Source organism: Canis lupus, chromosome 2 (assembly GCF_048164855.1).
Source record: "Canis lupus baileyi chromosome 2, mCanLup2.hap1, whole genome shotgun sequence".
In the NCBI taxonomy this organism is placed as follows: Eukaryota; Metazoa; Chordata; class Mammalia; order Carnivora; family Canidae; genus Canis; species Canis lupus.
Window position 1 is genome coordinate 68,636,213 of NC_132839.1, and position 288,358 is coordinate 68,924,570.

The 288,358-nt window shown below is 37.8% G+C and overlaps 2 long non-coding RNA genes across 4 annotated transcripts; one reads left to right on the plus strand and one right to left on the minus strand.

The window, feature by feature from the left end:
- Window positions 1-18,945: 18,945 nt before the first annotated feature.
- Window positions 18,946-213,042, minus strand: LOC140610451 (uncharacterized). 3 transcript variants are annotated; one of them, XR_012012104.1, is made up of 6 exons: window positions 212,895-213,042; window positions 130,396-130,491; window positions 68,313-68,377; window positions 30,588-30,744; window positions 21,577-21,665; window positions 18,946-20,435 (listed from the first exon to the last, which is right to left on the minus strand). It is a non-coding gene; the product is annotated as an uncharacterized lncRNA (long non-coding RNA). The 3 variants fall into 3 exon arrangements; XR_012012102.1 differs by lacking the exon at window positions 130,396-130,491 and adding an exon at window positions 194,202-194,296; XR_012012107.1 differs by lacking the exon at window positions 130,396-130,491.
- On the plus strand, window positions 135,767-144,879 carry LOC140610444 (uncharacterized). Its single transcript, XR_012012096.1, has 3 exons — window positions 135,767-135,879; window positions 137,539-137,629; window positions 144,635-144,879. It is a non-coding gene; the product is annotated as an uncharacterized lncRNA (long non-coding RNA).
- Window positions 213,043-288,358: the final 75,316 nt, after the last annotated feature.

The window sequence follows — 288,358 nt, forward strand, 5'->3', positions numbered from 1 at the left end:
TGGTCACATCTGGTTATCTACTGGAATATTAGACCGGTTTAACTATTCATCCACATCGGATTGGCTCAGACTCAGCACCATTGACCTTTTGGGTTGGACAACTTTTTGTTGTGGGAGCGGTCCTGTGAATTGTAGGATATTTAGCAGCATTATTGATCTTAACCTCAGTAGACGCCGGTGCCATCACCGGCATTCTCACTTATGCACGACCAGAAATATTTTCAGACATTGATAAATGGCTCCTATGGGGATAAAATACCCCCTGTTAGGAATCATTGATTTGTGTTTTTATGAGGAATTGGCAAACTTTTTTTCTAAGGGCCAAATAGTAATTGTTTTGAGTTTGAGACCCTTATGGCCTCTGTTGCTGTTACTCAACTTTTATTGTTGTGCAAAAGCAGGTATAAACAATATGTAAACCAATAAGCATGACTGTGATCTGATAAAACTGTATTTACAAAAATAGACAGTGGTCTGGATGTGGCCCATGAACTGGAATGTGCTGGCTGCAGATTTATACCACTGTGAATTAATACGGCATCATATGATATAATATGAAGCTGGGTATTAAGTGGAAAAGAACACTTCTATTCAGAAATAGGATGATTATCATTGATAGCACCACCCAGAGATGTCTGCTGTCATCCTCTCAGCACATGTACAGGTGTATACCTGTGCATACAAATTCTTTACCAAGGACAGAAATTTGAAATCTTACTACATATGTAAAATTTTCTTTTTTTTATTATTTTTTATTAATGATAGTCACAGAGAGAGAGAGAGAGAGAGGCAGAGACACAGGCAGAGGGAGAAGCAGGCTCCATGCACCGGGAGCCCGACGTGGGATTCGATCCCAGGTCTCCAGGATCGCGCCCTGGGCCAAAGGCAGGCGCCAAACCGCTGCGCCACCCAGGGATCCCCATATGTAAAATTTTCAATGCTAATGTTTTTTTTTTTTTAATTTTTTATTTAAATTCAATTTAGTTAACATGCAGTGTATTATTATTTTCAGGGATAGAATTTAGTGTTTCATCAGTTGCATATAACACACAGTGCTCATTGCATCATGTGTCCTCTTTAATGCCCATCATCCAGTTACCCCATCCCCCAACTACCTCCCCTGCTAATGTTTTTCATATGGCATTATATATAACATAGTTTTTGGTATTATATATTCTTTAAAAACACTACTATTAGTAGTTGTATACTCATGCATTTTATTGACTCATCAAGATATATTCCTTATTCTCTGTAAGTGAATATTTCTATTTTTCCTCTCTTTTTTCCTGTAATGTGAATAACGGTGCAATAAATAGCTTTTTTTTTTTTTGAGAGAGAGAGAGAGAGATTTATTTATTTATTCATGAGAGACACAGAGAGAGGCAGAGACATAGGCAGAGGAAGAAGCAGGCTCCTCGCAGGGAGCCCAATGCGGGATTCAATCCTGAATTGCAGGATCACACTCTGAGCCAAAGGCAGACGTTCAACCACTGAGCTATTGAGGCGTCCCACAATAGATAGCTTTACACATATGTCTCTGTTAATACCTATAGGATGGATTTCTAGCAGTAGATTAGCTCATTTAAAGAGTAAGCATATTTTTAAAGGCTTTTGATCATTTGTACAAATTGGCCTCCAGGAATTTTCTGCTGGTCTTTATTCCTATCATAGAATTATGTATCTTGAATCGAACTGCATGCTAATCCACTTTACTCTGCCACCAGAGCCGCTGGCATGACGTCTGCCTCATGGTCTGCCTCATGATTCCTAGTTAGCTGCCTGCATGTGTAGTCAAACACAGAATTCGTGACATTGTAACAAATTTGCAGTGTAACTCCAAATCTTTGGAATGACTCTGGTGTGCAGCCTATGGGAGTGCGCTGGTCACACAAAGAATGACCCCACAAGTTTGGGACAAGTGGTAAAGGCAACACTCTGAGCACCCAACTTGTTTAAGTCGACAGTCAGAGGTTGAGTGGGTGTAAAAAAATGACATAGGACTCACATAGTGGAGCTATTGACATGAAAGGAAGACCAGGAGGGGTCCCGTTTCCCTGCACAATTCTAGGGTTTGTGTCCTTCAAATGCGCGGAATATTACCATTAGGAAAATATCATTTATGTGGATCATTGGATTTCCTGTTTTTAATCCCTGCAAGCATTCTGGCAATCTTCAGAGCTAGCAGAAACCACAATCGTGCTGTACAGAAACCCCAGCTTGCACAGGCCACCCAACCCTGAGGGGAAATTTCTTATAACCAGTTCTTTCTCACCCCTCCTCCAGGCCCAGGTGAGACAGCTATCCAGACTGCAGATCTGGGCTCTGCCGAAGGAACGAGAAACCGAAATCCCTCACGACTTGTGTTTTAACCTCCAGGGCTGAGTCTAACCTGAGATGGGATGTCTGAGCCACACACGTTTTTTTCCAGAGGAAAAACTAGAGGGAACTAGTGCTTTGCTTCTGAACGCGTATTTTCTGTGGCTCTTTGGGAGTGGGGCCTGGTTTCATTTCGTCAGGATGGATTGACTGTGTTGACCTGGCCATCAGAATCCTCTAGACTCCCAACCTCAGCAAGTCATATGCGGATGTGTTTGAAAAACCTAAGATTGCAAAAATGTAACAGATTAACCTGATATTTTCAACACTATAGCCCTAACCTCCTGCTTTTTAAATGTTTCAGGTACAGATCCTTTGGCCATGGAATAAGCATCCTCTTCATAGATCTTTACCACTATTAGCTCTCAAGGACACTGATCACTGGACAAGCACAGAGAATAGGTCTGAAAGGGCTGTGACTGTTTTCCAGGTGAAAGTGGATAAATATAACCATGACACTGGGAAGGGGACACACATTCCCACGCCTGGCTCTCTGCTATATAGCTTCATGTTGTTGGCAGTGTCTTACCGGCACTTGTTGCTTGTCACAACCTGTCACTGGGGAGATGACATGTGATTAAAGACCTTACTTCTTTCACACACTTATGTAGATGCCATCTTCCCCATGAGGCACCTCTGGCTGCTCCAGCTTGAATTGCAACCTATAACCCACACCTGGACCCAACCTGGCATTGTTCACTGTTCGCTTTCTTGTGTTTATCACCATAGCTTGGACCTCATTGCCTAAAACAGTTGACACATCTTTGAAGGCACCACCCAGTGGCTAAGCTTCCTTTTTGGCTAATTTAGGAGCTCTGACCACAGCCACTACGTATAGTGTTTAGTGAGTGCTTCATATATATTCTGGGATTTATCAGATAGTCACCACTTTGGTATCTAGAGGGGAGAATAATGATTAATAACTGAAGTTTCTAGGTTTTTGCTAAGCAGATACGCTCTTAACTGGGGAAGGGATCACATACTCTAATCTGCCATATACACTGGGCACTCAGTACAGTACCTGTCAACCATAGGTGTATTTTCATGGTGCTCCTGTAAGGTTGGTTTTATTGCTATTTCTATCTCACCAACTGGTGAGATTCTCAAGAGTGGGAATGGAGGGGCACCTGGGTGACCAGCCAGTTAAGTGTCTGCCTTTGGCTCAGGTCATGATCCTGGGATTCTGGGATCAAGCCCCATGTCAAGCTTCCTGCTCAGTGAGGAGCCTGCTTCTCTCTCTCCCTGGCCCCTCTCCCTGCTTGTGCACCCAGAAACTCTCTCTGTCTAAAATAAGTTTAAAAATCTTTAAAAAGAATGGGAATGGAAACTGAGGCTGAGAGTCAATTTAGATGCCAAAATTAGCAAGTAACCACCCTAAAATATGGATGTGGAGCTCTTTGAGTACCAAACTCAAGACCTTTTTGCTTGTGAGGTTTTTCAACACATCTGGAGAAACGTGAGACAGAAGTTACTCTGCTTTTGTGATAAAGTCCCAGAGGCATAAAATTCCCCTGAGACATTACAATTATCTTTAGAGGTAAGGACACTTTTTTGTTTATTACTTTTTTTTTTTTTTTTGAGAAAGAGAGGATGATCGGGGAGGGGCAAAGGAAGAGAGAGAGCTTGATCTCATAGCATTGAGGTCATGACCTGAGCTGAAATCAAGAGTCGGGTGCTTAATTGATTGAACCACCCAGGTGCTCCATGTTTCTTACAATTTTTATTGAATGAGGACAGAATAAAAACATGAAATTTTTATGGGAATTTCCTCATAAACCTCTAAAACTTAAGACACATGAATTAATTTTCAAACTCACAAGGTAGGTAGTAAATTATTTTGAGAGGAGATTGAATTATTCTTATAATAAGAACATGGCAACATGGAAAATGTCAGAGAGTTGACTTAGGAAAAGCATAAGGACTCCCATATATTTCTTAAGTTAGAGGGGGAGGATATTTATTAAAGCAAAGTGGAGCAGGGGCAAATCTGTGAAGTTTTAGGGTCTCCTGCCATTGGTGAATGACTTTAAGGTAACAACAGGTTTTATGCTACATTTAGTGAGGTTAATTATTGATCCTCAGAAAACATTATTGTATCTCCAGAAATATTTTTTCCCCTGGATATATAGCTCAAGAATTGTGTACATCATTCGGTTCAACACTTATTTTACACTAACTTTATAAAACACATAGGATGAGAGCTGGCTATTTATTAAAACATTATTTATTATCTACTCCCGTGTAGGCATCTGCATAGAAAATGCAGAGATAAGTGTTCCCTTTGCCATGATTCCAGCACATCTTGTCTTTTCTATATTAATAGCAATATTTATGAAAAGTGAATTTGTCTTCTCACCTAATTTGAAATGAAAGTTTGAGAACAACTCCAAATAGAATCTTCGAGTCCTACAAATCTGAGGAACACTTAACAATTTGTCTACTATCAATGACAGTAGGGCTATGCCCTGAACATTCAGGGATTGCTAACTAGTAAGGATGGTCTGGTGAGGAAGATGGGTCCATTTACTGGAATAAAATCAAAACATGTAGAGATAAACGACTATCCACTATCCATGTTCCCATAGCTGATCACCGGTAAAAGTGAGATGCACTCTCTGATCTCTAACCCAACAGCGGTGAGCTTTCTGATTCATCCACCTACCAAGAAAATGGCTTTAATTTGCTTTCCCACCAAAGGGTTTATCCAACCATCTTTCTGTGTGAATCGTAACTGCCACTTGCTTAAGTGTGCTCCTGAAACTTGACACATGATCACTTCACTTTTCAAGGGATCTCATGACCTGAAGTTTGGGGCTTATAGTTGTAGACACAAATCGGAGCTTTAGCCTGTTAGCCATATGATGACAAAATACCTTACACTGGGTCACTTAAACAACAGAAGCCTTTTGTCCCACAATTCTGGAGGCTGGAAGTCTGAGGTCAAGGTATTGGCAGGGTTAGTTTCTTTGGAGGCCTTTTTGACCAGCAGATAGCTATCTTTTCCCTGTGTCCTAACATGGACTTCCCTCTGTGTATCTGCTCCAATGTCCTCTTCTCATAAGGACTCCAGCCATATTGGATTAGGGTCTGCCCTAATAAGCTCACTTTAACTTTACCTCTGTAAAGACCCCATATCCAAACACAATCACATTCTGAGGTACTGGGGGTTAGGACTTTAATTCGTGAAGTTTTTTTTTGATAGTGGGAGGGACACAATTCTGCTCATAACGCTGGATGTATAGAGGCAGTAAGATCAGTGACCTGGAGGCAAAATGGCGCTTCTAGAATAATAGACACTTTTATTCAAGTTCTACCTGAATAAAATTCCACACCACTTGCTGGGGAATTTACAAGCTTGATTTCACATTACTGTCATAACAGCATAACACATTATGTCTTATGGGTCCTGTTTTCTAGGTCGGATGGCTATGAGAGGTTAAGTAGTTTCCCAAAGGTCACAGAGTCAGTAAGTGGCATGGGCTGAACGACCTTCATTTTGACCTCCAAAGCTCTCGAGCTTGCTCCCAAACTGGATGCAATGCTGTAGCTTCCTCAGGGGGCGCCATTGCCGGAAAAACAGCACAAAGCTTTTCCTCAGAGCTTGGAGGTGGTTTTTAGCTCACAAGGGTAGAAGGTGGTGATGAGAAACACCTGAGGCCAGAGGCACTGTGGGTCCCAATGGGGGCATCAGAAGTCTGTCACGAAGGGCCACTTAGTCGGGCCCAAGAAGGCTGGAGGACGTTTAAGTACTGCATGTTCTAACATGCAGACAGCAACAGCTCTCCACCAGCCAGGCTTGAAATCAAAAAGCCCAATGCCGTTGCCTCTCTGAGGGGCAGCCTGTCTCCCAGGAATGTGGCCATGATAAACGAGAAATATGTATAAAGTGTGAGCCCTTGCCCCAAAGGGTGCTGAATAAATGCTGGGTATTATACTATTGTTTATTTGGGCTACCCAAGTGCATTGGACTGAACAAGAGTATTTCTTTCACTGACAACCGTGGTCATTGTGGTGAAAAGATTTATGTTATGACATATGAATGATGCCTCTGTGTATGTGTGTGTATGTGTGCGTGTGCGTGTGTGTTAATATTTGGTGCGCTGTGTAGGGAGATGGGAATTGCATTTATCCTGGAAAACGAGCTGGAAATTTCAGGAAAGTTTTGGTTACCCACAATTCCCCTTGGACAGACTTTCCAAAGTTTCCGACTCAATCATGGAATCTTCAATTTGAAGGGGAGTTCAGGGATCGCCTAATCCTAGTCTCTACCTAGTTTCAAATGCTTCACTGTAACATTCTGGAGTTGTGGTTAACCAACTTCTGCTTGAACACTTCTGTTGATGGGGAACTCACCACCTCTGGAGCAGTATTTTCTCCTGTGGACAGTGTAAGGGAAAGAAGGGAAATAGCATTTAGAGGGCATTTTGGATGTTTTAGGCACTGTGCCCAAAACTTGATATATGTCATCTTATCTACCCCTCATCATAACACTTGGAGATAAGTTCTATTGCTATTGTTATTGTTAATAATTACTACACTCAAGGTTCATATTGGACTGGGCACTGCTCTTTGTGCTTTACATACATTATGTCATTTAATCTTTCCAAACACCCTGTGGAGGGGGTACACTTATTTCTCCATTTTATGGAGGATGAAACTGGGTCTCAGAGAAGTTAAACAATACACAGCTGCAAAGTGGATTTGAAAACAGATCATAATATCCAGAAGCCACACTTCTTACTGCTATGTTCTGCTGCCTCTTATCATCTTCAATTTAATGACAAGAAAATCAGGTTCCCAGAGAGCTTTAGTGACTGGTCATAGGTCATATCCTGGCTATGTGAACTTGGGTTTGTCTGACTGCAAACTCTGGTTGTTCACATGACTCCACGTGGTCTTTAGTTACATCATGAAGTACTCTCTATACCAACTCTGAAAAAATCACCTGCCATTCTGTTGTGTATGCAGAAGTAGGCTCTGCTGTAGAGTCACTCCATAGATGTCTTGTCCATTTGTAAACCACTCCCCTTGCCCTCAAATCTAAATAAGCGCATTTCTTTTAGTGAGTTCTCTAGAAGAGTGAGTGCTCTTTATAATTTCTACCTGCTTTATTCTTGTCTGTTTTTTTTTGTCCCCTTTCTTTTTAAAGTGGGGTAGCCATTCCTGAGCCCCAGTTATATGAAGTGGCCTAGAATGGGCCAAAATGAACAGAATTGTAATCTTCCCCTTTCATGTATTATTATTTCATTAGTTGATAGGTAAACAAAAATGTGTTCAATGATCTGTTACACTTCAATGCTCAGCTTCCTATCATATGCCCAATTACACATATCCACATATGCACTATACTTAACAGGCCTGTTACCTGCCTATGAGATCTGATCTATTTAGGCATTCACTCTTACCTCATATTTTAATAGCTACACCTTTCTAAAAATATTGATATCTGTTTTCTAAGTCCCCCTCCTTCTTCATTTTGAAAATATTCTTGGTTATTTTGGATATAAATTTCCCTATTAATTTTAGGATAAATTTTTTAAGTTTTCTCAAAATTTATATTGATATTTTTATTGTAAATGCATTTAAAATATACCTACATGTATATATTCATGACACTTTCATGATATTTAGATCTTGAAACTTGTGGTCATGTTGCTTCTCTCCATTGAACTTTTTTTTTTTTTTTAATTTGTATAAATTTAACAATATTCTCTGTAAAGGCCTTATACACAATTTTGTTATATTTATTCTAATATGTTTACATCTTTGATGCTGTAAATGTTATAATATTATCCTTTAACATAATTTTTGAACACTTGAATAATTTTTTATACTTTAATTACATATTGAAAATTAGGAATTTTCATAGTATGTTCTATGGAGTCTTGGAATTCTGGGAAGGCATAACAACCCTGGGGGCTTTAAGTGGTGTGGATACTAGTGTAGAGGGATCAGGCCTCAGGACTCCTCTCCCCTACACAATATGGACTTTGGAATTTGTATTTTATTCCATGAGAAATGGGAAATCTTTGGAATGTTCTAAGTACATTATGTTCTCTGGCTGCTCAATGGAAAATGTGGCATAAGAGCAAGAGTCAACATAGGAAGATCAGTTTGGAGTCTTTTTCAGTAACATTGATTAGCAAAGTTCATTGTTTGGACTTCATGGGATATGCCACTTCACCTCTAGTGGAGGTGGGTAAGGTGATTAACATAGGATGTGTTTTGTATATAAATTTGACTGGATTTACTGATGGATAGATATTGGCAGTAAGTGGGAAAGAGGGATCAGGGATTATGCCTAGACTTCTGCTTTAAACATTTTGGGGGATGATGACTTTGATTAAAATCTGGGAAGAAAAAATAAAATAAAATAAAATAAAATCTGGGAAGAGTAGGAGAGAAGGAAGTAGGTGTTTGTCTGTAGGATAGAGAGACAGTGAGAACCAGAACATGAAGGGTTGGATATTTAAGTTGAGTGTAGGAAGATGTCAGAAGTACAGGGACAGTGCAAGGAGGTGGACACATACAGGCAAATGTTTTGAAATTTTCTGAGTGTTAACAAATTTGCAGAATTTGCAGAAATTGAACTATGTGTTACTTAGATATTGAAGAAGTTATGCAACTGAAGATTAAGTTGGTACCTGTTATCATTTTAATGGCTTGCTGATCAGGAGAAACTATTTTAAACACTTTTTATTTTAACATAATAGTTTATTACTTACGTATAATCATTTTATTGTGTTTTAGAAAATTGATTGTGGGTTTGAGATTAATACATTGTAATTTCTTTCTATTTAAAATAATGGGTAAGGGCAGTCCGGGTGGCTCAGGGGTTTAGCGCCGCCTTCGGCCCAGGGTGTGATCCTGGAGACCCAGGATGGAGTCCCATGTCAGGCTCCCTGTGTGGAGCCTGCTTCTCCCTCTCCCTGTGTCTCTCCCTCTCTCTGTTTCTGTGTCTCTCATGGATAAATAAATAAAATCTGTAAATTAAATAAATAAATAAAATAAAATAATGGGTAATAGCTTCCAGCTAACATTATTATTTCTGGTTCTCAAAAAGGAAAAACATTGTTACGTAAGTGGGAAGTGCCTCCTGAGGGTATATAAATTTGAGTGACTGTTACCATTGCCTTGGAAGATTGTGTGGACATGGAAGAGAACTTAGGATCTGAGCTCAGAGGCACTCTTGCTTTTAAAGAATGTGGCCACTCTCTTTCACCATACACAAAGATAAACTCAAAATGGATGAAAGATCTAAATGTGAGACAAGATTCCATCAAAATCCTAGAGAAGAACACAGGCAACACCCTTTTTGAACTCGGCCATAGTAACTTCTTGCAAGATACATCCACGAAGGCAAAAGAAACAAAAGCAAAAATGAACTATTGGGACTTCATCAAGATAAGAAGCTTTTGCACAGCAAAGGATACAGTCAACAAAACTCAAAGACAACCTACAGAATGGGAGAAGATATTTGCAAATGACATATCAGATAAAGGGCTAGTTTCCAAGATCTATAAAGAACTTATTAAACTCAACACCAAAGAAACAAACAATCCAATCATGAAATGGGCAAAAGACATGAACAGAAATCTCACAGAGGAAGACCTAGACATGGCCAACATGCACATGAGAAAATGCTCTGCATCACTTGCCATCAGGGAAATACAAATCAAAACCACAATGAGATACCACCTCACACCAGTGAGAATGGGGAAAATTAACAAGGCAGGAAACAACAAATGTTGGAGAGGATGTGGAGAAAAGGGAACCCTCATACACTGTTGGTGGGAATGTGAACTGGTGCAGCCACTCTGGAAAACTGTGTGGAGGTTCCTCAAACAGTTAAAAATATACCTGCCCTACGACCCAGCAATTGCACTGCTGGGGATTTACCCCAAAGATACAGATGCAGTGAAATGCAGGGACACCTGCACCCCGATGTTTCTAGCAGCAATGGCCACGATAGCCAAACTGTGGAAGGAGCCTCGGTGTCCAACGAAAGATGAATGGATAAAGAAGATGTGGTTTATGTATACAATGGAATATTACTCAGCTATTGGAAATGACAAATACCCACCATTTGCTTCAACGTGGATGGAACTGGAGGGTATTATGCTGAGTGAAGTAAGCCAGTCGGAGAAGGACAAACATTATATGTTCTCATTCCTTTGGGGAATATAAATAATAGTGTAAGGGAATATAAGGGAAGGGGGAAGAAATGTGTGGGAAATATCAGAAAGGGAGACAGAACGTAAAGACTGCTAACTCTGGGAAACGAACTAGGGGTGTTGGAAGGGGAGGAGGGCGGGGGGTGGGAGTGAATGGGTGACGGGCACTGGGGGTTATTCTGTATGTTAGTAAATTGAACACCAATAAAAAAAAATAAAGAATGTGGTGAAGAAAAGGAGAAACCAGCAAAGAATAAATAAAGGTGTGGCCAGTTAGGTGGAAGAAGAACCAAGTCAATATCATAAGGTAGAAGGAAAGGGAAGAAACTATTTCTACAAAAAAGTAGGAGTGAAATAATGGTGAACTTTGGCAGCAGAACACAGATGTCATTGATGACCTTCACAAGAGTCATTTCTGAGGAGAGATGGGAATGCTATTGAAACAGCAGCAACAGCCAACTTTTTGAAGACTCCTGCTCAGGTAGGGAGCAGACAGATGGAGCCAGAGCTACAGAAGAATATGCACCAGGGAAGGGTTATTTTAAGATAGGCTATAAGAGATCATGAGCATCATCTGATGAAACTTACCTGATAAAAAGAGAGAAACATATCGTAGAAAGGAAATTTTCAAGTACAAAGTCTTTGCTTGGGCAGTAGGGTGGAGGGTATGGGGTTAGAAATGAGCAACTGGTATGTACAATGGGAAAAAGAAAAAAAAACAGTATAGATCAATAAAGATAAGATGGGCTTGTAGCCTTTGTGGTGAATTTTGTTGAATAAATGAATGAATGTATGTATACATTATTTACTAAGATTATGGACTAAAGTATAGAACATGGTCAGTAATTGTCTCAGCATGAGTAGAAGCAAATAAAGAAGACATCAGAGAGGAATTAAAATTTGGACAGAGAATTAAAAATACAATACTGATAATAGTATTATTAATAATATAGGAGGAAAAAGATGAATTTGAACAAAGAAGAGGAAGAGTGATGTAGAATAGCTACATTTTATTGAGCATTTTATATTTATAATCCCTATCTCACTGAATTCTCAAACACTGAGAGGTAAGTATTATCCATGTGTGCACAATGTCAGGCACAGAGAGCCCAGGTAAGTTACCCAAGGTCACACAGATTCTAAATGGAGGAACTATATAATTTATACCGAAGACTGTCTGGCCACCAAGGCTGAATTCCTGAGTACTCTGTAATTCCAGAGCATGGCCACACAGACATAAGGGTGAGAGGCTTCCCAGTTGGAGGAAATAGCTTCAGCACAGGCAAAGAAGCACAAGGATGACTGAGCAATAGGATTAGTCTGGAGTGACTAGAACATAGGACATGTCTGTGTGTTCTCTAAAAAAATAAATAAATAAATAAATAAAAAAATAAAAACAAACTCTGAGCTGAGAAATTGTGTTTAAGTGATTTTTTAAAAGGAAAAACAAGATAGGAAGGAAATAAAGCCAAGTAAAGATGAAATATTTGGTAAAATTCCCACTTAGTGTAGGATCATCCTGACGGTGATTCTGGAGTGGAGGCTATACCTCAGATTTGCCCCATATGAAGTCAGGGATCTTAGTTGTCCCATTCTTTTCCCCATTGGCTATTGGGTAGAGACAGAATATGGAGAAACACAGAAATGGATGCAAAAGATTCAGGGAGATTTGGTTGGAGCAACATTATTTACCACCAGGTGGTTGGGAAGGAGTGGAAAGAGCTGAGAATCAAGAGAAATATATGAGGGATCAAATACCATGCTGGAGAGTTTGGAATTTAACTCTCTACTAATCAGTTACTACTGACAAGCATTATTCTTATTTTTAATGAAGGATCTGTGTGGTTATGGAAAAAGAAATATCAACATACTATAATAATAGTACATAACAAACCACTGTAAATAAGGGATGCTTAACATTCCTCTCCTGGGTTGAGCTAGACATATTTGGGTTTAAGTCTTGGTTAGGGCTAGAAAAAATAGAAAAGTCACCATACTGTTGCTATCAATCATTTTTATCTGTAGACTAGTGTTTTAAGTAGGACAATTTGTCTGCAAGTAATAGGAAACTGCTCTTCAGCTGGTTTAAATAATATAGAGGCAGTGTGGTATAGGACAGATCCAATTTGGTAAAATGAAGCCAGCAAACAGCATCATCAATTTCTACTTTTCTATTTTGACAGTCTCAGTATGTTCTTTTAGCCCCTGTCATGATCTTGAGATGGCTGTCACATTTGTAAGCACCATATATAGAAACAACAATGTCTAGTGGAAGAAGTGGAGAAGTGGATTATCATTCTATTTCAGTTGTCTCTCTTAGTTTTAAAAAAAAAAACCTTTTCCCAGAAATCCCCTCAGTTGACTACCTCTCACATCTTACTGGCCAGAATTGCAACCTGTTCCCACCGTAATCCCATCACCTGGCAATGAGAGGCGTCTACAATGTTTTTCTTAAGCCAATTAAAATTAATTCCCTGGGGCTGGTGATACTCCTGACTTTCTCTGAAGGTCATGGCTTCACAGAGGAGGATAAAATAATCAGAAAAAATCTATGTTTTGTAAGAAAAAAAGGGAAGCTAATGGTTCTATGTTATGATGTCCACCTTGACCAGGGGATTGTGAGCAATAGAGATGAGTTCAAGGAAGTTCAAGAAAGCTCTTTTTAAGAAGCATGCCATGGGTTTCAAGAGAATCTGAATTTAAGAATTTTTGTATGTATAGTCGATTATTGGGAGCTGTAAATAGCAAGCAGGTAGGAAATAATCTTTTTCTCTCTCTTCTCTCTCTCTTATGCATGCGTGCCATGGCCTCTCTCTCCCAAGCTCACAAAGCATCTTATTTATCTATAAGTATTCACTATCTCCTCCCTAAAACTAAATTTTCTTTTATTTGTATTAGATTGGTTGTTGTCACCCTGGTCCCAATTGTATGTGGCTTTCTATCTCCAGCTGGCTACATTCTCTTCTCGGTTTCCTAATTCTAAAGTTCCTAAAAGCCTATGATGATTGGCTTAGCTTCTATTTTTCTTTCCAGCCATAAGATGTTAGTCAGTCTTTGGGTAAGCTGAACTTGAACAACTGCCCACTCTGATCCAATTGTTTGTGACAGCAGAGACTGTGGGTTAGGGCAATTCACCTTTAGCAAGGTTTATGGACAGGAAGCGTGAAGGACAGTCACTTGCAAAACATGTCTCATACAATTATATTCTTTTAAGCTTGTGCAGATTACATAAGAAAAATATTTATAAAGTGAACCCTCAATAAATTTTAATTTCTTTCTTTCCCCCTTCATTCAACAACCATTTATGAAACATTCGCTTTCTTCTAGACATTGAAGATTCACAGATGAAAAAGACACACTCCTTAAAAGAAGTCACAGCTAGTCAGATTCTTTAGCCGTCAGTCCAGAACACTGAGAGGATAAACAGAAGATGAACAGCTAACTCAGCTTCAAGCCAACACTTGATCTGCATATTAAAGTTAATCAGACAAACATGGATGAGGAAGGAAGGGTGTCAGAAACAGATGGAATTGAATGGCTTCTGAGTTTTACACTTTCAGCAAGTCTCATCAACATTTTATTCTGTGTGACTCTGGATTTGTGCATTGCAGTAGTGATGTGGAAAACAGCAAGAAGTTTGATTTTATTGGAGTTTGATAAGGATAGGGGCTGGGTGGCAGGGTTGGTTAAGCATCTGACTGTTTTGGCTGAGGTAATGATCTGAGGGTCATGAAACAGAGCCCCACATCTGGCTCTGTGCTCAGTGCTGAATGTGCTTGAGATTCTTTCTTCTTCTCCCTCTGTCCCTCCCACTTGTGCTCTCTTGCTCTCTAAAGTAAGTAAATAAATCTTAAAAAAAAAAAAAAGATAGGGGTTAGATAAGTATGCAAAGGCTAGACATAGACATTTTGGAAGATCTTAAAGGAAGTATTTTTTTTTAATTGGAATAATGTGGAAGTTTCAAATATGGGTAAGATGGAGTAAGACCACTCCACATTTGCTGTCCCACAGAACGCAGCTATAAAACCTAGACAGAATGCATGAAGAAGCTTTTTTCCCCTGCAGATTCTAAAAAACAGTAGCAGAAGAGTTGAGGAAGATGACTATAGAATTCAAAGTACCGCTGAATTATCAGTGACTTTTTCATTTTTTTTCACTCAGTATCCCTGAGTTTGGATGCAAGAGAGCCCAGAACCAGGAAGTGGGGATTGGTGTGGACAGAGAGAAATCCAGGAGAAGCACTCTAGTTCTCACAAACTTCATACAAAGTAATTTTGTAATCGCCAGAGAGAATGGAATAAACACTTCACTAAAAAATAAATCAACTCTCTCCTACCACAGCCTACAGCTGCCCACAAACACCTAAAATTCTGAGGTAGTGGAGATTTCCTTGCTGATTAGGGAAGCTGTTGTTCCAAGATGGATGAGATAACTCTAGTTATATTTTTTCTCTTTGTGTTTTTCACAGCTTGACTCCACACATGTGCTGTCACAAGAAGGCAATGGATGATATAAATAAAGCCTCAGCTTTCAGGTTGGAGGACTAAAAAGGGGAGTTCTAGAAAATGAAGAGGCTATGAGAAGAATTCAAAGAGGGAATAGTTTCAGAAAATGACCTTAAAACTTGTTTGTGAATTCCTGGTTATACCCCAAGCTGTGCATGCATGGATACACGGAAACAAATATATTAAAAATGTCCACATGACTTAAACAAAACTTAGTGTCTCGTAACACAATATTCACAATACCTAGGATACAATAAAAATAATTATCCAATATATTAAAAAGCAGAAAAATATCAACTCACAGGGAAATGGACAATCAACAGATGCTACAATAAATGTTGGAATTGTCTGACAGACTTTAAAGCAGGTATTTTGAAAATGCTTCAGTAAGCTAAGGTGAATACTCTAGAAAGTCTCAGTAAAGAAATGGAAGGTATAAGGAAGAGCTAAAAAGAAATTTAAAACAAAAACACACCTAAACTCAATGTATAGAATGGGCTCAGCCGCAGAATAGAGATGATAGGAAGAAGAGGCCATATACCTGAATGCGATCAATAGAAATTATTCAGTCTGAAAAACACATAGAAGAAAGATTGAGAGAAAAAAGGAATAGGGATCTGTGGTACAATACCAAATATTTGGCATTTATGACATGAAAATCTCTGAAGGAGATGAGTAATGGTCTGCAGGAAAAAAAAATTGAATAATGGTAGAAAACCTCCCAAATTTGGCAAAAATCATAAACTTACAAAATAAAAATTTGAGCAAACTCCAAAAACGAAACAAATGAGGAAATGCGCACCCAGACACACTATAACCCAAACTTATGGAAACTAAAAACAAAGAAACAATCTTGAAGACAGAGGACAATGACGCATTACTTAGGGAAACAGCCATTTCAGTGGCTGTAACTTTCTCACTGGAAAGCAAGGAGGCCAGAAAGAAGTGAACCATTTTTAAATAGCTGAAATAAAAGGACAGTCAACTCAGAATTCTCTATCACTCAAAAAGTTGATAAATAAAGAAATAAAGTCATCCTTGGATGAAGGAGAATTAAAAGTTTGTTGCCAGCAGATCTAATCTAAAATAATCTCTAAAGAAAAATTTTCAGATAGAATACAACGACATTTTGTCTACATGAAACGAATTTCAAATATAATGTTAAAGTTAAAATAAAAGTGGAAGAATAGGAAAAGATATACCATGTAAATATTAATCAAAAGAAAGCTAGAGTGAATGTCTAACATTTAAAATTATACAAAGTAGATTTTGGAGCAAAATACATTACTAGGGATAAAGTTTGACATTAAACAGTGATAATAAAGTCAATTAACCAAAAAAATAAATAAATAAAGAGGTTAAGATGTATAAAATATGTCATCATGATGGAACTTTAAAGTATGAAATATTTTTACAGAACTGAAAGGAGTAGTGTACAAATCCATAATTATATATTTAAATATTTAACCTCTGCTCTTAGTAATTCAACTGCTGCTCTGAGTAATCAATAAAATTATTGGACAGGAAGTCCACAGGGATATAGAAGAACTGAATAATAGCATTAATCAACTGGATTTTTTTTTTAATTCATAGAACACTCCAACCAATAACAAAAGAATACAAATTATTTTCAAGTAGACATAGAATATGAACCAAGATAAAGCATATTTTGGATTATAAAACAAAATGAAAAATTAAAAATACTTGAAATAAGACAGAATTTATTCTTTCACCATAATAGATTAAACTAAAATTAATAGCAAAGATGACAGGAGAATCTCCAAACACTAGAAAATTAAATAATATGCTTCTAAATAATACATTGTCAAACAAAAAGTCTCAAAGGAATTAAGAAACTATTTCAAACTAAGCAAAAATGAAAATACAATATATCATAATTTGTGGGATGCAGTTAAAGTAGTTCATAGAGAAAAAATATGCCATTAAATATTTATATTTAAAAGAAAGATCTCAAAACAATAATAAAAATTCACACCTTGGGTAGCCCCGGTGGCTCAGCAGTTTAGCGCCGCCTTCAGCTCAGGGCCTGATCCTGGAGACCAGGGATTGAGACCCACATCAGGCTCCCTGCCTGGAGCCTGCTTCTCCCTCTGCCTGTGTCCCTGCTGCTCTCTCTCTCTGTGTCTCTGTGTTTCTCATTAATAAAAAGAATAAAAATATAAAATCTTAAAAAAAATCAGTAGAGTTTGGGGCACATGGGTGGCTCAGTTGGTTAAGCATCTGCCTTTGGCTAAGGTCATGATCTCAGGGTCCTGGGATGAGCTCTACATTGGGCTCTCTGCTCAGTGGAGAGACTGCTTTTCCCTCTGTGCTTGCATTGTCTTTCTCTCTCACTCTCTCTCTCAAATAAATAAATAAAATGTTTAAAAAATAATTAGTAGAGGTTTCCTATCTCTGTCAAGACTAGAAAAGGAAAAACAGAGATATAAGACAAAATTTACTAATCAAGAATGAAAACTGAGATATCACTTACAAAGTTTCTAAATATTAAGAGGATTATAAAGGATTCTATGGACAACCCTATGAACATATCTTCCATAACTTAAGTTGGATGAAATTTATCAATCCCTCAGAAACCATAACTACCAAACCTCACTGAAGATGACATAGATACCTCAAACAGTGGCATAATTATTAATAAACTGAATTTATTGATAAAAACTTTTCAAAGAAGAAGCCTTCAAGTCTAGATAGATACACTGGTGAATTCTACCAAACACATAAGGAAGGACTAATACTAATTCAAGACAATCTCTTCTAGAGAATAGAAGCACGAACACTTCTTATTTTATCAGGTGAATACCAAAGTCAGACAAATGTAGTACAAAAAAGAAACCAACAAACCAAATCCCTCATAAACATGTATGCAAAAATCAAATAGAATGGAATTTTTCCAGAGAATGCATGGCTGATTCAATACTTGGAAATTCTTCAATGTAATCCACTATATTAACAGCCTAAAGGAGAACAAAAAAAAGTGATCATATCAATAAATGCAGAAGAAACATTTGACAAAAAACAGCATCGTTTATGATAAAAATTCTCAGACAAATGAGAATAGATGGTAACCTCTTTAAGCCTGTAAAGAACATCTACAAAAATACCTGCAGCTAACATCATACCTAATGTTTTTAAAATTATTATAGAAAGGTAAATTAACTAGAATTGTCAAATGGTAGAATAAATTTGGAGTACTCACATTACCTGATTTTAAGACTTACTATAAAACTACACTGAATAGGATAGCATTGTGGTATTGAAGGGATTGTTACATAAATTAATGGAACAGAAGAGAATCTATAAATAGACCCACACATATGTAGCCAATTGATTTTTGACAAAGATATAAAGGCAGTTCAATAGGGAAAGGATAGTCTTTCCAGAAAATTGGTTTGGAAAAAATTGAATTGAATGCCCATAAGCAAGATAATGAACCATAACCTAATCTCACAATTTATACAAATATTAACTCAAAATGGATCACAGTCCTAAATGTAAAACATTAAGCAATAAACTTTTGAAAAGTTTTGTGACTTAAGGTTAAGCAAGAAATTACTAGGTATTGTCCTTAAAACATAACCCATGAAATTTATCAAAAATGATAAATTGAGGGATGCCTGGGTGGCTCAGTGACTGAGCATCTGCCTTTGGCTCAGGGCGTGATCCCGGAGTCCCGGGATCGAGTCCCACATCGAGCTCCCTGTGTGGGGCCTGCTTCTCCCTCTGCCTGTGTCTCTGCCTCTCTCTCTGTGTCTCTCATGAATAAATAAATAAAATCTTTAAATAAATGATAAATTGAGTTAAAATTTTTGTAAATTTTTATTTATTTATTTAAGAGAGAGAGAGAGAGAGAGAGAGAGTATGGGCAGAGGGGCAGAGGGAGAGGGAGAGAGCACCTTAAGGAGACTGCAACTGGAAACTCAAATATCTTTCAGGGGCTGAATTATAAAAACAAACAGACAAACAAACAAGCTGTGAAATATCCATACAATGGGATTGATGTCCTCAATAAAAAAAAAGAATGAACTATAGATAGATAAAACAATTTGAATGAATTTCAAAAGCATTATGTTGTGTGGAAGAAGCCAGCCTCAAAGTTTACACACTCTATGGTTGCATTTATATGATGGTCACTAAAGGACAAAATTGTACTGACGGAGAATATATTGACATTTACCAGGGGTTAGGGACAGGAGAGGGTGTGACTATAAAAAAATGTCAGTTTTGGAGAGGGAGATAATGGAGCTGCTCTCTCTCTCGATTGTGGTGGTGGTTACAAGAATCTATATACAACCATTATAATTCACAACACAATATACTAAAATAAAGTCAATGTTTAGAAAAAAATATGTTGAAGATGGATTAAAGGGGAGAAAGACAGGGACATTTTAACCCTCCAGACTTCTAGAATTGCATTGAATGACTTCAGATCTTTCAGCAGAGTTTGGAAATCTGTAGGGACTCTTCGTGGAACGTGCTTTCCTTCTGTGCAGAAACATGCAGTCTTTGGAAGGAAATTTCCCGAGCTGTAAACTCCATTAGGCAGCCTTCCTTCTTGAACATGATTTCCATCTTTGCCCAGGAAATTGTCTCCCCACTCCCCCCTAGCCCCAGCATTCTGAGCAGCGGTGAGCTAAACCAGCTCAAAGTTGTGTGAACAGGGAGGATGAGAACTTGGCTGGGCTCAGAGCAATAAACGATACAGATTCCAGGTGTTTTGTAAAGCAGTGACATATCACTTCTTGAAAGATACAATGCAGTGGGCCTAGGAGCCTGCCCATGTCCACGGCGACATGATTGTATTTTATGGCCTAAAAACCAGCATTGCAAACTGTGTGGGGCGGGGGGCAGTCAGGAAGAATTAGACGTTTGGTTGGATCAACTCCACAGTCTGAAGAGAAACCAAGTGGACAATGAGAGCTTTTGTGTGGAGTCTTCTTAAGCCACATGAACTGTAAGATGTGATGTGATGTATGTTTTCTGAGGTAATTAGCATTGTATTTATTTACTCGCCTGTCATTTAATGAGCAGGTCCCCCGAGCTAGGTGGCACTGTGATAGACCAGGGAACAGAAGGAAATTGGATCCTGAAGCAGCTCTGCCCACCAGGCTGGAATCTTGAAGGATCTCAGGGGCCAGAAGGACAATATCCATCTAAACAAAAAGTGAAGTGGGACCACTTCCCCAGAGAAAAGAGGTAACAGATAATCTTACGTCTTTGATGCATGGTTGGTAAGCATGGTGGCTGTGGTCATGAACTCCAGAGCTACACAGTCTGGGATTGAATCCCTGCTCTGCTAATCACTTCCTGTGTGATTCTGGGTAGGTAGCTTAACCTCTCTGTGCGTTTGCTTCCCCATCTGTAAACAAGAGGATAATGATTGTTCCTACTTCACAAAACTCAATCAGGACAAAAATAAAGAATGTCAAGTGTAGGCACATGGTAGGCAACACAGGTCCGGCAGACGGCGAACATGCAATGAGTGTTCTCCAGCTCAATGAACTTGCACTAAAAAGCAACTTCTTTGGAACTATTCTCTCATTTAATTCCAGATTTGCCCAGTTTAGGTAAATAAGGAAACTGGCTTCAGCACTGACTTTCTCCTGTCCTCATCCCGTGAACTAAGAAAGCATTGTTCGTCTCTGGGCCTTGATTTCTATAAGTGTAGAAAAAGAGAAATCAGAGGTTTGACCCTGATGGACAACAAAGTCCCTTCAAACTCCAGTATTGTATACTCCAGGAAGGGGAAATTGCTGCGGGCTGTAACTTTGTAATTCTTACCAATTGCCTAAAGAAGCCCCCTTGGACTGTTTAGTAAAAAGGCCAATATTTCCCTCTAGTGGTGAGTTCAGAGCAGTGACCTACCTTGCCTGAGTGATTCTTTCGGGTGCTTTCAACGTAGGGACCTACAGGTGGGCAACTCAACAAAATGATTCTAGGTGGTACATTGACACTCATTTCTTCATTTCAGTATAGATAATTTACATTTAACACGTTTTGGATGAAACAGTGCATCAAACTTAGTGATTGCATGACTATTGCTTGTTCTTAGTTAAAGAAATGAAGCACTTTAAAAAACGATTAACTAATGTATTTCAGCTTTCCATTAATAGAGATGGTAAAAGTCATACAAAGGAAACTTAGAAAACAGTAGTTTTAATTTAATTTTACTTTTTTCAAAAGTAAACATGCATGCGTTTGAAAAACATCAAATAGAGAAGACTTGTTAAGAAAAATAGCAGTCATGCCCCACCTTAAACACTATATTGTTCTGAGAAGCACTTGTTTGTAAATTTTTTGGCTAATTCTTTAGTATTTGCATCCATATTTTCCAATGGCATGATTGTACTTCTAGATCTTTCTGTTTTAGACATTACAGATTGACATCCCAATATGGAAGATGGGATTTCGCATCCTTTTATTCACCCTTCCCCACCACTACCCAGTCTTTATCTCTCTTACTTTCCCCCGTATTTCCTATTGCTCTATCCTATGCTTACCTGGCAATTTTGCTTCAGTTAAATATTCAGCATTACATTATTATTGCCATGCATCTGCAACTCTTAGTAATGGAATTGTCTTTACTTCCCTGCAAAATATGAAGTCAATGATTTTTTTTGGTTTTATTTACTTATTTGCTATCTACATATGATTAACTCAACTGTGAACTCTTCCCCAGTTATACAAATACCTTTTGAAAACACACAAATAGCTTAAGCATTTAAAAATGTCATCTTCCCAGAGTAAACTATTTTTGCCTGCCCTTCCTCTGGTCCATCGCATAGATAACTCCATTATTTCCCTTTGCTTCGGGGATATATTTTGTGTCTCCCTTGTATTGGACCACCTATTGGAATCCTGGATTCCATGGTTTCTTCTTTTCTCCTGGCTTATGCCCCTTTTCAGAGAAAGCAGATCAAATCTGAGAAAAAATACACGACTAGAAACTTTAAGACCTTGCCTGTCTAAGAATATCCTTATTGTGTCTTCATACGATATCAATAGATTGTGCAGGGAGGTCTTAGGGAGCAAATCATTTCCCCCTAGCATTTTTAGTGCTTTTCTCCATTGCTTCCTAGCTTCCTGTGTTGCTGTGGAGAAGTAAAGTGTTATATAGATTCTTGATCCTGTATGTATGTAAAAATCCCTCCTCTGTGATATCTGGCCCCTTTTATGGACGCTTGTGGAATGTTGGTTTTTGTTTTCCTCCCTCCAACATTCTGAAACTTTCTGATGGTATGTCTTGATGTAGGATGGTTTCCATGCTTATGCTAAGCCCTTTGAAACAGAAATTTATGTGCTTCAGACTTGGGAAACTGTTTAGTTATTTCTCTGGTGAATGCTTTCCCTTCAAATTTTCTACTTTTTTCTGAGAGTAATTCCTAATATTTGGATATTGAATCTTCTGGATGTGTCACAATTTCCTTTTGTTCCATTCATTTTGCATCTCTATTATTCTGTTCTACTTCCTATGAGATTTACTGGGTTTTATTTTGAAAAGCTTTCTTTTTTTGTGGGTTTCTTTTCATTTCTTCTCTCATATTTTTGCAATATCTCTATATTCATTAATATTTCTCCTAATTCAAAGAGCTCTTTTTGTTGTTCTTTGGGAGTTCCTGTTTCATAGCTTTCTGTTCTTGTTTTGTTTATTACATAGTCTCTTATCTCTTGGAAGATACCAAAGATTGCATTTTTATTAAGTTCCCTTCTTTCTGTGTGGTTTCCCTTTCTTTCAATTTTCTCTCTCTCTTTCTCTCTTTCTCTCTCTCATCTTGACTTTTATGTTAGATTCTCTTTTTCAATGTCAGGTGAACTTAGCTGGTTGCTGATTTATAAAGATCAACACTGATACCTGATTAGAAGTTTCATCTTTGTCAGTTGGCTTTTTTACCATAGGAGACTTAGCTGGCTGTTTTCATCATAAACTCCTAAAACCAGTACTTTTAGGTCTATCCTCTTGGATTAATCCAAATCTCTAGAGAGAATTTTTCTGATCTTCAGGATATAAGTGGCTGCCAGAACTCTCAAAGCTGTGTTGGGAGACAGCAGGGAGGTCTCTATGACTCAACATTGAGTATGTAAACTTGTACTGTGTTTCCTGTTTTTACTACAGCATTTCCCTCTTCATGCCCAAGTGTGGCTGGTATTTGTCTCTCCAGAGACTCTTGATTTTACCATTCTTTTTATAAGTCTCCCCTTTTCTACCAGGTGAGTGGAATGCTGTATAAACAAGAGATAGAGATCTAATGATCCTATTGTTTTTCAATAGAGTTTCGACTTGTTCCTTTTTTATTTTGCCTCACCTTCTCTCCCATCCTCAGAGGTATATGATGCTGCCAATTTCTGAGCCTTTCAGGAGTTCTGTGGTATAAATCAAGTTGCTTCCTGGATTCCTTTGCTGCCAGCTTAAGAATCTATTTTTGTGGGTCTGCTAAGTTAGTTACTACAACTCAGGCATCTGCTTTCCAGCTTCTAAAATTATGCTATTCTCTTCTCTTTGTCTTTACAAATTTATGCCTTTAAAAATAAGTTCCCTGTCCTTTTACAGTTTATTTATTTATTTATTTTTTTGAGGGGAGGAGCGAGTTGAAGAGGAGGATAGAACATGCACTACACGTATAGTGTGTGCTTGTGGATATATATCTGTGCTCTATCTACTTTCTTTAACTGGAAGTCTCATAACAGTTATTTTTTTAGAATTCCTTTCTCATTCTCTGGCAAAGCATTTTTAGTAGGAATCCTTCTACAATGTGACTTAAAAAAAGAAATACTTGAAGGGTAGCAGTCATTTGAACTTTCTCTGGGTGTTCTATGAAAAATACCTGACTGGGGCTGAAGTGTAATGATCATAGCTCAGTGGAATCATAGGAGGAGAAAAAGAAATTTTAGGATCCCCACCATGTGTCAGGCTTTACTCCTTAGCAAATATTGTCATATTTCATTTTAATGCAACAGTGATTCCATGAAATAGATGTTGTTATCCTTGTTTTACAAAGAAGGAAACAGAGGGTAACCCATAGGCTAAAGAAACACATGGCATGTGAATAAAAAATAAAGATTCAGCTAAGGTTTTCTTGCAAGTGAAACTCATAGTCTCTGTACTCCAGTAAACTAAATTCATTGTGTGGCTGAAGCATGGGAAGGTGACTAAATAGTGCCTGGTTATTTACAATTATCCAAATTCTTTCTTGTCACAAACTCATGCTTGACTTAAAAGAAGGAAAGAGATTGCCTAGAGTGTGGTCTCTGATTGTGAACAAGGCTAACTCATTCTGTGACCTTGGGCACATTGCTTCACTCTCAGGGCCCCAATTTCTACATCAGTAAAACAAGGTCATCAGAATAAATGGTCTGTTACATTCTGATGATCTATCTTGCAGATGGTGAGCTGGAGGTGCTGAGAGCTTCAAGTCAGATGGGAAGTCCAATGCTCGGCCACCCTCTAACTCTCTGTTTATACTCTTTGCAAGAAACTTCCCAACAGATAGTTGGGACTGCCTTCCAAATGCCAATGGGCATGAAATATGGTTTGCTCCCAAGTCCCTCTTTAGAACTGAATCTCTCCACATCCCCTTCAGGGACTGCAGGGTCTCCTGTAAGCTTAAGGTAAATAAATACTCCAAAATGTGGAATGGAAATGCAAGTCAAAGGAGTGATTTGGGAAAGGAGGCAGCAAACCTTGGGCCTTTTACCAGATGGGCTCAACACTTTTGATTATTTTATGAATGCATGAGGTGACACATTGGTTTCTTCAAAGCCATTCTTGTACATGCCTTTCAGGGTTATAATTCATGTGAATTCAGATAATGAGGTAATTGGGCTTAATGACTGAAGTAGTGATACAAGAAAGAGAAGAATTCAAATTATTTATAATAATAATTGTTACTGATACTGTATGATATTACTAAAGCAACATTAAATTGGTAATAACTTCCATTTGAGAAATGGAAGTAACCATACATATAATTTTTCTCAAGCCTCTTGTGTCTAGGTAAGGAATCTAAGACCAGAGACCCAATGTGACTAGAGCAAAAATTTGTCTGAAATTATGCTAATTACTAATTCAGTGCTTTTCCCATAATACTCCACTATTCCACTGCTGATTAGTGTTAGCACTTCTCCCTCTTCAAATGTTACAGGGCTGATTTAGAACTATGATGAATATGTATATGATTGGATATTTATTGATTTTCTGATTACTTTGATTAATAATGATTTCTAAGCAAAGTTAGTTTTAGATCATTAATAGGGAAAATAAATTTAATAAGGCAGGGTGAGGCACCTGAGTGGCTCAGTCAGTTGAGCTCTGCCTTTGTTTTCGGTCATGATCCCAGGGGTCCAGGGATTGAGCCCCAAATTGGCTCTCCATTCAGCAGGGAAGTCTGCTTTTCCCTACCCTCTACCTCTCCCCCTTCTCCGTGTGTCAAATAAATGAATAAAATCTTTAAAAAAAAGAAATCATGGAGATATAATATTATTTTTAAGATAAAAAATTGTCCAACCACAACTCTGATGGTATTAGTAAATGAAATAAGGCCATTTCATGTCATGGCATACATATATTATATTTTAAAAGTTTGCTTTCATTCAATAATTTCATTGTATTTTTTCCAGGTATCTTATATGTCAGACATTTTTTTGTATGGTTTGGAAGGATTATCTCATAAAACCTCATAATATTAAATGAAGTAGTTATAATTATTTTACTCATTCCCTGGAGCTGAGAGAGGTTGGTGGGTCTCTTAAAGTTTACACATGGTATTCGGCAGAACTGGAACACAAAGCCAGGCAGACCTACCCTGGAACTCAGGATCTGTAATGCTAAATTATATCCCTAACACTTTCCCCCAAATGGAGAAATTTTACATGAAGCACACTGAAGAAAAATATCACACCTATTTAAGGTAGGCCATATTATTGCAATTTTTCCAACTTTGTCACATTGTTTAATCCAAGCCAAATTTTTCATTCATTTTGGTGGCCAGTTGTTGAGTGGTATCTAACTTTTTACCTTTATGTCCTGTTGACACCAGAGTAAGACTTTGTAGGAGAGTCGTTTGTAAATATGTTAAGAAAAAACTTATTCCAAACCAACTTATCCCAAACAATAGCACACTGCAGTACCTAATTAATATCTTAACCTCTTGTATTATCTCATATCTTAAAAAATGACATCTCTCATCTTTCTATTCCTTAATGAAAGAAAAGGTCAAAACTCTATTTTTTGAGACTTGTGAAAATAGGTAAATTTTTCAACCTCTTTGTATTTCAGATTTTTGTGGATTTTTTTGGATTTTATTTATTTATTTATTTATTTATTTATTTATTTATTTATTTTTCAGAGAGAGAGAGCACAAGCAGGGAAGTAGCAGGCAGAGGGAGAGGGAGAAGCGAAGCAGAGAGCCTGATGTAGGGTTTGATCCTAGGACTTGAGTTCATGAGCTGAGCCAAATGCAGATGCTTAACTGACTGAGCCACCCAAGTGCCCCTGTATTTCAGTTTAATTAGTTCAAAAATAGATAAAATAAAATAATTCATCCTTTGATTCAATAGTCATTGATCATTTGCACTGTTAATTATAATTAAATGTTCATGAAGTTAATAAATTAATTACAGTCAGAGAGACAAGATCTCAAATGTTGACTTTGCCTATTTATTAAATTATTTGGGGTATGTTTTCTTTTTTTTTAAGTTTTTTTTTTTTTATTTATGATAGTCACAGAGAGAGAGAGAGAGAGAGAGAGAGGCAGAGACACAGGCAGAGGGAGAAGCAGGCTCCATGCACCGGGAACCCGACGTGGGATTCGATCCTGGGTCTCCAGGATCGCGCCCTGGGCCAAAGGCAGGCGCTAAACCGCTGCGCCACCCAGGGATCCCTGGGGTATGTTTTCTTATCGTAATTTATAAAAAGTAGAACCATTATTGTCTCCCACCCAGGGTAGCTGGCTGAAATATCACACATGAGGGAGGATAAACCTCAAGAAACCTGTCACATAATTGATGGTAAATAATTGTTTCTCATTCATTTATTTAAGCTATTCACCCCCAAGGCTGCCTCTGCCTAGTATCTAGAAAGGCTGCCTCTTTCTAGACCTTGTTATTGAGCAAGCAGATTGCTTATACAAGGTAAGCAGTTCCAACTGTATTGAAATCATTTGCCTGAAATGTTTTCTTTCCCATTCAACATTGCTTATTTACATGGTGTCGGATCAAATGGAAGAGAGAAGAACAATGTGATTCATGATCTTTCTCCAAGGAGGCAGCTGCAACATAAATGATGTCTCAGGAAACAGGATAATCTGTTTGTGTGGCCACAACTCTGTGATCCCTGACCTGTCTTAATCTTCAGTAGTGGATATATGTGTGGCACTTTTGTCCCCAGGTGGAACTGAATGTTGAAAAAAGTCCCACAATTCATTTGGATATTTTTCTTCAATCACTGTAGATAGCTTAAGAACTATCGGTGAAGGCTGTAAATCTCTTTTTTCATTGGCCTCAAGAATTCATATCTCCTGTTTTCTAAATGAAATAAGGACCTTCCTGAAATCTCATCTCTCTTGAGGATTTGGGATGCTCTTGGGTATCTGCCGCAGTAAGAAAACAAGCTGAAGGAATGTGGAAATGTGAAGCCATCTGGCTGCTGGTCCACTTTCACACCGGCTCTAGGGGTCACTGAGAGCCCCCCAAGGGCTGTTGAGACCAAGCTCCGACAGGAAACATTTGATCTCAATCCAGCAGTGCCCGGACATGTGTACTCAGATATGTGGATCACCTATAAACACAGTGGTTAGAGAATATTTTAATTGGGGAATTTGAAGAAGTTGTTTGGAAAATGACTTCAGCTCCCTAGAATTATCAAAATTCCAAGTCCCAAGCACTTTGAATAAAAATCACATTTTGTTATATGTCCACTTTTTTTTTCTTGAGTGTGTGTCATTGGAAATCATGAGCATTCAGTGCGGGAGAGACTTTGCTTAACATTAGTGGCATAACAATGAATGAATGACATGTAGTCCCTGCCTTCCAGGATAAGTCAGCAAATGAATAAGCATTGGCAATATGAGGTGATGTACAAAGACAGATTCCAAGAGACTGGTTAAGACAGATTCATTCCTAAAAAAGAAGGTGGGTACCCACTTCACTCAGAGTATTCATAATAACTGGACCTGTCATTCTTTCAATAGGTAATGAGCACCAGTCATACTCTGTGTACTAGTTTCTGTTGAACTGTCGTAAGGGGTGTATTGGTTTGTTAGGGCTTCCACATAAAAATTTTAAGAATGAATGGCTTCTTTTCTTAGAAATTTATTTTCTCACAGTTCAGGAGGCTGAGAAGTCCAAGATCAAGAGGCTGGAAAGGTAGATTTCATACGGAGCCTTCTTCTGTTGGCCTGTGGGTCATCTCACTGTGTTCTCACATGACCCCTTTCTTTATATGTACATGGAGACAGAGGGAAAGAGAGAGCTCTCTTGAGTCTTTTTTATAAGGACAATAATTCTATTTGATGAGGGCCCTGCTCTTCTGACCTCATTTAACCTTATTATTTCCGTAGAAGTTCTATCTCCAAGTACAGAGACACTGGGTATAGGGGCTTCAACATATGAATTTGGGCAGGAACACAGACATTCAGTCTATAAAAAGAGGTGATGAGGACTTATCTATTTAAAGTGCATGGAAGTGACAAATGAGAACTCTTGACATAATAGCATCTGTATATCATTGAGGGATTAGAATAGCATTGTCAGATAAAAATACAGCATCCAGTTACATTTGGATTTCATATTAAAACAAAAAACTTGTTTTAGTATCAATAGGACCCAAATATGAAATAGGATATACTTATACTAATAAAAAATAATTCATTGTTTATCTGTAATTCACTTAAAATTGAGTGTTTTATATTTTGATTTGCTAAATTGGTCAGCCCTCAATTGGAGTACTTTTATATTTATAGAACTGGTTACAGAATAGTCAAGCTGGCACATTGGGCAGGAGACATAAGGATCCTGGAGAAAAAGTCAGGACTTGTCACATTTAAGGAGTTCCAGGTTGTGAGTCATTACAGTGACAAGCCCTAATCTTCACCAAGCAGAGGATACAATGAAGTGCACTCATCCCTTTAAGTTTGCTACTTAGATAGTCACAAAGACCATGCACAATCCAAAGCAAAGTGGCATACTCATTTTTGTTCAGTCATATAGTTATGGGCTGAATTGTGTCATCCCACATGTTCATATGTGAAATCCTAAACCCTAGGTTTCAGAGCAAGACTAGACTGTATTTAGACATAGGGTATTTAAAGAGTTACTCAAATTAAACTGTGATTATTAGGATGTGCTCTATTCCAATATGACTGGTGTCATAAAGGAGCGAAAATTTGGAGACAGGGAAATGATCTTGAGAGATGACAGGTGTCAACAAGCTAAGGAGACAGGCCTGGATCAGACCTTTCCTTTATAGCCCTCAAAAGGATCTAACACCTTGATCCTGGACTCCTAACTTCCATAACTATGAGAAAATAAATTTCTCTTGTTTAAGCCCCCCAGTCTATGATATTTTGTGATGGCACCCCTAGCAAACTAATATGCCTACCTAAAAATTTTTTTGAACTGTAAAGAAAAAAGAACTCTAACATTTCATTTAGTTAAATTAGTATAAAGTACAGTATGAACCCACAGAAGGTCTAATCTGAACTTCCCATTCCTTTTTTTTTTTTAAGATTTATTTATTCATGAGAGGCACACAGAGAGAGGCAGAGACACAGGCAAAGGGAGGAGCAGGCTCCTCACAGGGAGCCAGATGTGGGACTCAATCCAGAATCCTGGGATCACACCCTGAGCCAAAGGCAGACGCTCAACTGCTGAGCCACTCAGGCATCCCTGAGCTTCCCATTTCATGATAAGAAGGCTGAAGATTACAAGGTTAAGAATTAGTTTAAGAGTGCATGCTTAATTTGAAAGAGAATCTGAAGAACAGACACATCTATATGGATCAAGAAAACCGGAATACAAAATGTTTACTCACAGGTGAGGAGCAGAGTGGATCACACTCCTCATTAGACTGAATCTACACTTGTAGACATTTATTTTGCATTGCTACAGGTTTTCTACAATTTACAGAATTGCAAAGAGCTTGAAGACTAGGATGAGCTAGAACCAGAGCCTGTGAGGTCAGGCTATGCAAGTAGACAAAGCATCTTTGTTTTCCACTGAAATACATTTTCCTTATCCCAGGATAGGAATCCTGGCATCTAGCAACAGTTAGAAGCAGAAATTCATTACTTTGTGTTTCAGCACTGAACATCAACATGCATATTCAGGTGTCAGGAAGGCAAACAAGAATGTAAAGAGACAAGGGCATGCAAGAGTCTAAAGGGATGGTGGAAGGCAGGAAGGAAGACATCTTCTCTCTGGATAGTTTTTATTTAAGAATTTATAGAATCAAACAATGCTAGGGCTGGTGGAGTCTGAGATATTGTCTAATTCACTTGTTTCATGGAAACAGAAGTACCTGTTGTTGAGGCAGGGTGGTCCAGTTATCTGACACTGGAGTGAGATATATGGGCTGCTGAAGCCAGTAAGATCCTTCTGCCATGACATTCTGCTGCTTGGGTGCCTTTTACACCACCCTACACCTCTTCAAAGTGATGCACCAAAAGGGCTTTCACCTGGAAAGATCAAGTGGAAAAATGCAGTGAAAGAAGGTCAGCCACACCTATGTCTTGAACACTTATATTTCGGGACCTGGAATAATTAAGTGCTTATTAAATGTTATTAGAATGAATGACACTGGTGGGGTGTCTGGGTGGTTCAGTCAGTTAAGTGCCTGACTCTTGGTTTCAACTCAAGTCATGATCTTGTGGTCCTGGGATCCAGCTTCGCATAGGGCTTTGCTCTCAGTGAGGAGTCTGCTTCAGATTCTCTATCCCTCTCCCTCCGCCCCTCCCTGCTCTCTCTCTCTCTCTCTCTCTCTCAATCTCTCTCTCAAATAAATAAATAAAACCTCCTAGGAAAAAAGAATGAATAACACTCATGAGTGTTTCATTACATATCTTTAGTATTTTTGAAGAGGTTGGGATCTTGCTGGTACCTAGAGGTGGCCTTCAAGTGGTGGCAGAGAGAGGAAATGGTGAAGTAGTTGGGGCACAGATCAAAGAGCCAGATGACACCTCTCCTCCTTCTGATCACTCTCATCCTTTGGTCTTTCTGCCATAGCAGGGGCCCATCTCTGCGTTTCAGCTTGACATTTCATTTTAGCATCTACTTGAACTGCACCCATTTACTGAAACTGAATCAGTACTTCACTTTTCTTAAACAGAACCCATACTGTTGTATTTAAATATTCCTTATACTGAATATCTAAGTTTATATGCTACTTAAATGAAATCAATACTCAACTTAAGGACAGAAGTCTACTTAAACTGAATCAATGCAACAATTCTCATGCACTTAAATTATTCATGGTATGGCTATTTTTTTTCTCTTTTTTCAATGGAAAAGTCTAGCCCTGGGGGTCTTTAATGGACATCAGGAGATCATAGAGTTGCCCATGACCCTGAGGGTTTGCTGAAATAAAGCTGTGTGGAAAACAGTTCTCTTGTGGAATTTACACATATTACATTTAAGATGACATGATAGCCCATGAGACTGGTTTCATTTCCCTTATTTTACAGATATTGGACCAGGTTCAGAGGGGTGAGTCACCTGCCCAAGACCAGCCTGCTGAGTGTAGAAGGTGGGGTTTGAAGTCAGGGCTGTCTGACTCATGTTTCTGCTGGTTGGCTCTGCCATCCCTCCTGTCTTCCTAGCTCTGAAAGTTTGTCCATGTGTCTGTCCTGTGTGGACAGGCTGCGAGTAAGTCAGTAAATGACCCAGAGAGAGGAAAAATGATGCAGTTGCAGGTCCTGGGCTCTAGAACAACATCTCTATTGAAACCTTTTCTGAAAATTACAGCACAGGTTCAGTGGCTTCTTCAAAGTATCTACCAAAGCAAAAGGGTAATAGGACCTACTGTTGGATGGTTTTGATTGACCCATTCCCACCACTCTGACAAGGTGCATTAAACATTATCCTTGTTTAACAGGTGAGGATCCCCATTATCAAGTATAACAACAATCCTAGCCACTATTTATTAACTGTTTACTCTGGGCTAGGCACCGTTACGAACACTGTACCTGTATTAATACATTTAATCTTCCGTGGGAATAGATACCATCATTATTCTGGCTTTATCCATAAGGAAGCTGACACACAGAATGGTCACTTCAATCACCCCAGGTTTCAGTAACTGGTGAGCAGAAATGGTAGAAACAACTCAGGTAGATCAGCTCCAAAGCTCATAATCACCATGCAGAAATTTTGAATGACTGGCTTGGGGTAGAGAGGCTGGTGCACAGAGAGTGGTAGAGATGGTCTGAGTCAAGGATCTGGCTTCAAAGTCTATGTACTTTTTAACATACTACCACTCTAGATCACACAAGAATACAAGTTTGGAATCAGTTGGGTTTACTATTTGGCCCCTGTGTGGTCCCAGACAAGTCTCTTGATCTCTCTATGCCTGGAGATACTCATTTGTCGAATAAAAATGATCATTATCCCCATTTTATTATGTTCTTTTAAGATGAAATATGATGTTGTGTGTGAAGGCTTGGTAAACTACCTGCCATATGGAAAACAGTAAAGGTTAACTGCAATCATTTTTTTAAAGTTTCAGTTTATATTGTAACATTAGTGTTTACTAAATCATAGTTATTTTCATTAAAATATGAGATATCTAAGTGTATTGGAAAGTGTCTTGAGAATGAGCAGCTCTGGGTTTACTCCTGGCTCAGAGAAGGGTATGTGGGAATATATATAAAGAAATGGGAAACTCCAAAAAACTATGTTTGAGGAGGAAGATAAAACAAAACCCAGACAGATCATCTGGGGCACTTGCTAAATGGCAGAGGATAGACAAGCAGATGCATGGAGATGCTGGGGAGGGGTCAATGCAATTAAGCAGGTAAGTAAAATATTAAGAACAGATGAGAGAAGAACAAAAACACACTAGCTTTATGAGAGGAAGAGTTTCTGGAGATTTCTAAGCTTTCCAAGATAAGAAACTATATAGAGATGTGAGCAAAACATGTTGACAGAAATAACCTACTAGGCGCGTTGCTTATCAAGTTTCTTATGTATACATTTTTTGAGGTAATAGGAAATATACCTTATATAAATGGCTGCTTCTAATATGATATTCATTACTATATTTATTAGCACTAAAAGTAAAAATTTCCCTGAAGCCAGCTATGATTGGTCAGTTTGCTTAAGCCCCCGTTGCTTCATTTGCAACGTGGTAATAGTAACTTATTTTGTGGATTTCCAATTTCTATAATTAATAGAAAGCATAGTTTCAGGGATGTCTTAGGTGCTCACAAATGGTAGTACCATTTTTACTATAATTATTGTTTCCTAAAAAATAATCATCTCCAAAGTCCACCAAGTGGTTTGTCATAACGAAACCTGCCGCAGCTTGCATAGATGGAAAACCCAATCAACTCTTGTCAACAAGACCTGAGATGATAAATTAAGATGAAGCCAGTGGGTCTGGTGTGATGGCTTCTTGGGGGCTCATCTTGAAGTGCTTCGGTGAGGTCTGTTTTGTTTTGCTCTGTTTGGGATCATTTCTTTTGCCACTCCAGCTATGTAAAGATAATAATCGCACCAATAGAACGGGTGACCTTTCACCCTCTCTCCCTTTGATAAAGTCTCATTTTCTAGGAAAAGTATGACAAACGTCTCTACCTTCACCTTCAGCAAACCAGCAGATAATCTGTCTATTATGCTTAATATCCTCTTACTCCACAAGCCATTGGTATTTGGTTTGGGTTCCTCTGAATGGGGTGAACATTATATCTCTAACCTATGAAAAGGCTTTGCTCCTTTGCAGTGTTGGTGGAGCTAAATTTGTTTTCACAGCTGGTTGTACTTGGAGAAGGGGTTAGCCGCCGTCTTGAAGGTTCTACCACAGCAGTTCATCACCAAGCCTGCTGTGTGGTGGGGGCTTTGAGCTGTTAACGGGAGGCGTGGAAGGAAGTCTAAATTAATCATTTATGATTTATTTATTCTTTTTCCATCATGGAGTAAAATGAGCAGATGCCAACATTTTTAGGGCCAAGACTGTCTAGATGATGTGATGTTTGATAACTGACTCCTAATATTTATCTGCCAACAGGATCAATCTACAGAGCTAATAACAAAACCATATACTTACAGACCACTTCACAATTTACAGCTTGGTTTTCCTATTCTTGGCCTCAATGGGTTCCTGTAAAGATCTAGGTAGTTAGAGGCTACATTCTTTTTATATCACTATTTTATAGGTGAGGATGAAGAAGCGTAAGAGTGGCTATGTGGCTCACTTTAGGTCACACAGCTCATAAATAACAGGTGACTGTCTTGAATCTCTATCTCAAGACTCTAAGGCCTGTACTATTTCCATGACTACATTGAAGAGGAGAAACCACATGGAGGTCTTCTGTGCCACTGAGGTGTTGCTTGATTCCCTGTCCCCTTTCTGGCAAGGCTAAGGACCCTCACTCTCCTGCCGCCCTGTGCCAATTTTGATGCAAGACTTTCAGTCAACCTAATGACCACCTGTTGCATTGGAAATATGCTCAGTACTCAAGGCGTAGAGATAAACTAAGACAGAGAAATTGCCTCCAATGGAGGAACTTTCCCACCAGAGATATCTATCCAGAATGATGGCCACTAGCCACAAATGGCTATTTAAATATACAATGGAATATTACTCAGCCATTAGAAACGACAAATACCCACCATTTGCTTCAACGTGGATGGAACTGGAGGGTATTATGCTGGTGAAATAAGTCAATCGGAGGACAAAAATTATATGGTCTCATTCGTTTGGGGATTATAAAAAATAGTGAAAGGGAATAAAGGGGAAAGGAGAAAAAATAAGTGGGAAATATCAGAAAGGGAGACAGAACATGAAAGACTCCTAACTGGGAAACGAACTAGGGGTGGTGGAAGAGGAGGTGGGGGGGGGGGGTGACTGGGTGGCGGGCCCTGATGTGGGTACTTGACGGGATGAGCACTGGGTGTTATTTTGTATGTTGACAAATTGAACACCTATAAAAAATAAATTTATTAAAAAGAAGGAAAATGTCATATGAAGATGGAAGCATAGAATGAAGTCAAGGAATGCCAAAGATTGCTGACCATCACCGAAGCTAGGAGAGTGGCATGGAACAGATTTTCCCTCACTGCTGAAGGAAGGAACCAACATGCTGACACCTTGATTTCAGACTTTCTCTAAAACTGTGAGAGAGAAAATTCTGTTGTTGTTCTAAGCCACTCAATTTGTGGTACTTTAGTACCCAAAGAAACAAATGCACATGGTATATATGTAGTGTGAATTTTCTTAACCATTCCCCTATATAAGACATTTAGATCGTTTTCCAATTATTCCCCATGAACAAAACTGCCAAGAATACTTTATATATTTAAATTATTTCCATGGAACACATTCCAAGTAGAATCATCATGTAAAGGCATATTAAAGCATATAAATATTTCAAAAAAATTTAAATGAAATAAAATTAGATATTCAGTCCCTCAGTTGAACTAGTTATACTTCAAGTACTCATGTATTGCACATCACTGAGAGTTATTCAGCACAGCATTGGTCTAGAGGGGAAAACAGGTAGGCAGGCCCAAGGGGATATCTCTCTACAAAAAGCAGACAAACTTAAAAATGCAACATTACATTTATTATGAAACCTGATAACTTTCTCCAATAGTACTTATGTTGAAGTTCCTTTGCCATGTATTAGTGAATGAGATGATGTGATTAAATATTTATTCAATCAATAAATATTTGAGTGGCCAGTATGTGTACCATTCTGGACACTGGGAATATACTGGTGAAAAAGACAAGGTCCTGGTTTATACCAAGGAGTCAAACAATTCAAGGAAAAGTGAAAAAGAAAACATTGTGTGTCATTGATTAGTAGTGTGTTATTGATTAGAAAGATAAGCAAGAAATTAAAATCTGCTGTTTTAAAGAGAGACTGACTATGACATGAGATGAGGTAGTTTGGAAGATGTCTCTGGTAAGATAATACTTAAGCTGAGATCTAAGTGGCAAGATGGAGCCAGTCACGACAAGATTAGGGGTGAACTACATAAACATAGCAGCATAAAACTTCCAGGCCCTTCCTGGAAGAGCCAGGATGAACATTTTTGTTGTGCTCAAGGAATTTTAAAAAGGATTGCTTATCTGGAACATAGTTTAAAAGTTAAAAAGTAGCCTTAGATGTTGAAAAAGGAAATAGTGATGAGCCACTGTTAGGAGTTTGAATTTATTATAAGGCAATAGAAAACATCTAAGGTAAAAACTTTAAAGTAGGAGTATGGCATAATATGCTTTATAATATAAGCAGTGACTCTACCCAAAATATGGAGGATACACTATAATGGAATAAAGACAGGAAGTGTTTGGTAGATTATCATAGCAGTTCATATAATAAAAAATGGTAACATGGACCAGGGAGCAGCCAGCCAAAATGTAGAGAAGTCAGTTAGGGGATATGCTTTAGAAGTAGAGTCAATCTGAACGCTGATGGATTAGATATAAGAGAAAGAGAGAATAGATCCTAGATGTTGAGCTTGAGCAATGAGGCAGATGATGGAGCTATCTACTCTGAGTAGGAAGAGGGTGGGTGAACTAAAAGTGAGGATCTAAGGGACAATCAAGAGAGAATAGAGTTGTATGAGCTGCACATTAAGCAACCAGGTAAAGATAACAAATAGTAGTTGTATACATGAATTTGGGAAATAATTCAGGGCTGTAAGAAAGTTTTTTTTTAAATATATATATGCCAGGGGTATTTAAAACTAAAACTCTGTGTGAATGAGAGAGTAAATGTTGAGGAGAGGTAAACTCTCAGGAGTGAGTTTAAGGTCACTCCAATATTTAGAGGGCAACAAGGGAGAAAAGAATCAGTCAAGAAGAAGGGGGAAACCAGAAGCATATGATGTCACTCAAGCCAAGAGAAGATAGAATTTAAGAAGCAGTAAGAGTCATCAACTGTGTCCAATAATACTGAGATTAAAATAAATAAAAATGGAATCATTACTTTAGAATTTTTGAAAGGTTGAGGTCATTTTAAACCTTGATTTTGAGATCTTGGTGTATTTCTGCCAAGAAAACTGACTGGAGGAGATTATAGGAGAGAGTGTAAGGTGAGTAAGGGGAGGAGACAGCAATAGGCAATTCTTTAAGACTTTTTCTTCTAAAGAAGAACAGAGAAAAGAAACAGCAACAGAAACCTATCTATCCAAAATGTCATCATATGCATCATAACATGTAATCAATTTGAAAAGTTAATGAAATAATTTATACTTTTTTTGATTGAGCCAAGTGTTCAGAATCTGTTGTATGTTTTATTCACAGAATATATCAATTCAAACCAGCTATAATTCAAGCACTCAATAATCATAAGTGCCTGGTTGCTACCACAGTGGATAGTAGAGGTATGGGGAGCTGGAATGCCTGCTCCAAGTGCCATGGTGGCCAAAGTGAGAGCTGAAATCACCTTAGGAATCTTCTCTTGCTGACAGTGTTTTTTCTTTCTTTCTTTCTTTCTTTCTTTCTTTCTTTCTTTCTTTCTTTCTTTCTTCCTTCCTTCCTTCCTTCCTTCCTTCCTTCCTTCCTTCCTTCCTTTCTTTCTTTCTTTCTTTCTTTCTTTCTTTCTTTCTTTCTTTCTTTCTTTCTTTCTTTCTTTCTTTCTTTTCTTTCTTCTTTTTCTTTCTTTTCTTTCTTTCCATGGCAATGTGCTATCTTATACAATTTCTTCAGAATTTTAAGAATTATTTTTAATATCTTTCATATACTACTTTCTCTCAGATAGGTGCTTAGAAGCCTCTAATGACCAATTTTTAAGAAATTTAAGATCTGGGATCCCTGGGTGGAGCAGCGGTTTGGCGCCTGCCTTTGGCCCAGGGCGCGATCCTGGAGACCCGGGATCGAATCCCACATCGGGCATCCCGGTGCATGGAGCCTGCTTATCCCTCTGCCTATGTCTCTGCCTCTCTCTCTCTCTCTATCATAAATAAATGAAAATTGAAAAAAAAATTAAAAAAAAAGAAATTTAAGATCTGTGATATTTTAATGCAGAACTTGACTCAGTTTGGAGTAATGTCTGGAGGACTTCATTTATAAGAAGAAAAAAACATAATAAACATCAACAACTGCTTTTTATGGTGTCTGTAGTTAAAGAAATGTAAATTATCAGAATATGAGGGTGAGCCAAGTTCTCCAAATTTGGAAAAGTCATTAATATTGTGGTTTGTATAGTCATTGTAGAAGTTGGTCTTTCTGAGTACAATTCAAACTAGGATGTTGGGCATAGATAAAATCATTTCTGAGTCAAGTCTCTTGACTCTGAATATTAAAGAATGATTGATAAGAGAAAAGTGGATTCAGGTAGCAGTTACCAACACAGGGCCTGGTGCATATTCAATAGAGTTTTATCAAAATGTATTGAAGATCCATAAGAAAGAGGAAAACAATAAAATTCTCAAAAAGAAAAATATTGGATCATTCAACAACAAAAAATTGGATCATTCACTTAAAGGTTGCATTTATTCATTTTTAATTAATAGTAGCATTATTTAGTTATTAAATAACTCAGTGATTTGGCAAATGTTTATCAAACACCAGTTTTAGCCACTGGGCTAAGCTCTGGGGATATGGAACTAAATGACAAAGAGCTCCAAAGTTAGCTGGAGACTGGCAAACAGACAGTTTCAGGGAAACTATCATGTGCCTGGACAAAAGTAGGTACAATGAATTATAGCAGCATAAAAAATGATGCAGGTTTTACATATGGAAGGTTTAGGGAAATTCCTCTGGTGTAATATTGAACAATGTTTCATTGCTGAAAGAAATACTGAGATTTGAGCAAATATTTTGATAAATTATGAGTCTTTTATTTTCCTATTCATTAATCTATGTGCTCTTCATTGTTCACATGAGCTTGTGACTGTTCCAACTGAATGGGTCAATCAATTTATTTCTGTGGATTTGTGCCAAAATAGTTCTAAAAAACTGACTATAATTCACTGGACCAAAATATTTATATGTCAAATAATGAGAAAAGAATTCAATGTGGAGCTGAGTAAAGATGCAGCTGATGTGACCAGGATTGAAGCAAGAAAAAAGCTGAGCAAGAAAGTGGCCAGTGCCCTGGAGCAGAGAAAGGTAAACAAGAAGGCTATAGTATAGTTATCATTGAACCAGAGAGAAGTGGTCTTATGGTCAAAAACCAGTCTTGCTGGAAGATTGGTACATAGAGGAGACTTGAACAAATAAAGTAACATATCAAGGACAATGGGAGTCATGTTTCTCACTTTTGAAGAAGGGATTTAGAAATTGGAAAGGGGGAAAACTAGGTCATCTTAAAATTTAGATTAGAATTGGAGATACTGGAGTAAATCAATTGTTTTCAATGGATAGATATATAAACAAATATAAAAGTAAATGGGCATGTATATTATATAGATATATGCATACATATTTCTTAGTTCTGTTTGCTAGAGGAGCTAAAAGCAATGAGATCCATGTTGCAATGAATACACGTAGAGCCTAGATGCTGGTTTACAAATAACATTCTCTACTAAAAGAAATGAGGATTTTTGGAGAAATGAATGATTTTGAGTTTGACACTACAAAACCACGTATTGAACATAGAACAATTTATTTTGACAGAAAGTAAAACAATGTTCAAAGAATAATGATGACATCACAGGATACAAAGGAGCAAACTGGCCAAATTTGGGATAAATTTATCATCAAAATAATATTATTGTATTTTAGTCCACTGAATAAAGTAGGAATCTATGAATCTATTCTGATATAAATAAATAAATGGGGAGAAAAAGAATCTCTTCCTAATAGCAGAATGCAAACTAATCAATGTAGATGGAATCATAAAATTATAAAATAACCATTTGATAACCTTCATAATAATAACTGAGTAGAGTAAGAATCATCAAGGGATGTTTAAACTTATCTGTGAAAATTTAATGAGAAGTAGGATATTTTCATAGTCTCAAAGTATCTGCTTATAAAATACTTTCTAATTACAAAGGAGTACATGATTTCTATAGTGCAGAAAAACCTGGCAGATAGCAAATTGACTGTGTAGTCATAGTTTACCTTGCCAATACTGATTTGTCACAGTATTATTTTTGTGGTTTTGCTGCCTCAATTGCATAATCTAGGTCTAATCATTAGGAAATATAGTATCCATGTGAATTCTTTGATTCTGAGGGGTATAATGAGGTTATATAGGAGGGTTTTTTTTTTCTCCCCTTGTTTTTAGAAAATACATACTAGAGTATTTAAAATTATACGGGATCATGTCTACAAATTAATCTCAGCTCCTTCATAAGAAAATCAATATGCATAGATGTAAGATGGAAGAAAATAAAAAAAGTAAATGTAGTAAAACAATAACTGTTGGGGAATCTAGATAATCCCTGTGTTATGATTGAAGCTATTATTTTGGTTTGACTTCTTCATTACATAAAGTAAAATTAAGGGGGAAAAAAGAAAAGAAGAGAAAAACCAAGATGGCAAAGTCTGGTATTTGGCTAACTCTGCACTACTTCAATGTAGTTTTGTTCAGATGTCAGAAAAGGTGAGCCCAACTACTTTATCTAGTAGATATGTGACCCAGTTCTGGCTAATTAACTATGAAATACTGGAAAGTTTTTGGGGGTAATCTCCTCCATGAAAACAGGATGCTCTATGAAAAAAAAAAAAAAAGACTGCCTTTCCTATGATTTACTTGCCTTGCCCTCCCACCCCCAAACAATCTTGCCTCTGAATGTACCTGTGTAAGTATGTGATACATGGGGCAGTTGTAGCCATTGGGTAGTCATGAAGTCAAATGGATCTTAGAGATGCTAATGCAGAGCCCTAATATCATTTGCCACTAAACCAACACCAACAGCAGATATATTTCGAGACTTCTGGTTATTGGAGAATAACAAATAATTGAGTTTAGGCTATTTGTAGTCAGATATTGTTACTTGCAGCTGGAGGCATTCCTAACAGACACAGATAATTATAGCAATAACACAAATGACTTCCACAGAGGAAGTGGAACCATCACAAAGATGTGAACCATCACTCCAGAAAAGCATAACTTAGGGTAGCATCAAATAAACATTATGTTAGATTTCCTGTGGAAAAGGATCAGTTTGCTTATTAATGTGGGTGGCTTCATAACCACAAGGATTGGTTAAAATTTTTAGGAAAACAGAAGGGCATTTTGTCTACCTTCGTCTCTTAGCTTTAAAATGTTGTGGGCATTCTTAGCACTTTATAAAAACTGAATCTTAAGAACTCACTGTTTTATGCCTGTATTGCATCTACCCTATGCAGGGATTTTTAAGAAACACTTCAACATTTTTGTAAAAGGACCCCTGCTGCCTGAATATTAGGAATGCACTTCTGTACCAGGATGTGGTCATCTGTTAAGACAAAAATGTTTTTACTGAATTTTTATGAATTCATTTTCCCTCTTCTCATTTTTTGGTAAATTTCATGTAATCTTAAACCATTCTATGTTTTCAAATACCCAGTTAAAACATAAGACCTAACATTATTTATTTTAAGGATTCACATAACCCAGGAGTGAAAGGCAGGCAACTACTGTGTGGCATCTTGGAATTAGCACAAAAAAACACAGTAAGTATTTCAAATAATAAAGCAAATCTACAAGCAAATTTTCAGTGAAGAGGAAAATGTGGTGTGACCCCACACAATAAATTCTTGTGGAAAAGTGGAGATTCATTTTCTAAGCCAAATATTTTTCCTATCAATACACCTATATTTTGTCCAGCACTTTGCAGCCTATGAAGTTCTTTCAACCCATTATATGATTTGATCTTCACAGCAACCTCATGAGACAGGTGGGAAGTAAGTTATCCATCTTATGTTTAGACAAACAGGTCTATAGAGATGTGATGATGCTATAGATCATCCAGCTGGCATGTGGAAGGGCTAATACTTAAACCTGTGCTTTATGATGCTGATTCTGGTCATTTCTCCACATGGAATTAATTAGGTTTTATAATATATTCACAATGTTTTTTAAATAAAATCGTTAAATAATTAATATATAATGTGCCATTTAATGTTCTATACATTTATATATATGCTAATTTAGTTCTCACAAAAACTTTGTCATTACTATCATCTACATTTTATGGATGAAGACACTGAGGCATAAAAAGCTTAAATAATATGAGCAAGTTAAAGTAATTATTAAATGGCAGAGTTGGAGTTCAAACCCAGAATGTTGGCCTCTAGAGTCCATGCTTCTAGCCATTCCACCATACAGCTAAATGCCAGTTTCAGACTTAATGATGTCTTGCTCCATGTAAGGAATATCACTGTTTCTTCTCTACACTCATGCTCTCTTCACGTTCTAGAATACTAAAACTACAGAGAGACTGTAGTGCTCTATAAAACTCTTATTTTATATAGCAACCTGCTCAGTCCAAAATAAAACTTGAATTGGTGGCTTCTTAGATTTTGAATCTCCAAATAACTTCTTTCCTCTTCCTTTGAAGATCTGGGATGGATGGCATGGGAAATCCTAGGAACTGCATTATTTCCTCTTCTAGAATTCAAGACTATAGTTAGACATCAGTAATGTTTGTTTTTTTGTTTGTGTTTCTGGAGTCCTACCTAGTCCTTTTAAGCTGATAACCCCACAAACACAGGCATTGGCCTTCACTCAGGTTAGAAGAATTAAAAGAGAGTCTCCCAAAGTAAATGTTGATGATTTTGTTCCTTCCTGTGTCCCCTGTGGGTAGGTGTACTTGACTAGCTACCCCTCTCTTTGAGATTAGGAAAAGGAAGCAGGCGCAGGGGTGTGTTGTGTGAAAGAATGTGACCATTATTTCCTTACTAAATTTCTATTGCTCAATGAGGCCTGGGAATCATTCATAACTTTTATATAATTTCTTCATAAATATTCATCAGACTTAAACCTAGCACACCCATTACTTCTTCAAGGTTGCACTACTACAAATTTACAGTGCAGATGATCTAATCTTCCTAATTTCTGAATCCTTGCAATAGTGCCTGTTCACATATCTCTTCATTTTCCCTCTCTACCAAAATCTTGCCCTCTGGTCTCTAACTTCTTGCTCTAACAGTATAATAGCAACTACTTGTTACTGAACCTCTACTGTGTGCTAATAAATGAGCATCAGCAAGTTTAACAACTCGTACATGGTTACAAAGCTTGTGAGTGACCGTCTCCACAGAGAGGATTTCAGATGCCAGAACCCTTGGCTAAATACTGTTTTTAAACTATCTTCAACAATTTTTATGGTTAGCAGTTCTGCTACAGTCTCATTCTCTTCCTATAACATTTGCTATACTTACTGCATTTTACTGAATTCAATTATGAAGACAGCATCTCATCTACAGCCCCTTAAGGATGCTCATTCTTTCTCATGATTTAGAGGTTGGTTTTGTGTCCTTCCTGATTCTGAGAGCTCTTCCTCAGCATTATTCCTTAGTCTTCTTTATAAAATGTCAGCTTCTTAAAGGTCTTTGCCATTTAACAGTATGATGGTTTTCATCTATCAGCCTTATGAGAATTTTCCTGATTGCCTGACACTTTGGCATATGGTCCCATGATCTTCTCTTCAAGTCCTGCTGTTATCTTTTTTTTAAAAAAACACCCTGATGTGGAGGTGAATAGGCATTGTTGCCACTGCCCAACAACACAGAGAATTTAGGGTATGGCAGTGAAGTAAAGTGCTCACAGGAATCCTCCTGCAAATCACTTGTATAGTCTAGACATGGTATTAAAAAAAAACAGCAAAAAAAAAAAAACCAACAAAACAACCATTTAAAAACACTGGAATGTATCCAAAGTCAGAGAGATGCCAGAGGAACATTTATTCTTTAAAAATCTCCAACAGTAAATGGTAATGATTGCAAGTTTGTGGCTTAGTTGCTGTGGGGCACTCCCCATGAGTTGGCAGCAGAAACTCAAAAACTTATTACCTCAAGGTGTCAAAAAACAGAATTTAGTTCTGAAAGAGAACTGGGCCCAATATCCAACCATTGCTATGTGAAAATCCTTGGCTGATCATTCAAGCTAGTGGTTAGACTGAAGGGGCTTAATGAAAATGCAAGCAGAGAACTGTGAGAATCTATCCTTAAAAAACAAAATTGCACTAGATGAGATCCATGAACGTGCTGGTTTTTTTAAATATTACTATTGAATGCATTTTCCAAATATATAGCTCACATGGCAAAAAGCTGAGCCTTACTGGTTTGGGAGACTCCATCAAAGGATGGAGACTGAGGTAAGCAGAGCAATTAGGGCAGGAATTTCCAGAATCAAGAGAATTAAGAGAAGATAAATCCAAAAATCTGAATAGAAGCCCAAATCTTCACTAATGACAAAATTACAAGCATAAAAGGGACACCCCAAAAGGATTGGGCTAAAATAATAGCAGCTTGAAGTTGTATGAAGTATGCAATGATTGCAGCTGATACATACCATGGAAGAGACAAACATTGTAGTTTGAATTCAAGTAAGTTAACTGCTTACTTACTAGAAAAAAATAATCAAAATAATATAGCAGAATGCAAAGTGCCTATATAATATCTGAACTATCTAGTTTTAAATATAGAATTAGAAGATGTACATCAAAATCATAAAGTATGATCCATACTCAGAAAAAAAGACAATCAATAGAATGGACATTGAACATGTCCATATGTTATATTTGGCATACATTATGAATACATTAAAAAATAAAGATAAAAATACATTCAAAGAATTAAAGGAAAGAGTGGTCTTAATGAATGAATGAGAGAATCTCAACAGAAAAGCTAAATCATTAGGAATAAATAAATGGAAACTCTTCAGCTAAAAAGTACAAAATCAGAATGAAAAATTTACTAAATAGATTCAATATAAGAAAGTTCAGTTAAAGATATATCAATAGAAATTAATCCAAAGAACAGAGAGGAAAAACAAAGGCTAAAGAAGTTGAGTGTACTCAAGGTTATACCCATGAAAACAATGATAAGCATTGTTTGAAAAACAAATGAGCTTAAAGGAAGGCACCTGAGAGTGAGAGAATGGGAGATTTACTGTTGAGTTTCCCATTCCTGATGGGTTGGGAAGGGCATAGCTGCTCTAAGCTGTTGGATGCTATATATAATACTCACTAAACCTCTGTTTACTTATGTTAGAAACAGTTTGAACAGGTACTCTGTGCCATTCAATAGATTAGGAAGAAATAAGACACTTTATGTGTAAAGATTCAGGAAGTAAATGATAGAACTAGTATTACTTGGTGTTGTGCAATTGAGTGTTTTTTTCTTCTTTTTTTAATTTAAATTCAATTTGCAAAGTTATAGTACATCATTATTTTCTGATGTAGTTTTCCATAATTCGTCAGATGCATATAACACCCAGTGCTCACCGTGTTTAAAATTGTGTTATTGGCACCAACTTGTCACTTTTCTCCTGTATTCCTTTAACTCTGCAGCACATTCACACCAAGGAATGTGGGCTGGAGGGATACATTTATACCCCAAATCTTGGCATGAGACTTGCTTTGTTAAAGCAGAAGTTTGCAGAAAGGAAGCAAGCAAAATTTTGAGAAGGGTATTCATGGTAGACTTGTTTGCTCTTATGCTTCCAACATTTTCTTGAGAAGATCATGTGAGGGGATGAGGAACATGAGAACAGTGCTGTCTCAGTTAAGTTTTCTCAGCCCAAGTTAGAGTTAGAGAAAGGTGTCCCATTCAATCTTTAGATGCTTGTATGAGGGGATCAAAGATCAGACGAATTGCCCTGCTGAGCCCAAGTAAGTCAACACTACCATCTCACGGATCTATAAATTGTATTAATAAATACCTGTTGTCTAACCCCACTTGGGGTTTCAGGTAGTTTGAAATACTTAACCAATAGGTTATTTAAAAGTGTCAGGCATTGGGCTAGATGTTTTATCTATAGTGTCTTATTCAACACTCAAAACATCCTGATGAGATAGGTACTATAATTGTTTTTTAAATTTTCAACAGTGCATGTTCAGATGAGAAAAAAAAAATGGATTCCAAATGTTATTTCACATGCCAAAGTCATACAGCCATGAAATTAAGCCAGGACTCAAATGTAGGCTGCCTATGTTAGATATCCTATGTACATAAGAATTTGTGTCAAAGGATTTGTCTGTTAAGAGATTTTTCTATCTCCAAGTTGTCAGAATTGCATGCTGACAACGGGAATGAAAAATAAACTGAGCTGTAGCAATATAGAACATTTCACAATGTGTTAGAACAAGAAATTTCTTTTTAATCTTTCTTCCTACACACCATTGACATATACAAATGCCATAATACAAATGCTTAAAGTAATGAAACACCAACTTCTGTGCTTGCTTACATTCAGAGTCAAAGTGTGCCAGGAAAAACACATGCCTGCTGCCATGCATAGATATTAGTTCCTGGACCTTCAAGATGCCTCCTATTAATTTATTTTCATCACTGGCAGTTTGAATTGTATCCTTTTTTTTTCATCATTCAGCACCATTTACAAAAAGTGGGAGAAAAATTAAAGCCCTCACTCCTAAAATTTCAAGCATGTGGTGAGGGTTAAACAGATTCTATGGGACTGAAAAGCAGGGGACCTGAACTCTTGATTTGTTTCTACTCCAAAGTATCTACAGGTTGTCAGGTGAAACTCTACATATTACTTGGAACCTTAATTTTCTTTTCTGTATAATAGTCATTACCAGGTCTGGGAGCCTAGGAAACCCATTTATTTATTCATTCTGTCAATACTTAATTATTGTAAACCATCTAAATGTCAGATACAACACCACTCATGGGAGATAGAGAAACAAGACAAAATCCTTGCTAGTTCCCGTCTGGGACACAGGGATGGAGCCAACCAAGTAAAAGTTACAGACGAATGTACTTAGTGCTTATTATTATTTTTTTCTGTTACAAAAACAATGCATTTACCATAAATTTAAAGCAAATGTGTTATTGGAATTTCAGTTAAATAATTTATTGTTAGATATGATCTTTGCTTTCTAAGAGAATAGAACCAAAAACTTTCATTAAAAGAAACTTAACTTTGATCATGCTTTCATTAGAAATTATTTCAATTTTTTTCTTTTTCTAACTATAAATGTCAAAAGCATATCCATGTCTTAACAATATCCACAACTGTATCATATATATGTGTGTATATATGTACACATATGCATGCAAGTGTTTGTGTGTATACACATATGCATGTGTGTGCACATAACAAAAATAACGAGTAGAGTGACTTAAAGAAAGGCCCATGATGGCTCTGGCTCTTGGGATAAATGTAGAAGGAAACTTGGCATGGCAAAGTCATTATTTATTTGCATAGCAACACAAGTATATAAATACCAAACATGGTCTCTCTTTTTCCCCCCCTTTCCCAATATTTTCTTGGTGGTATCCTTGGAGAAGTTGGAAAGACTATGCACTTGGTTTAGAAATACATTGATGAAAACCTACATTTTATTATCCTTGCAATTGATGTCTGCATGTTGTTTTAGTTAAGGGTAAGTCTGGCTATGACTAGCAGAAAAAATTAAATGGCAATGCTTTTAACAAGCTGGAAGTTTATTCTCTCAAATGGGCAAGAAGGGCTGATAATTTTTAGCATTTGCTATGTACCAGACACTATTCTGAGTGCTTCCCATTTGTTGATTCTTTTCATTCTCACAAAATACTACAGGATCTTTTTATCTCCATTTTACAAATGAGAAAAGTGAGACACAGGGCAATGAACTTTCCTGAGATTGAACACAGGCTATCCAGCTCCAGAGCCCATCCCCTTCTCTCTCTCACCCCGTGCCTGGAGACAAATAATCATCAGTGAAGATGGAACTCCCAGGGTTCCTTTGGAATGGCCCTTATTTTCATGGTGCAGCGTGGTGTCCACATTCTAGGCAGTAATATAGGGCCCAAGGTGAAAAACAGGACATATGCAGGTAACTGACTTATAAATGAATTCAGTTTCAATTGTGACATCTGCTGACCTCTTTCTCTTGGCCACATCCAGCTGCAGAGCTGCCTGCAAGTGTGGCCTCCATTCCAAGCTCCTGTGTTCTGGCTAAAACTGTTCCATGTCCAAGGAAGGAATAGAAGGGAATATTGGTGGCAATTAACAGTTTCTGCTCACCGGTCTCTTTTTATTGTCTTCAGTTCAGAAATGTTTTTTATAAGGGTTGTATATTAAAGACTCCAAATTGTTTTTAGTAAGTCTATTTGGAAGAAACATTGTTTTTCTTGTGTTCTAAAGGAAACAACCATTGTTCTATGAACATGAGAACACTGACTGTTGAACTCTAGTTGAATCATCTAATTTATTTATACCATTTTCTTTTCTGCTGAGTTCCAAAAGTCCAAACTCATGGATAATTATCAGAGATATTTTTTTTCTGTGAGCCAAGAACTGAAGTGTCATTGGGAGCCAGTGAGTTGACCACTCCAAATCTCTGTGGCAGCTATCATAAAATAGTCAATCTGACAACGAATTATGATGTGATGGACATTATATAAAATTTCCATGAAAATGACTCTTTTAAGTGTGTGTCAGCATTTTCATGGGAAATTTTGGTTATTTTTCCTTCATTCTCAACTGGCTAACAGTTTGCAATAAATATATCTGATGCATGTCCCCAATAGCTGCTTCCACACCCAGTACATTTTTACGAGATTATAAATTTTAAAAAATGAAATAATCCTTGTTTGTTTGCCTTTTCTGAATTTGTTTCAACTTACACAGTAAAATAAAATTCCAAGTCATGTGAAAAATTTAAATTTCCTTTGTAAAGTACATGGTATAAAGGAATATCAAAGGAAACAAAAATAACATAACACAGAATGATATTGTAGATCACAAGGAAAAATAACAATAATAAACATTACTGACCTAAATTATCCTGTCAGAAAACCTTAATTTCTAGAATGGATTAACATGTTACATCAAACAATATTTGCTTGGAAAAATAAATATGATCAAAGTAATTCAGAGAAATCTAAAAAATAGTGAACAAAGCTCTATTTTCACTCCAGCTTAAAACAAAGGGAAAATAAAGGTGCCAATATTAGAGTCAGGCAAGTTAGAAATAATTTAACATTATTAATAAATAGCATCACTAAAGTATAATGAAAGATATTCAATTATGAAGTTTTGACATAAGTAAATAGAAGTTAAATAGCACAAAATCTGAATACATGAGCAAACAATTATTTGAGGGACATGAGAAGAAATTGACAGGGAAACAATTGTAAAAGGAGAGTCTGCTCCAGCATGAGTGAATAAGAATACCTAATGATGCAGAATTGTTTCTATAAGCCAGTCTTTTTTCCCCCAAGCCATAGACAGTGCATGCATTTTCCCAATAAACTGAGTTTAATACTAAATATGAACAGTGGGAGAAGAAATCATACTATTAATAATATGGAACTAATAGTTTTCTAAGAAAATGTAGCTCATTTTGAAGAATTACATCTACTTTTCAAAAACTCACAGCCTGGATTATTTGTAGATGTTGGCCACAACAAAATATCAATACATTCAAAGTACGGAAAATATGAGTCACTTTGACTCATAATTAAACATTAATATGTTTAATTCTCAAACAATAAACATTTAGAAAAGATTATTAGTCTTAAAAAGACTTTAAAAGACTAAAAAGACTTTCCTCAAAAAGGAAAGTTGAGGGGTGCCAGGGTGGCATAGTTGGTTGAGCAACTGACTCTTGGTTCTGTCTCGGGTCATGATGTCAGGGTTATGGGACAGAGCCCCACATTGGGCTCCATGCTCAGTGTGGAATCTGCTTGAGTTTCTCTCTCCATCTCCTTCTGCTCCTACCCCACACCCGCACCCCTTAAATAAATAAATAAATAAATAAATAAATAAATAAATAAATAAATACATCTTTAAAAATGTTGGGTTATGAGAGTAACTGAAGACCTAATAAGAAAAAAATTAAAAATAATAAATAGGACATTATATTTTAAAACCGATATCAGAGTAATTGAAGGTAATGGAAAGCCAGTTAAAAAACTTTTTTTTTCACTATGAAATAAGGAAAAATAAAATTTATGATGTAACTTAAAACATTAAATTAAAAAGAAATCATGCATTGTTGATGGGGATGTAAAAATGCTGCAACTTTTTTGGTAAACAGCTTGACAATTCTTTAAAATGTTACTATATGACCCAGCAATTCCACTCCTAGGTGCATATCCAAGAAACTATATCAAAGTAGGAGGAGGTTGGAAAATGCCTGCTAAGAGATGAATGATTTCTTTGGGGTCTGATGAAAATGTTCTAAAATTAGACTGTGCCAATGATTGTACAACTTTGCAAATATACTAGATATCATTGAATTGTATGCTTTACATGGGCGAATTCTGTGTTGTGTGAATTATATCTCAATAGAAATGTTACAAAAGAGAGGGGAAAAAACAGGAAAATTAAAATATAGTTTTGTATCTGTGATTTCCATTTTCATTATGGAAAGAAATTGCCCAATTAATCCTTAGTTCTAATTCAGCTTGCTCTTCATCCTAGGCCTTATCCAGAGTTGATTCTTAGCTGTTATGTGTTGTGTTGATATGTATTTGGTTAAGGATAAATTACTTCACAATGATTTGATGGAAATTTTCACACTGAAGAGCATTTTTGGTAAGTACTTGAAGGCTTGGTGATAGGAGCTTGAAATGGAAACTAGGCCACATTGTCTTAGCTTAGAGGTATGGGGAAAGCTTTGTTATGTTTCTGAATACATTATTTGTGTTCAAAGAAGTTTAGGGGTGAAAAACTAAAGCGAGGATTCATGTCTGATATGATAAGAAACTAGAACAAAAGTGGTTCTATGGAAGAGATAATTTTTATAGGTCTTTACTTCTCTTGTGTAAACTCTGAAAGGACAGCTTGATAGTACATTAATAATATTTTCTTTTTTTTAAGATTTTATTTACTTATTCATGAGAGACACAGAGAGGGAGACAGGCAGAGACACAGGCAGAGGGAGAAGCAGGCTCCATGCAGGGAGCCCAATGTGGGACTCGATCCTGGGTCTCCAAGATCAGGCCCTGGGCTGAAGGCAGAGCTAAACTGCTGAGCCACCAGGCTGCTCTTAATAATATTTTCATGGAAGAAAATAACAGCAGGAAATCAAACAAAACAAACAAGTAATTGATGGAGTATGAGAGTGCTGACAGATTAGAGATGTTGCCAGCCTCAAGTCAACAAATGTCACCTCAGCTCAATTCTGCTCATGGGATTCATATGATAATCAAATAAGGCTACATATAAAAATATTTGGTGAACTGTAAAGTGCCCTAAAAATACAAGTCTGTTGCTCATTTTGTTTTCTTAGACGATCTCCTGCAAAGCCATCAATTATGGCTTATGATTCAGTGGTTCATAGATCAATGTTCAATTGGTTAGACTGGTCAGAGTTCAACTCTCCTAGCTTATGAGTATGTTTTCACTTTCTTAAATATTGATATAGATGTAGATAAATAGATACATACACACTAAAGTATGTATATGTACGTGTGGGTGTGTAATATAAGGATACATACTTATTTAATCCTCCCAATAATTGTAATATGGGACATATGCAGGGTAATGATTGGTTTAGATAATAAAATTGAGACTCAGAGGCAAGGTGTCTGCTCACATTGGGGCAAGAATCTCGGATTTCTTACTCATCCTGGTCTTTAGCTCGATGTCACACTATCACCTTATCAGAGTATCTATGGCACATCCCTGTTTCTTCCCTCCTCACCCCTCTGTCACATTTCCCATTTATCTCTACATACACCCACATACATTTATATATATTCATATAAATGTCTGATGGTTTGCTCTCTCTGCCACCCTTCCCCTGTATATCCAAGCACATGCAGAGGAAAGTTACTTTTCAAAAAAGTTGAATATTTTGTTATACAGAGATACAAAGTTGAATAAGACAGACTCCCTCAACAAAGTTGATGCTTCTACCCCTAGCAAGAAAGAGGAAACAATGCCGTGAGGGAAAAAGAAGAAGGAAGAAAAACCCACTCCTTGGATCCTTTCAGTTTTTATGTTTCACTGTGTTTCAATGAGAGTGTAGCAATCTGTTTCATCTGCTAGGGTATCATTTATCCATCATATTATTTATCAACAAATGCACCCAAGTGCCAGACACTTAGTAGCATTTCAGTAACATTGGTCTGATGGCTTTTGTGGGTGTCTATTTCCTAAATTAATAAATGGATAAAATTTTCATTTAAAAATAATATTGGTACAACCCATTGCTTCCCCTTTATCTCCTAATAGATAGTAAAGTTTAACCTAATCATTTTATTCGTTGAATATAGGCAGTAGGTGAAGGACGTGGCAAAATATTGCATTGGAGACAGAAGCTAAACTCAGAGATAATCTACAGTAGTGCACATACATAGTGAATATATCTTTATAACCAAACATGAATATAAAAACAGCAAGGAGGAGCTAGTATACCAAGAACTGCAATGTCTGTACTCCTACCAATCCCTTTCTTGTATTAGGGAATTTAAAATGCATGATAACAACAATATTGAAGTTGTGTTAAATTAATGTTTTCCTGGCTGGAGGAAATCCTGGCTATGAAAGCATTCTCCATGGGAAGTTGTTTACAACCTGGCTCCAGGTTCATGTCTGAAATTATTAGGCAGGGGCTAACCATTCTAAGATGTTTTTCTAGTCCATTTCTTTAATTTGGGATTTTATGCTAGCCATCATAGAAGGGAGGGTTGAGAGTGTGTGAGGCTACAGTAAGAAGGAAGACACAGATACATAGATTAGAATTTAGCTAATGAGGACTAATCTACATCAAACTACAGACATGACATCTGGGGATTTTGAAATCAACAATACTAGGAGCTGGCCAAATGAAAATCAAGAGAGTCCAGAAAATGTTTCTTTCTAGTTCCATTTTTTTCTTTAATGTCACTTTCCCATCACTAATTGAATCTTTTCTAGTTTTCATACCTCTATTTTTCTAGGTCAGTTTGCATTCGTGTGTCACCAATTTTGTTTTTGTCATTTGTACAAAATCCACACTAAAACTCAACTTTGAAAAATTTAGTTCAACTAAACAAAAGATTTAACTTTTACTACAAATTATTTATTGCATAATTCCTATGTGTTAGATTCTTGGCCTGAAATAAGATGGATCTGGAGAGATGGGTAGCAAAGAATTACAATCTAATCAAAGTATCCTGTGAGGGATCTGTGTGTGGGGTGATAGAGAGCAGGAGAAAAGCAGCTGTCTGTCTATCCATCTTCTATCTATTATCTAGCTATGAATTCATGTATCATAAATTCGCATACCTATTCTCTCTATAGATATATATTTGTGAATATATTGTATGTATATATGTCTTTCTATATGTACGTATTTGTATATATCTATATATACATATTATCTATATATACATGCATATATATGATTATACAGATTTATTATATACACAGATTTTATATAATTTTACAAATATCTTATCAGAGAATACTTTTTTCTTTACATTTCTTTTTTTCTCTTAAAACTATGAGTGGAGATGACCAACTGTTAAAATCCACTTTCTTTCCTCCTATAATATTAGAATTGTAACTAAGCACCCAGTTTTCCAGTTCCTCTTGAATGTCTTTCACTGTGAAATCTCTATTCAAGTAAACCAATATCTATAATTTAAGATTTTAAACATGTCAGGCTAAAGCTATAAATAGTAACCTTTTCCTATTTTTGATGTAAACATTTTCCTATTTTGCTCTCTTATGACTTTTCATTATACTTTTATTATTTTCTTGCTGTGAATATATTATTTTTTACATAAACAATCATATCCTCCCTTTCCATATAATCTCTTCCATAACATTTCAAGTTTTATAAGATTATGAACGATTCACAGAGATGATTAATATTTCATTTATTTTTTTAATATTTCATTTAGAATTGTTTATTAATTTATGATTTACACCTAGTACATTGCATTAGAGTTATTTATGTTAGTGTCTCCTTTGCTTATTCTTATGTATTTCCTTACAACTTGTTAAATAGATAAGATACATTCTTAATTGAATTGAGTGGAATTAGAAGCCCTTTGAGTCAATTTTTCATAATATGTGAAAGATGGCGGTCAATAAAAAGTTTTAATTATACTATATTATAAATACACACCTCACAGGTCTTTATAGATAGAAAAAATCTCAATGTATAGAGCTGTAAGTCAGGTATTGCACCTGATTTTATATACATATTAAAGAATCCTCACTACAATCTTTTCAATTAGGACTGTGACCTCAAAGAATCAGTATTTTAGAGGAAGAAACTTAAAGAGATATGTGGCTACCCCTACTCACATAATGTAATGGGTGATAGACTAGAGACTCAGTCATTAACCTTTTGATGACAAATGCTGAGCCACATCAGGGATCAGTTTGTGAGCTGCATGAAAAATGTGGAAATCCCCAGAAACATATTCCAATAGTGCTATTGCCTACAAGGATTACTTTTGGCTACCGGACAATGGAAGACCTATCTCTTAGGCCTGTAGCCCACAGCCTTTATCACTCCTCTTGTGATAAGCTTGCAGAGCTTTTGCCAGTGCATTTCCCTCTCTTGTGTGGGATCTGCTTACTTGGTATTAGGAAAATTGAAGTATTACTGGAAGAAAATGGCTAAGGTACATGAAACAGTTGCTCAGCCCTTGTCTCAGAGACAGTGTGCCATCTTAAAATCTGGATTTTGAATAAATTATTATAAATGAAGATACAACCCTTGAAAGGTGTCGTGTTGTGTTTTTTTTTTTGTTTTTGTTTTTGTTTTTGTTTTTTTGCTATACCAAATGAGGGGTGCAAGCCTATAATAGTAAGGAATAAATCACTTTTTGCATCAGAGTAAGAAAACTGTGGTCTTGGAATTTGATGGACTTTGGCTCTAATCTGTGATTTGATACTTGCCAACAAGTTACTTCCTTTTTAAATTTTAGCTTGTCTAAGATTAGAAAAAAAAATGTTTTAGTATTTTGTGAAGGTTAGAGATGACAGGTATAAAGTACTCAGAACACTCAGTTATATAAAAGTTACCCAACAAAGGCTCCCTCTCCCAGTGCTCAGATACAAATACCCTTGGCACCTTTTGAAGGTTTTCATTAATATCCCTGGACTCTGAGTCAATTGTGACTGGACTCATGTACATAGAGTACATTATAACATATAGTATTAACCTCATTAGTTGTGAAGTTTGTGAGTATGAGAGCATAGAGCAGGAAAGCTCTGTTTTCTTCTAACTACTCTTCAGTCAGGCACTTGGGAGCTACCTGTGGGAAGAGCAGACACCTGCCCAGCAGTATCATACAGCAGCACAAAGAGTGGAGACCTCCCTTTACCCTGTCAGTGCAGAAGAGAGCTAGAGCTCTCCAAGTCTGATACTCACTAGTACTAAATATACACCTCAATAATCATCACTCTTATGCAGAGGAGCAAAAGCAGGGAGAGAATAGCATAGGATTCTCGTCCATATTTTCCTGAGAGGGCTGATATCTTATCAACCTTTCCCATTTTGTGGGTTGGTGTAAAAATAGAGTAAGAAGAAAAGAAAGTATGTCTATTAGGATGCTTTAACAGAGAGTAATAGAAATTTTTTTAAATTTTTTATTGGTGTTCAATTTACTAACATACAGAATAACCCCCAGTGCCTGTCACCCATTCACTCCCACCCCCCGCCCTCCTCCCCTTCTACCACCCCTAGTTCGTTTCCCAGAGTTAGCAGTCTTTACGTTCTGTCTCCCTTTCTGATATTTCCCACACATTTCTTCTCCCTTCCCTTATATTCCCTTTCACTATTTTTTATATTCCCCAAATGAATGAGAACATATAATGTTTGTCCTTCTCCGACTGACTTACTTCACTCAGCATAATACCCTCCAGTTCCATCCACGTTGAAGCAAATGGTGGGTATTTGTCATTTCTAATAGCTGAGTAATATTCCATTGTATACATAAACCACATCTTCTTTATCCATTCATCTTTCTTTTTTTTTCTTTTTTCTTTTTTAATTTATTTTTTATTGGTGTTCAATTTACTAACATACAGAATAACCCCCAGTGCCCGTCACCCATTCACTCCCACCCCCCGCCCTCCTCCCCTTCCAACACCCCTAGTTCATTTCCCAGAGTTAGCAGTCTTTACGTTCTGTCTCCCTTTCTGATATTTCCCACACATTTCTTCCCCCTTCCCTTATATTCCCTTTCACTATTATTTATATTCCCCAAATGAATGAGAACATATAATGTTTGTCCTTCTCCGACTGGCTTACTTCACTCAGCATAATACCCTCCAGTTCCATCCACGTTGAAGCAAATGGTGGGTATTTGTCATTTCTAATAGCTGAGTAATATTCCATTGTATACATAAACCACAGCTTCTTTTTCCATTCATCTTTCGTTGGACACCGAGGCTCCTTCCACAGTTTGGCTATTGTGGCCATTGCTGCTATAAACATCGGGGTGCAGGTGTCCCGGCGTTTCATTGCATTTGTATCTTTGGGGTAAATCCCCAACAGTGCAATTGCTGGGTCGTAGGGCAGGTCTATTTTTAACTGTTTGAGGAACCTCCACACAGTTTTCCAGAGTGGCTGCACCAGTTCACATTCCCACCAACAGTGTGAGAGGGTTCCCTTTTCTCCGCATCCCCTCCAACATTTGTTGTTTCCTGCCTTGTTAATTTGCCCCATTCTCACCGGTGTGAGGTGGTATCTCATTGTGGTTTTGATTTGTATTTCCCTGATGGCAAGTGATGCAGAGCATTTTCTCATATGCATGTTGGCCATGTCTATGTCTTCCTCTGTGAGATTTCTCTTCATGTCTTTTGCCCATTTCATAATTGGATTGTTTGTTTCTTTGGTGTTGAGTTTAATAAGTTCTTTATAGATCTTGGAAACTAGCCCTTTATCTAATATGTCATTTGCAAATATCATCTCCCATTCTGTAGGCTGTCTTTGAGTTTTGTTGACTGTATCCTTTGCTGTGCAAAAGCTTCTTATCTTGATGAAGTCCCAATAGTTCATTTTTGCTTTTGTTTCTTTTGCCTTCGTGGATGTATCTTGCAAGAAGTTACTGTGGCCGAGTTCAAAAAGGGTGTTGCCTGTGTTCTTCTCTAGGATTTTGATGGAATCTTGTCTCACATTTAGATCTTTCATCCATTTTGAGTTTATCTTTGTGTATGGTGAAAGAGAGTGGTCTAGTTTCATTCTTCTGCATGTGGATGTCCAATTTTCCCAGCACCATTTATTGAAGAGACTGTCTTTCTTCCAATGGATAGTCTTTCCTCCTTTATCGAATATTAGTTGACCATAAAATTCAGGGTCCACTTCTTGCTGGTTCAACACCCGTAAAACAATCAATGTGATTCATCATATCAGCAAGAGAAAAACCAAGAACCATATGATCCTCTCATTAGATGCAGAGAAAGCATTTGACAAAATACAGCATCCATTTCTGATCAAAACTCTTCAGAGTGTAGGGATAGAGGGAACTTTCCTCGACATCTTAAAAGCCATCTATGAAAAGCCCACAGCAAATATCATTCTCAATGGGGAAGCACTGGGAGCCTTTCCCCTAAGATCAGGAACAAGACAGGGATGTCCACTCTCACCACTGCTGTTCAACATAGTACTGGAAGTCCTAGCCTCAGCAATCAGACAACAAAAAGACATTAAAGGCATTCAAATTGGCAAAGAAGAAGTCAAACTCTCCCTCTTCGCTGATGACATGATACTCTACATAGAAAACCCAAAAGTCTCCACCCCAAGATTGCTAGAACTCATACAGCAATTCGGTAGCGTGGCAGGATACAAAATCAATGCCCAGAAGTCAGTGGCATTTCTATACACTAACAATGAGACTGAAGAAAGAGAAATTAAGGAGTCAATCCCATTTACAATTGTACCCAAAAGCATAAGATACCTAGGAATAAACCTAACCAAAGATGTAAAGGATCTATACCCTCAAAACTATAGAACACTTCTGAAAGAAATTGAGGAAGACACAAAGAGATGGAAAATATTCCATGCTCATGGATTGGCAGAATTAATATTGTGAAAATGTCAATGTTACCCAGGGCAATATACACGTTTAATGCAATCCCTATCAAAATACCATGGACTTTCTTCAGAGAGTTAGAACAAATTATTTTAAGATTTGTGTGGAATCAGAAAAGACCCCGAATAGCCAGGGGAATTTTAAAAAAGAAAACCATATCTGGGGGCATCACAATGCCAGATTTCAGGTTGTACTACAAAGCTGTGGTCATCAAGACAGTGTGGTACTGGCACAAAAACAGACACATAGATCAGTGGAACAGAATAGAGAGTAATAGAAATTTAATCTCAAATGGATGTGAATATTAAGGAAACATGTGAGTTCAGATGTGAAAGAATTCAAAGGTGGGTGAGCTTCAAGATTGATCAATCCAACTGTTAACAATATCATCAGGTCAGCCACTAGTTCTGTCCTAAGGCAAGTTCTACCATGATTATAATATACCTGTTAGTAGCTCAGGATGCAATTTTCTCATTCTTGACTTGGAGGAAAGAGTAAACCAGGCTTGTGTTTATAAAAGCCAGAAAGCATCTTTCTCAGGAACCCCATGCAAGCTTCTCTGCTCATTTGCCCAAAATGACTTAGAGTATTTTATCCCTATGTGAATTATGAGCAAGAGGGCTTAGAATAATCAGCTAGAGTGGAAGAGATGTTGGAAAAATAGCATTTTGCTACAGAAGACTTCCTTCTAAAACCTGAAGCCTATTTGCTGGATTCAAGTATGCATGGCTTCACCCTGGCAGTAGCAATGCTCATCTCAGGACCTCCAATAATTTGTGTGGCTGGATTCTCTATATCTACCCCTGCTGGGTGCTGAACCTGATGGTCTAGAGATGAAAACTAAAAATAGACATTTCCCTGAGTCTTTATTTGGAAGGAGAAACTACTTTCAAATATTGAAGCAACTGAGTGTAGACTGTCATTTAGGCTGTAAATGATCTTCCTTTTTGTTTGTATCAAATAAACTCAAGTGTGCATTTTCTGAGAGAGTTTTATTTTTCTGAACCTACAATAATATTTTTTAAAAAGACTTATTTTATAACCCTTACAATCATCTCTGAACACATTCTTACACTCTTGATGCTTTGGTTAACAGAAATGATGATGTGTTTTTTCAAGTTTATAATACACTTGAACATTAGCTCCTGGAGAACTCACCAGATTGTATTCCATTTCAACAGTGCTTAAATGGGATATTTTTTGATCCAAATGAATAGATTTTTTTTTTAGTCGGAAGACTTTCTGGACATAAAACAATACTCACAAAATATGTGGAGTACTGAAGAGAAAATTATTCTTGAAACATAGGGATTGAATTTTCTTAGAAATTCACATGGGTTCAAAATTAAGAGATATTCAACACAATGTCCTTGGTCAGCTCTGAATTGTTCCTTAGGGAATACAAAGGTTACCTATTTTGAAATACACTGTTTCAAAAACAATTTACCAAATTGCCTCAATTTCCTTTCTGAATTTTGGCCATTTGTGAAATAAAAAATATGGTTGGCTGTAATTGTAAATTGTTGGGAACTTCAATTTCCAAAATATAAGTTAATATTTGAGTAGATTAATGCCAAAGTTGTTCTGGATGAATTTCTGAGGCATTGCCTCATAAAAATGACATTCGTTTGTGGGAGATCTAGAAAGAAATACAATATTATCTTTCCATCACACCTCAGAAGATATATAGAGCTCTCTAAAAATCTTCAAGTATAATTTAAGGACTTGGCATGTCCAACAAATTTACCATTCAAAGGTCCTGTCCTCGTATTGTGGCCTCACAGTTGGTGAGTTTAGAGTGGGTTTACCTTTCATCTTTTGTACTGGAGGTAGAGTAAAGTTTAGAGTGGGTTTAGAGTGATTTGCCTTTTAGGTTTAGAGTGATTTGCCTTTTGTCTTTTGTATATAAGAGACTTGGTGTGCTAGTCTGACTAAAGCTGACGGACTGTCCTCATGAACTGAAGATAATACCTGTGGATAAGGAGCACATCTGTATGGTTTGAAGTGGTTTGTTGAAATGCTGTGATCTAGGAGGTTAGGTAATAGAGGACAAAGAATGACATCCTCCCATTGGGGTGATCAAAGATAAGGCAGTTCCCTTGAGCTCAGGCAGTGATTGTTTTCAACAAGGGTAAACTGTTCTATTCTCTGTGAAGAATTCATATAGATGTCAGTCTTACTAACACTGAAAGCCACATTAGGGTTACCAGTGAAGTATCTAACCACCAGCGTTTCCTTTTTTTTTTTTTTTTTTAAGATTTTATTTATTAATTCATGAGAAACACAGAGAGAGAGAGAGAGAGAGAGAGAGGCAGAGACACAGGCAGAGGGAGAAGCAGGCTCCATGCAGGGAGCCCGACGTGGGACTCGATCCCAGGACTCCAGTAACACACTCTGGGCTGAAGGCAGATGCTTAACCACTGAGCCACCCAGGCATCCCACCACCAGTGTTTCCACTTATTCTAGATATAAATTTTTATTACTAGTGGGGATCAGTGCATATTTTTGAAAATCTAATAAAGCTGATCATTTTCCATTTTGTTTAATAATTTTTACTGGTGTAGAAATAGTTTTATAATACTGACACATTTTAACATATTATCATATTACAAATGTTAACAAACAAAACAAAACAAAACAAAAAGCTAGAAGGTATCTGAGAATGACAGCCAGGGCATATGGTAAATCCCCAAAATGCTGGTTAATATTGCCAGATTTTATTTTCCAATTTCCTTTTCCTTACAAAAATCATATGACTAAATGTAAAGTGATAGTAGGGGTTATTTATTGAATTTAAACTGCTAATCCATCCAATTCTTCTACTTTTTCTACTTTGGAGTACATTCTGATCTGAGACAAACATCAAGTTGCCACTCAGTTCCAATTCCTCCAAGACACTTTTCCAATCCTACTTCAGATTAAGTAGTTTTTCTTTTCTAAAAGAGAAGATTGGAATGGATGATAACCAAAGTCATTGACAGTTGGGAATCCATGTGGTATTATGATCCACTGTGACACTGCTTAGGTAATATAGGCAAATTCTAATAATCCTCAGTGTGATTGTATTAGAAAGTGGAGTCTCTGGGAGGTGACTCCGTCATGACATGAAAGCACAGCCTTCATGAATAAAATTAGTGCCCATATATATTAGACTGCAGAGAGATGCCTTGCCCCTTTGGCCACTTGAGGACACAGTGAAAAGACTGCTATCTATTAATAAAAAAGCTGGCTGACCCTAGACATCTGACTGTCTGGTGCCCTGATCTTGGACTTCCCAGCCTACAGAACTGTGAGAAATCAGTTTATGTTTTTTATAAACTATTCAGTCTATGGAATTTTATTATAATGGCCTGAACAGATTGAGACAGAAATTGACACTAAGCTGTGGGATGCTGTTGCAACAAATACCTAAAAATGTGCAGCTGGCTTTGAAATTGGGTCATGGGTAGAGGTTGTAAGTGTTTGGAGGTACATGCTAGAAAAGACTTTATTGCTGTCAAAGTACCAGTAAGGATGATTCTGGTGAAGACCCAGGAAGAAGAGATCTATAGGTAAGGTTTCAATCCTTTTAGAGAATCCTTAACTAATCCTGAACAAACTGTTATAGTAATATGGACAAAAAAGACCTTTCTGATGAGGTCTCAGACAGAAATAAGGAACATGTTGTTGGACACTGAAGGAAAGAAAATCTTTGTTATAAAGTGACAAAGAACATGGCTGAACTGTGTTCTTGGCCTGGAGGCTTGTGGAAAGTAAAATTTGAGAGCTCTGGAGTTGAATATTTGACTGAAGAAATGTCTAAGCAAAGTGTTAGAGGAGCAGTCTGATTCCTCCTGTTTATAGGAAGTATAAGAAGAGAGAAATGATTTCAAAGATGGAGTTTTTAATCAAACAGGAAACAAAACTTAAAGAATTGCACCATTTTCAGCTTATTCATATTGAAAAGAATCAGAAAGTCTCTCCAGGAATGGCCAAATAACCCTTTCTTAAGGAGATTAGGCAACAAGTAGATGGTCATTGAAGACATTGCAGGGAGGAAATTAGCTAAGAAAAGCATACAGAATAAAAAGGTAGAGGACTGATGTCATATGAATGGGTGCAGAGGGGCAATTCAGTTCATAGGAGTCTCCAAATATCCCTTTCCTAAAAAGGATAAGAGCCATTGGATTTAAGGCCTATCCTAAGCTAGGACCACCTCACCTCAACCTGACTGTATCTGCAAAGACACCTGATCTAAAAAGATCATATTCAGGAGTTAAGATTTTAGCATATCTTTCTGGGGACACAATTCAACATACAAAAGCAGCAAACACAATTGTTGAATGTATAGAGTTCCTAGTGCAGAAATCAAGGCAGGAAACTATGAGCTTCATGCCTAACAGTCCATATTACCTCAAAAAATTGAAATACACAGTTACCTGAGAGGTAGAAGGGAAATGCTGGTCTATAAATTCCAATACACACTGAAAAACACTTTTATCAAAGTCTGATTATGGCTGTTGTGGGACACAGCAGAGGGAGTAGGTAGGTAGGTATAGGCTGGGAGGTAGAAAGGTTTCTTTTGAGGAGAGGACATGGACTTCTATGTAAGATGGGTAGAAAAAATGCCCCTGTGGGGAGCCTGCTTCTCCCTCTGCCTATGTCTCTGCCTCTCTCTTTGTGTCTCACATGAATAAATAAACAAAATCTTTTAAAAAATGTTCCAGAGAAATCACATGTGGTTGGAGACAATTACAGGCAGATAGAGGACCATGGGAAAAGGTGTAGGGCTGCAGAAAGGCCAGAGAACTTCATTAACTGCCATGGTGCCACAGCCAGCTGTGGGAGGACCCTACATTGGAGCTCAGTATTTACTCAAAATTCCTTTTTCTTCCACTCTGCCACCCTGGAAAAGAAAAGAGGGATGCTGATTCTAGTACAGCAGTGTTTCTGTTCTGATTGAGTATCCTCTTACTTACTGTCCCATTTTCAATCCCAAAAGGCCTTGAGGCTTAATGAAATGCACAAGGTGGAAGCAATGATTAATGCACCCGGGCCAAGGAGCTGCAGGAGTGGGGATGCCTGCCTCCTCACAGAGATGCCATTGTTCTTCCCTGAGACGATGTCCCTCCCTCTCACACCCTGACCACTGCTTCCCCAAGCAGAGTGTTTATGTGTTGAGTGCAACACTCCGTGGACTTTGGGGCCTAATGGGGTGTGAGAGGGGGCCTGGGGTTTTTCATCTTGTTTTCAGCTGTACAAACACCACACACTTTCCTCATCCACTCAGGGTCTAAGTTCAGGCCTTCTAAGATACCAGAGGCTGCAAGGTGGTGGCAGGGACTCCACAAGTCAAAAAAGAGGGACCAGGCACTTTCCCCCCTAACACCAAACACATTCAAAGTGTTTATTTTCTCAGCCCCCATCTAAGCTCTCAGATAAACAACTCATTGGTGGTTGATACTTTAGGGCTCCTCAGAAGCTTTGTTTAAAGGCAGCAGGATGGGCTCTCCATTGTCCAGAGAAAGTAGAACCTGCTTCCCCAAAATGCAGTTAGAAAAAATGAATTAAGAAATTTTTTTCCTGCCTGTCATGTTTTTTTCTTCCTTCTTTCATCTTTCCTTCTTGCCTCTCTCCCTCCTTTATTCCTCCTTCCTTTCCCTCTCTCTTTCTAACTTGTTAGCATTGACTTAAGACTTAAGAAAGCAGCATCTGCTGTACTCTTGGCTGCTCGGGTTTATACACCTTTCTGTAAACCCCTCCCCTTGAGTGAGAGCAGGATCTGTGATTGGCTTATTATGAACAGAATATAGTGAAGGTGATGGAATATCACTTCGGTGGTTATTACATTATATAAGATCTTTGTTGCTAGTGGACATGTTACTATTGAGACTTTCTCTCTTGATGACCTTGGAGAAATAAAGATCAAAATTGGGAGTCCTATATCACAAGAAGGTAAGGGTGTTTTACGGCCGACAGCTCACAATGGGCTGGGTCCCTCAGTCCTACAACTGCAAGCAAATGAGTTTTGCCGACAATTCTGCCCAAAGGAAAGACACACCTGGAAAGATATCAAAATCTGGACGTGCAGACCTTCTCAATATAGTCCTTTCTCTTTGTTCTGCTCTAATGAGGCATATTTAGCCACTTTCTGTTTCAGAGTGTTATTTTGATTTTCTTTAGGCTTGATTATGATACCAATCTCTTTGTCATTCAAGACATGTGGAGTTGTCCAAATGGTTTTCTGAAGCTTCCCTTACTTTATTTAAGTGTTAGGCTGGGCATGTGAATAAGAGGACACACTCTATCCTTTAGAGAAAGGTAAAGAAAAGCATTATACTCCAGGAGTAGCAGTCTCCTAGAGGCTCCCATTACTAATAGAGTCTTTATCTTGAATTCCTCCTCTCTTCTTTCTTCCTTCATCTCTCCCTCCTATCTCTCTCTCTCATTTTCTCTCTCCTTCTTCTTCTCCTCCTTCTCCTTCTTCATTATCATCATCTTGAATTCTTCCTTTTTACATTGCCTTATATGCCCTGGTGGTAGGTAATGGGTTGATGGCAAGTTTAGTGGCACCATCTTTGCAAGTTCTGTACACATGGTTTTCAGTATGGGGGGCTTAGCTGAAAGACAGAAATAGAGTGAATCTATTTTACTGTTTTTTTTAAGGGGGGAGAGGTAAAGGGAGAGAGAGAGAGAATCTTAAGCAGACTCCACAACCAGTTTGGAGACCTAGGTGGAGCTCACTCAGGACCCTGAGATCATGACCTGAGCCATCATCAGGAGCCTGATGCTCAACCAGCTGAGCCACCCAGATGCCCCATCTATTTTACTATTTTCTTTATCCAATATACATTTTGGAACAAGTTGCTTTTTCTCTGATCATCAGTTGCATCACCCATACAAAGGGAGTATTAATAATGCTGACCTGTCAGTGTCATAAACCTGGCAATGAGGAAGTGCACAATAACTCTTTTATTCTTAGGAGTGGTCAGTCTTGCAAATACCCACTATTAGCTTCAGCATGGAGGGACCTGGAGGGTATTCTTCTGAGTGAAATAAGTCAATCGGAAAAGGACAAACATTATATGGTCTCATTCATTTGGGGAATATAAAAATTAGTGAAAGGGAATAAAGGGAAAGGAGAGAAAATAAGTGAAAATATCAACGAGGGTGACAAAAACATGAGAGACACCTAACTCTGGGAAATGAACAAGGGGTAGTGGAAGGGGAAGTGGGTGGGTTGTTGGGGTTACTGGGTGATGGGCAATGAGGAGGGCACTTGGCGGGATGAGCACTGGGTGTTATGCTATATGTTGGCAAATTGAACTCCAATAAAAAAAATTAAAAAAAGGAGTGGTCAGTCTTCCCCTTGGGTTGCTCTAGCAAAGAGGTTAGAAGCTTAGATTAAAAGAAGGGAATCTTAAGTTTAAATCTCAACTCTGCTGCATACCAGCTCATTAATGTTGTACCATAAATAATTTATCTCTGTCATGATTTTCTCATCTGAAAATAGGGATAATAATAGTATTTCCCAAATAGGGTTATTATAATAACCTGCATTAGCCAGCACCTGCCACACATAAAATGTTCAGAAATATTAGCTACTTTTAATATGAATACAATGTTAATTACTGTTACACAAATATCAACAAGATATATCCTGGGATGTTTTATACAAATGACCACTCACTTTCTCAGTGATAAAAATCTATAATGATACAATTTTTGTGCTGAAACTATTTGTCTTAGAACACTGTAAAATAGGGGGTTTATAAACAACAGAAATATATTTTTCACAGTTCTGGAGGCTGAAGTCCAAGATCAAGGCACTGGCAGGCTGAATGAGTGGTGAGAGCTTGCTTTCTTGTTCCGAGGTAGATAACATCCTTTCACTGTATACTCATAGAGATGTCTCTGAGGGTTTCTGTCATAAAAATATTAATCTCATTCATGACAGCTATGTTCTGTTGACCCCATCACTTCCCAGAGGCTCCTCCTCCTAATACCATCACATTGGGAGTTACAGTTTCAACACAGGATTTTTTTGCAGGGAGCATACTTAGTCGATAGCATTCTTCCTTGGTCTCCCCAAATGAATGTCTTGCTCTATGCAAAACATGTTCATTCCCTCCCAACACCCCTAAAGTCTCAGTTTGTTCCAGCATCAATTCTAGTCTAAAATCCAAAGTCTTATCTGATGAACCACTAATCTGGATTTCTACTCCAACTTTTTAAGTCCATCTTTCCTGTTGCAGCTATAGTAAACTCTGTAAAATGGAAATCAGATTATGGTACTTTCCTGTTTATTTATTTATTTATTTATTTATTTATTTATTCATTTATTTATTTTTAAGTAGGCTCTAGGCTCAGTGTGGAGCTTAATGTGGATCTTGAATCATAATCCTGGGATCAAGACCTGCGTGGAGATTAAGAGTAGGGTGCTTAATCCTGTTTTATTCATTTTAGAGTCTCTCCTTAACCACTTATACAATAACCTCTATAAGCTGCTCTTGCTCGCATCTTCAATTTCTCCCCCACCACCTCTTTCACCTCTACTTTGCCTCACACATGGTGATCTAGACATACCCTAGTATTTTTGGTTCCCATGTGATAGATTTCCCATTTCTCTATGCCTTTGTTCAAGAATGTCCTTCATCAGAAGCTACATAGTGAAAAGCTCTCACCTCCCATGACTGAGCAAGCATCATTCTTGCTCACCCCAGCCTCAGATGGGATTACCACATTCTTTGTGTCTGGGGACATCCCATGGCTGCTTTTGGCCAAAAGTTTTGCATTTTGCTTGCATAACCTTTTTTTTCCCATTAGAGTGAGAAGACATTTAGGACATGCACTATGACTTGCACATCCATATATTCCCATTGCCCTTCATAAAGTTAGATAGACACACAGTGGGCATACACTGAGTTAACAGAGGAATAGATTGATAAACTAGTGGATGAATCTACTAGAGATAGAAACCTTCATCCTATCTTCCTCTCAGGGTTTATGATGAAATGAGATGATGAGTATCAAAATGTCTAAATGTAGACCCTAAAGAATTGTAGACAACCACAGAGTAAATAATCTTATGCCTAATTTGAAAGGAAATCCCTCATATTGCCATTGTTACCCTAGGATTTTCACTTTAGTATGTTCTTTGGGGGAGTCCCTAACAGGGTAGAAATTGAACAAGAATTCACAAAAGACTTTTCATCTTTTCTCTTTCATGTCTGCTAGGCTGGAGCAAAAACATGTCTGGACTGGAAAGCAGGAGATCTGAAATCTCATGGGACCTTGAGCAATTTACTTCCATTCTCTCTGCCATAGTTAGAAGGTGAGTCTTAGTATTGGTTGAAATATAATATATGCTGTTTGTGTTTTCATTTCACAGATGGAGAAACTGAAGATTGGAGAGGTTAAATAAGCTTAGGGTCGAGCCAGGACTGGAACGTTGCCTGGATTTTGGGTCCGTGTTCTTAACTGCTCTTAACTGTATGGTACATTGCCTTTCATGGAGTACATATTTGTTATAAGAGAGATGCTAAGAGAAACAATGAGATAGTCATCTAATTTTTGAAATAAAAATTGAGTTATGTAGAAAACTAAATTTTTCAGTCAGGTTATTTTCTTGAAAATAAAATTATTATGTTCCTCTAGGTCCTGATCTTAGCCTGAATTACTAAAAATAAGTCAGATAAGAGCTTGATACAGGGGATTATTTTGGGAAAACCCTCCAGGGAAGGAGTGGGAAGCTGGGATGTACAAAACAGAGAAGGAGAAAAGCCCATTTGAGAGTGCATTGTCACGTTGATCACAGCTGGGCAACTGGGGCTAATCCCTCTGGGGACTCTGATTAGTATTATCCCCAGCTCTCAATCCCTTATATGATGAATTTCCTGAAGGGATGGTTCTTTAGCCTCCCAAGGTGATATGTGCATCAGAACAGCTGCGTGTATTTCTGGGGTATCCCAAGCTGCAGAAGCTTAGAAGTTCTGGGGCAAGACTTACACAATCCAGCAGAAGCAAGGTGCAGTCAAGTCACACCTGTCCACAGCGGACTGCTGTGACAGTACCTAGTGTAAAAAGGTAGACAAAAGAAAAAGGAGGATGTGAGATGGAATACAGTAGGTATGTGCTACACTCTCTTTTTAACATATTAACAATGGACTCTGGAGGACTCCAAAGTGATGCCCTATCTGTACGGGCATCGGTGGGTTGCCCCGTATTAGTGTAGGTAGAAGAAATAATAGGAAAGCTTGACCTTGAGTGATGCCAGCCGATTGTGTCTTCTCATTTACCACACTGAGGTGTATATCAATGAGATATAGTGAGAACCTCTGGTCAAGTTTTTAAAGGAGAACTGAGTTAGCTAGAAACTGAGCCCTGTCCAGCAGATACTTTCTCCTTCCTGCTGCCTGGAATACAGACATCATAGATGGAGCTGCAGTGGTCATTCTGTGACCATGAAACAATCCTTGAGAATGGAAGTCACTTGCTAAGGATGGTGAGGATGGTGAAGAATGATAGAAGTTGCTTAGGTGTCTGATGCTATCTTTGATGTACCATCTACACCAGCCTTGTGTATTTCTAAACTTGCTTTTTGTAAGAAAAAAAAAAAAAACCTTAGTTTTTATTTTAAATACTCTTACATGCAGCCAAACCAGATCCTCAGTGATATATTTCTATTCTTGGTAATTGATACATTCATGTCCTTCCAAACAACGGTTGTTGACTTACTCTTTACTAGAGTTTGTTTGAAACAAAAGAAATAAGCTCAGTCATTTTCACTTAAATTAGAAGTAATGCATTATATAAAACTAAATTATTTGCAGAATCACAAGAGATATAATCCACATGAAGTAAAAATATCTGCTATGGGCAAGGTATGTCCAGAGCCTCCCCAACATGGAATCTGTTTTGTCACAGATGTCCAATTATCCTGAGTCTGGCATGTAATTTGTGAAGAAATACTAGATGGGAAATCAGAACTTGCTTTTGGAGGGAAAGTGGCAGTGGCCTAAAGTCCCTGACCCTGGAAAAAGATTGAGTTTATTTGCTTGGTTCAGTTTCTATAGAACTATAAGTAACTAGATACAGTGCCTTTAATATCAAGGCAATATGAATAGTGTGGAGGTGTTAGTCCATGGCTGGAGTACAGTGGCAGAAAGTTCTAGGATGGCTGCTGGCCATGCAAAACCACTTGCCATCACAAGAGGACAAACAGTTACTAAAATTGGCTTTGTCTTCCAAGAGCAGAGGGATCAACAGAGACCATATATTGCCAATTTAGTGGGCTGAAGATCAAATTATAAATTATTGTGAAACCTTGGGATATATAGTTTTTAAAATAAATGGTGATGATATATATATGCAATTGAATATTGCTCAGCCATCAAAAAGAATGAAATCTTGCCATTTGCAATGATGTGGATGGAACTAGAGGGTATTATGCTAAGTAGAATAAGTTAGTCAGAGAAAGAGAAATAACATATGATTTCACTCATATGTGTAATTGAGAAACAAAACAGATGAACACAGAGGAAGTGAAGGAAAAAGAAAATGAGATAAAAACAGAGAGAGAAGCAAACCATCAGAGGTTCTTTTTTTTTTTGTTTTTTTTTTGTTTTTTTTTTGTTTTTTTTTTTTTTTTCCATCAGAGGTTCTTAATGCTAGGAAACAAACAGGGTTGCCGGAGGGGAGGTGGGGGTGGATGGGGTAACTGGGGGATGGACATCAAGGAGGGCACGTGATGTCATGAGCACTGAGTGTTCAATGCAACTGATGAATCACTAAATTTTACTCCTGAAACTAATACTATACTATATATTAACTCACTTGAATTTAAATATAATCTTAAATATGTATATTTTTTTCAAAAAATTAAATTAAATGGCAAATAGCAAGTTGATGTGTATTTACAAGAAGGTGTGATATTTGAAAAATGATTCATGGAACACTGTAAACATAAAGTGGATTAGTATATAGAATTAATTTAATAAATTAGAAATGTCTCTTAGTGAAATTATTTCTCAGCTACAGTATAACATCACTGATTTTTTTATCAACTGAGATAAAACAAAATTAAAAATAGCTAATATTTACTATATGCTGATTTTCTGCAAGGCCTTGGCATATTTTATGTTTATTATTTCATTATTTAAGCTTCTCTATAGCCCAGTGATATAAGCACTCTAATGATTCCCATTTTACATAGTAGGGGTCAAGGAGAGGTTTGGCTAATTTTCCCAGAAGTCCACAGCTAGATTCTGGAAAGCCTGGTTTTGAGCTTGGATAGTAAGTAGTTTGACTAAACAGCCTGTGTGGCCTCTGCTGTGAGCACAAACACTAGATGAATGCTTCCATTCTCACACAGTAGGCCTTCCTAGGCGCAGTGCCTTGGTGTAGGATCTGTGGAGTAACTAAGGTGTTGGTTAGAGTGTTGTGCTATAATGCTTCCAACACCTTGCCCCTTCTCTATTCTCATAAAACACTCATCCAACTTGCTACTAATAGACTTCTTCCAGTCCCTTCACTCTCTTCCTCCTTCATTCCTTTCTTCTTTCCCTTCCTCTCTCCTTCCTTCCCTCCTTCCATACATATTGGCTTCCATACATATGTCTTCCATATATATAGTCAATTTTCAGTTTTCATGGTAGCTATGTTCTATAGTCACTATGAACACTGAATTAGCCAGGACTGAGCCATCGCTCCTAGGGGAAATACAGATTTAGCTTCCTGCAAGCTCTGGTCATAACATCTTCACCAACCAATCAATACATAATCTTGTCATGTGCATTTTCATTTAAAGACATCTTATTCAATATACACTGTTGATGCATTAGTATTGAACTCACAACCAACAGCACTATAGCTCATATCTGAATGAAGCTTATCTAATATATACACTTTCTCTGTAAAGTCCATCACAGCCTTCTTGCACTTAGAAACTTTAAACAGCCTTTTAACGCTACACTCAGGGACCATTTAAACAGTGAAATTCATCAACAAAATATGCAAAATGAGGAAACATGCACATTAAGTAGAAAAGAATATTTGTTTACAGTATGAGAGCTATAGCATGGAGAGAAAGCACTGGGTCACCTTGTTTGACCTCAGCTGGGAACATGTGTGTCAGGTGCTCACATTTTTTGTTACTTTGTCCATGTCCATTATTGACTATGAAAATGGCTTGGATATTGATTTAATTTAAATGAGTGAGAACACTTGCAAATACATGAGAATCAACTGTTTTCTGTTCCAAGTCTTGTGTGAGGCATTGAGGATCTAATAGTAAGCAAATAACAAAAACAGTCCCTTCTCACCAATAGTACAATATCTAGATGAAGGAAGTGGTTATTAATGAATAGTCACATAAATATAGAGAAAAACTCTTATAAGTACCATATTATATTGTGTTCCATAATTGATCAGTTTATTTATTCATCTAATTATTAATTTATTTAAAAGGACATTTTTGCATGTTTGCTATACATTAAGCACTATGTAAAATAGTCAAATGTATTATTACTGCCCATTTTTATTTGATCTTGTCACACCCTAAGGATGTTAGCCTCTTGAGGACAGGGAGAGCATCTTATACATTTTTATATTCCTTCACACATAGATAATTGTTTAATGGATTTGAGATCACGAGTCCCCAGGGTTCTGCTATTTTTTTAGTAAAATAAGGAAGTTTGACTAAACAGTCTCCATTGGCCCACTGAAGTCTGAGTCTATATGAATCACTCAATATTTGCTGAAATTGATTTATGGGAACTTCTCTCCTAGGACTTTCAGATAAGAAATTCAGTGGCAAACTCTGATACTTCAAGTAGGAAAGGCATGTATGAGCAGTGATAGAGTCCAATATTTGATTCTGAAGAGCAAACCTCTAACTTTTGCTTCTGTGGGGCTCCATGGCTGCAAGTAAATTTTAAAGATGCTATGTAAGCAGAGTGGGTAGTTCTCACAGTGAATATGAAAGCCCGGGAGCCACATTCTAGCACATTATGGGTAGTTTATGGAGCACATCAGTTCATAATGTGAGACAAACTGGCACCAGGGACTCCAATGGCTGCAGTCCAAGTGGCCCACAAAGGAAGAAACATGAAGGGAATGACAGCAAGAGAAGGTCTTAGGGTCCTCTCCTTACAACTGGAGTTTCTAATTCCTCAAAATGTTCCTTTAACAAAAGGCTCATGTCCTAGTCACTTTATACTTTGTGACTCTTGAAATGAGACATGTAGGCATTCATTTGTTCACTCAGTCATTTATTCGTTCATCATTTAATGAGCAAGGATTTGAGCCCTTAAAAAATGCCATGCAATGTGGCAGGTTTGGGAATTATGGGGGTGAAGGGAATTCTCTATATCCCTGACCAAATGGAATTTAAAGTCTAATGGGAAAAATCTATACTGGGACAGAGCATTGTACTATATAGGATCACAATCTGGGAGAACTAACCTTGTTCTACAAGGCCTCCTCCTTGATGAGTTAGAGTCAAAACTGACATGATGAGCAATGATATAAGGGATATAAGGGTGGGGAGGGCTGACTGGGGAATAAAAAGCCCTAGGCACAGAGTACATCTCTGTAAAGAGAGTGCCTGATCCTATAGTGTATTAAAAGTCCAGACTGGAAAGCAGGGAAGTAGTAGGAATTTGTGATGGAGCTGGGGAAGGAGGTGGATGGAGCCCAGGGCCTCCAAAGCCCCATAAACAATGGCGATATATATATATATATATATATATATATATATATATATATATCTCACATTCACCATAAAATAGGAAGATTTGGGGGGAATATTAAGCCACGGGAGGGACATGATCAGATTTGCATCCAATATGGGCTTTGCTATTCTGGGTGAAAATAGACTGTAGCCAGGACAAAGCATAAGTGGAAAAACTACTTAGGGGCTGTCATTATAATCCAGGCAAGGAATGTCCCTGGCTGGTACTCAGATGGCAGTTAAGAAGCTGGAGAGATACACTTGGATTCCTAACAGGAGGTAAAGTTGGTAGGACTTGACAATTGATTAGCTATATGAGCAAGAAAGAGGAAAAAAGACAAGGCTGCCTCTCAAATGTCTATGTGAAGTGATGGAGTGATTTTTCAGGAAGGATGATTCCTTAGTGAGCTATAGTTCACAGTATGGCAAAGTTCTTTAGAAGGGACATTAGTGGCCAAGTTTTTAAATAATGCTTTTTAGGGGATGGTGAGAAATCCATACAGAAATGCCACTGCAAAATGTTAGCGAAAGGGTTTTGAAGCTCAGGCAAGAGGTCTGGGTTGGAGACCCAGAAGACTAGGGAAATGAGGAAGGCTTCAGAAAGCCTGTTAATATTCCAGGGAAGGAAAGCAAAGAGAAAAAGAAGGGAGACAAATACAGGGGACTCCCAAGTTTTGAGGGTCAGGCAGGGAAGAATACATGTTAGGAAGCCATAAAGGCCTCTCTAGGGAGTGTGCTGGCAAACCAGGATCATGTCTTCTGCTTGCATGGAGACCTGCAACAAGAAATATCTATCCAAGTCTGTGTTTATTATGACAATGTCATGCAAGAGTTTACCCACCATATTACCTAGAATTTCCAAATTAGAAATTCTTAGCTTTGGTAAATAGAAAAATTGTACTCTAGGAGAAACTAACCTATTTCCATATTACAGATAATGTGCACATTACAATGCACAGGTATTGCCCTTTTTATGTGGATATGAGGAAGCTCTGAGATATAATTTCAGTCAGAGTTTTATTTTTATGAACTTTAAGAACTTTGGGCAGGTATCTCTATTCATGGCTCTCTATTACTTCATTTTTCCGTTTAACTCTTATTTTTTCTCACTTTCATTTATTTTAAACTATTTCCCCCACCAAATACTTTATATTTTTGTAATCTACCTAATGCCATTTTTGAAATGAAATGGGATATGTATTCACTACATGAAAATATTCTCATTTAATAACAATGTTTTTGACTGTCATTGGATTTATTATTCAATTCAGTTGAGAGAAAACAAAGGAAACTCCTAAAGCTGTATTTCATCGAAAAATTTCTTTCAAACTTATTTAGGTTGTCTCACAGAACCCTTCATCATTGTGTTGTCACTGGAAAATGGAATCAAATGACTAATAAATATCTCATTCTGGATAGAAACTTGTAATACAATTTTACTATAGGTGCATATTTATATCAGGATTTATTATTTGCTGCTAAAATGTCATTTGAGCTATAGACAAGACTCTAATGCAATTGCTATGTGCAAAAGGAATATAGTGATTGAAAATTCAAAAGCAGAAAAATATAGGTAGCAGAGCGTTGCATTTAGGGGCATTATTCTGTCCCTGGCAGAGGTAGAAGAGTCAAGGGAATTAAAGATGATGCTACAGGCACCATCGGCATATACATCTACAGCTAAAGCCCACCATATTTGAATAGGAATACCTGTCCCTTCTTTTTGTCTTATGGCAAAAAGAGGAAGGAGAGAGAGAAGTGGTGGGGAGTGGATGGAGGAGCACAGCAGTGGCTCTCAAACTTTCCTTACTGCAGGTGTTCTTGTAAAACATTCTTATCTCAGCCAACATTCCTCTATATACTGGGAAGCACAGCCCCAGGTTCAATGATGGCAATAATTAATTGTTTTCAGATCGGTAGTGAATGGATAATAGATCTGAAAGATCCCTTGAATCGTTCCATGTAAAATTATATGGTAAATTGTGCAAAACTTGCCTACACAAAGATGTAAGTCACATGTATGGTAGCTCTGGATCAGAGAATGGAGCAGGAAGTCAAACATGGTAAAATACACCCATAAAACTTCTATTCAAACTTTAATACATGAACAGTGCTCTTTCTCTGTGAAGACTTTTCCAACTTTCCCCAAAACTCTCAGCAATTTGTTCATCCCAGAAGCTAACTCATGTGTGTGAGTGAAATGTTGACTAAAGGATCATCTGTTTTTGAGCTTAATTTTAGACTCGTGACATGATCTCCAAATAATTTTTAAAAGATTTATTTATTTTTTCATGAGAGACACAGACTGAGAGAGAGAGGCAGAGACATAGGCATAGGAAGAAGCAGGCTCCTCACTGGGATCCTGATGCAGGACTCTATCCCGGATGCCGGGATCATGACCTGAGCCGAAGGCAGGCATCCAACCACTGAGCCAGCCAGGCGTCCCAACCTCCAAATAAATGTCTTTGTATTGTCACAGAAATATGCCAACAAGATTGGAAAAAAGACATTAATCACATATTTAGATTTTCATTGTATTTAAATTCCAGTCCAAATTGATTATTAGCTTTAAATTTTACATTCTTACTAAATCCTGCATTTATTTTATAAATAGTACAATTGTGTGAGTTTACTTTTTTTGGTAATTTTGATTTAGTTTCTTTAGTTTTTAGTGTACTAAGAACCCCCAAAACACACACAGAAATGACCTTGGGACCCTCGAGATTTTTGAGAGATCCTGATTTATTTTCTATTGTAGATGTTATTATCATATTTAATGATGCCCGTTTTTACACTTCCTCTATATACTCGGAACTTCTACATGGCAGGGTCTATGCCTTACAAAGGTAGTTCCCAACTTATGATGGGTTGAGTTATTATTTTTTTAAATCATTTTATGTATCTATTCATGAGAGACACCAAGAGAGGCAGAGACATAGGCAGAGGGAGAAGCAGGCCCCCAGCAGGGAGTCTGATGAGGACTCTATCCCAGGACCCTGGGATCATGACCTGAGCCAAAGGCAGATGCTCAACTACTGAGCCATCCAGGTCCCCAATAGTTTGAGTTATGATTACTCAACTTTATGATGGTGTGAAAGTCCATCATTAGAAACCCTTCATTAGAAGCTGTATTTGAAATTTTGAATTCTGCTCTTTTCCCAAAATAGTGATCTGCAGTATCATCCTCTTTCATGACTTTGGGCAGCAGCAGCAGCTCCTAATCAGCCATGTGATCACAAAGGTAAACACCTGATACATTTACAACCATTCTGCACCCACACAACCATCCTGTTTCTCACTTTCAGTACAGTATTCAATAAATTACTTGAGATATTCAACATTTTATTTTAAAATAGGCTTTTTGATAGTTGATTTTGCCCAACTATTGGCTAATATAAGAATTTTGAGCACATTGAACATATCCTAGGCTAAACAGTGATGTTTAGTTGGTTCGGTTGTATTCAATGGATTTTCAACTATTGATATTTTCGGCTATGATGGGTTGAACAGGATGTAACCCCATCATAACTCAATGAAAATCTGTATTCATCTTGTCAAAGTGAACTGAAGTAACAGTGGTGTTTAAATGATGATGCGCTTAAAGAAACATCTTGGAAAACTGTCAAAAATCCATAGTCTTGAGCCTTAACTACAGAAATTTGGATTCACTAGGATTTTGCTGGGGCTCAAGGGTTACAGTTTTAGTGAGGTCTCCAGGTTACTGTAATGCAGTGATCTATGGACTGCACTTTCTTAATTGAGACCCAGGTGTTAGGTATACTTGACCCCTTATGCCAATGTTTCTCAGTGGGTCATGGTGCTACCCAGGGAAGTTTTAAGAAGAATTATATGGCTGCACTATGTTTCAATGGGAAAGACTTCTAAACCAGAAAAATAGATTGGTGGCAGAATGAACATTAGCTCTGTATTGTCAACATTGGTTTAAACCAAGAAGCAATAAGGGAGCTAACACTTATTCAATGTTTTCTATGAATCAAAATCTATACTAGATACTTACATACAAAATCATTTGTTATCTCATCTCAGTCCAGTGAGTCAGGAAGGAACAGAGAAGTTAATTTGGTTGAGATCTTACAGGCAGGTAGTGGTGTTGGGGTTTAACTTCTCCTCATTATTAGTCCATGTTTTGTCGACTTCATAGAAAAACTGAGAAGCTTTTCAATGACAAATTAAAATGAGTTATTTCTGGACTAAGAACTCTGATATGCAAAATCAGGTTGACTATCTGCAATACTAAGTATTTTATGGCTTTCTTAATGAATTTGTCAGTACTTGCCCTGTTATTATTCTGGTTGACTGATGAACTACCTGCCTGGGGCTGGATGTCTGAATTGATAGATGGTTTTGCCTGGAGTCTGTGTGCTGTTAGGGCTCAAAGCACTTTTATGTTATTCTAAAAGTCAGTTTCAATGTGAAAAACCTTAACATATTTTCAAATATCCTGTGTCAACCTGTGTAATATAACTTTGAAAAATTAGACAACGAATTTGGTTATTTTGTGTTTTAATTCCTATAACAAAAATATTTTGAAACAGTTTTTTTTTTTTTTATTTTTTTTTTTAAATTTTTTTTTAATTTTTATTTATTTATGATAGTCACAGAGAGAGAGAGAGAGAGGCAGAGACACAGGCAGAGGGAGAAGCAGGCTCCATGCACCGGGAGCCTGACATGGGATTCGATCCCGGGTCTCCAGGATCGGGCCCTGGGCCAAAGGCAGGCGCTAAACCACTGCGCCACCCAGGGATCCCTGAAACAGTTTTTAAAAAGTAAATGTGACCTTTATGAGTAGCTGCATGAAGTCTATGAGCATGCTTGACATTGTTTACTTCTGTTGGCTGTTTTTTAGATAAAGAAAAAATATATTGAGAAATCAATTTCATATTTGTTGAGTCTATATAATGGTTCTTATAAAATTTGAAATAATGCAATAAAAATGACAAATGTGAGGGCCTGGGTCACTCAGTCAGTTAAGAATTTGCCTTCAGCTCAGGTCATGATCCCTAGGTCCTGGGATTGAGCCCCAAGTCAGGTTCCCTGCTCAGTGGGGACCCTGCCTCTTCCCCTTCTTCTGCCTCTCCCCTCTGCTCATGCTCTCTTTCTCTGTTTCTCTGTCTCTTTCTCAAATAAATAAAACCTTTAAAAAATCCAATGACAATACACACATGTATTCACACAAATAAACACAGAATAATTAGGCCAACTTATAAATATGGAATGGGATATGGATAGATTTCAATCATTCTCTGAAAGTCAGATCATAGACTTGTAGAATTTTATTAATTCAACTGAATGTACTGTATGCTAAGAATTACGCCAGCAATTGTGAATAATCAGTTGTGTAAGACAGGATTCTCTGCTCTCATAGAGAGCATTATCATGTATAGAAAATAAGTAAACCTATTGAATCACACTCTGTACTTGGGAACATAGAGGCTGAGAGATGGAGAATCTAAAGCAGTTTTGGGGATGTGGGAAGTCCTCTCAGTAGAGGTGATGTTTGGGTTGACAAAAAAGGGGGAAAGGAAAGAGTGTTTCAAATAAAGTATCAGCATGTGAAAAAATGCAGAGACATGGGATGGAGGACACATTGGCAAGACTGTGAAAGGAGGTGGTAAGGGTTGCAAAGTGAGGTTTAGGTTTCAGGTAAGGACTTCCTGATCAAGTAGATGGCTGAATACTAACTTCAAATTTCTGGTTCTCTCTTTCTATGCATTATAATTACATAAAGACTGAATGAAATGGTCTGATTCTATTTTCACTCATTCAACAGATACTGAAAATTTATGTACCAAGCACAGTTCTAAGCACCTGGAATCTATCAGTGATTGTAATAAGATTCATAAAGTCCTTTGGTGTGCCTGGGTGGCCCAGTCTTTTAAGCATATGCCTTTGGCTCAGGTCATGATCTCGGGGTCCTACGATCGAGCCACTCATGGGGCTCCTTGCTCAGTAGAAGTTGCTTCTTCCTGTCTCTCTGCCTCTCCCCCTGCTCATGCTCTCTCTCTCTCTCAAATAAATAATTTTTTTTTTTTGGTAAACTCTTTACTTGCAAACTTCAGGTAAGAACAATGGCACAAGATTTCATTTACAATTTTATATTTTTAATTGGAAGGAATAAATCAATACTTTTGAGCATCTTTTATACCACATATTAAAAAAAAAAAAAGATTCAGGGGATCCCTGGGTGGCTCAGCGGTTTGGCACCTTCCTTTGGCCCAGGGTGTGATCCTGGAGTCCCAGGACTGAGTCCCACGTCAGGCTCCTAGCATGGAGCCTGCTTCTCCCTCTGCCTGTGTCTCTGCCTCTGTCTCTCATGAATAAATGAATAAAATCTTTTAAAAAATGTGTAAAGTCCCTTTTTTCATTAAGCTGGTATTCTTGGGGGACTTTACATATTAAATACACATAAATATAAATCATATAGTATGTAAAAAGTAGTAGCTGCAATGTATAAAAGAAAAATAAAGCAGGAAGAAGAATGGCGCAGATTCTAATTTTAAAAAGGTGGCCATTAAGGATAAGATGAACCAATGCAGCCTGATTTCAAGACTTACACAACTACGGTAATCGGGTCAATGTGGTAATGACACAAAGATAGAAAATATATAATGAAAAGGAGTCCAGAAATAAATCTACACATAAATGGACAACTGTTTCTTGATATAGATGCAAAGGAAACTTTATGGAGAAAAGATTATCTTTTCAACTAATAGTGTTGGAACAATTAGTTATCTGTGTGCAAAAAAAGAAAATATCTGTATTTGTACCACATTAAGAAAAAATCCCCTCAGAATGTATCATATGCTTAAGTCTAAAGCTTAAAACTAAAAAAAAATAGCAAAACAAAATTATTACTTTGAAATTAGTAAAGATTTCTTCTTATATATAACAAAAGCATAACTTACAAAAGAACAAATTGATAAATTAGATTTCATAAAAAATATTTGTAAATGTATGTTTTGAAAGACACTGCAAAGAGAATGAAAAAAACAAGCCATAGACTGGGAGAAAATTTTGCAAATCCTATATCTAGTAGCCAGAATATATAAAGAACTATAAAACTCAGTAATAAGAAATTAAACAACCCAACTATTTTACTAAAGAAGACATGGATAACATATAAGCACATGAAAAAAAAATACCTGACATCATTAGTCATTAGGGATACGTACATTAAACCCATGATGAGATAATAGTATACACCTATTAGAAGGACTAAAATTAAAGAGACTAACAATACCAAATGTTGACAAGGATGTAGAGAAGATAGAACCTATCCATTTCTGGTAATGCTGGAATGTGAAATGGTACAACCACTTTGGAGAACAATTTAGCAGTTTCTTAAAAAGATAAACATCCATTCCACCATTCCACTCCTAGGTATTACCTAAAAGGAAAATAAACCTGAGTCCACAAAAAAGACTTGTGCACAAATGTTTATAGCAGTTTTTTTTTTTTGTTTTTGTTTTTGTTTTTGTGTTTGTGTTTGTAATAGACAAAAACTAGAAACAACTCAAATATCCATCAACAGGTCAATGGACAAACAAGTTATAGATAGGTCAACATAGTGGAGTACTACACAGTAATATAAAGAGATTGTTATACAATAACATGGATGAATCTCAAAATAGTTAAGCTCAGTAAAAGCAGTCAGACCAAAAAGTACATACTCTATGATTCATTTCTGTAAAATCCAGAAAATTCAAATGAATTTATTGCTAAAGAAATCCATTGCCTGCAGGTGGAAAGGAAGATCAGGGAGGAGTGGGAGGAGCTGCAGGTGAGATCAGAAAGGGACATGCAAAAGCTTTGGGGTTGGTGGATATGCTATTTTGTCTCTGGTGATGATGAGGTCTGTTCATATTTCAGAACATCTAATTGTATACTTTCAATATATGCAATTTATTACATGTCAAGTATATCTCTATGAAGCTATTAGAAAAAAAAACAAAACAAAACTAGTCACACTAGGTTTCATTGAGAAGATGCCATTTGAGCAACATTTTGATGGAATAAGGAATTCATTACTTAGCTATTTGGAAGAAGAGCATTCCAGGCAAAAAGAACAGTTAAGAGCAAAACACTAGGTTGGGAACATGTCTAGCAAGCTTGAAAAATAGAAAAGAATCTAAACTGAGTGAGCAAGAATAGAGACTAGGGCACGAGATCAAAGAAGTCATGGGGCTCAGCCTATCAGAGACCTTGAAGGGGTTGTTCTAATGATGTTGGCTTTTGTTGTGAATAAAATAAGGATTCATTACACATTGTGAGTAGATTTCTTTTTTCTCTCTTTCTTGTCTTCTCTCTCTCTCTCTCTTTTTTTTTTTTTTTTTGAAAAGAGAGCTTATATTATAAAAGGACAGATCTAGGTGCTGTTCTGAAAACAGTGTAGAGAGGCGAGAGTTGAAGCTAATGGGCCAGTAAGAAGACAAACTTAATAATTTAGAAGGGAGATGATAGTGTCTTGCACCAGGGGGTAGTTTTAAGTGTGGGAGGAAGTGGCCAGAGTATTGGTATCTTTTGAAGATAGATATTATAGATTTCCTGAAATTTGATTGAAAGTTGAAGGATAATGAGAGTGGTTAAGAATGACTCCATGTTTTGTTATGTTTTTGTTTGTGCTTTTTACCTGAGCAACTAAAAATAAAGTGTTGCCATCAACTGAGATGAGGAAAGCTATAGATAGAGCAGGTTTGGGATCGGCTACAGCAGGAAATCCAATCAACTAACCCTCTGCCTTCAAGGGTTTACATTCTTGAATGGGAAATCAGAAAATAAACATAAATATGTGCCTATTTCTAGACCCTGGGTTGATAAAAGGAAGAGTGGGAAAGAATCAAGTCATCTCTGTCATTATATTTTGTATAATGTAACCTTCTTGGAAGATGATGAACTGAATGCATTTCATCTCTGCTTCTAACCTCCCAAGATGCTTATTCTAAGTCAAGGATTCTACAAGCAATTTGGGATGAGTAAATTCTTTGGTTTGCTGACAACCTGGTGGGGAGAACTGGAGCAAAATAGTTTAAACTTAGAGCAGATAAAGCCCAAAGAGCAGTGGGAAGCCCTAGAGCAAGAACTGAAATGCTGAAAATCCTGGGAAGAGGTCATTCCACAGAGATCCAAGGAATGTTATGAAGAAAATAAACACTCACCTCATGTTAGTGTACTTCATCTTTCATGATAGGAAAAAGAAGCTCATTTAGATGGGATGAGCCTCTTGATCCTGAGGTTGGTGGAGTTGAATAATACCAGGGAGGAGGGAGACATCCTTTTGGGGTCTTAAGAGGAGACTTGATGCATGCTTGCTGCCACCCTTTCCGGCCATTTGAACCTTTCATTACTACTACTTAGAATCAATAGCAAACTCCAATAAAGTCCACAAAGAAAAATTACACCTTTAGAGGGGTCCAACTATCAGAGAGAAGAATTTCTGCTCCTACAGCTGAGGAACAGAGCAAAATAGAATTTCTGCAGACAGCTCTGAACTTGAATAAACCAATTAAGAGTATTTCAGAATTTTTGTATGGCGAAAGTAATGATTTTGAACAGAAAAACCATTAATATGCAAATTGAAGGAAAGAACAGTTGACATCAAAATCTGAATACGGGACCTAGATAATCAAGTGAACAAACTGCAAGAACACAGCAAAATCCCAAAGCTACGGAAGTCATAAAGGAAATGATAAAAGGTATGAAGGGTCTAAGAGGCAAATAATCGGATTTCTACATGACACCCAATAAACAGGAAGAACAGGAAATAATCACACACGATATGAACATTTTTTCTCGAGTTGGAAGAATGACTGCGTGTTCAGAATGAAAGAGATGTTTAATGAAAAAAGATTCATACCTAGACATATCTTAGCAAAATTCATTAATTTCAAAGATAATGGTAAGAATGAATACCAGATGTAAAATTTAGCTACAGAGAAAAACAAAATTGTTTGATAAATGGACTACTTTACATGAAAGAGTGGAAAACAGAAGATGGTAGGATAACATCTACGCATATTGTTGAGAGAAGAGCTAAAACCTATTAATCATGTACTTATAACTCATTGATAGGATAAAAGAAAGATACTTGCAGCTATTAAGAGATTCAGAGCCTACCATTCACTCATACTATCAATAAATTAATAAAGGAAAGACTTTGATCAAACAACAGAGACAAAGATCTCAAAGTTGTAGTTGATAAAGAGGAGGAGACAAGATTGAGCAAAGGTGTCTGGAAGAAATTACTTTTCTCAGGCAAATAGAAGTATGAATACTTAAAAAAAAGAAGTATGAATACTTACCTAATATTACAAAATTTTGTCATTTTTACATATACTGAATTCCTTAAATGCAGTTTATACTAATGTTATTAGTGCCTTTGGCAGCCTTGGCCAATGTTGGTTTCATTTTTTATTAAGCAACTTACTTATCTAATTATAATACACACAGTATGTAAGGTATATTAGGCATAGTTCTTAACCTACTTCTTCCTATAGATATTACTATTATCTCAAAGTTATAGGTGAAATGACCGGAATACAGAAAAGTTACAAAACTGATCAAAGTTGTAACTAAGTAAATGTCAGAGTCAGGATTGAGCTCTACCTGTTTGACTCTGAAGTTCATGCTCTTAACTACTATCCCATGCTAACGAAAGTAAGGATGAAGGAATCAAGGGATGTTAAGGAACACTGAAAAATTTTGTTAGAAATCCTCTTGCTTAAAAGAGGGGCCAGTTTATCATTTTACAAATCTCCATATCATACACGAGGAAGCTGAGATTCGAAGACATTAGCAACTTTCCAAATGTACTGAGTCAGAGGTGGTGGGAGAGAAACTCACACCAGCATTATTTGACTAAAAGATCCAACCACATAACTACATTTTTTGTTGTTGTTGTTGTTATCTTCACTGTGAGATGACCAGAATTTGCCAGTTAAAGAAAAAAAAAATACACATTCTGAATCTGTTGGAAAGTAATAGAAACAGGCAGACTTTTGCCAAAATATTACTTCTATAAATAATAAAACTCATCTATGAGAAAATGTCCTTGCTAAGGGAGAAATTACTCTCCAATGCTGAACCTCGGCTTCAGGTAGGTTCACTACCCACCTGCATGAAGGGAATATCAGAAGAGGAGTAGACTCCTTCTAACCCAACACAGGGGGGAAGAACAGGGCATAACAGTCCTCAGTGAAAGCTGGCTTTGTGGTATTTTAATTTTTGTCTGGCAAACTGGTTAACCAACTCTTCTAAATCATATCCTAACTTCTATAGTAGAGTTGAAATGGTCAATTTAATTGAAATATAAGAAGGAAATGCCAGTTTTGTTAATTTAAGTTGTCATGACCTTTCTCTCCTGTTCACTTGACAAATTACTGTCCATTCTTACAACTCCTGCACAAATATCATTTCCTCTGAGAACTCTGATCACTATATGCTGTTCACCCTCAGTCCTTCCCTGGCCCCATTACACTTTATCTCCCACTGCTCTAAATTATCCCTGAACCAGGTGAGTGCTCTGTATCCTAAATATGCACACAGTTCTGCATTCTAAATTCTTTGGTGTTCTGGGTCTGAGACCCCTGATGTATTGACAAGAGATAAGACCCTATCTATGTCTATCTGCCAGGCATCCAGGAAAGTTGCCAGCATTGTATTAGGCCCCTACACTGGACTTTTGGTCAAATGATTAGATTCTAAAGATTTGTTGAATTCAAGGACATCTTTGATTCAGTTCCAGAGGAAATATATAATTGTCTGATTCCTTCAAACTATAGATAAGAGAATGGTGATAAGTTCTAAGGAAACAATTATGAACATCTCTTCAAAGAGCAGCTGCACATCTTATTTTAAAGGAAAAAAAAGATCATATCTATGAAATGAAATCTTATATTTCCCACTTCCTCATTTGAGAATCAGAGGCACCGAAGGAGTACAGCAGATGCACACACAGTGATCGATCAATTGGTTGGAAATGTCTAATGTGTTTAGTTATCTGTAAAATGTCAAGAAATTAGTGACATCTGATTTAAAAGACTGACACATTCTATGGCTCTTCCCTCATCTTTTTTCTTCACCCATTTTCACATAAGGGAAAAAACTTCTTTTTCCAGATGGTAGCATAAATTTTCGGGTCAAGTGATATTAAAAATAGATAATAGCCAGGACCCCATGAGTCTCTACAGAAAGACTAAACAGTCACAATGGGAGCTATCATTGTTTTGGTTTTCTTTATGGGCTTTTATGTACTCAGCTGCTTCTCAGGCAGGCTTTTACTGCAGTGGGACCTGCATCATTCTGAATTCCGGTTCCACATCACTTCCCATCCTTTACACTGAGCTCCATGCCACACAAGTCAAGGGAAAAAGCCTTACAGCTGCACTCAGATTCTGAATAGTGCTCTCCCCCAAGGAGCTGGCTTGGTTTGGCTTCAGGAGTCAGAATTCTATACCTCTCCTCTCTCGGTGCTGATGTTTATACATACTCTGCTGTCTTCAGGAACTTGTACTGATGGAAAAAATGTAAAAGGGGAAACCAAGTTATTTCAAATCAAGTTAAAAGGTTCAGCTAGTTTTGTTTAAAAATTATAGTGATTATTATTGATTCAGGTTAATAATTATTCTTGGCTAGTATGCTCAATCCTCATCTCAAATCAAATGCTACTCCTTTCGGGAAGCATTCTCCAACTCCACCAACTCTTAAGTGATCTCACTGTTTATACTTTCTAGAGTTCCATCCCTTCATCCTCATGTGTGCCTAAGTCATGAAGCACTTGCTCCGTAGAACATTTTGCATCTAATTGTTAGTGTCCTTTTTGGTGGCTGGCTATGACGAAAGAAGGCACTCAGTTTATATTTGCTAAATGTTATGGACATAAGCTGTGATATGTTCAGAATTTTGATACTATAAACCTAAACTCATTGAATTATTAATGTTGAATGACTACCTTTTTATCGTTTTAATTAAAATAACCATTTCATTTATTATCAATATTTATTTGTATGGATCATATTCACAATTACTAGAAAAATCAAAATGGGCAACTTATAAATAGGATCAAACCAAATAGCAAGTAAAATACAAGTTTCATAAAAGTTAAAACTAAGAGGGACCCTAAAGATATCATGTAGAATCCTCTTACTTCATAGATGAGAAATATTGAGGCTTGAGTTGCGTTGAGTTATGCCAGATGGCACAGTGAATCAGTGATCGACTCTAGGCTAAACTGAGGTTTTAAGAGAAGCATTACCTAATGTACTCTGACAGGTGTGGGTTTTCTTGAGACTTCATTCCAATTGTGTAACTTGGGCAAATTACTCAAAATTCCGAAGATTAACCGTGATGTTGTGATTTATAGTAAGTAATAATATATTTGGTCCTCATCCTCCATTCTGGCTCAGGACTCCTAAATCCCGGGAATTTCCTAAAGTGTGAGAACAATAAATGGCTATTTTGTTATGTTAATGAGGTGGCTTTAGGAAAGCTGCTAAAAATGGGGGCTGGTTCCCAGGGGTAGCCAACCCTGTGATTAGAAGATTGGAACCTTTAGTTTCCCTTACTCCCTACTTCCAGGAAGGGGAGAGGGGCTGGAGGTTGCATTGCTTGCTAATGGCCAATGATTTAATCAACCATGCCTATGTAATGAAGCCTCCGTAGAAAGCTTCCAAGTTGGGAAACACAAGATGTTTTGGGGAGAGTGGTTTCTACAGCTTTTCCCCAGACATTGCCCAGTTCATCTCTGCCATAAGAGATAAGAGCCTATCTATATCTATCTGCCAAGCATCCAGAAAAGTTGCCAGCATTGTATTAGACCCCTACACTGGACTTTTGATCAAATAATTGAATTGTAAAGATTTTGCTGAATTCATTATCTGTAGTCTCAGAGGAAACATATAACTCCTGAGCTATATCTTTTATAATAAACCAGAGATCTAGTATGTAAAATGTTTCTCTGAGTTCTGTGAGCCCCTCTAGCAAATTAACTGAACCCAAGGAGGGGATCAATCTACAGCAGGTCTGTCAGAAGCATGGGTGACAACCTGAGTTTGCAAGTGCATCTGGAGTGGCAGGGGCTGTGGTGGTGGTCTTGTTGGATCCAGCCCTTAATCTGTGGGATGTGATGCTATCTCCAGGTAGAGTATCAGAATTGAGTTGAATTGTAGCACACCTAGCTGGTGTCTGATAATTGCCCTGTGGTGTGGGGAAAATCTCCCCTACCCCCATGAATCAGAATTGGTGACCAGAACCTTCACTGATTCTTGAATTTGTAACATAGACAATAATGTCAGCTCCACAACATTTCTATGAGGATGAAATGATAGAACGTAAAGGAAAATATCTGGTTCTCCATAGCAAATTCTCAGTAATGATTAATTGCTGTTAAAAGGCTAATATCTCACATAATAAGGTGAATTGCCATGTATGTAGTTTCTGGTATTTAAGACACATGTCCCCCTCTAATCCTTTCTTAGTGTTTGTTTCCTTATGTCCAACACTAGCGTTTTGTCAGCAAGTATGCCTCTTTTCCTCTAGGAAGAAAGTGCTTCAGGCATGTCAATTGCTAACTCTAGTAGGCAGTTAAGGGCCTTAGGAAGGGCCACCCTAAAATGCACATGTAACTTCTATTGCCATTGCTTGTCCTATGAGTGACACTGACCCTATCTGGCCAGTGGGATCAGTGGAATTCTCCCTAAACAATTAAGAACAGTGACACCGAGAGAATGAGTGCATGGGAATGGCAGACACTTGCATTAAAAAATCACGCAGAGTATATGCCCAGTGTTAGCAATATGCCAAATTAAAGCCCCAGAGACGGCCTTTGAAGAGGAGCTGTGAATGTAACAGAGAAAGCCAGCTGCAGACCAAGCAGGTGAGCAGAGGACCAGAAGAAGAGATGCAAGGGAAGTAATGATACAGCCCCTGGAACACTGAATTGATTTGGACCCATGAGATGGTTAAATAGTGCCCTTGTGGGAAAGCATGCTTCACTTCCACTAGCCTGAGCACATCCTCCGGCTGGCAATCAAAACCCCATGCCTAGAACTGTGTGTTAGTGGTACAGATAACTTTTCAATGCTAAAGGAGAAGAGACATGACTCATTCCAAATACCAGAAATCTACTGGCAGTGTTCATGGTAATTCAGAATGTTTATATCAGTCTCTTTCCAATGTGACATCATGCATCTTTCCTATAGCATACAGTTTTGGCACAGGGGACTGCTCTTCCACCCACCCCTGCCTCAGTGCAGGCCTCTTCTTATTCCTTCTCTGAATTCTTGAATGGTGACCATGTGAGCTGCCACCCAAATGTGTGGTCTGAGCTGGCCTTTGAAGATTGCCATAATGATCTTTGCTGACTTCTGGCCTGTGCTTTTATTTGGAACCCCTGGTTAGTTGTTTGCTTTCCTAAATGTTAGCAGACTCTGAGCTGATGAGTTTTAAGTGCCTACAGTGATCAACACCAGGTCCTTCTTGATAAGTGACTTTAAGTTTTGTGTTCATAGATTGAAAATAGAAAATGTAAAGAGAGAGAGCATCCTGAGGTCCTCCCTTCCTTCCTTCCCTCTTTCTTTCTTCCCATCTTTCTTTCCTTCTTTTTCTGTACTTTCATTTTCCTTCTTTTCCACGATTTCTTAGTTTTGAACATAACTGTGTGATAATAATGAAAACATTTACCTTTTCTTTGTGGTTTCAAAGTTATATTCATTATAGAAAACTTGAAAAATAAAAGAGAATATAAAAAAAATACTAGGATTCTACTACACTGAACAATTAAAATTAAGTTTCTGGTTTACTTCTTTTTGTTCCCAGTTTTGTCTCAGATACACAGATCAATTGATGGTTGGATAGATGATAGATAGACAATACAGAGACACAGAGAAAGAGCTGGTATAATATATACACATTTTGTTTCCTGTATTTATCACTTTATATGTCATATGCATATTTTTCAAAGTTAAATATATCTTGGAAATCATTATCTTTTAAAAATGTTTTTAAGTTTTTATTTTAATTCTAGTTGGTTAACATACAATGTTATAGTAGTTGCATGTGTACAGAAATCATTATCTTTATTTTTTTTTAAGATTTTATTTATTTATTCATGAGAGACAGAGAGAGAGAGAGAGAGAGAGGGAGAGAGACAGAGGCAGAGACACAGGCAGAGGGAGAAGCAGGCTCCATGCAGGGAGCCGAAGTGGGACTCGATCCCAGGTCTCCAGGATAATGCCCTGGGCTGAAGGCAGGCACTAAACTGCTGAGCCACCCAGGGATCCCCTGAAATCATTAGCATTAATGGCTGAAAGTAATATTATATAGATACATCATTATATATTTAATTAATTCTGTACTTCAACTAATAAAGTTGTTCTATTTTTTAGATGTGTAAAAAGTTATAATGAACATTTTTCATATCTTTATGAACAAAAATTAAATGTGTAATTGATCTTCTCTAGGATAAATTAAGATAAACAAATTTATATGGCTGTATGGCATAAACTTCTTAAGAGATCTTAATGTACATTCTGAGACTATCCTCCAGAAAGTTTATTCAAAGCTAAATTTAAAGATACCATTAAACAAATACATAAATAAAATGTAAGATAATTAAATATGATCATTATTCATTTGTCCTGATAAATTATTAATGTGAACAAAATAACATGAGAAAAATATCATGCTCCTATATAACTCAAATGAAATATACTGTCTGGGCATTTACAAAACAGTAGTGACAGCTTTATTCTTGAAACACAATTCCATGACACAAGAGGTGATTAGTACTATGCATTTAATGATCTATACCAAATCAAAAAAGAACTAAATTTCTAAACAATTTTGTTCATCAATGATATGTAACAATAATATTCATGCATTTGGGTGGTAAGAGTGAATAAGCTCAGGCCTTGAAGTCGCATGGATAAGAAGATCAATATTATTGGAAAGTAAAGAAAGAATATTGCCTTCCAGTTAACAACGACAGCATAAGCATGGGAATTAACTTATAGAAGCCGAGACTTCAACCTAAATTAGAAAGCATATGGTCATGTTCATCACTCCATGTAAAGTAAGAGTTGTAAAAAAATTACAGCAATCATCTTTAAACAATCTTAGAGTTTTCAGATTGATAAGAGCAAAGGCTTCTACTTACGGATGTACGGGACACTCTATAATTTGAAAATTTCTCCCAACAGAAAATGAAACTACATATATGTATAGATACTATAGGCATATAACTATAGTTATATATAGATATAGATATATAGATATATTTTAAAGGTTCAAATTCCTGGCTGAGCTAGTATGAAAGGAATCTATAGGGGCCATAAAATAAGCAAAAGCAAGAACTCTGGAATTAAAGGAGTTTCCTTTCTCCCTTAAGATTCTTGCCAGATTCTGGGGTCCTGGAGCTCCTTGGTAATAGCTGCATCGGATGTACTGAGCAGAGACAATATGGGAACTACTATAAGAGATCCATGTATAAAGCTGGGACCCAAAAAGACAGTGCATGCAATATAAGGGTAAATGCTAACTAATAGACCATATAAACACACGAATGAAAAAAAATTGCCTCACTCAATACTTTGTAAATTAGTGACTATAAGATGGAAGACTCTTGAGTTGTTGGGGTGGCGAACTCATGCTACCTATGTGTCCAAACCTCAGCCAGATAATTTAAAGTGTAATGAAGTGATAATGTTCAGAAATCCCTGCAAACATAATTTGTGTCTAGAGACATATAATTTCAATTCAGGGCACACGCTGTACCCTATATAAAGATCCAAGGAAAATTGGCAACTTCCAATAAAAGAAAAAAATAATAAAACATGCAAATAAATAAGATGTCCTGAATGACAGCTAAGAAGCGGGGGTGGGAGAATCTCCCCACTTACAATAGAATTTCACTTACAAACATTTTAGATATTTGAATTCTTTAAAAAATGATATAAATTAACCAGGCTTAATATAAAAGAAGCTTGAAAATATGAACAAGGCAGAGAGGATTTCAAAATAATAAAGAAACTCTAAAATTGGAATCCCTGGGTGGCTCAGTGGTTGAGCAGATGCCTTTGGCTCAGGTTGTGATCCAGAGGTCCGGGGATTGAGTCCTGCATCCGGCTCCCTTTGGGGAGCCTCATTCTCCCTCTGCCTATGTCTCTGTATCTCTCTATGTGTCTCTCATGAATAAATAAATAAAATTTTTTTAAAAACCTTTTAAAATGGAATGAAATATGTCTATAAGTGAAAAGGTAATAACTGAAATTCAAAGCTCAACAGATTAGATACTTGTACATTCATGCCCATAGCAGCATTATGCAAAAGAGCTACAATGTGGAAGCCCAGTGTCCGTCGAGAGATACGCAGATAAATAAAATGTGACAAATACATACACTAGAATATTATTCAACTTTAAGAAGGATGGAAATCCTGGCACATGCTACAACAAGGTGAACCTGGTAAACACTATGCTAAGTAAGCCAGACACAAGAAGGCAAATACTATATGATTCTACCTGTTGAGGTATCTAGAATAGTTGAATTATTAGAGACAGAAAGAATGGTAATTGGTAGGGGCTGGGGGAGAAGGGAATGCGGAGTCATTTCATGGGGACTGTGTCAGTTTTGCAGGATGGAAACAGTTCTGGGTATTGGTTGTGCAACAATGTGAGCATACTTAAAGCCACTGAAATGGCGTTATAGTAATGGTTATGATGGCAAGTTTTACGTAGATTATATCACAACTAAAAATTGTTTTAAAAGAACAGAAAAAACAATAATTAAAGAGAAAAAATTTAACGATTTTATTTAAGAAAGAGAGAGCATACATATGGGGAGGGGCAGAGGGAGAGTGAGAGGGACAAGCAGACTCCTCATTGAGCAGGGAACCTGACTTGGGCTGGATCCTAGGACCACGTAATCATGACCAGAGTTGAAGGCAGGCACTTAACTTACTGAACCAACACAGGCACCCCAAAGAGAACTATTAAAGTGAAATATGGAGCTAAGAGATTTCCTACAATATAGCTCAGAGAATCAAAGAGAGGGAGAGACTTAAAAACTATGAAGTTATACCATGTTCTGATTAGGGTACCAGAAGTACATCATAAAGAGAATAGGAAAGAGGCAACACTCAAAACGGGAGAGTTTGAAAACTTCGCAGAATTGTTGACAAATACTAATCTTCAGATCTCAAAAGCACAATCGAACACCAAGCACAGAGAGCTGCATGAAATCCTCACCTAGAAACATTTAAACACCACAAAAGAGATTTTTAAAGCAATCAAGAAAAAAAGATCAAACGTCTAGAAGGGATTGCTGGAACAGAATGGACTTGTTAACAGCAATAACTACAGACAGGAGACTAGAACAATTTTTTACTATGCTTCAAAAAATAATGCTTGTGGAGCTGGAATTATTTACATATGTAAATGATCTTTTATGAATGAGAGTAAAATGAAGTTGTTACAGGCATAAAAATGACCATTTACCAGCCAATGTAGGAAATTCTGAAAGATGCAGTACTTCAGGCAGAAAGACAATGATCCCAAATGTACAATCTCAAATGCAGAAGATAAAGGCAAGAAAATATGTTGGTAATTTTGAGGGTGACTTTAAACAATTATTGACTGCATAAAATACTGACAATGTCTAATGTATGGAAAAATATAAAATAGAACAAAATGCTGAACAAAAATATATAGAATTTGGAAATGGTTATTGTATAAAAAGTAATATAAGGTTTATTATTTTTATTATTGTCACTGTTATTGTTTTGGAAGAGAGTGAAAATACTAACTAATTTTATTTTTTTATTTATTTTATTTTATTTTTTATTATTTTTTATTTTTTTAAAAATACTAATTAATTTTAAGCTTATCAGGTCAAGGATCCCAAATAATTCTTCTAACCACTAAAATAACATGCAGAGTCCATTATTTCCAAGCAAGTAGAAGGGAAAAATGAAGGAAGAAAAAGAAAAAAAAAAGTTAACCTCAAAAAGGGGAAGAAGGAATAGCAGTGAGAAAAGAACAAAACTGAGCAGAAAGTACATAATAAATTAGCCCACATAAACCCAGAATAGAATAGTGACCATAAAAAAAAAAAATGTGCAGGGAGTCAACTATCTAGTTAAGGACAAAACTGTCAGTGTGCCTTAAAATCAAATCCAACTTTATGTTATTTAGAGGAGACATGCAAAATATACAGAAGTAAAAGGGTTTGAATTCAAAAGATAGAAAATATTTGCCATGTAAACAACCAACAAAAAAGTTGATTTAACTATATTAATATCAGGTAAAACATATTTAGAAGCAAAGGATAAGATATTAGAAACTCTATAAAGTTCAATGACTAGACAACATATTATTTAGAATATTATATATTACATAGGTAGTATGTATATGTATAAAATATATGTATATATACCTACACATATTTATCTATCTCCATATATTCCCTATACATCTATTCCACAATTCATATATATACAAATATGAAGGAAAAACAAGGAAATTATTAGAATAAATTTATATATTTAAAGATTTTATTTATTCACGAGAGACATAGAAAGGGAGGCAGAGACATAGGCAGAGGGAGAATCAGGCTCCCCAAAGGGAGCTTGATGCAGAATTTCATCCTGGATTCAGGGATCATGCGCTGAGCCAAAGGGGAAAGGAGAAAAAATGAGTGGGAAATATCAGAAAGGGAGACAGAACATGAGAGACTCCTAACTCTGGGAAACGAACAAGGGGTAGTGGAAAGGGAGGTGGATGAGGGGTTGGGGTAACTGGGTGACGGGCACTAAGGGGGGCATTTGATGGGATGAGCACTGGATGTTATGCTATATGTTGGCAAATTGAACTCCAATTAAAAAAAAAAAAAAAGGCAAACACTCAACCACTGAGCCACGCAGGTAACCCTAAAATGAAATGTAGAGTAGACATTAATTCTGGTGGCAGCAGCCTGGGGGAATCCAGTTGAGGAGGGATGTGAACAGAATTCTAGCATACCAATAATCTACTTTTTAGTCATCAGTGTGTGTGAAATGAAAATTTATTATTTCTACTCGAAACTGGTATTTACATTTTATTCATTTTTTATGTGTGTTTAAACACACACAAAAATAATTTGCTAAAGGATAGCATTTTTCTTTGGGATGATACATGGAAGTTACAAAATATATATTGGTATATTTGGGAAAGAAGCAATTGACAGTCTTGGAATTGGGAATATATATAATGATGATGGGATTAATGCGTCTGACACTAGACCTGAAAACCCAAATGCAATACAAATTTATAAAATGACAAAAAATATTAAAGACCTTTCAAGAACATGTAATATACTCAAAGACTCTATCATACATCTACTAGATGGTTTGGAAAGGGAGAAAAGTTTTAAGTCCACACACTGAAAAGTTTTTCCAAGTATGGAAAGAAATTATTTTTAAAAATGCATATTTGGATGCATCATAATACATTAGAGAACAACAAAAATAAAAGGAGTTTCTAAATGTAATCTAAGAGAATAGACTCATAAATTGTCTACAGAGGAGTTGATTCAGATTGATGACAGACTTCTTTTGAGCAATGATAGATGCCTGAAGATATGGATTATTGTGAACCAAGTAATCAGAATAAATAACTACTGTTCTATGATTCTAAATTCCTTCATGAGCAAGATGAAATAAAATCATGTTTAGATGCATAAGGGATAAGGGAGAATAATTACCCACAGACATTTGTTGAAAAAAAAACCATGAAAGTATAGTCTTAGTAGGAATAAAAATGGGGGCATTTTTAAGTGGTCAAAATGCTAAATTTGTATCCTCTAAATAACTTAGCTTTGTAATGTATAAAGCAGAGATTACTAGAACAAAAAGGGAAATAGATAAATTTGGAAGTTGGTAATTGTATTATGTACATCCTCAATATTCCTACTGGATTTTGACTGCTCTGCCTGTCAGGCACCAAAAGACAGGGATTGAAATCTCTCATTTCATTGGGAATTGGAATTCCATTTCTAAATATCTTATAGGGTGTACCCTATGACCCCACAGAAATGCTTACATATATACACCCCCCAAAAGTGTTTGAGAATGCTAAAAAAAATAGCCTTCTTTGTAAGGTCTCCATATTGGAGATACCCAAGTGTCTTTTCACAGTAGAAGGGATAAACTAATTTTGGTACATTCATGTAATAGAATACTATACACCAGTGGAAATAAATTTCATTTACTTATTTTTCCTATATTCACATATATAATGTTGAACAAAAGAAATAATGTATGATTTTATGTATATTCAGTACAAATGCAGGCTGAACTAATCTCTGAGAGCCTGAGAAAGGGTTATCTTTGAGAAGGAAGAGTTAGTGCCTGCGTAAGAGAAGGAAGGGCCATCTGGGTGTCAGCACTGTTTCTTCACCTGACTGGTGGTAACTCTGGCACATTTACTTTGTAAAAATTCATCAAGTCATAGCAGCAAATTTGGATAATTTTCTATATGTTTGATATCAGCAAAGCAAAATATTTTATTAAAAAATACATGTACATGGTTTAAACAATGAACTAATTCTGTAAGTTCTTATTTATTGTAAAATAAATAAAATATTGTAAGTTTTAGTTTTTTTATGTATGTATGTATTTTATTTTACAAAATCACAGCCATGGTCTCTTCCAGCTTTACTTTCAGCAACTTGACTCTGTAAGCTGATGGTTTTGGTGTTAACCTGTAGGATAACATGTTTATCTCTACTTCTAATTTTTTCAGTATTAATATCATCTTTGCCTCTCAATAAATATTTGTTCATTGAAGGAAGTCCAGGTTTTATTTATTGCTTTCTCTTTTTTCTTTGTTGTTTTTAATTGAAACATAGATGGAAATATTTATAAACATATTATTACAATACATGTATTGGTCATAGCATGGCCCATTTAAAGACCGTTCTATCTTAAATTAGTCAATGTTGAAGACAAACACAACCACGTAGTCATAGTTTGAGGGTGAGTGTCACTGTATATACACACTGCATGGAACCAACTGCACCGACTATGATTTTGTAGAATTATCTGTATCTTGTGTGCTTAAATGCATTTTCCCCCAAATTTCCTGTGTCACCCGTGTGTGGGTGACTGGGAGAGGTACGACAGAGAGAAAAACAAAGCACCACTCTTGTTAAATAGCAGGAAAGGGACAGACAACTTGACAATGACAGCAAAGTTCTCTACCTGGATTGGTGTGATAGTCTCAGAGAAAGTTCTGAGAGTATAGGAGTGGGGCCTCCTCGTGGGCAGGGTGAACCGTAAACCTCCTCTTGGAGGACAAGGAATTCCAACTGATCTTGGAAAGATGAATAATTCAACAAGGGAGAAGAAAAAGAAGGGATTTCAGACAGATGAAGCCAACATAGAAATCAGGGTACTGTGATGCTTTCAGATAAGCTTGGGGAGCAGAGCACAAAGAGTGGGAGGGGTTGTGGGGAGACAAGTCAGCCACTGCAGCCATGACCAGGTGCCCGAAGGGCTGTTTGTCCCTTTAACCAACCTTGCTCTCCAATGGGGCTGCCCCTTCTTGCAGGTTTGGTCTAGTTCCTGTTTGTGCAGAATAGGAAACAAGGCACAGAACAGCACTGGTAGGTTCCAGCAAGCATGTCATAGTGGGAAGCTACTTTTGCTCCATGAGATTGAAGTACAGCTGGTCCTTGAATAATGTGGGAGTTAGGGGCACAGTTGAAAATCCACATATAATTTATGACTTCCCCAAAGCTTAATTACTAATAATCCACTGTTGACCAGAATCCTTACTGATAACTAACAGAGTCCATTGACACATATTTTACTATTTGTACAATGTTATCTGTACCATATACTGTATTCTTACAATAAAGTAAGCTGGAGGAAAGAAAGTGTTATTAAGATAACATAAGGTAGAGAAGATACATTTACAATGCTGTACCGTCTTTTTCAAAACAAAACAAAACAAAACAAAACACCCTCCCATGTAGGGATGACTGGCTGGCTCAGTCTGTAGAGCATGCGACTTTTCATCTCTAGGTTGTGAGTTTGAGCCCCACTTTGGGTGTAGAGATTACTTGAAAAAATCTTTTAAAAATCCATGTTTAAGTGGATCCATACAGTTCAAACCTGGGCTATTCAAGGGTCACCTGTACTTAGAACCCAGTTTTAAGGGTGTGCAGGTTAAGAAACACAAGACAGGAACTAGAAGGGAATAGAAGTCCCTGTGGTGCCTGTCTGCTGTGTGCCAGAAACGAGGAGAGACTCTTCTGCATATATTATGTCATTTCTTCTTTGCAACAAACAAGCCACAGATGGATGCAACTCTGTCCATTCCGCGGATGGGGGACACTGAGGCTAACAAGAGTTGATCAAAGTCACATGGCTGGTTGAACGGGGTGGCCAGGATACCTGGGGTTTCCAAGCTGAGGATGCTTTGGCTTAATTGGTTCTGGGGGTGAAAATCAGTTGCTGTGGGAAGCGCAGCAAGATTTAGTACTTTCCTGACATCTGAAATGGAGTCTATGCACCCGGGGATGACTACACATTTAAGTCCTCGCCTGCTATTAACTCTCAGGCAAGGAAACACGCGTCTCCATTTATACTGCAAGCCTTGGCGGTCATGCTGGAGCATGTGTTTCTCCGTGGCCGTGGCAGGAGGCCACACGCCATGCCTAAGTGCACGGTAACATGACATAAATGTTAATGTCCTGTTCTAAAACCAAAGCCTGCAGGAGAGGAAATTCCACCCCCGCCGTACCCAGGGCCCATGTTTGGATACTGCAGTCTATATTTTGACTCCAGAGTGTGATGACTATGTAACTTTTCACAAGGATTTCATTTTTTCCCTGTCAAGCCACATTATTTTAAGGGTGACAATAACTTGGCTGCAAATGAGCTGAAACCATCAAGGTGATAAATGAGTTTCTGGGGGAGGGAGGCATCGGCCGGGCCCCTACTTTGCAGGACCACACACCTCTGTCGCCCTTCCACCTTCTTCGCAGAACAATGTGTCACAGATCTGCCCTCTCCGCATCTCCCGAGGCCCCCCTCACTCCCAGCCTCCTACTTCTTAAGCCAATACAGCACTGTGAGCACTTGCCTTTGGAAAATATACCTTATTTCCCAGAGTTGGGGAAGTGGGGGCCCTGGGGGGAGAAAGATTTGATATTTTCCTCTGGCTCTTAGCAAGGATCTGATTTATAAAACTTCCTTGGAGACAACTCCTCACCCTGTTTATTTGCTCTGTCAGCCAGGTCTGTCTCTGAAGTGGGGTTGCCCATGGTCAACTCAGTGGTCAGCTTGCGTTTCTGAATTGAAACCCAAGAGTTGTATTCGGAAGGACCTGGTGAACTGGGGAGCTGGGTTTCTTGTCAAGAAAGATGACTTTCATTCTGATTTTACTGGGTCAGTTGGGAAGTAATGGGAAAGGCAGATCACAAGAGTTTTATATACATGATCTCCTTTAAATTATTCTCATTTTACTCTTTTAACCTACCTATGTTAAACAATTTACTTAAGGGTTCTTCCTGAGATTTTTAGCTGTCAGAATTTGAACCAAGAGCTGTTGTGCTCTGAAGCACCCCCCTCTGCCTTCCACTTCAGTTTTGTTATGCGAGGTAACATTCACATCACTGGGAAGTACTGGCAAAAACTGGGCTCACCACTGTCTTACACACTCAATGGAAAGGAACACTTGGGAGCAAGGCTTTGTCGTGGTAAAAGCGCATAAAACATGGTTTCGAGCTGTGCCCTTTTTATTTGCTGTTAGTGTTGTTCGTATTTGCTAGTCACATTCACATCTGTTATTATGGGATGTCTTGAGCGTGGGAAAGAGAAGGGGCATCAGGGAGTGGGTTGACTTCACATCGCCAAAGGAAGTAAGGAGCTTCTAGCTGGTGAAAAACCTCAGTGTCTAATGAGTTCATTCCACGTGCCGTGGAGCAAAGAGAGGCGTCAGTTGGTTAATTTCGACGTGCGAAGGGATAGCCTCTCTCTAAGGATGGTGGGCTACAGGGACGGAGTTCCTGTGTCGTGAAGACCAGAAGAAATGCACCTGATTGCTTTCCTTTGCCTTTTACTTGTTTTGCTATTGCTTTCAGTGCTGTGTGCAAGTTATGTGATGGGTTGAAGTTCAAATGCACAGATTCGCATGTGTTTAGAGCAATTATTTGTGTATGTCATGTAACACCTTCTCCAGGCATGAAGCGGCTGGAGGGCATGGCTTTTGTCTTAAGCAGTTGTATTTTCCCAGAGCTTTGGACACATGCTCAGTGAGGGTTGGGGGAGGGGGGCGTCAGTGATGGGAGAGGTAGATAAGTCTCCTCTGCCTGAACACTCGGTTTACTTCCTTATCCTAGAAGTAAAAATGCCAGTCTGGTGGGGCTGCTGTGAACATCCAAGAAAAGCAGCTGTGGGCAAGACGTGGTGTGAATGACAATATTATTTTTGAGAATATATTTTAGAATACTTAACATATAATGAAATTCATTTATTAATATTTGTACTATGTACACAAGTAACTCAGAAACCAATCTCCGTTTCTGCCCAGTCCTCTCCATGTGGTTATTTAGTGGCACCTAAAATTTACAAGACAGAAGGTTACATTCTACATAACCCCAAACTCCTCCCTAGGCTTCCAATCTTAGGAAATGTCATCAACATTCTCCCAGTTGCTCAGACCAAAACATTTGGAAACATCTTTATCTCCTCTCTCTTTCTCTCTCTCTTTTTTTCCCCCGCATCCATAGCCTTATCACCATATTATGTTTTAGGTTCAAATGTATTAAATTTGCTGATCTTTTGCAAGCTCAAGACTTTTAGTTCTATTAAGACTTTTTCCACCCCAATTTTAAAGTTACTTATTTTTCTACTAGTGTTATTTTGATTTGGGGCGATGTCAACATCATCAAACCATACGGAGTGTATTGTGATGCAAGAAGGGATGGGTAGGGGTAAAATCCGATGGTTATTCCAGATGGCTAATAGGCTGTTCCTATGCCATCTACACAATCCACTGATAAACAATGTCACATTTGTCATATTCTACATTCTCGTACATGTGTGAGTCTCTCTTTGAATGTCTCTTCTGTTGACTCCTCTCTACTTACACATTACCACGACTACTCTCTGTGAGCTTTTGTTACATGATTTAATATCCTGTGGGAATTATCCACTTCATCACCATCCCCCTGGCACACCGTTTCTGGTTCTTTTTTAAATGAGGCTTGCTAGATAAACTTCTAGACTCTGAAATAAGACTGGGTTCAAATGCAGTCTTTGCCATGTACAAGCTGAGCTGTGTGGATATGGGCAAGTTAAGTTACTTAACTTGCCCATATAAATTCTTAAAATTTCTTAAATTCTTAAATTCTTAAAATTTCTTTTAATTGCTGTCTGTAAATGTGGAACTACAATAATGCTTTTCTCCTACAAATGTTGATACAACTGTACCATTTAATATGTGGACAATGCTTTAAAATGCATCTGGCACATCATCAATAGTTAATTTATTTTGATTTTTATTTGTCTTTCCACATGACAATTATATTCACATTGCCTAGATACTAGAAAATTGATATTTTGTTGTAGTTTTTTTAAGTTTATAGATAAATTTAGAAAAAAAAAACTACACCTTTATGATACCGAATCTTCCTCTCCAACCACAAGATATGCCTTTCCTCTTCGTCCAATGTTCTTCTGAGTCTCTCATAGCTGTTTAGCATTTCCTTGTATAGATCTTGCTAATTTTCAAGAAAAATTTATCTGTATTTTATCTTTTTTTCTTATTTCTTATTGCTGTAATGTACTATTTTCTTCTCTAGATTTTTAACTGATTTGTACTTTTATATAGGAAGACTGTTATTGCATATGTTAATCTTGTTTCCAGTTACCTCTAATATTTACTAATTTACTGTACTATGGTCTGAATGTTCATGTAGCCCCTGAATTTATATCTTGAATCCTAACCCCCAAAGTGGTGGTATTAACAGGCAGAACCTTTGGGAAATGTTTAGGTCATGGGGTCAAAACTCTCATAAATGGGATTAGTGCCCTTATAAAAGTAGTCAGGGGAAGCTCCCTCGCCCCTTCTGCCATGTGACAGAAAATAGGGGGGTCTATGAATCAGGAAGCAGGTCCAATTCAGACACTGAATCTGCTGGCTTCTTGGTCTCAAACATCCAGCCTCCAAAACCCTAAGAAATAAATTCCTGCTGTTTATAAGCCACCCAGTCTCTAGCATTTTGTCATAGCAACCCAAATGGACCAAGACAATCCTAAAAAGTGAATTTGATGTGATGATATTTATAGTAATAAAACGCTTGAAATATTTCCTTGCACTTTCCTAAGGAAATGTAAGCATTCATTTGTAAAATCTTGCACTGAAATAAAAGGGATGAAATCACCAACTCTCTTATTGTAAATTATGCTTCCTTAAATTTTTCTGACAACTTTTTCTCTTTTAACTCAAAAGCTGGACGGAAACAACAAAAATGCACTACATATTTGTTAGAGTGGCTCAAATCCAAATCACTGACGACATCAGGTGCTAGTGAGAATGTGGAGCATCAGGAAATTTTTGTTCCTTGTTGGTGGGATGCAAAATGTTACAGTCACCCCAGAAGATGATGGTTTGGCAGTTTCTTTCTTTCTTTTTTTTTTTTAATTGATGTATAGTTGACATACAATGCTACTTTAGTTTCAGTTGTACAACATAGTTATTCTACAGCTCCCTACACCATGCTATGCTCACCAAGAGTGCAGCTGCCATCTGTCACCACACAATAACACCCCCGACTATATTCTCTTTTCTGTACCTTTCATCCCTGTAACTTACTCATTCTATAACTGGAAGCTTGCACCTTCTATTCTGTTTCACCCATCTTGTCCATATCCCTACCCTTCACTCTGACAACCTTCAGTTTGTTCTCTGTATTTATAGATCTGTTCCTGATTTTTGTTTATCTCTTTGTTTTTTTGTTTTGTTTTGTTTTGTTAGATTCCACATATGAGTGAGATCATATGGTATTTGCCTTTCTCTGGCTGACTTATTTTACTTAGCATAATACTCTCTAGGTCCATCCATTTTGGCAGTTTCTTACAAAACTAAACATACCCTTACCATATGACCTAGTAATCACACACCTAGGTGTTTACCTGAAGGAATTCAAAGTTTATGTCCACAGAAAAATCTGCACAGGGATGTTCATAGCAGCTTCATTCGTAATTGCCAAGACTTGGAAATACCATGAAGATGTCCTTCAGTAGGTAAATGGGTAGAATAGATAGAAAAACTGTGGTACATCCAGACAATGGAATATTATTGAGAGATGAAACCAAATGACATATCAAGTGATCGAAAAACATGGAAGAATCTTAAGATTTTTTTTTTATTTATTTATTCATGATAGTCACAGAGAGAGAGAGAGGGGGGCAGAGACACAGACAGAGAGAGAAGCAGGCTCCATGCACCGGGAGCCCGATGTGGGACTCGATCCCGGGTCTCCAGGATCGCGCCCTGGGCCAAAGGCAGGCGCCAAACCGCTGCGCCACCCAGGGATCCCGGAAGAATCTTAAACACGTATTCTTAAACTAAAGAAGCCAAACTGAAAAGGCTGTATGCTATATGGTTTCAATAATATGACATTCTGGAAAAAGGCAAAATGATAGAAATAATAAAAAAGATAAAGTGGTTGGCAGGAGTTCATGAGGAGAGAGACATGTATAGTGGAGTACAGAGGAATTTTAAAGCAGTGAAACTATCCCATGTGATACTGTAATGACAGATACATAACATTTGCCCAAACCCATGGGATGTACATTATCAAGAGTGAACTCCAATGTAAATTGTGGACTTTGAATGATATTAACATGTCAACAATGTAGGTTGATGGATCATAACAAAGATACTACTCTGGTGGAGGATGTTGATAGTGTGGGAGGCTGTGCATGTGGGGGAAGGGGGCAAATGGGAATTCTTGCTACTTTCTACTCAATTTTGCTCTGAACCTACAATAGCTCTAAAGATAAAGTCTATTAAAAATTTATATGGTATTCAAAAGGGATGCTTAATATTATCACACAGAGATGGTAGGCATATACAAATCCATGGGTGCACTTTATTAATTCAACAAGCATTTGCCGATTCCATTCTGTTCCATCCCACAGTTGCACATACTAAGGCTATTCAGTCTGAGAGGTGCTACAATCTTAGTGACAATAGCAGCCTGGCAGAGGAATACTTATTAACACAGCCCGATGAGTGCTGTGAGGAAAGTGAGCATTCTCTCTTAATCTTTCTGTTCCTAGTTTTCTATAAATTCACACAATAAAGGCTAGAAGACAAAGAATCTGATCTGGTATTTGTTTTGATTTCTCTTCAATGCTGCACCTGTGACCTCAAAGTTCTAGATGACTAACATTGACCACTAGAGAAGCTGAACTGACTTGCCCTGACCTTTCATGACCTACCTTCTGGCTAAATCTACGCCTGGAGGAACAGACACTGGTGTGGACAGAGCCCTGTTTCAGCTGTGTTTATCAAAAGCAGATCACAGGGTTGTCTTTCTGCAAGGCAACTTTCTTTCTGTGCATTCCATTTTCACAATGCTTGGAATCATTAATGCATGTATTGCTTCTGCTCTAATCCATCATTTAAAACAGTGTATGTCTTCGTATCTGATGATAGGATGGGACTCTGCCCTAGCAATCACCTTACAGTAAGTGAGAGTGGGAAGGAGAACCCAATCTATTGTCAAAATTTCCCAAACTCCCTCTGTGTGGAAAGCAGGCCTTATCAAAGTGGATAAGCTTCGAGTTCTGATCACAGGTGACTAGAAGAGGAAGGAGCAGAGGACTCTGAAGTCTGCATTCGGATTCACCCTTCACTCATACGCCATAGTATATGATTGCTATTGCTCTGTCTTTGCACTTAGTATTACTCTGCATGAGCTGCTTGCTTTTTCTGATTCTCATTTCCTCAAGTGTAAAATGAAAATCTTAGCCTACATCAGCAGTCTTCAACCCTGTTTGCACATCAACATCCCCTGAGAGGCTTGTAAAAATGATAATCCCTGGACCCTATCTCAGATCAATTGAATTCAAATGTTTGTGGGTTTGGTTATTGGCTCTGATGTTTTGTTTTGTTTTGTTTCACCTGTCCCAGGGGACTCTAACATGCAGCCTACATGAAGAATCTGTTGGAAAGAGAATCTCAAAGGCCCTTCTATATCCCAGAATCTCTGATTCTCTGAGATTTTGCAAAGGCTAACTCCTCTCCCAAGAATGGACTTTCTCTTGAGCAAATTTAAAGTAATCAATTTATTTTAAATGTTTAAGTTCATTTAAATAGGTGCAGATTGAGGATGTGTTGTGCATTAGACCCTGTGGCAGTTATTGTGGAAAAAATGCTAATTCTCCAGCCTTCTCACAGGGCTTCTGAGTCAGAATCTTAAATCTGAGGCACAAAAGCAGAAACAACTAAAGAATTTATGGGACCCAGTGAAAAATGCACATGAGGACTCCTTTTTAAAATTATTAAGAATTTCAAGATGGGGGCAGCAGAATATTGAATCAAATGCAGGGAACTTCTGAGCTGGGGGGCCCCATGAGACTACACAGTCTGCATGCTCATGTAGATGGCTGAGCACAGGGGACGCCTGGGTGGCTCAGCGGTTGAGCGCTTGCCTTTGGTCCAGGGCATGATCCTGGAGTCCTACATCGGGCTCCCTGCATGGAGTCTGCTTCTCCCTCTCCCTGTGTCTCTGCCTCTCTCTCTCTCTCTCTCTCTCTCTCTGTGACTATCATAAATAAATTTAAAAAATTAAAATAAAAAATAAATAAAAAAATTTATTAAGTCATTTTGATAGGGCACCTAATTTCAGAACCTTTGTGGTAGGGACTTAAAAGACAAATAATCCACATTATTTATCCCAATGCAATGGGGAGAACAGGCCAACAAGTCAAGGGGCTAATCAGGTATCTTTGCATACAAGGATTAGAGACTCACTCAAGGTTTTATTGAAAATGTTCAAAAGGTACTTGAGGAGAGATGAGACTTGTAGAGGGATAAAGAAGCTCTAGTGCAGAAAGTCTGATGGATACTCCCTAAAACTGACCAGGGGAGGCTGTTTAGAATCCAGGGAGCTCTCCAAACTGGTGGCATCAGTTCGAACTCTGTTGCTTGTGAGAGACAGAAACCCCAATCCACTTACACATAAAGAAAATTGCATTAGCTCACATAACAGGAAAGCTTGTCTATGGGGCTGGTTTCAGACATTCTTGGCACAGGACCCGGTTTTTTCTGTTCTTGACTCGGTTCTATTATCATTTTATTGGCTTCTTTCTGGGACAGATGTTCTCCACAGTGTGAAAATGCTGCAGCGGACACTGGAGACTTTCTGTCTGGTGGGGAGAAGGGCAGCTTCTTTCCCCAAGGATAGAATTGTCTTCAAGGAGTGACTCAAATTATTCCCCACGCTAATTCCTTATGCAATTAAGGAGGACTGGGGGATGAGACATATTAATTAGTGTAGGTCAGTAAGAGCCCGTTGAGAGAAAGTTGTTCTTCTCTCCTCTTCATGGATGAGGAAATTGAAAGAAAGAGAGTCATAGCTTGCCAAAGTCATAAAGCTAGTATGAAAGAAGCCTGGAATTTAAACCTACACACCTGACTTCAAGACCCACTTTATTAACCACTTAGCTATCTTAAAATTTTTGATTAAACAGATTTTTAAATTTTTCATGGTTTCTTCTTACTTATAAATTCAGCTGTCCCATAATTTCAGCACACTGGTGGCCCCTCATGACTTACTTTCTGCCCCCTGATATTTTGGTGGAAATGCCACTGCTGCTAACTCCCTAATTTCCTGTTTTTCTTGTTTCAGATCTCTGACTGTGATAATATGATTGACCTGGTTTGACCTTATTTGAGCAGAGCTTTAAATGTCAAACCTCTTCATCAGCCACTGGCCACCGTATTGTGGTAGGTGAGGGGTCTCCTCTTGGTCTAATGCCCTTGACAAGTGAAGCTGGTCATGATGACATGATATATAGGCTGAGTCTCTTTCACTTTTTCTTTGTGTACCAATCCATACATCCAACTGGAGCTTGGAGCATGGCTATTTCTCTTAGATGTGCATACTGGGATTGATCTATGAAGTATACACATGTGTACTGAGAAGTATACTATGAGGCAGAGTAAATGTATGTCCTAAGGCAATGCAAACCCAGTGCTGTGAGACTGAAGAAAAGAGAGGTGTCATTTGGCATGGGCTTTGGAGATGTGGCCATAGGGATGGTGAGTCTGGTAAAGGGGACTGCTACAACAAGGCAGAGTCTGATTATTATAGACGTTGCGATTAGTCACTTCCTCATTCAAGAGATGTATGTTGAACAAACACTATAGTCTCAGGGAGGTTATATATATATATATATATATATATAATTTCAAACTCAAGACTTCTGAAAGAAGACAGTTTAGTTGGAAAAGGAGGGAGTTTCCACGCACAGACCTCTTACTGCCATGAGTCAGAGGGGTTGCTACATTAGTTCTGAGGTTCTACAATCCAAGCTCAGGCACCCTCTGTAACAATGTCTTTGCTTCTCCCCAAGGAAAGTTGGCTGATCCTCCTGTGTGTGAGTTCAGGTCTTCTGAGAAGCAGACACTATGACAGAAAATATTTAGTGGAGGGAATGTTGATGAAGGGTAAATAGGGTGAGAACAAGAGACAGTTGAAGAGTCTTCAGATCATAGTGCAGGTCTAGCATTTGCAGCAGGAGAGAGAAGAGTAGGCTGGGATGAAGGAACTTTAGATCATAGTGCAACTCCGAGAACGTGTCAGGCCCAAGGGTGTCTAGAGCCAAGGCTACCCACCAGAGGAGTCCTACATTTGGCAGGAGTGGCCCATTCCAGCACAGCCTGAGAAGAGTGTGACCTTGCTCTGAACATGGTGGGTGATCCCAAAGGTGCAGCCACCTGGAGGCTTTCAGCCAGCTACACAACTGAAGGCACCTTAAGAAATCTAGGTAGCACACACCCTTATGACAGTTCCATACCTCCAGAACAGTAACTCATATTTGATACTCTATGTCATATGATTTGAATTATCAATGTATTTTGTCCTTTTTACATGTGACATGATAATTACTTATGTCTTTTGCCCCACTAAATTTAGCTTCTTGAGTACAAAGACCATGTATTATCACTCATTTCTCCATCCCAAACATCTAGCAAAACATAAGGTAGGAGTTCAGCAAATAATTATTGAATAAATGAATGAAAATGAATGCTGATCCAATCAATTAATCAGTCTATGAAGGGGTGGCCAGAAGACATGAAATGATTGGAGTCGATCTTTTTGGAAGGTTATTGTGGCATTACCATAATTTTAGAAGTACAACTAAAAGACCCTGGATTCTCAATTCTGACAGTTTTCAATTTGAATTAGATTCATGCTGCTTATTTTGTTTGTATCTTTGGCTGAAAGCCTGGCTTTTCTTACACTCACTTTTCTCATGTATAAAATGAAAATTGCACTTACGTTATGGCTTTTTGTAAGGGTTAAAGATATGGTGCCCATAAATGGCTGATACAGAGCCTAGAACACAGGGCAACTTCTCTCCTTGTTGCATACTTCATCTCTTTTCCTTCTGAGATTGAAGAGGGCATCCCACCCGTGACTTCTATGGCCCAAAACTCGTCATAATAACAATCTACTTACCACATACATGGCATTTTAATCATCATACTAGCCTCTAATTAATGGAACAGAGTATAAAATAATGCTATTCTCACTTACAGAGGGGGAAGTAGAAGTTTGAGGTGTTGAATCACTCTTCTCTAGGCTGCATTTCAGTAAGTGGAACTAGTAAGATTCAGATTCAATTCTGTATTGAATCTGAACTACTACCAGTTATACTGGCTTTCTAGGAATGGGCAAGCAGTTAGGAGACCCCAAGTACTGAACCTGCTCCTGAGTTCTCTGAGGGTATTCCCAAGATCCCAAGAAGCTGCTTGAGGGGGCTCTAATCCTAAATAGCAGGAAACAAATAATACCAATCTAAAGAGAAGATTTAGGACTGTGGGAGATACCTATTCCTCTTTTGTTAGAGTGCTCTGCCCTCTACTGGTTGCTTTTAATGCTTTTAATACACTTGGGTTATTTAAAATGCCATGTATATTAGCACCGGTCTCTAACTAATTGAACTATATAACAGCTGATTGAATTTAAGTTTTTTAAAAAAGGAAAAAAATGCCATGTATACACATTTTTAGGTCCCTTTTGTGATTACTTCATAATATGTGTAACTATTTTATACACAAGTCTAAGTGACTACTCGCAAGGATGTCTGCGTGTTTGCAAGCATGCACCTTCACTGACAAAGCTATAAAGCATAGCACAATGCCTGTTACCCAATAGGTGATGAGTAAATATCCCATGAATGAAAGACTGGAAGCTCACACAGAGGAAGAACACCAATAATTGCAGAGTTGTGTTGAGTATAGGATTAAGGCAATAGAAAAAAAGCTGGCATAGCTACAAGGAACCTTAGTAGTTTGTGTAAGTGCATTGAAAAATAAACTAATTCCCATCATTGTGCACTAAGAGAATGATGGCACAGGAGCTTAAAAAGCTTGATCAAAATCTTACTCAAATGAGTTGCCAGCCAGTTTTCCAACTCCAATACCTAAGTTCAAATTGGCTTCTGGGGCAAATCAATCCCACATCTGCCCTAGGCTGGTAAAGACTTCAACACCAAAGCTTGAAATGAATCATGGAGTCATAGGTGATCCAGAAAGTAGGAAAGGAAGTGAGAGTTTGAATGCATTCAAGAGTATCATGTGCAGGTGTAATGTGAAGAGATGCAGGACAGAGACTTACAAAGTCATCATGATGATGAAGAGCTTAATAGAAACCTGGCACGCTGATACAAGGTTGGCAAATACTGTTTCATTTGAGTAGCAGAACTAAAAAGTAGAATTTTTCTCAGTGTTTTTGGATTTAAAAAAAAAAAGAGGTTCAAAAAGGGCTCAGAAGTTGAAACTTTCACGGTTACCTTTGTCTCAGGAATTGAGAAGAAGTGGTCTGGGGCCCCAGAGTGGCAACATCCAGAAAAGACAAGTATCAAAACATTTATATGGTGATTTTTCTGGATCCTAGGGCCTTGCTTAAAACAGTATTTCTTTAAGTTTAATGTGCACACAAAGACCTGGGAGTTTTGTTGAAATGCAGGCTTCGATTCATTAGTTCTGGAGTGGGGCTTGAAATTGTGTTTTTTTTTTTTTTAAGGTTTTATTTATTTATTTATTTGAAAGAGAAAGAACGAACAAGCAGAGGGGAGAAGCACAGTGAGAGGGACAAGTAGAGTCTGCTGAGTGTGGAGCCCAATGCAGGGCTCAATCTCAGCACTCTGAGATCATGATCTGAGCTGAAATCAAGAGTTGAATGCTTAAATGACTGAGCCATACAGATGCTCTGAAATTGTGCACTTCTAATTAAGTTGTAGGGGATCTAGTTGTTCTGGTTCGTAAGCCACACTTCCATAGCGAGAATCTACATTGCTTCTAAATACTCAGCTTGTCATCTGGCAAAAGGTTGATGTTCCATTGTTTGTTCAATGAATGAATGAATGAATGAATGAATGAATTAGCCAGTGTTGACATATTTTGCAATTGCAATAGAATCATAAGTCAACAAAATGTGTCCTCTTTTGAGCCTAAAATCAGTTTAATTAACAAAGCTGTTTTTCCTTATTTTGCCCTCTTGCTAGTCACATTGAGATCTTTGCATCTTCTGCTTTCTGGTTAGGAACGTCATCAGCATGAGAGAGAGCACTACTTCCCAGGCTGGGAGATTTTGGAGACAACATTTTAAGTAAGAATATCTTGGGGATCCCTGGGTGGTGCAGTGGTTTGGCGCCTGCCTTTGGCCCAGGGCGCGATCCTGGAGACCCAGGATCAAATCCCACATCGAGCTCCCGGTGCATGGAGCCTGCTTCTCCCTCTGCCTGTGTCTCTACCTCTCTCATTCTCTCTCTCTCTCTGTGACTATCATACATTAAAAAAAAAAAAAAGAATATCTTGATGTATTGCTGAAAATATCTGACACTTTGGGCTTTAGGGATTTTTCTCACTCATCTCCTTCCTCTCCTCCCTCCTCTTCATCAATGCTTCCTTCTTTTTATCGAAAAATAAATGCCTGGATTTTTGTGATTTCTATTTTCCCTTGTTTTCCTTCTCTATCGGCAACACTCTTAAGGACATGAGGAACACAGCTGCAAATGGGGAGGATGCTAGGCCTCCTTTCCCTATTTCATCCCATCCAAACCCCAAATGTAGATGAATTATTTTGGAAGCGATTCTGGCACTTTCCCCACTTCAGTGTCAACTAACTCACTATTTCTAGACCAAGTATGCAAATTCATCATGCAGATCAGCAAAATCAGGAGCTATGCATGGGTACATGGACTTAATGAGTATTTTATTACTTTCAAAGCAGTGCTAAGAAGGCTGCCCATTTAGTATTTTGCTGAACACTGCTCAGAACTGTTGATATCAGCCCAAACCTCAGCTGATCATCGCCAGAGGCTTCACTCCCCAGTTCCTCTAGGGAAAACAGAAAAGTGTTAGAGGAAGGGGAATGAGGGCATGGTCAGAAGTGATGGCACCTACTTTTCTGAATTTTCAAATTGGAGTCATTTGGATTCTAAGTAAAAGGAATCATAGAAACAAGGAAAATATCTCAATGCTGTGGTGAGACTTTTTCTCTAAATTCAAATTCTGAAGTGAAAACTGGGTATATATACACATATACGTGCACATATTTTTGTATAAGTATATATATATATGTTTTAAAATAATGACTTTATCATGATAAGTGCACTCCTTAAGCTCCATCCCTTATTGCCTCCATTCCTCTACCCATCTCCTTTTTGATAACCAATAGTTTGTTCTCTGTAGTTGAGCGTGTTTCTTGGTTTCTCTCTTTTTTTCCTTTGTTCATTTGTTTTGTTTCTTAAATTCCACATATTAATGAGATCATATGGCATCTGTCTTTTTCTGACTGGCTTATTTCGCTTTGCATGATACTCTCTAGCTCCATTCAGGTTGTCGCAAATGGCAAGATTTCAATTTTTTTGATGACTGAATAATATTCCATTATATATCCATAATATTCCACATCTTCTTTATCCATTCATCAGTTGATGGACACTTGGGTTGCTTCCATAGTTTGACTATTGTACGTAAAGCTGCTATAAACATAGAAGTGCATGTACCCCTTTGAATTAGTGTTTTTGTATTTTGTTGGGTAAATATACAAAGTAAAATAAAATAATAAAAAAATAATGACTTTAATAAAAATCTATGCTCTAGTTGCTTTGAGTCACAATTGGCAACGATAACCCAACATTGGCAGCCCACCACACTTCCAATCATTTAACAAGGGGAATTGGGTGTTTTCCACTATAACTATAGCAATAATAAATTATATATAACGTTGTATATTAATATAAAATATTATAGTATTATATACTACTATTTTATTATTAATAATAATGATATTGTCATAAAATTATTCTAAAGGTTATAAAGCCATGGTATTACGACAGTTTGGAGAAAGAAAGGAAAAATCATCCCCACCCTACTATTTTAACACAATCAGTGCATACTGGATTTCATTTTCTGCCTAACGTTTCATTACACATGCCAGATTTCATAGGTAACCTTGTAATTTTGTGTCCTGATCTTTTTCTCACTTACTGTTATTCATATATCATTACGAGCATATTTATACACAATGATCTGATATTTAGGCTGATTACTTTTAATAGCTTAGTAATGTTCTATCAAGTAAATACAAACACTTAACTAGCAAAGCCACTATGGTGTTGTCCATTAATAAGAAGTTTTCAAAGGTACAAAGATGCTCTATGATAGTGTCTAGAATTCAGATTTAAAAACCAGCATTCTCTTGTCCATAGTCAAAGCCACAGGTAAGCCAGGATGAAAAGAGAGAGTCAGTTGGCTTGGATCCTATTACTGGCTCAACCAGTCATGCTACTTTCAATGCCTTGCTTAATGTTAATCTTTAGTTTCTATGAAATAGGGCTTAGTGACATCTGTTTAGCTTAGCTTAACGTGCTGTGGTGAGAACTCCATGGAAGAAAGCATGTTTAGATCTGGAAAGCACATATGTAACAAATTGCAATGTCATTTGCTTGTCATTTTTTGTTGTTTGCTGTTTTCTTACTATGCCCTTGATCTTGGAAAGGCAGGGCAGCCTGGGCAGCTACAGGAAAGCATAGCTATCAACATAAAAATTAAAAAACAAGCAAATAATAGCCTTCTCATGGCTAGCTGGGGTCCAGAATGTTCAGCATAAGGCACGGTGGGCTTTGCTTGTGACTTTGGGGGCTGCCCAGCAGGAAACCTTTTTTGGGGGGACCTCAGAAACTCTCTGCCCTAGAATCCATCTCTCCATCTCTCACATGGCCACTTAGATTCACTGTTCTTTCAGGTAGGGTCCTGCCTCTATCCTAGGCTTGACTCTCATTTAATTACAGCTGGGTTTTTTTAGATTGAGTGAGAGAATTTCGGATTTGTGAGTGCTGTGGTGAAAGTGAAGACAAGCCAAGCTACATGGCTTTAGAAGCAATTACTTGTAAAATGAAAGAATCAGATTTTTTTTTTTTTTTACTTCGCTGGTAAATTCTGGTACATCGTTATGCACAATCTATATCCCCGTCTCTCTCTTTGTCTTTCTCCTTGATATCAGCACGTATGAGATGGTAGGAAATAAAATCTGTCTTGCCACTTTCATATAACCAAAAACCAGCAGACACAGTTAGGTGTGACATACCAGTGAATACTGTCATAACAAGAGCCCAAAGGGGTAAAATATAGTCAGGAAACCATTGATGAAAGTAATATACAATACTATCTGATCCCAAAAGCAGCAGCAACATGCGTATTGTCTCAATAGCACCTTGTGTCACGCCTTTCTTTTGCTAATGGACACAGAACAGTTTGGAGCGTGAGGGGAAAGGCTAACTACAAATGGAACTTTTCTCAGTGAGACATTATGCCATTTCCTTCCATTTGTTGACTTTCAAAATTATTTTACCAATGTTTTCAGAGACGTATTTGTCTCAAAAATGCCTTCCAGTAAGTTGAACTTTTTTGAATTATTTTTCCCATTCATACAAACCTGTAGACCAACTGTCACTTGTGCTGCTTTCAGACCCCAGAGCAGAGACGCTTACTCTCCCTCCACCTGCGTGTGCTGTACTCCTTGTTTCTAGTCTACCTTGCAGGTGGGTTAGGTCATGCCACCAATTTTGGTAAACGGATTGAGAACAGAAGTGGTGATTAAACCTGCTTGCCTCTTCTACCCCTTTCTGCCTCTGCTGCAGCAACCTTGAGGGTCATGCTTTCCAGATGGAGGTTCAAGACTAAAAAAGGTACAAAATAACATTTAAAACAAAAGCAGCCATTGAATGCATATCAAACGATGATACAAGTGAAAAATAAGGTCTTATTGTACTAAGCCATTGAGATATCAGGGCTTCTGTGTTGCACGAGTTAGCATTAATTAACCTGACTAATACAGCTTTGCAAAAAGGCAGGTTCAAATGCCCAAATGGCTTGGGCAAGGGACACATCTGCATATATTGCCAGTATTTTGTGCATCAAATTAGCGAACCATGGATGCTGCCTAGATAATTTAAATTCACTGCCCAATTACTTTCAAAAGATTGTTTTTATCATCTGAATTTTGCACAGTGGCCATAATTATCTCTTTGTCTCTTCTTAAGATGCTTTATTTCTGAGTGTGGTCATCTTTACTAGATTTTTAGATGCCGAATAACTGACATTATGAGAGGAGTTTCTATCCCCAACATGACCTGACCTAATAGAGTATTCGGTCAGCATGCGGCTGATGCCAAATCTGTTTCATGAACGAATGAATCAGGGCATTCATTTTGATATCTATCTAATTTTAAGAAATGGCAATTTACTGATTTGTTTTCTTGTAAGACAGATAGCCAAGACTTTTTGCAAGATTTCTATCCTTCCCCAGGTTGTACCCCACTTCCTTGAAAATAGGAAATGGGGGGATATTTCATTGGGTTGTTGTGAAATCATATGGATAAAATTACCAAAAGTATGTGAGATTTCATCACACAGCAAAAGAATTTCTCAACCAACATTATTTATTCTCTATAAACATTAAATTCTTTAGGGGAATCAACAGCTTCCTAGGAAGAAAGGAGGAAAAAGGCCCGCAGATTCAGGCGATTTTTGACATATGACCACCAGGTGGCACCATTGAGTCAATATTAACGTTTTCCCCCGGCTCAGAGGGGGAATCGTCAATTTTGAGTCTAAAAATGTACTTTTATCCCGGGTGATCATAACACAGATAGTTGCTAAAGATTATGCAATCTCTGTGTTATAGGAGCAAGACCTATGTGCTGTGTCTTTCCATTATGAGTGTTTTCTAATACTTAGGAAATCACCATTGACAGATTTTATTGTAATTATTTTTAATTTTAATTTTTCTTATGCAGTGAAAATGGAGATGTTTTAACTTTCTTTTTTTAATAAATTTATTTTTTATTGGTGTTCAATTTGCCAACATATAGAATAACACCCAGTGCTCATCCCATCAAGTGCCCCCCTCAGTGCCCGTCACCCAGTCACCCCCATGTTTTAACTTTCTTAGCACAGAGATGTTTATCAAGGAATGATCAGACTTTCACAGAAGGAAAAGGAAACTTTTAAGTTCCTTGTCTAGAGAACATTTAAATTTTGCCAGTGCAGAAATAAGGCTTTTCCCATAAAGATTGGCCCCTGAGTGAAAGAATGAAGAGCTACCCACATGCCTCCACACACTCCTTTGGGAAGCTGAGCAATAGAAAATGAGTAGATGGAGCTCTTAGGGAATGGTCATCCTTTGTCTTCAACTTCTGGGGCTTGTCAGAGGGGTCCTTTCCTTGGTCCTTAGAAACTCTCTCCACTGCCAATCCTCTCTTCTCTCCACAAGTATCTCCCTGTCCTGGATTCTGCTCCACTTCCTGCCGGGACCCTGTCTCTCCCTGCCCTCTGGACCAGGTTGGAAGTCACCAGGTTGCCACGGCTCTTCTACTGTGTGAGTGCATGAGGGCTTCCAATACCCACTGACTGGGCAGGAAACGGAGGACAGCTTCATTTCTTTCTTTCTTTCTTTCTTTCTTTCTTTCTTTCTTTCTTTCTTTCAGGAAATATTTAAAGCATTTAGAAAAGCGTGGAATACAACAGTACCTGCGTACTCACCACCTATATTTTACCAATATTATCATTTCATTATATTTATTTCAGCTTTCTAAGAAAAAAAAATTACAGACCACTGAGATTATCGACCATGATCCTATTTCCTCCTTTCTCTCCCCAAGAGAACTGTTACCAGGGAATGGGGTGTATCTTGCAGTGCACATTTTGATTCTTTGGCTATTTATTTATATAATGGCTATGAAAGTAATTCTGTGCCATGCACATACTTACTCTGCTTTGGAAATGGAGAGAATGAGGCAGACAGAGGTCGGTAGATTCATGCAGTGTTCCCTTGCCCTTCCCCTGCTCTGCACCCAGTGACCTAAGCCAACATCCTCCCAATCCCATTTTGCTTTCCTGCTCTCATTTCCCAGGTTGGTGGCACAGAAAGGAGCATGCTGCTTATCTCAAAGGGCAGAGGTTGTGGTCCTAGTTCTGCCATGGATGAGCTAGAAGACCTTGTGCAAACCACATCATTTCTCCGAGCTACATCAGGTAATCAACATAAAATGTATGAAATAATACTGTTTCCATAGGGATCCTTAATTTAATGTGCAATTACACAATGTAGAGTTTAACTACACTTGAAAATCACATATTTCTCATGCTTGGTATTAGAAGCACAAACTCAGATAAGACAGTATCTCTGGGAAAAAAAAATCCCCTTCTTGAATGGAAAACAGGTGCATTAAAAACTGTTAGTGTCGGATGTGATCCATGTTATAACCGAGGTGTTTATTAACTGCTGTGGGAGCCCAGGAGAGGAAAATGTTAGTTGTGCCCGTGGGCATCAGAGGGAGCTTTTTTGTTGTGGTTTGTTTTTGCATTTGATTTTTTTAAAAGATTTTATTTATTTATTCGTAAGAGACACAGAGAGAGAGGCAGAGACATAGGCAGAGGGAGAAGCAGACTCCCTGTGGGGAGCCAGATGTGGGACTGGACCCAGGGATCCAGGATCATGCCCCCTGGCTGAAGGCAGGCGCCAAACCATGGAGCCACTCAGGCATCCCTGCATTTGATTTTTTAAGGTGACAATCAGAGTCGTGCATGGAAGTGAAAAGAAGGGAGAAGTCAACGTTTATTTGATTCTTACTGAATGAATATCCATCTCAGCTATCCATTCATATTTTTTTTTCTTTTCTTTAAGGCTTATACTAGGCTCGGTATTAAGCACATGATATTTATTTATTTATTTATTTATTTATTTATTTATTTATTATTATTTTTTAATTTATGATAGTCACACAGAGAGAGGGAGAGGCAGAGACACAGGCGGAGGGAGAAGCAGGCTCCATGCACCGGGAGCCCGATGTGGGATTCGATCCCGGGTCTCCAGGATCACGCCCTGGGTCAAAGGCAGGCGCCAAACCACTGCGCCACCCAGGGATCTCAGCACATGATATTTAATCCCTCTTTTCTACATAAGGAAGCCAAAACTCAGGGGGGAAAAACAAAACACCCAAAACACCAGGGCAAGTAAGGAATGAGGCGAGTTCACACACCCTCTTATATGTCACCCCTGGGTCAGGGCAGGGGAGTGGGCATGGGGACCTAACCTCCACTCCAGCCCATCTGAAGCAAAATTATTTGGTGATAACTCTTCCCGGTCAAGAATGGCTTCATTTTATTGGCCACCTTTGTCAGCATCTCAATGAGTGCTCTTCCTTCTACCCCTTTGAAGCTTTTGGTTGCCTGGGCTGTGAAGACCTCACCTGTCTTGGCTTTCTGTCTGCCTCCCAGACACCATCTCAGCCTCAGAGGCTCCCACCCCTTCCCGGAGGCTACATTTGTCACAGGTCCTCACACCTATCCTCTGGTTCCCACCATTTGGTCTTGTCCCAATCCCGTACCTTCCTACCCTCTTTCCCCTACAACACTAATTATGATGTGAAATCACAGAAAGCACGTGGTTATTGGTTGAAGACTTTTCTCCAAACACTAAGTTCCACGAAGACAGAAGATTATCTGGGTGACTCAAAATCGCATATCCATCACCTAGCCTGACAACTGAACATGGTAAGTACTAAGTCAATATTTGTTCAAAGAAACATGAAAGCAAATGACCAGATAGTCATCTTTAGTTTATACCATATCACTTTTGTGAACTCTGAGCCCAGATGTCTGACTTGCCATTTAGTGCCCAATAACCTGGATGCCCGCACAATACAAGACACCACTTGGGTTCAAACTTGCTTTACCCCTGTGTCCTCTACATGGCTAAATGTCTTTGGGTCCCCAAGGCCCCCTGGGACAGCCACCAGCCTGAGTTTCTCATTTATCGGAGGTTTCTCCTCCTTTCCTTCTTCTCCTGATCCATTCAAATAATCCACCATTCATGCTGACAGTGCTACTATGTATTTTGCAAATCTCTGTTTCATCTCATTGGATCCACATGCTTACGGACCTACTTCAAACCCCATCTGCCCTTCTGCCATCAGCATTGCTTGCAACAGTTTTTATATAAAGCTACCCTTTTGGCTTGCTTTCCTACCACCTTCAGAATCTCCTTTGCTATATTGATCACATCTCTGTTATTTTTATTTTGAAAAATCGACTTCTACATTCTTTTTAAATTTAGCTCAGTTTTTGCTAAGCCACGATATAAATTAAAATGATTTTCATATACTAGTCATAATTTTTCTACTATACAATGAACATATAATCATTAGTATGAAAAATATTAATTTAAGTGCCACCTAAAACATGTCTCGTCACACACCCCCTGTGGAATGTGTCACACAATCTCCAAACATTGACTTGGTCTTTTCCACATCCTGTTCATGTTGTATCTCACTGAACAGTCTATGTCATTTCTGAGTCATTACAGTAACATCTATGGTGAGTGTGAATATCTCTGTCTTACAAAGAGACCCTTGGGGGTTAGAGTGCTTTGGTAATGAGCCCAGTTGGAGAACAGGCATCTGGGATAAAAAGTAGCATCTGAGTGACGGATCCTGCTTCGGCTCAGAGCTCTGCTGACCCTCCCCAGGCTCTCTGCTGTTCCTTCTGGTCCTGAGTGCTAGAAGTTCTTAATTTGCACCATTTAGTGTTGCCCTAAACTTACAGGAATAAGTCCACACACCTTAGCAAGGTATAGGAGACCCCAGTAGACCTACTGGTGTGGCACATTGCCCTATTATGTCCCATCTTTCACCATGCCCTGCCTTGCAGAGCTGTGACTTCGCTGGCTGCAGCTCATGCTTGCTCAGTGGGGTGATTTCTGGTTTCGTGCTTCTGTTAATGCTTCCTCCTGGGGCTGGACCACTCCTCTCCATTGCTCTGCCTCTCCCGATTGGTCCTTATTCACCACCTGTCCATTAGCACTTAGTGCAGCCTCATCTCCTTTGAGACGCCCTCCCTGCACACTCCTTCCCCCATCCTGGGCTGGATTGCTAAGGTCTTCTACCACAACTTGCACGATTCTAGGTCTGGTGTCACCACTTCCTATTACAACAACCTACTGTGTTTCTGTCTCTCTGCAGAGAGGACCTGTATTTTTCTTTACACTCATCTCTGTGTCCAGCATCTTAGTTCAAAACCAGGTCCAATAAATCATAATTAAACATGAACAAATTCTATTTCATGGAAAAATTCATGAGAATAGGAACTCAGATCCATCTTTGTATTGATTTTCCACATAAAACATCAGTATTTGTGGAAATAAAGAATTGAAATACCTATTGCATTTAAGGACATTATCCCTCAGTTCTGATGTAATTGAAAAGTGGATTCTTGATGGAATTTAGTTGGCTTTTGAAGACAATATAAAGCACATGCTCATCTCATCCTTCCAAGTCAAGTAAATTTTATGGAGAAAGGGGGGAGCTCTTCAGGCCCCTGCGATTTGCTCCTTCAAGAACCTGGCTGTCCAGCCTCCCGAGAAGCACGCCTCCTGTTTCTGTTGATGAAGACATTGCTAGGGAAGTACCTTCCCGCATGCTGACTGCTCAGCTTTTGGATTCCTGCCCTGTACTTGCTAACTCTTTTTAATTAGCCCCTTGGTAATCTTCCCTCTGTCCAAAAATACCATTTTGCTTCAGGGAGACAAGGACAATTTCTTGTCCCCAAGAGATAATTCTGGATCTCCACTGCAGAATCAGATAGAAGTTATAACATATTTTAGGGGCCCTTGTTGTCAAAATGCATCTGCTAAGCCCCCGCCACCCACCTCCGCATGGCAAATACAGTGCATTGTCTGGTGACACATGTGGGTCACACGTTCTTTATTTAGAATCAGGCTATTTTCACAATCATTTTGATCATCATTTAATCCCTTCTTCTTTTTCCTTTGCAGTAGATTTGCCTTTTTCTCTGCTGGGTGAAATGTCACTCAGACCTGGGGATCTAGCAAATGTTATTCCTTCTTAGCTTTCACTTACACTATTCAAACTACTTCTGTCAGAACAGGTTCCTTCTCCTGCAGCGGGGAAGAGGGCATCGCTTCATTTCTGTTTCAGTGGAAATCATCTACAATGGAGCTTGGTGTGTTGATGTCTCCTCTGCTGAACAGCGGACTCCCACAGACGAAGGGCATGGCTTCCTTACCTTTGCATTTTTAGTGCTTGCACACTGAGAAAAATGGAAGCAAAGTAGTTGGTCTCTTTGTCTCCACACTTTCCCATCTTTGGCAGAGGGACCTTCCTGAAACAAAGTTCTGACCAAACTGTCTGGCCTGACACGGGACATCTGTAGGGATATGGCATTGGGTGTGGCTTTGTTCTTCTCTCTTCTTTTCCTTAGTTGGCCCCTGAGCCCCCTGAGGCCCCTTGGAGCTGCTCAAGTCTCATGTCCAAACCCATCTTGCCCACATCCCAACTCTGCTCTGTGTTCTGAGCATGACTTGTGTTTGTCATAGACTAACATTTGGCCATTAGCGGTAAGCTCTTTGAGGGGTGGGAAGGATCTAGGTTCTATTATTCAGGCTTATAGTCTGGGTGCCTGGTATAGCATCAACACAGAGTAGTACTCATGAATACACGAAGAGAAAATGAAGGTGCCCATGCTCTTCACTGCAATGCCCTCTCTTGCCCTTCTTCATCTGCCAAAACAAACTCGTGCTCTGAGACTCAGGCCAGACACATCTCTTTGTGACAGCCTATCCAGATCACTCTCCTGGCCCTTGGATGAAGTGCCCTCCTCTGTGATCCCATAATGTCTTCTGTAGACATTTTTACTCTCTTTATCACACCATATTCTTTTTTAAAAGATTTTATTTATTTATCTATGAGAGACACAGAAAGAGAGAGGCAGAGACACAGGCCGAGGGAGAAGCAGGCTCCATGCAGGAAGCCTGATGTGGGACTCGATCCTGGGTCTCCAGGATCTGGCCCTGGGCTGAAGGCAGGCACTAAACTGCTGAGCCACCTGGGCTGCCCAATCACACCATATTCTAATCCCCCTGTATTGGTCTCTTTTCCCCCTGCAGGACTGTGAGATATATAAAGATAGAGATTTTAATTAAGTCATCTAGTTTTCTTGATGTTTAGGACTCTACCTATAGCAGGCACTGAAGGCATACTTATTGAATAGATGGATAAGAGCATATGTAATATTTGGTGGCAATACCATGTTCTTTGAAAGTTGGAGAGTCAGCCCAAATAAGGATCAACTGAAATACCACTATCTGTCTGGTGAGGTGCAACCAGGAAGAAAAGGGACAACATAAGTGAAGGAATAGATCATTGATCTAGTAGTCCTTGGGGTCTACAAGATGCTTTTGCAAGCCCTCCACTGATTCCCAGAGACCTGCTGGGACTCAGGTGTTAATTAGCAATGTGCAGACAAAAAGAATAAGGGAAATGAAGCATCCTTAAGTGTATTCAAAGCCAAATGGCCCCAGTAGGGATATTAGCAAGTAATACCCCAGGAGAGAGGACAGCTACTGTTAAAAGGTGCTTGCACAAGGAAGAGAGCAAAAAGTTATGTTTTAGTTAAAAAAAAAAAAAAAAGGCTTCATAATATCCAGCTGTAAACTATTGTTCTTGAAAAAAATGGCTGGCTATGAACATTTATAATACAATGCTTTGAAAAGTTGTCCTTTCTCATTATTTTATGGACAAAGAAAATGAGGCTCAAGGGATTTCAAATTGTTAATTTTTGCCTGTTTTGCTCCAGAAATATGGAATCTGGGACCATATAAGGTTATGGCTAAGAGTATGCATTTGGAGGCCTGATGGCCTCAAATGCAATCCATTTTCTGCCCACAACTGGCTATGTCATTTTGCCTGAGTAATTTAAACTCTTCTACCCCTTGGTTTTCTTTCTGCAAAACTGGACACGTTATGATATCTACCTCGTGGAGTTGGTGGGAGAATGAAATGAGCCAATGCAAATAAAGTGTAATGCAGTTATTACTATTTTGGGGAAAAATGACAAATAATAGCTCTTCAAATTTGTCTCGGAGAAGCTAACGGGGAATCCTTAAGCCCTCATTGGGTCATCTGTCCAAACTCCTTGCCCATGCCCAAGTAGACATACCTGTTTCTCCCCTTGCCAGCCCGATGGGGAGAGATCATGGGTTTTTTCTGCTCCCATTGTCCTGACCTTTGCTGGTGACATTAGCTGACTCTACTCACCTTACTTCACAGTCACAGAGCTTCCAAGCAATGACATGCAAGCAAGGAGTTCAGAGGAGGGCCAGAAAGGAAGGAGAGGGGCATTTATTCTCATACTTCCCCTTACAACACTTTTTCAATGTGGTGAGGGAAAATCCCGATTCTCAATCTTTTCCAGCATCCCCTAGCCACTATCTTTGTGCCTTCTAGAAACACAGTTCACACACTATTAAGCTTAGCATAGTCATTGCTGAAATAGAATCCTGGTTCTGTATCTAACTTGATCAAGGTTACCTGGCTAATAAACGCTAGACTTAGGATTCATCTAGGAATATCATTATATGTCTCAGACCCATCAAATCAATTTATTCATGCAAGATCACTGAAGGGGCACCTACCATATGGCAGGTACTTTACAAAGCACTTAGGAATGGAATGTCAGTAGGAACCAATCATATCAAAGGAGCGCTCTTATAATGTATTAGGAGCTCAGGATGGAAGCACTTCCTGATGTGGGATCCAGGTGTCTTTCCATCTCCATAATTCAACACATGGCTGTGGAATTGAACTGAGACAGTGCTTCTATTTATGTTGTATTGCATTATCTTATTTTGAACTTCATTCAGTAGCCATGGTTTAAGCAAATGAATCCAATGAAGCTCAAATAGCTAAATTTACAGGTTTACCTGTACTTAAAAACAGGTTATGCTATGGTTAAACTTAATTATAGGTCTTAAAAACAAAGCTCTTAGTTCCTAAATTCAAAAGTCAAGCTCATATAAGAGTCCACTAAATCCAAGTATTGGTCAAGTGTTGGAAAACTTCAACTCTGCTACGTGATAGTAGACCTACCAATATTCATGAGTTGAAAGTTCACAAGTGGGAAAATTATAATGAGTACATTTACAAATAGAAGAGCTTCTTTACTTGTCTTTAATCACATAGTTCTAAAGAGTGATGGGAACTTAATGCCCTAGCTTTAGCTTTCCTGCTTCACAATGCTCATCCCTACATGTCACTGGTATTTGTGCTCTGAATTTTAAAAGAAATATATTATTCAAACAAACAATTATCTGTAATAATTGCAGAGCAAAGTGAGGCATAGATTTTCAGAGCCATTAGGTAGTACTGATGATGATGATGCTTGTGGTGGTGGTAGTGAATCCATTAAGTGATTAATCATCATAGGAACTAATAATTATTGAGTGTGTGAACAATCAGGGCACTAAAGTATGTAGGTATTTTTAAAATATTTTTACTTAATTCTTACAAAAAAACTATATATCATCTTGGGTTTCAGATGAGGATGCTAAAGCTTTGGGACTTTCCAACCAGCAGAAACTAGTAAGTAGCACAACTGGGACTTGACCCCAGGTGTGTTTGGTTCAGAGCCAAGCCCCTAACACACACATGATTCCTCAGGTTCATTAAGTAAATCTCTTTCATGTCACAGTGTCATGATCAAAATCTAAGAAGTTACGTCTTGTGCCTGAAGTCAGTAAGTCAGTGACAGAAGATGGTGGGAACTTAAGAGCTCTGACCCTAAGGTTATGTGTGTGTGTGTATTTATTTATTTATTTATTTATTTATTTATTTATTTATTTATTTATTTATTTATATAATATTTATATATGTGTATATATGTATTATATAGATATATAATATTCAAATATAAATAGTTTATCAAGCAATTTCAATGGAATTCTCAGTCAAGATTATTTTCCTTTTACTGTCTTTAGTTTGTAAAATCCATCCCATGGCTCATTCTCATTCTTCTGTCTCAGTTTAAATATCTATCAGTCATGACAGGCTGGGTCACACTTCAGTTAAAAAGAACCCTAGTGATTTAAAGCAACAAACCCTCACTTCCTGTTCATAGTCCATGTCCATTGAAGGGTAGTTCAGCGCTCAGCTCTGAGTACCTCACTCCAGAGCTCAGGCTGATGAAGCACCTGTAATCTGGGAGTGGTCTGATCACTACACAGAAGGTAGGAGAATACTGAGAATTTTGCACCATCACTCAGGGCTGTGAGTGGAAGTCCTTTACTTCATATTTATTCACATCCCTGTAGCTAGAAAGAGTGACACAGTCCCACTTAACCACAGTGGGGCCAGGAAGAAGAGTCCTACTATTTGCCTGGTAGGTGGAGATCCAGATTAATCCTCAGGACCTTGAGAATTGCTTTGTTATGGAAGACTCAGGGCCCCCTTCCTCATTCTCAGCAGTTGATGCATTTTCCCACATAAGGTCACAGTTCTTGCTATTATACTTTTTGTCAGGTTCTAGTAACAGTTTTTCTCCTTCCTACTCTGCTGGCTCTTGGGTGCTTCCTCATCTCGTGCTGGTGTCCTTAACCCTGCCAACAACCTCACAGAGAGTACCTTCATCAAGCTCTCCTTCATTACCCCTTGAGTGAGATCTATTTCTTCCTGGATCCTCTGTGTCTCCAAACCAGCAAACTCAGGTCTAGGTGTAGATCTATCCCACTAATCCTTCTAAAAAGGCATTGATATGCATAATGAAGCCTCCACTGTCTCTGTGACATGCAGTGACAAGTCTTCTGCTTATTTGACTCTCTTACTGTGGTTCTCCCCAAAGTTACCAGTAAGCTCCTTTTTGGCAAAGAAAATGGAAGATATGGTGTTCTTCCCTCATTCCACCTGCATTCATAGGAGCAGCACAGGTCATCCAACTTCTGCCTAATAGCAGATAACCAACTAAGAACATACACACTAGGCTTCCCTTGGTCTTTGGACCATTGTGATTAGGGTAGGGGTTGGACCTAGCACCTTGAGGAGAGTGTGGAGAACACCATACTCAGGAAACTGCTGCTGACCCCTTTCCTCCCCCTGGATATCTTCTTACGCAGATAGAGATTCAGGGAGTTGTACTATAACTGAAGTACTAGCTTCTCATTGCCTTAGAGCTTTTTCCCCAAAATTTTTGCAGACATCTTTAGGATCTGTAGGTGCTTTATATTTCTGTCCTCAGGTTTAGCTCCCATCCCTGATTTGGGGATGACAGTCTCATTCAATATAGTGCTATATGTTTTGTTTCAGAGATCTATCTCTGTATAAAAATTCCTCAAAACTTAGTCCCTAAAACAACAAACACTTTATCATATCTTATAATTTTGTTGTTCAGGAATTTAAGCAAGGGTCAAGTAGGGGATTCTTCTATGACATGCTGGAGCTGACTTACATCAGCTCATTAGAGCCAGTTGCTAAAAAAAAAAAAAAAAAAAAAAAAAAAGATTCAGAAATTTTGTGAGCTCTAAAGAACTTGAAAGTGACTGCAGAGGGAATGTTTACATCACAGAAATAAGCAAGCACTAGAATCTTCTAAGACTTTTTCCCAGTGAGCCGGTTTACCTATATACTCACTGCTTCTGTTAGACATATTCTTGAGAGTAGTCGGTATTCAGCTGGTGATGAGTTAGTCTGGAGTTCCAAGAAGATTTCACCCTCATGTCTGGCACTTTAGGGGCACAACATAGTGGTTCATAACTTAAAGAGCCTTAGAAAGTTCAGCTGGGACTGCCAATGAGAACATGTACACATGGCCTGTCCAGCACAGTGGTCTCAGGGTAGTCAAACATGGAGACCACTTGGCAGTTTTCAGGGCCTACCCCGTGTCCTCCCACCCTAAGAACAACTTTATCTTCTTTCTAAGGGTGACATCTCAAAAACTTATTCAAACATTGCATCCGTTCCAAAGCCCACGTGTGTAAGTGATCTATAGTCTCCATGAGACCAGATATTGTTCCTTGTAGTTCAGTGACCCAGGACTTAAAATTCACGTGTATCTTTCCCCATAAGCTGCACTGCCAACCAGTAGGGAACAAGGCATAATAACTGCAATATAATTTCAAATTTGGACAAGGGAAAAGGAGAAGACACACATCAGTTCCTGGTCCATAGTAATTCATGTCCAATTCTTGCTGGATAGAAATTTTGAAGGTTTTCTACCATAAAAAGGAGGGGAGAATTCCAACTTTGGTCACCATTCTGCTCTCAAACAGGAACCCTACTACCCATATCCTCTAAAGCCACACGTTCTACCTTCTGGGGTTCCTTGGTGTCTACAATTTCCCTTGGCCACCGCCGAAGGGATATGAGCAGTATTTCCTTCCTGCCCTGGTTTTTCAGCTTTGTTCCTATTCACAGAAGATTGGTGATTGTAGTTATTTTGAGTCTTGAACAAAGTATTTTTTCCCTTTCTATAGTTATTTTTATTCCAGTTTCATATTTTCTTTGGAAAAACAATTTCCTTATGAACTTTGCAAACTTTGATTTATTTCTCATTAGTCAGTCTCATGTGGTCATTACCATACCCGACTTTCTTCCATAAATCATGATTCTCAAGTCTGATTTATTTCTTCCCTTTTTTGCTGCCAGACCTCTTCCTTTAGTGAAGGGTAAGTGCTATCTTGAGGCATTGAAACAACATCTAGGAAGGCCACACCCTTAGTCTGATCTTTGCCATAGGGCTGAGTCCTTTTGTTCAGTAGAGAAGTCCTACTGAGTCTTTCATGTGGAGCTTATTGAAATTACATCTTGTACACTAAAGGCCTTGGAATAATTAGCTTTTCAAAACCTGTATCACTTTGAATTTCTAGACTTTGGCATTCTTTTTCTTTTCTGCTTGCCAACCAGCAAACTCTTTCCTGGGCTATTTCTTTCCTTTTATTTAACCCTGGCCAAATGTTACCCAGTAACAACTAATACACACTAGTAAAATCTGTTTACAGTTTCTTCTGAAGCTCAAAAGAAGCACAATCTGCCTTCCAAGGTATCACAATTTTATCAAGTGTGTAACATGGATCTTTAGCCATACAGCTGCCACCCTGTCACCTGTCAATTATTTTCTTGTCATCTGCCAATGGGCCTAGGAAATGACACCTAAGTTAAATTTATTTTGTTTTGTTTAGTTTCTGTTGTTTGGTTGGTTTTAACAGCAACGTCCTACTTCAAGATAATAATTTCTTATTTAGTCAGCGTAAGGTCACTTCTGTGAGAAACGCCAGCAAACCTTGTTGGTCCTTACAGAGGACTATTTCTCACTCACTCTAATGTGTGCATAGTGGTTTTCCATTCAATGATGATTAACAGTCCCAGGCTGCTTCCATTTTGTGGCTCCAAAATCACCCTGGAGTCCCTCACTGAGAAGTCAGGAGAAGAAAACATGAAAGTTCATTTGGGCGATTTTAGGAGCAGGGGCCAGAAGGGATGTACATGATTTATGCCCACATTTCATTGGCTAGAACTCTGTCACATTGACCTGTCTACAACACCACCTTCCTGTGAGACTGGGGGGAATAGTAGACAAGTTTGCTGAATATATAACATTATCTCAGTCCAGTCTGCAAATTGCTTCTTTTCTTCATTTTTTATTCAGTTGAATAATAACATCGTTTATTTGGCCATGGAAACAAAGGTAAAGACAAAGAAGTAAGGCTGCTCAGCCCATCTTTCACTAAGTCCTATTCCTTTGACACCTCATTCCACATCCATGTCCTTTTTTTCTACTGTGACTGTCTTAGTTTATACATCCATTTTTGCCCTGTGGGATTTTTTCTGGTCACCACCTACCTGGTCTGCCTATTTTCCTTTAAGACTTTGCCAGACTATGGTCCACCCTGCTGCTGGATTTGTTTTAATGAAGCAAGAATACATCATCTTGCTCCAGGGCTTGAAATCCTTCAATGACCCCCTGTGTCTTTTAGGATAGGTGTTAAATTTCCCAGAAACACAAAGTGCCCTAATTATCTCCTTCAACTGCTCATTCAGTTTTACTTTTGGCCTCTCCTTTTCACTTTTTGCTCCAGCCAATGTGACAGCTTTTTAAAATTAAACTTCCTTATTTTAAGATAATTGTATATTTATATGCAGTTGTCAGAAATAATATCCTAACCACTTTTTACTCTGACATCTATCATGCCTCTTCAACTTTCCAGAGGGGTATTTTTTATTTATTTATTTATTTATTTATTTATTTATTTATTTATTTATTTAAATTTTAGTTAGTTAACATCCAGTGCAATATTGGTTTCAGGACGGAATTCAGTGATTCATCACTTACATAAGACACCCAATGCTCACCATAACAAGGGTGCTCTTTAAATCCCCATCACCCATCTAGCCCATCCCCCATCCACCTCCCTCCATAAATCGTGTTTGTTCTCAAATCATAAGAGTCTCTTATGATTTGTTTCCCTCTCTCCTTTTTCTTCTTTCCATATTTTCATCTGTTTTGTTTCTTAAATTCCACATGAGTGAAATCATATGGAATTTGTCTTTCTCTGACTGACTTATTTTGTTTAGCATAATACACTCTACTTCTATCCAAATCATTGCAAATGGCAAGATTTCATTCTTTTTGCTGTCCACATCTTCATTATCCATTCATCAGTTGATGGACATTTGGTCTGTCTCCAGAGTTTGGTTATTGTTGATAATGCCATTATAAACATCATGGTGAATGTACCCCTTCAAAATCTATATTTTTATATCCTTTGGGTAAATATCTAGTAGTACAATTGCCAGACCATAGGGTAGTTCTATTTTTAGCCTTTTGACGAACTTCCATACTGTTCTCCAGACCAGAGGGACGTTTCTATCTACCTCTTACCCACTACTTGCTCCTTGTTTCAACTTTTACCTCCTCCTCTAACCTTTCAGTGTTCCCCTCCTACCTCACATATCCTCAGCTTTTCATGAAACTTGCAAAGTTGGCCTGCTGGATAGTTCACTTACCATAGACAGGGGCCATTTCTTTTTCAACCTCATAAGGCTTAATTATGGCTTAAATCTTGGCCCATAGAAGGTACTCAGCAAATAACTGGATTAATGCTTGGAAAAATCTATAATGGCTAAGCATTTAGGCTTTGGATTCTGTCTAATTGGTATTTATGCAACAAACGGTGAACTCAACACCTGGGGTATTCAAACTCTGCACATTCCAAAGACAAGGCTAGCCCTTAAGAAGCTTCTTCATGATAACCTCTATGCACTTGGAAAATCCTGCCTAATAAGAATGTCTTTGTATATTTGGGGACTTGGGCCACTCTGGTTAATCTATGCTAATAGTGTGATTTATGTCAGGGATCTGGGCCAACTTGCATGAGCTTGGTATCTGGAGGGACTGGACACTGAGAAATTAAGGTCATCCAAATAGGTATCCATATGTACATGATTGACTGAGAAGGGAAACCCCAGACACCAAGGCTCAGGTGACCTTTCCTGTTTGACAATATTCCATTGGTCATCGTGCTTTGCTGTCTGTTCTACTCCACTGGAGAGGACAACTGGAAGATTTTTCACCTTATTTTCCGTTGCTGATTTTAATCTCTATTTTTGCTGTAATAAACTGTAACTGTGAGTACAACAGCTTTTTGGAGTTCTGTGAATCCTTCTAGTAAATTCCTGACCTTAGAGAGATATTGGGGATCCAGAATGGCACAAAACCTCATTTCCAAACTAATCAGCCATGTGACAATGGACAGATAACTCAAATCCTACAAGTTTTAGTTATATCATGTGTTATGTGGGATAATGATAATAACAGCCTACCTCTTGGGATTTTTTTTTTTTTTTTACCTCTTGGGATCTTATCAGGACTCATATTGCATGCAAAGCACTGAACTTATAATTAGTGATAAAAAAACATTAGCTTTCATCACTATCATAATTACCATACCATGATAATTTCTTTACTATTGCATATTTTATAAATATCATCTTATAGATATAATTTTATAAATATCATCTTAAATATCTATATATTTTTCCATTAGAGGTAACACTGTTTATTTAGCCATCCTTTTATTGTTGGACTGTTAAGTCTTTTCTCATTTTTTTTCATCACTATAAACAACATGGTACTGTGCCTACACATTATGATTTCTATATTTAGGATTATTTCCTTAAGACACTTTCCAGAGATGAAATTTCTAGGTCAAAGGATTAAACACTGTAACATTTCTTGATGCATACTGACAGATTGCCTTCCAAAATATTTGTATTATTTTGAACTTTACAAAGCTTTTTTTTTTTTTTTTTTTTTTTTTTTTTTTTAGTATATGTGCTGCCGAAGTGAGCACTTTTCAGAGCTTTTAAAGTAAAAATTTTTTAAAGTAAAATTTTGTCCATTTTATTACACCCAGGAGGGCATAAGAAAGAAATTATTTCTTTGGAACAAATATCACAGAGTAACCATTCATTCTAATGTGACCATAAATTTCCTGAGAACAAACTGAAAAAAATCATTTTTGCTCTCTCTTGTGCTGAAAATGGAAAGTCCATATTTGCACAGACTGCAATTAAATATATTATTTCTTCACTCATCAATGAATAAGGTGAGAATCCAACTAATAAATGCATCATAATGCAGAAAAATAACTTCTATTAGCAAATATGCATCTATTAAAGAAGATTAAGGGGAAAGGAAAACATTTTTACCTTTAGTTCCGCAGAAGGAATTAATTCATTAGGCAGAGTTATGCTAATCATATTCATGCGTAATGTGATAGTCTTGTCATTAATGTTTGCACAAATCTGAGGAAGGAAATGAATATTTTTCCAGAGGTGAATTTTAATTTCAGTTCTCTAAGTGTATCACTGCCATTGTTGCATTTTTTCACTTTTCCTACACACTTCTTATAACAAAATGGGGGTGACAGGCCAAATAAAATTTGTAGCACACACTAAGCTTTTATCCTTTATCTTTATATTGGAACTTTTAATGCTCAGTTGCCTCTGCTTATTGACATACAGGAATACAGCACAACCATCTTGTGAATTCTAATTGGTAGAGGAAACTTGACAGTTCTCTGAATGGCTTGAGATCACAAAGTAGCTTCCTGGCCATTGACATCCACTCTTAGAGTGAAGACTTTGTAGGCTCATTTTGCCCTCTCCCCTTGACACTCAGCAGCAGAAGACACTGCAGTAAGTATGTTGATGGATAAGGTGGGGTTTCTAGGGGTGCTGTACAGAAGATGTGGATACATACAGAAAAAAAAAAAAAACTTGTGGGTTCATCCTATCTACCTTGTCAAACTTACCAGTCACTGCTTCTTTAAACGATCCCATCCCCCAGACTTACATTAAATGCTGTCCATGGTCAGATTGTTTCTGGTACCTTCCTCCCATTCCTCTACAACCAAATTCTAGATATCCCTGTAGACTCAGCTGAAATGAGTCTGCCCAAGATTCCTTCTCTACCTCTCTTCTGGAATGTTCCATATGCACAAAAAATTCAGTCTTGTGTCATAGTAATTTCTGTGCATGTCTAGTCTCTTCTATTAACTATAAGACTCTCAAGGAAAGGAGTTTTGTGTGATTTATATTTATATTTCATACAGAGACTTGAACATAGCAGTTGTTAAAGATGAGCCTGCTGATGGATAAATGAGTTTTAATTGATAATTGGATGGTTATAGGTTGTAGTGTAAATGTGTTCTGTGGAGCAAAGAATTCTGGTGTTGGGGACATTCATCCCTTCTTTAATATATATACATTTGTTGAACACCTATTATGCTCAGACACATCCTGGATCTTTTTTCTAATAGGCTGGGTGATTTTGGACAGAGTACTTAACCTCTCTGAGTCTCCATTTCCTAATGTGTAAAATGCTCTGGGAGCATTCACTGTGGAAAATTACATAGAGCTCATAGCATAGTATTTGCTTAACAATTGATATTTTCCTTCTTCCTTGCTCTTCTATCTAACAACAACAAAATCAACCAAAAACCACAATTCCTTCTCCAGTTAGCGCTATGTGGTTTCCCACGCTTCATATAGAAGAAAATCAAAAGTAAGGAAATCACTTCTCAAAAATAGTCTTGGTCTTAAATTCTAGAGTGTATGAAGGATATTTCAAATGCTAATGTGTAACAATATATCCTTATAATTCTATGATGGACTATGGCTCAACAATCTTGTGAGTTAGAAGGATCTTAATCCTATTTTTTTAATGTGGGACGTGAGGCTCAGAGGAGTCAGCGGGCTTCATGGCTCCGCAAGCAGGAAGGGCCTGAGTGAGTCAGGGTACTCCTTCTCCTGATGTGCACAGACCGCTTCCCAAACTCTGAAACCTCTGTTTGTAAGAAGTGTGGCTGCCTGAACACACACTTCAGCAGAGACTTCTCTCATCAGAAGCCTTCCACCTATTATTTTCCCAGCGGGCCTCTCCTTTTCGAACTCCCAAAATCCTGCAAGCAAGGCTTGGTGAATATGTCATCGAAGCAGTGTGTCATAAATCCATCAGCTTTCCCCAGCCCTGTCACGATGCTGCTGGAACCCTGCAAGCATAGCCCAGGTAGACGCTGCTGAGCCATAATGGGAAAACAAATGAGCCTGTTTTCAATGATCTGGAACCTTCTGACTGAGTTAATGTTTCAGTGGATTTGTTTGCTTCCTACAGCTGGCTAAGCAGTTTTGGTGACTGTGACAACAGTTTCCCCGGATTTGTTTTTACCCCTCATCAGGCTTGACACGTAGCCATTCTGTTCTTCACTTTCCATGCTGGAAGTGCTTATGTGATCATTGCTCTGAGAATAAGCTGAGGACACCAGAAAGAGCTGCAAGAAGGAGCTCAGCATACCCCTTACCCTTTTCTGAATCAGGGCCTTACAATTCAAGTCTGACCCCATGAATATTTCTTTCAAGGAGATAATTTATTGAAAGAACTCTGGCCTGGGAGCCTGAGGATGATAGGCTTTAGTACCCCTTCTGAGAGGATGTCACTAGGCAACCACAGACAATTCACTTAAATTATGAATTTGCCTGACCATAAGAATCACTTGGGACAACAATTGGTTGTAAAAAGAAAATATATGGAGTCTTGAGCTTTCCTCAAGCCTCCAAGGGATATTTCTGGGGCCCTGTAATACCTTTAACAAGTCTTTCAGGGGGTGTTTGAAATCAGATATTTTTGGGGGAAATACTGGCCTTAAGTATCTCTATGTCCCTGGCATCTCATATTTAATAATATATAGAAGTCTTTTTGTATTAGTGGTCCACATTCCACCTGCTTCAGGTTGCCTGGAGAGTTCACTAAATTTAATGCAAATTTCCAAGCTATACTGAAGACACGCTGAATCAGAATCCCTGGGAGTATGTCTCATGTGCTTTTATGACAGGTTTTCCAAGTGATTTTTACCCACACCTAAATTTGGGAACCACTAATAGCATTTCTTTATACATTTTATTATGTTTGGTGAGATTATCAGCATCCTAAAGCAATTGTGAGGATAGCAAGAGATAAATTATTAAGCATAGTTTCTGCCGTGGGCGAGTCCTTAATAAACATTAGCTACAAACACAATAACATGGTTGGTGCTTTCCTTGGGCAGAGATTACATCTTCTACTTAGGATTTTCACAACATACCAGGAGGGTCATAATAGCTGGTCAATATGTTCTTATTAATCTAATCTGCTTCTGTATTTCAAAGGTTTATGCTTTCAATTCTGCTGTTGCTCTTCCTCCCTGTGCCTATTTTTGTACTGGAAGAGTCTCAGGGGAATGAGAAGTGCACCTTGACAAGAACTATTTTGGTTGCCATAAAATGTTCCATTTGGAAGGTTCCTACAGGGCTGCTCAGGCCATGTCTTCACAGATGACCAGGGTAGTTATTATTAGTTTGGTTTCAGGTGTGAAAAGACAGAGCCACAGGGGAAAGGTGACCTGGTTACAGGGTTATTTTGGTGGTTGGTAAGAAATCCAGGACTAGAACTCAGATGCTCAGTCTAGCATCCAGAGTCTTCTCCATTTCATCCACAGCTTCTCAGTGTTGTGATTGTAGGACTTCCACTAACATCAGTTCTGTTTTCTAAAACTTCGTTTCTCCTTTCCTTGTCTTCATCCTCCTCACTCACCTTTCTGCCTTTTGGTAATCCCATCTTACCATATTGGCTCTGCGTTCAACTAATGCACAACAAATAAATCAGAGTACAGGCACAAAGGAAATTGGTTGCTTCAGTTGTGCTTGCTTTTACAAAAGAGCAATATGCATGAAAGGTGACTGACCCCAGCCTGTAACATGATGGTAGAAATTCAAAACATGGCACCTAAACAGGTGAAGGAGATTCAGGTAGTGAGTTCTTGCATCTCCTCAAATCATAATTTTGAAGGCAACTTCTTACTCTGTCCATGTCTGAGACCACTGCAGACAACAAGATTATAGGACTATATTTTTGTGATGAGATCCCCATCAGTGGTATTTAGATAGAATACAGACTCTATGGATCACTTAGTATCTTGGAATTCACTTGAGATACATTCTCCTTTTCAAGTACCAATGTAAGAATGATGTCTGGATTCTACCAGAATGGAGGCCACAGAGGGAGACCAAATCCAGCTCAGAAATCAGTATCCTGTTCATGACCGACAACTTGACCATGGGCCTCTAGATTGATAAGAAGGTCTATTTAGTGCTGAATTAATACAACTTCAGTCTAGTGTTTCATGACAGTATAATGTGATATTTTCATACATTCTTCTCTGGGACATAATTTCTACTTGGAATTTTGCAGTGTTATATAATTTATTCTTTATATTTTATTATGTAAATGAATGGTCTTTCAACTGCACTTAGTACTCAGATTAATTAAAATACATTTTTTCATTATTTTATATGAACCATTCTTTTTTTTTTTTGATGAGAACCCTTAAGATTTAGTCTCTTAGCAATTTTCATATATATTACAACAGTGTTAGCTATAATTATGTTGTATATGACATCTCTAGTATTTACTTATTTAAAATGAGAAGTTTACCTTTTGATCATCTTCCTTCATTTTTTATAATAAATTTATTTTTTATTGGTGTTCAATTTACCAACATACAGAATAACACCCAGTGCTCATTCCGTCAAGTGCCCCCCTCAGTGCCCATCACCCATTCACCCCCACCCCCCACCCTTCTCCCCTTCCACCACCCCTAGTTCATTTCCCAGAGTTAGGAGTCTTTATGATCATCCTCCTTCAATTCTCCCTTCCCCACCCCATATTTCTGGCAACAATACATCAGATCTCTATGTCTATAAGTTGTTTCCTTTTGATTTTTAAATAGATTTCATATGTGATATCATACAATATTTGTCTTCCTCTGTCTGAGTTATTTTGCTTAGCATAAGTCTTCAAGGTCTATCCATGTTGTTATAGATTGTAGGATGATCTCATTTTTATGGTTGAATAATATTCTATTTTATATATATTTATCCATCTATTAATGGATACTTAGGTTGTTTACATGTCTTGGCTCTTGTGAGTAATGTTGTAATGCACATGGTGGTACAGATATCTTTTCCTACTACTACTAATCCCTTGAGGGAGTATCCCCACCACTGACTCTATTGTTTTGTTTCATTGTTTTCTGGAAGTTATTATCTCTGTTGTACAGAGTGATATACTAAAAACAAATCAGGTATCAAGCAAACATAAGATTTAAAATATTTTCAACCCCAAAGAATACGGAGGCTGCAGATGGGTGCTTGATTTAACCTTCTTAACATCCACCTGTATGTATTTGTACATACTGCATACTGTGCTATCATAAATACTAATATTGTTCATCTCCCACACTGTTTGCTTTTTGACGCCCCTCATTCTACATGCAGACCAAGACTATAGTTAACAACAACAACAAAAAAAAAAAAAAAGAAAAAGAAAAAAGAAAAGAAAAAAAAGAGTACTTCTTTGTTAAAAACCCAAAGTAAGCACTAGTGGGATAAGCCCCAGCAGCTGTTTTCAAGGTGCAGTTAGAATCTTTGAATGTTCTAAAGGAATGTCCTGAGAATATCCTAGTGTTGTCTCTTCATTCTGTGGGGGAGGGCTGCTGCAAATTTAGATAGATCAGGTTTGGAGAGCTGTGGCGTTTCCCCAGGAAGCCTCATGAGAAGGCATTCATGTGGGAGATGAGATATTCCACGTGCAAAATGGTCAGTGTCTGGAACTATTATCAGTGTCAGAGAGGACATTGATTTATTTTGCATATAGCAAGGATTATGCTGGTTATTGGCATCTACTGGCTCTAGTTATAACTATCATCAAAATTTGTGTGAATCCTTCAAAACATTCTCACAGCGTTCTTAAAACATATATTGAATAAGAAAAAGAAAGTGTTACTATATTCATGATGCAGGAGAAATACCATTTGAAAGTCTCTATAAATGAAGCAAAAGAAAAATGTAAAAGCATCTGCTTTGTGTAATGAAGAGCAGGAGAATTTTTTGCCAGGGGTGGTGGTGGTGGGAGTGGTTGGGGTGGTGGTGGTTAACTCTGAAATAAGATTTTAAAAAGTTGTAGGAGAAAACAAACCACACACACACACTGTGTTGAAGAGAAAACGGGCTGAAAAGCAGGCTGAGTTGAAAAGGGAGCTGAGTAAGCAAAAGAAAGCCTGAAATTAAAAATTAAAAATATTTAAATTCAAATTGGTATTGGGACCAGAAAGGGTAAGAATTGATAATGCAGAAAATAAAACTGTCATTTTTGGATAACAAAGCTGCCTAGAAGAAAATGGGGAAGGAGACAGAAGTCATGACTGAGAAGCAAGAGGTGTAGAAGACACGTGACCAGCACGCAGTCTAGAGATAATTGAAGCCATGACCAGAACACCTGGATGAGAATAACAGTTCGGATGGGAGTGAGAAAAACTTAACTGCACTCCGAATGCTTACATATATTAATCAAAAGTCTGCTGAATATCAAGAAAAATTATATAAGTAAACACCAAAAAAAACCCTCTTGAATATTTCCAATATTTTAGTAAAGGTTTCTAACATGTGTACAATTGATCAAAGCTAAAATGCCCGTCACATGCATGATACTTTGATCCCATCATTAGAATTTTTTTATAGTTACCACACTTCTATGCATCTATTCTTCTCCCTATCCATCCATCAACTCATGTTTTCTTTGATACATTTTATTTTATTTATTTATTTATTTTTTAATTTATTTTTTATTGGTGTTCAATTTACTAACATACAGAATAACCCCCAATGCCCTCACCCATTCACTCCCACCCCCCGCCCTCCTCCCCTTCTACCACCCCTAGTTGTTTCCCAGAGTTAGCAGTCTTTACGTTCTGTCTCCCTTTCTGATATTTCCCACACATTTCTTCTCCCTTCCCTTATATTCCCTTTCACTATTATTTATATTCCCCAAATGAATGAGAACATGAGCTGTTGACATTTGTGTGAGTGCCCCTAAATACTGCAGAATGCATATTATTAACTACTGTTCAGTATTTGCTTAGAGTGTTTTGTCTTCAGATATACAATTTATACTGAATGAAGTGAATAAATGTTATGATACTTTTACTGATTTTGACAAGGGCATGCACCGGGGATTTAACTGAAACCCCTGTCATGATGCAGAATATTGCCATCACCTTCATGCCCATTCCCTTCAAGCCTTCCCTCACTGAGCCAACTACTGTTCTGATTTTTCCAACTCACATTAGCTTTGCCTGTTTGGTAATAAGTGGAATCACAAAATATGTACTCTGTCATTGGGAGGCTATATAAGCTTTACCTATTCTATAACTTCATGTAAATGAAATCACAATTATCCTATTCTATTATCTATTACAGGAAACTTCTTCCCTTCTCTAAGAGATCCTTCCCTGTTGCTTATGTCATAAGTTTGTTCGTTTTTATCACTGAATGGCATCCCATTGTGCAGGTAAAGAAGTTTGTTTATCCATGTCCCTAGTTCCAATTTTGGTTTATGATAAATATAGCTGTTATGAACATTTGTGTACAATTTCCTTGTGGCTTTTGAGAATATGTTTACATTTCTTATAGGCGAATGCTTAAGAGGGAATTTCTATGTCACAGAGTAGTTGTGTTTGATTTTATGAAAAAATACCAGAACTCTTCTCAAAGTGGTTATAAAATTCTAAATTGCTACTAATAAATTAATATAGTTCTGGTTGCTCTTCATGTTTGCCAAAATTTGGTGTTATTTATATTTTTAAATTTAGACGTTTTGGTACATACATACTGGTATCTCATAATGGCTTTCTTTTGAATTTCACTCATAACTAAAGATGTTAAGCAATTTTCATTTGTTTATGCATGTACTTTCTTTATGAAGGGTTTGTTAAAACAACTTATTGTTCTTTTTTAAAAAAATATCCTATTATTTTTTAAATTGTGTTGTTGAATTCTGTAATACCAAGTTTGGGAGTTCCTTGTAAATCCTGGAAATTAGTCTTTTATAAATAAGATGTATGCTTATAAATGTCTTCAAATCTGAGACTTTTTTTTTAAGATTTTATTTATTTATTCATGAGAAACACAGAGAGAGAAAGAGAGGCAGAGACACAGGCAGAGGGAGAAGCAGGCTCCATGCGGGGACCCCGATGCGGGACTCAATCCTGGGTCTCCAGGATCAGGCCCTGGGCTGAAGGCGGCACTAAACCACTGAGCCACCTGGGCTGCCCGAAATCTGAGACTTTTTATTTATTTTCTTAAAAATATCTTTTGGTGAGCAGATTATTAATTCTAATAAGCAGATATATTTTAAGCTGATAAAAGCTGATTTATATTTCTTTCTTTCATGAATATTATCTTCATGATTCATCCATGCCTAGATTAAGTTATGGAAAGTGTTTCATCATTCACTGGGTGGCTAAGCTCTGTGGCCTAAGTTAACAGGCAGGTAAGTGCCACCCAGGGAAGAGACCTGAAAAAGATTTGATTTCACTGAAAACAGACAACACACACACCAGGCTTAAATGGTCCCACCCATTTACTTACAACAGGAGAGGAGAGTGCACAACACTTAGTCCTTGAAATGCAGTGGTCACCAAGCCCAGCAGACCCACTCCACATTTGATGCAGGCAGTGTAGCTGCACTGACCCCATTTCATGTCAGTGAAATGCTACATCTCTCTAGTGCAATGTAAAATACAGAGAACTGGAGGCCTGCACGAGAGCCCCATTGATATATACACTTAAGCAAAACACAGGTGTATACACACCAAACTTGGAAGAGAGAAAGGTAGTTCCTTTCAAGACTAAAAGTCTAGCATGGGTTGTGAGGGTTCTTTATCTCTGAGTAAAAAAATGTTCTAGGCCCAATATGACTCAAACAGCCATGCAGAGGGTGAAGAAGGCTGTCCACTTCTCCCATTCTCGACTCCACACATACCTGCTAGGATACTGTGATAGCAGGTAAAGTATTTTAAATCTGGAGAGATCACTGCAGGAAGAGGCAGAGCTGGGGGCAGATGGCTACAGTAGCCCAGTGTACTCCATCAGCTTTATTTTTTATGGATCCATCCATGAGTTAAGTCAAACCATCAACTGGAACATCTTCCAACTGTGAACTCCACTTAGCTGAGGGAAGATCAGGAGTGGCCCTGTAGGTTATTAAGTCCTCTCCAACAAGGCAGCTACTTGTTCATGAAGCTGTGGAGTCAGTTGACCCTCCAAAGCCTGGTTAGTCTCCATCTTTCCTACCAAAGATAATCTCCTATATTTTTTCTCTAAAAACCTCATAATTTTAGCTTTCATGTTCTGATAGTTGATCCAACTCAGTTTAAATTTTGAGTGTAAGTGGAGGATTCATTTTTTTCCACATGGATATCCATTTGTTCCAGAATTATTTGCTAAAAGGTTTTTCTTTTCCCCATTTTATTACTTTAGCACCTTTGCCAGAAATCAAATTGACTTGTACATGTGGGTTTTCTAGGTCCTCTGCAATATGCTATTGATAACATTTGTCAACTTATATGCCAGGATGATGCTTTTTTATTGAGATGGAAGTTATATATAACATATTAGTGTCAGGTATACAACATAATGATTTGACATTTGTATATGTTGCAAAAAGGTTACCACAGTAAATCTTGACATCCATCATGACACATAGCTATATTTTTTCTTTCTTGTTATGAGAATTTTTGCGATCTACTTTCTAAGTAGCTTTTTACATACAATACAGTATTATAAACAATAGTCATTGTGTCTATGGATTAGAGTTCTAGACTCATTATCTTTGTAACTTTTGATCAACATCTCCCCATTTACCCCACCCTCACCCCAATCCCTGGTAGCCACTGTTCTACCCTCTGCTTCTATGAGTTCAAGCTGTTTTGTTTTACCTTTTAGATTCCACATATAAGTGATCACACAGTATTTGTCTTTCTCTTTTTTGGTTTCTTTCACTTAACAGAATGTCTTTCAGATTCATCTATACTGTTACACATGGCAGGATTTCTTTCTTTCTCATAGTTGAATAATATTTCATCACATATATAAATATTTATATATAAATGTTTTATAATAATATATAACATATTTAAATATACAACATATAACTAACTACATGATATACAAATATATGTATATTATATAATATATTAATATTTACATATATTTTACATATAAAATATATATATATATCTTCTTTATCCATCCATATATTAAATGACGTTTGGTTGTTTCCATATCTTGGCTACTGAGAATAACACTACAGTGAACATGGGAGTGCAGATATCTCTTAGAGATAATAATTTAATTTTCTTTGGACACATACCCAGAAGTTGGACTGCTGAATTGTATGGTAGTTCTATTTTTAATTTTTCAAGGACCTCCACACTGTTTTATGTAATGGCTGCACCAATTTACATTCCCACCAACCGTACACTAGAATTCCCTTTCCTCCAACCTTCCCCAACTCTTGCTATCTTTCTTTCTCTTTCTTTCTTTTTCTTTCTTCTTTCTTTCTTTCTTTCTTTCTTTCTTTCTTTCTTTCTTTCTTTCTTTCTTTCTCTCTTTCTCTTTCTTTCTTTCTTTCTTTCTTTCTTTCTTTCTTTCTTTCTTTCTTTCTTTCTTTCTTTCTTTCTCTTTCTTTCTTCTTTCTTTCTTTCTTTTTTCTTTCTTTCTTCTTTTTTCTTTCTTCTTTCTTTTCTCTTTTCTTTCTTCTTCTTTTTTTTTATATTAGCCATTCTAACAGTTGTGCGGTGCTATCTCACTGTGGCTTTGTTTTGCCTTTCCTTGATGATAAGTGATGCTGAACATTTTTTTGTGTACCTATTGCTATCTCTCTTTGTAAAAAAAAATGTCTATTCACATCCTTTGACTTTTTTTAATCGGGTTGTCTCTTCTTTATATAGTTTGGTTATTAACCACTTATCAGATGAATGGTTCACATATATTTCTCCCATTCCATAGGTTGTTTCTTCACTCTCTTGATTATTTCCTTTGATGTGCAGAAGCTTTTTAGTTTGGTGGAATTCCATTTGTCTATTTTGCTTTTCTTGCCTGTGTTCTCGGGTCATATCCAAAAAAGATCAATGCTGAGATCAATGTTAGGAACCTTTATCCCTCTGCTTTCTTTGAGTAGTCTTATAGTTTCATGCCTTACATTTAAATCTTCAATCCATTTTGAGTTAGTTTTTGTATATGGAATGAGATGAATCAATTTCATTATTGTGCATATAGGAAACTAGTTTTCTCACACCATTCATTGAAAGGGCTGTCCTTTAAATGTGTTTTTGGGCCCCTGGTGAAATATCAATTGACTATTGCATGGATTTATTCTGGAGTGGAATTCTTGAAAAATAATCAAAATTGCAAAATCATAAAAATAATTTACAGGGACTAATGTTATATATTAAAAATGTTTATTGGTAGATTATAAATGTTAAATGCAAATTATAGCAATGTAATAAGAAAATAGGACCAATATAAATAAATGAAATTATTAAATCTATTAAATAATGACTAAAATCACTTGTTAATTCATAATTTAAAATAAATTAATTTAGAATTATTCTTTAACTCCCTAATCCCACATAAATTAACAATGATTATGTTAAGTCCTGGTATAATTTCATCTGAATCAGACAAAGGCTGAAGGACTTTGTTAAAACAAAAACACACCCACTAGTAGAACTAAAAACTGGCTATGTACTTTCAAATATAGTACAATAAGAAGCACAAAGGGGAAATACAGATTCTATAAAACCCAGAAAAATAAATTATAATCATAAAATCTTGCCATTATAATCATAAAATCAGAAAATCTTATTTTCTGGTCATATGTGGGAAAGAAAGTAGTAATGTGAGATTTTTTAATCCCTTATATCTTTTTATATTTTTTCAGATTCTTAGCACTGAGCATAATTTGCGTTAGTAATTGAGATAAAAATGAAAGATTCTGTTTATAAACACTTGGAAAAATTTTTTTAAGTAATTTACGTTCTGAATTGACACTACCACCTTTGTCTCACTTTCCAAGTTTAAAAGAGTTTTCTTCCTAGGAAGTATTTCACTTAATGCCAAGGAAAAACGTCCACTGCACTTCACCACTGCCCCTGGAGAACTCATTGTAAACCTCTTGGTATTTCTTATATTTACATATGTTGCTGTTTTACAGAATAAACATCTACCTAATGAACACCAAAAGCAAGATATATCTTAAATTCATTTTCCAAACATAAACAATTCTTCAGCTTTATATAATTACAACTTGGAGAAATATATATATGCAAGTTTCAAAGGAATGCACCGCTAATGACTACATGTTTGTGTCCCTCCAAAATTCATATGTAAAAATCCTAAACCCCAAAGTGATAGTACTCAAGAGGTGAGTCCTCTGGCAGGTGATCAGGTCATGAGGATGGAGCTTTCATGAATGGGATTAACGCTTTCATAAAAAAAGTGCCAGAGAGCTCCCTCCCTCTTTCTGCTATGTGAAGACACAAAGAAAAGCGTGTACCAAGAAGGAAAGAGGTCCTCATCAGACACTGAATCTGTCCACACCTTGATCTTGACTTTCCAGGCTTCAGAACTAGGAAAATTAAATTGCTGTTTATAAACCACCTAGTTTATGGTGTTTTTATATAAAAGCCTGAATGGACTAAAACATACATTTAAAACATACAATCTTAGTTTCAACTTCAGACAAAGCTGGGATGGCCATCCTTGAAAGCACAACTCAGTCACCAAGGAGGCAAGATTTACCACTGATTAAAATCCAGGGCAGCCCTGGTGGCTCAGTGGTTTAGCGCCACCTTCAGCCCTGGGCTTGATCCTGGGGACCCCAGGATCCAGTCACACGTTGGGCTCCCTGAATGGAGCCTGCTTCTCCCTCTGCCTGTGTCTCTGCCTCTGTGTGTGTGTGTGTGTGTGTGTCTCTCATGAATAAATAAAATCTATAAAAAATATTTTTAAAAAATCCAAAGTAAGCAATAGTTACATAAGCACTGACTTAGGTTCTCAAGAAGCAGTTAGAAGCTTTTTCTAAAGAATGTCATAGTGCTGTCTCTTCATTCTGTGGTGGAGAGGTCTGAAAATTCAGATATGCATATAGGAGAAAAGGCAGTCTTGCGTCTTTGACAATGTAATTCAGTGAAAATAAGGAGAAAGGACATGTACTTTATGGGGTGATCTTTCGGGCATACTGAACAGTGCTATAGGAAAACATGACCTACATTGTGAGATGAACTCAATGGCCTTGGAGAAAGAGACCAGGTGGCAGAAGGTGTCTCTACATTTGGCACATGATACAAAGGTTCCTCACAGTAATATGGGTAGCCTACTCTGGAAGGAGCAGGAGAGACATTGATGTGAATATCCTACACTGGCTGGAAAGAACTTGGTGGGAAAGTGGGATCAGAAGTTCTTCCATGTTTTAGGATAAAAGTGAATGTCAAAAACCTGTTTTAGGGGAAACCTTTCTTCTCCTTTCTTCTCCTTTCCTTGTATCTCTGCATCATAACATAGAGGAAGGGACTTCTGACAATCCATCTGCCTTACAAGGAAGGGTTGCAGGAGCTCTTGCTTCTCTGTGGTCCCCAAGGAAGGAGGAGCAAATAATCTGGCCTGCACTGGGATATATTTAAAAAGAGAATAGAGATAGTATAGAGAGGCTATGGTCCTGATCTCCTGGCCTCTTGTGTTAGCCTGAACTGAGACTCACTGGATGTCTATGCTCTTTTGCTCTCCTCCTTGACCTTATTTACGATTTTCTTTCTTTGCATGTTACGCGGATCAGACCTCTGTCAGCACATCCAGATTCTCTGCAGCTTTGCAATATTTTACTGGCAGAGGAGTTATATAATACCTGCAGAATTCACCTAGGGGCTTCCGAGCTGGGAGTGAAAATGCCTTTTTGTTTTCATCTTGAAAGCTTGCCCTCTGATAAAGTTTTTCAGGAACTATATATTTGGGATATATATATATTGTTCAATCAATAATAAACCTGAGTCTTTGAACTCTACTTGATAGTGATTCCTATTTCTTCGTATTTGTTGGACTTTCAGTGGAGAACAGGGGTAAGCTTAGCTTGTTTCCACACTAAATTTCCAACACTGTTTTTAAGATAAAGTATTGATACCCCTTTGTTAATAGAGAAAACTTAATATTTAATCAACTTAGTAATGATAAATGTACTGACATTAGAACATGGATCATTAATCAGCAACTCCATTTAATAAGAACATGAAGTTCTCCAAACATTGCATATATTACATCACCTATTTCTGAGCACTGACAATATATTCCAGATGTGGTAAACACTTACTGATATGCCTTTTGCATCTACTTCTGTGAATTGTTTCTTTAAAACATATTTAAAAAATATCTGCCCTATCTAACCTACCTGTACAGTATGACTGCATCTGATTCAAAATGAGTCAATGAGAAATCTTCCCTACAATTTTTCACACTACAGGTGCAAGAGAGAAGACATGATGCTGGTGTGAGCCTGGAAGCTGTTTATGGACATATATGCCTTGCTACATGGAAAAGCAAGCTTGTGGTAGGAGAAATGGAGTCAACCTAGCCTAAATGTCATTATGAAGACAGTGAGAGAGGAAGTCCTGTTTCCAGTCATGTGGTCTCTGGCTTGCTCTGACTTCTGCTTCTTGGAAGTTTGGTTGGCCAACTCATCTGAAAGATTACTCATGTATCCTTCTAATAAATTCCCATTTGTGTAAGCTTGTTTGAGCTGTGTTTCTGTCAATTTCATCCCAACTAAAGCACCATATGCTTACATTAATTTCTGCTGTATTTGTGATATCACTATAAGATAGATATCAATTCCATCTACAGATGAAGAAAGTTAAGCTAAATTACTGGTATCATTCCAAAGCCCATGCCCTTTCCATCCCATCTTCAATGACTTCTGAAAATACTTTGATAATAATGCAACTGGTTAACCTTAGGCTAAAATAGCTGAATGTCCTGAAGTTCTATTATGGATGAGATGGAGAAGTTTATCTGTGTAGAAGACTTGTAAATTCTCCAATCTACCAAGTTGTGCCAGATGCTCTTCTTTCCTTAATCAAGGGGTTATTTTTTAAAAATTTTTTAATCAAGGGGTTAAATGGTTTGCATTGCTGCACAAGACCATGGAGGAAATAAGACAGCTGAAATGAATCTCAGATCTTCAGACCCCCGGGCTCTCACTGCCACATGTTACTGTCTACAAGTTTCCTATTGACACAATAAGAATTTGGAAGGCTATGATATTAATTAAATAAACAGTGAGATGGAGAGATATTTGCAAGTGACATATCTGATAAAAGATTAGTATCCAAAATATATGTAGAACTGATATAACTTGATACCCCAAAACCAAATAATCCAATTAAAAATGGGCAGAGGACATGAACATACATTTCTCCAAAGAAGATATACAGATAGTCAACAGAAACATGAAAAAATGTTCAGCTTCACTCATCATCAAGAAACTGCAAATCAAAACTTCAACGAGATACCACCTCACATCTGTCAGAATGGCTAAAATCAAAAACACAAGAAACAACACATGTTGGTAAGGAAGTAGAGAAAGGGAACCCTTCTGCACTGTTGGTGGGTAGTGACTACCATATTGGAAGGCACAGAATTACATGCTTACCTCTTCTACAAATACTGACAATCCTAAATTTTACTTGTGAAGAACTTCTCCATATCTTCATACCTCCGTATCAAATTGTGTACCAGACATTTCACCTGTTTCCATAGGATTTTCATTCCTACATTTCAAAATCTAACTTATTTTACCATCCTAAGTTTATCTCTTGTCTCCCTCCTTAAGAGTTGCCATTGACTAGCCAATTGTCTAAGCCAGGTATTAAATTTAGGTGATTGTCTCTCTTTCCCAAAACAAATAATTTATTGAAACCTATTTATTCTATCTAACTCCTTTCTTAAGTCCTTGCTCTGCAATGCATTCTTGCTGTCACTGCCCTGATTTAGTTCCTCAAAATGACTTGCCCAAAATTCTTGCAAAAATCTCCTAACCTGAGTCCTCCCTCACAGTTTTACTCCTATTCATATACTCTGCTGTCATGGTCAATCACACCATCATGATGCATATTCTAAAAAGTAGATCTGGTCAGATCCCTTTCATCCAGAGTCTCATCAGCAGTTGCAAGATGAAACCTAAATTGTGCATAACCAGATGTCTGTTGGGTTCCTCCATCACATCACTTTGAGATAAGAGTACCTGGATTTCATGATCCACACATACACAAATATCTTGACCTTTCCAGTGAATTTCCAAAGTAGGGGAAGCTATGGTTTTCAAGAAATCCCTTTCTCTCTTAGTTTCAGCCTCTGGATCTCACAGTGTCAACTCAGCCTCTACATTAATTTCCACAGAAATTATCAAACAAACAACAAATGTATCAATTATCATAAAAAATTGAGGGAGACAGTGGGTTTTAAAGAAGAACTGGGGTTTGCACACACACGCACACATGCACCCACATCAAGCAATATAAAATCTGTAATAGTCATTTCAGTTCTTGAATGTCCTTTTCGAGAGGCAGTATGGCAGAGTGGTGAAGTGTGTGCTCTGGCTGGTTTTGAATCCAAGCTTCTGCACAAAGAGCTGGATAACCTTGAGGAAGTTCTTCAACTTATCAGGACATTCCTCAGCTGGGAAACTGGCATAAGTAGAAACAACTGTCTCTTAGGGTAACTGTGAACCGTGAAGGCATTAAGGAACATAAAGTGTTGGTAATGGTGCCTGGTCCTGGTGTTTAAGAAATGTTTGCTCCTAATAGAATCAGTCATCATTCTGGCATTAGCTCCACCATGAGAAAGCCTCTCTGTTCTTTCTGATCCATTTCACTTCTGGCTTTCTTTCTCTAGCTTTTCCTCATCAGTAGCCCATCTCTCACTCTTTTTCTGACCTTCTCATTTCCCCCACCTACAACAGCATCACATGGACAAGTCTACATTGCTGAGAGAGAGGGTCAATCCTGTTCTGTACCTTCATAGCAGCACATGCTAGGCTCAGGATGTTTGCCAAGTTATTTTTCCTTACAAAAAGGGGTCTCATTCTATGAATAACTTTAGTATTAGACATTAGCAAAGTTAATAAAAGGAAAGTGTCTTCTTGTTTCACATGGCAAGTCAACTTTTCATAAGCAAAATGGAAGTCAATTTCATGATTTCATCTCTTACTATTGCCCAATATGCATGCTGAATTTTTTTAAATATTTTATTTATGTATTCATGAGAGATACACAGAGAGAGAGAGAGAGAGAGAGAGAGAGAGAGGCAGAGACACAGGCAGAGGGAGAAGCAGGCTCCATGCAGGGAGCCTGACGCAACTCGATCCTGGGTCTCCAGGATCAGGCCCTGGGCTGAAGTCTGCGCTAAACTGCTGAGCCACCCCGGCTGTCCTGCCTACTGAATTCTAGGCCCACTGAATTGCTTCCCATAAGTCTTTTATGCTAGTATGTCCTTGCCCTCCCCTCTGGAATTCCAAGTTGTCTCCTACATTGTTGAAGGTCCACATCAAATGTGATGCTCTTTCTGACCTTTGGAACTTAGTCTGACCTGCCTAACTGGGAGTTTAGAACACCTGAAAAATAACATCCATTTTCCCCAATAGCATCCATTTTCTCCTCTCGATTCAAAATATAAATTCTAGAAGTTCCCCTCTAGAATTCAAAATCTCAGACAATGATATATTGGAGCTGACCCCTCCTAGGTAGCCAGAGCTGATTGTGAATATCTCACCCCATGGTATAGTCAGTGACTTTTTTTTTTTTTTTTTTTTTTTTTTGGTAGCTTGAAATCAAATGTGGTAGAAGTATTTTCACCAAAGAAAACTTCAAACACTATACATCTATACACTAAACATGTATACACTATACATACAAACACACCTTGTTTTTCTGCTAGAGAGCAATTGTTAAACATTTACTGCCACACAGTGATATAATGGAAACCATGATTTAAAAAGATATAGGCTATTTGTCATTTCTAATGGCTGAGTAATATTCCATTGTATACATAGACCACATCTTCTTTTTTTTTTTTTTTTTTTTTTTTTTTTTTTTTTTTTTTTTTTAGACCACATCTTCTTTATCCATTCATCTTTTGATGGACACCGAGGCTCCTTCCACAGTTTGGCTATTGTGGACATTGTTGCTAGAAACATTGGGGTGCAGGTGTCCCGGCGTTTCATTGCATCTGCATCTTTGGGGTAAATCCCCAGCAGTGCAATTGCTGGGTCATAGGGCAGATCTATTTTTAACTCTTTGAAGAACCTCCACATAGTTTTCCAGAGTGGCTGCACCATTTCACATTCCCACCAACAGCAAATACCCACCATTTGCTTCAACGTGGAAGGAACTGGAGGGTATTATGCTGAGTGAAATAAGTCAATCGGAGAAGGACAAACATTATATGGTCTCATTCATTTGGGGGATATAAAAGTGAAAGGGAATAGAAGAGAAGGGAGAAGAAATGGGTAGGAAATATCAGAAAGGGAGACAGAACATGAAGACTCCTAACTCTGGGAAACGAACTAGGGGTGGTGGAAGGGGAGGAGGGCGGGGGATGGGGGTGAATGAGTGACGGGCACTGAGGTGGGCACTTGACGGGATGAGCACTGTGTGTTATTCTGTATGTTGGCAAATTGAACACAAGTAAAAAATAAATTTATTATTTAAATAAAAGATATAGGCTATTTTACTGATGGATCTTATGGAGAACAATCTATGATAGATCTGATTTCCTAGTGCCATTGCCAGGTTGAGGCAGACTAGGCCACACATTTGTGGATAGGGCTGGGAAACCATAGACTTCTTGAAAGTTCCCAGGTCTTACAAAGAGGATTATCACATGGTCACAAGCAGAACAGAGAACATGGTCTCTTTCAGTGACGAAAATACCCCATATCCCTTTGCAAGCTCTGCGACCAGTCACAACTCTTGGGGAAGAGTGAAGACTAGCATGAGATACCAAAAGTCTTAAATAGATGTTTTTCTCTTCATTTCACCAGAGAAGGGAAAGGAAGGAAAAGGGAACCTTATTGAATTATAAAATTAATTACATTTTTTGCAACTTTGTTTACCTTCCTGTCTCTCCTACTAGGCTTTAGTATTCTTGATGGCAGGGACTCCAGAATGAAAAGGCAGTTTCAGGAACATGGTAGTAGCTCAATAATTGTTGAATGGGTTACAAGGTCAAGATTGGCTAATGAAAATGTTGAACTTTACTCAAGCCCTATAATCCTAGAAAAGAGTAATCATTAAAGAAATTCTTCTATTCCTGGTGTTCCTTTCCTGCCCTGTGGCAATAATATTTCTGAATAGATTCCCTTCTCACACGTCTGGATTTGTATTTGACATCAAGCACCCAGGCAATTTGATATCCAGTAATAGGTGCTACAAAGTTGAGACTTTTTAATCCCTATAATTAAGGGTAAAGTTCCTTGCAAGATTTTGAGACATGGAGCATCTAATGGCCACAGATATTGGTGATAGCCAGAAGGGAGGGCAGGGAGCAAATTAGATGAGCACTAGCAATTGAATTAACTGTAATCCTTAGAAACTCTTGGGAGCTTTTATCAATGCCCCAGTGCCAGATTACTGAATCAGAATCTCAGGATGGGAACCGGGAATCTGCATTATTAAAGAGCTTTCCAAGTGATTTACATTCACAATCAGTCGGAGGAAATTTTAAAACTTTTACTCCTTCATTTGAATCCTCTTTATTGAATCTGCCAGTGTTTCAAATTATGCATTTCAATATTAACAGAATTGAGCTGTGCAATTTAAATTTTTAATCCCTAAACATTTAAAATCAGGCATTAATTTCCAGCTCATGCCCCCCTCCTTTGAACGTGACCTTTATTTTAATAGTGATAAAATTTATGAAGCATGCTTCATTTCCCTGATTTACTATAACATAGCTAAATTCATGTTGGAAATAATTAGACTGTGGCTTCATATTAAATCTTTAATATACACACACAAGTGAAATTATTGGTTCTTCTAAGCCACCCAGTTAAAAACATAGATAATGGAAATCAAATTTCCAGTTAAATTTCCCCTTTTTATGACTCAACAGAGCTTGTCATTGCCATACAAAATCCATGAAACGATAAAGGGAAGATGACAAAGAAATGAAGGCCCTGCTTTCATTGAATTAGGTTAATTGTTAGACACCTGATGGCAAATAAGCAGCCTGAGAGATTTTCTTTCTGAATAGATTGGTTTTTTTGGCACATTATAGATGCAGCCTCAGGCTACCTAAAATGAGTGACTGATTCCAGTATATGCTTTGGCCTCAGATTTATTTTTTCCTTATTCCATATCACTTGCCAACACGGTAGGCAGTAAAATGCAGTGGGGAAAATATGAAGCCAAATAACACAACAAAATACTGGAACACCTCTTAGGGTCAGTTTTGAATCCATAAAGTGGCTGTTAATATTTTCCAAGATTCACTCCAAAGAATGTTAGTGATCACTGTGGTACTCCTGAATACCCTCCGGAGTAGATAGAGAAGAACAAGAGGGGAAAAGTAGATTGTGGAGACATATTTCCTTGTAGAAAGATGGAGTCTAGAAATGTGCTTGAAAATAGGTATGCAGAGGAGAGAGGACATTAGAATAACTGAGCAGCACCTAAATACCAGACATGACATCAATTCTTTCATTTAATCTTCACAAAACCTTGCAAAAAAATATGTTATGCCTCTCATTTTACAGATGAGGAAGCTGAAGCTTACAGACTCTAAGAAAAAACACCATAATGGCAGATTCAGTTTACAGGTCTCAAATACCCAGAAAGGAACAGAGGACACCAGAGTCCAATAATTGTCCATTTAATTCCAATATTTCCTAAAATAAAGTGGCCCACTTCTGTATGTATTTTCTCATTTCAATCTGATAACAGTCTTGTGGGAAGGGGAAAGGTAATTATTATATTCCCCTAACAGAAAGAAATGGGAAGAAATAAAAGACTTTCATTCTTCTCTGTTATGTCTCCAAGAAGGATACCTTCGTACTAGATTTATTTTTAACCCTTCAAGCTTTTACCTTCCAGATACACACTTTATATATCTTATCACTGAGAGACTATTGTCCTAGACCTCCTTAAAAGGCATCTTAAAAGATGCCAATCTCAGTTCTGCCTCCTACTATGTTATTTAATTTAGCTATTTCTCTCTGAGGTTCAGGGGTTCATTGTTGCTGACACACTGTGAGTGCCTTTCAACATACATGCTCTAAACTATATGACAGGGACACTGGTCAGGCTTAAACTGGTGTGGGCCAGCATGGTGAGCAATGAAGATGTGGTGTGGACTGAGTGCTAAGATCAGATGGGGAGTTCGGAATGAAGAACATCGAGTTAGCCAAGGGTGTGGTAAAAGCCGTGTCCTAGCAAAGACTGTTTCATCTGAATTGTTTTTTCTTGAGGCAATATTTTTCTTTCAACAAGTCTTTGGCCCATCCATTATAGCTTCTTCACTCCATGCTCTGACCTGGTCACTCTATCCATCACTTCTGTTGACAGAGCAACACCAGCTTCTTCTGACAGGAAGAGCTTGGCACTGCTTTCACCTTCATACCTGGCTGGGACTCTAGGCTTTGGAGGCCTTCCCAAGTTTTTCTTTTTCTTTTTTTTGAAAGATGAGGGTTCAGTAAAATATGTTCCATTACCTTGGCAATATTTTGAACCAAATATTCAATGCAAATGTATGTGTTGCTTCTTTAAGTGGCTAATTTGAGAAAAATTTCATCTAGCGCATTTGAGAAAAATTTCATCTAGCGCATTTTAAGCATGAAGCCATATCTAGTTACTTGTCATATAAATAATATTTTAAAATGTATTTTTTATTATGCTATATTATTAGTATATAAATGAAAACAACCGACATTTATTAGAAGCCTACTATGTGCTAGATACTGGGCTTAATATTCGCATTAGTTTCCCAGGGCTACTATGACAAAGTTATCAAAGCAAGGGTCTTTTTTTTTTTTTGATTATTTATTTATTTATTCAAGAGAGACAGAGAGAGAGAGAGAGGCAGAGATACAGGCAAAGGGAGAAACAGGCTTCCCACGAGGAGCCCAATGCAGGACTCAATCCTCTGCCTGGGATCACACTCTCAGTCCAAAGGCAGATGCTCAACCCCTGAGCCACCCAGGTGTCCCTCAAAGCGGAGGCCTTAAACAATAGAAATGTATTTTCTCTTGCTTCTGGAGGCTACAAGTCTGAGATCAAGCTGTTCGCAGGGTTGGTTTCTTCTGAGGCTTCTATCCTTGGTTAGTCTATGGCCAGCTTCTCCCTGTGTCTTCCCATGATCTTCTCTCTGAATGTTTCTTTGTGCTAATCACCTCTTCTTATAAGGTCATTAAACAGATTGGATTAAAGACCACTGTAATGACCTAATTTTTACTTCATCACCTCTATAAAGACCCTACAAATGCACACATATTTAGAGGTACTGAGGGTTAGGAGTTCAATATATGAATTTTGAGGGAACATAATTCAGCCCATAATAGGTATTTATATGAATTATTTTCTATAATAATTGTAAATTTTGTATAATTGTTCAAATTTTTGAATGAGAATAAAGATACTGAATATCCTTCCTTAGGTCAAAGAGCTGATAAGTAACAGAATTAAGATTTAAGCTAAGTCTATGATACCTTAAAGCTCTAATAACCAGTTCAACCAGCCTTTTCCAGTCTCTGCCATATCTTCTTCCAGTGGTTCTATCTGCATATATTATATTAACTATATTAACTATATAAATAACCATATATTATATAATAATTATATTAATATATTAATGTTCATCTTTCCCTGAACATTTGCACAAGTTGACTCTATGTAGTTGTTGCCATAGGTTGATAACGTTTTACCACATGATGTTAAATCTTGCCTGAAGAATGGCATTTCATTTCAGGCATTATATAGCACTGCCTTAATCAGTTTAATAGAACTTTGATGCAAAAAAAAAAAAAAGAAATAGAACTTTGATGCAAGTGTAGTTAGAGGAGTATGTTTTGTTCAAGTTCAGAACATTTTAAGTAGTTTTGTGTGAGTTCCAAGTTTTCCATTTAAATGATGTTGAGATGTAGATTGGTTCATGTCTTAGTCACTTCTGGCTGCTATAACAAAAATATCATAGACTGGGTGTTTTAAACAGATTTTTCTTTTTTTCTCAAAGTTATGGGTTCTGGGAAGCCAAAAAATAGGTACTGGCAGATTTGGTGTCTCATGAAAGATCTCTTCCTGGTTTGCAGACGGGCATGTTCTCGTTGTATCCTCAAATGAGCTAGAGAAAGAGAAAGCAAATTCTCTCCTAGCTCTTCTTATAAGGGCACTAATTGCATCATGAGGGTTCTATTCTCATGACCTAATTACTTTCCAAAAGCCCCATCTCCAAATATCACCACATTGGGGATTAGGGTTTCAACATACCGTAGACACAAACATTCAGTCTATAGCAACTCATGAAGAAATGATGACTTTGACAGATATTTGGCATCACTTTTTAACATAGGCTATATTATCTGATCTTAGTACATATGTGTTCTGAGATAAGAAAATACCAATTTCATTATGACTTAGCTAAATTGCCCTATTTCCCCTTCCAGATTTCTCAGTGCAGTGGTCAGACCAGGCTTTTATGTGTTTATAGGACAGGTCAGGAGATGGCTATTGTAGGACTTAAAAAGTAGTAGTCATGAACCATATTCATGGGGCAGAGGTGCAAATAAGAACAGGGAAGAGGAGGAGAGAATTGATTACAAAACTTATGGAAGAAGAGATTTCAAAAGTGTCTTTTTTTGGCCACATTTATGGACACATATCACTTGTGTGGGATTCTGTCGGTTTCCATTAAGACTAACTATACAGGCATGAATCACAACTTCAGAAAGAACTCTGTCAGGGAAAATAAGATAAACATGCACAAACTTAAAATACTGATAGGCAGGAAATTAAAATACAAGGAGGTTTTAAATTGTTTTCTGCAGAAATGTTTTAAACTTTTTCTGCTTCTTTATCATAAGAGGGGTCAATTTTATCTAAAATGATCAGCTGCGGGATGCCTGGGTGGCTCAGTGGTTGAGCATCTGCCTTTGGTTCAGGGCGTGATCCTGGAGTCCTGGAATCGAGTCCCACATCGGGCTCCTGGGAGGGAGCCTGCCTCTCCCTCTGCCTATGTTTCTGCCTGTGTCTGTGTCTTTCATGAATAAATAAATAAAATCTTTAAAAATAAATAAATATATAAATTAGTATCTAAAAAAATAAAATTATCAGCTGTAACAGTAAATTTGGCTGAAACTTGCAGGGTATTAAAGGGAGTTTCTGATTTGAGAGTGAGCAGAAGAGGATTATGGGATAAGTGCAAGCTTAAGAAACTGGTGGTGACAATGTGGGTAGGAAACTGGCAGATAAGACAGTAGTTAGAAAGTGATAGGGGAACTGTCTCTAGATATGATTTGGTCTCAGTTTATTATGGAATACAGGCAGGGCTCCCTTAATAAACTAAGGGGTGGGATAGATTCAGAAGGCAGTGGGTTTTGTTTATCCAAGGTAAAATGTCTCTCTTCTGGAAAATCATAGCAAAATTTCTTTTCTGGATTTTGGAATAAAGCCACTGTCATCCATCTTTGCTTTTTAAATTTTCACATCAGAATTTGATCCCAAAGCAATTGGCCCATTTTTTTCAAAGGAAAAGCTCTTTTGATCACTCTCCAAAAATTAACATTTGCTTTAACTGTTTACTAAGCATTTCTAGAGAACTAAGGTATGAATCAAAAAAACTAAGATGCAAACAAAGATGGTCGTAAGAGCAATAATATCTATAATAGTGAAAAATTAAAAATGACTTTCATTTTTCTGTTTCGAGGAATAGCAAAATACATTGTAATGTATCTATGCAATAAATTACACTGTGGCCATTTTAGAGTTCTGGTTATGTATGTATGTAATAGTAGACAGAAGTGCAACAATATTTTGATTATCTTGATATAATCTGGGAAGTTTTTTGAGATGAATTTTTAATAAATTTTCCAAGTTTTAAAAATTGATCACATATTTATTAGATAATTAGAATAAAAATTGCAATGAATCTGAAGTCAATTCCAGACAATGGTTTCCAGTAATGGCAGCACCTTTGAAATAATCCATAACAATAAAGGATATGATTTTGAAGGAAACATGTTATCTACAAGGGTACATTTTAGTCATTGATATTCTAGCCCTTCAACCTATATGTGGTTTATTTTGTCTCCAAATCTTTGTAAATAAAAATAGCCCCATCCTTTGGGCCTGAGTTGGTTGAAAGGAGGTGTCAGTGGCACCCATATTCTGGTCTTCTGATTGGAGGCTCATGACCAAATTTAAATACCATCAGAGTCTAGAACTGTGCTTGACATATAAACATGAAGGCATATTTGTTAGTTGTACAAAAAAAAAGAGTCAAAAGATTTGTTCATTTCACAAATCGTGTATCATTCATCTGAGAATTCTGCCCAAGTCTGTTTTGGGGATTTGCTCAAATTACATACTCAATGTATTTATTTGTTTTATATAGAATGCATGTTGCTGAAATTTGCTTTATGCAGTGGGGCAAATCCCAGCTATTATCCTTACTGGCTTCATGATCATGGACAAGCCACTCATCTTCTTTGAGTTTTATTTTATCAAAGAACTGACATTAAAGTTAAATTTTAAAAAGTGTGGAAATATGTAGCATTGGGAAAAAAAAAGGTAGCAGGTAAATGTTGTCTGAGTTTGAGTGGATTGCTTTTTTGGTAAACATAATTGACTGCAGGCATTTTGGAGAAATAATGAGCCTTTCAGAAAAGAGTGGGATCATTATAGCAACAAGTAATGATTACAATGAGTAATGTAATGATTACAGGTGGGGATGTGTTAAAGACAAGATCTGACCCCACTTAATATCAGGGAAAATGTCATGGCTGGTTGCAAAATCCTCCAACTGTCTCCCAAGCATTCTACAATAGAAAATAACACATGGGGTTTGAGAGTCAGGTTTAATCTCAAATTTAAAGGGATATTTGCAATATTGGCCAATGTATGACTATTCCAAAGAGTTCCAGGACCTCATAGAGAAATCTTGATAAATTTACAGTGATTTTCTCTATTCTTCAAATGTTTCATCACTCAAACATGCTATGAAGACAGGAGAAAGATCAAGGAACATGTGACACAAGGCCATGTAATAATTCCCCAAATTACATAATAATGTCCCATAGGAAATGAGCCCCAGCCACCAGGCATTAACAGTACCAGTCCTTTATGCTTTCTGTGGATTGTAGAGGCACCGCCATCTAGTGGACAGAGCAATAATTTTTGGAATAGGAAGATCACATTTACTAACTCACTTTTTTTTTCATGTGTAAAATAAAATTAATCACATTTCTTAAAAGAAGGAAAGAGGGTAAACTTTCTCTTAAGTGAATTTCATGTGTATACATTATATAATGGAATAGTATCTTATAATAATCCTTCCATTTTAGATGAGAAAAGTGAACCTTATGGACACAAAGTTGTTTGATGCTATTTGCTTTTCAATGACAGAGTGGACTTGTTCCCAAGTCCACCTGAGATTCAAACAATGAGAGAGCAATGTTTACTCCATAGCACCACACACGTGTTAATGTTAAATATAGAGAATGCAGTGGGCTCACTGTCCAGAACTGGAATTTCATTTGTGGCTCTGATAGTTATCAACTGTGTGATCTTGTACAGTTTATTTGATTTCTGTAATCTTGAGGTTATCCTTACATAAAAAGTGAATATAAAACAAGAACATGTATTTAAGTTCTCTATAAATTCTAAAGGCTCGGGTTTGTTATTATATCAGCAAGCATCTCTATTTTAGGTTCAAGTTTTATATAAACACAGAAATGCAATAGAGAAGGATATGAGAGGAATATGGGATAAAATGGTGAGGATGGAAATTGGATATAGGATGTGACTTTTTTAGCTCTTTGGTTGAAAATTTCCAATCCCAATACTACTTTTGCCAAAAGAATCAGATGTCAAAATAAAGACTTAAGCATGTAGACATAGGAAATTAGATGGTTACTGCATATTTCCCCAACCCCAGCAAATTTACAACCCTATTAATGGCCATCAATGAGATCTAGGATTTTTTTTTTTTTGAGATCTAGGATTCTTTTGCATTATATGAGGTATATGGATAAGCCAGTTTTTATTTATTAGATTTTTAGAATTCTTAGTTTTAGGTATTATAGCTTCCAATTCCTTTTCTTTTCTTTTGGATCACATCCATTCAAAGACATCTTACTGACAAAAAAAAAGATGTCCTCTAATTCAAGACTCTCAGAAAATATCTCTCTAGACAATTCCTTGGGTTGTAGGAAATAAATAAAATGAATACTTCAAAAGGATCAGTCACACTAGTATTGCAAAAAGTACTTTTTTTTTTGCAACAAAGAGATTAAAAAAAAAAAAACTAGATTAGAGCCTAACAGGAATTAAATACAAAATCTGTGTGTTCAAATCCAAGATTTTCTTTTTACTAGCAATGTGATCTTTGACAAGTTATATAGTATGCCAATGCTTCCATTTATTCATCCATAAAATGGAGTTAATAATAATACCTGCTTTGTAACTTTGCTGTAAAGTTTAAATAAAGTGATATTGTAAGGTGCTTAGGACAGGGACTGACACTTAAAAGGTTCAGTATAAGTGCTGATAATTTCTCCCTTGCACAACCAAAATGTTACATGTCTGTGATCTGTCCCCCGTGTTTTTATTTTTCATTATTGTAGCTCTTTGCTTTTATTTCTTTCCCCACTAAACTGTGACCTTCTGTAACAGCGTTGTCAAACAATAGCCCATGTTCCACAATAGCCCATGGCCTTGTCTCTTACAATCCATGATTTTTACCCTTTACTTGGTACACAAAATAAGGAAGAATATGTAACAGAGACCATCTATGGTTCACAAAGCCTAAATTATTTAACATCTGACTTAAAGTTTGCCATTTCTTGTTTTAAGAGACAAAGACAATGTTTAATTTTTCTGCTTTATGTATTTTTGGTACCAGGAGAAAAGGTAAAGAGCAAAAAGGAAGGAAGTATGTCCAAGAAAATACCACTGACACTGTGGGAGAAGTTACTCCTAAACATTAACATCATGGGAGGTTTCATGTAGGACTTTAAAAATGGAGGTGATCTCAATGAGAGATTTGATCATCTCAAAATGGATTAAAGATTTAAACTTAACACCTAAATCTATAAAAGCTCTAGAAGAAAACAGAGAGGAAAGACTTTATGACATGGGTCTAGCAATGATTTCTGGGATATGACACCTAAAGCACAGCAACAAAAGCAAAAATAGACAAACAGGATTTTATCAAAGGAAAAAGGTTCTGTACAACAAAGGAAGCATTAAAGGCAACCCACTGAATTGGAGAAAATATTTGTAGACCACATGTCTGAGAAGAGGTCAATATCTAAATATAAAATAAATTCAATAGCAAGAAAACAAATAACCCAATAAAAACATAGACAAAAATCCTGAAAAGACAGTTCTCCAAAGAAGACATACAAATGGATGACAGGTATAAGAAGAGATGCTCAGCTTTATTAATCACCAGGAAAATGCAAATGAATACCGTAATGATACATCACTTCACCCCTGTTAGGGTGGCTATTATAAAAGAAATCAAATGGTAGGTTTTCTCAAGGATGTGGAAAAATTGAAATTTTTGCATGCTAATTTTTTTGCATGCTATGAAGGAATTTCAAAAATTATTTTTTTATGATCCAGCAATCGACTTCTGAGCGTATATTCAGAGGAGCCAAAGTCAAGGTCTCAAAGAGATGTTAGTGCTCATGCTTATTGCAGCATTATTCACAATAGTCAAGTTATGGAAATAACCTGAATGCTCATTGACAGAAGAGTGGATAAAGAAATTATGGTATATAAAAATGATGGAATGTTATTCAGCCTTAAAAAAATAAAGAAATCCTGCCATGTGTGATAACCTGGATGAAACTGAAGGAGATTGTGCTACATAAAATTAGTCACAGAAAGATAAACACTGTATAATTCTACTTATCTGATGTATTTAAAATAGTCAAACTTAGAGAAACAGGCAGTTTCCAGGGGTAAAGGAAGGGAAATGGGGAGTAAGTTTCAGGTAAAAATGATAAAGAAATTCTAGGCATTAGCTGTATGACAATGAGACCAAGAATATTGCCTATTTTTATCAGTCAGACTAGAAAATTTCATAATTATGAGGAATTGGATAGAGGAGCCAGGAAAGTCTTACCTCAGTAGTAAGTTTGTATTGTACCTCAATACAAACCCTAGACTAAGCCTTGCCTAGACAGACAACATGTCATGAAGCAAACCCAAAATATCCAAAGTATCCAGGTTACTTATCTGTATTATAGTACAAAACTCAAAATTGTGTATAAGATTGCAATACAGAGCCAATATTCTTGGGTCTTGGTCTTTTTAAAAATTCAATCTGGCAATCTCTGCCTTTTAGTTGAGGTATTTAAAACATTTACATTTAGTATGATAATTGATGTAGTTAGGTTTAAGTCTATTACCTTGTTATTTGTTTTCCATTTTTCTCATTTGTTCTTTGTACCATCTTCTCCTTTTCTACCTTCTTTATTTTTACAATTCTATTTTATCTCATTTGTTTGCTTATTTTCTATACCAAATAGACTCCCTTCTGTGGCAGAAGCTAGAGATATGTTTCTCATTGGATGCCAGATGGTAAAATCCACCTTAGCATCTGTTTTTATGAGTCACTACTAGAATGAAACAATTCCACTTGCATTGCGTCCTGTGGGAAGTAAACTCTGAGTTGAAATTTAGTACCCAAAATGTTTTTAAAGCAGTGTCTGTAGGACCAATACCTATGAAAGATAGCTAAAGAAACATGAGAGGGCAGACAAAGATGCTATCAGGAGTTATCCTTAAATGGGACGAGATGACCTGCCTCCCACATTAACCTGTTACTGAATGAAGGCCACTCCTGTAAGAATTTTGAGTTTGCAAAAAACAACTTTCTGTAAGTGAAGTAATCCTGTTGGGAGATGACAACTATAGACTGTCTGCCAACAGTATTCTCAGAAGCTGAATCAGCAAATTTTTCACTAAAATCATAATTGGGTAGCATATTACAGAACTTGTCATTATATTTTATTAGAATTTCTCAATTTACTCATCTATATCGTTTGATTTTCCTTTCTCATTTGTTACCTATTTATTTTTCTATGCTACTTTCTTAGTGAATTTCTCTGTATCACCTTATAATTGACTGCTTCTCTTAGATCAGAGAAGACTGTGATATTATTTCCATTTCCTCAGAAGTAACTGTAAATTTTATTTGTCTGATGATTGGAATAACTTTTCACTCCCAAATTCTGGCTTCACGAGTTTCTTTCCTTTCTCTTACACTATTGGTTTGGGGTATCCTAAGACAGAATTATTTTGACATGAACCTCTGGCCCTGAATTTTCATGCCACCAGTTTGAGTGGCACCAGGACAATAGTAGTATTCCTGAAAGCTATTCCTTCACTGATACCACATAATTGTTTAACAGTGACATAAATAGATCAAGCTAATTTAAAAATTGATGAATCCTTAGCTAGATTTCCCCTTATATGGAATGCCAAAATACATAAGTTTGCTTAAACTCATCCAAGATGAAGAAAAGTATAGCAGAAGGGACAATAAAGTAGAAAGAGACACTTATCTTAACCTATGTTCATAAAAATATGTATCTTTAAAAAAATCTGGAAATCTAGTCATATAAAACCATATATAAGGCTCCTCACAGGATGTTTTAGGAAATTCTTGCAACTAAGGTGTCCTGAAGCTAATCTCCATCACTTGATATGTTTTTCTCTGTCTACATGAAACTCATCTCAGTTGAAAAGGCCAAGCTGGCATGGGAACAATGTAAATATTAAACCCATTTAGTCGTTGTGGTCTTTGAGGCAACACGATAACATAAAGAGAGAAGCTTTATGCTCTAGATGACCGACTTAAGATATATTGATGTCATATCTGCCATCTCATAAAAGAAAGACAGGGGGATGTTCAATCTAGTTTCCACAAGTTCAATTAAATAATATTCATGTAGGGGCATCTGGGTGGTGGTTCAGTGGTTGAGCAGATGTCTGCTTTTGGCTCAAGTTGTGATCCTAGAATCCTGGACTTGAGTCCCACATCAGGCCCTGTGGGGAACCTGCTTCTCCCTCTGCCTATGTCTCTGCCTCTCTCTCTGTTGTCTCTCATGAATAAATAAATAAAATATTTTTTAAAATAAATAAAATAAATAATATTCATATGAATCAAAAGGAGATCAAAACAAAACATCCCTTTTGCCTTTGCAAGATTGTGTAAACTTTTTCCAATTTAAGTGACTTTACGTCCCATGATCACTAGTGGGATATTTGGAGAAGGAATCTGCTTCTTATTTCAGCCTTTATCCCTAGTCTGGGCATATTTGTTCTCAGAGGTATCTTTTCTGTGAGTTTTGGCATGTTTTGATCTTCCACACCTGCTTATGAACATAAGAGTTTCTGGGCTTTTCTCAGCAGCTTGGCACTAGAGATAGCACTTAACCTTTCTCTCATTTCCAGCATACATAGATCAGAAAAATTCTGAAATTACGTGCACCCTAAATATCAACTAAGGAGAAAAATGAAAAACATGACTTCTTAAGAAAAATGGAAGTCAGGTTGTCATTACATATGCCTACTTAATAAATAAGAAAACAGAGGATGACAGAGGGCTCCGCTGTCACATCAGGCCAGAGACCTAAGGAGGAATAATTAGCCAAAGGGGCTATGATGTTGCATGCTATTACTTAAGAGAGGAGGGTAGGAAGTCTCCTTTGATTCTGATGGAAAGGACAGCCAGCAAAATGAAGCATATTGGGAAGAGGCTGAACTGAAAATATGGAGTTGTAGCTTCTAATCTGAATTGTGTAACAGGCTAGGTAATATTGAGGGGATGACCACCCTCTATTTGTTTCAAGATTCTCATATGTAAAATGGGGTTTTGACTGGGTAAAGTTCACAGGGATAAGAGATGTGAATATAAAGACTGGAAATGTATACTTTGGTGGTACATGGGAAGAGCAAAGAGTGTGGTAAGAGATGAGAAAGCTATCTTAAAATAAAGTCCCAAGGGTCCTAAAAAGGTATAATATCTTACAGCACAAAAGCATTTTCTTTAGAATACATAAAATATTCTAGACTGGCATCTTGTACTCTAGGGCTAATAAAGACCCCAGGAATTGAAATTTAGTCCCAAGTTGTCATAGGCTTTTGGTGATCATGAACATGTTGTGACATTTGCTGTAGACTCAATTTTCCTATCTGTGAAACGAGGGTCTCAACTCGGTGATTCAGAAATTATTCTTTAAGAATCAACCATAAAGTGACAATAGACCCAAGAAGTCTGTATTTCATTTTCATTCAGACTACAGTTCATGCTGTCATGCACTAATGCCAGGAAATTAATATGTTTGTGACTCTCTGGGAGAAAGGACATGTATGCCCTAAACTTGGTACTTTTCCTAGACTCTGTCCTAGGTGTCTTGACTCTTAGCTGATTTTAATGTGTATCTTTTCTCTGTAATAAAGTGTGACTTTGAGTATAATAATTTTCAGTGAGCTTTATGAATCTTCCAAGTGAAGATTTCTGAGGGTGGCTTGAGGAATTATGGAACTTATAATGTTGTTATAATGTAGTCTTGTGTAGGATTGTGCTGTCTTGAACACTGCAACTAAAACTCTTGTAGAGCTTCACAGTTGTGCCTTAGAGGACTAACTTTATTTAGAATATAGCTTGGAGAATTCCATGCCTAATGACATTGTCAAAAACAATGGAGATCTTGGTGGAGGACAATTAAGAGGAAACTGGTAGCTCCATAATCTGAGCAAAGTAGCACATCATCCAGAAGTTTAACAGAGAGAACTAAGAACAGAGACAGCTAAGAAGGACCCTCTATGTTTCAGAATCCACAATGGGACACATGAAGTCTGTGCACAAGTGTTAGGCTGCCTCTACTCAGGGAGAATCATTGAAGATGTGGGAAAGATTTAAAAACATCCCCAACCAACAGGCAAACACTCATCAACACACAGCAGAGCTCCAAGGGCACAAGAGATTAAGCACAACCTCTCCCCAAACATTGAGTGAACAATAAGCTGCAGTAACTCATAGGGACCAAAATAAAATCACATGTATTCCTAGGACTCTGGAAGACTCTGTGCATGACAGTTTAACCCACCTAGGGATAATTGGTGAAGGAAAACAAGCTACTAGGCCCTGGTTAATATCCCACTTCAATAACCAATAGAATAACCAGGCAGAAGTCAAATAAGAAAATGGAGGGCAGCCCCGGTGGCTCAGTGGTTTAGCGCCACCTTCGGCCCAGGGCATGATCCTGGAGACCTGAGATTGAGTCCCACATTGGGCTTCCTGCCAATGGAGCCTGGTTCTCCCTCTGCCTGTGTCTCTTCCTCTCTCTCTCTCTCTCTCTCTCTCTCTCTGTGTGTGTGTGTGTGTGTGTGTGTCTCTCATGAATAAGTAAATAAAATCTTTTAAAAAATGGAAGATTTGTGTGATCAAATAAATCTATTAAACGTCTGTAGAGAACTCCATCTAATGTAGCATAATGTAAAATCTTCTCAAGCACACAGAACATTTGAACATTCTCCAGAATAGACCAAATAGTAGGTCACAAAACCTTATTCAACTTAAAAGCATTAAAAACATGGTATGATTAAAATCATAGAAAGTATGTCCTCTGAACACAGTGAGGTGAAATTAGAAAACAGTAACAGAATGGAATTTGGTAAAATTCACAAATATCTGGAAAAGAAACAGTGCAATCCTAAATAAAAAATGACTTAAAGGGGATCCTTGGGTGGCGCAGCGGTTTGGCGCCTGTCTTTGGCCCAGGGCGCGATCCTGGAGACCCGGGATCGAATCTCACGTCGGGCTCCCGGTTCATGAAGCCTGCTTCTCCCTCTGCCTATGTCTCTGCCTCTCTCTCTCTCTCTCTCTCTGTGACTATCATAAATAAATAAAAATTTTAAAAAAATGACTTAAAGAAAAAAGCCCAAGAAAAAATAGAAAATATCTTGAGATTAATGAGAAAGCAACACACCAGAACTTATGGGATGGAGTTAAAATAGTGCTCAGAGGGAAATGTATAGCCATAAATGTCTAAAATCTCAAATCAGTAATTTAACCTTTCACTTTAGGAAACCAGAAAAGAAGAGCAAAATTGCAAAATCCATACTTCCTAATTTCAAAACCTACTATAAAGCAATTTGTAATCAATTGAGTGTGGAATTGGCATGAGGGTAGGCATATAGATCAATGGAGTAGAATTGAGAATCCAGAATTAAGTGATACATTTATGGTTATTTAATTTTCAATAAGGAAACTGAAATAATTCAGTGGGGTTAGGATGGTCTTTGAAAATAATGGTGCTGGGACAAATGGGTAGCCACCTACAAAACAATGAGATTACATATCTTCCTTAGACCATGCACTAAAGTTAACTTAAAATGGATCATAGACCAAAATGCAATAACTAAAATTACAAAACTCTTAAAAAAAACACATAGTAGTAAATTTTTGTGACCTTGGATTAAGCTATAATTTATTAGATATTATCAAAAGCACAATGACCAAAATATAGGCAAAATGGACTATATCAATATTAAAACTTCTTTTCTGAAAGCAGTACTATTGAGAAAGTGAAAGGAAATTCACATACGGGAGAAAATATTTGCAAATCATATATCATAAAGGATTTGTACTGAGAATATATTTTAAAAATCTTTTACAACTCAATAACAAAAAGATAAACAAATGAAATGTTGGGTGCTGTCGACTGAATGATTGTGTCCCCCTAAAAATTTGAATATTGAAAACTAACACCCAGTGTGATAGTATTTGGAGGTGGGGTCTTTGGAAAGTGATTGGATCATGAGAGGGGTGCCCTCATGAATAGAATTAGTGTCCTTATGAAAGAGACTCTAGGGCGCTCCTCGACCCTTCCATCATGTGAGGACACAGTGAAAAGATGGCTATCTACGAATGAGGAAATATATTCTCATCAGACACTGAATCTGCTGGCACCTTTATATGAGCTCTCTCCACCTCCAGAACTAAAAAATGAATGTTCATTGGATAAGCCACATGGTCTGTGGCATTCTTGTTACAGTAGCCTGAAACTACTAAGACAATGGCAGATGATTTGGACAGGCATTTCTCTATATTTACAAATGACTAATAAGCATAAGCAACAATGATTAACATCATTAATCACTAGAAAAATGCAAATAAAAACAACAGTGTAGTACTACTTCACATCTCCTAATTGTTGACAAAGATGTGGAGAAGCTGGAACCCTTACCCACTGCTAATAGAAATGTAAAATGTAAAATAGAAATGTAAAATGGTGCAGCCAGTCTGGAGAATAGTCCAGCAATTTCTCAAAATGATAAATACAAAGATACCATGAGATCCAGCAATTCCATTCCTAGGTATATACTCAAGAGAAATGAAAATATATGTCCTGCATTATTCATAACAGACAAAAAGTGGAGATGGCCCAAATGGCTCAACACAACATGGTACAGTCATAAAATGGAATATTATTTGGCAATAAAGAAGCCAGTCAGAAAAGACTATATATTATGATCCCATTTATAAAAAAGGTCCAACTAGGTAAATCTAGGGAAATAGACAATAGTTTGGTGGTTGCCAGAGGCTGACATCATTGATGGTAAAGAGTAACAGAGTGACTACTAATGTCAATCACTTTTTTTGTGGCAGTAAAAAAAACTACATTATAGGCTGGTAATGGTTGCATCATCTAGTGATTATACTAAAAAACTTTGAATTGTGTGAATGAATTTAATGAGTGAATTATATGATATGTTAATTATATTTTGATAATATTTTAAAGGTGCTCTCCAGGAGATAAGAAAAGGAATATATTTGAGTGAGGAGAAGATAAACAAAGAGAGGGTCAGTGCTGAATATATAGAGGGTAAAGTTTCCCCACATGTCCAAAGAGAAGTTTTAAGAGGTCATAGAAATACTTAAGGATTTGAAGGGCAACCATTCAGTTTTTTGCTCTATAGTGATGGGAATTTTCTTGTATTTTCAGTAAAATTTTCATTTCTCACTAACATTTAAGTATTTTTTTTTTCTTTTTGACATATTAAATTTTTCAGTCTAGGTTTAAAGTCTGTATGGCTCAAAAATATTATCTATCCATCCAGGAAAGACAAGCTGTAAGAAAAGAAAAGAGGATAGAAAACAAACAGGGCTGTCTGGCAATGAACCTAAGTATGCACAAGATACTGAAACACCATCAATCAAAAAACTGCAACAAATATAGATTATATTCATGAGCTGATTTGAATTTCAAAATGATCTCAAGTACTTTGTCTTCTTCACAAGAATGTAGAAAGGCACTATTGCCCCATTTTGATACAGAGGCATTTTAGGGTTCCAGAGACTCACCACAATCAGATGGCAAGCAGTGTCACAGAGATGGAACATAGATGTACATTGTTTGGCTGCCAATGCCTCCCTCTTTCTCAGACTCCGAATCAGACTTCTGAAATTATAGCTTGTGCATTACACTATCATTGCCTGAGCAGAGGGATATTTGGTATTTTATGCATCTTAGTTGTGCTTGGCTTCTTTTACTCATAGCGGGTGAGGAATTTACATATTATCTTGAATGAATGATCACAGGAGATTGGAAGTTGGATTTTCTTTTTAAAAATTGAGATATGGGGGCACCTGAGTGGCTCAGTCAGTTAAGCATCTGCCTTCAGCTAAGGTCATGATCTCAGGGTCCTGGGATCAAGCCTTGCATCAAGCTCCCTGCTCAGTGGGAGTCTGCTTCTTCTTTTCCCTCTGATTGACATTCCTCCCACTTGTGTGCTCTCTCTCTCTGTTAAATAAATAAATACATAAATACATAAATCTTTAAAAAGATAAAATAAAAATTGACAAATCATTAACACAGACTGTGTAAATTTAAGGTGCACAACATGTTGTTTTGATACATTTATATATTGCATTACGGTTACAACTGAAATGTTAGCTAGCACCTCTATCATGTCATATAATTATCATTTTTTGGTAGTAGGAAAAAATGAGATCTAGTCTCTTAGCAACTTGAAGCTTATAATACAGTACTGTCTAAAAAGACTATGCTGGCATTAGATCACCAGGACTTTTTATCTACTGCTTGCAAATTTGTACTTTTCTTTCTTTCTCTTTTTTTTAAAGATTTATTTATTTATTCATGAGAGACACACACACAGAGAGAGAGAGAGAGGCAGAGACATAGGCAGAGGGAGAAGCAGATTTCTCTCAGGGAGCTCGATGCAGGACTTGATCCCACCTCAGGTGGGATCACCACCTGAGCCAAAAGCAGCTGCTCAACCGCTGAGCTCCCCAGGCATCCCAAGTTTGTACTTTTCAATGGCATCTTCTCAAATCCCCCTGAATGTTGGATTTGGTGGCCTGCAAAGATAATACTAGGTTTTTCCTAGAATCTTTGTGTTCTAAGAAATGCTTCCATTTGGAGAAATATTATCTTCTCTGTTTTCCCGAGACTTGTACTTTATCTGGTCCCAGTCATTCCTCATGAGATTGAAATCCTGCTATTTGATAATCTCACTAACTTTCTGAATTCAATTAAGAGTGAGGAAAGAAATACAGAAGTCCTCTGGGCTGACAGATAGTTGTAATAAAGAGGAAAGTCTTCTAAAATATACTTCAGAGAACAGCGTAGGGTGTGGGCACTGCCATGATCACTTGGTTTTGAGACTTTAAAGGTAGTTTAGCGAACTCTAGACTATACTCTCTCTGCCCAGGTGGTGTGACCACAGAACACCTTGCTACTCTTGTCAGACAGGCAGTGGTGTGAATTGGGTCCCTTTATTGGGGGTAGTTGATTTATTTTTAGTGCATGATGTTTATTCTCCTTAGGGATTCAGATAAATGTGCTGAGAATTTTGAACTTTTTGTTTACAAAGAAAATGAGCAGCTCAGATGTAGGATTCTGTATGTACAACGAGGCCCAGGTGTCGGAAACACTTATGCAACCTATAAAACTCCCTGATGAGGTTTCTTTCCCCTGGCTTGGCGGGGTTCAGTTCGTGTTTACGCAAATGAGAAAACAAATCAGTGGTTAAGGGGAGTACTGCTGCGCTGACACATTAACTTCCACTTTATAACCAGGCGACGTCGATGAGTGCAGGTTACCCCAGTGGGGACGCTGCCAGGCATGGGAGGGTGTGATGTCCCCCTTCTGCTGAGATGGCAAAAATAGATCCATCATTGTCAACCCAAATCAATAAAAGGTGCAGTGGCTTGTGCATGTTGGTGGATGGAGTACACTACATGTATACAGATGTATATACATGTATACAGATGCAGATTTGTGCATAAGTAGAGAAGCTCCTGGCTTTACCCTAGCCATGTGCATTGGTTTCCTATGGCAGTTGTCACAAATAACACAATCTGCAGGGCTATAGCAACAGAAATGTATTTTCTCACAGTACAGGGGGCTAGAAGTCTGAAATCAAGGTGGCAGCTGGGTTGATCTTTCTGGAAACTCTGAGAAAGCAATCACTCCATGCCTCTCTCTGCTTCCCTTCTGGTGGTTTTTGGCTGTCCTTGGCATTCTTTGGCTTGTGGATCTCTGCCTTTATGTGACATACAGAACTTATGCTCTGTTCAAGTCCAATTCTGCCAGATTGCCCTGATACATATACAAAGTATAGGAATATATTGTACATATCTTATACTTAACAAAAATTTATATCCACATATGCATTGGATGTTCATAATACATATTGGTATATGTACTCTGTACATGGATATATTTGATAATCAATAATCATTCTAATGTATAATATTAATACTATCATTTTATGGTAATGTGAATACTACTGTGTAATTTTTTTAAGATTTTTATTTATTTATTCATGAGAGACACAGAGAGAAAGAGAGACAGAGACACAGATAGAAGGAGAAGCAGGTTCCATGAAGGGAGCCTGATGTGGGACTCGATCCTGGAACTCCAGGATCATACCCTGGGCCGAAGGCAGCACTAAACCACTGAGCCACCCAGGCTACCTTACTATGTAATTTATAAACAAACATGAAATACATTATATGTGTATATATAGTTATAAATACACTTTTTCTATATCATTTTTTCCTTTATGGACAGTCCCTTCCTTGACCAATCCAGTTGGATGAAACAGACAATAGCATTAAAAAAGATAATAAACTTTATAGTAGACTATAGAGCAAAACTGTAGAATTTCAGGCAACAGAACCAATATGCATTGAGAAACTGCTTTGGATCTTTACTACTTAACCCTCTAATCTACTGTATGAGATGATTAAATCATAATTACACCTATTTCAGAGATGAAATCTTGAGACTTAGAAGCCAGTAACTTTCTGAAGATACCTCACCCAGTTTATGTCAGAATGGAGCTGAATTCAAGGTTTTCTGATTAATCCACCTCCATCACTTACAAGCACTATGAGCTTGGCACATTTGTGCAACTGTAAATGCAGGTAATGATTACAGCAGCTCATTTGCAGAGAGTGGTAAGGATCAAGGTCATGAAAAGAAGATAATGCATGCAAGATTCTGTCTCCTTGTTGGAGAGCATGACGCTTAGTGTGTATAACAGCATGTTAAATTAAGTGGTACCATCTCTTCCCTCTGGAGGAGTTCAGGAAAAGACAATGTCAAAGTATCACTTGAGGAAATTATTACCAATGCAAAAATCTCTACTTGAATTAATCTAATTGAACCCTCACACGTTTTTGATGTAGTTATTGATTTCATTGTATAGTAATTGAAAAAATAAAGATTTGGTTTTTTTGTTTGTTTGTTTGTTTTTAATTTCAGCAAGGATAAATAATCTTCTCTAAGATGCCTGGCTTCAAAGTTAGAATGTCCTTAAAAGCCTTTTTTTTTTTTTTTGGACTACTTACCATTTATTTTCAACCATTTATTTTCATGTGTATGTCCTCGGTGGTGAAAAGATGTAGGGGTGCTTAGTAGTATTTTGGAGTACTCACTATTATTTAAATAAGACAATGATCCTACCAGTAAAAAAGAGACCAGTGTTCAGAAGACTGAAACATAAAATAATAATTATTTAAATAAATCCTTATTGAATTGACTTCCTTACACTCAACCGTCTGTATTTTCTTTCCTTTTGCAAATGCAGTCGGACTTTTAACATTCTGACAGTAGATCCAAGGAAAGCAGGAGGTATTGAAAACAGGAGAAAGTTCTTTTAAGGCCTCAGGGCAAGCTCTGAGTTCTCTAGATGGATTTGGTTTACATTCCTTGGTGAAACCTCTGTGCATATCAAAACCTTTTATAAGACTCCATCCACAGTCCTTTTAGATATGTGATTTAGTGATGAATGTTTACTATCTCTATACTTCCTTGTGTACATTTGTGACAGACAGATCCAGATCTCTGACCTCTAAAATAGTAAACACATCATCGCAGTTTTGAAAATCTTCAAGTTTTACTTGAGAAAAAAAAGTGTGAGTTTTTAATTAATACCTTCCAAGAATCTGCCTACCACAAGCATCTGGGATATATTTTTTTCTGGTCTGGAATATAGATGCGTTTGTCACTTCTGCATCCAGTTGACTGTGTAAAACCTATCCATGCTGTAAAAGTTTACTCTGAGGTTACATCTCTCAGGAAGCCTGCCCAGATTACCTTTCCTCCCAGGCTGATCTTGACATATTTTATTTTTACAGAGAACACTGAGCTTATCTAAAAAAAAAAATAGAGCAAATTGATAGTAGCAATTTTATATTTAAAAATCTCTAATGCCAGTATAAAATCTGAATCAAGAAGGTGCTTAATTTTTTTGAAATAAATAACAGTTAATAAGTGGAGAGCAAACAATAGTTTACAGCCTGAAAGGAGCATTGTCATGAACCACATGAATTTTACCCTGGGGAAAGTTGTATAGCTGCCCTCAAACCATTGGGTAACATTCTTTTAGTAAGTAAGATACAAATTTTGCACCCTGGTATTTCTGGTTCTCTTCTAGGCACATGGTCAGATTTTAGTTCCTCCATGCATTTAAGTTCAGGAATGATCAGGTCACTCATCTAGGTCAATGCAATATGTGTATTTTTTTGTGAGCAGAAGAATTTAAGATCTGGGCTATGACTCTTCTGGGTCTTCTCTGTTTGATGGAGCGAGGTGATCTTCCAAATGGTGAGACTCTATTCAAGCCAGCATTTGGACTAAGTCAGAAATGGAGTAGTATCCCATCCCTGCCAACCCACGATGGCTTATGACCAAGAAGCAACTATTTTGTTGCTTTAAGCCACTGAAATTTGGGATCATTTGTTTAGGACGTCAAAACCTACTATTTTCTGAAGGGTACAGTACATACTTTTAAATAAAAATTACTTTTGAATGTAATTCAGTTTAAATTGATGATTATTCTTATTCATAATGGGTGCTAGAAGGTATTTGGGATCATTCTGCTTCTTGGTTATTTACCAAGATACATTTTCCTCCCTCACCAGTGAACAAACATATGTGGGAGGCTATCTTGAGGTGTGAGGACCATAAGAACACAAAAAGTCATTCCATCTCCTTGAGAATTTTTATAGTAAAAAATATATATGTTATATAACAACAATAATTATATAATATAATAATTATATAATTATAATACATAATTATTATATTATAATTATAATTTATTAATTATATATAATTATATTATGTATTATAATTATATATACTAATTAATAATTATTATAATAATATAATTATTTTATAGTAAGAAAAATTTTTTTCAGTGTTGGTTCTTTTATTTTCTTTTTTAAAGATTTTATTTATTTACTTATTTATTTGAGAGGGAGGAAGCAAGAGAGAGCACAAGTGGGGGCAGAGGGCAAGGGAGAAGCAGACCCCCCTCCGAGCAAGGAGCCCAGACTCAGGGCTCCATCCCAGGACCCGAGATCATGACCCAAGCCAGGGGCAGACACTCAACCAACTGGGCCACCCATGTGCCCCAATTCAGTGAATTTTCTCCTTGCTTTGTATATTCCAGACTTGAAACAAAGAACCAGCAACTGAGAAACTCCAATGGGCACAGATATAAAAGCCCCAAAAGAAGTCTGCTTTCTCTAGCAAAAGGACAAGGAGAATGGCAGTCCACCAAGACAGAGTCAAACACCACCAAAAAACTTTTGTTCTGCCCCACTCGCATGTGCAACTATTAAGTGAGGAACCTAGATTTCCATCCTTATTGGATGCTAACAAATGTTGCTGCATCTTATACTGTACCATTGAGAAGTTCTACTTGTTTTATGGTTTGGTATATTTCTTTTAGGGACTAGTGAGAGCCCAAAGACCACTAATCTACACGAAGAAGGAGCAACTGTAGTTGTTCATTATCATAGGTTCTCCTGAAAATAAATTGGGGGGGAGAGAGTGGTTAGATCAAGTTAGAAATGACCAGGTGTTGTACATTGTGTTTACTTGTGGATGACTAAACCTGTTTTGTTTTTTTTTAATTTTTGTTTTCATGCAAAACTTCCCAATGTCTAGGGAATAGAAATCCTGCTGAAATCATTAACATTGTCTAAGAGAAAAAAATCTCACTGACCAGGGGCTGAGGAAGCTGTAAAAGCTAATATCTGGGCAGTATTTAATGTTATCTTGAGCAAAAATACAAGTATTTTGTTGAAAGTGTTACTGGATTGCATTGTTGAGTTCTGAGTTTTCACCCAGTGGCCCACTAAAAACAATGTAATACACATTTGAGCCTACCTTTTCCAAACAATCAGTTTTTCCCTGATTTTTGCTCCTCCTAAGGGAGGGGCACAAAGGAAGGATCCCGTAAGGCTAGGTGAAATGGAGATCAGTTAAAATTTTGAACAAAATCATACAATGTTTTACACATACCAATTTAGCAGAAAAATGCCATTTGAGTTCAGAGCCCCCAGTCCCTAGCACAGTATTTATTTTCCTGCATACACACTGACAAGTAACCTATCGGATAATTGACAAGCTTAGAAGACAGCAACCACTGCAAAGCTGAGAGTATCGCATTGCCTGTTCTGCATTGAGATTTCTTATTTATTTCCCACTTCACTATGTAGAAATTGAATTTCAACAAAAGATCATTATTATCCTTGAACAAATAATATGATGTCAAACATTATGTAGCCTTAAGTTTATGTTCATACATTTCATAGATGTTTGCCATTCTCCTTCCCAGGTACACCCAGGAGAAGCATTTACTTTAAAATTTCCCTGATTCCCATAGTAATGAATTCACACTAGTTTACTCAAACTGGGTATTATACTCAATCTCACTTTCCGTCACTTAAACCTGTTCCCTCAGTGGAAACAGAATAACTTTCAGGATGTCTTAGCCATTCCCATTTCTCACCCATGCCAACAATGTACTATTTACATAAGCCTGCTATTGACTTCGAACTTAGCCTTCTTTATCCAGTTTGGACATGACAAAATTCTTAAGAGAAAACTGAGAGATGTTTTCCCAGCCTTTGGATCATTATTCTTTTTCTCTGTGGGAGACTTGCCAAATCTTAGCTCTAGGTCTGGGCCTAAATATCTGAAGGCATTTTCGGTCTCATCCCTCTGTGATCTCTCTCCTGGATTTACCCCCGCTTTCTAAATGTAACTTAAAAAAAAAAAAACAGTAAAGAGGAAAAAAAGAGAAATAAATATTATACATTCCACTCATCCTTGTTTTTCAGGCTCTTAAATATGCACAATTTACAATCGGGTCTTCTTTCCTCTTGTCTCTTGGCCAAGATTTGAAATACCTTTGAAATGCATCCCTTTTTAAAAATTCCTATTATGAACCAGTCTTTCTACTTACCTGAACTGTTATTCTTAGAGCTGTTTGTTGAACTCTTTCAATGTATAAAATTTAAACCATCATTGTAGGTATAGCTTTGCTAGGGTCAAACAGGAAAGGAAACTTTCATGTGGAAACATGGAGTCAGCCTTAGGCAAGAATATAAAGATAATGAAGGTTCTTTAGTACCCGAGCTGAAGTTGTTGACCTATTGCTTCCTGGAGTTCCTTCTTCCCTTTCATTTACACACCTTTTCTTTACCTTCTGACTATGGGTTGGGGGGCGACATGCCATAGTGGTTAAGGGCATAATCTCTGAACCCAGGCAATCTGGATTTACATTTCTTACTCAGCCAGGTGATTGATTTTGATTAAGTGATGTAGCCTTTCCAATCGTCAGTTTTTATTTCTGTATAAAGGGTAACATATCAATACTTATACCATGTGGTTATCATCACTATTAAATAAAGCAAGGAATATAAATTGTGCAATGTATTTCCCAGCACATAAGAATTTCTTGCTGTCTGTTAGTTGATATTAAGAGCAACTTTGCTTTGGAAACTGAGTTTTTCTTTTTCTCTTTGCTATATAATAACATTTTTGGATGTTCTATGCCATTTTAAAAAAATTTTTTCCAATGATTTTATTTTACCATTATGCTAGGAACCACAGTAAATGTTATGAGCTCTATATCATGTTAGGTTCTCAAAATCTTGGTAAGGGAATAGAAGGTTGCTTCTACAGATGTAGAATCTGTACTTAGAGAGGTCAGGTCACTTACAAAAGATTTAAGTGGCATGGCTATGATTTGATTCTACATCTATTTCATTTTTACATCTTCACACTCTCTCTACACCATACCTCTTAAAAAATATCAGCACAGTGGTGACAGTGTTTTAATGAGGAACTTCCTTTCCCCACGTTTATTGTTTCCATGTGCAGGGAAACTCATTAGTGTGAATTTCCTGTCTCCTCTCCACTTTCCACACCCTTTCCCCATTATTGATGGCTTATGGAAAAAACAGAGAGCAGTTTTGGCTCAGTCCTTTTTTCTTCCATTCTTTTAGGAACCCACCCAGTGACAGAGAAGGTGTGGTCTGGTGTGCCCAAGGCCCTGCAATAAGTTGTAAAGACCTCACTCTGGAATAAGAATCACTGTGATTGATCGATCTGGTAGGTCTACCTGGTTCTATTGGGTGCTATTCTTACACAATTTGCCATATTCACCTAAATAGCTTTTAATAGTAACAGAGAAAAGTTTTTCATTTTCCTTGACCTTATTTATAACTCTCATTTCAGTTGGATTCAAATTTAGATGAGAAAATGTTTATTTTATTGGGTCTTCTCCTAGGTCATTGTCAAGACTGGCTTTTTAAAATGATGCCCAAGCACAGACATGTTTCATTGCCCATATGGAAGATCAAATAATTATGGGAAAAGATTTTGGAAGAAGCCAGAGTCCTAGGCACCTTGTTAATGTATGTTTGAACCTTAGTTTTCCCTAGATTTCAGTGCCAGATTTTTCAAGGTAGAGCTAGGTTCACAAATATCTCCTGTATCTGAGATTATTAGCTATTAATTCGGGGACAATTAACCCCATGCTCTTCTGATTATTTTCCAAGAGAATGGCTTGCCAAATTTGGGAGCCTGGAGGATGATTTTAGAATCAACTAAGAACTATGCATCTTTCTTATCCCAAGTGAAGATTAAAAAGTGAAAGCAAAATTTTGCTTTTAGTTTATGTATCTTTTATTTTCTCATTCACTCATTTATTTATTTATCCTTTCAGTGTTTGTTAAACTCTCATTCCTTGACTAGGGCTTCCCTAACACTGGAGATATAATGCTGAGCAAGCATAAAGGGCTCTTAAGTTCAGGGAACCCAAGCGAGAAGCCCATTATAGTACCAGATATCTGTATTCATTTATGTTACTTTATTTTGAGTGATAAAATCTGACCATGGCTGGTTAAAGAAAAAAACGGGAAAATATTTGGAAGCATATTGAAATATCTAGTGGAAGATGAGTAGGGAGTCAAAAACTTGTAGAGAAAAATAACCAAGGAGATTCTAGGACTTGAAAGAGCTGAAGCACTTGGGTCTTGAATTGGAAGGCTACTATTAACGTGACTCAGCCTGTTCACTCTCCCTCCCTGCCTTCTGTTGGTATCTGAGTGAATCAGACTGGACTGAATGTTTACCCTTCATTCATTAGGTATGGCCATGAATGGGTAGTCAAGTTTAAGAGGTAATGTGACCACTGGTATGTGATGACTACTTCCAGAGAAAGCAGAATTATTTTGAAATGAGCAGTGTCTCCAAGAAGGCTCTGCTCTATGAAATGGATGAAATTCCTGTTTCTATAAATCAAAGTGATAGAATATCATATATTTCTATAGTGCAATCTAAAAATAAATGGATTTCTTGACTCTTATTACATCTACGTTCTCTTTTTCTCTCCTATGTTCAAAGATGTTGCTCCCCAAAGTCATCCAACAATGCCATATGAAACTCTCAGACCTCCACAGGGAAAGTAGGCAATATACTTTTTACTTTGGCATCGGGTGCTCACATCCTCATTTCTCACCAGGCAATGAGAAGAGGAGCTTTGTGGATGTTGGGTGGAGTATTTCAGCATACTTCCTGGCTCAAAGAACCTTCCTAAAGAGTGTTTGCTGAATGATAGAAACTCTATGAGGCCTAACTAAGATGAAAAACTTACAGACTTAAATGTCTCCCCAAAATTCATATGGCAAAGCCCTAAACATCCAATACCTTATAATGTGATTATATTTGGAGATAAGGTCTTTAAAAGGGTGATTAATTTAAAATGAGGGTCTTGGGGTGGGGCATTAATCCAATCCACTGGAAATTTGGATGAAGAGATTTGGGCACACAGTGAATCACCAGGCATGTGTGCACATAAAGGAAAGGTCATGTGAGGATACAGTGAGAAAGCAGCTATCTACAAGCCAAGGACAGAGGTCTCAAGAGAAACCAAACCAAATGACATCTTGATTTTAAGCTTCTGGCCTCCAGGACTGTGAGAAAATACATTCACGCTGTTTAATCCATATAGTCTGTGGTATTTTGTTATGGCAGCCCTAGAAAACTAATACACCAATTATTCTGGTTTTCCTGGGAAAGAGAGTTTTCCAGGGATGTAGGACTTTCAGAGTAAAATTGGAAAATCTTGGATACATTGGGGCAAGTTGATCACCTATAGTTTAAGCCAACAACCGTGTGTAGCAATCCTGTTGAAAACATCCTGCCTGGGTGGCTTAGTTGGCCGGATGCTGGACTCTTGATTTTGTCTTGGGTCATAATCTCAGGGTCATGGGAATAGGCTCACATGGAACTCCATGCTCACTGGGGAATCTGCTTGGGATCCTCTCTCTCCCTCTCCCTCTGCCTCTCCACCCACATGTGCACATGTGCATATACTCTCCCTCTCTTTCAAATAAATAAATCTTTAAAAATATTCAGAGGAATAAAGGAAGTATTGAGTGTCAAGGACCCAACATAGTACCTGCCACATTGTTGTAATTCAAATGATAGGATTAATGGTAAAAATAAAATTAATGTATGTTTTCAAACATTATTTATCATATAGTGTGTTAAAAGAAGTAAACATCATCTCAACTTATTCTGACAAGCACCACAATTATTACCATTTTGCAGATGAGAAAATTGTCTTAATCTCATAGAGATTAATCATAGAAAGAGTAAATAAATCTTCCAATGTCATACAATTTACAAGTAATAGCACTGAGATAGTAACTGAATTTGGTCTGACCCAGAGCTTGTGTTCCTTCCTCAAGATGCCTTCTGCATCCTTAACTCCCATTGTTTCGGTTGATTTCTCTTGTGATATCCCTTTCATTCCTGACTAAATCGTTCCACATTTCCCTGGCTTGAGTACTGAGTTCATGATTTTCTAGTTTCCAATTTGGCTGCCCCCAGGGAGTACTTTGTACTCAATCACTGAGTTCCATTGCTTATTAATTGACTCAATTATTCTACCAACCTTTAATATGTGACATTTTTGCATTATGGATTCAAGTTATAAATACAAATAACCCAACTCTTGTCCTCTTAGTTATAGAGGGATCTTTATGTAGAGTCAGGGAATTTTATTCAGCAATACAACCTCAGTTATATTTTAATAGTCTGTATATTGAAATAATACTTATCAGAGAAAAGATGCTATTTTTTCTCCAAGAATTAGACCCCAGTCTCTAGACTCAAGGCTGAGATGGGCTGTTTCATAGGACCTATGGTGTGGGTCTAGCTACCCAGCTTGCTTTTCTCTATGTTCTCAAATGTAACTTTTAAAACAGTGAATACAGCCAGAAGTAAAGAATTCACACTAAATGTTGTGGGGTTTTGTCTTTTTTTTTTTTTTTTTTTGCTTTCTTTAGAAAACAAAACAAACACTGCTTATCCAACCCATCAATAAGCAACCACCACAGTCTCTGAATCATCAGTAATGAAATGGACACAGGCTCAGTGTTCTATCAGATGACTATGAAGAGTGGAACATAAGAAACGTGATCTGGAAAAATGTTTACTGACCGGAAAGTCATCATGCTGCCTGGAGCTTTGTCTTCAAGTTCATTTTCACTAAGAGCTAAAGCTGTGGATTCTTCATTCCAGTTCTGTTACCATCCTTGGCTAGAAAGAAGTTCTTACACCTTGAATTCTTCATAGGCTAAATGGGACCATGGTGACAAAGACCCACTGGAAAACATTGTTTTCAGCAAGTAAGATGGTAGAAATCATAGCATGATATTTGGAGACCTCTAATGTTGCTAAAGATAAACTTTCATAGCAAGTAAAACCTTGTTTCACAGTCCCAGTGAAACATTTTTTCTAGCTCTTTCTTTCTAAATGCTCCTCAAAAATACACAATTCAGCATATTTTTGAAAACCTAATGATCTTTCCAAGAGGTATTTATTGTGGTGGTTTGGAGTGGCATGAGGTAGACTTCCCTCCATCTGACCTCCACCTCTCTGGATGTGACTTACTCTTCCTAGGTTATGGAGTACAACTGACATTTGCTCCTTGAATTGGACCCTGTTCTCTTTGGCCACTGTCATGCCCAGATCTGACCACCAGAGCTACACTTCCCAGAGAGTGGTCATTAGGACAGTTTTCCATTCATCTGTAGGACTCTGCTCAGTATAAAGAACAAACTGACTTTGGAGTCACTTTCAGGAAAATGTCAACAGTAAGGGCTGCTTTTTCATTTTGCAGAGCTCTGAGAGGGGCAGGTCATTGCAGTAAGCCAGTTATGTTTCTGATCAACACAGGGATTGTTTTATGTTCAGCAAGAAGATTTTGATTGTCACAAGCTGGTGCAAGATATAGTTGTACTTGAAGAAGTGTGGAAAACATTCCTCTCAGACAAGGCTGTGGGCTATGGATGGAGAGTGAAACACAAGCATTGGAGGCCTTAGAGTCTGCTACTGAGGATCAGCCTTCTCCACCAAGTATGGTGATGCCTTTGGCAGCAGCAATGCTGGAACTCTTGCGGATGGGTAAGAGCCTACATCAGCCTGATTGGAATCAATGGAGGGTGAGAGAGAGAACAGAGAGAGGGTGTACCTCAGAAAACAGATATTCTTAACATTGACCATTATGAGCACCACAGGGGAAAGATAACTTGGGCCCAAGGAAATGGCATGTGGGAAACTGGTTGGAAGCAAAGGGTGTTTCCTCAAAGCGAGAGAAGTGCCACTGCCAGCAGCACCAGTGAACTTCAGTCTTATCATAAACTTGACCTCACAGAATTGGATCAGGTCACCTCTCTCATGATTTCTGCATGGTCCAGGTAGTTTGTCCAGTAGCTTTAATGACACTATATTTTTTTTGAGATTTTTCCCTCCATCTCAGCCATTTTTTGCTTTGCTCTGTTCTTGTTTGTGGGTGATGCTGGAATCGACTGGAATGGAAAATATTCTGGAGAATCTGACAGTGTGTATTTAGGGCTTTGTGGTTTGTCAAGGCCTTTCACATAACCTCACAAGTTCACTGAAATTAGGGATTCTGGAGAACATGGCACGCAACCTCATCTCCGGATAGGAAATACCTGTCGAGCTCAATGGAATACTCAAACAAAAAGAGCATCCATATGTCCGAGTTCTAAAGAGGTAAACTGAGTCTTAAAGAACTCAGGGAAATGGCTTATTAGTGCCAGGGCTGATAAAACAGCAATAGATCTGAAATTCAGCTTTCCTGATAACTGGAGCAGTTTTCTGCTCTTTCCTTTTTTATCCTGGTATATGTATTTATTATTATTATTATTATTATTATTATTATTATTACATTAGTTGTGCATGAGACAGCTCTATTGCTCCAAAGCAATGTGAACAGAGTTTTAGACGCTGACATCATTGTAGAGCTCAGATGTGTTCATTGCTATAAGCGGAAAGCTTCCAGCAGGCTATGGTTTAATGAGGCAATCTCAAAGCAGCTTAAACCATTGTTTGCCTTTCGCCTTTGTTTGCAAATTCAGCACAACTTCGTGAAATCTGCCAGAAAATGACAAGAGTCTAGCAAAATTGCTCATAACTCGAGGGACTGGGTGAAAGTAAACTGTCATCGCCTCTTTCCGTGGCAATTTGAGATGGTCGATGAGACAGGCCCCTGCACACAGGTTTCAAGGTCAGAACAACAGCAGCCCAGAGTGGACATTTTCCTCCAGCAATTTCACCTCTGAAACCCAGGACCCTGGATTCCACTGCAGTATTGAAAAATCCAGGTTGCCCCCCAAATTGGCTCTAAAACTCATTTCATGGAAATAGTCCTCAAAAATAGGATCTCAATGGCAGTAAAGATTATCACTGGATTTCCAAAGAAAATAAAAACATCCACATACAAGTACAATTATATGATGTTTGTCTTTTTTTCTTCTGAAAAACAAAGCAAATGAACAAACAGAAAAAGAGGAATGGACATATAAATACAGGGATCTAACTGGAGGTTGCCAGAGGGGAGAGAAGTAGAGGAAAGAATAAAACAGATAAAGGGGATAAAGAGATATCAACTGCCAGTTATAAAATAAATAAATCATGGAGATGAAAAGTACAGCTTGGGGGATATGGTCAATAACATTATAATAATGTTGTATGGTGGCAGATGGTGACCACACTTTTTGTGGTAAGCAGTGAGTAATGTATAGAACTGTTGAATCATATATGTACATCTGAAACTAACATCACATCATATGTCAGCTATACTTCAATAATAAAAATTTAAAAAATAAAATAAAACACCAGTTCTATTTTTTTAGATTTTATTTATTCATGAGAGAGAGAGAGAGAGGCAGAGGGAGAAGCAGGCTCTATGCAGGGAGCCCGACATGGGACTCGATCCTGGGTCTCCAGGATCAGGCTCTGGGCTGAAGGCAGTGCTAAACTGCTGAGCCACCTGGGTTGCCCACACCAATTCTATTTTTATTAGACACATAGCAGGTTACAATAGGAAGGAAAGAGGAAAAGAAGAAGAAAGAGAAAGAAGAGGAAAAGAAGGCAGCAACAAAGAACGTCCTGGAAAATAAATAACTCTGCCATAAAGATGTGAAGAGGGCCCAAGACCTGGTATCTACACAATATGGAGATTTTGCCTTTCACGCCCCAGTGAGATGAGAGCCAGATTCACTAACAGGCTAGAGGACCCAGACTTTCTACACCTGCCTTCCTTTCTTCCCACCCCTAAGGAGAACTTAACCTTATAGACCTCCACCACCAGGGAAAGCACTCAGCCTGCTTGCTGTGCTCTGTGTTCTGGAAGGATAGCTGGGAAGACAGTGTGCAGAGGTGGGAGGAGAGGGGAACTCAGGCCAGTGTAGGTGGAGCTCTTCCTCTTTCCTGCTCATTGTTGCTTAGTTGTAGATCATCTGAATAGTGGGGGACATGGAAAGAGAATTATAAAAGAAGCCAGACATATTACTGATTACATACATTTGGGAGGAAGATACAATGACAAATGTACGGATGGGGTTGTTGTTGGAGCTGACAGCAAGCACAGGATACAGGAGAATTTAGATTTTGAGAATTCTTGCCTGAGAGTCATGTGCATCACTGGAATACCCTCATTCATCATTTTGGATACTTAACTTTTTTTTTTTTTTTTAATATGACTCTGTAGAGAAACTGTCATAAGCCCTGACATTCACCAGGTTTTATTTGTTTCTCTATTATAAACCCAGTAGAAATAGTTTTTGCCCAATTCCTCATTCTCTTTGCAGTACAATGAGTAGTTAGACTAGGAGAGAGTACACAGATGGTCTGGACTGCCAGCTCTGGTTCAGTAAGCTGTGCCTGAGGCATCAGGGTAGGTAGAACAAGATCAAGATTATGGTCACAGGCTTTTCCCAATCAGCCCAAATTTAAAGATTTTTTTCCCACTCCTAAAACAACAACAACAACAACAATAATAATAATAATAATACTGTCTTGGGAGAGGCATCCTCAGCAGGTTACTGCCACATTGTAAGAGGATCCTGAGATAGAAGACATTGGTTTCCAAGGCTGGGAATCCTCCAAACTTCAAGTTCATAGCTTGAGATCAGAGAACATCTAATTATCCCTTTCTGGTACTGGTCCCAAGGGGGGCTTCTGGGAAACAAGAGGGTATAGGAATGAGTCAAGTGGGCTTTTGACCAATTTAAGTCTACAGTCCTTACCCACTCCTGAGTCAAATGCCTGCTGAAATTTGATAAAAGCTATGGAAATTCTCCCCAGAAACTGGATTAATGCATAAATTTGAGGAAACCTTTAGTGGATTTCAGATCTGTATGATCTTATTTAATTAAGTCAAGGGGTTAGAAACCAAAAACTAAGATCCAGGACACAAACAATTTGGAGATATTTTGGAAATGTCAGTTTCCAATTGGTCACTCATTATCTCTCAATATTTTCTCAGAAGAAATAACAGTAAGACTCTAAAACCAGGTGGACCCTGGGATATTTAAACATAGGCCAGAAGAAAGAGGTATATTGTATGGAACCAGAAAAGATCCCAAATAGGCAGAGGAATGTTGAAAAAGAAAACCAAAGCTGGTGACATTGCAATGCTGGACTTCAAGCTATATTACAAAGCTGTAATCATAAAGACAGTATGGTACTGGCACAAAAACAGACACATAGATAATGGAACAGAATAGAGAACCCAATAATGTACCCTCAACTCTATGGTCAACTAATTTTCAATAAAGCAGGAAAGCATATCCAATGGAAAAAGGATAGTCTCTTTGATAAATGTTGTTAGGAAAATTGGACAACCACATGCAGAAACTGGACAGTTCTTTTGCACTATACACAAAGATAAACTCAAAATGGATGAAAGATCTAAATGTGAGACAGGACATTCCTGGAGGAGGATATAGGCAGCAACCTCTTGGACCTCAGCCACAGCAACTTTTTGCTAGACATGTCTCCAAAGGCAAAGCAAACAAAAGTAAAAATGAACTATTGGGACTTCATCAAAATTAAGTTTCTGCACAGCAAAAAAAAAGGGTTAGTATCCAAGATCTATAAAGAACTAAATCAAACTCACCACCCGAAAAACAAAGAATCCAGTAAGAAATGGCCATACAAATGGCCAAGAGACACATGAAAAAATACTCCATATCATTTGGCATCAGGGAAATACAAATCAAAACCACAATGAGACTGGCTAGAATGGCTAAAGTGAACAAGACAGAAAACAACAAATGTTGGCAGGTATGTGGAAAAAGGGGAGCCCTCTTACACTTTTGTAAGGAATGCAAGCTGGTACAGCCACTCTGGAAAACAGTATGGAGGTTCCTCAAGAAGTTAAAATTAGAGCCTACCCTACAATATAGCAACTGCACTAATAGGTATTTACCCTAAAGATACAAATGTAGTGACCTGAAGGGACACCTGCACCCCAATGTTCATGGCAGCCAATGTCCACAATAGCCAAACTATGGAAAGAGCTGAGATGTCCATTGACAGATGAATGGATAGAGAAGATGTGGTGTATATGTATACAATGGAACACTACTCAGCCATCAGAAAGGATGAATACTTATCATTTACATTGTTGTGAATGGAACTGGAGGGTATTATGCTGAGCAAAATAAGTCAATCAGAGAAAGACAATTATCATATGGTTTTACTCATATGTGGAACATAAGAAACAGTGCAGAGAATCAAAGGGTAAGGGAACGAAAACTGAATGGAAAGTCATCAGAGAGAGAATAAAACCATAAGAGACTCAACCATAGGAAAGAAACTGAGGGTTGCTGGCGGGGAGGTTGGTGTGGGATGGGGTAACTGGGTGATGGGCATTAAGGAGGGCATGTGATGGGATGAGCACTGGGTGTTATATACAACTAATGAATTAGTGAACATTACATCTGAAACTAAGGATGTACCATATGTTGGCTAATTGAATTTAAATTTAAAAAAATTTTGGGCAGCCCGGGTGGCTCAGCAGTTTAGCGCTGCCTTTAGCCCAGGGCGTGGTCCTGGAGACCTGGGATCGAGTCCCATGTCGGGCTCCCTGCATGGAGCCTGCTTCTCCCTCTGCCTGTGTCTCTGCCTCTCTCTCTCTTTCTCTCTCTCTCTCTGTGTCTCATGTATAAATAAATAAAATCCTTAAAAAAATAGTAATAAATGAAAAAAAATTAAAGAAAAAAAGAGAAGTTCATCAAAGAGGCAAATTCATGAAAACCAGGGCTGGGACAGAAATGCCATGAGGAAGAGCCTCAAATTCTCTTTTGCTTTTAGAATACAACGCAAACTCTTTAAAGCTATAAGGACCTTGCTTGATTTTACCTCTACCTGTTACTTACTCCTCATCTCATTCCACTCTCCTTGTGTTCCAAGACCCTCTAACACTTCCCTGAGCACTCACCCCATCCCAGAGCTTATCCCCTCAGTACCCAAGACTGGAAGTGTTCTTCCTATAGCAGCTCATGCCAGGAGGGATTCCTCCTCACTATCTCATCAATTCATCAGAGAGGGAGCACCTGTGGGGCTCAGTGATTAGGCATCTACCTTTCACTCAAGTTGCAATCCTGGGGTCCTAGGATCGAGTCCCACATGGGGCTTCCTGGAGGGAGCCTGCTTCTTCCTCTGCCTATGTCTTTGCCTCTCTCTCTGTGTCTCTCATGAATAAATAAAATTTAAAAAATTCACCAGAGAGGACTTTGTTCATCTCTTAACCTAAATTTGTCCCCTCATTCCAACCACAGGATTCGGTTTGTTCTCCTCATATCTCTCCCTACAGAATATCACCAATGTTACTTTATTTTTAAAAATTTTTTAAATATTTTTATTGGAGTTCGATTTGCCAACATATAGTGTAACACTCAGTGCTCATTCCGTCCAGTGCCCCCCTCAGTGCCCTTAAAAATAGTAGCTAACACGTGTTGAGCACTTACTATGTACCAGGCACTAATGTTTAGTAGTAATTAAAATTTAATCTTCCTAAGGACTTTAAGATATGGGGATATTATTATTCCCTTTTAAGATATGAGAGGAAACAGACACAGAGAGGTTCAGCAACTCACCCAAGGTAACACAGAAAAAGGGGACCCAGGACTCAAACCCAATTCTCTGGCTAGACTGCCTTGCTATCCTGTCAGTGCCGTTTCTGTCTCCCCCACCAGAAGGGAAGTTCCCAGGGGCAGAGACCCCTCCTGTCTTCACTGCTGCATCTCGGGCAGCTGGAACAATGTGTGGCACGTACTCTGTGCTCAGATGTTTATTGCAGAGATGATAAAGGGAGAAGGGGAGATCTCAGAACATGTCAGAAGAAGGAACTTGAGAGCTAGGTCTGAGGAGTCACTGTGAGACTCACACAGCAGATCAAAGGAAGGAAAACATCTTTCTGGATTCAGGGCTCCGTGCTTAGTTAATGTGTGGTGTTACCTAAATCCTTTCCTTGAGCCAAGTCTTATTTCCCTGGTTGTCATAAATCTTGTAGTTTACATCAAGCACGAAGCACACAGCAGGTCCTCAGGATGTGGCAGGGGCTGTGATGGAAAGGCAGAAGGGGGAAGAAGAGGGAGGAAACAGGGAGGAAGAAAAGACAAACAGGGAGATCAGCTTATTGTATTGAACCTACATATTGTTTTAACCACTATAAATTGCTATATGAATGTTCAATGGGCAACCTCTTAACTCTCAGGTTCTTTGGTCTGTTGGAAAGAACATGCATTTGGAGTCAATTATTCTTACACTTTTTTTTTTTTTTTTAGATTTAATTTATTTATTTGAGAGAGAGAGAACAAGCAGGGGGAGCAGCCAGCAGAGGGAGATGGAGAAGCAGGCTCTCTGCTGATAAGGGAGTCCAGCGTTGGTCTCTGTCCCTTAGATCATGAGCTGAGCCAAAGGCAGATGTTTAACTGACTGAGCCACCCAGGGGCCCCTATTCTTAAACTTTTGTTAGTGCTTTATAACCAGTGGTGTGCCAGTACATGTTTAGTCATTGGCTCTTAGGCTAGGAGATGGGGCTGATTTGTAGCAATCATTGATCTACATGTCATAAATAATTTCACTGTGGCTGACTTCAAGTGACCAATGTGGCACTCTTGAATAGGGAGTGGCCTCTCACAAGCTAGTCTGAGCTGGCTCCAGTACACCATGTTACCTTCCACCATGTGACCTTGCAGAACTAATATCTCTAAAACTCAATTTCATGCCCAACAAATAGTATCTGTCTGTCTCCAGATCTGGGATTACTGGACAATATTAAATGTGACAGTTCAGGGAAATATCAAACACAGTGCCTGGCACATAGCAGGAAACAATGAATATTGGCCCCTTCCTTTTAAAGATAATCTGAGATTAAAAATCCAAAAAGTAGGGGATCCCTGGGTGGCTCAGCGGTTTAGCGCCTGCCTTCTGCCCAGGGCCTGATCCTGGAGTCCTGGGATCCAGTCCCACATCGGGCTCCCTGCATGGAGCCTGCTTCTCCCTCTGCCTGTGTCCCTGCCTCTCTCTCTCTGTCTCTCTCTGTCTCTCTCTGTGTGTCTCTCATGAATAAATGAATAAAATCTTTTAAAAAAAATCCAAAAAGTTTCCTCAAGTTTATGTTACTATGGAGAGAACTGGGAAGAGAATCCAGATCTTAGGAGAAACAATATTTATCTTATTCTTCCACTTTCTTTTTCATTCTGTCTATAATGATCTTATCTACACATTTTTCCTTGGCTCTCATTTCCTCTGACTAGAGCTAGACAGTCAATTGCAGAAAGGATAAAATAAATGAGAAGTAATAACTATGGCCTTGGTACCACATTTACTTTATAAATAAAATGAATCTTTCAGAACATTTTGTCTGATGAAATGACATAGATGGGACCCTAAAGCCAGATTTGGAAAATCTTAAATATACAGATTGAACAATTTTAATAAAAAGTGGCAAACCCTTTGATTTATTAGAGAAGTTGTTAACCAACTGACAAACGCATACGTATATGCACACATACATATGTTCGTATCTTACATAAATGTATTCATGTACATGCATATTAGACTACATTTTTATTCATAAATTTGTAGGTAATTTCGAGCAGGGATACTCAGAAATAAATAGTTTATTGATTTGCTTTTTTATCCATTTAATTTTTATCTCCTTAATTATTCATGCATCCAATCTTCATGGGATATTTGCCACGTGTCAGACTCTGCTAGGCAAGAAAGCGTACCAAAATCATTTCTAGGGGTCTCGTGCACTGTAGGAGTTAACCGACTCCTGGCTAGATAGACATATACAGAGATAGTTACAATGCAAGTAAGGACAAAACACATGAAAAAAAAAAGGGGGGGGTAGATGCACAAAGCTTGCCATCTTCAATTCTGTAAAGTAATGATCTTGCAGAAAATGGGGTGGATGGAAGCATTTTCATTTAGTTAGCTTTACCTTTTACTTATATATACGTGTATTGAAGGATAGAAACAAAAACGGACTGCAAATAACTCAGCATAGGATTGTCTGAGATCACATCTCTGAGTAGTCCGTCCTGAATCATCCAAGACTCAAGCCTTCTTGGATTCAGGGTCTACCTGCACCCACGAGGTAATACACTTATCTGCCTGTAGATGGCAGACTTCGCTCATTGTTCCGATGGATTTCACCCACACCTGTTGGATGTTAAACTTTGGGCCACAGCAGTCTAAACCTCTGCCTCACGCTGCTCCACAAATGTAGAGCTACATTATTTCTTTGCTTGGTCCACCTTAAAACCTTGCGATGCGACACATTTTTCATGTCAGGGAGTTTTTAATGTACCTAGGAATTTTGGGGGGGTGGTGGGTACAGCTCATAAATGAGTAAGTAGGCAGGGTTTCAACTTGAAAGACTTTTGATCTTCGGATGTAAATAAGAAATTATTTAAGAAAAAAGTCAATACTGTGGAAAAACCAGGTAAATTAAAAATAGAGGCCACTAACCCTGAGTATAAACATGCCTGCGAAGCATACACTCTCTTTCCAACAGCCCACACCTGTTTCTTCTCTGAAGTTCTGGCAATCTGTTAGCACCTTGGCCCAAGGGCTAGAATTATTTCAATGAAGCAAGCGTTTACTGGCTTCCTTCTATTTGCAGGATACTGCATTCAGTGATAAGAAAACATACAGCTGAATAAGCACAAAACTTGGCCTTTGAAACTCATAATTTTGGGGAGGAAACTAATAATAACGTAGCTAGAACATCACAAATTCAAGAAAGGTACTCTAGGGGTTCAGGGGTAGAGGGTATCACACCTAATAACAGTGGAAGAGATATTTGTGAAAACATGGAATTAGAATTAGCTGTGAGATTATTTACAGAGCCTTCACAGGCAGCTCTAAAGAGAAAGCATTACAAACATTTGAATCAGTTTGGACAAAATCATATTTAGCAAGCTCTTTGAAGGCAAAAAATTGTCCTATTAAGTAGAATTGAATTTGGATTTTGTGGCCAATGAATCCGTATAACCCCAAAATAAACATGTATATTATCTGCTATTTATTCTGTATCTTGAAATAATTATATATTTATATACCACACTAAAATATACCTATCTGGCAACTTTATAGTTTTTAATATATGCTTATTATAAAAAATCTATAAACTTTGGGGAAAATAATTAGGCAGTAATAAAAATAACCTGTAATCCTACCTCCCTGATAAAGCTTTTCCTAATATTTCAGTGTTAAATAAAACTTAATGATTAAATAAACATTCTAAGAGTGTGATGTCTACATTTATTAAAAGCTACTAGCTCGAGACTGAAATTATCAGCACATAAGGCCAGTCATGAGCACAATGACATTTTCCTGCCTTGTTAAAAATTATAAGGAATCGATGAGAATGATTTTCATTTTGAAACTAGAAAAAATAACGAATGCATTTTTTTTTCCAGTAAGGTCCCAGTGTTGGGTTTTGTCTATAAAAGATTCGAGTTTAAATCTAAGCTAAGATGAATCATTTATTGGGTTGTTGCTTTTCTTCCTGAGACTGTTTCCTTTTCAGTAAAGTGATATCATAATACCTACCTTCACTTGTGAGATTCAACGGAAGTTGTGTGGTAGACCTGACACATAGCAGGTGCTTATGAAATGTAACTTCCTTCTTCACTATGTAGGGTAAGCCTGTTTTCTTTTACTCCCTGAGGCTTTCTGAGAAAAATCACTCTAGTCTGGAATTATTCAGCTTTGGTGCTATTGACATCAGGGTCAGATAAATTTCTGATACAGGGGCTGTAGGAATCTGCAGGATGTTTATCAGGATCCCTGTCCTGTACCCAAGAGATGCCAGTGGCAACTCCCCAGTTGTGGCAACCAAAAATGTCTTCAGAAATTGTCCAATGTTTCTGGGAGGTACAAATCACTGCTTATTGAGAATCACTGCCCCAGTGTTTTAATTGATAGAGATGGATGGGGAACGTCTCTCTGTCTCTAATACACTTGTGCCATACACCATGGCCAACAGCTGCAACTCTGGCTGAGTGCTTTTAAACCCTGCCTTCCCGGGTCTCCTGGGTGGCTCGGTGGTAGAGTGTCTACCTTTGGCTCAGATCCTGATCCTGGGGGGTTCCCAGGATCTAGTCCCTCATCAGTCCCTCATCCTCTGCAGGGAACCTGCTTCTCCCTCTGTGTCTCTGCCTCTCCCTGTGTCTTTTATGAATAGATAAATAAAGTCTTTAAAAAAACAAACAAACAAATCCTGCCTTCCTAAGCTTCACAAAACTACAACACACACTGTGACCCTTTCCTGCCCTTTCCTGCATCACCTAGCTCCTAAGAAGTCTTGTATACAAAAGTTTGTGTTTTAATTTTTTAATGTGTTTTAAAGATGTATTTATTTTACAGAAAGAGAGACAGAGGGAGAGGGAGAGCAAATGAGCTGGAGGAGGGGCAGAAGGAGAGAGAGAATCTCAAGCAGACTCTCCACTGAGTGACATGAGGGTGGGGCAGGAGGAGGGAGCTCAATCTCATGACTCAGCCAAAATCAAAAGTCAGATGCTTAACTGACTGAGCCACCTAGGAGCCTCCATAGTTGGCATGTTAGCATCTTTTTCTTCCAGACAGCTCATAGGATCCATAATCTTCTATGTTGCCATAGGTTCATTATCTGGTTTGCCATGGGTGAATGCTTCACCCACTGAATCACAGTCCCCCCATCTGCATGCACGATATACCCAAATACACTTCTGTTTTGGCTCCCCTTAGCAATCAGGTTTTCCACTGGCACTGCCATGGACCACAGACCACTTGGCTGAAACCGTGGCTTTTTTCATAATTTGGTGTCATCTTAATCTCCCAGGAACCTGGCTCACAGGTCCATATACCCAGTGACTGACCTAGATGCTATATGTATAAAACTCTTCAGAAGAGGGGTTGTGTTGCTTGAATAGGATGATGGTGGATTCTCTATGAAATGATGACAATGAAGTGGCACTGAGATTTGAGCTAGACTCTGCTATTCATACTTGTCTTTTACTTCTTTTCTCTACGTCAATTATTTTTGTCTGCCATTTTGTACTTTTGCAGAATGTGCACAATCAACAGTTTCTTCATGTATTTAGGTGCTTTAAGGGCATTGAGCAGTCTGTCATGTCGTCGGCTATAAGAGCTCCACCTGCATGCAAGGGCATGCGGCTCTCTGCACAAACCCTAACCACCATTCCTTTTTCCTTCCTGACACTACCATGAGTTTCACGCCCAGCTAGGCTCTTGTTTAAAAGGAATAACCGGGATCCCTGGGTGGCACAGCGGTTTAGTGCCTGCCTTTGGCCGCGGGCACGATCCTGGAGACTCGGGATCGAATCCCACGTCGGGCTCCCTGTATGGAGCCTGCTTCTCCCTCTGCCTGTGTCTCTGCCTCTCTCTCTCTCTCTCTCTCTCTCTCTGTGACTATCATGAATAAATAAATAAAATCTTTTAAAAAAAATAAAAAAAAAATAAAAGGAATAACCACTGAGAAGCACCTCATCTCTAACTCTTTGAAGTTATCCAGTTGTTACAAAGAACAGATGTGACAGCATGAGGTGTTTAGTGCAACAGAGGAAAGTACCGTAAGAGTATCCTCACTTGCAAATTATCATTGAGCCATGGCTGAGATAAAAATTGTAACTGCAGCAGTTATGAGGTAAGATACAAAAACTACCTAACCTGTGCAGTGTCTAAGTTCCTTCAGGTGATGAGGTCATGGGACCCTGAATAAGAGCTGCTTTATGTTATCAGTACTAGGGCTTTCTCATTACCAGCAACAAGAGAGAAGATGAAGTTCTATCTGATAAGCGGTAACTAGTGGAAATGTCTTATACAGATAAAGGCAGCCAGAAGAAAGGTAAAAATCTCAAGATGGATTCAAATGGGCATGTATTTATACAAGATCAAAATTGATAATAATACACCCCTTAACCTCACATTGGCTTTTCATTCTTCTCTCAATTTGAGCCTTCTTCCAGTTCAGTCACCAACCCTATTCTATATGGTGACATTATTAAAGAGAAAGGCTTCATCAGATCGCCACCATGATCTTCACCCTTGGTCCTAGATTTTCATATCATTTCTAATTTTTGTAGAATCCAGATATTTTGGTGGGTTTGTTTACATGTCCAGATGTAACCCAGTCTTATTATAGATCCCATGCATGAAGTTGAGCTGAATATTAGTCAATCATTGGACATCTGTGATTTCAGCTCTTCCCCCTCTGAAGTCTCTAAAGAATGTCAACATTTAATAAATATTCTGCTTACTTTGTGTTTAAGCCTGTGGAAGAATATTGTCTCAAATGATCTCATATTAAAGTACTCCACTGCCAGTGTTTGCACACCTGTGTATGGGAGAAGAATGAAAAGCCAATGCAGAGTCAAGGAGCTTATTATTAGCAATTTGAATCTTATATAAACATACTGATTTGAAGCCTGTGTGTACACCTGGTATATGTGTGTGTGTGTGTGTGTGTGTGTGTGTGTGTGTGTTTGTACACATGGGCATGTGGTAGAAGGAATGTAGAAGTTACAAGTTACAGGGTGTTATGAATTAAAGGATGAAGGATCTTCTTAGGTTGGGTGTCCCTAGTCATAGAATGTGAGACAAAGATTTTAATGCAAGTGGTGGGTTGGGATTGGATGATCCCAATTTGGGTGATCTCAGCCAACTCTGGTAGGCAACAGGGGAAATAAGACAGAATAAGAAAGAAGGTTGTCTTATTCCACATCCTCTGAAAAGCAGATATCAAGGCAGGGTTACATGTATAAGCATTTCATTGGGGGAAAATATCTAAGAGAAAATGAGTAAAGACTAGGAGAAGTTTGGAGATTTGTCAGATTTCAGTGGAGGTTTGAAGGACAAGGAAGGAAAAAGGTTGGGTAGGAGCACCTTAGACTGCTAAGAAAAATTTGGTGAGACCTGCATGGAGCCTTTGAGTCCTCGGAACTTATCAGAGAAATATAGCACCTGCTTCAGTGTCCCCATCTGTCAGACACTGGCTGAGAGCAGTCCACGAGAAGCGTGGTCTTGGTGCAAATGTGGTATTGGATTTAAGAATGGAACAGCTTGGTCTCTCAGTCATTTACTTCCCTGAAGTCAGAGATCTGACAGGTGCATTCTCAAAACCATCACAGAAGCCAATTCCAGGTGCAGATGCTCTTAAAGAGTGTGCTACTGACATGGGCATTGGGGCGCAATCTTGCTCAGGACCTCTGATGCCGGAGGAGGACAGACTTAGATGTTGTCCTACCTGAGGGCTGAGGAAGCTGAGATACTTATCTCCCAGGTGCCACGTGGAATTACTTGAGGACTGGTCCCGGGAGCATCAACCACCTGGCACCTCCTGCTTGCCCCATGCTCAGCCAGAGAAAGCCCCCAGGCAGAGAAGCACAGATGCTCAAGTGGGAGGCCATTGGCACACATGGAATGGAAACCACCAAGGGGGTATGGCCGAGCACCAACAGAATCCGTTACAGTGAGCTAAGGAAAAAGGAAAGCAAATTCTCCTGAATGCTAATTATTTGTTCTTCAGCCTCTCTAGGTTTCCCAGGATTTGAGGGTAGTCAAGTAGCATTTTCTTACTGTTTATGATTTCCCTCTGAGACTATCATTGCTTTAGGCAAATGTATTCATGTGAAGAATCATTTTTCTCCATGTCTGAGCCTGTAATAAATGTCAACCCTTTTTTGGCAACTGCAGCTAATGCTGCAGACCTACCATTACTGAAATTGAAATTACATATGTTAGGACCCCAGATCAATTTATTTCAAGGGACATCCAAGATCACTCTGGACAGGCAATGAAATCTCTCCACCTCTGTGGCTCTGAGCCTCTTTCTGGAAAATGAAGATGGGATTTTTTTTTTTTTTTTTACTTGCTTTTCTTTTTCTTCTCAATTCTTGGATGAAACACATAATGCAAATGAATCGTTAGCCTTATTAATTCCCTTCCAACCTGGCATCCTCTCTAAAATACTTCATAAAACCAGGTACCCAGGAAACGAAGTTTGAGGTCTTTAAAGTTTGTTCAGTGGAGCCTCTAAGCTGTCTAATAAATAGTCCTTACATTTACTTACGAATCATTGGCTGTTGGAGCAGAGAGTAAAGCAACATCACAGGCAAGGCTTCATTTTACAGGCAAGGAAAATGAACGCCACAGAAGGAAGGACTTCTGCAAAGAGATTCATCAGGTTGGTGGCAGAGCTAAGACCAGAAATAAGGTTGCCTAAAACTCAGTCTAATATTTTTCAGTAGAATTTAATAACTATAAATTGAATAAAAATCAAGTAATAAGAAACGGGACTTACATTTTAAATTCTGGTATAAAGAATTTTTGTGCATTGTCTCATATAAGGAGACCTCTAATCGTATATAATCAGTCATGTAGGAGGCAGTGCAGCAATCTGGTTAAGACCAGAGGGCCTCCGGCATCAGAATGCTTGGACTCAAATTATAGCTCCGGTGTATATTACCTGTTGGCCCTGAGTGATCTCTCCATGCCATCTTGTTTTCCTTGGTAAGTCATACCACCTTTCTCAGTATTGTTAAAAAGATTGCATGAGATTATACAAGCAGCATTCTTAGGTGGTGTCTAGACCACAGGAAATACTCAGTGACTGTGAGGTAGTAAAGTGCCATCTTTACAATAGTCCTTTAGGGTAGGTTTCCTGAATCTCATTGTCCCAACAAGGAAACAGAAACCTATCAAGGTGCCACATTAGCAAGGGGAGCAAGGGGAAGAGCTGCCCTTCAAACTCTAGTGTCTGACCTGCAGCTTTAACGGAGTCACCACCCTACTTCTCTTTTTAATGGCAGATACTCATGCAATGATGATATGTATCAATCATTTCACTTCAAATGTGTTTCTCATCCCATTTGGCAAATCACATCACTCTTCTCGGAAGCAATGTCTCTGTCACCCCGGGGCTTAGTGATTTTCCTTAACATGCTCAGTGCTGGTCTCATCACATACTCTTCTTCCTTGAATTGTTCATGGTCATGGACCAAGGACAGTATTACTCATTTTTGGGGAAAAAAATCATGTACAAATTTCAACCTGGTGATATGAATCCTTATCAAGAGTATTTAAGACAATTTTTTTTTTTTTGCCCCTTTTTACATGCTCTATGAAATGGTTGCCACTACTTTCTCCTCTGCTTCCGGCTTTATAGAGTATAGTTCACTCCTTTGTAAGTCTGTTAATGCCCCTGGATTTTAGACCCTGCCTTTAAAGAGCTCATAACTTAGGAGAAAAATATTGGAAGCATATGCAGATATCTATAATGAGGCAACTAGCAGTTGACTAAGACAAGATATAGACTATAAGATGGAGAATAATAAAATACAACTTGTAGTGTGAGTTTTAAAGATTAGAACTACAATAGGTGGCTGAGTCAGTGAAGTATCTGCCTTCAGCTCAGGTCCTGGGATTGGGTTCCGAGTCAGGCTCCCTGCTCCACCAGGAGTCTGCTTCCTCCTCTTCCTCTGTCCCACCCCCCCCCAATCATTCTCTGTTGCTCTCTCTCAAAATAAATAAATAAAATCATTTAAAAAATAAAGATTAGAGCTACAAATTGTAGAATATCACTGCTGTGGCTGAACCAAAATATACAACTGTCCTAAAACTTGTAACAGAAGGAAATTAAGCCGTAAGACAATATATAAAAGATGGAGCACAGGCATGCACGGTTAACTAAAGCAGAATATGGTTCCTGGAATGGCTAGACATCAGGGCAACATTTTGGAATAGATTAATATACTTAGAAAATGATGCCAATAAAAATGGGGTTGGACGTGCCTGTTAGTATAGAAAGAGAAGAATCAGAGGAGTTTATGTTAGCAGTGTCCAATTAATTGGATATATTGACCCAATTGTTCTTGATCTTGAGATTCTTCTCAGTCCTTGTTTCTATGCTTACCAAAGGGCATTAAGGAGATATTGTTTTGATGATAAACACTTTGGTTGTTCCCAGTCTCCAACAGTGTTTCTTCATGGTTACTTGGAATAATTTCGAGCTGTGATTTGGAGTCCCATTTCTATTGGCTACATAAAAAGAAAAGACTCGGGAAAGATCTGAACAAACATCTCTGGCCCACAAGATGACTATATTTCTTATTGTGCGTTGATAAATTGATACTTTGATGACACATCAGTTTTGTATTTGTTTACTTAGCGAGTCATTTTTTCAGTGTTTTGTCATTACTGGGTGCCAGTAAAACAGTATCTGGTCCCTTAAGTAGAGTCAGAGCCAGTGAACATCTCTCTTAGAAGCCACTTTACCATTACCAGTTTCATGTCTGTCTGTTTGTGACAGGTACACTTTAAAGGCAAAAATTATTATTTTACGAGTTGCACCAGTGTTTCTTTGAGGGAAACAACTAACTGTATCAGGCAAATACCATGATGATCACATCAAGGTTGATGTTGGAGGGATGGTGTGGAAGAAATGAAATGAACAGAAATTTCTGATGAAAGGAGGTAAAAGAGGCATGACAGAATGAAGGAACAGAAAGCCAAAGGACCCTTATTAAGATGGAAGAAAGTCAGGATGCCTAGGTGGCTTAGTAGTTAAGTGTCTGCCTTCAGCCCAGGGTGTGATCCTGGAGTCCCGAGATCGAGTCCCACATCGGGCTCCCTGCATGGATCCTGCTTCTCCCTCTGCCTCGTTCTCTCTCATGAATAAATAAATAAAATCTTAAAAAAAGATGGAAGAAAGTCAAATCCCTGTCTGTCACACATTGCCAGTGTAATTTATATATTCCACTACTACATTACCAGCAACACATTAGAAGTTCTGTCAATTTTCTGCTCAAGGGGGAGACTCGTGTAGATTTTTTTGGATAGCTATGTTACTGCAAACACTGTTGTTACACCTAAGAGAGCTATGTGCCAGGTCTATTCTGACATGTGCCTGAACAGAGACACCATCTACAAGGTGGTCCACAAACTGAATTAATTCAGAGGAGATAGCAACCGAGAATAAGTCATCCTCCCAACCCTCGAATCCCTGAATGTTTGAGAAGGTTGATTTCTCTGTTGCTTTTGAATCTGAAAGCACAGGCCATTTCTATTGATATTTGCATGTCATAGTTATTAACATCACAGGAATTAATAGAAAGGAGGGATCATTTTATATTGGGGCAATCAAAGAACGTTTCATAGATGATGTGGCAGCCAAGGAGGACTTTGAGGCATAAGCTGTATCCTGATGAGCTAAATCGATGCTAAATAGGGGATGTCACCTAGTGGTTAAACAGGTGTTATCTCCTGGTTAAATAGGGGAGGTGGGAAGATGAATTATGTAGAAAGGAGGTTGTGAGGGTTTGTGAAAGTAAAAGTTGTGTGGTAGTTGTTGAGCAGAACATCCGGTTGGAGGGATGTATGTAACGTCTGTATCACTCTGTGCACAGGAAGGATGGCTAACCATGCAAGCATGTGACAATCAGAGGTCCTGGGGCCTTGCCATCTTCTGAGAGGTCATTCACCAGGCATGAAATAGAGCCTGTGATTCACTGGGCAGCTATAAATGCAGAATCCAGGTAGTGCATCTGAAGTCAGGGACAAGGAAAAAGCAAACATGAGTCCCTCTGGGGCTACTTAGAAGTGCCAATGGAAGATGGGCCAATGCTATTGATGCTGCAAACCCTGGCTGCCAGCCCATCTCTGATTTTAGTGACATTCTGATGGACAGATCCGTGTGCTCTGACTGCATCCCACCCCAAACAGACATAGTAAGATTCCGTTTTTCTGCTGCAGGCATTTCTTTTTCCCAAAGGCTACTTAGCTCTTTATCTAGAGCGGTGCAAAAAGGTGGGGAAATAAATACCTTCCAGGAATGCCCCACTATTGAGGAATGGAAATTAGAGGTAGATGCCCCTGCTTTAGGTTTCAGACTTAATGCTGACACTTAATTCTAGTAGGTTGTAAAGAAAGTCCCCATGAGCACTGAGGCCCAGCTGTTCACCAGAGTAGCCTGCTTTATAATGCACCTTCCTCTGCTTGACCTACCTTCCCCATTCCCTCACTCCTGTTTTCAGAATTATTTCCCAAATAAACCTGCTTCCAAATCCTTGTCTAAGACTTTGTAGTATGAAATTTGTCGATTAGAAAATAAGTTGAGAGGACTGGGTGCCTTGGAGATACAGGTAGGTAAAAACTAGAATATTCTTTTTCCTAACTGAGTCATGGCACTTAAGGAAAGAGTTCGCTCTTGTAGGAGTCAGGGGGAATGGGTCTGTATTAATAAGTTGGAACCAGGACGCAAGTGTTCTAGATCCCTAGACTAAGACTTTTGGCATTTAAACCATGGAGAACTACTAAGATTTGGGAGGCCCAGAAGTCACAGGATAAAATCAAATTTATAGTGGGGAGGTTAGTATGCCTAGAGTAGAGAGATGAATTTAGTTAAGACCCCGGCTACAGACAGAGAGACCTCTGCTGGGTTAATCAAAAACAGATAATGCTTTCCATATTTTTCTGCAGCTTAAATTTTATGTAACTTTTAGATATTTATATTCTATATTTGTATTCTTAGGGAAAATGATAGGTTTTCCGTGTGTATCTATCGTATGTGAGTATCCTTGTGATTCTCTTCCTGACACCATGAATTCTCAATAAGCCTTTGACTCTTGGGCCTCAAGATCTAACAGCTAATTTGAGGAGAAAGCATCTGAAAACCTGCTCAGATCTTCCTGGCTCAGTAGAAACCAGGCATACTAGTTACTTGATGAAAAGTGAAGATTGGCCTCTTCTTTGGAGGATTTGCCTTCACAAGGTGAAATTGCATGAAAATAGGAAATGTTTTATTTCAGAATGGCTGAATACAATATCAATATTTATCTTGGAGGTTGTTGGCATCCCATTAAAAAAGGTTCAAGTGCAATTTGGAGAGATGCATTTGGTGGGCTTGCAAGGAAAATCGGCTTTCCATTGAATTCAGAAGGCAGTTTGTAATGAAATTCTAAATTGAGTGAAATTGGTCCAATCTAAAAACCCAGAAAAGAAATTTAAGTCTTTTTAGAAGACCTTAGTCAAGTTTCAAATCAATGGGAGCCGATATATTATCTGAGGCATATAATGAAAACCAAATTTTCACCAGGCTCCAACAGGCCTGTGCCATTAGAATTTTTGAGCTTTAGCAGAACCTGCAAGCAGAGGCACAGAAATAAATAGAAAGTCAGGAACGGATGTCACCAAAAATTAGTTTAGAGAATTTTTATTGTCCTGCACTCCCTTTGGCCTGGCATTCAAAGCCCCCCATGTGTTATCTTCAGCACAGGTTTATGACTTTGTATGAGAGGATTTTAAATGGAATCCTTTTTCTGCTTCTGTTTCTCTCTGAAGCTCCCCAAAACCAAGAACACAACCAAGGCCAGTGTCAAGTGTTCAGCCATTCCAAAACTGATTTCTAGTCCCTTAGCTCTCAAGATCTATCTTTGAGGGGCCAATGGAGATCATTTCCTTAAAGATGCTCACCAGTTCCAGAGAAATTTCCCTCCTTCATGCTTTTTTCTCACTTCAAGTCAAATGAACAAGGATTTAAAAGAACCTTTTGCAAAACTAAAATCTGAGGGCTACAGTAGATTGATGTGTGATTCATACACTTGAGAAATCTACATGTGACAGGTGATGGCTGTGGTCCAAAGAAGTACAGCAGAGCATGAAAGAGACCTGGTTCTAGAAAAAACTAACAATACTTCCACTCACAGCATGGAGACAAGAAGCGCAAATTCCCCAAGTCGGTCCCTAGGAGAGATGGCAAGCACACCCACTCCTGCTTTCACTCCTGTGTCCCATTTAGTTGTCTTATTGCAGACACTGTAACATAGATAGGTCTTTGATTCAAAGTGGTGACATATGAAAAGTGGATCTTATAATCCTAGGGCCATAGAAAGATGTCTTTGAGGACTTGCAAGAAGTGAATGAAAACCATGACCACATTCAGAATACATGTGTATTACCTATCTATTCTTATCAAAATGAATTGCTAGTGTTTCCAGTATGGAAGAAATTCAAGGCAGTAACCTCCACTAAGTGACCATTTGATCTCCTCAAAGAATGGTGCCACTTGCAGACCAAGAGTTGAGCTCTGTTGCTGTCAGGTTAGACTGTGGCAGTGGCAGCAGCTAGATCACTTTTGGTTAATGGGACCTCATGCATACCCTTCATCTTTGCTGTCATGGCCTGTTCACTTACATTGTAATTCTGTTAGAAATGAGGAGGCCAAGGATAGAAGCTGGTTTACACCAACTCGCCAAGGCATTTTTTTCTCTTTGATTGGTCAGCGTCCCTTTTGTGATGAATGAGCACTAGTGGAAATTAACAAATAAATATCTTCTCACTTGATGTCCTTCTTGATATCCTTGCCTTCTCATACCCCACACCTCTTTGTTACTGATCTTCCAGCCTTTCTCCTTCCACACTTCTTCCAGCCAGCCAGGACACTTACCACTGCCCAAGTTCCATATATAAGCTGACTTCAGGGAACTTCCCTTTCAATACAAAGTGGATAATCAAATCTCTCTGCCAATTGGGAGAAATTTCTCTTGCAATCATCTATCAAGGCTATCCATTAGTAGGCTATAGTTAAGGTGAAATCCACTATAAGCTTATATTCACGTACTGAGCCTTCAGGGTTCTGATGGCTCATATTGACATGCACTTCATTTCACTGGGTCACACAGATGCATGCTGCTTTGGGAAGGACATGACCTTAGACAAGACAAGTTCTCAGTTCTCTATAGAAGACTCTGAAGGAAATAGCAGGAGGAGACTCTTTCCTAACCAGATTCTTCAAAACTGGGCAATAAATCCTTCATGAATGTGATCTGGACAATGTATCTCCATGTTGACCATTGTTTACTCCTTGTATCCTCCAGATGAATTTATCCATGTACATTGAGGAAATGGGTTTCTGTAGGATTCTGGTGGAGCTCTATTCTTGAGGGGAGCTTGTAAGATGAATGATGGAAGGATAAACATTACTCATCCAGCTACAGTTGGTCTCAGGGCTGCAACTGTTATTTATCATCTCTCCACTGCATCATCCTTTCTAAGTTCCCTTTCCTCTTGGCCACTCCTACTCTTGGTCTTGATAGATGGCTTACAGAAGCAGACTCTCATCCTTGAGGGACCAGACCCTCTGGTCATGACGTCTTTTTCAGTTAGAGGTTTCTCTGTCTATCCTTTTACCATCACAACTGGAAAGGGGATACCAAGAGGCACCCAGGTGGGTCACCAGGATTCCACATGGGATCCTCCTTCCTTGCATGAAAGCATGGGCCATTCCAGAAGTTGTATCCTTTACCTGTTGCCTCACACATATTCACAAATATCTGTGCAATGAGTAAAGATCTTCATGTATTTATTAATATGGTGTCTACTTGTAATTCACTCTTGTACCCCATTTCCAGGAAGTGAACTAATTAGTTATTGCTAAATGTGTAACTTAGGAGAGTCTTCACTAATTACAGTATAAGAAAAAGTATAATATAAGCCATGGCTTGAAAGTTTCCCACTAGTTCCCAAAAGCTATGTTTTCTCATTCCCCTTTAGTTTCAGATCAATTTGTGTGAAAATGTTGCTCAGTCAATTATCTTTACTTGTATCCCATGACTCATTAAAATGAAACTTCTGCTTATAAGACTATCTGAGACTATTTTGCTGAAGTCTTTTAGAATGGCTAGTGTGAGCTACAGCTCTATTCAATTAACCCATTGAACACTATATAATTGCTCTTTTATTATCTCATTGATTAGATCTTGGGATTAAAAACAATAAATAAAATATAATCTCTTCTCTTGTGGAGTGCAGCCTCTGCAAGAGGCTTCAATAGGGGCTATTGTAGAGAATGCAAAAAGTACAGAGAGAATCCTAAGGGGAAAGTTATAAACTAAAGCAGATGAAGCTAAGGAGCTGAGTGGTTAAGGAAGGAAGCATTCATAGAGAGTAAGCAAACTGATCTGGAGATGAAGACCAGTGTGAAAAGAATATCCCAGGCAGAGTGATGGTTCAGAGGCTTTTAGAAGGATGTAGCACAGAACTACCAGGGAATGCTGAGTTGTTTGATGTTGTGTGTCCAGAAAAACAGCACAGATCATGAAACGTATTCAGTGACACACTGAAAAATCGTGGATTACAGTGAGGGACAATAGTCCTTCAAGGTTTTTTTCTTTTAGATATATCTTTTTAGTGAAAATATGGGCTATGAATTGGAATGGAAGATTATGGAAGTCAGGAGACACAGAGTGAAAAAAAAAGAGTAAAATTGAATACTCATCTGTTGAATTTGTATTATTGTTTCAGGGACTGAAAGCAGAAAGAAGGCCATACCTTTCCTTGCTTTGGTTTCCTTGGGGTTCTATAGTTCAACTGCTCTACCAAGAAAGAGATGAACCAGTCCTGGTCATGAGAGGGTACCAACATGTGCAAAATATCTACTCTGGGAGGCCCTATGCCAGATATTAAATATTTGGTAACACATGTAATTCTTTCACCAATGCATTGAAGAAATATAATTATCTCCATTTGACAGAAGAGGGTAGATTTTTTTTGATAGAATGAGGCTAAATTTGGAACAGACCTACATCCATCAGCTGTACATCTGAAACATGCTTCTGCTACATCACAATTGTGTGATTTAGGGCATATTACTTGAAGATGATGATCTTTAAATTCACTTAGTTCTAGAATGGGGAACATGCTTTATTCTAGCAGTAATGTTGAACATATGAGAGAAGGTAGATATGAGAGAAGGTAGATAAACTTCTCCCAGTGCCTGCAAATCACTAGTTAATCAGTAAGTGGGATATTACATTTCACATTTGATCAGGATGTACAGTGGCGCCATTGACTGTGATGAGGAGACAGGCTGAGGTACAAGAGTGAGAGACATGGCTGAATTTTTAATTTGGGCAGTACTGATTTAACAGGCCCAGGAGACATTGAAGGAAGGGCTGGTGCTGTCATGGTCCACAGCACTTCTTGAGGGTTTTTGTGGAGCGTGGTTTTCAGCACACTGAGAATTCCTTCCCTCAAGAGTCTGGAAGAGGAGTTTCTCCAGCATCATTGGAACTTGTTCCTCTTCAAGCAGGCAGGGTCTTAGAAGTTGATATATTTAATGTCTATGGGGGCAACCTTCAACCAGTGAGAGGTGAGAGTTGTGGATACAGGTGCCAACTGTCCCAAGCTCTGGTGGGATCATTCTGAGGTTGTTCCATACATATTACAGAGAGTCTTCAATAGGATGAAATGCCCATACCAACAATGATGCCCAACTCTTCATTAACACTGCATTCCTTGCCTCATTTTGGCAATTCTTTTGTGCTTCCTATAACCCCCCACCACTACCACCACCACCAAAAGTGATCTGTACCTAAGTTGTGGCTTCAAGATTAATTTAGAGAGAATCCAAACTAGGACATATATCCAAATGAAAATAGCTGTTGGTTTACAACATATACCTAATTGTTAGCTCAGTTCTGGATATATAAGTGGCATGCAGTGAATGATTTCTGAATAACCAAATTGATGAATCTACTGACAATAGATTTTAAAATTAAGTTTAAGTTATAGAGTATAAATGAAAATTGAAAGTTTGGATTTGGATGGGCTTACTACAAAAGAAAATATTGAATAGTAAGAATACTGGGACAGAATTTGGATAAGCATCAACTTTTCACTGTTGTAAAATATACATAACATTTACAGGTTTAACCATTTTTAAGTACATAACTCTGGTATTAAATAGATTCACAATGTTGTGCAACCATCACCACCACCCATCTCCAAAACATTTTCATGTTCCCATTACTGAAAACTGAAATTCTGTTCCCATTAAACACTAACTCCCTATTTCTCTCTCCCCAACCCTTGGCAACCTTTTAAACACCAACTCCGATTTATTTGTTTATTTATTTATTTATTTATTTATTTATTTATTTATTTATTTATTTATATTAAATTTGCTAACATATAGTACATACTTAGCTTCAGGTGTAGTTTTCAATAATTCATCAGTTGCATATAACTGTGCTCATCCAGTGCTCATCACATCACCTGTCCTCCTTAAATGCCAACTTTTAATGATCAGCTGTAGAAAGACTGACCAACTCAATAGAGTGGAAGGTGTTCACAAAAGAATAGCAAATGAAAGCTATTCTTGAAATTCAGAGGAGATGGTTTTAAGAAAGGAAAAATGGCTCATGCAATTTGATGCTGCTTAGAGATCAAGTTTGGTAAGACATAAAATACATCTATCAGATTTGGAGTGGAGATATGTGTGGAGTAGTGAACACAGAACCATAGCTATAGTGGACAAAGGAGAAAATTGGACACAGAGTGAGTCCAGTGAGCCTATCCTGGTCTTCTATCTTATTTACTCCACAAGCAGTTACTGAGTGTCCAAGTTCTATTATACATTGTACTTAAATTGCTGAAATGGTGTAATATCTTTTCACATGAGAGTTCAGGATCCAGAACTCTCTCAGAAATTTTAGCTAATTAACCTAAGTCTGATGCTCTATTATGTACTAGGCTCTATACTAGGCTCTATACTGGGTTATGTGTTATCCATTTTTTTAAATTAGGTACTTCTATCATAATTTTATGGATAAGGGAGAGGGAGATCTGTGAAATTAAGAGAAACTAATTTTCCTGTGGCATTTTAATACTACGTGTAGATGGTGCAATCAGAGTGGGTTTAAAGTCTGATGCTCTTGTCACTATTTTGGTAGGTGCATAGCTTAGGAAGTTGTGCTGCCCTGCAAAATCTGGATAATTAAGGATTAGAAAAGGGAAGATTGTGGGCTAAGTAAATGTATGGGGTTTAGGCATATTTTGACTCCAAGTGACAAAGCCACACATTTATGTATGACTCGCTGCCCTCTATCAAAAGCATGACTGAAAAAAAAAAAAAAAAAGCATGATTGTTCAAAATGCAATTGGTACCAAGCTCAGGTTTAATTTTCTCTTGAGTACTAATAGCACTAATGTGGGGGTAGTCTCAGGAGTATCCTCCTCTGCGTGGGCTTCTCTGAAGCCCGTATCTCCCCTTGGGCAAGGGAGTTCCCATTGCCTCTTGCCTCTATAAGTGAGTTTAAACATTTTCCATTGCAGTTTACAGAAACTGAATTCAGATTGACTAAAACTAAACTTAATTTCATTTAGATTAAAATTGACTCCATTAAAAAGAAAAGTCAAGAGATTGACTAAATTAAAACACGACTTCATAAAAACATTCCAACAGCATCTTTGGAACTTGGTTTTCCTTTGCTAGCTCAACTCCTATTTGCAAGATATTGCTTTCATTCTTAAGTGGAGTCGCTCCATGTGGTGCCAAGAGGGCTCCCTACAGATCAAAGCTTACATTCGATCACACTCAATAACTGTAGAGGCAAGATTTCACTTTTCTCTTAGTCACAGTCCAAATGCCAGAACTGGTCATGAAAGTCCTTGCTTAGGTCATCTGCACATCAAGGGGATAAGGCTCTGGGGGAGTCTTGCCTGGACCAAAGGTATCAAGAGTGGAGGGGATGGGATGGGGTGGATCTCCAAAGAAAGTATGAGAAAGAGTATTGGAGGCTTTAAAGACAAAACCTTAGATGTATTTTCAGAGCATTCATCACAACGTATTTCAATTTTCTATCTCCTTCACTTAAGTCAAGCTTCGCATGTTACATTGGTGTATCTCTTTATCAAGCTTCTACCCAACATATATCAATTGGGCATCTAATGTATACTAGGAGCTATACTAAATCCTTAGGACAGTGATGAATAAGTTAAACAAACAGGTCCTCTAGATTCATACAACTTAGAGTCTTTTACAGACATAGACATGGTAAATGAGTGATAAATTTTATGAAAGCAGAAATATAAGGTTCTAAGGATTTCAAAAAGCCTAGAATTGGAGAGTTTTAACTAGTCCAGGAGGTCAGGAAGGCTCTCTCCAGTAAGGAATAGATGCAGATATACTTATAGATAATAGATATAGGTAGATCTTAATAGATGATCCCTGAATGAGAAAATAGATACTTTAGGCACTATTTTAAATGGTTATAGTAATATCCCATGATGTGAGTAATTTCATTTTGCAAAAGACCTCCACATTGTATATAGAGTTCTCATACACTATGCATATATGCATGCACACCCACACATACCCACCCCCGCACACCCCAAATATGTATCTACCATCCCTTACATATGTGTTTTGAGGAAATGTAAAAGATCAATGAGACAAGAGTATACCCAGCAGGTCAGACTGGGTCTTGATGAGACTAGAAAAGTGAGCAGGGATCATCTCATGAAGGATCATGTTGCTTAGCTAATGGTTTGAAATTCCAGGAGCCCTTGGAAGGCTTAAGTTAGCAGACTAAAGCTTCACCCGTTGGAGAGGTCATCTGGCTACAATGCAGAGAATGTATTGTAGCAGAGTGCATATTAGGAGTGGAAACAATGAAATTGAGTAGTCTCTCAATAGACTCCCTGTAATGAATGAATAAATAGCCACTTTAACTGTATCATCCTCTTTGGGTTATAAAAAACTAACATATTCAGTTACTTAGGGTTTTTACTTTGTGATACACCTTCACATGTATCTGCTCACTTTCTTTAGGTGGGTATTGTGAAGAAACAGAGCCTAACTGGTTTATCAAAGCCATAAGACCAGTAATGCCTAGGTCCCTGACTTTCTCATCTAGGATCCTGGGCATGAGATCTGTCACTTGCCCTCATCTTTGTATGGAGGAGTCAGCAGCTTGAAAGAACAGAGTGTGGGACTCCCTCCACCATTGATTTGCAGTGCAGCCTTCGTAAATTGTGTCCCTAGATTTTTTTGCCCCTGCTCACGTGTAAAAGGGGGTGCTAATAAAATTTTCTGTCTTTCACTCAGCAGGATAATCATGCTAATCAGATGAGAAACTGTGTGTGCGGTGCTTTGTGAGTTTACTCATTCATTAAAATTTATTAAGTGCCTATTATACACCAGGAACTGAACCACATATTGGGGACATACATCCAAATGATACATAATCTCTTACTTTGGTTAACAAAAGAAAGGAAAACAATAATTAAGATACAGTGCATCAGTTGTTACAAAGGTTATGCAAAGGATGCTATGGTAGGGCCCATGTGGAGGAGTCCTTAGGCCACTTGAGGTGAGGCCTGATCAGAAAGAAATGCCTAAAGGAAGGAATACTCACAATTAATTTTGAATGCAGCACTCCAAGTGTTTAGTTATTAGTTGGAATTTTCAGTTATTCTTGTTATTATGAATTGATGTTAAAACATGTACTATTAATTTTCTTGTTATTAACAACATGAAAGGGAACTATGAAAGAGCCTGTTTAGATTATTTCAGCACGTAGATATGGTGGAACTTCCTGGGAATGAGTCTTCCTTCTCCTACACAGATGGCTCCCAGCAAGAGGGCAAATTTCTTTCCAGTGGGAACCACAGTGCAGCAGCTGGCAATTCTGATACTTGCATAACTGTCAATTTTTACCCCAAATCTGCTTCCTCTGTGTACATGCTATAAATCACCTGGATTTTATTAGGAAGGCATTATGCTTCTTAACAAGATAACACCTTCAGGAGGTGAGACTGTTTGCCTGTGCCACAAGTAAATGACATTTTAAAAAAAATTAGATGCTACTGTGGTGGGATCGAATAGATTGAAATACAGGGCAGCAAGCTCTTTCCTTCTTTTATAAACAAAACCTTGTTTTTTATGACTCTTCCACTTGTATCTGAGCACTGAGAGATTCTAAACTTGAAATCATTGAATGTATAATATAAGTGATATATTCTACTTCAAAGAGAAGTTTAAATATGTTTTCTTGCCCTCCTGTCCTCTTCTGCCTTTCTTTTCTTCCCCTTTTCTCTTTCTTTTCCTTTCCTTCCTTCCATTCTCTCTCTCTTTTTTTCATGCTAGAGCTTATAACTATGTGGACAAATTAGGGAAAAACTTGGATTAAAAGAAACTATTGGAATATGACGAAATGAACAAAAAAGTACTTTTAGAAATTGATGCACACTGAATTTAAAGCTAGGGGACTTACCTAAAGACTCCATCAAAACAGTGTTAGAACTAATAAACATATTCAGTAAAATCAAAGGATACCAAATCAATATACAAAAATCAGTTTCATTTCTATACACCAATAATAAACTATCAGAGAGAGAAATTAAGAAATCAATTCCATTTACAATTGCAACAAATGAATAAAACCTATGAGTAAATTTAACCAAGGAATTAAAGATCTATACGTTGAAAGCTATAAGATATTGTTGAAATAAATTGGAGAAGACACAAATAAATGGAAAGATATTCCATGCTCAAGGTTTGGAAGAATTAATATTGTTTAAATGTCCATACTACCCACAGCAATCTACAGATTCAGATCTATCCCTGTCAAAATTCCAATGGCATTTTCCCCCTAGAAATAGAACAAGCCATCCTAAAATTTGTATGAAACAATAAAAGACCCCAAAGAGTCTAAGCAATCTTGAAAAAGAGAAACACTCTCTGACTTCAAAGTATATTACATAGCTATAATAACCAAAACAACGTGGTATTGGGATTAAAAAGAGATACATCCATCAATGGAACAGAATTAAGAGCCCAGAAATAAACCCAAGCATAAATAACCCATTAATTTACAACAAAGGAACCTAGAATAAACAATGAGGATAGGCTAGCATCTTTAATAAATGCTGTTGCGAAAACTGGACAGTCACATGTAAAACAATGAAACTTGATCACTATCTTACACCACCCACAAAAATTAACTCAAAATGGATTGAAGACTAGAATATAAGACCTAAAACCACAAAACTCTTAAAACATAGGTAATAAAATACTTAAAATTGGTCTTGGCAATTATCTTTTTTTCAATTTAACACCAACATCAAAGACAACAAAAGCAAAAATAAAGAAATGTGACTACATCAAACTCAAAAAGCTTCTGTACAGCAAAGAAAACCATCAACAAAGTAAAAAGACAACCTACAGAATAGAAAAAGATATTTTCAATTTGCATATCAGATAAGAATATATAAAGAACTCAGACAACTTAATAACAAAAGAAATCAAATAATCCCATTAAAAAATGGGCAGAGAGGGGATCCCTGGGTGGCACAGCAGTTTAGCGCCTGCCTTTGGCCCAGGGCGCGATTCTGGAGACCCAGGATCGAATCCCACGTCGGGCTCCCTGCATGGAGCCTGCTTCTCCCTCTGCCTATGTCTCTACCTCTCTCTCTCTCTCTGTGTGTGACTATCATAAATAAATAAAATTAAAAAAAAAAGACCTATTAAAAAAATAAGTCTTTAAAAAAAAAAAAAATGGGCAGAGGAACGGAGTAGACATTTCTCCAAAGAAGACTTTCAAATGGCCAACAGGTACATGAAAAGATGTTCAGTGTCACTCATCATCAGGGAAATGCATGATACCACCTTACAATTGCTAGAACAGCTATCCACAAAAGCAAAGAGATAAGAAGCATCAGTGAGGATGCAGAGAAAGGGGGAACACGTATGTGCTGTTAGTGGGACACCATAGAAATCAATATTGAGTCACTCAAAAAATTTAAAAATAGAACTACCATATGATCCAGCAACCCCACTTCTGGGTATATGGCCAAAGGAAATAAAAGCTGAGTATCAAAGATACATTTGCACTCCCACATTCATTGCAAGCCTACATGTGGAAATGACCTAAGTGTCCATCAGTGGATTGAATAAATAAGGTGTGAAATATATATTACACACACACACACACACACACACGGAGGAATATTATTCAGCTTTTAGAAAGAAAGAAATTCTGCCATTTGCCACAACATGGTTGGATCTTAAAGGCATTAATCTAAGTGAGCTAAGCTGGACAGAGAAAGAGAAATACTGCACAGCATCAATTACATGTGGAACCTTAAAAAAAAAAAAAAAAGTTGAATTCCAGAAACAGAGTAGAAAAGTGGTTTCCAATGGCAAGGGGTTAGAGAAAATAGGGAGAAATTGGGTAAAGGGTATATATATTTTCAGCTGTAAGATGAACAAAGCCTAAGATTTAATGTATCACATGGTGACTATAGTTGATAATACTATACTGTGTAATTAAAATTTGCTAAGAAAGTAGAATTTAAATGTTGTCACTAAAAAAAAAAAAAAGAAAGAAAGAAAGCAGATTTGTGAGGTGGTGAATGTGTTAATTAACTATATAGCAAGGGTAAATCCTTTCACAAGGTATATGGATATAAAATCACCATGATGCACACTTTAAATATCTTACAATTTTATATGTCAATTATGCTTCAATAAAGCTGAAATTTAAAAAAAAAAAAGTTAAAGGGTTTCAGAATGAGGGAGATAGTGAGAAATTTGCTGTAGATTAATTTGCTTTAATTTTATTTATTTATTTTTTTAGAGCAGGGTCAGGGAGGGGCAGAGGCAGGGAGAGAGAGGGAGAGCATCTCAAGCAGCCTCTCCACTAATCACAGAGCCCAGCGTAGGGATCTATCTCATGACCCTGAGATCACGATCTGAGCTGAAATCACTGGTTGGGCACTTAACCGACTGAGCCACCCAGAAGCCCCTGCTCTCTCTCTCTCTCTCTCTCTCTTTTAATGCTAAAATGATAACCATGATGATAATTATGAAGGTGATGATTATTAAAACAACTAAAGTTTTATAAGGTTTTATATATAATAAAGCAGTGATAGAGAAACAAGAATGTGGGATGTGTCTATTACAACACTGTTATTCTTTGAATGTCTCTTTCTAATATCTCAATATAAAACAATTTTCAGTCACCTCAGTTCTTTAGATAACTCTAGAAAGAGTGAACTGCTAGAGATTGAGCATTCTGTTATTACTACCTTTAGAAAACATGTTTAGCCAAGTCTAAGAGCATCTTCCTTTCTAAATAAAAATATATTAAATATTTAATCCCTCCTGAATATGTGCTTCTCAAACAGCATGTGTTTTATAATTTGAATTTAGTAAAAGCCATCTTCCCTCAAATAGTTATACCACGGTGACTATAGAAATCACTTTAATATTATACACAGTTATATGCTTTAAATTATAACAAAATCCACAGGATGGGCAGTAGCAAAATATTACTTGGGATAGATATTAGTTAGAGTAGGCATCTACACAAAAATCACAAAGTCACTATTGAAAATCAGGCTCAGAAAGCTAGTAGTCTAAATTAAAATTTTAGACCTATAAACTGCAAAAAGAGGTATGGAGTGAATCTCAGCTATCAGAATTACTAAGAAGATAGAAAATATTCTCAAGAGTGTAAAGAAGCACATGTCTTTTTATTTCAATAATGCAAAACAAAGTAAATAAAATAACTCTGGTTTATGTCCAACTTTAGGGATAAACCTTTGACAAAATGGAAGATAGAATAATGTTTAGAGAACAAAAAAAATGTCATACATTTATATAATGCAAAAGTCAATGAGCAGTTGGAAGAAGATGGGAGGCAAGAAAAGAGTGTGGTCATGTTTTCATGTAAATAAAGAAGGGAAGCTCCAAAGACAACATAAAATTGATGACTGTGTAAAGAAGTGGAGAGAAGTAGCTATAAAAATGGCAAAAGAATAGAGAGGAAAAAAATAGCTAAATTCTCACCAATTATGGCCAAAGCCAACAAATAATATCTTAAAAAAAAAAAAAAAAAAAAAAGCAGTCATGATATTATAGAAGTGGCCCCTAGAGGACAAAAGAAAAATATTTAAAAAGGAAACTAGGAAGGAGAAGTCAGAATAAAGAGGATAAGGGGGAAGTGGGAGACCGGATACAGTGTGGAAGCATCTAGAGAAAAAGACATGGTTGGCTCTTGGGGGAGGACACATGAGTGAGCTATTACTCAGTTATTACTGGAGGAGTTGGAAGAAAGTCATGTCTTGTTTGTTTATTTTTTCCTTGCATTGAGAGAGACTCAAGTGCTTTACATCCTTTATGGAATGAACCACTATAAGAAGAGATGATAAAGGTATGGGAGAGAGAATGGAATCAGTATTGGAGGAAGGCTATAATCGGTTGACACATCTCCAAGATGGGGAGGGGTTAGAAGCCAATGCTCCAGAAGAGGACTCATTTTCACAGGGCAGAAGAGGACTCTACACTGAGGCTGGGAGGAGAGAGACAAGGGGGGGTGCAGATGCTAGCACTGCCATCAACTCTCTTCTCTCTCAGTAGTATTTTTTTTAATATTATTTATTTGAGAGAATGAGAGTAAGAAGGAGGGGCAGAGAAGGGAGAGAATCCTAAACAAACTCCCCACTGAGCACAGAGCCCGATGGGGAGCTTGATCTCTACACACAACCTGAGCCAACTTCAAGACTCAGATGCTTCCCTGACTGAGGCACCGCAGCCACCCTCTCAGTAACATTTTGTAACCTAAACCAGAATCTCATTGGCATTTAGCACGGCTGAAGGAAACTGAGTCCATTTGGACAACGTGACCATGACAGTGCCTCCCTTTACAAAGAGTCAGATCCAGCCAGGCTTTTTCTTTTGCCTATTTCTCTTATCTGAGTTTTTATGACTGAATACAAATTCTTTATCTGCTTACTTGCTAAGTACCTACTCCCCTCTTGACTCTTTTCCCTTGAGGTTATATTGCCCCTGGGACATACCATCAAGCCAATGCATCTGAAGTCTTTGAAATCCAATCTACCCACAGTACTGTGTTTAAAAAACAAAACAAAACAAAACAACAACAAAACAACAAAAAACAAACAAAAAAAAAAACCCACAAACCTGCCGGGGTTGCCTGGGTGGCTCAGTCCGTTAAACAGCTGCTTTCAGCTGAGGTCGTAACCCAGCTGGGATCCTGGGATTGAGTCCCACATCAAGCTCTCAGTTCAGCAGGGAGTCTGCAGCTCCCTCTCCTCCCCCTGCTCCTCCCCTGCCCCCTCTCCCTGCTTCTGCTATCTCTCTCTCTCTCCCCCCTTCTCTCTCTCAAATAAATAAAATCTTTTTTTTTTTTTTTTTTAATGCCAAAACGGATGCTTTGTTCTGTGCCTGTGTCAGGATGCAGTTTTAGAGTGAAGGAAAATCAGCTCTGGGAGAGCCTCCGGGGAACCTCGATGTCTGACAGAAAAAGGGAACTTCAGTTTCATCCTATCTCCTATGTTTAGGACTTTAGCTTTTATTATGTTACTGCTACCCAATCTAGAAAAGGAGAGAAAAATAAACCCACGCCATTCTGGGAATAAGTGATGTCATTTCAATTTTACAAGAAAGGGAGAGCAAGGTGGCAGAGGGGAAGGAAACTATCTGCTGGAAGAACAGTATGATTAAGGTTCAGAATTAAGGTTCAGTTAGCAAAATCCTCCTACAGCAGACGCTGAAATGGCAAGGCAGGGAAGGCACAATTTTGGCTGTACACAAGCACATGGCCAGCGTCAGGAAGCCAACACTCAGCTCACTGCATCTGTGTCTCCTGTCTAGTCTAACTGTGCGAATCAAACATAAGCAAATGGGGGACACCTGGGTGACTCGGTGGTTGAGCAACTGCCTTTGGCTCAGGTCATGATCCCGGGGTCCTGGGATCGAGTCCAGCATCAGGCTAAGTCTCTGCCTCTCTCTCTCTCTGTATCTCTTATGAATAAATAAATAAATTCTTAAAAACAAAAACCCAAAAGTTAGCAAATGGTTGCTGGGAGGTCAAAATCTCAATACAGCCATGAACCTCAGGTACTTGAGAAGGCAGTGGGTTACCCCAGTGGTTAGTCCATAGTCACAAAGGCAACGAGCAAAGACAAGCTTCTCTTCTCTGGAGGGGTGAACACAGAGCTGCAAAAGGAGAGTAATTGCTACATTAATAAATAAAAGGGAAACAAATTGAAGGATTTTTCTTTAAAACTGATGTGTGGGATTTTCTTTGTTGCTGCAGACTGTATTATTTCTGGGTCCTTGAGCTTATCTCTGGATTGAAGCCAGGGTAGAGTGGTAAGGTCAGTTCCATGGACTACAGGCAAATTTCCTCATCTGCAGTATGGGATAATGCATCTTTTTACAGACAGTGTGAGGGTCCACGGAGCTAAGCGAAGGTCTTGGTATAGAGAGGACATTTAAAAAGACACTTCTTCCTTTCATAAACCATGACAAAGCATTTACAGTTTTGCTACTTCACTAGAAAAAATTAGGAAATAAAAGGTGAAAGAGAAAAAGATTGGGAAGAAAATAACTTGGGGAGATTAGAAAAAACCAATGTAAGTAATTCTAATTTTTTAATGTCTTTGATAAGAGTGTGTTTTTTGTTGTTTGTTTTGTTTTTGTGTTTGTTTTCTAATATATCTGGGATTCTGAAAATAGAGATGAGGTTGCCATTTCCTGAAATGTCAATCTTCATGTTTAGTTGCTCCTAGCTTCTAAATCCCCCCAAATTTATGACCATTTCCTTGAATTTTCCCTTCATTTCCTGCATACCTTTGAGAGCTGTTTACTGGCTTGTGACCTTGAGAAGTTCTTCAGAGTAGTCTTTAGAAAAAGCTTGCACTGGGTGCCTTGTGTTGCGTGTCTTAGTCCCACTCTTCTTCCTCCTCCTCTCAAGAACCCCTCAGATCAGTAACACTACCCACATTTTACAAAAGAGGAAGCTTGACCTTGGGAGTAGATTTTGGAGGTACCTTGCCTGGCTTTTAATCTCAGTCCCCTATTTACTATCTGTGTGATTTTGAGCACACTGCTTGACCTCTCTATACCTCTGATTTCTCATCTGTAAAGTGAGAATATCTGTATTCATTTCATATGATTATTGTAAAGCTGAAAAGGGAACATGTTTGTTAAGTACTTTTCACAGTGACCTTGCACTATGGGATTTAGAATAAATATTATTGTTATTGCTATTGAAGAGTTAAGTAAAGCACATCAAGTAAGCAGCAGTGCATCCTGTAAAAGGCAAGCCGGCCTGTCTCCAGAATTAGGAGCTCTCCACCATTAGGCTGTACACATATTGTGTGTTGTGTCATTTTATGAATTCAATCGAACCAGTCTTTGGAAGGAAATTATTCAGCTTAACCATGATCAGAAAATTCATTTGATAAGTTTAGAGGTGTCAGAATATTGTAAATATTTTATTCGTCCTATAAGTGAAGTTGAAGGATGGATATATATGGTTTGCAAATAAAATAAAATAAAAATGCAAACATAGTGATTTAACATGAGTGTCTCAAATAATGAAAATTACAAAAAAAAAAAAAAAAAAGTGTCCTTCCTTGCAAGGGTAATGAACGATTTACAAGAGAAGTCAATACAATCTGCAGTTCATTAAAATCTTAGCAATAAGTTCCCTGTGGTAAAAAGGAACTTATTAGGGCTTGAACACAACATAGGTGAGGTGTGATGATGGACAGCTCCAGGAGGTGTTGTGTTGGGGAGAGAGGAGCATTTAAAGGTAAAAAGAAACATTTAAAGGTAAAAAGAAAGCTACCTCTTTCTGTGCTTCTGAATGGAAGATGAAAGAGTCCTTTCTGAGCAGAGACTGGCCAACATCCCCTTGTAAAGGCAGATGCTTCAAGGATGTCCTACTTGGCACGGGGATTACAGAATGGACTCATGCTTCTCTGAATTTTTTGGAACCAAGAGTTTTCAGACATTTGAGAACCTAGATGAAGGTCTTGCTGATACTGGAATACTTCCTTCTTATCTTGCTATTCTCCTCTCCTTACTCTTTCTAAGGATTCAGAGTCTGAGCTTGAGTCCCAAGGCTGTTTAATCATGTGATACTAGGAAAATCACTTCACTTTAATGGGAAGGGAAGGGCAAAATGGGAGCCCAGAGGAAAAGCAAGTTTCTCTTTCTCTCTGACAATATCATAAAAAGGATCATTTCCCTAAGGTTCTTGACAGCTGTGTAGGAGCTTGTTTAAGAGGAGGAGACAAAGGAATTATAAATGAAAAGGAATAATAACCTGTGGGAGTGTGGCTGCAGAAAATAGGCAGGCTCACAGCACATGGGTTCATTATCCTTCTTTGAAAGGTAGGGGCCCAGTGGTGCTTGGTCCTTGGGAATTTGGAGGTTTTCAGATTTTTGAAAGATAGTAGGAAACAAATTTTTTATATTACATGATACACTTGGTTGCTCTGGATAATGCCACATAATCAAACCAGTATTTCAGCAATAAAACAGATGCTTATTTCTACAAAGTGGGGTAAAAAAAAAAAAAAAGACTATAATTAGCTTTTTAACAGTTCAATTGGTTGAATTCATCTAAATTTAACTGTTCTCCTGTTAAGAGTTTTTCCTATAAGCAGTGCTTCCTCAGGTCATATCCTTTGTGTCATAATTAAATTACTCTCTTACCTTTGGGCATTGGCCTCTCCCCAACTCCCTGCATTGCTCTACAATTTCCTTAAGAACTTGGAAAGCAAATACCAAATTATGTTGTAGAGAGTAAGTGGACAAGCACATGCACCAGGAATTAACATACATATGGGTTCTCAAAATGTAACTGTTGCATTTTTTGTGACCCAGAGACTGTGTTGTGTAGTGTCCAGCTAACAATTTCCTTTAAAGTCTAGCATTCAAATGGGAGTTCTTTGTCCCTTCTGGACACCACCCCACCCCCTTCATACACAAGCCTGGTTACCAGGTGCCTGGTTTTTTTGTAACCATCTAAGTGATAAATATGCCTGATTTATATAAAGAGAGTTAGAACATTTTGAAACTTTTGCATTGTTTCATTTCATGGATTGGAACAAGAAAGGATAGGTTTAGAGTTTTTGTACTGAACAATGTGGGTTCACATTACTAGACTATCACAGTAGTTCTCCAACTTGTATGTTTTTCAGGATCATCTAGAGATCCTCATTTCCAGAGTTTCTGGTGCAGAAGGTCTGGGGAGGCCCCTGAGAATTTGCCTTTCTAGCAAGTTCCCAGGAAATATTGATGCTGCTGAGAACCACCAGGTTGCAGCATCCTGAGAGGCTGGTCAGCCAGTAGGGCAGTGAAGGAAACCAAGACACATAGCTGCTGGGCTCACCAAAGGACAGGACAAGGGATACATCGGAACATCCATCAGATAATAGGATAAGGGAGCAAAGCAACTGAGAAAATCAGAAATGTGCCTTGGATGATTCAAAATCACAAGATTAGAAGCAGATGGCTTTGGCATAAGGGGTCAGCAAGGCTTTTGAGGGTGCTGTACATGGAAGGAGGCAGAAAAGGTACCATTGAAGCACCATTATGACTTCTGGATGATAGCAGTATGGGGAGGCAACAAGAGAAAGGATGAAGAGATTAAACTCCAACACCAAACAGCCCTTGGTTCAAATCCAGGGTTTCCAAATTACCCAAGTGGTTTGAGTTTTTGTAAATGAGCTAATCTCTCTGATACTCAGTTACTTTATCTGTAAAATAAGTGCAACTGCACTAGCCTCATAGACATTAAATAAACTATGCCAGACACCTAGCACCTTGTTATTAAAGAAATAAAGTATCAAAATACCTATATTGGCCATAATCAGAGAGTCAGCTAATGATCATCAGAAATCTGGAGTCCCAGATCACATTTGATCTGTGTTTGTATCCAAATAGAATTTACAGTGATTAGCTTAAGGTGATGAATTTGAAGGATAGGAGTGAATTATAAACTGCAAAGGAGCCAAAATCCCTCACCCTCAATTACTGGGTGAGATGAGAAATGGTTGAACCAGAACAAAAAGTTATCACTAACTTTATGACCTAACAGCCTAGAAAAATGTTTAAGAATATACATCATGATCAAAGATCTATTCCCACACTCTAGACTATGTGATTCCAAAGATAACAAAAGCAACAACAAGAATAATAATAACAATAATAAGAATGGATATTTATTGAATTCATTCTAAACTTTGATGTGTGTGCATGTTGTATGCATTTGTTAGCCTTCCATGGAACTTTATTATCACAATTCCAGTTCACTTTGGGAGAAACTGAGACAGAGACAAGTCATGATCCATGTAAGTAAAGCTCCACCAGCACGAACATCAACATTCTGGAGCCAACCCTTGATTCTCCTGTACCATGTCCTGTTGATGCTTGTTCACCAGTATCTCTTGCTTCATTCACCAGCTTTGTAGGGATTCCAGTCCTTTTTATATAGCAGTCCGGTTGACTGGTTCACAACGCCGTCACCAGGTTCCCTGACCTTTCCATTTGTTCAGGGCATATTGCTTTTTTCTAAATTCATTCTTGATAAGGAACCTCTGAGGACCAACTCTGCACAACCAAATGTTGTCATCCTTGTCTCTATTCCATATCCAGTCATGGAGGGTATGAAACAATACAGTATCACCCAGCCTTCTGGAGGGAGTCGAGGTGATCACTAACCTCCTGGCTCAGAGGACTAACTTTCAGAGCAGGAATTACCTGCCAATATTCTATCATTAATCCAGGTTGCAAAGGGAACACTAGCCCAGGTCACCGACATAGACTGACTGCCTTGCTTTAAGAGAGAGGAAAGTGGACAACCAAACATTCTGGATAGTAATCACCTCCTAATTCAATCTCTAACTTTCTGGCTGATGTAGTTCCTCATTATTTCTCTGGTTATGGCCTTTTGCCTCTCAATCTCCTGCTCTCACCACCACCCCCAGCTTCAGAAGTCGCTCTACACTCTGTCCCTCGAATCCCAGTGAGAATGAGTAATGCTCCAGTACAGAAAATGAGCAAACGGGAGGATTCAGTAACTAAGACATACTGTTCTTAAGAGACCAAGTCGACAGAGTTTGTTTCCTTAAGCTAAAAAGCTTCAAGAGATAATTAGCACCCTGTATTGAAACAGAATGCTCATAACTATTTCTAGAGATTATCATGCTGGTGAAGTGGCTTGAACTTCCAACTTAAATTCAGTTTAAAATTTATTGTTTTATGACTTACAGCAACACAGAGATGTTGTCGAACAAACAACGATATTCTCAAGTGCATTTTTTTTATAGATGGAGAAGGAAATTCTCTCCCATTTATGGTACCCAACTCCCTCTGCTTTCAGAGCCTCTAAAGGCCTCCCTTTATCAATGAGCTTACACTACTACACTGAAGTAATCTATTTATAACTGCTTCCCCAGTGATCTATGAGCAAACGGGACCCCATCTTATTCATAGTCTTTAGCATCTGTCTCAGTTCCTGGCATATAAAATGTGTAGGGGCACCTGAGTGGCTCCGTTAGTTAAGTGTCTGACTTCAGCTGAGGTCATGAACTCAGCCCCACATGAGGCTCCCTGCTCAGCAGGGAGTCTGCTTCTTCCTCTCCCTCTGCTCCTCCTCTCACTCATATCTCTCTCTCAAATAAAAATAAACTCTTTAAAAAAAATAAAATGTGTCTAAATAATGTTTGTCAAATTGAACTCAACAGAAGTAGGATGAGGGTGTTGAGAGAAGGGGTTCTTTTCAGATTAAAAACATTGTGAATGCTTGTGGGAATCCAGCTGTCACTGAGCCTTGAATGCTAAGCAGGTGTATACCCACCACATACCTCTAAGGCCTAGGATAACTGACTCCAGTAATATCTGATATAATGCTCAAACATCAGTTACCCAGGGTCTGGCTAATGGGTCTGTACATTCTCTGTGGTTAAAATAGAGATTCCAGAAAGTATGAGAGGGTCATTATTAGCTAACTTCTCATTTCTCTTCTTCCTAACTTCAACACACAATCCCTCCTATCCTGCATCACCCATCTCCATATGCTACTTTAAATCAAGTAACTAAGGCTGGGACTGGTATGCAGTAATTAACAGATGGGGGGGTCCTTGGATTTTCAGAAAATTAGGATTTTAGGGGGAAGAAGTTGACATTTTAGCTGATCAGGATGAAGTCAAAGGGAGGCACAGAAGCATTCATTGACTGGGGTCTCTCCGTATGTTTCCTCTTCTGTAAGCTTTGTGAGCATAGATGGCAAGCATGACTTTTGAAGGTCCTTATGTAGAAAGGAGAGGATAAGAATCACACCCACAGTGGGTGAGCGAGAAGAGCTCTCAAAGATTAGATCAGGTGTGGTGCCAGCTTCGTCATCCCAGCAGTATCCCCTGCTGCCATAATTTTGGGTTATCCATGTCTGGGTTCCCTTTCATTCCTTTGTTATCTGAGAGTCAACTATCACTTTCAGTACAAACTCAAACTTTCATGAACCTTGATGGCCAAGGCAGACTTCTAACATGCAAATTAGATACCTGGGAGATCATTTTCTCTTCTGCTTTTGAAAAATGTATCTCATCTTTTCTTTTTGTCAAAGACGATAAATTAAGGACAAACTCAAAACTGTCAGCTCTGATCCAAATTTTTTCTTGACCCCCTGATGAGACTAAATTCAAAACCAATTAGCGGTTTCATGACTTTCACCTTTGATGGATGGCAGTAGTTGCCTTTCTCCCCCCAGGAGTAAAATAAGAAGCAGAGAGCTGAAAGGGATAAAATAGCTTTTGGATCAGAAATCCTCAGTGTCTACCAGTTTCAGTGATTACCTAGGGCAAAGTTGTAGCATTGTTCTTGTTGAGAATGGCCTTGGAGAGCAAGCCCCTCCTAGCTCCTATCATAAGGACGAGAAAGCAGTTTCAGAGGTAGGTGACTTGCTCCAAATCACAGATGCAGTGAGGGCAGAACTATGGATGAAATAGAAATTTTGGAATTCTCCATCCTCCATCGCTGAGTTTCTTTTTCATCAGAAGCCCTGATCCTTGGTGGATAACGTGCAAAACTTCTTTGACGCCATGGAAAAGTGTTCACTTTTGGGTCTCAAAGTTGTGAATATTTATGCTAAGTCACCGAGAAGCCCTTCTTTCCAAGACCCACTATTGTCTCTTTTGTTTTGGAAGACTCAGTTGACTACAGCAAACTCTTTCCCCAAAGGTACTTCTCCCACATTCTATGGAAGGAGGTCACCAGCAGCATATTTACTGAGGAAATGTTCTGAATCACCATTCTATTAATATTGCTGTCGGCCTTTGCTAATCTATGAATTCATAGCTTTCACCTTTGATGGATGACAGATCAATCCGCAGACGCTTTCTCTCTGCCTGCCTGGGATTCCCTTGATATTCCTGTTCTTTAGGCTCCAGCTTTGTCCACTAGGACTTCCTAAATATACCCATTCCCTAGATCCTGTAACTCCAGTGGCTGTGGTTTATTGTTATTAGTGGAACGCCCCAGGTAAGATGATACCTAGATGTTGATTTTTGGTGCAGGGGGAACTGCAGGCTCAGCAGTGGACAGTTACCATACTCCAACATCATGTTTCAATTATGCTGATCCAGAAATAATAATGACATTGACCAGTCATTGATCATTTACTTAGAGGATATGCTGTATTAGATCCTGTGGTGAGCACTTATTATATATCATTATTTAACACTGTAGCAGCAGGACTTGGAGACCTTCAAAAACAGGGAGCTTACTTGACCAAAGGCCCTACCTGCTGTGCTCTGAGGTCTATTGTCATATTTCCATGAAGGCAACTCTTCCTGAGACCACACTCTCATCCAGTGGCTGAGTATGGCGGGGATACAAAGACAAGCCCACTTTTGAAGACATGGCTCTAAATTGATGGCTGACTTTGATTGGAGGACTCCCTGACAATGGCCTTACTGAACATCCCTGAGACTGTCTGGTGGTCTAGGATGCTTCCAACAACCTTCCTTGCCTCTTGCCTCCTCTAAAACTGAGGTTGCTCCCAATCAATCCCCAGTGTTTCCAGCTCCTATTTTTCTATTGGAGTTTCTACCTATTAAATCCTTGGACATTTATTCTAGTCATGACATCTGCATCTTGGGGGATCCAGACTAATAGAAACCCTTACAATGGCTCTGTGAGGAAGCTTCTATTTTCCTCGTATTTGGATTTAAAAAAAGCCCCCAGAATTTCCTGAGGTCCACAGATCTATTACTAAAGAGAAACAAATTTGTGACTGAAACCCAGGTCTGGCTGATTGCAGACCCTTCATTTTAATGACACTCTGTGTTTTCTTATCACACCCAGAGGTGACCATCCCTCCAAAATAAGCAGAAGAGCACTCACTAGGTGGGCTCAAAGTCAACTAGATAGAGCTGAAGAGAATGTCTATAAATTAGATGACAAATCAGAGAAAATTATCCAGAATGAAGCACAGTGTGATAAAGATGTAGATTGAGAGACATGACATATAGCTGCTAGAAGTTGCAAAAAGAAAAGAAAAAAATAGAAAGAATGGGGGTGGAGAAGAATTTGAAGGAAGAATGGATATTTTAAAATGAGTTCTTAGAAATTGTCCCAATTTGGTAACTTGGCTAAACTGAGATAGCTCGGATTCACACGTAGGTCTTCTGAGTGTTTAGCCCAGCTCTTAACAGCATGCTGGCTGCCAACTGGCGCTTCAAGTCATTTTCACAAGTGCAGTAACTAAGTCTTGTTTTCCCTCTTGGATATTTCATCAATTTGGTTTTTAAACTCAGATCCTGGAACTTGTTTGTTTGTTTTTATGTTTCTTTCTAAAATCCATGTTATATTCTACTCATTTTTATATACTATTGATACTTTTTTTCTATACCAATCTGTCATTGAATTGAACATACTTGGGATACTGGGCTTCTTTCCATCTTTAGATCATCTACAAATGGATTGGCTCAATATCCTGTAACAAGACTTAAAAAGTCACTGAGAACATGTCAATTATCAATCAGTGACTTTGTATTTTTCAATCCCTCTGCTCCCCAAACTGTGCGAGTCACTTTGAAGCAGTACAAGAGAATGATATTATATAGAACCTATCTGCAAAGTTTGCTATGTTGGGTCTATGAAAAAGCAAAACAATAGTTCAAATAATCTAGCAAAAAAATCAATTTAAGAAATAAATAAATCTTGTTTTTATATTGGTAAAAAAAAAGGACTATTTGCTTTCATAAATATTACATGGGCACAAGACTCAAAACTTGTTGTTTGAAAGTTCAGTAGAGGAACTTTCTAATTTATTTCATCTGATTATTTTTCAAATCAAATATGCATATTATCAATACATTTTTAATTTTTAAAAATTGAAATATACTTCAGATGCCATGAAACTTATTCTTTTAAAGTGTACAATTCAGTACTTTTCAAAGTATTCACACACCATCACCATTTTCATCAATCACAAAAGAAAGCCATACTCATCAGCATCACTGCCCATTCTCCCATTCCCCTACCTTTCAGCAACCAATCCTTTTCAAGGTTCATACTGGTAAAATTTTAATTGTAAATTTTTTTTCTATTAATTTTTGTCATAGAAAAATAGGCATGTTTCCAAGTCTAAACATTGTTTATATATATATAATATATATATTTCCCTTGATTTCAAGTCTAAATAAGTAGCAGACCAATACACAAATCCAGATTAATGGGGGTTACAGTCATGAACTTTTACTGCAGAAAACTAATTTCTCCCCTTCCACTTCAGTTCAACTTTTATCAACAGTTTGGAGAGGAAAGAGGAAAGAAATCACTGATGATAATTATACAGAATGAATATTTCCATGAAATTAATAGAGCTGGCCATATCTCCCATTTTGCTGTAGGTTTCAGGAAGCTCAAATTACAATTTGATGTATATTTAGCAATCAATTAAGGCATCATAACTAATATTTTTAAATTCTTTATCTTTTCCTGACATTGAATACATTATTATCATCATTATTCTTGTTGTTATGACAAAATTATCTGCTTTCTGATTTTCTTGTATATTTTACTTTTTATTCCATTATATGGATTTATTATACTTTGATTCCTGAGGTTGGGTATAAAAAATTTCTAGTAAAAATAGTTATTGAGAGGTGAATTTGGACTATAAAAGGAAATAATATGGTTAAGTGTGTTGTTGAAAATTATTTCCTTTTAATAATTTTATTTTTCTTACCTGAAGTACCCTATTGAGTTTTTGGTGAATATGGCTAATGAGAGATGGAAACCTTTAGAAGAAAAACTGAAAAGAGCAATTTCTTTAGAACTGTCACCACGTTCCATTCATTTCTTATCCTCCAGATCTGTCATTTTCTCAGACCACAGGAAGTGATCAGTCAATATTTATATATGTCTCTCAATCTACATGGTATCAGATTTCAACTTGCGGACTGGAATGAAACTGTATACACTTCAGAGAAGATTTTTTTTCCTTCTTTTTTTTTCTTTTAATAACATTTTTTAAAAACCTGATTATCATCTTTGCTAACTATAGTGTCTTTTAGAATTAATTGGCAGCCTGTTTGTGCTAAGAGTTTCAATGATTCTTAGTGGGGTCCATTTTGCACTTTTTTGGTAGTCACAACTGGGAGAGGTACTACTGGCATCTAGAAGCCAGGAATAATGTTAAACATCCTTTGATGTTTAAAAGCCCCCACAATAAATAACTATTTGGCTCAAAATGTCAATAATGTTGAAGTTAACAAATTCTAGGCTAAAGACTTACTTTAGATAATTTGTTAGGCATAGTCTGAAAATGTCTGTCATACTTTTGCTTGTTTCACTTGCTCTGGGGTAAGCCAGGTCCATGAGAGCACTCAAAGAGTCCCATGGGGAGTCTGCCTACCTTGGGAGGAACTGACACCTCTTGTCAACAGCCAACATGTACTGCCAGCCATATGAAGGCACCATCGTAGAAGAGGATCATCCAATCCAATCAAGGCTTCAGATGACAAGTCTGGATAATACCTTGAATGTTACCTAAGGAGAGATTTATTAAGCTGGAGAGACTCAATTAAATCACTCCCAAATGACCCCCCCCCCCACACACACACACACTGTGTAGTATAATAAATGTATTGTTATCTCAGTCTTCTATGTTTTGTAGTAACCTGTTGTGCAGCAATTAGTAGCAAATATCTTGCTTCAATGGCATATTTCCAGCTTCCTCACAGTTTATTCACCATCTCTGGGAGGTGACAATTGTTTAAATTTCCTTCTGAATCATGACACAAAGAATCTACATAATATTTTTTGTATAATCAGAAGGATATCAAAGAGTGGTAGAAGGAATGGAGTTTCCTCTCATGACAGTAATGTAATCATTTCAGAGAACTGAGCCCATTGTTTTCCTCAAAAGTATCTGAAATGTTGGATGATTAGATTATCAGCTAACTCAATCAACCTATATCGTGGAGAAAACCTATTTTAAAGAAGAGATCAAACTTTGTTATACCACCAAAAAGTAACTCTTTACCTTATCCCTTGTGGATATGTCTGTTCTGAACAGAGTGCCAAACTTGTAGATATTTCATTACCTCAAAAACTTTATTACTGCAAAGGCATCCTTGTTCTCATAGAACTTCAGTTGTTTATAAAAAGTGTTTCTGCTTCTTCTCCTTTATCTCAAACAGTAAGTATTTTAATTCAGGTGACTAGTTCTTATTTTAACCACATCCAAATGAACCCTCTGGGATATGGCACATTGTTAACATTTCTGGTATAACTTATTATTTAATTAACAACCAACACATTGGTGATAATTCTAATATATTGAGGTCAAGATGAGGAGATGATAATGGCAATCTGATGAAATTTGGGTAATAATAAAATGAGAATTGTTTAAACATCAGCAAGCCAGTTTAAAAACCATAAAAAATAAAGACTTATGAGGAAATGATTGTTTTGCATGAGCCACGAAGGGCAGCTGTCTGAAAAATAAAAGAAAGTGTCAACCATAAAACATGACCAAAGAATTTTGACATAAAGGTAATTTGTTCAGAATTCCCTTAGACATTTTACAATTAAGATAATGCCATTCAAAACTCCCCAAATTGGAATACCGAAAAGCCCTGCTGAATTGCTGGTAAGATATGGAGGCTGTCAGATTTCAGCTTCATGTGTGTGACGTTGATCTGGACGTTATTTAAGTTAATCTGACTCTTTATTCAAGTATTTCTTTCTTCTAGTAACTGGTTCCCTGAATGATACAAACAATACTTTATTATTTTTTCGTACTGTATTGTTGAATGAATAAAAGGCCCTCAACTAATAGAAAGAAGGCAGAGAAGGAGGGAAAAGGATGTCATCAAGTAAGATGTAAAATGTCCAGCTTAACAATTAATCTTGAGAGTAGTTCTGTCACTAATTTATCAAACACTCACAGAACACTTACAGTTTCAGAATCCAAGTAACAAAGAGAATTTTCTATAGCTCTAGTCTTGAGTAGCTAACAGTTAGAGGTAATAGAAAAATAAATGGAGAATCATGGTAATAATGATAATAATTATGGTATTAATTTTTAAAATAAAGGCTTCAGAAAAAAATTTACGGAAAGACAAGGTACCAAACACCTTCACTGGGAAAACAGGATTGAACCACTTGATCCAATTCCAGGGAATTCCTGTGGGTTGCCAGGCGTCAGGACACTGGAGGATATTAGAGGGGCAGTATATGAAAGACAGAACACTACGTATAAGGCCGATTCTTTTAGATATAACAGCATAAATGTCATAAATTGTTTTATTTTTCTTATTTTTTTCTCTCCTGTAAGAGAATTTACAGCTCGATGTGTTGTCATGTGACTTCTGACGCCGGTCTCCAGTATATAGAGATGGCTGCCCATCACTGAGGTCAAGATTGACCCTATGACTTGCTGTGAGCAGTAGAAGGAAAAAGGTAGTGACCTTGTCCCATTGCAACGGAAGCTGTAAGATTTCTGTATGGTGTGAATGTTATTTGCTTTCTTTTTATCATAAGGTTAAGTCAAGGGCTCATTCTTAAAGCTGAGTTGCGAAGTGAATGGAGGCTCTGAGAAGAGCCACAGCAACCTGCAGCTGCTGACATGTAAAACAGGAAAGAAATAAACCTTTGTTGTTGGAGGCTATTGAAATATAGGATTGTGGTTTATTATCACGGTACTACCTAATGAAAGCAGTAATCAGAATGATTAGTTTACATTGCCAATGGCCATGATCACTCTAAGAATATAATTACATACACTGTAACCATCATTGTGAGTGTGTAAACACACACACACACACACCTCTTTCAAACTAATGTGCAGTAAAAGCAAACCACATTTCTTGAATACTTCATACAGATATCTCACTGGGATCTCCCGCTCACCAGCTCTTACCATTCACAGACTGCGCTGTCCCACATCAATTGTTTCTGTTATTTATTAAGCAACATGACATAATAATAGGAAATTCATTGATTTAAACATTTTTAATACAAGTATAATTGATATACGATTTTATATTAATTCCAAGTATACGACCTAGTGATTTGACAGTCACACACAACGTATAGTTATCATCACTATGATATGTATGGTCATCATACAGAGTTATTACAATATTATTGATTGTATCCCATATGCTGCACTTCTCATATTGATTTTAAGCTTAATTTCTATCTCGTATCCTCAATTCCCATATACTTATGAATTAGATTATAGTGACATTTCTTTTAGATTATTTTAGGTTGATAACTACACTTGATAACTGTGAGCCTGTCAAATTAAGAACAATAGTTGGAATATGCTGTGTCATCTAGAGAAGGATGAGCTGAAGGTATCTGAGAGATTGATCCTACTGGCTCATGATGGTCTATCAGATTCATGGAACAGGACAGGGTAGGAGTCCAGGAGGAAGTTGGCTCCAACAAGGAAGATCTCACATAAAGATCTTCTTTATGATTTAGACAGTTTGAATTTCTTCACCATTTCCAGTGAAAATAAACACATGTTCCCTGGACAGTTCATTGTATATCTACTAATGTTTATCCACATTGTGTATTTCATGAGTAAATGGCAACAGCCCTCCTGTGAGTCTGTTGAGTGTCCAAAGCTGATTGAAGCAAGAGGAGAGAGCCTCAAGATGTGACATGATATGACAGACCACATGGGGGTATTCATGGCATTCCTAGAGTATTTGACATGTAGGATAGATTCTTTTCCTTCTCTTTTAATTCCTATATAATAGCATTCACCCTTTTAAAGTGCAACCATCACCATAATCTAATTCTGGAAACTTCTCCTTGCTCTGAAAAGAAACTATGTAGCCAGTAGTAGTCAACACCACATTCCTTCCTCTCCCAACGTCTGGTAACAACCGATCTACTTTTCACCACTAAGGATTTGCCTATTCTGGACATTGTATGTGAGTGGAGTCATGCCAGATGTGACCTTTTATGTCTGACTTCCTTTAGCATAATGGCTTCATCATTCATCAATGTTGTTGCATGCACCAGTACTTTATTCTTTCTTATAATGGAATAATATTCCATTTTATGTATTTTGAAAATATTTTATCTATTACTCAGTTGATAAACATTAGGATTGTTCCACTTTTTGGATATTATAAATAATTCTGTTATATTTCTGTTTATAAGTTTTGGTATGGATATATATTTTCATTTATTTTGGATATATACCTAAGAGTGCAATTGCTTTGTCAGGTAGTAACTCTATGCATAATATTTTGAGGAAATGCCAAACCGTTTGCCAAAGTAGCTGCACAATTTTTCATTCCAAAAGTCTTTGCAAATTTTATTCCAAATTCTTTATGTCCTCTTCTATACTTTTTATAGTCCATCTTGTTGATCATAGTCATTCAAGTGTGTGTGAAATGGTATCTCATTTTCGTTTTTATTTAAATTTCTGTAGTGAATAAGGATGTTAAGCATCCTTTCATGTGGTTCTCGGGCATTTGTATATCTTCTTTGGAGAAATGTCTATTCAAATATTTGCCTCTCTTCAATTGGGCGATTTGTCTTTTTATTCTTGAGTTGTAAATGTTCTTAATATATTCTGGACACTAGATACTCATTAAATATATGATTTTCACATGTATTCATCAATTTTGTTGTCCCTTTTCTTTCTTGATGTTACCCTTTAAAGCTCATAAGATTTTCATTTTTTTTACAGCCAAATTTACTTAGTATTGTTTTCTTTTTGTTTTTGATGCTTTTGGTGTCACATTTAAAAATTCTCTTTATGACCCAAGGTCACAAAGCCTTACTCCCATATTTTCCTGAATAATTTTGTAGTTTGAGTTCTTACCTTCAGGTCTTTGACACATTTTGAGTTAATTTTTGTGTTCACAGTGAAGGCCCAAATTCATTCCTTTGTGTATGGATATCCAGACATACAAGCATTATTTGTTGAAAAAGTATTATTTCTCTTAGTGAATTGTCTTGGAATCTTTATAAAAAGTTAATTGACCCTAAATGTATGGGCTAAGTAGGAACTCTCAATTCTATTTGACTGGTCTATAAACCTATTTTTATGCCAGTACCACACAGTCTTTGTAATAATAAGTTTTGAAGTCGCCAATATGAATCCTGCAACTTTATTTTCATTTTAAAGATTGGGCAATTTTGGTTCTCTTGCATTTACATATAAATTTTAGGATCAAGTTGCCAGTTTTTGTTAAGAGGGCAGCTGGAATTTTGACAGGGATTGTGCTGAATCTGTAGATCAATTTAAAAAATAGTGTCCTCTTAATATTAAGTATTTTAATTCATGCATATAGATGTTGTTTCATCTATTTAAACCTTCCCTAATTTTTCTTTTTTCTTTTTCTTTTTTTAAGATTTTATTTATTTATTCATTAGAGACAGAGAGAGAGAGAGAGAGAGAGAGAGAGACAGGCAGAGGGAGAAGCAGGCTCCATGCAGGGAGCCCAACATGGGACTCAATCCCAAGGTCTCCAGGATCACGCCCTGGGCTGAAGACAGCGCTAAACCATTGAGCCACCCGGGCTGCACCCTAATTTTTCATAATGATATTTTGCAGTTTTCAGTGTACAGGTTTTTGTACTTTTCATATTACACTCATTTTTAAGTATCTTATTCACTTTGATGCTATTGTAAATGATATTTAAATTTTAAATTTAGATTATTTATTGCTAGCATATAGAAATAGAACTGATTTTTATATCAATAGTTTCAACATTGCTAAATTTGTTTTTAGCACTGATGGTTATTTTGCAAATTCCTTAGGACTATAAAAGACTACAGCTTCTGAGAATAAAAATAGTTTTCCTTTTCAATTTGGATGTTTTGTTTTATTTTTTCCTTGCATAATTGTTTCCTAGATCTTCCAGTACAATGTAGAATAGAAGTGATGGGAGCAGAAATCATTGCCTTGGTCTTCATGGTGGGGAAATACCTCAGTCTTTTACTGTTAAATCTGATGTTAACTGTGGATTTTTCATAGATTCCCCTTTCAGGTTAAGGAAGTTTTTTTTCATTCCTGGTTTACTGAGCATTTTTATCGCAAATGGATATTGGATTTTGCCAAATGATCATTCTGTGAGTATTTATAACATAATTGTGTTAGTTTTGTCCACTTTTCTATTAATATGGTCAGTTAAATGGACTGATTTTCATACATGGAACCCAGCTTACATTTCTGACATAAATCCCACTTGGTCATGATGTATGTTCCTCTACATGTGTTGGTAGGTTAGGTTTCCTGCTAATTTTTTTGAGAATGTTTGTGTCTACATTTATTAGGACTATTAGTCTGTAGTTTCCTTTTATGTGAGATGTTTGTCTCATCTTGGTATTAGAGTGGTACTGACTTCACAGAAGAAGTTGGAAAATCTCACCTTCTCTTCTATATTTTGAAGGAATTAGTAAATGATTGATGTGAACTCTTCTTTAAATACTAGGTAGATATTACCAATGAAGCCATCTGATCCTGGGCTTTTCTGGTAGAAAGCTTTTTGATGAATAACTGACTCTTTTTGCTTATAATAGTGTATATTTTGATTTTCTGTTGATTCTTGAGGGGTTTTTGTTTTATTAGGAATACATGTTTTTTGCTTTACTGCTGATTTGTTGGCATGCGAATGTTTATAGTGTTCCATGTGTTGAACAAGTGTTACCTGTTTGCCATAAGGAGCAATAATCCCAGGATACCAAGACAGTGCATGGTTTGCAGATGTCAGGATCACCAAGGAAGACGTGACTCATACACTGGATGGAACATATAAAGCAGAGACAGCAAGGTCAGCAGTAATAATGAGAAACTGTTCCCTTGGGCAATGGGTCCCATCTTGCAAGCTGATGCGAGAAGATGGCACCACATGAACCCTTTTTGTGCTGCAGGCAAAGAACCTCTTTCCCTCTCACTGAAAATAGATGTAGCAGTGGGGTTGGCCAGGTGCCAAATAACACATAGGCTTTGAGTAGAACAAAGCAATCTATATTAAGTCCAGAATGGGCAAAGATATGCTCAGACCTGTCAATAAACACAACAGGGATGTGAGGGTTCCTTATATCCATGTAAGGTGTTGTTCTAGGTCTGAGGCTCAGTCTATGCAGTTATGCAAAGGCCAAATGAGTCGCACATGACTGCTTTTCACAAACCTTCCTATCCTGTCTCTTTCTGTAAGGGTGCTAATAGTGCATCATCTTTCATTCCTGATTTCATTAGTCTTTCTTTTTTTCTTAATTGGTATAACTAACTTGTCAATTTTTAAATCTCTCCAAGGAATCAAATCTTGGGTTTGTTATTTTCTGCTGTTTTTCTATTCTTTATTGTGTTTCCATTCTAATCATTGTTATTTCCTTCTTTTTGATTGCTTTGAGTTCATTCTCATTTTTCTAGTTTCTTAAGATGGAATGTGGATACTAATGTGGATAATTTCATAACTAAACATTGCTTTCTTTTTCTCTTTCTTCCTTCCTTTCTTTTTTCTTTCTTTCTTTCTTTCTTTCTTTCTTTCTTTCTTTCTTTCTTTCTTTCTTTCTTTCTATTTTTTTCTTTTCTTTTTTTTTAGAGAGAGAGAGAGAGTGCAGGCAAGTGAGGGGAGAGGCATAGGGAGAGAGAGATAGAGAGAGAGAGAATCTTAAGCAAGCTCCACAATCAGCATGGAGCTTGTGGGAATCAATCTCAAGACTCTGAGGTCATGATATGAGCCAAACCATGTGTTAGATGCTTAACTGACTGAGTTGCCCTGGTGCCCTTGGGCCAAACATTTCTATGCTGAAATCCCATCACCACCTGCCTCAGATATTAGGTATTTGGAGAGGCCTTAAAGAGGTAATTAAGTTATGATGAGGTCATTGGGGTAAGCCCTGATCCAGTATGACTAATGTCCCTGTAAGAAGAAGGAATTTGGAAAAAAAAAAAAAAAAAAAAAAGAAGAAGGAATTTGGAAACACACAGGTCCATAGAGAAGACCATGTGAAGGCACAGAGAGAAGGTGGGCATCTACCAGCAAGGGGAGAGGACTCAGAGGGCAACAACCATGTAAAGAACTTGATCTTGGACTTCTAGCCTCCAGAATTGTTGAGAAAATAACTTTTTGTTGTTCGAGTCACCTGGGCATGTTCTCATGGCAATACTCGAAAACTAATATAAGTATTTTTTTATTTATTATTTTAAATATAGTCAAAATTACCTATAAATTTCCATCTAAACTCTGTTTTCATTATAGCCCATGAGTTTCTATATGTTGTGTTTCCCTTTTCATCATCTCAATGCATTTTCAAATTCACTTTGTGATTTCTTTTTTGACCCATTGGCTATGTAGGAGTGAATTGTTTAATTTCCACTTTCTTTGTAAATTTCCTAAATTTCCATCTGTTACATATTTCTAACTTCATACCATTTTAGTAGAAGAATATATTGTATATGATGTTAATCCTCTTATTTTCTTATGGCTAATATAGGGTGTATTCTGGAGAAAATTTCATGTGTTCTTTTCAGCACTTTCATTGTATCACATTGGCTTCTGTCCCTCATCTTTCTGTTGTTGTTAAGAAATCAATTGTTAGTCTAACTGCGGACTAAGTATTTCTGCATAAGTATTTAGTATAAGTATAATAACTGCATAAGTATTTCTCTCTTGCTGCTTTGAAAGTTTTCTCTGATTTTGATTCCTCTAATTATGATGTGTCTAAGTGTGGATTTCTTTTTTTTTTTAAAGATTTTATTTATTTATTCATGAGAGACACTGAGAGGGAGGCAGAGACATAGGCAGAGGGAGAAGCAGGATTCCCATGGAAAGCCTGTTGCGGAACTTGATCCCAGCACCCAGAGATTGCAACCTGAGCTGAAGCAAGGCCCTCAACCACTGAGCCACCCAGGTATCCCTAAGTGTGGATTTCTGAGTTGGATTTCATTTCCCTTTGTGAGTGTATAGGTTTTCATTAGATGTAGAAAGTGGACTTGATTCCTTCACATATTCCTAGTTTCTCTTTCTCCTTTTCATGCCCTATGAGACTCCAGGATTTCTTTATGTGAGTGTGATGTGCTTGGTGAGGTCCCACAAGTTTCTGTGTCTTTCTTTTCTCTTCATTCTTTTCCCTTTCTGTTCTTCATACTGTATAATCTCCATACAACATTGTCACATGCATGAATCCTTTCTTACACTGGCTGCAATATGCTGTGGACCCTCCTCTGGTGATTCTTTCATTTTAGTTCTGTGTTTTCAACTCTAGGACTTCTGTTTCATTCTCTTTTTCTCTAATTCTTCTTCTTCTATTTTTTTCTTCTTTACTTTGGTGAAACATCTATCTCATACTTTCCTCTAGTTCTTTAGACAAAGTTACATGTGGTTCTTGGAAAGTATTTAAAATAGCCTTATTTCAAGTCTGTCTAGTGAATACAATGCCTGGACCTCCTCAGGTATAGTTTCTATGGACCATTTTTCTTTTCCTTGTGTATGGGCTATATTCTATTGCTTTCTTCATACAGCACAATTGTTTTTGTTAAACAAATAGGCAGTTAAAATAATTTAAGATGGCAGTTCTGTAAGTCAGACCCTCTTCTCACTAAGATTTGTCATTGCTATTGTTTGCTCTTTTTGTTTGTTTAGTGATTTTTCTGAACTAATTCTTTGATTTTCTTAATTTTAATTTTTTAAAGAATTTTATTTATTTATTTGACAGAGAAAGCCCACAGACAGGGGAGTGGCAGGCAGAGGGAGAGGGAGAAACAGACTCCTCATTGAACAAGAACTCTGATGTAGGACTCCAACCCAGGACTCTGGGATTGTGACCTGAGCCTTAGCTGCTTAATCAGCTGAATCACCTAGGCACCCCAAATTAATTCTTTAAAGTCTGTATTCTTTGTCATGTGTGACCACTGAAATTTCTTTTTTATTAACTGAATAGTCAGTTGTGACTATACAGAGTTTCCTTAGATACCTGCAACCAGGGATTCTCCCAGTCTTTGTCAAGGGGCTCTGTATTCATGTTTGTGCATACCTTGAACACTCACAGAGACGACTGATGGACAGTTGACACATTTGCCCTTTGATTCACTTCTTACTTGTGCAGAGCCTCAAACTTAGGCAAGGATGAGAGCTGGAACCTTTTCAGATGAGCATGTGGAAATCTCTGGGCATGAACACAGACCTACACATACACATGGCATTTCCAGATTATGTCAAAACTCTTCAGGGCCCCATGCCTATCTCATTCACCAGTCTTTCCTTTTAAGTTTTTCAGCTAGTTTATTGTTTGCCTCAACTGTTATCCACCATCTTAGGAGGCTGTGAAGTTAAACATAGGAACACTTCCTTAGGAAGTTATACAATTTTCTGTGATTGTTTTTGACAACCCCCAGAGAAAAAATTTTTTCATACTGGGTAAGCGCTGAGTTAGGTCAAATAAAGATGTTTCATGTGGGGACTTCAAGGAAACACTAGACAGGTGAAATAATGTCAATACCCTGAGAATGAGGTTTGAAGGAACTCTAGTCCCCTTCTACCACCATGATAGCGAATTGTTGATTTTTAAGGTCATTATAGAACTGGACTGCAGGAAATGGGGCAAGGTCATGTTAGGACACTGGCAGTCTCATTGCTCATACCAAGAATCAGCCATTTTTCTTGAATAAACAATCTTGAATTCTTGAAAGCTTTTGGGTAATTTCCAGAGTCCTGAAAAATTTGATTATGACAATTTATTCCAGTTTTGTGTTGTCTTTACAAAGGAGTGAATTTTGGAAATCTGCCATTTTCACTGATGTCATTCAGAAATCATTTTTCCTCCACTCAGCATCATATATCCTCTTTACAATTAAATTTTTTTAGTAACTGTTGATGATCACTAAAAATTATTTTCTTTTTTTTTTTTTATTTTTTAAAAAGATGTATTTATTTATTTTGAGAGAGAGAGAACAAAAGGGAGGGTCAAGGGATGTGGGAGACAGAGAATCTCAAGCAGATTCCATGCTCAGCATGGAGCCCAATGCAGGGCTTGATCTCATGACCCTGAGATCATAACCTGAGCTGAAACAAGAATCAGACGCTTAACCAACTGTGCCCAGGTGCCCCTCTTTTTTCACTTTTAAAACAAATTATTGCCAATTTGAAAATAATACATTTCAATTGTAGATATATTATTCATTCACATTTGAAAAATAATTTTCTGTATGTGCTAAACTGGATTTACCAAGTAAAAATATTACAATTCACATTGTTTCACTATTTTCTTTTTTTTAAGATTTTATTTATTTACTTGGGAGATACAGAGATAGAGACAGACATAATGAGAGAGAACAGGAGTAGAGAGGAGAAGGAGAAACAGACTTTCCATGGAGCAGGGAGCCTGATGCAGGGCTTGATCCCAGGACTCCCGGATCATGACCTGAGCTGAAGGAAAACACTCAACCGAGTGAGGCACCCAGGCACCCCTTTTTCATTCAATACAAATAAGTATTCCAAATGTTCATGTAGAATGATAGGATTGAAATGACTCAAGTGGAGTTTCTGCAATTTTATAATCAGTGTGCTATTGTCGTTTATTCAGAATGTACCTTTTTGTGCAAAGTTAAAAAGTACCAAAGACTTTGGAGATCCAAAATCTTCCACGTGAGCTTGAACTATTCTGTACCCTTGTGAACCTACTTTTGTACTTATTCTCAAATAGAATACATTTACCTAAGTGTATGTGGCAAGGGGTTAATGCTATTAATTGGCCTTATCCAAATTAACTTCTATGAGGAATATCATGTTTATTGAAGGATAAATGTCAAATGCATAGCAGCTCAAATCTTACATATATGCTATAAAAACTCAGTAATAACTGCAGAAATTCTTTGCACTAACACTGTTCAGAATGTACAACCTTATTGTCTGAAATGTAGGGTGGACTGCTTCCACCATCTTGCCCTGGTGTGTCACAATGATACACATTTTCTTTTCCCTCCTATGAGCGTAATATAGACATGGTGTCTGTCACCTGAACCTTTCCCCCTGCTCTTGTCTCTCTGCACATTCTCTTCATCATAATCTTTGTCCAATTCCTACTAGCCTTTCATGTTTCTGCTAAAGTATCACATACTCAGAGAAGTGTTCTTGATCTCCTTCACCTCCATCCCACATCTGTTTAGGCATCTGTGTTCTAATACCAAACCTCTTGTCTATATACCTGTATTCCAGGATTTACCATGCTGTATTGTAATTGTCTGTGCGCTTGTCTCTCTTCAGCAGGCAGAAAGTAAATCTTATTCAGTTTTATTACCAACAACTACTGGTGCTTGTCACATATCAGTAATGCAATAATTATTTTTGGAAGAAAGGATGAGAAAATGACCACTGTTTCTCACTGAAACAATTTTATAGCAGTACAAAGTGGAAGGGTTTGTGTAGTTGATGTAGCCAAGTATTGGTGGCCAGCATACAAAACCAATTTCTACTCTTTCATTATGTATTTATTCCCTAAGGGTGACTTCATCATTCAAAGGCATTTCTCAAAGTGTGGGCAATAACTCCCTTAAGGAAATACTTCTTCATAAAATGTGTAAGATGCATGAAACTTTTATAACTCTGGTGGCAGTAGGCAGAGTGTCACACTAGAAATATAAGGAGATTATTCAAAGATGGGGCATTAACTGGAATACAGTTTGAATTATCTAAGGCTGATGGCATGAATATCTTTATAGACTTAAAATAAACCACAAGTAATACATTGTATGACTATGAGTATATATTATTGTATTCTAAAATGCTGTTACATTAAAATACTTATAAAATTTTATTCAGATCATCAAAAATTTGTTAGATACTAGAAATGTAAATATGAAAAATTTATGATACTCACACCTATAATTTCACTGTTAAATTTTCCTTATTTTCATCTCAATTTTCTCTGTTTTTATAACCAGACATTATATGTATATTTTAATTTAAATATGTATTTGTATTTATAGTTTATTTGATAAAATGTATATCATATTATATACATTATTTTGCTTCCCACTACCACATGATTTGAATTTGTCTAGAATACTTAGTATTCTTGAAAAATATTATTTGACAGTTATCATTAGCTTGGTATAATATAAAATACTCAGTATTTCCTCTTTTGCAAGTTATGTTTCTTTTTTTCTTTCTTTTAATTTTACTAATATATGCAAGCAAAAAATATTTGTCATTTTAGGGTAAATTTCATATATATGATTTTTTAAATAGTAAATTATTGAAATGGTATTTAGTTTTGAAGCTTATTTAAAATATTTTATTACTCTTGGGAAGTATTCTAATTGCTAGCAAGAGTTTTATCAACTACAATGAAAGTTATAAAATATACTATTTAAACTTTAATTTTTATGGTTTCATACTTTGTCCGCTAATCTCACAGGCCACTCATTTTCAGTAAATTTTTCTCTTTTCTCAGATCATTAAACATTAGGATGTTTCAGAGTTCAGCCCTTAGACCTGCACGTTGTCATCAGATTCCCTCTAGATTATTACAGTGATTGCATGATTTTTTAAAAAGATTTTATTTATTCATGAGAGACACACAGAGAGAGAGTCAGAGACACAGACATAGAGAGAAGCAGGCTCCCTGCAGGGAGCCAGATGTAGGACTCCATCCCAGGACCCTGGGACTAGGACCTGAGCTGAAGACAGGTGCTCAACAGCTAAGCCACTCAGGTTCTGCAGTGATTGCATGATTTTATGCACCACCTTAACCTTGATGACTTCAAATGTGTATCTCAAGTCCCACTTTCTTCCATGAACTTCATACCTGTTGTCTTACTGTTTGTGATATCTATCCAATGTCTAATATACATCTCAAGCTCAACATTCCCCAAACCTATGTTTTTTTTCCACCTACACTCAAATCTGCTCTCATCTCAGTTATCCTTGTGTCACTAAATGACAAATCAAAACTGCAGCAGGTGTTCATGTCAAACCTTAAAATCATTCCTGACTAATTTCTCTCCCCCACATTTACAGAGAACCCATCACAAAGTGAATGTTGTTACAGCTTTAACCTCAGATTCTCTTCACTCACCAATGTCCATAACCTTCATTGTCATTGTCATTATCTAAGAACAAACACCACCATCTCTCGCTGATCCCACTATGACGCGTCCTTGTCTTCAGCCCTGAGTGCCCCTCGAAGTGTAGGCACACATACTATTTTCACACAGTTGCATGACTGAGACTTGAAAATAATCACACCTATTGAAATCTTCCAGTGCTGGTTCTTCTCACAAAGAGAAAAGTTAAAATTTTTACCATGTCCTGCAAGATCCCGCAAGTTCTACCCCCAGCATCTTGTTACCACACGTACTTCTGCCCTCAGCTATTTCACTATTTTGGTGAGCAGTTTTATGGGATCTCATTGACTGTGGAGATTAATTTGTGAAGAATTGGCATATTTACATCACGCGAGTCCCCTCTTATCCGCAGGGAATGTTTCAAGACCCCCAGTGGATGCCTGAAGCCAAGGATATACCATCCCTGTATTATTGTGTTTTTTTCCTGTACATACATACATATGACAAAGTTTAATTTATAAATTAGACATAGTAAGAAATTAACAATAAAAATTAATAATCAAATAGAATAATTTAACAATACTTTGTAATAAAAGTTATACGATTGTGGTCTTTCTCTCAAAATGTGCTGTATCCACCCTCCTGTGATGATGTAAGATGATAAAATGCCATGTGAGGAGATGAAGTGAGGGGAATGATGCAGGCACTATGATGCAGTGCGAGGCTACTATTGGCCTTCTGACTATATGTCAGAAGAGGATCATCTGCTTCTGGAGGGTGGTTGACTACAGGTCACTGAAACCACAGAAAATGGAACCACAGATAGGAGGGGGCTACTGTGTTAAGTTACTCTAACCTAGAAGAGCTATATTTATTTCTCGGTTTCTTTTTTATAACCATGTCCCATACAAAAATTATATTATTTTTTCCAAAGACAAGTCTCCACATTTATCTTTTTCTCTCTATATACAGCTTTTGTTGTTATTCTTAATGTGTGCCCAATTTTCCCCAGTTACATTTTCTATTCATTATTATTTCACTATGACAGATTTTTTCAACTTTGGCATAAGTTGACATTTTGAGCCAGATAATTCGCTGCATTGTGCATTAGAGGATATTTAGCAACATCCTTGGCTTTACACCCTAGATGCCAGTAGCAGTCTTTCCCCTAGTTACAATAACTAGAAAATGTCCCCAGACATTGCCAAATGTCTTGTGAGGCACAAAATTGCCCTGGGTTGAGAAGCACTGATCTTTATGAAGGTATAGATTGGTTTTTAAATGCTGCATGCAGCCAATTCTTGTTTGGTCTAAATGTTCCCCATGTTCTTTTCATCTTAATCGGTTCTTAATTTAAAAACTTATGGTACCTGACATATTGGCTATAAGAAAGAGCGATGTCAAATGATTTCCTCAGAGTCCCACATAGATTAAATCTCTGATTCTAGGTAATCATAAGTCTACTGGTTAATATGCTTTAGCAAGCACTAAGCAATGTAAAGTACATAGGCTTGGGAGACCAATAACCTGGGTGAGGTTTTCAACATACTGCCTAGTGGGTATATGATTCTGTGCACATGATTTAACTTCTCCAAGCCTCAGTCTTCTCGGATATAAAAAGGAAGTGGGAGCAGCTGCTTTGCATGCTGTTATGAAGTTATAGATGAGTTATGTATGGCCTAGAGCATATCTTAGACAATATATGATTGTAGCTATTATTAGTTCCCTGAAATCAAACAAGTGACAATAAGGAATTCCTCCTAAGGCCTGAGGAAGGGGCTGGAGGACTGGAAAATATGTACTTCCCCATCAACACTGCCCTAGACAATACAGCATTTTTTACCAGGAACATTTATTAAATGTCCTTTCTAGGAATGATGCTAGAATGAATTTTTGAAGATGTAATGTCCAGATCCTGTCTTTAAGAAGCCCACTAAAGTAAAAAGAAACATAGTGAAAATGGTGGCCTGTACTATAACAAATAAATGAATTAGACTGGCACGGGACAGAATTAGAGGGAGCAGTGATATTTATGCAATGCCTTATCTAGAGAGGGAGAATTGATGTGATAGAAATAATTATCCTTATACCATATTTATATGACAATATTAATTTTAAGATAATAATTAGTTTGTAATTCCAAAATTCCCATCTCTAGTCCAGGTCTCTGGAAATTTCCTTTTGGTGTTAGTGACTTGGGTTATACAAAGGGCCCTTTTACTCAAACTCAAGAAAAGCCTTGGAGAGAATCAGACAAGCAGTTTCTCCTGTAGGCCACTAAATTACATAAAATAATTAACCATAGATTTAAGAGGGATTTTTAGTTGTTTGGCAAAGTTAGGATTAGTAGCAAATGAAAATAAAATAAGCACTGACTTGCAGAGAGCTACTCCCTCCTCCTGCGGGACTCAGATTCTCAAATGCTAAATTCTAATCTCTTTAAAGGGAAGGATCTATGACTTACAGCAGAAGTCTATTTATCTCCCAAATAATAATCTTTAATCTTTAAAAACATTTCCAAATGTGATCTATGATAGTTTCATTGAGATTCTTATCAAAAGGAAGCCTCCCAATACCAAATGAGACACACCACCTATTCCAAGTCCTTTGTTTCTTTATTTTGATTAAGAATATGAAACCCAGAGTGATGAAATGACTTGCTCAAGGTCACACAGATATTTTCTTTTCAAGCAAGAGTTCGAGCACATTTCTCAACACTGAGCCCAGGGTTTTCCCCAGTATGCTTTGCCCCATCTCCACATACCTCACTTTGTCATCTTTTTTGAATAAATGGTGCTTGGAAAAGTTCCAAAGGCAAATGTACCTTCAGCTCCATTTCGAGAGTTCATCCTATAATTGTCACACCTGATCTCTGTCCCAGTGCCTGAACCCAATCACTGGGGATAATTTGAATCGACTGAAGCTCCTAGAGTCTGTGCTTGTTGCTGTTGACCCTCCTCATTCAAACGACGCCATTGTGATAGGCAAGGTTGGCCACTGCCACTTTAAATTAGTGGTTTATCTTGAGTCCTGGAGAAAGGAAGTCCTTTCAGGGGGAAAGGATGATGAATCACATGGCAGGGAACAAATGTAACTGTGATTAATGGGACATTACACAACAACAAAAATAGAGCCAACTGTGTGCAGAGATAACTGGAACCAGAAAGACCAACTTATTGTCTAAGGTGATGTAATTAACTTCAAGCCCCTCCATAGCTTGGATGGCTGATTCCAGTGAGCCTTTCCATTGTGCTGGTAATAATGACAAGGTTGTGCCTTCTTATTTTAAATACTATCCTATTAAGGACCATTTTTCTCCAATGCATGGCACTGATAAAATGTCAAAGACTAAGATACGGCAATTTGAAGTAGCATGATTTTAAGCAACTGCAGATTCATTCAACTTTCCCCTTTCCCAAGGAAGACAATGGAAGAAAAGACCAAACATTTGACTTATGATATATGAGCTTCTTCAAATATTTCCATGCAAAAAGGGCTAATTGATTATCTTTTTCATTTTTTATTTTTTTGGTTGTTCCAGTAAAGATAAAAGAAGTTTTCAGAAAATGTTGTATTATAGTAACCATAATGAAGAAAGATTTCTTTTTGCTTCTCACCACCTGATAGGGTGCCTCATCCTGATCATGCGAGTGCATTTCTCTCATTCATAGGAAATAAGTAATTGCTTCATCTATTAGACAGAATTGCTGACTTGGATTTTTGTGAAATTATTACAGATTCAGAAATTACTCTGTGCATTTTAAATAGAGAAAAATCAGTATCGTAGATATTTTTTTTAAAGAGATTTTATTTATTTATTTATGAGATACACAGAGAGAGAGAGGCAGAGACACAGGCAGAGGGAGAAGCAGGCTCCATGCAGGGAACCCAACATGGGACTCGATCCAGGGTCTCCAGGATCATGCCCTGAGCCAAAGGTGGCGCTAAACCGCTGAGCCACCCAGGCTGCCCAATTGTAGATATTTTCAACCATTGCAATCTTCTCCACATTCTTCAGTTAGGAAAGTTGGAATGAAAGTCTGAACTTAAAAAATACTTGCCAATCCCTTTACCAAGTTTGGAGGCTTTCCAAATATTTGATACCTGTTTCATTTCATATTTTTGGAATCATTTGGCTGCTCCCACAGCTAACAGAATAGCAAAAATTTCCTCTAAAAATCTGAGATATGATATATTGTAAATGCCAACTTTGTTCCCAACTGTCAGGTGTGTTTTCCTCTTCCTGACTTTAAAGTAATAATAACATCTTGTAGTTCATGGTGTGTTTATCTTTACAACAACAACAAAAATTCACCCTCTTAATTCTACCAGGGTAGATGTTAAAAGTAGAGATGTGCTGTGTGTGAAACAGTGTGGACTCTGGGGTCACCTATCCAGTGTGAGTTTCAACTCATGTAACTATTCACACAGATTTTAGATAACTTATTTCCTCCCTCTGAATCTCACTTTTCTTGTCTGTTAACATAGGATAATAATACTTCACACAAGTGTGTGAAGACTGAATGTATGTATGCTAAGAAAACACTTAACTAGCCTTTCTTAACACAATCCCTACCTTCTCTACCAGAAGAAAGTATTACATTTTATTTAAATTCATGCTTCCCAGAAAAGAAGAAAGAAATAGTATAATGTAGGCTTTATTAGAAACCTACCATGATTTGAGATCTGTTGTAGCTCATTTCAGATGTGTTAGAGTATTCAAAAGGGATTATCCCAATGTTTGCAAATAAGGGAATCAGATGTTGGGAATAAAAAAAAAAAAAAAAAAAAAGGCCTGAGATAATCAAACACCCAGGCCAGTGCCTTAAGCTTAATAAATACTTTTTGAAATGAACCATGAAATGCAAGCGTGACATCTGACACACTAGGGGCAAGCATTCTTTAATCTGTACCTCCTTTAATCTGATATGCTGACCTTCAGAGCATACACAAGGCCGTGCAAAAGCAGGCTTCTCTGGCCACATGTGAGCTGTGCCAGCCTTAGTTTTACCTGAATCACATGTACTCTCTTCTCTCCCTTCCCTGAATCCAATTCCAGTCCACACTGGCTCCATTGCCCTCAGTCTTCCTCCTCATTTTTCATCTCCCATATTCACTTGGCTCTTTGCTCTTGACAATAACCCCCAAGTCCCCCAGCTATAAGTTTTATTCCTATCTGTAATTCTGGTCTTCACCAAACTCTCTGCATCAGTGACTGCTGTAGACCAGCATCTTTCTAGACTTGAGCTGTTTTGACAATCTTCTTAACTTCACTTCTCCTTTAGTTATGATTCACAACTAATGCATCCTCTTTGTGTAGAAAGGAACTAGTGTCAAGGAAAAATTATTCAATGGCCCCTGATATAGCATAGTTTGGAAGACTTTATTCGAGGGGGGACCATCATGGTAGGTATGAGGACAGCTGTGATGGAATTTTACAATGAGCTTGCAGCATATGCAAGAGGGAATTCATAGTCAAGGGGCAAAGGTGAGGATCAGTGAAGGGAAGTTAATAAGAGGGAATTTCAGGAGTAGGGAGGATTCTAGTTCAAGTGATCTCACAGGATTCTTGCTGAGGTTAAACCAGGGTGAGCAGACATCACCTGGGGGATGGTGAAGGTGAGAAACCCCTATTAGACACTGAGGGTCATAGCTCTTGAGGTGTGAGTTCTGGTGTAACTGACCCGTCGGGATTCTTGCTGCAATGGGACAATGTGGAGGGGAACACAGGTATCTAAAAGTCAGGACTAGCTGGAAAAGAGCTCAGGGAGCTTGAGTAAAGCTTGGGCAGTGAGAGAATGTTTGTCACTAGACAGATGAGAAGGTGGCGGGAGAGGAGAAATGACTTGCCCCAAGTCGCACACTTAGTTCTGGAATGAGATCTGGTGTCTGAGGCTGCCTGATCTACTGCCATTCCTCCCAGACCACTGGCATCTAGCAGGTAGAGCTCAGAGATGCTGTTAATATCCTATAATGCACAGAACCCCTCCTCAAAGAATTACCTGGCCCCGAGTGTCTATGGTGCCACAGTAGAAAAACCCTACCCTGGGTTAACATACTGAATCATGAGGAAGCAGGAAGAAGTCTCCCTCAAGTGATTTTACTGCTTTTTATGCATGTAAGAACCATTTTGTGTAGCTGGGATTAAAAATGCAAGTCACGAGTCCAGAGTTCTATTTACATATTTACCATTGATTTACTTTGTGGCTTCCTGTTCATCACTTCACCCCCAGCCAGAAACATTTGCTGAGAAGCCCATGTGTGTGACTATAAAGAAGGTGTGGGGCAACAAGGGTGTTCCATATCAGCGCTGACCACTTGTGCACTAGCAAACACTATTCACCTCAGTGTTCATTTGACCTTTGTAGATAGAAGGCAAAATATACATTCTCCGACTTCCCTTTTATGTTAGAGCTATAACATTTGCCGAAACAGTATCTAAGTGCTATATGTGCTATTGGCCAAGTATTAAATAATGCAGTATACATTAATAATGTATTGTAATAAAATGTTCTTTACCACCATTATATTTATACTCCTTTATTAATCTTTCCTTTGCCAGCTTGCTTTGTTCTTTTCTTTCTGCCAGCCACCTGGCCACAAATATTATACTGATTACCTGCCAAATCCCAGTTACTACCCTTCATTTCTTTCTACTTCATTTTTCTTTTCTTTTTTTCAGTTCCAACTTCCTGTTATCTTAATCTTAAATTGGCATTTTTTTGGTGTCTCTTTATCACCTCTTCAATGACAGTAGTCCCCCCTTATCTGTGGGGGATCCATTCCAAGACCCCCAGTGATCCCTGATGCTATAGACAATACTGAACCCCTATGTATACTGTTTTCTTCTGTCTATATGCATACCTATGACAGGTTTAATTTATAAATTAGGCACAGCAGGATATTCAAAATAGCTGATAATTAAATAGAAAAATATATATAACAAAACACTGTAGTAAAAGTCATCTGACTGTGGTCTCTCCCTCCCTCCCAAAATATCTCATTGTACTGTATTCATCCTTCCTTTTGTGCTGACATGTGAGGAAAGAATGCCTATGTGACGAGATACAGTGAGGCAACGACACAGGTGTTGTGATGTAGCGTTGGGTTACTTTGGACCTTCTGATGATAGGTCAGAAGGAGGATCATCTGCTTCTGGGCCATGGTTGATGGCAAGTAACTGAAACTGCAAAAAGCACAACTGTGGATAAGGGATGGAGGTTACTGGAATCTCCTTCCTCCCCTTTTCTGCTAAACCTCTTTTCCTCTCATAACAAAACATCCCCAGAACAGTTATAAAAGAACAGAGGGAAGTGGATAAAAGGAAGATGATTGTCAGTCTTACAGATCTACTTCGTTTTACTGTCTTCTGCAGAATTACTGACCTTATTTCCAAGGACTAGACAATGAGGACAACCTGACAGCCCACACTTTAGGGAAGAAGGGGGATTTACAAAAACTGTGTACCCCTCAAGGCATGCAGCAGAAGGCTGTGAGGCTGCCAAGTAGGGGATGCCTTAGAGATTTAATAGAACTCTGACTTAGGAAAATGTAAACATGAAAGTGGATCTTACCTTTGCAGGGCTCCTCACTGCCTTCAGAATAAGGCTAGTCAAAATTTGGCTCTTACCTCTTCAGTCTTATCACTTACATCTTGGACCCAAATGCTCTTCTCTGCAGCCAGAGGAGACATGTGTCATTCCTTGAAGACACCATGGCTGTTTCTGTGTCTCTATGTCTTTACCTCCAATGTTCCTCACTGTTAAGATACCCCTTCCCAGGTTCTCTGGCTAGAATACATTTCTGTTCCTTCTTAACATTTTAGCTCAGAAAGGTCTCCTCCCCTCAATCCATCTTGGCTTAGGCAGGCAGCCTCCATTGTGTTTCAAGTGCCAGCTACTCATCTCAATTAATTATATGGATGCATTTGTCTGTTGTTTTATCTTCCTTACCATTTGATGAACTTTTAGTGAGGAATAGGGCTTTGGCTTTCTCCTTTTATCTCTGGCACTAGTTACATTGTTTTGCAAAGTAGATGGGCAGTAAATAGCTGCTGATCAAATAAATGGATGACAATAAAATGGGTAAAAAAATGCCTAGAGGAAGGGAGAAGGGAGGCCCACATGGGACATACTCTTGTTGTACAAATATTGCAGCAATGGAAAAATAATGGTATTCTTTTCCCACAAGACATCTTCATGTTCCTGGGAAAAAAATAATATGCCAACTAGCTAGGAATTATGGAAGGAAATTTTGTCGTTTCATTTTTTCATTTCCAACGCTTAGACATTTAATAGTTCATTGGTTTTGGGGTTGAATAAAATCATTGTTTCTTTTAAGATAATTTCATTATTGTTATTAAACGTGGGTCTTCTAAAGGGAATTATAACTTAAACTTTATTTATGTTCAATTTATGTATTGTTTGAGCTGGACTTAGTCCTGTGTCACTATTCTTCTCAAAGCAATTTACTGGGGTTGTTTATCTCCAGACTTGGATAATATTAAAGGAAAAGAAAAAGTCTTCTGGTTCCTTTCAAGTAATGAAAAATAGTCCATTTTTCCCAATATATTTAAAGGCAGTCCCTCTCAACATAATAGCAAGCCATAGATTACTCACCCAATTTTAAAGGTTTCTTCTTCTTAAAACTTAAGCCTGACTTAAACCAGAAAATGTGGAATAGAGCAGGGTCTGTGGTTTGCTCCCTTCTTTGCCACTTCTTTTCTTCTCTAATCCCTAATTGCTGTTTTGGGTTCCTTCCAAGTGGGAAGAAATGAAGAGAGGAGAGTTAGGGAAAGAATAAGTCTCTTATGACATTTAAAGTTTTAATTTGGCCCAAATGTTCAAAATATGTGGCTAATTCCTTCCTTTATGCTGTGTTTTATTGGGGGCTGTGTGAAATGCCTATCAAATTGTTAGGTTCCAGTTTTCTTTAGGCAATAACTCAGCTTGCAGTCACTGAAAACTCAAATCCTCGCCTCCCATTGCCCCTCCCATATTTGAGGGCACTTTACCCCTCTAGGCTACCCTCTTGGTTGAACTTCCTCAAGATCAGTCTGTTTATACAGGGTTCACATTTGTCCCAACCTTGGATTCTTTCACTGTCTTGTCTCACAAGGTGTTTGTTCTCAATGTAACCTGTGTCTCCTCTATGCTGCTGGCAAAAGGTACATCTCAAAGCAAGTGTCAAATGTCATTTGCTATGTCTCTCATCTTCCTGGCAATATATATCAAGCTTTCTAAATGGTTACTTGGCTTGAGTCACAAGAATACTCTTCCTCTCATATTCTGTGTTGGTATTGGCCAATGGATAATGGCACTTTGGTGCTTAATTTCAAAGAAATTCTGTTGTCCTGTGTCACTGATGTTCATCCTTGGGTGCAAAGGGATGTTTATGTTTCCTTATTATTGGCCCTACTCTTTAATCCAACTACTGAGATGACCTGGCTGCAACAGATCATCCTTTGCTGGTGACCAGAGAGTATCATATTTTGTATTTTGAGTGGCACTAATGTAGGATTTCAACTGGAGTGGGAGTGGCCTTCTTAGAAGGACACTGTTCACCTTTTTAGGTTGGACAGAGCCTCACATGTTAGGATGGTGATAAATAATCTAGCAAACAGGAACGTTTTTTTTTTTTAATTAATGAAGAAAACAGTATCTGCTGGGCAGCCCTGGTGGCCCAGCGGTTTAGTGCCGCCTTCAGCCCAGGGTGTGATCCTGGAGACCCGGGATCGAGTCCCACGTCAGGCTCCCTGCATAGAGCCTGATTCTCCCTCTGCCTGTGTCTCTGCCTCTCCTTCTCTCTCTCTCTCTCTCTGTCTCTGTATCTGTCATGAATAAATAAATAAAATATTTTAAAAAAACAGCATCTGCTATCTTCTGCTGCAAAACAAACTCCCCTGAAAGTTATGGCTTAACCAAATGACCCTTTTTTGGTGCACAACAGCAGATAGACAATTTGGACTCAGCTTGGCCAGGCAATTTTTCTAGTCTATTGGGTTCACTTACGCAGCTGTGATCCACTACCAATGTTGTTGTGGCATCTCTATTGGAATGACTCATCTCTGTTCCATGTGACATGGCATCCTCTGGCACACTGGACTTAACTTCTTCATGTGGTGGAGACAAAAGTCCAGAAGAAAGTAGAAAGAGAGTAAATGCATGCCACGACTCCCTGAGAGCCAAGGTTCAAAACTGGCACATTACCCCTTCCCCTGCATTCTCTTGCCAAAGCAAGCAACTGAGGTAACCTGGATTGTAAGCAAGTAGAATTAGATTCTGCTTTGTGATGGGAGCTGGGTACAAGAAGGGGAATAACTGTAGTGATTTTGTAAGCAATCAATTACAAACTGTCACAGACTGTCTATGATATCTCCTTTTAGACTGTCTTGATATCCATCTATCCCTTTACCATTAGATATGAAATCTAACATGCCAGAATTATGAGTGGGCAAATAATGTTTTTATATATGAGATGTAAAATGCACTCATATTATCTGAGGGTTAATTTGGCAAAAGGGAGATAAAAGCTCAAATTAGGGCTAAAATCTGAACAATCTCTAATGTTCTGTGGTATGTTTTCTGTGAGTCTAGCTTTGAAACAATGGTTCTTCAATATTGTTTTATGGTTACTATGTGGATATTTCCATATCTCTCCCTCTAAAATTGGGTAATTTTCTTACAATTCTCAGATTATGGGAATTGGTTTTACTTGTCCTGAGAAAATGTTCAATACAGTGTAACTATCAAATATAAGATATCAACATATCTATGGAGTTTAGCAATTGAAATGTGCCTGAAATTTATCTTTTTTGTTGCTCTTTACATCTTAGATTAGAAAATCCCCCAAAATAGGATTTTACATTCACATTCCTCCGACTGCTCTTTTGTTTGAGAAGATTTCTATATGCATTTTGCATGTACCAAATTCTCCTACAATAATCCATCACCAATAAACCACTTACTGGCAATATTTCTGTGCTGTAGTTATTGCATTATTAATTGGCAAAAGATTATAAACATGATTTATGAATTATTTAAAAAGTGTGTCTACTGGCAAGGGAGAAATCCGAATGCAGGTAATGCAAAAATATGTATGAGTTCCAGTTTGTGCAGGTCACCATTTGGGGAACCTCTATTTGAAATATACAGTGGGTAGCATGACCTTTTACTAGAAACAGATATCTGGCACTTTCACTGTATTAGGAAAAAATCTCCTTAGAATTCAAATCATGGTAGGATATTGACAAGTAATGTAAGATTTGTAAGCACACTGCATATTACTTTTCCTATCAAATTAATAAAGTATTTTTTTAAAAAATGAGGTAACAGAATAGATATAGAGTTATATTATCAACATGTTTATGTTACAAAAAATAGAAAAATAAATTACTATAATCTGGAAATATGGGAAAAATCCTAAGAATACTCTTGATACTGTGTTTTGGTTGAGGGAATCACAAGTAAAATACCCACCTTCTCTACCAGGGTTCTGAAGCAACTTAGAAATTAGACAATAGATTCAACAGATGAGGGATAAGATAGTACCCTTACTACTCTTAAGGGTAGGTTGAAGACATAGTTCATATGTCTAGGCAATTAGGCTTCTTAATTTTTTGCTAATATTGGAGTCTAGAATCATAGAATCTTATCAAACTAGTCATAGGCAACAAATAAAGCTTTTCTCTGTAATTGCAGGAGAGGACAAGAATGTATATCAATCTATATGACACTACCACATTAAAGTTAGCTCAGCCCTATAGCGTGGTCAGTGTGAGGCATGGCCACCAAGCTGAATCCAGCAGAGCTACCTTGAAGCAAGCTATGATAGACTGAGATAGTCCTTCAGCAGTGGCTGGGGAAAGATTAAGAGCCAGATGGAGGAGGGATCAGACAGTAATGTCTATACTTTGCAAAAGTGAATCAGTTTGAATGCCAGCAAGGCCAGCAGGAATAAGTAGCTGAAGGCAGAAAGCAGAGGGACAGAGAAACTGAGAGGGTAAAAATTTTTATGCCACAGTTTGAACATAAAATATGTAGGACATACTGGTATCAAATTGCCTGTGTTTTATACATTAGATAATGCTTTAACGACCTTTCAACATAGATGAGTGGCTTAGAATGATGAGAGAAAAAATAAAGAGCTCACGCATATAAGAACAATTTGGGGACCATACTAGGTAAGCTTTTTGGAAACAACATTCTATTAGAATTCAGGAGACTTGTGTTTAAAATTTAGTTTATTGAGGCACCTGGATGGCTCAGTGGCTGAGCATCTGCTTTTGGCTTAGGTCATTATCCCAGGATCCTGTGGTCAGTCCTGCATTGGGCTACCTGCAGAGAGCCTGCTTCTTCCTCTGCTTTTGTCTCTGCCTCTCTGTGTCTCTCATGAATAAATAAATAAAATCTTTTAAAAAATAAAAATAAAATAAAATAAAATTTAGTTTATCTACCAAATAATTTTGTAGTTTGGGGCAGCAGCCTTAGCCATAATATCCCAAAGTTTACTCCTCCTTTTTTTTTTTTTTTTTTAAATTAGGGAGTTGATCTAAATGATCTTTAAGGATCCATCCCATAATCCTAGATATAGTTTTTAACATATGTTTTTAACATATAGCTTTAATATAAGTTTATGCTATAATAGTAAACTTTAGTGCATTTTTGTTCACATTGATAATTCCTTTTAAATAAATTTGATCTTTCTTTGTATCTAATTTATTGTGGCCTATATTCAAATAGATGCCGATTTCTAAGTAGGAAACAAACCCATATTTCTGAAAAATATTTCTTCTTGAGAAGAACTAATTAAAAATGGCCAAAAGGAGTTTCTCAAAATTTAAGCCAAAAGAACCTCTTTTGATTCCTCACACAATTCTTTCTTATAAACTAACTTATACATCTAGCCTTCTGTCTCTAGTGTTCTGTGCCCATACACTTAGAAGAATTAAGACATCAAAAAACAGGGGATCCCTGGGTGGCTCAATGGTTTGGCGCCTGCCTTCGGACCAGGGCCTGATCCTGGAGTTCCAGGATTGAGTCCCACGTCGGGATCCTTGTATAGAGTGTGCTTCTCCCTCTGCCTGTGTCTCTGCCTCTCTCTCTCTCTCTGTGTGTCTCTCATGAATGAATAAATAAAATCTTTTAAAAAAAGGACTTTGAAAAACATCCATATAGGAAGTAGTAAATAGAACATGTAACGGTTCCAACTATGCTGCCTTTTCTTTAAAATACTATTCTGGATTATTTATTACTTTGACCTTAAATAACTGACCAAAACCTCAAACATTCTCTGACCACTGAAACTTGACCATGGCCTTCATCCATAAGTATTACTTAGATCCTCAAATGTACTGAAAATCGTAGTACCCTCTGTTGCATGGTACTGTTGGGATCTAGATGGCTATCATGAAATAATGCTTCCAGATGCATCTGAGTAGCTCAAGTGGATTGGGCAGCCAACTCTTGATTTTGGCTCATGTCATTATCTCAGGGTCCTGGGATTGAGGCCCACATCAGGCTCTTTGCTAGGCAGGGAGTCTACTTGAGGAGTCTCTCTCTTCCTTTCCCTTTGCCTCTCTCCCTGCTCATGCTCTCTCAGTCTCTCAAAAAATAAATAAATGAATCTTAAAAAAAAAAAAAAAAGAAACAATGCTTCCATATTCTTTTCTATTTCTAGTTGAACAGATATCTGAACATAGAAATCCTTAACAGTTCCTAGAACATTGAAATGCCATTGATCAGCAATGATTGGGAGATAGAATACACAAAGGTCTTTCCATACCAAATCCATGGAGAGATTCTTGGCACGATTCAGCCAGGGAAGGGGATGTGTAAACATTTTTACTAGAATGGAAATCTTGGATCTTCAAGTGAATATCTAAATTTATCTTATTTTGCCTTACTTGGGACATGAAAGAATGCCTTGATTTTTTATGCCTTATCCCATAATTCAAAATAAAAAAGACAAGCAAGATTGCAAAACAGGTATACTTTAAACAAGAGGGTTTCAGATCATAAGTTTTCTACTTCATTGTACCTTTGGAAAGATCTCAGCAACTTTGGCATTCATTCCTAAAGACCAAAGTTTATATTCCATATGTCTTATTCGACCTTGTGAAAAGGCATAATCATTATGCAACGAGATGTGTGAGGCTCCATTTGGATACCTTCCCAGATTACTCCATAATATATTATCGAGGTAGACTTTCCTTCTATACAAAGCATTACTTCTCACTTGTGTAAAATTTTGTGCCTCTTAACCTTTAGATGCTTTGGGAAATGTGATAACTCATGAAACTTGGTGATGCCTTCTTTTGTTAGCCTCTTTAATTCTGGTTTTGGAATATTTGACTTTACCTTGAAGAAATGCAATAAAACTTAAATACAATTACATTTATTATTAGCACTAGAGAGGTCCACAAAATTCTCAGCATCATATTAATCCAACAACAGCTAATTTTAAGAAAATCCAATCTACCTATTTTTCTTTTGTTGCTTGTGATTTTGTTTTTTTTTTATTTTTTATTTTTATTTTTTTATTTTTTTTTTTATTGGTGTTCAATTTACTAACATACAGAATAACACCCAGTGCCCGTCACCCATTCACTCCCACCCCCCGCCCTCCTCCCCTTCTACCACCCCTAGTTCGTTTCCCAGAGTTAGCAGTCTTTATGTTCTGTCTCCCTTTCTGATATTTCCCACACATTTCTAACAGGATAAACCCAAAGAAATTCAAGTCCAGACACAGTGTAAACAAACTTCAAATATCTAACGACAAGGAAAATGTTTTGAAAGCAACTAGAGAGAAACAGCGTATCACCTATAGAGAAACAACTGAAATGATCATGGATTTCTTATCAGAAACCAAGGTATTATGCTGAGTGAAATAAGTCAATTGGAGAAGGACAAACATTATATGGTCTCATTCATTTGGGGAATATAAAAAATAGTGAAAGGGAATAAAGGGGAAAGGAGTGAAAATATCAGTGAGGGTGACAAAACATGAGAGACTCCTAACTCTGGGAAACGAACAAGGGGTAGTGGAAGGGGATGTGGGCGGGGTGACGGGGTGACTGGGTGACGGGCACTGAGGGGGGCACCTGATGGTTTGAGTATTGGGTGTTATATGTTGGCAAATCGAACTTCAATAAAAAAAAATATACAAAAAAAAAAAAAAAAAAAATTAATCCAACAACAAACTACTTTTGGATCTGCATGGTTATGTTTATCTAAATGCATTAGCTAATTAGATTGCATTATTTAGATAAAGGAATAATTAATTACATTTGCACATAAGGACATTTCTGCTCGAGATATGTTGAACTATGAGTAGAGATAAACTGTTAAGACAAGAAATATACTGTAGAGTACACGGATGAATCAAGAGGAAATACTTATATATGTAACTTTAATTTCAGATGGTTAGAGATACGATATCTAGTTAAATAAAATTTCTTTACTGTACCAGAAAAACTGACTGCATTTTTGGTATTATAGTTTATTCCTCCCTCTTTTGCTTGTGTTCCATACCTGAGAAAGCTAATATGAAAACCTAGATGCTTCCTCCTTGGTGCCCATAGAGATTCAAAGCATGCAAGCCCCTGCCCACACATGAGGACCCTTACCCTGCACACACTCCCTAAGTACAATACAGCATACCCTCGTCTCTTGTCCTGATTCTCTCATGCAATTAATGAAACTTCTTGAGAGGTCTACCCTACCCTGCTCTTCCAAGGGATCTCAACTGTGTAAGTTACAAACCTTCTCATACCTCTTCGTGTGTGTGTGTGTGTGTGTGTGTGTGTGTGTGTGTAGCATCACCATTCCCAATCTCCTAACCAAACTTAGCACGGGGACAAATTATGACTTTGCAAGGATGGAAATAAGATCCCTCTAGTTGGAACCAATTGAGATTTAAAAATTTTTTTTTAATTTTTATTTATTTATGATAGTCACAGAGAGAGAGAGAGAGAGAGAGAGAGGCAGAGACACAGGCAGAGGAAGAAGCAGGCTCCATGCACCGGGAGCCCGATGTGGGATTCGATCCCGGGTCTCCAGGATCGCGCCCTGGGCCAAAGGCAGGCGCCAAACCGCTGCGCCACCCAGGGATCCCCCAATTGAGATTTAGCCACAGGATTCATATGTATGGAAATCTAAATATCAGTTTTATTCCTGCTAAAATGCTGAATTGGAAGATGTGTTTAATAATGGGTGCAGGAGGGGGTTCCTTGGTTCCTTTATTTAATGCATCATTTTGGATAGGCTGGCTGTGGTCACACTTGGGTAACAAGCATTCCTAAAATATATGCCTGGCAATTAAACACTCCCATCTAGTTACAGGTAGACTTGAACAACCACAGGTCTCTGTCATAGAAGGATCCTCACCTAAGAGCAGAGAACAAAATAATGGAAGAGAAAGGGAGAGAGTGAGATTGAGGGAGAGTAGGGTTAGAAAAAAAGACTTTCCTCTTCCAAATTCATCAGATAAAACTCCTTGTCCCTATGGGAAGGAGCAGAAAAATGGGTGGAAGGAGACCTTGAGTGTCACTAGCACCAGTGTCAGTGAACCACATCCCTCAGGCCACCTGCCTTTGTGAATAAAGCTTTACTCAGACACAAACTCCTTGATTTACATATTGATTATGGTTGATTTCATGCAACAAGGGCAGAGTTGAATAGTTGAGACAGAGAAACCATGGCCTGCACAGCTGAAAATATTTAATCTCTGGTCTTTTGTAGGAAAAGTCTAACACCTGCTCTAGCAAATGTCTATCCATGAGGCAGTTTAAGAATGAAAAAAAAAAATTAAACAAAGAATGACTTCAAACTACAAGGGGAAAAGAAGAAAGAAAAATTATTTTTTGTCGGTACTGTTTAGTACATTTGTGAAGACCCTAATCGGCCTTCCAGCCATATTTACAGTACAATACATGGAGGTAAATAAAGTAATAGCCACGGCAGGCAGGCCTGGGTTTTAATCCCATGTCTCCTATTTACATGCTGTGTCGCCTTAGACAAGTTCATCAGCCTCCCTTAGCATTGATGGAGATAATAAATATGCAGAGCTTAGTACTGTGTTGGACCTGTGGGCGCTTAGCAAGTGCTGATTCTCTCTCACATGTCTCTGGGTATTTCAGAATGCATTATACAGCCTTTGGTGGAAGCCTCCAGTGACACAGAGATGACTTTTCAGCAAGACACCACTTTTTTATAATTAGCCCTCTTCCCAAAGAGAAGCACTAATTATTTTTTTAAATTACATTTTTCTTTGTTATAGTCAAATTTAGCCTTAATTTACCTCTCTTCCCCCTGTTTCCATGACTATCCTCTGCATTTATAAATGTGTCCCCAACTGTCATCAAAGTTCTGGCACAGGTCTGTGATAAAGTTGTCACTGATCATTAAAAGAAGAAGTTTAGGTACATTTTATAAAGCAAAAATGTGTTCAAAATGTGTTCACAAGGACTATCTTTTATTCTAAGGGTATATAAGTCCTGTCATTCTCATATTAAAATAACTTTTATTAATAACACAATGCCAAAGTTAAAATAGCTTTTACTCTATAACTTTTAATTTATAATGATTATATATATGTGTGCCTGCATGTACATATATATATACAAAATCACAGCAAAAATTCACAATTGTGACACTTTCCCAGTCACTCATTTTGTCTCACACAAATGATTCCCAAATTGTAAAACTCCGATCCACTGAAATACACAGTTGAAGGACACCACACTTCCATATATCTGATTTTCAAATTCGATTAGAAAACAATGTCATGAGGTCATTACTCCTTTGTCCTTCTCCAAAGAAAACAAGCCGTGTTTACTCATGAGCAACTTTGGTAAGAAGTTTTCAGTTCTATACTATGAGGTTGGCTATCCTTCCTGACTTACATCCCAAACTCTCATTTCCACCTCCTGGATTCTGTCCCTTGAAAGATGGTGACCTCAGTGGTTCCTTCCCAGAGGCTGCACTTTCTCTCTTCCAGATGTTAGTTTGGGCGGCTTGGGGCTCTGCCCACCATTGTACCCCCAAGCCCCTCAGCTCATCCTGGCCAGTCTTGTTGTGCCCAAAATTACGCATCCGAGAAACCACTAAGGAGCCAACACAGATGCAAACACACGAGGGTTTATTTACAAGCTCAAGCTTGGGTCCAAGTATACCCGACACAGTGGAGCAGGGACTTGGACCCCGTGGGTTCCAGCTTAATTTTATGGGCTGGTCTAGGGGACCTCCAGAAGGGGGGGGTGTGGAATTTCTCAAGTTCTGTTTACATTCTGATATGGGGCTTTCAAAGGCATTGAGCTCTGTTCTCATTCTAAAATGGGGCTTCCTGCCCCTGGCTTGGGCTCTGTTCTCATTCTAATATGGGGCTTTCTAGGGCCTTAAGCTGTAAACTGTTTTTTTCTTGTAACTGAAGTAATGTAAATTTCAGCTCTTATTCACAGGGGCCTGGGATGGCTGTACTTGTGCTAACACAGAACTTAAAGTGGAATGGCCTTAATTTTCTCGGTCTCCACAGTCTTAGTCTTACTCAGCCTCCATTAATATGAGAAATGCCATTATTGGGCATTGTTAGGACTAGTGACAGTCCTGTACCAAATACTAGCTGAGAAAATTATTATTTTTTATTTTATTGAAATTCGATTTGCCAGCATATAACACCCAGTGCTCATTCCATCAAGTGCGCTCCTCAGTGCTCATTACCCAGTTACCCCATCCCCCTGCCTGCCTCCTCTTCCACTACCCTTTATTCTTTTCCCAGAGTTAGGAGTCTCTCATGTTTTGTCACCCTCTCTATGGAGAAAATTCTGTGCCAGAGAAGTTTCTGTCTCCAATCAACCATTTTACCAAGGAGGAATGCAACACTTGTAAATTAACTGCCAAGTGCAAACAGCTGGTAATAGTAGGACAAAAGAAATCCACTTAGGTTTTACAAATCTGAAGCCTGAGCCCTTTCCCTTGAATCGCCTGCAGGAGCAGGTCTGTGCAGCAGAAGAAATGAGTTTAGATGCGGTATTTGAGCCTATCCTGAAGTTGACCTCTCTTAAATCACATTGATCCTTCTTTCTCTACTGAATCGGTATCAGCAGGCATGCTTTGTTTGCATGCACGGGAATGCATCTACACAGAGCCTCCCAATGCTTCTCTGGGGCAGGAATCCTCTTTTGTATATTCCTAGCATTTCTGATAGTCCATAGAGCTGAAATCAACCATCCCCTCAAGGGCTCTCAACTTATTTACACTCTTCATTCATGCTCTCCCCAGCCACAGCTTGGGTTTTCAGGGAATGGGCTTTTAGGCCACTTTGCATATATCAGTTCCATTGCGTTTTCTTACCAGTGTAATAGGTGGTCCACAGAACCAGAATCTACCCTTCAGACTGCATTTTGTTTCCAGAGATTTAAAATGAGCAAAGGAGAAATGTGATTTCCCAGTTAAACCAGGAAGAATGAAGACAGCAAGAACATCTTCAGTGAATGTGATGTCCTCACAAATCCTCTTGAATTAAAGAAAATGTAGATCACAAAACTGCTCATATATATATATATATATATATATATATATATATATATATATACTGGAAAATAGAGTTAAACATTTTTAAAAAGTATAATCAGGACTATATTTTATATATTTATATATACTATAGTTCATAGTCTATAATTATGTTACATATTGCATAGTCCTGAAGGGGCATGTTTATATATCTTATACATATTTTTGCATGTATTTATACATACTGGCATCCATAATCCTACTATTGGAATCTTCCAATCTTGTTTCCCAGGTGGAGTCTGCATTCACCTGCATCAGAGGTGCCTTGGAGGCTTGTTTAAAAATGCAGATTGCTGGGACTCTGAGGTGGCTCAGTGGTTGAGCACCTGCCTTTGATCAGATCATGATCCCGGGGCCCTGGGATTGAGTCCCACATTGGTTTCCCTGCAAGGAGCCTGCTTCTCCCTCTGCCTATGTGTTTGCCTCTCTCTGTGTGTCTCTCATGAATAAATAAATAAATAAATAAATAAATAAATAAATAAATAAAATCTTTAAAAAATCCAGATTCCTCCTGGGCCTCTTTAGATCCACCAAATCAAAAATTTTAGGACTGTAGACCAGGAATCTGCACTTTGGCAAATTCTTTAGCTGCACTCAAGTTTAAGAACATGTGATGTAAAAATATCCATTTAAAAATGGAGCCTTTCCATCGAGGCTCCTCCATGTGTGGTTCTCACAACTTTATCCTGTGTCTATCACCTAACAGTGCACAAAAAATTATCCCAGGACTGACAAGTCACTGTAAACACCATTTTAAGGCTGCATAATGTAATATGTGGAAATACTGTAATCGTCTTTCATATTTATTCAACAGCTAGATACTTCCAGGTTTTTGCTCTATAAATAATATTGATGTGAATCTCCCTAAGCATACAATTTTTTTCCCACCTCAAATTCTTATCTATTAACTGTGATAATTCTGACTCTATTCACAGTGTATTAAAAGACCCTTGTAGGGCAGCCCCCGTGGCCTGGTAGTTTAGTGCTGCGTTTAGCCCAGGGTGTGATCCTGGAGACCCAGGATCAAGTCCCACGCTGGGCTCCCTGCATGGGGCCTGCTTCTCCCTCTACCTGTGTCTCGGCCCCTCTCTCTGTGTCTCTCATGAATAAATAAAATCTAAAAAAAAATAAATAAATAAAACACACTTGTTGCTTCATACTTGCCAGAGACAACCATATTATTTTAACTTGTTATCTTTAAATGAATGTATAATGCTTAATATTATTATCATTGATATTTCTTATTTTATGAAGCATTTATGATCCATCCCCAATACCTACTATAGCCACTGTTTTTTTTTTTTTTTAATTTGATCTATGGAGCTATTTTTTGGAGCTATTTATTTATTAAGAATAATAACTTTAATTTAAAATTTTAAAATAACCGTTGCACACTTATTTGCTATTTTTCATATTTGATTTTATTTATTACAGCTTTTGAAAAGTAAATTTTTGGGGTTCCCTGGTGGCTCAGCTGGTTAACTGTCTGCCTTTGGATTAGGTCATGATATCAGGGTTTGGGGATTGAGCCCCACATCTGGCTCTCCACTCAGCAGGGTGTCTGCTTCTCCCTCTCCCTCTCAAATAAATAAAATCTTTTTTTAAAAAAAGAAAAAAATTTCTTTGATTTTTTTTTTTAAGATTTAACTTTTCAGAACACTTCCCTGTTCTTTCATTACATTTAACTTGTTTTCAGATCCAAATATTTGCTAGATATTGTTTTTTAATCTTCCACGTACTTTGTGTGTGACTAAATTTTTCTTTCTGTTGAATTCTTTGGGACTTCTTTTTCAGTTATTTTGGAAGGAAATTGTAGTGAATTAGCACTATTATGATGTGGCTCTCCATTAGGGAAATACAGTCTCCATCAACATAAAGTACTCTTGCCAGACCTTCTCCTGGAACCAGAACCCTAGCCTCAGGCAACCCCAAAGACACAAGTGCTGGAGATCTCTCCAGGTGCATTGGCCATACACATGGAGAGGGTCACTGGCTCCTGAGCAGGAGAAATCTCACATGGGTCTGGTTCAGAATCAGGGCAGGCACAGCACTGCCATCCTTAGAAGTTCACAAGAGACTCAGTAAATTTCAAAAAAGTTCCTTTAGATTGAGGCAGGGGGAAATAGTCAACACTCTAAGATTGTTCTGCTTAAGGGTAGAACCATAGAGGTTAGGAATCAAGCACAAGACAGAGCATCAATGATGAGGCTATTATTCGTGTGCTTTCACTGGGTTTGTTTTAGAAGACTATATCCCTCTGAAACAGAGCCCCATACTCTCTCAAATCAAACTTAAGCAAGTTAGTTTTGAAATTTATTTTTCTCATGAGGGATATTTTCATAAGAAACCTATTTGTCAGTATCACATATCATTCAAAAATCTGATTTAAATTGACTAAATGGGGTTAATAGTACACATTTGTCTAGCAGTATGTGAAATTATGCATACATGCATACCTACTCCAACATTTATCTTAGCTCAATTGCTGGCTCATGATAAGCATTTGGAATTGGTTAGCTTCCTCCTAGACCCAGTGGACAATCACCCCACATTCACCCTAACAGAAACCCAGTATGTATTCATCCCCCCTCTCTCTTACTGATACAAGGAACTACATTTTTTTCCACCATGGATAAAATACTGGGTCAGTTGTAAAGTACATGGATTTAATTGAGACAAGATAAACAACTTATTTCTGTTTAACTGAAGTTTCTGAAGCATAGATCATACAAATATTTTATGACAATTTTGAAGAATGTTTTATTAAACTATATGTATTTGTATACAAAGATAAGAAACGAATATGCACATGAAGACAACTATGGTTGGGAGATGAGAATATAAGTGATGACTTTTTTCCTTGTGTATCAAATATTTTGATCATTTTGCAGCATCGTTTTTAAAATTGAAAAAAACAAAATTAAAATATATCTATATATTTATATGTATATAGACATTTCAAAGACACTTCAGTGACATAACCTCTTGTAAAAGTGAAAGTCCCCCCCCACCCCCCAAATGATTTAAAGGTATGTGTAGACAACTGTTCTGGAATTTCTTTTTTTTTTTTTTTGTTCTGGAATTTCTAATGCTTCTTTTCACCAATTTCCTTAGGCTCCCTCCCATACTCTTCTGTGCCAACAAGCAGACTGCCTCTTCTTTTATGTAATAACTGAAGCATTTTTCTGGGAAAAGCTGATAGAAGAGCCTTTTTCCACTTTAATTTTTCTCTCTATTTTCTCATTTTAATAGTTTCTTTCCCTCATTCATGGAGGTTTCTCAGGTAATGTCTGCCACTGGATTTAAAAATGACTACAGTTTGCCAGACTTTTAAAATGGGTCATGTGCAGGATTTGTAATTAAGGGGTGGCTGAGAGGCCCTCCTGAGAAGGAATGAAAGCAAATCTCAGCATGGAGCTCTACAGTTGGGGAGAATAAAGAATGATATTGCCAGGAGTGAAGTGTGTGAAAATAAGGATTCTCAAAATCCATTCTGTAAGCCCTATGGACCAATCTGCTAGTTACAGGTTACTGGTCACTCAGACCCTCATCCTCATCTGTAAATTGGCATAAGGTTTTGTATTTCACCTAAGCCATGTGAGGCTCAAAGAAAAGAAAGCATTGAAAACAGAGCTGTGATCTCCTAAGGACTTCAAAACACAGGAGATAGATCCCTTTAGTTCTCAACTAACCCCCAAAAGCCTGGCCACCATTTTGGTATGCACACCAGTTGAAAGTTAATAACTTCTATCTCTGCTCAGCTGAAAAGAGGTAATGAACAAGAACAGGACTTTGACGAGGAGAGAGATTCTTGGAACCAGTTTTGTGGGGGCAAGTGAGCCAGATGATGGCACTACTAGATCTAATTAATTATAGTGTTGATTTCTCTATCAACAAATACGAAATGACATTTTGCAGCCCAGGCTTATGTCCCTGAGAAACATGCTGATTTTATAATGCATAAACATCATAGAATACTTGCTCAGTCTAAACCAAGCTGTGCCAAAATCAACCTTCAAAAAAAATGCTTTTGTAAGTGTTGTTGTTGGCTAAATTGCAGCTATGTGGAAATTATCTATTAAAGAGACCTTGTGAAGGAGAATCTTAAAAAATTCCAATTTCCTTTATATATTTTTAAAGAAAATGTTTAGTAATACCACTATTTGTCACATATAAACACAATTATTGAGTTTCATTGTGGAAATCAAATACATTGTGCCTCTGGTCAGTGTGTTTTGATTAACTGCTTCTCGATAAATCAAATGACATCAATTGCTATTAGCCTGACAGAGCTGTCATACAAGGATCAGACCTATTACTCCACCTAGCTCTTTTTATATGCAATTTTTTAAAAAGAAAATTGACCTAGACACATAATTTGAAAATTAAATGATCAGATGTTAGCAGCACACTTGTGTTATGCTAACATGGTCCTGTGAAATTTGTGTGTAGGGAGTATCATGTAACATTTATTAGAAATCTTCCTTATGTCAGAAATAGAGATCTGCTCTGGGGTATTTAGTAGGGACATATTATCTCATTGCATCTCCAAATCTCCCTATATACCTTGCATTCAGTTGCCATGTAATGGGTATTTACTGGATCCTGTGAATGTGTATATTTACTAGAAATAGAGATTTTGGGCCAAAAGGGATTTGTGTGATCAATTCCTTGAAAATGGGGACTGTGGTTTGTTTGTCTTTGCAATTCCTGTTTATTAGCTCTTACTGTGTACCAGACTCTGTGTCACATGCTTTCTGTCACCTGGCCTTTGGTTATTTCTCCACCCTCACTCTGACTCTCTCCACCCCTCACAAGTGGATTAACCACCAAGGTATTCCATTACTCTCTCCAAATTGTTGCCCTTTTTGGGATGTTGTACACCCTGCTGCATCTTCTTGGAACACAAATAAACAATAATTCACAGGATGGTTGTTTTTGTACCTTTTTTTTTTTTTTCCCAGAAGAAGAGAGAGTGTGTGAGCACAAGCAGGCAGGGAGGGGTAGAGAAAGAGGGAGAATCTTAAGCAGGTTGCAAGCCCAATATGAAGCCCCACTCGGGGCTGCATCTAATGACCCGGCGACCAAGATCTGAGATGAAATCAAGAGTCAGATGCTTAACGAACTGAGCTGTTTTTGCATCTTTAGATTTCAGCTAATATGTAATTTCATAGCAAAGAGGTCTTCCATTACTACTGTGAATAGTTCCCCATTTCTCTGTGTCAGAATCACCAGTTTAACAACTTCATGAAAAAACTCACCTAGCCAACATGTTTATCTTCTGTATTAGCTTAATTGTTTTTCATTGGTATTCACTTGCACTCTGCCCACCCCTTAAAATGTAAAGCACCAAGAGGGCAGGGGGTAGCAGATGTATGGAGGGAAAATCCCTGGCACAAAGTGCTGATGGACTGCCTGAGAGAATGGATGCAAGACACTTAAGACTAAGTTCTTAGAAAGGCAATAATAAGCTAATTGTCTGAGAGGTGAAGGGGCCCAGAATTCAGAGCTGGGAAGTCAGGGGTAACCATGCAAAACTGACCTCAAAAGACTGAGCCTGATCTAAATTTTCGAGGAGCACAGGATTAAGGGATAGGAATTAGTTTCACAGTTTAATGTCAGAAGTATTGCTATAGATTGGATTGTGCCCACCCCACCCCCCAAATTCATAAATCAAAGCCCTAATCCCCAATGTGACTATATTTGGAATGAAGGCCATTAGGTGTTAATTAGGGTTAAATGAGGTTACAAGGGTGGGCCCTGAATACTCCAGAACTGTTGGCCTTACAAGAAAAGGAGGGAGCTCTGTCTCTGCACTTGCTTGGAGGAAGAAAAGGCCATGTGAGGACAAGTGGCTGTTTGCAAGTCAGGAACGGAGCTCTCACCAGAAACAAAGCCCTCTAGACCTTGATCTGGGACTTGCAACTTGCAGAACTGTGAGAAATAAATTTCTGCTGTTTAGCCACCCTGCAGCATTGTGATGTGGCAGCCCGAGCAGATGAATACCAGTATAAACAGGAGAGATTTCTTCATTAAAGTTCCTTCAGTAAAATTTCTTAATCTGTGCCGAGCTTGAATAGCTTCTTTTTCATCCACTTCTTTTTAACTTCCTCTCTTGCTATTCCTTGCTCTTGAGACTTTTATTATCTCTCCCATATATCGTTGCACTATAACGTGCTCAAATATCGTTTGGTGATGATTAGGTTATTTATAAATAGGTAAATAATGATAAAGCTTTCCTGGCCTAAACACTAGTAGTCAGATACACACACACACACACACACACACACACACATATATATATATTAGCATTTTTAGTCAAAGGAGAAGAATATTCATTGATTGCTGCTTCTCAGCCTTCAGCTTTCTTCCTGCCTCTGGCAATATTAAACCTCTATCTCTAGACCCGCTGTGATGAGAATTTATTTTAATTATGCGAGCAGCTGCGTTATGTATGACTAACTCACCCCTTTGTAGGTGCACCTACTTCTTTAGGGCCACTTAACGATTAGCATTAGTGTTGTTTGGCTTTTAAATCTAAATCAGCGGTCACTGATACCTAGAGGTCCATCGGACAAGTGCCATATTTCCCAAATGACAGTTGCAAAGTCTACATTTCAGTGACACCATCAGGAGGCAGAAGAACAAAGCTTTTCTATGTGTGCTTCAAAAACATAACCTTACTGAGAAATTTCCCCATAAAATCTTTTTTAAAGAGAAAGCTGAGGATTGCAATGTCAGATCATGTCTTTAGTTCAACCAAGGATATGGTAACAGAGGAAAAGGTAACTTTCCATAACTTTTTTCTACCATTTCCTCAATGCATTTATTATTATTTTTAATTTTTAGAAACTCTACCTCTAGAAGCAATTTGTTCCACAATTGGTGGAGAGAACATAAGTTTTTAGGCAGAAGACTTAACCAGTTTATCTTACACAGGTTATTTAATCATGCTAAGCCTTATCTCCCATATCTGGAAAAAGAAGATGCTTATCATGCCTTCTGGAAGGATGAAGCAATGCATGATATCATACATGTAATAAGCACAGAGTAAATACTCAAAAATATTCCTATTGATGCTGATGGTGTACAAACAGTTTTGGTTCTGATATTATTAAATTTTTAAGTTCGTTGCCATCGGTTAAGCCATTTATTTATGTGAGTTTCATTCAGTACAGAAGAAATGGGATTATAAAGCATGGCCTTCTTAGGGATCTCAAAAGAAAGTAGCTGGAATGGGACAGTTTGTTAATATACTGTAGTACTGGAATGCTTAAGTTTATGTGTCAACCTGGCTGGGCCATAGAGCCCAGATATGTGGAATGATATTCTGGATGGCAAAGGTCTTCTTCTATAAAAAGAACTCTTCACATCATTCCACTCCTCCATTTAAAACACTTTAAAAACTTTAATCTTGTTTACTCCAGCAGATATAAGTGCCACAACCTACTTTTCTGACCTCCTCCCACATTCTCTGGCACTCAACACACCAGCCACATTGACTCTCTTCCTAGTCTTCATATATCATATTGGTACTCAAAAACAACCAGCCAGGGTGTTTTTGAATAAGATCAGCATTTGAATCAGTGGACTTTGAGCAGTGTAGATCACCCATAAAGTCGTAGGTGGGCCTTACCTAAACAAGTGAAGTCCTGAATAGAACAAAAGACTGACCTTCCCCAAGCAGGAAAGAATTCTACTCCCAGACAATCTATGGATTTGAACTCTATAGGTTTTGGATTTGCTAGTCTCTGTAACTTTGTGAGTTAATTTCCTAAAACAGATCTCTGTCTATGTATCTACACATATCCTCTTGGATCTATTTCTCTGGAGAATACTGACTAATGCATATATGATTTTATTTACTTAAACTGCAATAAAATATTTATCAAACACTTAATGTATACCATGTACAATTCTAGGCAACAGGGATAGAATGATGCATAATATAGAGAAAATCCTTGACCTCACAGAACTTATGCACTGGTGTGGGATGGACACAAACAACACAACAGATGGTTTCATGTAGTAACGAGTGTTGTAAATTAAAGGAAACAGGAAGGGATGATAAAGAATACCTAGGGATGAAATACCAAAACAGAATGTCCTTTGTTTGATCCTATCAAACAAATTCACCTATCTCTATGCTACCATTTGCTTTGAAAGAAAGCTGACTCTGGGAGATTACATCATAGGTGTCCTCTGCTTTCTTGACCATTTGGCCTCCAATAGAGATTGTAAGAGAGAGGAAAGTAAGTCAGCATATTTGTTTCCTCTGCTCCCTCTCTGCAGGGTCACCTTGGGCTGGCTCTGTCCCTTGTGTAAAGCTTACTGTTCCTAGGGCTCTACACTATTCTTCTTCATTCTGGTTTTTGGAACTACTACTACTTAGAGATCCTGAAATATCTATCCCTTGTGGTTCCCTTATACCCACATGGTCAAAAATGGTCTCCTTGAAAATAAATCCTCAGATTACCCTGCTTTGAATGTGCCACATGTTTCCTGTTGGAATCTGACTGATGCAAAGCATCACAGTCTTCATGATGGAGATTGGCATGCTGAGAAGAAGTGGGTTATGTGAAAATATTTGGAAGAATGCTCCAAATGGGAAGAAGAGCAATGCAAACTGCTCTAGAGACAAGTACCAATATGATATATGAAGACTAGGAAAAGGGTCAATGTGGCTGGTGTGTTGAGTGACAGAGAATGTGGGAGGAGGTCAGAAAAGTAGGTTGTGGCACTTATATCTGCTGGAGTAAACAAGATTAAAGTTTTTAAAGTGTTTTAAATGGAGGAGTGGAATGATGTGAAGAGTTCTTTTTATAGCAGAAGACCTTTGCCATGGTTTGAATGAAGGCCTCCCAAAATCTATGTCCACATCGATCCTCTGACATCTATAAATGTGAGCTTATTTGGAAAAAGAGCCTTTGTAGGTATAATTACATTAAGGACCTTGAGATGAGATTATCTTTGATTTTCCAGGTGGGTCCTGAATCCAATGACAATTGTCTTTATAAGAGAGAGACAGGAAGAAATTTGAAATACACAGAGGAGAAAAGGAAGAGGATGTGAAGATGGGAGCAGAGACCAGAGAGCCACAGGAGCCAAGGACTGATTGCCCACAGCATAGGACACCAGAAGAAGCAACGAGGGAGGTATCCTCCTTTATATTGTCAAGGTTATTACACCTCCACTAACACCTCAATTTCAGACTTCTAGCCTGCAGAACTGGAAGGAGAAATTCCTGGCATTTTAAGGCACACCATTTGTAGTGATTTGTTACAGCAGCCCCAGGAAGCTAATCCAACCTCCACATCATTCACTCTGTAGATTGGCCTGACTTTATTTCACAACTGGCGTCTCTTTGTTGGCCTTATGTATCTTTTGCTCCCAACATTTGATATGGATGCATGCCAAGCATCAGTTGTGCTTATCCCCAACTTGTTTATACCAGTTCTGCTTATTCTTATAATTATTTAGTGATGCAGTTCAGCATTACATAAATTAATAGAGTACGAATATACTTAACTACTTGCATACAAGTATGAGTAGAGTTGAAAATGAACTGGAAACTTGTGTGGGAAAATGTTGTGGGAAAATCACCCTGAAAAAAAATTCCCCTGGATTTTCTGGTCTAAGGGATAAAAGAAGGAGGTCAGTGTAATCAGGAGAAGAAAAAACACTAAAGTATATATCAACGGATGATAAGGGGGGGTTCAAGCATTTGGGCTCCAAGGTTACCATAAGGGGGTAGATAGTTGTTGATTAAAATACAGGAATGATAGAGTAGGTCATCTAAGAAAAACAAGGTCTATTCTAACATACATAACCCACGAGCACCTCAGTTTGTGGTAGAGTTGAGATGCATATCCAAAAGCCTATCATCTAGACCAGGTGCCTTTTATTTTCTTTGGGTCAGTTTCTCTAGGGCTTCTGTGTTAGGTTCTCCAGAGCTTTTAAAAGTCTAGGTTACAAGCTCTTACTCTTTGGGTTTATCCTACAGAATTCCAGAAAACAAATGAACCGAACAACCATCTTGCTAACCAACAAAGTATTAAACAAACAACCACAAGAACAAACTCCTAAGTGTCATCATTTAAAAAAAAAAAAACTAACTTGAATATTTTACAATGAATCATAAAAGAAGTCACTACAAAAATATAAATACCAAATTATGTCATAATGAGGTGAAATGCATCAGTAAAATATGGAAAAAATAGTTTAAAATTTTTATTAGAGGCTATACACATACTATTTGGAAAGTATCTTTACAGTCTGATCCATTTTAAAGGCATTTCAACTGGAAATTATGAATGATTCACTGTGTCTGTGGCTAATCCCAGAAAGAGGTGGTAGGACTCTAGCAGGAATTTTGAGTCTACAACATAGAACCTGTGAATTCATGTACGTTGATAGTTTCAATTTAAAATAAAATGTGTGTGCAACTATATGTGTAGCATTTAAATAATTTCCTCACATTAATAAAACATTTTTGATGAACTGACCAAATATTACTTCTTATCAGATGAAGAAGGCTTGACAGAACTTTGGGTTATGAACACCTAGAGTTTCTTCACCATGATATGGACCATACTTTTTATACTCTTGCCTGTTTTCCCCCCAGCTCACCACCTTAGTGTTCCTCAAAAGGAAAGATACCACCGTCTTAATTTTGCTAAAGCTTATCACTTACCATGCTGCCTGGTGCAAAGTAAACCCTGGCAAAAGAGTTATTGCCTTAAACTGATTTGGGTATTGGCCATGGCATTTGTTAAGTCCATGATTGCGTAGCTGTTATACAGTTTGTTTCAGAGAAGGTTTCCTGATCTTACTTCAATCAATTTAAAAACAGTACCATAGAGGTGCCTGGGTGGCTCAGTGGTTGAGCATCTGCTTTAGGTTCAGGTTAGGATCCCAGGGTCCTGGGATCGAGTCCCATATCAAGCTCCCTGCAGGGAGCCTGCTTCTCCCTCTGCCTATGTATCTGCCTCTGTGTCACTCATGGAAAGATAAATTAAACCTTAAAAAAATGGTACAAGAAAGAGGCAAGGCTGGTGAACAAGAGGTGTGATCTGGTTAGAAAATGATGATTTTTAAAGTAGTTAATAGTGAACCCCAAAACAGGAGGACAGAATTACCTGTTTTGCTCACAAGCTTAATTCAAACTTCTCTGTGTCTTGAAGGAATTAAAATTTAAAGAGTGGATGCAAATAGGTATTTGCACTTCTCCACTAAGTTCCCAAAGAGTAAGAGCTGCATCTATTTATTTAATAAATATATAGAAATTTGTTGAGTACTTACTGCTTGTCAGGCACTATGAAAGTAACTGCCAAGGGTAATTTTATTTAATTATTCTGAAAAGCCCGGGCATATTGAAGCAGCATGGACTATGGGACCTGGGAAGCCAATTAGGAATTTCACCCCCAATCATCTTAAAATGTACTGAGCTCAGAACATGTGCTGGTGACTGTCCTAAGCAAATTACTTGGGTTTCCTTTTCATTCCACAATATCTTCATGAGGTAGAAAATTCCATTGTACCATTTTCCATGAGAACATATAGACAACAGTAACAAATAATTATTTCTTGTATCTAATAAGTGACAGTCTTGATTTGAACCTGGCCAGTCTCCTGAGCTTGAGTTAATACATCTGATCTTCCTCCTGGGTGTTAATTTCCTGATGCTCCTCTGTGGTTTATACTTCCATTCTCAGTTTCTTCAAATGTAAATTTGAAGAATGAATATTTGCATATTAAAGGAGCTTGTGCCACAGGCCAGTGAGTTAAGTGGTAGAGCTTTGCCAAATCCTCCATACTATATGATGGTTCAATCTTTATGTTCCCTAGGAGTTAGCCCAATATCATGAATGTAGTACCTGCTCAGTAAACACTTAAGAGATCCAAATATAAAAAAATAAAAAATAAAAAGGAGATCCAACTATTTAAAACTGTTCTGATTTTTCAATCCAGGAATTTTTATGTTATTTACATTCATATGCATTCATATATTCTGAGGTTTGCTCAAAACTGCTTTGTAGTTTTACCAAATATATGCAAATTTATTAGAAATATGGGAGTTCTAAGTCAATCTTCAGCCACAGTTGACATTTATGTTGTCACAATATTTATCTTATCCTTTAAGGTTACAATAGGTTTTTCATCCTTTTTATTTTAGAAATAAATGACAATAACATGCAATCAGGATATGATCTCTGCCTATTTGAAGGCAAGGCCCTACAGCTCTAAGGTCTTCCATTTCTGGCCACTGGATCCTCATCCTCATTTCCAAGTTGTATAATTAAATTTCAGAATCCCAAACAAAAGATTAAGGAGGAAAGGAAAAGCCTTAAAGATACGGAAGGACAGAGAGTATTTTTTAAAGTGACAAATTGGATAATTTAGTACAGAAAAACAAACCTTGAATAAAAAGGCAAAGATTGAGATACCAGAGAAACAAAACAAAACAACAACAACACACACACACACACAGACACACACACTTTCAAAAGCACCTATAAAAATCAACGCACAAACCTATGAATTAATAATGACAAGAAATATTTTATTCATGATCATTTTTAATAGCTAAATTATTCATGACTGTGCTTCCAATATGGGACTTAGTGAGTTTAAGTAACATCCAAGGCATACAACTATTCATCATTCATTCATTCATTCTTCATTCATCAAAAAGTTATTGAGCAACTATACTAGACAGCATTAATTTAGGCAAGGATCCAGTGGTTGTATATTTGTTGTTGTGTTTTGGTTGTCTAGAGTAAGGGTCTTTGAAATGTGTGTATGTGTGTCATAAGTAGTATTTAACATGGAGATTGGCACAAGGAATCTGGCTTCACATGCCAGACACTTTGATTAGGGACTTGAAGTAGATTGAATCACTGACCCTGATCTTTCACTTTTCTCTGCCTCCTTCTATTTCCATGGCCTTATTGTGGGTGGAGTGTACAATACTTCTTGACTCTGGCTTGGCCATGCAACTTACTTGGTCAGATGGTATGTGGGTGTAGTGATAGTGTACAGATCTGAATGTAGGTCTGAAGAAGGCTTGTGAGTTTCCATTCTCTTTCTTGCTATTACCTAGGGGAGAATGTTCTTTGCTTCTGCTGCCCCTTCAGTGTAGGCTCCAGAATAAATGCATATGGGGCAGAGTCACCACAACCCGCACAGCAAATCTGTATGTTGAGTCACAGCCACCCAGCGCTGCCTCGCCTAGATCATCCACAGTCTGAGTTTCAGACCAGTAATGGATAAAGGACCCACTGAGTTTAGATGTGTTTTATGACCCATTCTTTCAAGGGAAATGGCTGAATGACACCAGTTAGCCTAATGCTTCTGACCTCTTCTCATTCCCTCACTTCTTCTTCTCTTTTAGTGAGGAATTTTAGTTTGGAAAAAGAAATCAGAGACACATTTCTCCTTCCATTATTATTGGGTATATGGAGCCTATAGGGTTATATGTTCTATATTACTTTTTGTTTCAAGTTTTATAGAGTGGAATAAACACACACACACACACATACACACACACAACATGTAGGGAGATCTGTCCTAGTTTGAGATGGTCAGGCTGAGTGGGTAAGTTACTTAAATTAGTTGAGATTCAGTATCAGCAAGTTCACAGGAGCACAAATAGAAGCCATGCTTACTAATATTAACTTCATCAATAAAAATGTTGGTATTTTGGCCTCCTCTTCTTTCCTTATCTTTTTTCTCGGTTTATTCAGGTGTAAGGAGAAAGAGAGAAAGATTCCAATCATTAAATGTCTTCAAATCCCAGCATATGCAGCATGGGCCAGTTGGACTGGAATAGATGTTCCATGCACTAAACCTAAAGATCAAGCTTCCATGGTGTTAGTGATGGCAGTGAAAGAGTTGGATTTGGAGGTTGATTTCACTTCATTGGGTGCATTAGCTTGTGGACTTTGAGAAATAAGCTGTGATTGGTTGATTAATATATGTGTGTATGCCTAATGAACACTTATAGAGCACTTGTGCACTTTAAAAATATGAACTCGTTTAATCTTTATAATACTATATTATAGCATGATCATAGTGTTATCCCCATTATGATGATAAGGAAGGCACCTGGGTGGCTCAGGTCGTTGAGCATCTGACTCGGTTTTGGCTTAAGTCCTGATCTCAGGAGCTTAGCATTGAGCCCCATCTCAGGCTTTGCACTGGGTACAGAGTTTGCTTGGGATTCTCCCCCTTCTCACTCTGCTCCTCTCTCTCTCTTTCTTTCTCTCAAATGAATAAATTATTAAAGGAAAAAATAATGATGAACGGCTTGAGGCACAAAGAAGGGAAATAAGTTGCTCAAGGTCACTTACCTAGTAAATGGCAGAGCAAGAATTCCAACCCAGGCATTATGTTTCTGATATTAATATTTTTAACACTAAGCTTTAACTTTACAACAGATATTTAGATTAGAAAATAATACATAGAAGCCTTTTGTTGGTTTCAACATGCTTAGTGTTGAGTATTGTATGGATATGGCATTTTAAGGTTCATAATCCATGCAGGCTTATGCTGAGATATAGGCTTACTTTCCTTCAGTTGGATTTTAACCACTGCCATCTGAACACCTAGCTTAGGCCTCAGAGCCCATGGGATTTTTTGAATTTTAATTGATCTCTGCATTGTAGGACAATTCTGTGCAAAGGCAAGCAGTGTGTTTTACAGAATTACCACCATATATACAGATTCTTATGTAGTAGAGACTTTGTTTGTTTCATGCAAAAGTAAATGTCAGAAAAGGTAAGGGTCACAGGGTCCAATCAAATGACAGTCATTGGACTCAGTAATGGAATAGAAGCTCTGGTTCTTCAACCAAACCATACCATAAAGTCTAGTGAGCAAATATTGTACACATTACCCTCAGAAAATGTAGAGATTTCAATAAAACTCTGGCTTACAGTCTCCATGGTAGAAGACATGGGGTAGATGTTAAATCCTGACCACACACTATAAAAACTTTGGCCAAAGCAAAATGCAGTTTGCTATAGGATCCCAGGTGACAACACTGCCTTCAATAAGGCCCCAGGGGATGCTTGCTCTGTGGACCATTGCCACAAATTAGGTCAGGGTACAAATGACTTGATTTCTATGACTTGATCTTACACTATGAAAATGCAACTTTTCTTGAGCGTGGTTGGCCAAGGCAAACATTTCACCATAAGAGAAAGATCCTTCTTGTCCTTTCAGATATTAGAGATGAGAACAATATTCTCTGCTTTCAAATGGCACAAGAGTTACCCATGAACTAGACAAAGGTAGTGCAGCTCCAATTTCAAACTGTTTGTGCCAAAAGTAGCCACATGGTGTTAGATTAGGGGCTCCAAATTCAATTATTTTGGGACCAGCAGCTAAACTTGGCTTCATGAACACACCTCTCCATAAGTGGCTTTATGGTGACACTAATAAAATATAGGCATCAGGGCCCCCTTGTGCACAGTTTCCTCCCAAAGCTCTCTGAGGCTTCCCAGCAATGTGTTCATAAGGTCATATGTCTCATAAAATTAGCAAAAGTAAGATATTTTAGCCACAATCAGTTATGACCATTGCTATTTAAACTCTGATTTCCGTTACATCTCTCTTCCCCAACTGATGGATGGGATGAGAGTTGCCATTTTGGGGATCCAGTGAAAAGGAAGTTAAAGTGGGGACACATTTGGTTTGAGCTGAGTAGGATATATGTTTGTGAATCATGATCACTTTCCTGAAGGGCCATAGTAATGTTAGCCATCCTGGCATAGGCTGTGATTCCAGGTATGTCCCTCCCATCTCTGTGCTGATGCACCACAGATGCTACACAGAGGAACAGGACCAGAGGGCATAGCTCGTTTTGTAATTGAAATTCCATATTATTTTGTTTGTCAGAGAATGCTGCAAATTATATAAACGTCAGACCTCAGAAACCCTGAATCTGACCCTGTCCACAGGTTCATCCTTGCCAGATGGTCTCTGGTTAGCTCTAGAATAAATAATTCCTTATGAGGGTAAAAAGCATGGCTAGGACAAATCCCACAGGAAGTGGCAGTGGGAGCAGGCAATGAGCCAAAAGTCTTAAAATGGCTAAACAGGAAAGAATGGACATTGCATTGCTAGAAAGATTCTGTGCATCAGCAATTGTTTTCAAGGATAAAAGGAGAAAAGGAAAGTAAGAGGGCTAGATATAAACAGAGTTAGAAAATATGGATGTAGGTACATTTATAAATATATACTAGATAGTAGACCAACCTATTCAAAGTACCTGGTGATTGGGGCTAGTATTGCAGCATATTCCCAAACCTTGCAAGAAGATAATAACTCATGTGACATTCTCTGATCATCAGTGCTGTGATAGGGTGAACTATATTTAGACTCTTTGAAAAGTGGGATAAAGACACAATTTACCATGGAACTGAAACAGAGTGAGTGTGCACAAGAGAGACAGAGACAAAGAGGGAGAAAGGCAGATAGTCAGAGACAAAGAGAGACAAGAAACAAAGAGACAAAAAGATAGAGAGAGTTCTGGCTGCTACAAAGGGATCCTGACCCAACCAGACATTAAGAGTATCTTGTTGAAACTGAGCCGAATAAGAAGTTGCAAAGGATGGGTTTTAGACCTGAATTTTCTTGAACTTTAATTCACAAAGAAAAAAAAAAAAAGGGATCCCTGGGTGGCGCAGTGGTTTGGTGCCTGCCTTTGGCCCAGGGCATGATCCTGGAGACCCGGGATCGAATCCCACATCAGGCTCCCGATGCATGGAGCCTGCTTCTCCCTCTGCCTGTGTCTCTGCCTCTCTCTCTCTCTCTGTGACTATCATAAATAAAAAAAAAAAAAAAAAAAAATTTAAAAAAAAAAAAAAAGCATCAATTCCTTTGGACTTTAACTTGAAAGATTATTTAATTTTTGGACTTCAATGTCCTCCTGAAATTATGGGACAGAGTTTAATTTAAATTTGGGGACATTTTCATAATTGCTGGCATTCTGAGTGTCTTAATGGCATTTAATCTCATTGCAGAATCAGTATATACTGTCCAATATGGCTGGACATCATTCAATATGGAAAGTAGGATATGGAATGAATCTTTAACTTCAGTTTGTGACCATGATGGTATGAGAAAGTGCAGCATTATGGTTCTGCAATATAAACTAAGAAAAATGAACAAAATATAGGAAATAACATTTTAACATGTTGGACAACATGCAGCAAAAAACTCTGATGCCTAAAGACAAAACAAAACAAGCCAGGGAAGCCCCATGATCATCTCAGCTTTCTGACTGGAGGGAATACAGAATGAAGTGCAGTCCAGGGAAGCCAAGCAGAGACCAGGGGTTTCACCGAGTAGAGGAGAGAGAGGAAAGAGTCAGGAAACCCATGGCAGCTAGACTATGTGGAGTGGAGTACTAGGGAGAAGGGTGATGTATAGGAGTCCTGGATATCTACACTGGGGTCTTCTTAAGTCTTTAGCTGAATACCAATCTGCTTATGTAGAGGGAACAGATAAGATCCCAAGGGTGGGAAAATTACTGGGGAACTAGAAGTCAACTAATTCTGAGATCATAGAATTGGGCACTATTAGAGATCCTTCTGGGAGATAACCTTGTTAAATACACGAAATAATCAGTAAAGACAAGGAAGGAATTATGTTGTAAAATAAATCTTTTTTTTCTAATAAAATGCTACCCTCAATTCATCCCCTTCCAAAAAAAAAAAAAAAAAAAAAAGCCTTCATTGTTTTTAAAAGCTAATGCTTATTCTGACTTATTATGCTCCACATTTATTTCATCATAGAATCTCCCAGTGTAGCATAGGCATAAAGTAATTTTTTATTTTCTAGGAATTGTATAGCATATTAAAAAGTCTGCTTAACAAGACCAGTTTACCAAGTATTAGATCAAATCTCCATTTATATTCTTCTATGAAGCTTTTGGCAAGGACTATGATAAAAATAACTTCGGTTGGATGCAGTAAGGCATTTTTCAGTAAATCACCATTATATCTTACTTTAAAGAATAAATAAACTAAATGAAATCTTAATTTAAAAGCACAAGGGAGTCAGATAATTTAAAGAAATTGTAATTAAAAAAAACGGGAATCTTTCTGTAAAATAAAGAGTAGTCACTTCCTTTTTGCTTAAAAAGAATCCTTACATTACTAAACTAGCACAAAAGTAACTAGACTACCAGCCAGATAAAAAGCCCAATACTCTTTAAAGTCATAAAATGAAATCTAGCAATCTAGAATATAGTATTCACAAACTCCAGCATTCAATTAAAAATCCCTAGATTATGAGAAAGCAGGAAAATATGACCCATGGGGAAAATTTATTTTCAGTAAAAACAGACCTTGAAATAACAGAGATGATAGATTAATGGAAAAGATATTAAAACAGATATTATAACATGCTACAGGTATTTCAACAGGCATTGGGAATAATGATAATGACTTGAAAAATGGAATATATAAAAAACACCCAAGGGAACCTGTAGAGGTGAAAAACATAATGCCTGAAATAAAAATACACTGAATAGGATTAATAATAGTTGAGATGCTCATGAAGAAAAGGCCAACAAGCTTAAAGACACAGCAATAGAAACTATCTAAAATGAAACAAAAAAATAAATACTACATGTAGGGAATCTGAATAGTATATATACGGTCATCATTTTCATGCATCAATTTAGCTTGGCTGTGGGTGTCAGATACTTGGTCGCACACTGTTCTGAGTGTGTCTGTGAGGGTAGTTTTGGATGAGTTAACCTCTGAGTTGGTAAACTGAGTAAAGCAGTTTAATGTTCTGCTATCCAATCAGCTGACAGCCTGAACAGAACAAAAAGACTGATTCTCCCTGAACAACTCCTGCCTGACTGGTTGAGATGAAATACCGTTTTTCTCCTGCTTTTGTATGCAAACTGAAATATCAGCTCTTCTTGGGTCTTGAGTCTGCCAGTTACAAGCCTTCCATTCTCCTGGGTCTCTAGCTGGCAGCCAACTTCAGGTCTTGGAACTTCTTGGCCTCTATAATCATTTAAACCAATACCTTATAATGAATATCTCGTTCTCTTATGGAAAAATATATTTTATTGTTTAGTGTGTATATAATGCACTAATATTCTATCTCTTGGTGTGTATATATAATACACACATATATGTAGCATGTATATGTATGGATATATATGACATGTATATGTTACACAATTGTACATATAAACATATATATAGACAATGAAATATGTAGACAATTACATAATCATATATAATTGTGTAGGCAATTGTAGAATTCTATAATTATATGTAATTACATATATATGATCATGACCTATAGGACAATATTAAGTGATGCAGTAAGACATTCAGTTGGAATTCAGAGAGAGAGAAGAAAGAAAAAGTTTTTGAAGAAACAGTGGTTAACATAAGTGATAAGGGGAAATCTTAAAACATCTAGGGAGATACATTTTATACAAAGAAACAAAGATAAGGAGTAGAGCCAGCTACTTACTTTGTCCTATTTCTCTTTCTGATTCAGACTAGAAAGGGAGACTTTATTTATTAAATCGCCTTAGGTCTGACTAACTTATCATATGGCAGTGTAATAACAAGGCATAGTAGTAAAATAGTAAGAACTTTAAAAACTAGAGTTTGCATAAGTCTCCTCTCTTATTGACGTTAGTTCTGCTTATAGTGACACCAGGAAATTTATGCTGGCCTATTTCAATGGATTTTCAGTTTATATGATCTAGTTTTTGTAAGCTAATTGTCATATGATGAATAAATGGCTTAGAAATTTCACCAAAGAAACTGGTAGAGCTAACATTTCTTTCTAATACAAGTTCATGTTTAGCTAAAACACATGTTTAAAATCATAATGATATAATTTTATGCAAACAGTGAACTAAGAGAATCTTGAGTGTTAAAAAAGACTACTTAGGGGTGCCTGGGTGGTACAGTAGGTCATGCATCTGCCTTTGGTCATGATCCCAGGGCCCAGGGATCTGGCTCCATGTCTGGCTCCCTCCTCAAAAGGGAGTCTTTCTTTCTTTCTTTCTTTCTTTCTTTCTTTCTTTCTTTCTTTCTTTCTTTCTTTCTTTCTTTCTTTCTTTCTTCTCTCTCTCTCTCTTTCTTTCTTTCTTTCTTTCTTTCTTTCTTTCTTTCTTTCTTTCTTCTTTTTCTTTTTTTCTTTTAAAGATTTTACTTAGTTATTTGAGAGAGAGAAAGCACAAGCTAGGGAGAAAGGCAGAGGGAGAGGGAGAAGCAGACTCCTGAGCAGGGAGCCTGATGTGGGGCTCAATCCCAGGAGCCTGAGATCATGACCTGAGCTGAAGGCAGACGCTTAACCAACTGAGCCACCCAGGTGCCCCTCTTCCCTTTCTCATAAGGACAGTAATACCATCATGAATACCTTATGACCATGACCTCATCTAAAGCTAATTATTTTCTAAAAGCCTCATATCCAAATATCATGATATAGGTGATTAGGACATCAATATATAAATATGGGGGGTACAAAATTCAGTCCATTACACCAGTTATTTCTTCAGTATAAATACTGAGGTGTATTCCATATTTTACTAGTATGAATATGTAAGAAAACACCAGAAATCTACCCTCTGAGAAAGTTGTACTATTACTCTAATACATTTGCTCATGAAAGAATCTGGTTTTCCAATGTTAAATATCATTTACTATTCTTCACCAATATATTAAAATAATATGATAACTTCTTACTGCATTTTTAAAACTCATATTGGTAACTAATGGGATAAAAAACAATTATGCTCATTGTTTATTTATATTACTCTATTGACTAATTATACACTTTGTCTATCTTAATTGCTTTTAAATTTCTGCTTGTTTTAGATTTTAAGGCCTCCTATATCGTACCTATCAAACCTTTTCTATCACATGTTAAATTATTTTTTTAATTTTGTGCAACATATTTTCATTTGATGAGAGCTTACCATAACTTATCAATAGTTTTGGGTTTGCTTTTGTTGGTTGTTGGATCAACCAACCCCATTGTGCAGTCTCTGACTGAAATTTCAATCCTATCAGCAAATAATAGAGGTGAAATTTGAACCCCAGTGTTCCCATTATGGATTTTTTGCCCTCGAGTTCCATGTTACAACAGTATGGGACTCTAGGCAAGTAATTTAGCTTCTCTAATTTTTTTCTCATGTAAGAGAGAAGTGGGAGAGGAGTGGCGGGGGTTGGATAGCAATATGTGTGTTACAGGGACTGTGAAAGATAGCAAATGTAAAATGTAAAGCACTGAACACATGGTACGTACCGAAAAATGTCAGTTTCCTCATTAAAAAGCATAACTCAATTCTTTGTAATTGGAAAGAGCATGCTGCTACCCAGTATACCTTTCACTATTTTATAATTTGAAATTTCAATTAGGATGCCTCATGCTTCTTTCTTCTTCCCTCTACGTCTGAAGGACCTGATGACAAGGTAGGAGGAACGTAAAAAATCTCTGAGTGCTTGGAGGACAGTTTCTTCATTTGGTGAAGGAAAAGTCCTTCATTAGAGTAGATAATAATGTTCTTCATAAAGCATTTCACATTAACCATACTTAAAAAGCAAGCTCTTGTATATGCAGTCACATTACCTGAGCCAACACTCAGCCTCCTGCAAAGCTGAAGTTTTACATGGTTCAGAAAGCACCGAGCCTGAGCACTTTTGACTGTCAGTGGAAAAACAGGCTCTGAGCAGTTCCAGGAAACTAAAACAGTAACATGGAAAAGGACAGTGAAACAATTCATTCCCCAAATTTACAAAAGAGCCCTTGCTGGGGAGGGAGCAAAATGCTTGCCTTCTTTAAACTGCTGCCATTAAAAATGAAATATATATTTTACTTTAAAAAAATCATGGCATTCCAAACTGAAGGTTGTGACATTTGGCCACACACCTTTAGTTGTACAAATAAACACATTAATCTCAATGGAACCGTAGTTTTGCTTTTTTTGTACTAGTGCCAACCTCAGAATGTGCTCTGATTGCCTGGTTTTAAAGAAAACAGGATGTTAAAATTGAGTGAGGTGAGGCTTGCATGTTAATGTAATTCTTTGGAGTTAATGTTAGAAAATTGCTCTTCTATTTAAGGCAGTACCTGATGGGAGTGTTTCTTGTAGTTTTCCATAAGGTTGTTTTATAAGTAAAACTTGACGAGAGACCTTGATATTCTTTGAGGTAACAGTTGCAACTTAGACCTGATTCCTGTTGTAGGATGCTATGAATACTGTGTTATATGCTGCTGAAATTGCAGGTGAGAAATGCTATTTTCTTCTAGGTTGCGGACAGATTTTTCTAAGAAGGGTAAGTCACTCCTGATGTCAGCCCATTGAGGAGACTGTTGTTTCTTGTTGTGGAAACCAGAACTAACAAAGAGGTCCAGGTAGGGGTCATGTTCATGGTTTTGATGAGGAAGGGGTGTGATAACTGGGAGAAGGACAATGAGGACAGGTATTAGGATGGAGCTAATGTTGAAGAGCTGTAAGGTCAGGAAGTGGCCCTCCAAATACATGTTTCCATCAGGGTTCCTGATTCTGGTAATATCCCCATCAGTGTGCAGAAGACAGCAAGTGACCTCTGGGAACTTGAAAAGTTCATATTTTGAAATTATGTTGCTTATAGTCAATTATAATGACTCTGACAGGGCATATCCAAGCCCAATGAAGCTTAAGCAAAAGTTACTGAATCAGCAAATCTTGACTCTTTGGCCCAGCATTATTCCTTCCAGAAAATTTTGCCTTTCCGATTATTTCTTTGCCACACCCGGCCCACTTTCAACTTCCCAGCATGATTTTTCTTTTCTTCCCAACAAGAAGGAATGTCATCACAGATGATTAGTATTCAATGGGTAAGCCCTTGGTTTCAAACCCACTGCCTTGTTTTTCAGAACTACACCAGGAAAGATGGTAGCATTGACAAATTGAGTTTGACATTAAAATAAGGCTCATCTATCAGGCTTTTGGTGTAAGGAGAACAACAGAGATGGGATGAAGAGACAGAGTCAGCAAACCCTGGATCCTGGAGCAGGAGCTGTCCCTGAGAAACAATGCACACATTCCCTCCTGAAATTTGGGACTGAACAGGAGCTAAAGGAACCAATGTGTCTACTCTAAGTCCAGTGATTCCTCTTGTGAAAAGGGACAGAAAAGACAGGAAAGCCCCCTTTATCTGTCACAAATGAGGGGAAAGTGGAACGGAAGCAAAGCATAATTTACCTTGTGATCAAATTGACAAATATTAGAACTTTGGCCCTTCAACATCCCAGTAAGTTATTGGTTCTAACTGAACCTCAGTTTCTTCATCAATAAATTGTGGTTTGGAATAATACCTTAGAATTGTTATAGCTATCAAATGAATTCAAATGGAAGTCATACAGCTCAGGGCCAAATCTAGCCCCTGCTTTCTTTTGTAAATAAACTTTTATTAGAATATAGCTATGCTATGATATATTGACATATCATCTGTGGCTACAACAATTGAATTGTGTAGTTTTGATGGAGTCAGACCCTATGGCCTGCAAATACTGAAATACTTACTCCCTGGCTCTTTACAGAAAATATTTGACAGTACTTAAACTAGACTATGTTCACTAAACTAAGTAAAATACCCATTACTGTGGCACATAAGCAGTACTCATTTTTGAGCACCAATTATTAATTTTGTTATTACTATTATTACCTATAGATAAAGACTTTGTCCAGGGGTGAATGCAAATATTATTGTGTTAATTGTTGGCTTAAATTCTAAATCTTAAATCTCAGCGAACTTGATTAGCTTTGTACCTTTGTGCTTAAACCATGACTCATGTAAATATTTGGACTAATAATGTTCTTTATTACTATCTAACATACAACTCTATTAGTTTTCCGCTCCGAAGAGCAGTTCTAGACCATGTGCCATCATTAAGAATAGAATATTTTGAATATTAATGTCTTTAAGAATGTCATTTCTTCTTTCAGCAAAAGGTCCACACTTGAGACCAGTCTGAAAATCATTTTTCTCTATTTTTTATCTGGCTCTTTCTTGACCAATTTTTTTTTTCTTGACCAAATTTTAGAAAAAATCATGCCTATGTGGGGTAGCTTCATGTCTCAATCTCCTTGTTACATATGAGGTTTTTCCCCCTTCAAATATTAGTAGCTTGGCTGCATTGGGATAAAACAGTAGTAAATAAGAACCATAAAAGGGAAGAAATGTTTGACAGTTTTTATAATTTCTATCTTTCTCCCCCTACGTTTTACCTTATATATCAAAATTGTCCATCATTCCCTTGAGGACACTGTTGAGTGACCTCAAGTATTTCACTGTGTCTTTGTCCCATACTTTCTCCTCTCTAGTGATGGAGTTCCAAGATGGGGTGGCCTCAATCTGCTCAAGAACTAACCTTGAGGGAATACACAACAAATAAGACCTTTGCAGGGCCTGGGGATTTGGAAGTCTAACCTCTCTTATGTCAGAGATGTGTAAACTGAGGTCCAGTGAGTCTCTAACCTGCCTTAAGCCACACAGTAGAGGAGGTATACAATTTCAAAAAATTTTTTATAGATGGTAGGCAACTATGAAAGTTAATATGCTACATTTGGGGCAAATTTTTATGAAAAAAGGAATTTCCAAAAAAAGTCTTATATTTATTTTATGCACCAACATTTTGGAGAAGAATTATGTTTATTCATTTCACAGATACTTGAGTGATAACCAGAAGGCAGGGGCACAAGATAAGCAAAACAGACAAAGGCATGTGCCCTTATGGAGCTTACATTTTAAACAGAGGAGTCAGGAAATTAACAAATAAATGAATTAAATGTGCAGTATGTCTGATAGTTTTGAAGTTTTATGATAAAAAGTAAATCTGGGAAAGTCGAAGGAGCTGCTGGGTCAAAGGTACCTTTTAAAATTAAACAGAGTGATTAGCAAAGGCTGAGAGGTGCTTTAGCAAAGGCCCAAGGAGAGGGGTGAGCAGGTGGTGCTGATTGAGGGAATGAGATTTCCAGGCCAGGAAAGCATCAGAGAAAGTACTCTGGGGCAGGAGGCTATCTTGAAAATGTGGCTGGATTAGAGTGAATGAGAAGGTAGCTAAATTGGAGATGAGAAGGATGCAGGAAGAGGCATGCAGTGTCCTGTAAGCCATTTTTAGTTGGATTTTATTTTGAGCTAAATGGAAGTCGTTACAGATTTTGCAGAAGTAAGTGGTCTGACTCAAATTGGCTGCTGTTTGAGAATAAATTTAAAGACAAAAATGTAGAACACATTGTTCTGTTATAAGAAAAGAAAACAAAAAGTTCAGAACTCCTACCTGGTCTAAAAGACTTTCCACATTCTGATTCCATCCGTTCATTCCATGTGACCCTTTCCCCAACCACATTACCTTTGAACTCACCCCCAAGAGCATCTTGCCAAACTGGTGCTCCCTCTACCTTGTCTTGTTTCTTCATCCTCTTAGCAAATCCAGTGTCTACACAGATGTCAAGATTCAGCTCAGTGAATCACAACTCTTCTGCCAGAAGATTTTTTATAAAACTGTTAGCCTTTGTCACTTTTTTCCCAAGGGCTCCAGCAGCACTTTGGGCCTCCCTCAATCCCAGAACTTGGTTCAGTGAATTGTTCTTATTTATTCATATGTATGCTTCTGCAGCTGGACTTTGAGCATATAGACAACCAGTCTCAAGCTTGGGGTCAGTGTTCAGAATCTCCATAATAAATAAATAAATAAATAAATAAATAAATAAATAAATAATTGAAAGAATAAACGAATATGTTCTGTATCTGCTGTACAGCATGGTTCTCATAGTTAAAAGTATGATGCTGTGTACTTAAAATATTTGTTCCAAGGGTAGATGACATGTTAAGTGTTTTTTTTTTTAAGTTTTTATTTATTTATTCATGAGAGATAGAAAGAGAGGCAGAGACATAGGCAAAGGAAGAAGCAGGCTCCACACAGAAAGCCCAATGCGGGACTCAATCCTGGGTCTCCAGGATCATTCCCTGGGCCAAAGGCAGGTGCTAAACCACTGAGCCTCCTAGGGATCCCATGTTAAGTGTTCTTAACACACACACACACACACACACACACACACACACAGATACACACACAGACAAATGGATAACAGGGAAGCAAAGGTATTAGAGTAGGTCTATTGTCCCAATTCTGGGGGATGGTATTATGGATGTTGATTTATCTCCTAATTCATCATATGGTACCCATTAGATATGTGCAATTCTTTGTGTATCAATCATACTTCAATAAAACTGTCAAAAATTAAAATGATAATGAATGAATGAGGCCAAAGTATGCTTTTTTTCAGTCATCATATTTCTTATCCCCATGACACTGGTATTCTTAAACCCCAGTATAGCATGTTTTCCAGGATCCCTTATTTTTTTCTTCCATCTGCCTCCCTTCTCAATAGCCTTGACTAGGGGGACTCAGTCAATGAGCAAGTGTTTTACTGGCATTAAAACGTTTTCCAGAAGCACAAAAGATATGGATTCCATGTGAAAGAAGCTGTTTATGTAACCAGTACAGAATATGTTTCTTCCTGAAGAGGCCTGAGCATCTTTGATGAGCTCTATATACATGCATTTTTATGTCACCTGAAGGTCCTCATTTCTTATTTGACATTAGTTCCTAAGGTACTGTTTTTAACTCCATCAAAAGCAACAGAGATAGTTAAAGAAAAATAAAGATACATCAAGATGCATCAAGGTTCACTGCACTGGGCTGTTAATTACAAGCAGGGTAATTTGGTGAGTTTGGATATACTGCAAACACCCATGACACTGCTACCACCATAACATGACCTCATTACAACTGTTTAAGAAAAAAAAATGAAAAAAATTTCAATCTGTGCAAATGTCCCTTTCTCTGTCTGTCTCAACCAAAGTCGTCTTCACCCCAAACTATCCAATATTACTTTTGTGGAATTTTCTAAGTACCATGAGGTCATGAGACCATAGAAGAACCAGAATAAAATTACATGAAGAGTAGGTGGGAAAAAGAAAGAAATAAAAGGTTATTTTATTTGTTAAAGGTCAGTCTAGCTGGGCCCCACACATTGATTTTCTTAGCTGCTTCAGTTAAACAAGTCTCAAAAATAAATGTATTATAGGCAATGGTATGTTTGCAACCGTCGAGCTGAGCTTTAATTTGAGAATGCAATCAATAAGCCTTTGTGTTTCCATAACAGAACATGAGCAGAAAATCTGTGATGGGGGCATATGTGTTTGTACAGTTGCTGATATATCAGGCCAATGACTGCTTTGACAAATGATACCCTGCTTCCAATCAATAACTCATAAGCCACAATTTACTTTTTCTTTACCTTGAACTATAACCAAAAGGAGGCAAACATCACTATAATTTCCACTTAAAACATGGACAAGAGTTGATTGTGTGTGTGCATATATGTGTGCATATGGCCCAAAGGGCAAGCCATGACTACCAAGAGCAGTAATTCTTCCCATTGGAAAACTCATAATTGTGGTAGCAGGAAACACTGCTAATGAAATTTGGCAATATGCATTAGCTTCTCAACTCTGTACTGTGACTCAGAAGTCCATTTTGTCTGAGTCTGTTCTATGGAAATAGCCCATTGATTATAGGAAGGACAGAGTATATACAAAGCTGCTTGTTGTAACATTATTTACAATGAGGAACAATAAAAGTAACAGTCATGGTGAGTATCTCAAGTTGTGTGGTACACAGCCAGTATTAATGCCATGAGAAAATGTTAAAAGAAAAAAGTGAAAAGGGGGAATTTGACACTTGGTATTATTTCAGACATGCAGAAAAATATACATAGTACAAATGGGGACTATAAATACCCTAAAACATGTTTAGTGATAGTTCTAAGGTTTTGGTGATACAAAGGGTTTTCCCCCAATCATTATGTATTTTCCAAATTTATTATAATGACTAAAATTATTCTTATATATATGATTTATGGAGATATACTTGACATATAACATGGCATTAGATTTAGTACAATGTAATGATTCAGTATTTGTATATACTGCAAAATGATCACCAAAAGAAGTCTCCTTTTCCTTTTTTTAAGATTTTATTTATTTTTTTCATGAGAGACAGAGAGAGAGAGAGAGAGGCAGAGACACAGGCAGAGGGAGACGCAGGCTCCATGCAGGGAGCCTGACATGGGACTCAATTCCAGGTCTCCAGGATCAGGCCCTGAGCTGAACGCTGTGCTAAACTGCTGAGCCACCCAGGCTGCCCCCAAAAGAAGTCTCCTTAATATCCATCACCTCACATAGTTACAATTTTTTTTTCCTGTTGTGAGAGCTTTTAAGTTCTTCTCTTTTAGCAACTTTCACATATAGAATACAGTGTAATGTATTATAGTCACGATGCTATATATTCATCCCTGAGACTTATTTATTTTGTAATTGAAAGTTTGTACCTTGTAAGGTGCCCACTATTCTTAAAGTGGAAAGTTTTCCTAAATGACTTGATTTTTAAAAGACACCAACATCAAAGGAAGAAACCACAAAGGAAAGGCTAATAAATTTACCTTCTAATCATTGACAAGGCAATTTCCTATGACTTATTATAAATAAAAGTAAGTCAAAGGGCAAACTGGAGGTGGTTAAGGGAACATAGATATTAATTTTGCTAATATTGAAACATTTAAAGAGCAAAAATCCTTAACATATATAATATATATTTATATACTATATATTAAGTATGCTTATATATAATATATTATATCATTAATTATATATTATTAATATATAATACTATATATTAAGAACATATTATGTGGTAATATATAACTATAAATTATTTTATAAATATATAATTATATAAATATATGGTTATATACATATTGTATAATATATTAACATTCCTAATATATCAAACCAGTAGAACAGACAAATTAGTACAGGAATTTTTTTTTTAAAGATATTATTTTTATTTATTTATGAGCGACATAGAGAGAGAGAGACGGAGACACAGGCAGAGGGAGAAGCAGGCTTCATGCAGGGAACCCAATGTGGGACTCGATCTTGAGACTCTGATTCACACCCTGGCCCAAGGTAGCCACTGAGCGACCTAGGCATCCCTAACACGGGAATTAAGCGTAAGTTTCCAAAAGAAGAAACACAAATGTTCATATATAGGATATGTATGATATATAGGATAAATAAGATATATATATATAAGATATATATATATATCTTATTTATATAATATATATATATATATCTTATTTATATAATATATATATATATATTCAAGATTGGTAAAAATTACAGAAATTCTTACCAAACAGAAATTGCTACTATGATCTGCCATATAATTAAGTAAATATATATATATATATTTAAATATTTATTTATTTATTTTAGAAAGAGCAAGTGAGAGAGTCAGTGTGGAATGGGGGTGAGGGAGGATGGTGAGGGAGAAAGAATCTCAAGCAGGCTCCATGCTAACAGAGGTCATGACCTGAGCCAAAACCAGGAGTCAGAGGTTCAACTGACTGTGCCACCAGGCATCCAAATTTTTAATTACAGTACTCAGAATTGAAAGAATAGACTAAAGTGCTTGGCTAATGTCAACTGGTCCAATCATTCTGTCATATGCTCTTCTGTGGTTATCGTTGTGTCTAGGAGGATGTCTGTAGTTGGTTTCTAAATGGTGGATAATTCATAGCCTGGCCTTAAAATCTTAGATGTCCTCACTGTGATTCTCCAATAGGGTTTTACCAAAAATTTCATGTGGAATCTTTTCTCATCACAACTGCCTCTAATAGAACAGGGTCTGCTGGGTAATATGGCCCAAATGGCAGGGCTGTTGATGCTGTGAAGTGGACCTCCTACAGTCTTTTCTGTTCTGGGTCCCCCACAAAGCTGACAGTCTTCCATGTCACAGGGTAAATGGTTTGGGACAGCATTCTCAAGTGTGGACATGCTGCCTCAGAAACCCAAAGAAGCTTATCAGGCACTGGGCTTCTCTTCTGGTAGTGGGAGGTATAAGATTTAACAATTTTTTCTCTGTCTTTAGTGATACAGTGGGACCCTGAATATATGTTGGGTAACTTCCTACTGTCTAGAGTGCATAAATCTTGTCAAAGCTTCCAACACATTTGCCATTTGTTGCTTATCCAGTTCAATAAACATGATGTCATTGACCTAATAGAACAGTGTCTTATTTTTCAGAATGTCAGTCTCTCCAGGTCCCTTCTGACTATTATAACAAGGGAATTAACATAATGGGGCAAAAGCAAACATGTGTATTCTTTCCTATACTTTGTGAATGTGACATACTTGTGATTTTCCTTGTAAGAGATGGGAAAGGGACACATCTTCCTGGTCACCTGAGGCTATTCCTCTCTAGAGGTGGTGAAATTACAAAGACAATGAGATCTAATGTACCTTGTGGAATATATCAACACACTGCAGAAAGGTCATGAAAAGCTGAAGAGGATTAATAGCGACTTGAAACAAAATGTGGAAATAAGGGACCTCCTT